This window comes from Struthio camelus, chromosome 2 (genome assembly GCF_040807025.1).
Source record: "Struthio camelus isolate bStrCam1 chromosome 2, bStrCam1.hap1, whole genome shotgun sequence".
NCBI classification, from domain to species: Eukaryota; Metazoa; Chordata; class Aves; order Struthioniformes; family Struthionidae; genus Struthio; species Struthio camelus.
The window spans coordinates 19,543,482-19,830,076 of NC_090943.1; the positions used below are offsets into that span (position 1 = coordinate 19,543,482).

Sequence of the window (286,595 nt, forward strand, 5' to 3'; positions counted from 1 at the left end):
CTTGGCTGGAGGGGTTAGACCGTGAGCAGACGTCACCTCCCAATATCCACACAGTATCTTCGCACTGCTTGCCTTGTCTTGCCTTTTAAGAAAGCCTCCCATCCTTAATTCATACTGGTGCAGGATGGAGAACTAAAGGTACCAGGCAGTCTCTGCTCTTTGTTAGTGCTCACCAACATTAACCCTCCTCCTACACATCCATCTTTCCTTCTTAGTAATTAATTCCTAAAATGAGAAAACTCAACGTCATGCCCTGCCATAATCTCACTGCCTCACTCTTCCCAAAATCGGTCCAGACACCCATGCTTTGAACTTCTATTTTTAAACTACATTAAGTGAAATATCTCTACAGAAGGGTAACTGTTTCTAGGCACAAAGTCATCTACAAAGTACAACTAAGGTCTCTTTTATTCACAGTTTAGTACATTTAATTCCACACTGCTCTTCCCCTCTGTTGTGTGCCTCATTCCCATTGATAAAATATTATCTTTTTAGCCATATGGTAGGAAAAACTGGATCAAGCCAAAGTATGATACAGACACAAACATGAGCAGAAAAAGAAATTGAAAAATGAGGTACTGCAGAGAGACGTAGATTCATGAATTAGAAACAGTATAAGAAAATAAGATGAGATAAATGATTTTCTGGTAGATTTATAAATCATAGGCTATTCATTTTTTTTAGGCTGAAATATATAACTAGGAAAAAAAATTAGGAATCATTGTAATCATATTTAAAATGCTGCTTAATTGTAGCAACAGCTTTCTCCACTTAGCCTCGTGATGAAGGGTAAAGTATATCCCAACTGCTACCAATTTATTATTAAACTGTTTACACATTTAACAATCCAGTTGCACAGTCCTGGGACAAGTGATTTCTTTTTAAATATAATGAAGTCATAGATAAAAATGAAACAAAATTTTCAGGTCATTAAATGAGCCACTGGAGGGAAAATTATACGGTCCCGAGAATACAACTGAGGGACAGAGAAATTACAGAAAAGACTAACAGAGAAACCTATCTTCCTAATGATTGAGGAAGCGTTCACATCTAGTTTTCCCCCAGTGCCATATGTCGAGTAAATCCTTATGCCATTCTTGGTCAGGGAAGCTTCACATTATTGAGATCTGATGTCTACAGGTACTTTCTGTCCCTTCCCCCAACAAATTCAGGTATCTATTAAGTAGTCAAAGCTACCAAGGCCTGAAAGTTTGAGTTCTGTAAGAACAGCAAGATCACAATAGTATGAAGTACGAAATTACCACCCAACCCTGAAACACAGTCCTTTCCATAGAGAAAACCCAATCAGGCTTGGAATATGCAGTGAGGATATCAGGGAAGTACAGGGACCCTGAAAGGCCGGGATTTTCTCTAGCGGCTGAGTTGCAGAATTCATTTCCATAGGCAGCATGCAGTCAGCCAGGCAGCCTCAAACAGCCACTGCTACAACACAGAGCATTTTAGTGTCCCATTAAAAAGACAGATCTTATGGTTCCACATAGACTTTTTTCCCCCTTAATTGAAACCGTTATAATCAATAAAAAATAGCACACTTTCCTTATTGTAGACCAGCTTCGATCTGTAGGTTTAAAATATTCAGCTTACTACAAGGGTTGCACTTTTTTCATATACATTTAAGCTGCTCATGGCTGCAGGAAAGCCAAAGATCCCCATTTGTATGAAATAAATTTGTCTATGTGCGGGTAAAGACCTTTCTCCACTGAATTTGGGTCTTACCTACAGTGGAAAACAGCTGTGTGATGAACCAGGGTGTGACTTCAAAATGTGGTTGTTGCTCTGTTCCAGTGCCTGATGTAGGATCTTCTCTGCCTAACTCCCGTCTAACATCTGAGCCTCCAGTGAGGCAGGTCTCTGGAAGAAATACAGACCTAATTCTCTGTGTGGGCAACGAAGGGGTGTGAATGATGCAAAGGAGCCTGTCCATCTAACTTGGCACCCAATCTGAAGCAAGGGGGTCTTTTCTGAGGTCTTGAAAAGGCACCTACCTTTCTTCATGAACTTGGACATTTAGGTAGTTAAAAAAACTGGATTTGTCACATTGGGTGGTCAAACCATACTGGCTTAACTGCCATTTGGAATTTAGCTGTTTTACCTATATTACTGCATGGAGGTAGAGGACATTTGGACACGACCACTTGTATAGAATGGGACAAGACATCCAGCTCTGCCCTGTCAGAGGGCATAAAGACATGTGTGCCAGAAGACCATATGTGACATGTAAAGCATAGGGTGGGTTGTATAGGTCTGGGGAACAGGAAGCCTGACTGTCTTGGCTATGATCTTCCTGAGACGTGCCTGTGTGGCTAGCAGTGGGCTAGGATACCTGTGATGGAGAGAGGAGCTGACAGTGGGCTCATCTGAATGGGATACTTATGTCTGATGGGAGGCGCATCATGCAGTGAGACAGCGTGGCCTAGGAAATGTCTAAATATGGGATGTGAGGTAGCCCAGTTAGTGCATGGACTGAACTTCTGATATTAGCAAGCTGGAGCAACTCTGGGCTCTGCGTGTGGATTTGTTAACTGACCACTTCAGAAAGGATACGAATGATGTATACTGGAGACCAATAATGAAAGTGAGTGTCTTAATAGAAACGATCAAATGTTTGTAACGGGATCCTGGGCTCACAAGCTTTGGATTTCAGCTGCTGAATAGGCTGGGTCCCAGCAGCAGAGTGGGGTTCACCAGCTGTCTCGGCGCCGCAATAGTGCATCTGGGGACGAATCTGTGGTAAAGATGGTGAACAGCTCTGGGTCTTGGAAGAGGCGGAGTCAGAAACAGGTGCCTTAGCAGGCAGCTTCAGCCTGTGGGTACCAACCAGCAGGGCAGAGAAACAGACCCTCAAAGCAGCACCCAACACCCAGCACCTCCATGCTTTCTGCAGTGTCCTCTGAGAAAATATTTTAATGATCTGATGAAAAATAAGATAGTCATGAGGTCATATGTCCATTTTGGGGTCTGACTTTGGGGGGGAAAAAAAGAAAAAGCAGTTTTTATGATTTAGGGAAGAAAAACGAAAAATTGGTTTAACGTCTATAGATGCATAAAGGCACCTAAAAGTAGTAAGTCCCCGTTCCTACTTTTCTTAACCCCCCCCCCGCCCAAACTCCCTCATGCTGCATAGAAGACAGCAAGGTACTAATTCTTCCACTGGTTCAGAGCTCTGTGACAGAGAGAAGACATCCACAGAGAAGGCAACTGCTGCATTTCGTAGCATGTGGTAGGTGTCTCTGTCAGCTGAAGAGACTATTGCAAGCTCTGGTGCAATGTGAAAAATAGACCAGCTCTAAAACAAGGGTGCTCGCCACAGCCGAAAGGCCACCATGTGACACCTCTCATTTCCCTCAGAATCAAAGTGCTGCAAGCACGCTCGGATGGCAATTGCTATCATTTGTCTTGGTACACATTTTAAAAGCACTTTACAGTCTACAGTTCAGAGTGGAAGACTTTCTTCTTCTTTGGTAGATGTGTGTTGTCAGCATAATGTGATAGTGCAGCATTTTTTTGTGCAAGATGAGCTTTTTCTTCTCCCACTAATTGGGCCAAATTCTTGAAAATACTCTCAGTGGAACTGTACTCACAGAAAGCCAGACATCTCCCCCTACTTGTCTTTTTCCCCTTAGAAAAAACATATGGTAAATTAAAATAACACAAGCTGGCAGTACCTGTAGGAAAATCTGCTGGACTCTGAGCCATGCTGTCTTTTACCAGCAGCTATGTCTGCACCGAACATTTCATTTTTAACCTCTGATCTCTTCCACTGTCTGATAAGAAGATTTTGACATAAGCCAACAGCATTTGGTTGGTTTTCTGTCATGTCTTTTCAATCCCAAAGGATCTGGGTCTGGTACCTAGCGATTTTAGTGGAGCGAAGGCTGCGTGATCACATGATACTTTTACTTCACTGCTTCTAGAAATTCATCATTTTGTATGGGAATGTTGCCAGGCTGCTTCTGCCTATTAAACACTAATTTACAAATAAACCTTCAAGGTAATTGTAGCAAGGAGTAAAAAAAAAAAAAAAGATGACTTCATGAGCCTGAAATGAGTGCACTCTATTTACACACACACTAAATTTTCTCTTATGGAAGTTTTTAGTGCTGGCCCCACGATTCCAGAGTGAGGAGAGCTGTGGGGTCGCAAGAGGAAAAGCTACATCCATCATGCAGTATTTTGGTCTCATCTTTCCTCACCATGCAGCTGCTGATGGGGGAGGGGGGGGGCGATTTCAGAAACGCAAGAATGTTCATTGTTGCAAAACTTAAATCAAGAAACTTAGTCAGTTTTTAGCTATAATTTCTTGAGGTTTGTAAAACTGCGCTAGCCCTTTCTTTTTTGATCACTTTCATGTTCCTTTACTCTTTTGGCTTTTAGCTGTTCGTGAAAGCCTGAGGTAGGGTCATCTTGGCTGAACATTTTGACATTGTGGTATAGCCAGAAACAATAAATGCCAGAAATTTCACCTATAAACCTTTTTCCCCCAAATACCCATCTTACCTCTGTTGACTTCTTAGGGTTTCACATTTTGGGTAAAGACTCAAACCTCTGGATGATTGTCATTGCCTGTCTGCAAACACACTTTTTTCTCTATCACTGCAAAGCACAATTAGCTGTGAGAAACAATATCGTATAAAATAACTAGCAATACATTTGTTCAAACACTGAAAGGCTGTGAGCTGCATATGTATCGAACAGGGTGACAAATATCTCAGAATCTTAAATTGTTTCTTCTTGCTACTCATTTGCCTTATGCTCACCTAGCTATCATAGGCAAAATGATACAGAAAGAGGGAGCTGACTCATTTTACTGTAGTTAATGCACATATTACAGTCTTTGGTCCCTTTGGTAAACTGTGCAAGGCCACCTCAGTCCCTGGCTACCTCAAGGCTGACTGTGGTGGACTCTTTCCTAAGAACTCGGCAAGTGGGTGGGATGAAGGGAAAATTGCTCCAGAAATGGAATGAAGTTTGGGAGGGGAAAAGGGCCAGGTGGGTTCCAAATGTAACTTGAATTCAAACAACTTTAACCGCTTAATTATGGTGGAAAAAAATGTAGTTACAGTCTAAACATTTTTAAGACTTATAATTTCTGTATTTTGAAATTGAAGACAGGACATTAATTTTGAAATGACATTTCTGATGACAAATTGATCTAAATTAAAACGAAAATAGCTTTAAAATGCTAAATAACTCCCCAAAAAGCGCAACACAACTTTAACAACAGCTTGTGGTTGACCAGAAGTTAAATTTTTTGTTTGTTTGTTTTTGTTTCTACAATAGTAAAAAATCATTCCAGGTCAACCTGAATAGATTCACTTTGAATTTTTTTTATCACTGAGCTGAAAAATCCTTTATTCCTCTCCAAAGTCTCTTCACTCTATTCATTCTTATTCCCTTATTTCTCCTCTTCATTTTTTAAGGTAAATACACTTTTCAAGTCAGATTGTCAGAATATAGTAGCTGTTCTGCTGTGTCTGGTGCCCATCCTTATCACCTCATGCATGCAAACTTGATATTACACCTAAAATTATGTTTAGGTCAGGAACAAGACTTTTTATCCTAAGGAGTTTTGTAATCATATGGCAACATGTTACCTGCCTAGAAAACAGATGAGCATGTGTCTTCTAACACCCCTCTGACGCAATGCACGAAGACCTGGCTGGGACGATATGAGGACTAGACCATGAGTTACTTCCTGTTATTCTGGCTGACCCTAAACACCTCCCTCCCCAGCTCAGATATCTCTTCCACTGGGTGATAAACAGTAGCAGTGAGCGTGCAGCTCTGAGGCATGCTCCCTGAGAAACTGCCACGCCTGAAGAGTTATTTTGCAACAGCAGTGACAATACTAGCTTCTATTTGGCATTTGTCAGTCAGGCCCTGCCTAGCCCCAGGGCTCAACCAATTTGTTAGGAGTGGTAAATGACATTCAAACAGCTGGACGTTAGTTCAGGCAGCAGAGACATCCTGTAAATTATGTGGATCATAAACTCGGTCCAAGTCCATTTACAGGCAGCGGGAATTTTGCCATGGAGTTGGGTAGAAACTAGATCAAACTTAGCTTGTATAGGTGCAGATGAGCAGGATTTACAGTCATCTTCCTTCAGCACGTATCTGTCAGTAACTAAGGTTACAGGGATATTTTATCACCTGTCCACCAAGGCACTGGGTTAATTTTCAAGATGAGTTAGGGTGAGAGAATATCCAAGATCACTCAGCTGGAAAGATGAATTAAACGGGAGTCACCACCACCAGACAGATCTAGCTTCTGCATTTCGTTGGAGGCCAGATCAGGAGGGTCTTACTATTGCAGTATTCAGCACATGCACCCCCTTCTCCAGTCCCAAGGGTATTCGCACCCTCCCCTACCAGCCTCCTTGCTCCTATACCCCACCCTCTGTTTTCCTCTCTTTCTCATGCTCTAGCCTGAGAGCTGTTGGTCCCATGCAGTTTTGTCTACTGGAAATCATATAGTAACTGCATAACAAGTAATTAATGTGCCAACACATAGTGCAGTGAGAACACGTAGGTAAAACTGAAAAATTAGAACTCAACGTAGAAGACTTGAGTTTGTTGCAGCAGTCATAGTTTTAAGGGATTAAGAAATGCACCAGGTCTTTCATCTAGTAGAGCTCATGTGAGTGAGTCTGAATTCACAGTTTTCTCTCTCCTCCTTTATTTGTTACTCTCAAAACCCAGTTGTGCGCATAACCGCAATTTCCTGTTCTAACCTCTCTCACAGTACTAAGATTTGAGAACAATTTTTAGAATTTTTTTTTTTTTTTGCTATGCATTGAAACACTTAATGGTTTAGGAAGTAACAATATGATTAACTTAGGGTAGCAGAAGTCTGGAGAGTTCACAGTTCAGAAGATCACTGCCTTTACTGAAGAATGGTACTCATTATAATTCCTTACATTTGTTATAACAATGACTGTCTGAGATATCTACAGATCTCTTGCTACATGAATTTGCTATAAATTAACTCAGTGTTGATCTACAGAACGAACACACAGTCTTGAGAAGTATAATTGAAAAGATTTACAGAGAGTCACAAAATAACACAGGGCTGCTGGCTCGAATCACAGAAGAATATAGCTAGAAGGACTTCAGGAGGCTGTCTGGTCCATAGTTCTGCTCAAAGCAGGATCAGCTATTCCTTGGTTTATCTTAACATTCATCTGTCCTGTTCTGAAGACCTCCAGTATCCCATAATCTCCCAGACTAATCTATTGCAATGTTTTACTGCCCTTACCACTGGAAAGCTATTGCTAATATCTAATTGAATCTTTTCGGCTAGAGTTTGAACATATTATTTCTTGTCTGAGTCTTTGTGGCCACAGAGAGAAAAAAAATTCCCTTCCTCCCTATAGCAAACTTCTAGATATTATAAGATTTTCATCATAATTCTCAATATTTTTTTTAGGCAGATCACTGCAGTTCTTTCAGTATTTCCTTGCAGGCCATCCTATTTAGACCTCCAACAATTATTGCTGCTCTCCTCTGGACGTCTTCCTGGAAGTGTGATGCGCAAAACTGAATGTTATGTCCCATTTGAGGCTCTACCAGTTGTCACTGGTGAGCAGAACAGAGGGATGACTCAGTCTGTGTTGCAAGCAATTTTCCAGTTCATATAGTCCAAAATGGCTAAGTCCTTTTTCTCTGTGATAGAATATTGCTAACTGATAATTGATCCCCTTTTTTGAAGAGCTACTGCATAAACTTACCCCTCTCCAACCTATGACAGTGATTACTCCTGCTTGAAGTAACTCCTCTCACTTGCCTTTACTAAGATGTAACCTATTTTTTCAGAACTTTTTTTTCCTGTCATGACTGCTTTGAATTCAGCTGTTACCTTTTATCTGTTCTTCCTAACCTTCTGCCCCTCCCTGCATCCTTATTCCCTTGTCCAAATCATTAATTAAAACATTGAACAAAATCAGGTCTGGGATAGACCCCTGCAGAACCACTCTCTATATGATCTATGCAGAAGTCTCTGAGCATGTTTGTTAAACAGTTTTGTACCATCTCCAATGTAGTTCCACCTAGACCATGTTCCAGCAGAAGGAGTTAAGAGCACATCTTGCCCCTATAAACACCAATAAGCACATTATCTGAGTGTGCTCATGTGGATTAAGGTCCCATTAGGCAGAAGTAGAGATCAGATTTTAGACCTCATGGTGTTCTTCTTGACGGTCTCAACCACCAAACCATGTAATGAGAGGGGAGGCATCCTCTGTGAGCCTTTCTTGATCTTCAGCTCATTTTGTCTGGTGCTCAGTGCCTCATGCTCTCCCTGTGGCAAACCTCATGGAATTGACTTGGAGTTAGTCCATATTCAAAAACTAAGAGCAATGACTATGCAGTGATATGGCAAAGGTTGATGGGTATTAACAAACAATAGCTCATGCATGGTCCTAGGCATTGAAACCAACCCAAAAGGTGAGAGGATTGGTGGTCAGAAACCAGGATTCCCCCTTACTTTCCTAAATTTCTGCTTACAGGACTACCTTGGACAGCAAGGAGCTTGAGGTTGGGTCATATCAACTGAAGTAATAGCAGAGGTAATTGTCTCCTGAGTGGGACTTATTGTGTAAGGCAACTAGAAAAACAGTAGTTTCTGTTTGATTAGTTTCTAGCTCTCAGCAGAACCCTGGAGCCAGTGACTGTATATATTTATCTGTCCTATAGAAGGAGCAACAGATAACCAAGAAATGAAGGGCTGTATTCTTTACTGGGCTCAGGGGTAGGAGTGCTCCTGTTGCTGCAGGGCAGAGTCCCAGATTTTGCCGTGCATGAGCAAAGGTCCCATGACAGGGTGAGCTTTCTCAGGGATGAGAAGTGCTTAGGTAGCATTACTTTCCTCTCCCAAGAACAAGGGGAACAGGGAATGTCTTAGTTGGACTAGAAAACAGGAAAACACAGAGAAGAGAGCTGTTTATGGCATTGCTTTCAATTGTTGTTCCTTCTGCCTAGCTCTAAATATGACCACACCAGGCAGTGAAGCACAGCCTTTTGCTAACTATCACTGAGGACCTCCTGGAGCAGCTGTGCAACTGCCAGCAGCCTCACAGGAGATGCTCTGTCAGTGAGAGACCTGCACAGAGGCTGTTGCCATCCAGGAGAGCAAGTCATTCCCCATTCCTGATGATGTCCTTCCCATCAGTCCCCAGATGGGCAGAGATAAAATGACCCCCCTATGTTGTCACTATGCAAACAATCTAACATCTCACTCTAGTGCCTGACCAGAAATGCTCAAATGAAGATACCCTGGATTATCCTACTCCCTGCTATAAGGTGTTTGTCTGGAGAATGAGCGCCTCTGCCCTGTTGTTGTCTGCTGTAGCTCTGTGGACTGCCTCAGGAAGACAACCTGAGGCCATCTGGGTGGGCTGATCTGTACCTACCTTGCTGAAGGCTACTACTCTCTGGAGCACATTGACCACATCCTCACTGCACTGCTCTTAGGCCAGCTTTCTTCTATGTACCATCAGGTAGCCCTGGGACGTAATTATTGTTTTTCAGCACTTTTTGCTCCAAAGTGTAGGAATTAATGAGGTGATTCTGTTGCATCTGCGGAATGACATCTTTCCTTGTACATGACACTGGGGTGTTTGTGGTGTACCTGAGGGAGAGCAGGTTGCAAGATGCAAGGCCCCCATGGGATAATGCAGAAGTCAAACCTGGTGCAGCCTGCAGCTATACAGTCTGCTTGGAACGGCCTGTGTGGTGAGGTATCTTGTCAAATGTGCCCAGTTTCCTATTGAAAAGGATTAGTCGTTTCACTCTAGAAACAAGTCTGGGAGCAAATAAAGTTGCATACAATGTGGAGAAAGAGCCAGGCTTTCTGTGTGGGAGATATGAAGGCTAATGATCAATAGGTACAATTTATTCAAGATTCTTACCAGAGTTACTGCAAGAAAATTGCTTTCAAGAACTATAATACATCAGTAATTTCAGCTGCACTGCAATTCAGGCATTAATAATCAGATCCAGTCACTGGGTGGCTTTTTGTTTTTGATTATTTTTATCTCTTTTTTCATAATGACAAGAGTTGAAGGAGCTGAAGAAAAGGGGAAAAGTGATTGCAAATTGTCATCTGTAAAAGACAAAGTCGATCGCTGGTAAATAAAAAGTAGATTTTTTTCAGAAGCAATGGCAAAGCAGTAAGAAGACTGCAACCTTTTGGGTTGCAAGTGTCGTATCAACAATACATGCTTTGCTTGTAGACTTTCCTGCAGCACTAGCTCATAAAAACACGACACTGTGAATTAAGACAAATGCTAACAGGAGAAATGAATCAACACAAATTGAACCATATTATGCACAAACAAGGCGCTAAGTAAAGTGTTTGCATCAACTGACATTTTGGAGCACTCCTGTTAATCCTATGTATTTGGTATTTCATTTTTATACGGCTCTTTCTCTGAACTACTGACATATACTGAAAGTTTAGGAAATGTGACACATAGGCAGAAGTCTGTTTGGTAAAGCATGGGAAACACCCATGTAATGAGCAGTATCACAACTCATTTGTATTGAAATTAAAAGGACAGAGTGAGATATGGAGGCACTTGCAATATTTCATAGCCCTGCCATTTATTATTTACTTATTGAATACCAATTCCTGAAACTGATTATCAGTTCTGTAGATTGCAAACAGGAAATGATTATGTTTCCTTCCAAAGTTATTACAAAAAATAACCCAATAGTTATCTTGCCGTCTAAAAATTTCCCTTGAAGCTTCTGTTCAGAACTCTCACCAGTCTTGTTGACTAGTAAGAGCTTACTTAAGGCCCGCCATATTTTATTAATATCATCCTCATCAGCTCTCACTATTAATATGGTTTAAGTCTCATTCTCCAAAATTGCGTAGACAAACTTGGCTGAAGCAACTGTTCAAACTCTGTTGGTGCAAGAGCCAGAGCCATAGAATGAAGGAGCTGGCACGTATGTGGAAGTAGGTTAGTTGCAGTGGATTCATAACTGATCTAGATCTGGTGTGTTCCCAGGTGGGACCTCAATGTCTGCTGCAGAGGCAAGGTGCAATATTCCATGTCCTTCAGGAAGGATAGCCTTGCTGGCCTGGTCTCCGGGAATCCTCTTCCAAGGCACTGTGCAGAGACATTGCCCTGGTTTCTTTGAGCTTTCTGCAGCCAGGAGGATTTAGCAAATGCATAGATGGAAGGCATGCGTCCTGGCACTGGTGAAAGGAAACAGAGCAGGTCTGAATTTCCTGTGTAGCAATGTCATGATGGTTGAAAGTTTAATCCAAGCAGACGATGGTCTGAAAATTTCATACTTAATTTTCACTGCCTCTTCTGATCAATATCTGACATTCTTGCGGCTCTGAAGCTCATTGTAAGAACAGCTGCCTCTAACGATACCACATTTAGCACCATGAGGCTCTGGATTTAGCTGGGTGCCAATGTAATACAAATATTAATGGTTTGTCTGAATGAGGAAATTAACTGGATTAGCTTTATCAGAATAAGCTGTTTGGAAAGTATAGTTGTGGAGCAGATTCCCATGGTGAGCCTTCCCACTCTGCACTGGAGTGTTCACCTGGGGAGCACTGCCGGCTAGTCACTGCATGTAGGCAAATGCTACATGCCTCATTACTCCTCATAGGCTGCTTTTAAAAAGCTGCGCTTTGCAGCTACTTGCTGTAACACAAGCCATTTCCTTGTAGTTTCTCAGAGCAGCAAAAGCTTGTTTTCACTGAGTGTCAAAGATCTACTTTTTTTCTTCCAGAACCACTTTTGTTATCGGCACGGAGGAGGATGGGCAGGAAGCTAGAGCTCCGCCATACAGGCAGTGCCAAAGTGTGAGAAGATGGAAACTTACTCATACAGGATAATATTAAAATAATAGTATCTAGAGCAGTCGAGCAAATTATGTATAACGTTTCTTATGCTCCCCGTCCTGCATATTAGTTGAAACTGCCTGTTGAAACTGAAATCAGAGTTTTCAGCAAGGGTTGTATAGAGTTGTTATGGATTTAAAATCTTATGTAATCATATGCCCAGTACAGGTCAGATGCTGGTACTACATTGGGCACTGTTCCTTGTAATGCAAAAAGAAGTGTTTTTAAAAGAATGATTGCCTAGTTGTATGGTTTTCAAGTTCTTTTGATTTGTGAGCCCCCAAAATATTTCTGTGGAAGCTGAGGACCCCTTTAGAAATTTCACATAGTGCAGAGCTACATGAACTTGTTCTTCCTGGTCATCTGTCACAGATCTCTGAGAAATAATCCGTGTGGGTTTGTGGGTCACAGACCGAGAGTGAGTAATCTGGTTGACAACAAACACACTGTACTGGGAATAAGGTTTCTGGGTTCATAAAACGAAAATTAGGCACCTGAATGCCTTTGAAAGACTTGGCATCAGGCATATTTTGCACTTACTTTGGAGTAAGAACAGGCACATGGGCAGCTGTTGCACAGTAGCAGGAGAACCGTAGGTTTACACCCTAGCTTAACTTGTGTCTTACCTGTGCCCTGAGGAAATAACCTTTACCCTGCTCGTGCAGGGTGCATTTATGGAACAGACGTTTCATCTCTAATGTGAATTCTAACGCAAGAATTTCAGCAACAGTATGCATAAGCATTTATTTAAAACAAAAATAGGTACATATTCCTTTTCCTCTGACTCTAATCTCAGACCCAATTTCTTGCTTTACTGTACAGTGCAAAATATATACACCTGACTCCTTCAGCACCATAATAAACAGTGCCGTGACCTACAGCCATTCTGTCTTCTCAGTGAATGGAAAAGTCAGGTCTGCATTTCTTCCAGCTGCAGCACATGGCTTTCTGTTAACAGCTGAATTGGTCCCTTTAGTTAGGCTAGTCAGGTAGAAAGCTAATAGTTCAGATATTGTAAGCCTAAGACATTAGCACATTAAAGACAGTAAGTATCCTGTGGCTTTCTACTGAGCTCACTTTCTACCTAGAGTGATTTTCTACTTGTCAGTAGCCTAGCTACATCAGATAAAAGATTTACTTTTCCTTGAGCTCTCTCTTGCTTTGTTTCTTCTTTAACCACGCTGGCATATGAGTTTAATGAAACTAACTTGATATTTAATCTTGCCTTCCTTAGAGTTGTGGGTTCCAGGGTAGGTGAAGGCTTCTCCTCAGGTCCTTCCTAAAGGCCACTTGGAGAAGACCAGGCAGCACGCGTGAGTAGCCAAAATGCTGGAGGTTTGAGAACCAGCCACCTCATCAGGCATGTACTTGGGTGGTTCATCTTTGGATGTCAGCGCAGAGGGACTGCAAACTTCTGTTTCCCGCCTGCTGCTCAACCTCTCCTGTGCTCTAACAGGGCTCTAGGTCTGAGGAGCGCTGAGTTGCAGAAGAGCCTGTCTAGGCCACTGTTCCTGCATCAGCCCCCAGAAACTGTTAAGTACTGAGTATCCCTTTTCTAGGCACAAATTATGTCATGACATCTCTTTTATGTATTCTCTTGCTGTTTTTACTGCTATGGCTGTCAGAACAGCACGCCAGTGTTTGTGCAAAAAAAAAAAAAAGAAAAGCCCTGGGGTGTGGGGTTACACATTGTCACCCGTGGCTTGCTGTAGTGCAGACCTTAATCGAACTACACTTCTGCTGGCACTGAGTGGTGCCTATACTAGCAGCGACTATGTTTCCTCGGTCCACATATCACATATGCATCATCAGTAAAATATGCTTCCATGTTTTGTTAATGATGTGATGCAGTTTTGTACTCTGTGTCAGGAGATGTCCATGCCTTCAGTGGAGGAACACCCATTTAGGCAATAATGGATATGTTCTGTAACTGGAAGAGTGTCTTTCTGGATGAAATTATTTACCACAGAGTAGAACTCCAAAGGATAATATGTGCACGACTTCAAAGCTGTATTTGGCTATGTGCAGATGCCATTAGGTTTGCTCATTCAGCTAGTCCCTGCTTTGCAGAACCCGATTTAGTTTCTGGGAAGTTATTTATCTCAGCTTTACTAAACCATACTTTATTAATCCCAGGGTTAAAATTTGAACTATGGAATATGTTATCAAAAGCACTAAACGCACTCAGCGGACTACACTGTGGTACGGGTGAGCCATTTGGGATGGCTCTGGGAAGATTTTGAGGGCTTCCCTGAGCTCTGCAGGGCTCTTACTTGTCACCCTCCCTCCTTTCATAGCAGCCTGGCTCCTGCGTTGGGGGTGGGGGTGGGGGTCACATATTAATACTTTGCTTCTCCTGGGGCTATCTTGGACCAGGACAACCCTACGCTGAAGTAAATAACAGTTCCTTCTCACATTGAGGAACCTAGTCTTGCAGTAGTAATCAAATATGTAGCTTACATTTTAAAGAAACATTAATTAAACAAAAAAAGAAAAAGCCCATCAAATTACGAAGACTGTTAAGCTGCTCAGATAGATACACCCCTGTTGTTGGAAAAGGGGAAGGAGAGGCCATGAAATGGTGAAGCTGGGCACAAAGAAGAGAAGGGGAAGCTGCTGCGGTGGCCATGCCGCATGGCGCGAGCGGCGGCCGGGGCACCGAGCGCCTCGGCAAGGCGCGATGGCACCTCAGAGCTTTCCGTGATTCTACTGCCCGCGTGACCCCAGCTGCTGTCAAACTCAAAATTACCATGCAGCTATGCTTCCCACTGGGAAGGAAAAAAAAAAAAAATCTCCTCTTCAAGATCCATGATTCCCCTGTGCAAAGTGCTCTTTTTTGGGGTTTTGTGATAAGGAGCAGTGAAGTAGCAAACCAGAGCTTTTGTTCTTGCGGCAGATCTCACAAGGACCCAAACTCTGTAAACTCTGTTACTCAGGCTTTCATATGCCTGTTTGCTTGCTGGTCATCTCAGCCTGGACACGCTTGACTTGGTCGGGCAAACCCGTCCCGCACTCCCCCAGTCTTTCAGGGAGACGCCACGCAGCTCTGCGTGCAACAGGTTTACAGCAAAGCCCAAGCTTCATCTTCTCATGTGAAAGTGGTTGGAAACAACAAAGCAATGCTCTCTCCTCGTGCTAAACAAAGTGCTTCATTAGAGTAACAGTAGAGCACAGCTTCTCCCTCTCTCTCTTTACAGAGCTTCTGACTGGGCTCTGTCTAGGTACTTGGGCTAGGCATTCAATTCAAATTCTGCTGCAGACTTAAGGACGTGATACACAAAATCTCAGTTCAGGCATAAGCTTGCTAAATGCTGCTGTTTTCACAACATCATTGTTTTGTTTCCTCTCTGCATCTGGCATCAGGCTGTGCAGCAATTGAGCGAATGGAAGGAAAACTGCGGACAAGTGGCAGATTTTGGAGGAGCGAGGCCTTGGGCCAGGGGAGACATGGGGACTGCAATTTTAATTTTTGTATCAGTTGTTTCGCCTTTTTTTACCTTGTGGCTTATTTAAACTTTTGCCTTCATATAATCTGAAAGGTGCCCTGCTTTCACTGCTGTGTTGGAGGCTGATTATGGCTAATTTGGGGATAAGGACTCATGGAGTAAAAAGACAAAAAAAAACATAACAAAGTTGAGCTTATCTGAGGAGAATAAAGCAAATAGCTCCACCTTGTAAAGCTAAGGGAAAAAAAGAGCAGTTGGCAGTTTTACACTAGAATGCCAGTGCTCAGTAGAGCCTCAGAGGGGTCTGATGATGGAATTCAAAATTTTTTTAATGTTATAATAATTGACACAAAGGAATCGTGTCATCAAAAAATCCAGAAAGAATGAGACGGGAAAAAAGTTAGAATTAAACATTCTTCTCTTCTGTGGGACCTTACTCTGAGGTGGCATAACTGGTAAAGCTGGTTTCATCAGTGATGCTAAAGAAAAGAATCGCAGTCACATTTTACACTTTTATTTGGATTTAGGTCAACAACACAGATAAGATACTTTGGTCAAACACAAGAACAGGTTGCTATGCTGCTCTTTGCTGGCTGCAATAAACATAGTAACATGGAAAAAAAAATGTTGGCTCTTACCGAACAGTGAGTGGAAGTCTTGGATTGGCACATACAGCTAATAAACACTCTGGTATTACTTAGCATTTTAAAAACAGAATTGCACATGCAAGATGTAACCAGGCTACTGATCACTTTCACCATTCTCTCTTTACTATTTTTACTTTTGAAGCTCTTTCCTTGCCTTTTTCACAGCAAGAAAGAAGAATACAACTTGCTGCTCTGCCCAGTAGTTCAGTGATTGGTCTGCTGATTTTGACATGTTCAGCAACGGTCACATTTGAGTCCTTCTTGATAGAATTGGTATCTCCTCTATAGCTTAACTTGCAACATTATGCACTGTAGATAGCAATGGAAATCCACTGAAGTGAGGTGAGAGGTCTGCCTAAAAGCTGACGAGGAGAGGCTAATAACAAGCAAAGATAAAGTAGAAGGACTGATGTGAGCACAGTTCTTACAATATCAAGAGTAAATACTACTATCGCACAAATAATGACATATCAATAATATATTGTACAAGCTTATACAGCAACACATGTTGATTTGCAACATTGTACAGTTTAAATCTAAAGTGCACAGCCTCAATCTGAGGTGACAAAACAGTACTATCAATATAATAAAGGCAACACAATTACAGACACAATTTATTTCCTCTTCTTACTTCATGTCCTTATTTTACATTGAACCAATACTCCATTTATCTGTTTTAGATTAAATTAAAACCACATTGCACTTTTTTTTTCTCTTCAAGTATTTTCAAGACAGCAAAACAATATTGCTTTACAAACAAAAGTTGTCCTTTTAGGCAAAGTTAAAACCAAAACTTTAGTAGGGTTATAAATAGACAGGCCTGAGCCACAGAATTCTTACCAACATTTCCAGATGTTGAGGGAGGAAAGGATAAATTTAAGTTGCCATGTCAGAGCCACTCCTAACGTTAAGGAATGATGCAGCATGTGAGTTCTGCAAGAGTTTTCTAAAAATGTTCTCTAAAAATGCCTGTGTGGCTCTGCATGGGCTGTATTAGGCAGATGTAGCCTTATCTCATTTTTTTCAGCATTTTCAAAAGCCCTTCCAAACAACAACGTAGCTCAGTACTGGGAGAAACCTTTGTCAAATCAGTTTGTCACTTAGACTCCATCACTGTCATTCCGATTATACTCACATTTAATTTGGACTTTATCTTGCAGACCTGTACATCTGTAAAAAGTCCTTATCTTGCTAATGTAGCTGTGAGATTTCATGCTATGTCTTTATATGGAAATTCAGTCAAATTTAATTTTCAGTGTAGTTTTATATTGCTCATAGAAGAAATGGTTATGATATAAGCAGTTAGTCAGACATGAGACTTTTTTTGGGGTAGGCTTTTTTAACACAGAGCAAAGAAACCATCCAGATACAACCTTATTTCAGTCTTGGTTAGCACTGTATATTGATTGTGCGTCTGCTTAGTTAGGCCATGTGGGAAAGATAATTAGGAATAATAGCATCCTATTGTTGTTCTGTAATTGATCTTATTAAGTGGTTTTAAGAGCTGCAGTACTCTTGAGGTCTTTCAGTAATCAACCCTGGAGATGTACAATCCATGTGACATGGAGAAATGAGGCATTGGTACCTCTTAAAAATGTATGTGGGCTTATGTTTTAAAATAAGCAGTAATAAATATTTGAGGCACCTCCATTAAAAGAATCCTAGTTAATTTTCAGCTTCTGTCCTTGCAGTTTTATAACCCATATAAAATAAAATCCATAGTTTACAAAATAGGATTTTTTATATATATATATTTCCTTTTGTAAAACTATATCTATTTAAATACATTTGAAATGTTGCTATAGGTAAATTAGAAATTCTGTTCTAATACTACGAAAAAGGCAAAATACTTTCACTTCTAAGCATACAACTTGTATACTTTGTTTCTCACTATCTTCCTTCCCCCAATTTGATTTTGCCACCATTTCGGGAAAATTTGGTATCTTTCAGTCTGATCGCTTTTAATTTGAAATAGTCATTGTGTTAAAATTGGGGATAAAATTGTAAGTATCTTCTGTTCTTCCTCATTTGTTTCAACGCAGCTTTTTGTGCAGCTAATTTTTAAAGAGGTGTTCTAAAACTCAGGGAAAGGACTTTAAAGGAGCCATGTTTCTTGATTTTAAACTGTACTCTACTCCAACGCCACAATATAGAAATAGATTTACTTTGGAACAAACCACAAATACATTCGCACAGTTTGTGACAACTTAATTGTCTACTTAGAGGTCCAGGAACAGACTTTCACATCCGATTATTATAAATCTTGTCCCAGACGTTCTATTTCTTCAATCAGGAAATCGATGTCTTGATGAGTTGCTGCTGGGTTTGAGATGACCATCCGGAAGAAGTTCACTTTGTCTCCCAGCGGCTGATAGCTCACCATGGTTGTTCCATACTCCATCATCCTGGCTTTTATCACTGGGGCCACCTGTAATTGTGTATAACAAAAGCAGGGGAACATTATTATTATTATTATATCAAAAAGCAGGGGATTATTATTACTGTAACAAAAAGCAGAGCATGTTTCCTTTTCTATAAATATGAAGAGCTACAAGAAGCAGTTAAAATGAAAATAAGTCCAATATTGACAAAAAAGTCCAATATTGACAATCCTCTGTTAAGGAATAAATGGCTCATTGACAAAATGTTGGGTTTGTCCTGTTTCTTTGTGCTGCTCTTAAAATCACTGGGGAATTTTCCCCCCTACCTTCTCAGTATTGCTGAGGTACAATTGGCACACAGTAACTGTTCTTTTTTGTAGCCCTCAAACATATTGTTACAATCATTTTCCATCTTCTTTTCATATGCCAGAGTGGAATACTATAATCAAGCTATTGTTACATTTGATGGGTTTACTGACTGCAGTTTACATGAACTTCAGGAGGAACAGCCAGAGTTCCAGTAAGTACTCCAGAGAAGGGGCAGACACAGGGAATACCAAACTGGGAGACGAGAGCAAGGTGGTGCCAGACTCACCTTTAGTATAATGACCATGGCGGTGTCATTTGCCAGAATATAGATAGGCGACCTTCCCCTGTGCCTCCTTGGAGATCATTTCGGGGACTGCATGCCTGTCAAGATTTCACTGCTCACCTCATGCTATCCTGGATAACGTTTCTTACCTTCATAAGGCGACTCATCCGTTCTTCATTATCTTCCATACCGCGTAAACTGGGAGGTATATACCAGAAGCAGACGTTTGTGTGCTGAGGCTAAACACAGAATAATAGTGGTTCGGACTGCAAGAAATGCTCATAATATGTCAATTGCAATTATGCTCATGCCTTTCCCTTCTCTCATACATCATATTTTGACAGCAGTCAATGATTTTCATTATTGCAGTCCACTGAGAGTCATCATCATTACTCATGCAGAAAGGATAATTCTAGGCAATTTATTCCCAGGAAGTCAGATGCAGAAACACATCACCCAGCTGTGCAAATGTATTTATCCCCAACTGAGAAGCATCTAGACTTTGTAGGTGCTGTCCCCTCAAGAGGCTGAAGGGAATGTGTGGACGAGACAACGGTCTATTAGAGGTAATTTAGATGTGAAGACCATGTCAATTACTTTCATTACGTGACCGCGTAATGTAGAATCTGGTCCTGTAAACAGGACTCACAGATGGCCTAAGCCTTTTTCACACTTGAGAAATTCATTACTTCTCAGTTTGGTGCAGCTAGCTCCAATATTAATATGCATGTAGCTAGCATCTTGGCTAGCTTAGCTGACACAGAAGCACTAAGTAGAGAGGCACAAAGTAAGACTCCGCTGACACTTTGTGCACTTTTGCCATCTCCCAGCAGCTGCCTGCCTTGCTACACTCCTCTTTGCCGGCTGCTAAATGTGCGAGTTACAGAAACTCACTGCTGTCCATTCCTTTACCCATCATTAGATCTGACGGACCCAATTCAGTGATGGTGCATGGGGGGCAGAAATAAATTATGTAGCGGTATGTAGGTATGAGTCTGGGATCTCTTTCTGAAGAAACGTGGTGACATTTATCCCTGTGCTGCAGAGCACCGAGGCTCGTGCTAGGGGTTCAGTTAACTACAGGGTGCGTGATGGGAGGCAAAACCTTCCAGTGTGCGTATGGAGAGAACAAACCATCAACAGTCAGAGGAGAAAAGCCAAAATAAGACGATTTTTCTCTCTCACAGGCAAAACACTAGCAACTTAGTGACAGGGGCTGCTGTCAGGCCTGTGCCTGGCCGCCTGCACTCCATCACAGCCGGGGAGCGTGGCAGCCAAGCACGGGACAGAGCAGCGCCGCTGGGAGGCACCGACACACAGCAGGCTGTAGTCTGTGCCCTGCCAGATGCCAGCCAAGCACCTAGCACCGGGGGCAACATCTCAGCTGGTGCTGCTGGGCCCTCCCTCAGTGGAAATAATACATTTATACCGTGCGTGGCAGCGTTGCCTCTCCCACAGGGGCTACGTGGGGCCCCTGAGCGTGCAGCGTGGCAGCTGGGAGCAGGGCAGGCTCCTGCGCCCGCCTGTGAAGCAGATCCGATGCTCCGGCAAGGAGCAAGGGGCAGCAGCGCTGGCTCAGCAGGGCTGCATGCCAGCGGGCACAGCGCGGGGCCGCGCTAGCCCCCGTCCCGCTGCACTGCACCCCAGGTCCCTGTGGGCTGTGACTAACCAGCTGAGGCTGCTGATAACAGTACCGTGCATGACCCTTTTTCAGAGTCACATGGGGCACTGGAGCACACATTCAGAACAGACCCCGTATTAGGAAAAGCACAGCCTCTTTCAATTACTGAAAAGCTGGTTCTCACTGTGTGTGCATCGCTTTAGCCTGAGAAGCCAGTGCTGAGTCCCCGTGCGGTGAAACTGTGCAAACTAAAATCTCATGTACAGCTGCCTCAACTCCCTTGCCCCTGGATCCCATAAAGAAGGGAGTTTTGGCACAACAACAGCTGTTGTTACAAGGAACACTTTTTTCTGTCATTTGCTTTTTGTTCTGACCTGTTAGCAGCATCGCAATACCTGACTAAGGCAAGTGGTGTTGACCAACTGGGACACCAAGTTGCAATACATACCTTTCCATCAAACACCATCTCATACCCTTCTCTGTTCTTTATTTTATTATATAGGTACTCTGCAAGTTCCAAGCACTTATCAATTTGTGCTTCAAATCCTGTGGTTCCCTTTAAAGAGAGAGAGAGAAAAAAGAACTTAAAGTTTTGTGACTCTGCTCTGTGAACTGACACAGGGACAGGAACATGCAGCACTTGTCAAAGCAGCGGTACAAGCCACTTCTCAGGAGTCTCTGCTGCACAGATCAAGGATTTGGCTCTGTCAGAGGAAGGGCACTTTCCAATGCAGAGCCCATTCATCTCTAGCTCGTGTCACTGACTCCCCTACGATCACCTCTGCGAAATAAGCACGAGATCCTAGCTCAGCGCTGAGTGAAATATTTGCAATGCCTCTGATGAAGGGTGCCCTTGTTTGTGGTTTCTGCAGCGAGACTGAGCAATGGTTTGGACCAGGCTCATGCCTGGGCTGGCGTGGACGAAGGCCTCTAGAAAAAGGTGTTAAGCTCCAACATGGGGAGCCTTGTATTTCTTCCAGAAAAGGGGATTTTAATCTTCCAGAGGCTATGAGCTGGTACCTTTTCCTGGAATATCTCTTTTCTTCAACTTAGAATACAAAATGGCCAGATGTTTTCAGAGACCAGCTTGACGCCTGTGGCAAATGAGCACTCTGCTTAGATACTGCCCTGTCTCCATAGCTGTTGTCGCTCTCCTTTCCTAACTGGTACTGCATGAACTCAGCAGCTATGTTTTTAAGAGCTTCAGCAATTCCCGCTCTTTTTCCTCAGCAGTAGTCATAATCCTCTAGTTGTGACATCATAATTATTCCTGCAGTCACCAGCTGTGATGACACAAGTCAAGGATTACAGCGTCAAGAGGGAGGAGCGTCAATTGGTGTTATCTGGTAACACCAATACTACAAGTGGGGTGTGAGGAGAGAAAAAGCAGTACAAGGCATATCAAAAATACGTGGTTTAAAGAAAGAAACGAATAATGGATGCGTGTCCCTGCTAAACCTGGTCTGGCACTGCAGAACTGACTTCTGAGCCCAAGTCATCACCCCTCTATGGACAGAGCTTCTGGCACAGGGGAGAGCTAGCATGGCCAGGGAAGAAAGCCTTGGGGTGGAGGAAAGGCATGTGGCTGAGACTGCCTGCCACTCCAGTGAGTCCAGCTAGTCCAACAGCTATTTCAACCACAGAAATTTGCCCCCCGCCCTTTACAGACACCCACACCTCCAGCTATATTTGTTCTCTGTCTCAGAATTGTTTTCAGAGTTTTAATGAAGCACATGAGGCTCTTTAGGGCTTTCTGGAAATGAAAACAGTGATATCATCTCCTCTGAACAAACCTGAGGCAACCTGACATAATAGATTGAAGGAATATGTGGAAGAATTTATTTAGTAACATTCTACAAATACAGATGAACTGATGACTACGGCTTGTATTCTCAGGGAACATATTGTGATGAGTTTTCTTCTGCTCTACCAAAAGATCATTCCATATTTACTGCATGTAATGGAACTAGGATTCCAGTCCTGGAATTGCCATGTTTAATTTCTGAATGTAATTAAAACAAAACGTCTTTATATTTCCAGAAATGTTCTTAACAACGTCCTTAAACATACAATTTACGGTGTTAGACTCCTACAGTTACACAAAGAAAATGTTATGCAAAGGCATGGAGTTCAAGTTTCAAAATTGTCTGGGCTGCTTTGAACCTAAACTGCTATAGGTATTAAAAAAAGGAGAAAATAATAATGTTTTCTTTCATATTATATATAGGAAATACAGGTTAGATATTTTCTAAAATGATGATTAGAGAAAAGAAACCTGTATCTGGTGTACATTATTTTAATGCAAACAAATACATTGCAGGCAGTCCTACCTTTGCCCTCCACATCAGCCATAGCTTGAAGACATCAACATGCCGTCCACATTGCAAAGCCTTGTCTCCAGTGTCATAAGACAGGTCGTAGTGCTTGTCTTGTTGAAAGAGGTAGGAGGCATGCATTTGATTGCAACTCTGCATCAGCCCCTTAAAGAAAGAGAGAGATAAAAAAGTAACATTGGCACAAACGTGACTGCTGTCTTGAGGGTTGCTTTAGGCAAGAGTCTACACAGCAGAAATTATAAACACGTAAATTTAGTGTCCTACTAAAGTGTCCAACTGCAAGAGAAAGATTTAAAAAAAGACAAAATCAGACTTAGTTGCTTAGTGACTCAGTTTCTCGTATTCCATTCAGTGCCCAAGACCCTTTGGTACCTGACCCAGCAATGTGCAGGCCTCTTCCAGAGGTCTCTCTATCCCAACTTTTGGATATTGCAGTTCTGAGCATCATTACACGTAAACTCATTTTTGGATCTGTCTCTTTATTCCTTGTTTGGTTTCCTTTCCTCCTCTTCTTGGAAGGCATTATTCTGGTTGAGTCAGCCAAGCTAATTTGGTGACTAATGTAAATCATATCACACTACTTTCCTAATTGCTTTTGTCCCTAAAATTCTGCTTTTTTTTTTTTTCTGTGTAGGCACAGTTATTTTCTAGGGTGAACTCCTCTGCAAATCCCTGCGGATGCTTAAGTGGTGCAGAAAGCTTTGTACAGACAAAAGAGCATATGGCCTCTAAACAGCCACCTAGAGCTAATTCTGGGTCCCAAGACACCATTTTGGGAGGCAGCTTTGTGGGAGGGCCAACAGCCAGCAAGATGAGGAAACCTGTCTCATGAAAAGCATGCGGTTTCATTTTTAGCTTTTTAAGTGAAGTGCAGAGAGTCATGTTCTGGCTCTAGTGAAGTTCTCAACCAGGTTTAAGGTACACCTTGGGGCTGTTGCCTAAAATTGCATTTTCCAGTCCAAGAAGAATGAGAACTTGGCTGTTTATCATCAAGTCTAACCTCTATATGTAACTCAAAACTAAGACAGTAAAATGAAGGGGAAAGAATGGCTTTCTCTTAATCTGAGCCATCTGTTCTCACTAGAGGTCAAGGATGGTACTGACTTCAGCCAGGCAGGATTTGTCTCAGGGAACTGACCCAGAGGGCAAATAAAAGCCAGCTTCTCTCTTTCTAAGCGCAATCACTTTGTGTACAATCTGTTGTACAGCTGTTAGCAAAACAGCAACCAACTTTTTGATAGCTGGTCTAATAACTGGTGGTGGTCTAGCAGCTGTCCCAGAAATTGATGGTTTATGAAAATCACAGGTTTGAAGGGTAATTCAAGTTCTAGTACTAAATGAAATGTGTACTTTTTATTCCACGTGAACTTAGTCTTCCCTTTTTATTTCCATGCTCCCTAAAGTGAATATATGGATCTGAGCTGGGTTGAAATATCTCTCATAAAAAGTCTGGAAAGTGTAATGATGCCTAGATTCTCAACCAAATGTCATACTGCATTTATAGCATATCATGGTAAGAGGACTAGATTTTGCCTTCAGTTACAATTTATGCTACATACAAATCAGTGGGGTTACACAGTGGTGCCCCTACAACTTAATTTAGGACATTTTGAATGCAAAGCCACAAAAGTCTCTACAGCTATTGCCATTTATTGGATCTACCAAAACAACTAGACAGCCATTTCAATTCCCTTTCAGACTCACAGCCTGAACACGTAACTGGATGTTTATTTCTCAGGGTTTTTTTTTATAATCTTCATCACATTATCAAATATTAGCTATGACACAGTTATGAGGAAACATATAGGATTTTCAGAAGTAAAATATCAGAAATAACCACGGAAACAAGCAGATGGAAACATACCTCTTCTCTTACCAGCAGGGCGGAACACTGCAGCGGGACGCCCATCATCTTGTGCGGGTTCCAGGTCACCGAATTGGCCCTGTGACAGTAAACCACATTCAACCGAGACACTGTACATTGTGGTGAAACCACGGAGACATTTTGTAATAATTAAAATAATAATGGCCATGTAGCAAAGGGCACCTTCTTCTTTTCCTGAGCAAGCAAGGCTGAAAACAATCATGAGTGTTATTAAGGAAGCAATGCCTTCATAAGGGACTTAATTCACTCTAGTTGCTTTTTGGATGACAATCCTGGCAATTTACCACAGGATAATTGCTCTCTCCAGTAAGCTTAATCAGTATTAAATTTTCCGGAGAGTCATCTGTATTTTATAGATATAGGACAAACTTCTCAAAAACACCCGCTTGACTGATGAACTTTCTCAAGGCACCTGGCTCCTAAAGATGTAGATAAGAAGCTGGCAAATTAGCAATTCCCTCCCATTGATTCTAGTTTCAGCAAGATTTAAGTAACATGGGCATTTCTGAAAATTCCTTTAAACCCTTCTAGGGACCTCTACGTCTCTGAGCAAGTTGGAAAACCTGGTCAAAAGTAATTTTTCTCACTGCTCCATTGATGGTAAATGCTCACATATCTTTGACTTTAGCGGAGCTATGATAATTCACATAACCAGAGGATCGGGTCCCAAATCCCAAATAGTAATAAACATAGAACTACACCCCTTCTACATAAGAGTCGGAGCCTGCTGACCTTCAGGACACATTGCAAAACTAGCTGTCAGCCAGATATTGTGAACAAACAGGGTGCTGGCACAATAAAAACTAGAGAGGAGACTTTGAGACTATGGCAAGTGCTGAATGGAGGATTGTCCAGTTGTTCAGTGTTTTAATCTTGTGTTATGCTTGCTTGACTGGTTATTTGTAAATTACTATTATTACATAGGATGATTAGCTGATGGATTTATACATTAGTGTCCCATTTGGCAGCCTGTCAAGGATGCATAGTGCACATGATTTCATTTAGTTCAGTGATTTGAGTTTTGATAGTGTATATTGGTACAGATCAGTCAACTGGGGCATGCAACTACTTAAAGGACCCAGGATGCACCTGCAGGCAGCATGTGTGTGAACAGAGGTGAGCAGGTTCGAATCTGGCAATATTTTCCTTTGTAGGATTTGGAGGCAATGCTACGGGTGCATGCATGTCCTTATCGTTTCCTACAAGATTACTTTTCACTCTTTCAAAGCAAGCGACTCCCAAACGCACACGGACACTGTGCAGCACTTCTGTGCTTTCCTCTTTGCTATTTAAAGGTAACTATGCAAGGGCCTGATGAAAAATCTATAGGGAATAGTCTTTCACAGGCAACATCTGGCCACTTGGCTTGGCTTTTCGAGTATTTGGCAGCTTTTAATCAGCTCAGAGTTAGTCATCTGATTACAGTGCCAGAGCTAGTGATTCTGAACATGCATTGAGGTCTATGAATTTCCTTTGGTAAGATACTTTTTCATTTTTATCTATGCCTACACAGAATCAAGCAGAAATTCTTTAAGAGCCTTCTAGGTAACAGGAGTGGTATGGGTTTTCTCAATCTAAAGGATTATCTACTGACAACAGCCAGATGTTAATTATCCGCCTGAAAAATTTAATTTACCCTAAGGTCATCTATTTCTGCATATTCATCCCAATTGCACACACAACAAAATTACTTACATAAAATAAAAATCCACCATTTTTCATTTTTTATCAGTTATTCTGGGCTTCAGCCATCAGTATGTGCTTAAATAAAAAGCTGAATGAAAGTAATAGTGAAGGAAAAAAGCTACATAGACCCACAAGATGCTTTTCAAAGCAGCTCACATTTGTCTAAATAACTGAATACCAAGCACCTCTGTGATTTTGTGACTGTGGATCCTAGACAAAAAAGAAAGAGGAAAAGTTTTCTTTTAGAGATTCCTAATGGATGACTGAAAAGTATTAAGACTGGAAGAATTTGGCCTCAGCCATTATAAAAGCAGACTGAGTTCCAGTAAGTTTCCTCTAACGGTGCCCACATTTGCTATCTGGACAAACTGAAGTAAGCTGCTGCATCCATCGAGGAGAGGAACAGGACTGGAAATGACAAATTCCATTAATTCATTGCCTACCATATGGAGATGGCACTTTTCAAAACACTGGAGGAACTCTAGTGGAGCTGTGGATCTAAAGCATATTATTTGGAAATATCTTTAATACAAATTAAACCTAAACTTCTCATTCCAGTAGGATTTGGACAATCTGGGAAGCAAACTCTGTTTTTGTACTCTGTCCTCCTAGGCTGCTGGGTAGATTTTTCTAACATGTTGGATGTACATCCTTTATAAACACAATATGTAAGTTTGCAGTGCTCAAGGCAGTCCTAACTAAAATATATCAAATTTACAGAACCATTGGCTGCTTTCCAAATTCCGCATGTGAGATGTAGGAGAAAGGAACTGAACCATCAAGGTATCCTCCTAATCCTTAGGAATAGGATCGGGAAGTTGTTTGTAATTTTAATTGGCAAGGAGCAGCAATTCTGTTAAGAGATAAAAAAGGCAGAAGGGAGTAATAATTTAATCTTAAACATCATGAGCTTCAGAAAATATACAAATGCAACCATGGCTCCATCTAGCCCAGCATACTGTTTCCAGCAAGAGGCCTAAATAGATGCCTGGGCATAACACAAAGCAGGACTAACACCCCCAAGTACTTCCCCCACATACTCTCAGAGGCTCCAGTCATTTGTGGCTCACAGACTTCCTGAATGGTTTTTGTTTGTCTCTTCTATGTACTTATCCAGTCTCCCCCTAAACCCATGCAAATCTTAACATCCTTTGGCAAGGAGTTCCACAACTTAGCTACACACTTCTGAATAAGCAGCTGTTTATAAGTTTAAGATCAGTCTTTCCAGACACCAAAGTAGATTGTTATCATTTATGTTCATCTGTGTGTACTTGTAATGTTCATGAGCTCATGACTATGAGTGTGTACACCCAGACAGATTTGCTGAGAAGACCTCACTAGCACGGCTTGGAGGAGTGCATCCGTTCCATGAGCGACAGAGCAGTGGTCAGGGACTGCCGCAACACCTGGCCAAACAGCAGATGCGGATGCACCTTTTATACTTAGACTTCCGCATGCAAGATCCCCAAGATTCACTTCTTACAGAAATGTAACTGCTCATTTGTTTTAGACAATGAATCAGAGGATGACGCAGAAACCATGCTGGACCTGAGAATGCATGTTGCAAGAAATGAAAACACAAACATGAAATGTCCACTGTTTGCTCTACAAAAAAAAAAAAAGTGCTACCACATTGAACACTGAACAACGGCGCTTAGCATTGTTACTTCAACCAGAAGGATAGTTTACATGATTTCTTCATATTGTAGCTTGGACCTAATATTGACTGATTTTTATTTTTATTTATAGGCATTGCTATGGTAATCAAAAACATGTTAAAACACCTCATAAATTTTTAATAAATCATACCTTTCAACACCATTTAACTTCCATTTGTGTTTTCTTGACATTAGCAGCCCGCCACCCCATGCTCCCTAGAAAGCAAGACACATTATCTTAATGAGGAGTGATCTCTGCATTTCTCTATGATGATACCTGTGAGCTCATCTTAGTTTGGGGCCCTTTCTTTTCCTTGCTGATGTGACTTCTTCCAAAATGACCAGACAGATGGAGCCTGAGGCATTAGCTGAACTAACAATTTCTTTCCAGTAGCTTGGAAGCAGTGCTTTATAGACCATGATCTGCGTGTCAACCCCAATCACCACTATCTCCTCCCTCACCACCTCATCTGACAGTGACACTTTGGGCAGCCCCAGACTGTAATTAATGACTCCCAGAGCTGCTCATGGCTAAGCTGGCTTTTCTCGTTTACTGACTAAGTGATGATAACAAAATGGACTAGGATCTCAGTTGCTGTAGTGGGTTTTCAGCATATTTCTGACCACTAATGCTTCCCCCTTCCCCCTTCGCTTTTGCTTACATAGATCAGGGACGTGCAGACACTTCATATGACTGAGAAGTAGTTTGAGGTAAATATAAATTATTCTTCTTCTGTAAATTGGAATGATCCTGGCTAACACAGTAATCCAAAAGCAAGATTTCCAGCCCTATGGAAATTTGATTGCTAAGCCTTTTGGGAGAAAGGATTTACAAAAAATGACACAAACCCCATTCTAGACCTGAAAGATGATCCTCCAGAAAGATTTACTGACAAGAACTCAGATAAAGCTAAGCAGCCAGTGTGATAAATTCCTTTGCCATTTGCATTAGTCTGTTCAGTAATTTGGGGTACTTAACTCCAAACAAATGTATACTTCTCCTTATGCATTTATTTTGCAGCTGTTACAGCTGAGCCCGTGTTGGGTATGGGTTTTTTTTTTGTATTTTCTGTATTAACAATATTTAGAGATGAACCTGAAGTCAAAAAGCACTCAAACTAGCTCATCTAAAAGCACTGCACAGTTACAGCTCCTATGATGTCCCCCTGACCTACTGGTACCTGAGCCTTTCAGAGGAGGGGAAATCAGCCCTTAAACTTCAGACTTAATTATAGGAAGCAAGTACAATGGTACAAGATGACACCATCCAAGATGAATAAATTCATGCTGAAATGCCTTGTAATCCAGCCCCACATAAGAGACGGTACTTACATCCACATGCATCCAGATTTTGTATTTCTTGCAGATGTCTGCAATAGCTATGAGTGGATCAAATGCCCCATACACTGTAGTTCCAGCTGTGGCGCTCACCAGGAAAGGGACAAACCCCTACAAGAGAGCACAGAGGTGTTCGGCCCTGAGTCCACGGCGCCCAGCACCAGCCTCTGCCTGCCGCAGCCTCCTGCCTCTCCGGCACCTGAAACCTCAACTGCTGCAATTGCTCTGGGCACATGCGACCGGCAAGTGTCTCCTAGAGGAAATACATACTCCATTACACTGCTTTTTCCTAGTTTAGAGCTAGCAATATTACAGTTTCTGCCTTAAGGTGGCAGCAAACTTCCAACCAGTATCCTCCATTTATTGCAGTAAAGATAGATGAGACAGGTAAGCTCAGAGGAGAACAATCCCTCCCCATACCATCTGCCTGAGACAAAAAGGTCTGCTCTATATGATGCCGAGTAAAACAAACTGCATCCATAAGGCATTGTGGTGCAAGAAATTTCTCTGATGGTCAGTGCCCTGGGCTGCCTTACAATTATGCCAGCGGACTGTGTGAAGGTGCAGGAGTGTGAGATGGTGGGGCCCGTCAGCCGAAGTATCATCTCCTGTGGGCAACGGTGAGGTAGCAGCAGACCCCCCCCCCCAACCTCTACCCCATCCCATTTTCCCCAGAGCCCCGGGGCCATCTCATGGACTCCCTCTGCTAAATGGTATGCAGCACGGAAGAGGGGACGCTGTCTCTCACACGGCTTTTGCACTATAAGCGCTTCAGTCTGCAGTAATTTCTACAGTATTTCACCTTAAATTCATGTATATTCTGTTGATTATAAACAGTACCCAGAGCAATGAGGGCAAAGAGGGTGTACGTTTCTGGAAGGACTGGGGCTTAAACTATTAAAAAGGTCTGAACGTCCTTCTACTAAATGAAATATATGGTCAGTAGGTTTGGGTGGAACTTCTATTTTCATTTTACTTTATTTTTTGTACCACATGGATTTTCCTGGACAAATTGAGCGCTTAATGAAGACCGGTGTTATCAGAGATCTTCGAACTCTGTGTTTCTAAAGATTATTTGCACAAATGTTACTGTAGGCACTGGGCTAAATTCATTGTATCCCTTAATCTGATGTTTTAATTCTGGCTTCTATTAATGAACACGTTAAATTCTAGCTTCTATGAGTGGATGGATATATCAATGGATATTCTATATAAAAACTGTGTATTTCAGAGAATATGCGGATTTCAGTTTGCCTTCCATTACTTTGGTGACTCTGTTTGCAATATTTTCAATGCATTAAAATATATATGGATTCCCCAAATGATTAGTCAGCTTTTGCCAATATTCAGCTGAGGAATTGCATCACAGGCTGATAACATTAAAAAAAGAGGAGGTTATGCAAAACAATATACAAAAAGAGCCAAATAGCTTATAAAGGCTATCTTTAAACATATTTTTTCAGCAGCTCTTGCCTTACTAATTACTGGCCTGAGAAATAAATCAAAAGTTAATGGGAAAGCCTATGTTCTTCTACTAAGGAAAGTAAACCAACTGGCTGTATTGTTCACGTTTGCTTTTTCTTTTTTTTGGAAGCAAAAATGCTAGTACACTTACTTTTTGTTTGGCTTCAAGAATTCTTCTTTCAAGGTCCGATGGGATCATTTTCCCTCTAGAGCAAAAGAGAGTTGTATTACAAGTCCAATCTTGAAACCACCTCTTGCTGTTAGCTCTTCACTTAATAGGAAATGGATGTGCTATGGAGCATCAGGGGCAGGAGGGCTATGGGGGAGCAGGAGAAGGCTGAAAAGACTCAGCAGCAGCGGGGCACTGAGGATAGAGGGAGTGCTGGGTCAAAGTCTTCTCTTATAACCTATATCCATCTACAGCCTTCACTGCTGCCAGATCAGGGTGAAGTGTCTTGACTCCAAACCTGCAGGTGACACCCTACTGCTGTTAATTTATCTGTATGGTAGTGGAACAGGTAACCAAAATGCATGGTCATCCAATCCCGGGCACAAGCGAGATGGTGTGATTTTCTTCACGTTTTCCTAGTTGAAATGCACCGCACATTTACATTGTCCCACAATATAGCAACAAAACGTGGTGGCTGTGGGTTAGGATGGGACAGAAGCATGCCTGCTCATGCTGGACACATCCGAAAGCTCTCATGGCCCTCCTTCACTGTCCCATGGGCCAGTAGAAGGTCCTCTTCACCCACCAGCTTAGCACCCCCCACCAGGGACATGTCCTGAGCAAACAGCCTGCTCTGTCCCGCTGACCTTGTCTGGGATTTGGCAAGACATGCAGTAATCCTGCTGTTTACTTCAGGATGCACAGGTTAAGCATTGTCGTCTTCGCAGAAAATCATTACACTGAGTTTGCACAAGAAGAAAAGGAAGACATGACTTCATTGATCTGTGTCTGTCTTTAGTGAACAGAGACAATCAAAGGTTTATTTTGATGTTGTCATTAATTCCTTTTCAAAGTGTGCTCACTCTTCTGTTAATAAAGCAATAATAAGTCTGTAAGTCAATATGCAGGTGCTGTGATTAGTACTGTAAATTGCTTAGCTGGTGCCCTTTTTTATCATAAGAGCAGAATATTTTGATTGCAGCAAAACCTTCCTTTTAAGCTAGAACCAAAAATAACTCATTTTCTTATAACAATAGTATTTGGAACTTATAATAAGAGCATATTTTATTGAAAAGAGTCTCAGTAGAATTGATAAGGATGTTTCTATAGTTTTTTTCCATAGAAAAATCTTCTTCAAAACACATTGATTCTGTTAATATTTGTCTGCTTTCTCAAAGGGGTTTCTCCAGCAGAATCAAAACATTTTAGTTAGGTGAATTAAATGCTTTAACAACACTCTACCACCAATTTTGTAGTCCCTACTGGGAACAGGGGTCTAAGTGCTTTATGTGCTACTCCTTTCGATGGGCTGTGCCCCTCATCGGCCTACACTGCCCACAAGGCTGAGAAGCCCCTTCCCTGAATGTACTGTGCTCCACAACGCAAGGGTGTCATGACTAAGTCTACTGCGGGAAGTGTGGTCCAGCCAGGAAGTCAGCTGCTGAGAAGGAATGAGAGGGCATGAAGTAACAAAATTACATTAGCAAATGCTCCTTAGTATTTTAAGCAGTTTAAAAGGCCAATTTCAGCTCATTTTAGTGGGTCAAAATGTGAGACTGCTTAAATGTTCATTTTGACAAACACAAGCTCCTTCATAGTTTCTTAACTGAATGTGTAAAGAATAATTACAAGTTTGACTTTTTGTTTCACTTCAGTATGAAAGAAAAAGAAAGATCAGAAATCCTTCAGGAAGGGAACTTCAAGATTTTTTGATCAGCTCCAATAACTGACTTGTAAAGAAGCTACAAAGAGAGTCAGTTCCTCAAGTGGGATAAATCAGTGTAAGGCTGCTGAAGTTGACAGCACTACAGCGAGTTACCCCAGCTATTGATTGCATCCTATTCACTTGCTCTGAGCTGAGCACCTGACTATTCTCTTCTATGTACTATTAAAAGGAGAAGTGTTTGGCATCTTTACTTACCTTTCGTCACATCTAATCAGAATCACACTATCTGTACCAATACCCAAGGCTGCAGCTCCTTTCTTCACAGAAAAGTGACTCTGGAAAGGTACATTTATTACTTTATATTATTTTTATTTTTATTTCTTATATAATTTAATTTAAAGTACTAGAATCTTGCAAGTCCTCAGCAAGTAGTCCCACACAGGCAATAATTCTATTCATATACTTTTTCAGAAACTCATCACTGTAATTTGAGGCTTCAAATCAGGACACTGCAGTCAATTAGAGCAACAGTAATCACTCTAATCTGGATTTATTCCTCAAATATTAAATACACAACTGCAGTTGGTGATGTACCCAAATTCTGTCCTTGATGCACGCCTGCAGCTTCCATTGCTTGCATGCATTCATCAATGAACTTGATTCACTGGAACTTCTCCCTTAGCCAGTTCATTTTGTTCACGGCATCTGGAGATGTGTTTCTGCTATATAACTTCTGGCCAAATAATACACTGAGAATAAATACAGACTGGAAGCTTAATTCCGATCTCAAGTCAGTGAAAAGTAGCAATAACTCCCATTAATAAACAGAGTTACTTCAATTTAAAATCAGAATCAGACTATTAGTAAGACTATTAGTTAATCTGCATGTACAGAATTAAAAGTGGAAGTTACATACTGTAGTGCAATTCAGTGTAATTTTCTCTAGCTCATAGGATTTGACTTCTGAATTAGCATTGGTCTGCAATTCTCACTTAATTTGTAGTGATTATGATAATGAAATTGTTTTATATGAATTTATGCCATCAAGAATCAGATTTTTTATTAACTCAAACCAGAGTGTAACAAATCTATCCAAAGTCATTTTAATTACAGATTATTAAACTTAAAAAAAAAAACTTCTTCGTGTATACTATAGTAAAATTAGCTCAGCCTGTAACACTGAGAAAAGATAAAGGAGATAAAAATCTAATACGGCTTTTTAGGTGTCAGAGATGTTACAGAAAAAATAAAGACACTAAGACATTTAGTTTACCCTACTGCCAGTGCAGGAGTAGAGAAGCCGGCTACAAAGTGAAGTATTAACTTCTACTGCTTTATCAAGCGAGCATTTGGCTTCAATCATAGGGCAAACAGTAGTGTGCTGAATGGAAAGGTCTGGACACGCTGGTTACATGTCTGCTTCACTTCATTGGGACTTCACTGCATATGCCTTCAGTTTAGTAAGTAAGAATGCTTGCCTTCAGTTTAATAAGTAAAAAATCCTCTGTATTATACGGAACAGAGGTAATTTCCATGGAAGGCCTTGACTGCTCTGCTTGAGGTTGCGTCAGAGTTTTTGTTCTGAACTCCTTTTTTCATACGCTCATATCTCACCATTCTGGCTGAAACGCTTCAAGTTTTCATGCTGTCCAAAGACTTTTTCAAAAAAGTTGAGCAAAAAAGTGGTCAGATATTTTGAGGAACTTCGGATTACTTATGAGTCGCAATTCACTGATGTACATTGACAACTTGAAAAAACTTCTTCAGGAAACATACTTTCATATAACACTCATTTTTTAATGTAATGAGTGGCTATAGCTTTCACCTATGGGATATGGCTGCAATATACCAACAATATGCATTGAGCAGTTGTTGATGACATTGTCTAGTCCCAAAATCAACTTCTGAAGGCCCTAGTACAGCAAACCACCCTAGCCCTTGAACTAGGCATGTTCTAAAATATGCCTGTGAGACTGACTTTAGCTTAAGTTGATGATTAAATGAAACATACACCCATATGCTTCCATGAACAGCAAGGGCTTTATATACCTGTGCTTAAGTGTTGTGCTGTATTTGACCAGACTCAATGCAGCTAGTGTAGCCATGCCTAAGTCATCACTTAGGGTCTCCCCACCCCGTCAGTGAAGGAGGTGCATCCGGAGAGTGATCCAGTCTGTACAGGGGTTGCTGATTCCCATCTGGAGTGGAGGCCTGACTTTTAGCTGACCAAAGTCAGGCAAGGAGATTTCTACCCCTTGCCTAACGACACAGCCCTGCCCAATCTAACATTTGGGTTGTACAGCACCTGCCAAAGACACTCAGCCTCTTCTAGGAGCAGGGCACTAGAGTTGATGTTTGATTTTAACATGCTGTTATTGTCTAGCCTACTAAAACCACAGGTTAGTGATATGCTGAGACTAGATAAGCAGTTTCCTCTGCTGTTTTTCTAGTTGGGGATCACAAAATACTAGGAAGCATTCATACATTCAACATCACAAGTCTGCTCAACATCATGCTGACATGTTCATGGCATGTTCTTTATTTCATGAAATGAAATTTTTGTATAAACACATTTCAATGAGCTTCATCAGTTTCACTGAACAGGGGACTTCTTTTCCCAAGTACTGTAGACTAAGACTTGGACTGTGACCAATTCACCAACTTCTATACGCAGAAGATTCAGAAGTCTCTTCCCAGGCCCTGGCAGCTCTACCAGAGCCACAGAGTGCAGAAATGCAACTTTATGGGAACAGAGGGGAGGAGAGGCCATGAGGAGGCTGCTAGCATCAGGAGGCTTATAACAAATTCCCAAGTTCAGGAAGATATCTTTGATCTTTGCAAAAACTGGAACAGAATTGGATAGTGTCAGCATAATGACAATTCATTACTATGCTTTGTGAAACTAGAATTAAATTTCTATACTTTAACAAAAAAAATCCATTCTTTATTCTTGTATTATACAAATGTTTGGGTACATCCTGAGTAATGTAATATATAAATACAGGTAGAAAGCAGGAGTGAGGAGTTATCGTTAGATGTATTTCACTGGGTTTCAAATCAATGTCATTAAAACAAGGATGAATTTTGCTCCTTATTCCATACTAGCCAAAACAGATTTACTACTGTAATTTGTCTTTCTAATAGAAAATAGAACTATTCCAACTACCTTAAAAGAAGAGAATATGGATTTGAATGGTTTACTATGAGAAGCAAATTAAGCCCATGTGCTCAAAAGCATCCACTGGAATATGGCCAAGCCTAGCTGCCTCACTGAGAAGTCTGATGGCCCTGGTAAAACATCATCAGGGAAAAAAATGAATGTAGCATTGAACATCTCAGATGCCTGAAAGCTGTTTACAGACTGACGGGAATTAAGCAGGCAGGAACCAAAACAGGTTTAGTGATAAATTTTGAAGAAATATAGAGGTCTATGCACAAAAGGGCAAATGCAATTACAATTTCTAAACAAACTTTGAATATGAAATTGCTCAATTTGCATGTAGAGACACAGATATATGAGTGCTGTTGTATTTTTGTGTCTCGGGGTAAAGTCTGAGGAATTACTCCAGCTGCTTGAGAAGCTCTAAAAGAGTCAGAATGAAACTGAACAAGGAAAATATATAGTTTTAATAGCAAGAAAACTTTCCTAATGATGATGATTAGTAAACTTTGTGTTAGTATTCCCAGGACTAGTGCTGAAAACTTGGCCATCTGTGTAATGTAAAGGTAAACACGGAAAAGTAATCAAGGTCTAACAGAAGGAAAGGTTTGCAGTTAGACAAAATAACTGAAAGGTTCAACTAGGCTAACAGGGCCAAGAAGGACATTAATTGTGACCCCTTGGGAATATGGGGCTGCGGACTGTCTAGCCATGCAAAGAACTGAGATTGAGCACAATCTCCTGCTACATGACCATGCAAGAGTAATTCAGGTCTGAAGTCCAATGGTGGGAGAAGAGGGGTCAAAAAGGGACCACGGGGCAAACTACCTGACACCAGCCATGAAGAAAAGAAACCAGCTTGGAAAAGCAGGCAGCGCCATAATTTCACCAGCATCCTGTGCTTGCCAGGGATGGGGCAAGTGGTCATGGGCTGTCACTGCACCCTTCTCCCTTCTTGCTTCATGTGGCCTTGCACTGCAGAAGGTTGCCGGGAAGACTAGAAATACATCCCCTGTACAGAGCTTAGGCTACTAGGAGAGCTGGAGGAACTGGCGTTATTTCCTGAAGGTGGCTGAAGACTTTGCAGTAGTGTAATAGAGGCTGCAGATGTATGAGATCATTATGTAACATGGGGATAAATCTGAACAGGCAAGATTTCAAAGGAACCTCATCCTCTTTTTGAAAAGAGATGCGGTTAAAGTTTAACTGTAAAATAGAGGAATAGAATAGCAGTCAATCTTAGTGATAAGAAGATATTATTAGTTAGAAAAAAAAATGGTGATTTTGAGCCAGGAAAATCTTCCCTTTATCTAAAATTTCAAATGATGTTTGGAATAACTTTGTTTGCCCTGGTAGTCACTTTTTCATAATTAACCTTGTAGAGTAAAAACACACTGCAAATTTATTGCAAGTGCAAGAATGAAACAGTCAGGCCTTTTGGAAAAAGGAAGAACTGGAATCATTAAAAATCTTATGAAGCTGAAAAGTATGGCAATCTATTGTTATCTTAAATGAACAGCGCTTTAATATACAGATGTTTCTACTTTGTTATTGTAATATTCAACCTACTGGCATGTTTTATAGCTTAGTAAACTATCAGCTCATCATCTGGCATGGCTGCAGCTGACAGGAAGGACCACCTTAAATGCTGTGAGCCCCAAAGGCCATGGCTGGCTTTTGGTGGGAGCCGTGGCAGCTGAAGGAAGCCAAAGTGCCTTCCTCTCCATCGCCCACAGGGTTTAAACAACCGGGTGGACCCAAGGAGGGCTCCCTGAATATGAAGGCCAGGCTCCTTCTCACTTAATTTTAACCATCTAAAAATGCATGTCTGCTCAAGGCCAGTTGTCTGGGCTCCATCAAGAGTGGGGAGGAAAAGGTACCTCCAGGAGGCACTTTATCCCCGAGGCTTTGTCACCTATTTTAGACCACGATGAGTTGTCTTCTGCAGATCTCTCTCTCTTTTTATTGACTATAAAAAGTGCAGAGACTAACTCAGATTAAATTTTTATACTTTAGGTGATTAAAGTTAAGTGAGATGAATCCTGTCTCTAATGTCTAATTGCAAGCTATAGCTTTTCCTTTAATTATCTACAAAAAGAGCACACTGTGTCCCATCTCATTTCTAAACACTGTAACGAGGTATTTGTAATGTTTCCTTTAGCTACTGCTACTAAAATTTTAAAATCATTTGTGAAGTCGGGGAAAAAATAATATTTCAATGTTTATGCATAACATACTAATATTTCTATCTTTTACATTTTGAAAGATGTAACTATATACTGCCTTTCTAATCCAGCAAGACTCACAGCTTGTTTTTTCCATGGAAAATTTGGACAGTTACTACAAGTCATTCCACACAGTGCTGATAGTAACATTTCGGTTTTACAAGTGAATGAGAAACATTTCACTGAGCTCAGGAAGACTCTGTGGTGGTAAAAAAGTCGGGAGATACTGAGCATATGAAAGACTAGTCCCATATGACAAATGTCTCTTGGTACAGTCCGCCCTCGAGCATTTTTTGTGGAAAATGGTTTTGATTTGAATGGAGTTACTTGAATTACGATGCTCCTCAAATAAGACCAACTTTTTCACTGTCTCCCTCCAGATTCAAATACGAACAAATACCTATTGTCTATTGAGAAGTGCAAAGAAAGAATGTGTGAATCCATGATTTTGATTTTGATTCCTAGATGGAAACAAAAACATTTCCTACTTACTCTGTATGGTAGCATAACTAATGGATTCCTATTTTATGCCATCAGAAGGAAAACATGATTTCCATTACTTCTCAAATCTTTCAGTGGAAACCCCAACACAGAGATCATCCGTTGCATCACTTCTTGCAGGTGACAGTTCTGAAAACTCTCTCTTAAGCAGGCTAGAGGGCAACAATTATGTGTCACAGTAATGGATGGGATTAAGAGATCACTCTAAATAGAGCCAAAATCAAAATCTTTTGAAGGTTCTTTGTGAAATGGAGGTCTGTCAGGCTATCTGCTTTGAGACAGAAGTCGCTTTTAATTTCGCTCTGTCTCAGATCCAAGAACCTCCATATTAGATTTCAGAAACCGGTGAGACAAAAACTTTGTCAAAATTATTTTTCTCCCAAGGATACTGGTGTAGTTTGCTGTACTCTCTGAAAGTAATGGGGCTTGTACACACAAGGAAATCATTGGGCAAGAAACTGGAGCGATGACTTATCGCCAGTTGCCTCCTCTGGTCGAGATCGCAGTGCAGACACCGCGTGTGCTCCCAGGGCAGGGGTGCTCCCCTACCAAAGCCGAAGAGCAACCTCTCACCAACACACTCCTAGTGACCCCTCAAAGGATGGTCCCTCTAGGTATATCCAGCAATCTACAATACCAGCTCATATCTAAGCTGCCAGCAGACCTTCCTTTCGCCGTGAGTGGCTCTCTGAGCCATATTCCCAATGAAGTCAAGGGCAAGAGTCATTATGCAGGTGGGGGGTGCCAGAAGCACAGAGATCCTCTCTGTACCCATTGGCTCTCCACCTGGATGAGGAGGTCCCCTTTTCACAGATCAGACTGAATCTCTTTGTTCTGTGGTTTCTTTTCAAAAGCTATGACTGGAGCTGCACTGCTGTTTCCCTCGTGAGCGCTTCACACAGTGTTCCCCCTAGGGCAGGCTGCCAGCATGGGATAGCAAACCAGGAAAGCTGATACCGACCATGTGAGCGTGGTCTTGCTGGGTTGGATGAGATCAGACAACAAGAAGAAATCACTATCTCTTTCCAATTATACCTAGCTTTTTTTTCATGCCCTGAACTGAAGATTGAGCACATATGGTCACCAATTAAACATCAAGTCTGCCGAAGAGCTGCAGGTCACTTAAGCTATTTTTATACTATCATATAAAAAGGCCAAGGACTGCTCTGTAACGTGAACTTAGCTAGTTGTCTACAGCTGAACTCTTTCCCCCTGTACCCTCCTCGTCCTCTGAATACAATGACTTCATCCATTTTGCCTGAGAGGGATGATCCCTGCTCCATGCTATCCAGCTACTGCTGGACGCTGCCTAGGAGAGTGCTAGTGGGCTTAGTCAAAACCATGACAGGGGAAAGGCTAAAATTCAATGGGACTTGACAAAAGAATCAAAATATTCTGGAAAGGTCTCTCTTTTTCAGCTACTTTTTTTGCATTGAAAAAGAGACCTGCTCAGCTGAACACTCACTCCACCCTCAAGCTGATGCACTGGGGCATAGGAAGAGGCTTTCATCATTGTGTTTGAAAAGATAGCCTAAAATAGTTTGTTACGATTGGCATCTATCAATTTTACCCTTCTAGGCACTGGTGCAGAGGAAAGAACCACTGATGATGTATTGGCGAAGACATAAGATCAGATTATGTCCTGAGGTAAGCAAGTGCACCTCACTGGAACTACACCTGGGCCAGGACTGACAATAAGCAGTTATAATGTACTTAACCATCACTAGTGAAACGGAATTAGACTGAAACAGAGTGAAAGATATGTCACAATCACATTGAAGATGTGGGAAAGACTTGTGTAACAGGATCTTGCACAGCTGACAGTCACATAACCTACCTGAGGCACCTGATCTGGACTGCATACGTTGGGAGGCTGATCTTTCTTTATGGTCAACGCAGAGAAGTAGGTGAACCCCATCTGAAGGTGATATAGAACATCTAAACTAAGGAATATTTTAAGTTCCTAGTTTAGATGCTCTAAGTTTCCCTCCAGAGCTGCTCTTCCTCGTTGATTGTGCAGACAATGAGGCTCCTAATTTAGGCACATAATGCACTCTAAATTAGGAAGTGAACTATGCAGGAGAAATTGCGAATTGCTCTTCTCTTCCCTTTTCCCCCACTGGCAGCTGAACCTATCATTGCATCAGATTGAGGCCAGATTCTGATTTCAGTAATATTGGTTGCAACTACAGAGTAGCTTCATTCATTTATAGTAACGGATGCTCTAGACTGGTAGAAATGAAAAGAGAGTCTGGTTTGCAACATTGATTCTGTTGTCTGGGAACTGCTGATATTGGCATCTTTGCTTCAGATTGAAACTCTCACCAGAAAAATCTCAGTGTATCCAAACAAATGCAATAACTTTAAAGCTTTGTTTACTATCATGCCACAGACAGAGCATGGAGAAATGACAGTATCTAGCTTATAGACCGCTTGTTCCACAGCCATTGCCTCACAACAGCCTCCAAATGTGGTAGGAAGAAAGCAGCATATCAGGCTGAGTAACCTAAAAGGAAGTAGAAGACCAGCACGGCATGATAAATGTGACAAATGACGTTCTCATATCTTAGTGTCTGTCCAAATTCTGAGTAACATTTCCTTTTGAAGGAGGGATTATACTCCCGGGCCTCTGCAATTCCTGTAACAGTTTTGGCTATTTTGAAGGTAAAAGCCCTGATCCTATCTCCTTCGGACAATTAAGGGTTAAAGGATCCTGTCTTCACTTAGCTTGGCTTTATAACTTCCCTAGAAGACGCATTATTACATATTTTATAGAAAAAGGGATTGGGCGAGGGACAGAACAGTAATTTCAAAACACTTTTAAGATCTAACAGATTTCAGCTGCTACTGTGGATTCACTAGTATATTTGATTTTGGAACGTTTAATTTGCTGAGGGAGCTTCTTCTTCCTTGGCATGAAAACACAATTATTAAAGCTCATTTCATTATTTTGAGACTGATAGCACAATTTGGTTCATTGTTTAACATTCCATTGCTATGAATACAATGAAATTCTCTAATGATTAATAGGATTTCTTATTTTAAATAGTCATGCTGAACCTTATTTGCAAGACTTATTAGATCCGTAGCTTCCATATGAATAATGCATCTCTAGCTGTACAGCTAACTTTGGAGAGTCACTACTCCTTTGTAAAATATTTTTCTGACTGATGTGGGGACAACTGATCTGCAACGTGGAACGTGCAGTTCTGCGTCACATCTCCTATTGCCATGAAGGGCAGCCTCAAAGGGATTTCCTCCCAAACATTTCTGACCACTTTTGAGGGCACTCAGCTCTTTACACGTGTAAAGAATGGAAACAGGGTCTCTGAAAAAGTCAAAGAAGGTAGCCAGGTACTTGAAAATGTTGTCACCTAACCTGAGCAGCATCCTGCTGAGCCCCAGCAGAGAAAGAGTCTTTTCCATTTGAGCCCACCCAGCTGCAGAGATTTAAAAGGAGACCACGAAGCCTGAAGACAGCTCACAGCCCCTCCTGTGTATAACCCTTCATTTTCCCCCTCCTTCCTGCACATGCTTTCTCCACTATAAGCTATAAGGAGTGTAAAGCCAAAATAATCCCCACAAGATAGACAGACAGAAACACGGCTTCTGTATGGTTGTTCAAAGAGCAAGAAACTCTGCAGCTCCCTCATGCAGGCTGCTGCCATTTCCTCCGTGCCCACTCCCCTTCACCTCAGCAGTTTCCATTCAGCGCATGGCCAGTTTAGGAGGCAGGTGCCTGCCACAAAACCCGCTGTGCTGAAGGTTTTGCTCACAGGGATAAATACGTGATAAAGCCCAGTGCCCCACTACAGTCCACAGCAAACACATTGCTAACAGCTACTTTGCTGTACACATAGCATTTCACTATTACTGCCTTCATGTGTGTTATTATCCTATTATTTAATAACTGCAGGAGTGGTTTCAGCTAGTCATATTTTGATTCACAGCGATTTTCTGTTCCACTAGAGCGACCTGAATGAGGACACTCCTGCCAGAAAGTTTAGCAGCCGGATTCTGGACTCTCTGTTTGATGTGGTCTTCAGCAGAGCTTCTTAGCATTCATCTTAACGTTTATATACATGTAAGTGACAGCAAGAAAGTTGCAGTGGTTTGCAGAGCCTGCTCTTCCTGGATTTCAGCCACAGATAAGTACACAGCTTATCCCTCCATGTACCAACAAGCCAGCCCTTTCCCTTTTTTTTTTTTTTTATTCCTAGTGAATGAATAACAGAAATAAAGACAGTTGGCTACAAATTCCTGTTCAGCTATTCTCTTCATCATAGTTTAATTCATAAAAATAAATGTAACCGATAGGAAAAAACAGAAACACGTACATGTTCTGATGTGAAGGCAACCAGTCTGGGAATAGCTGCCATTCCTTTTTCTTTAACTTCTGGGAACATCTTGAAACGTGCAATCAACATAGCATACATGTTAGATATGGCACCACCTGGAGTCCACAGTAATATACTGTTACTTTTTCTATGCATTGTAATATCATTGCAGTACAAACGACAAGTCTTGCTACAGTTTTTCTAACTCTGCCTAACTGCAGAAACATGGATTTTCTTCCTGACGTGCCTCACAGCTGGGTTATAGAGCAGCAGGATCTACTACACCCAGGCAATGGTTTATGTGAAAACTAATACTGGTAAAAACGACTGAGGTTTCTTTTCATCCAGCTTTTCTTATCACGTCTCCTTTAGTCCCCAATCTTTTCTCCCCCCAGGCCATCCACACGCAATTCCCACTCAGTACTCTGCTCCACCCCCCGAGCGGCTGCCACTGCCATGCAACTGGGCAAACGGTTTTCAAGTGCAACCTAAGTGGTGCCCTCCCCTCCCAAACCAGAGTGGCGTTTCACTCCCTGTCTCTGAGCGAACCCACATAGCCTGTCCCAGCTGACACTATCATCTGGATAACCTGGAGCAGGGTTGGGGAAGAGAAAGGAAAATAGTCATTCTACCAAATACTGATTCTGTGTATTTGTCCTCGGATGGGAGCTAGAGCAGAAGTTAGATTTCCCTAACACTATCCTGAAAATCACTGGCATATATTGACTTAAAAAAGCCACGTCAGGCATTAGATACCAAACCATACTTTGTTTCGGTATTTCAATTAACAATGCTTAAATTAAAAATGAGCTGTTTATTTTTTCTTTGGAGATTTTTTTTTTTTTTTTTTTTTTTTTTTACAAACCTCCTCTATGTCTACAGTTGAACAATATTTGGCTATACATTAATACTGCATGAGCACTATGGGAATATAATGCAGAACCTGAGGCAGAGTCAGAGTACTTTTATATATGTACACACACACATACATACATGTATATATAACCCATCCGTTTTATCCTGTATATATACTGTATATAGCTTGATTATATATTGATTTATATAGATCTATAAAAATAGTATGTGCTTTTATATACATATACGTATGTATGGATACACACATGTTGATTACTGTTTTAGATCTTTAAATGAACGGGTGAGACTGTCAGCTGAGGTAGCGTTGGACCAACCTAACTTTCATCCATTTAATAATGTCACGTGTGCTTGTGGCCAGGCTCTTCTCCAGCATGAAGAAAGTAAGAGAGGTACTTACAGAAGATGGTTCAGCTCATCCTAAGGTAATTTTTTGCGGTAGGTGGGTTGACTTGATCTGTGGAAGTGTCTACCCCTCTCCCTTGAATATAAATAAGGGAAGTCTCTGTAACTAGCCCAGGGTAGGCACCTAATGCTTGGACAGCCAGTGTGAGGCAAGATGCATCCCACCCCGCAAAGAGATCAGCGTAGCTCTGCTAACAGCAGCAATGCTAATGACGTGTTACACCGGCAGAGGATAAGCACTGGTACACGTCTCATTCTCTTGACTTTTATATCATTTGTTTTAATCCCATTAAAGAAATATATACGCTATTCCACAGCCCAGAGAAAGAGTGCTTTGCTCTTCACTCCTAGTCAGTGCTCTAATCCCGCTTTTGCAGTGAGGTGGTCCCTGCTCTGCGTTTTCCCTGACCTCATTGCCCTGCTGTGAATCGAAGTGAAAATGCCGCAGTGAAATGGCACCGCTGGTATGGGGGTCAATTTTCTTCCACCTTCAAGTGTTTTGCAGGGAATGAACATATTTCTACCCCTCTTTTTACAAATGAGGAAACAAAAAACAGAGAAATCACAAGGAAACGTTCAGATAGCTGTCCTGAAAAAAATTCCAGTGCCACGAACAGCTAGCTAGGTGGCTGAACTAAGGTGTCCAGGTTGAAGACATTCAGCTTAACTGTTTTATCCAAAGTCATTAGCTCAGTGTCGGAAGAATCGAGACTGAAACACAATGTTTCCTCAATATCAGTTTTTTTTTTTAAATCAGTGTTTATTACTTAGCCATTTAACCTTAAACTTATTAATGAGCCCACATTCTGCCTTTAATTTTGCAGCTGTGTTTACATCCACAATTAATTACAGGCAAGAAAACACACCTACAAAATCTGGAGATCCCAATCAGGCCATTATGGTTGGTATGTATTGATACTGTACACTTCATTAGAGAGAACGCAGAGAGCAAGAACCCCTTTCTTCTTTCAGTAAGGTCTTTACAGTGAGGTCTTAATTTGAAGCTGTGACAGATTTGAAATGAGAAGAGAGCATGCCAGCAATGATGATTTTGAATATTGCCTAAAAAAAGCAGAACCTGTACACTAGCTATTGCTCCTTTAATAGAGTGAACTGGAAATACATACTTTCCACAGACCACAAATAATACAGAAAGAACGAACGAGACCCGGCAGCACTCCAAAAGGACAGCATATATGCCTGCTAGCAAACTGGTCCTACAGTGGATTGTGGCACGGAAGCTGACTGCCTCAGTTTTTGCGGTCTCAGGATCTATTTTACTGGCTTGCTAAGCCAAGAGCTGGGGAGGAGCTGGGTACTGTGAGACGGAGGGGGAGAAGAATAAGAGGCTTGTATTTGTCTTTGCTTCTGGTTGAGAAAATAGAAGCTCAGAAATGCAGAAGAGACAACTTCTTCCCTCACCCCGCCAGGTTATTTCTACTCCTTCTGCTATACTCTACCTAGAGCATCAGCACCATGACTAAATGAAGCAAGCTCCAGAATCTGACCCACTAAGTAAAATCCTGGCTCCACTGGCATCAGGGGTGAACCCTTCACTGCCTTGAGAGGGACTGGACTTCCTCCTGCTGTATATATGTTTCGTGACTCATGGTATCTTAGACAGAGTTTACCAAACTTCCACAGATTTCGTGCTTGTAATGAGTCTTTCATCTGCGTGTGCTGCCTGTTCTGGAGCTAGAGACCTGGCTATGAAGTGTGTCCATCACTTGGGGTGAGCAGCATTGCTATTACATTTCTTTCCCCTGTTAAGTCTCTTACTAGACCAGCTGGGCTATCCCAGTTGAAGCTTGCAATAGAGCTGAAGACCAGTTGTATCAAGCCACTTTAGTCACTGTGGACAGTAACCAACCACTGCCCAGTTTGGAAAAACTTTGACTTAGGACCTTGTCTCACGATATGCGTTTAGATGCTGCCCAGTGTGGTGGGGGCCATGGTCTTGGTCAGGACCTCTAAGCACTGCAGTAAAAGCTGCCAGAGCTCCCGCTCTCAGTACTTTTTAAATAGGACTCATTAAGAAGTCGCACAAATTCTTATCTTTTTCTCCACTTCCGTGGAAAGGCACCAACCTCCTTCACTACCTTCCACACACGCATTCAGATGTGAGAATTAAATTGTGGATTTTTGATCTTCTGCACAGCATGAACTTTACCCTTCGTGCACTTGGAGATTTAAACAACCCAGGCCATTAGCAATGAAGTCTTTCTTTTGACTGATAGCCAAAACATCCTTTCTCTCTCCATTAGGTCAATGAACCTTCTTTCCAGAAGAGCTCCTTCCCCACTATCTGTCTGTTCTCTTCTGCCAAGCCAAAATGCTGTGCTCAATCCCAGTTCTTTCCAGTTTTTGCAATTTGGGGAGATGAGCCAAAATTTTTAGTAACAAAGTTCAGGAGTGAGATAGGAGGCGACAAAGAGTATAAATCAAAAGACTAAGTGGAATGATTTAAAAAAGTCTCAACAATGTAGTGCTCAGACTCAACGATTTCTCCAGTTAATTATACTCATTTTTTGCCTTACTGACTTGCCCTGAAGGAACTACATTTCTGACCCTTTAGGCACTCACAAAAAGTTAGCCACTCAAGTACTCCCACTGAGCTTAACAGGCCAACTCGCATGTGGAAAGTTAACTGTATAGTGTAGTGATGGTGGGATCTTACCCATGCATTCAATTTACTTATAGGGATGCTATGTTTTTCCTCCTCACTCCAGTTTCCCCTGCAGTGATGGAGAAAATTGTTGTGCTTCTTTGCTCCATTATTAAGACTATGTTCTATTTCTTGTAATCCATAAAAAACTAGGGGAAAAACAAAACTGCAAGGCAAATATCCCTTCTGATTATGTTTCCCATGTGCCATTACAGCTGTTCATAATGCAGTGCAATTTGCTCATACAGACACTCATAATCACATCCCTGAAATTCATAAACATGCAATATGTTATCTGAAAGAGGCCGCTGGTGGTTATTAGCAAGTGTCCTCTTGAACATGCATATTTCATTATATTTACTCTTTAACTGCATGGGATTTCACAGCATAGTCTGAAAAATAAAGAAAGCTTGAAATATCATGTACCAGGTGAAAATATCCCATCGCCACAGCCCCCTGGCCAGCCAACCATCTCTCTCATTTTCCTTAGTGTGACATATTCCAAAAGTACAAACACTGGAGCAATTTCATAGGTGAACCTGAAATGTAGCAATGTCCATATTTAACGTTTTAATCTACAACACTAACACATCTTTTCCCAATATTACATTACATAATAGCCATGATATACTCTATCTTGCACTGGGTAGCGTTCTGTTTTGTAACATTTGATAGTTTTCCTTCTGATTTGATGTCAAACAATTAAAAGAAGAAATACTGAGAGCACTGGAGCTTCCATTTCCACCCATTTCATGCCCACCTTTTCCAAGCTCAAGGCTTTACCCTGTATGCAAGACCTGCTGGCCAGAACCAGATGTCAGTCTTGCAAAAACCTGTATGCATGTCTAGGTTAATACACATTAAGACCCCCATTCAGACAGTTCATGAAGTTAAGCAGGGTCATAATAATGTTGCCTAGCCCCGAAATCTGAAAAATACTCTTTAAATTCTGCATCTCTCTCTTATACCCACCCCTTTACATAAATGTGACTGCTTATTCACCATACCTTTCATTTTACATATTTATGCAAGCAAAATACTGAAATATTTTTCTGTACTTTTAAAAAAAGGTTAGCAAAGCTGGCTTCATATATGATATGACGAAATTTTAGAGAAGACAGCCTACAGAGCAATGTTGAACGTCTTCATGTAAATAACAAATATAAAAAACATTCAACAAATCAGATAATTATTTTCCAGAAACATTAACATGAATTAGTTCCTTCATTCATTCACCTACAGCAGCTAATACTGCGGAGCATCACTGTAACACTACACTAAATATTATTAGGGAAAAATTCTGCTACTTACATATTAGTATTTGCTGCTGATGTCAGCCAGTCTGCTGCCAATCCAACCATGTCCAATCCAGTTGAAAGTTGATTAAAATATCTAGGATGCCCTGCATAAAATGGAAAATGTTATCAAAAGGCTGATGACACGGGACGAAATCACTCAGTGCTGAATGGCATATTCACCCCAGGATTTCTATAGAGGAGGAAGTGCTTTTAAGGTATGAAACAAAGCAAGCAGCAATAAAAGATTTTCTTGGAAAACACAGAATTTCTCCTCTTTCTCATTCCAAACTAAGTAAAATTGGGGTAATTATGTAGACCATGGAATAATGAATTCCAACATTCTCTATTACCCTTTCAATTTGCTTTGAAAATTAGTAGGCTGCTGCCTCACAAGAATAGCTGTTTGCCCCTGTTACCGTGTCACATGTTGTCACTGAATGTGTTTTTGCCTGGCTAGGTTTGAAAGGCATGCACGAGACACCATCTGAAGAGCTTGCCAGTACATATAACATCAGTGATGAATGGCTAATGATTATAATAGACAGAGCAAAATGAGAAAATGGAACATTTTGGTGACTGCTTTGCACATGACTCAAAGGCTGATGATTGCACAAAGATGGCAGGGAAGGTGGCAGTGCTTGTCATTTCTTCCCTGTCACAGTGCAATTATAAATAACATGGCTGCTTGTAATTGTGATTTTAAATAAGCCCAATTAAAATAACATTGTTGCCACATCAGAATAATGCACAAGAACATACTTGATGTGCTGATGGTCCATTTACATGCTTAATCTAATTGGCTCCTGAATTTTTCTAAAATCCTGTCACGGATTTTTCTTAAAAAACGTGCCGAGAGCCATTAAAACCAGGAATACAAACCATCAAGAGTCCGTTTTCACTAGTAGCTCCTTGCAAGCCCATAATCGCCAGCACAAATTATGGAAGGTTAGCGATTACTTGAACACCGTCTGACTCAAAGGAAAGCATCGCTGCTGTGAAAACACCTGTCCTTACCCATAGCCTACATACTGTTACCGCCTTTATGGAAAACAAAAGGTAGAGCAAGATGATGGACGAAATGCAGAGCAAGAACCAAGAGAAAACTATCTTTAGTCTCTAGCGGCCTCTTATCAGGCGCGTACACATGGCTTGGAGAATTACACAGGCAGAATTGCTCCCCTGCTCCCACCCTCCCCTGCACAAAGGCAGCGTAATTGGGCTTTGCAGGCAGGGGATGAGGCGGGGGGCACAAAATCCAGCTCCCCGCGCCCTTCATCTGCGAAGGGGCCGACGTGGCTGCCACCCTCTTCGTTCGCGCCTCGCGCCGAGCCCTCCCCGCCGGGAGGGGGCCGGGCCCCTTCCCTCCGGCAGCGCCGCTCAGGACCGGGGCCGGAGCCTCCGGCGCCCAGGGGCGCCGCAGAGCCAGCGGGACCCGGCGCCCCCGGCACGGCGCGCCCTGCCGCGGGAGGGGGCCGGGCACCCCCCGGCAGCCCGAGCCCGCCGCCGCGGTCCTCCGCCCGGGGCTCTTCTGCGCTGCTGCTGAGGACGTGATGTTTTGGAGAGCTTTCAGTCTTTAGAGCTGGGGCTCGATGACCCAGCCAGGCTCCTAGCTGGATTTAGGTTCCTAAATTCTGCCTGAAAAGCAACCGAAAACTCGGAGCCGAGAGCCGCTGTCGACTCCGGGCTGCGGGAAGGCTCCAGGAGGCTAAGAAAAACTCCCGCACTGGAAACTCGCAGCGAAAAGCTGGCAAATAACAAAATTCGTATTCGTAAGTACAACGTCTCAGCGGCTCTCCGTCAGTCCCGGTGACCGGCCCCAGGGGAAAACCTCGTTGTCGCTACCGATTTCTACAAGGAAACCTCATAAAACACCTCCTGCTCCGGGAGCTGCTGGGTGACGGGGGCGGCTGCCCGCAGCGGGAGGGAGGCGGGGAAGGGGGAGCACTTGGGTCTCTACGGAAATGTCACTACGGAGGCAACCTCACCGCTGCTGTCACGCTGTCCCTGTAAAGTCACACATCCCCGAAAGCACACAGCATTAAATAGCAGGCTTTCCTTCAGCGCACTCCTCCCTAGAAAAAACCTCTTCAACACGGAACAGCAGAAAACTTAGTCCCCCGGTTTGAGCTCGATCTCCGATGGAAAGATTTTGCCATTTTTGCGATGCCCTAATACTCGAGCGAGCTCTCTGCACCCACACGGCCACGGTAAAGCGAGGCTTCGCTTAAAAAACTGGATCCCTCGGCCAGGTGAGAACAGTTATTGCCAGACGGTCAAAACATCCTCTCTAGCGCCTTTTGACTGACAGGCACATCATTTGTCACGGTCGTCACCGAACAAAGAGGTGACTGAAACAGAGACTGATGGGGCCAAGGGGGGTGGCGAGGGCAGGAGAGAGGAGGAAAAACAGGAGATTACTACTTACTGATTGGCTTAGTATTACACAACATACAGCTCCTCCACGCCCCAGGGCCAGGAGCAGGGGTCCGGCCGGGCGGCCCGCCAGGCGTCCCCGCCGGGAGGCACCTCCGACCTCACACCGGCCCCTTCGATAGGCTTCTGCCTTCGCTGGTTTTCAGCCACGGACGCCCCCCCGGCGCTGAAACGCAGCCCCCCAGAGCCCCCGTAAGGAAGCAACGACGAGCGCCGGGCAAACGAGGACGACGCGAGTAAAGGCGCGAGCGATGGCACGGGGTTTGGCCTCACTTGTAACCCCACGGCACGCAGGGCCTGCTCCCGGCCCCAGAGCCCGCCAGGGCAGAGCGCTGGACCAGCGCCAGCTCTTCCGGCCCCCTGTGGGATTGCCATGCAATTTTAAACACTTGCATTTTAATTTCCCCTGAAAACGTTTCACCAAATTTCCTGTCTTTCTTGGTATTTGCAGGTGCTGCCTTGTGCTTCACTGCAGAGGGTATTGTGGCCGGGGGCCGGTGCCTGGAGCCATGAGCAGCCCAGGCAGCAGCGCTCGCCCCCGGGCACCCGCCGACCAGCCGCGCACTCGGAGCTGAGCATCCCTCACTGCCCCGCGGCCGAGCTACGAGCGACCTAACCGCATGGATGCAAACCGGGGACAACCGCTGGGACTTGGGCAGCTGACCGCGAATGACAAAACTCAGCTGAGCAATACGATTTGTTTTCCGACCTGCCGCCTCGGCCCCTGCAGCCGAACGTAGCTCAAGCCCGCCCCAGCCTGCCCGTCCCCGGACGGTCCGAACGGCGCCGGGCTGCCGCACTCGCCCTCGCCGGCCCTGTGAGCCCTTTATAGCCAGAGCGATACAAACAACCTCCCACCGCCACAAACCTCAAGGCATTATCCTTCATCTAAGGGCATTTGAAGCGTGCACATCGCGCAGGGGTGCAAACCCGCCACGCGTTTCCCAAGACCCCTCTCCCCCGCTGGGCGCCCGGGGCCGGCGTGGATGCCAGCCAGGATGTGGCAATCGCCCCAGGATGCTGAAGAGCATCAGCAGCCAAGTGAGGTGCTCGGCGCCCGGCCGGCCCAGCGGGGAGCCGGGGCAAACGCTCCTCTCCCCCACCCAGCCCTCCCTCCCCCAGCATCGGTGTTTGAACCTTGAAAACGCCATTTTAACTTAAAAAAAAAAAAAGTAATAATAGAAAACAGGAAGAAGGGAATGCCTCACATATTCATGTGGATGAACAGAGATGATTGTTTTGAAGGGTCTTTTTTGGAAGCATAAAATGAGATAGATCTATTATGTGAAACAGGCTATGACAAAAAAGCTTAATGAAAATTGCTTAAGAAACCCTATTCTTTGATTTCAGATTCAGAGATCCTGCGTTTCACAGCATCCAGTGAAAATATCTTTCCTATGCTGCATCAAAACACATGGCAAGGATCAGTTGACTGACTTTGTTCCTGTGGACATCATTTATCTTACTATTTATTCCAATATTTTACAGATATTTTGATAGCACCAGAGTCATATATCAAATGCATTCAGCTAGATATTTCCACCTCTAAAAAAAAAACAGGATCACAAAGATCCCCAACAATCTGTTTCGGGATCATCCTGTTCTGTTCTATTCCTTAAAGGTGACAAAAACTGTTATTATTTTCCCCTCAACCTCTGTGTCTTTTTCACTGATTGATATGCACTTATTTCTAAGTAATTTCTCAGTAATTCAAATTCCCATTAAGAGCTCTCTGGACTCCACATTATTATCACAACCGTAATTGTAGCTACGCTTTTTGCTTGCTCCTGGGCAGTTTATTTAAGGTGGCCCCAGATTTGTAGCCACAGGCTTTCCCGTGCCGTGCTGCTTCCGCGGGCGCGAAGCTGGGGAGGGTAAGCCCAGACTGGGGGGGATGTGACTGACCGGGGGTGCTGGACAAGTAGGAATGAATTGATCTCTGCCCTCTCCAGTCAAAAATAACTAAATGGCCATTAAAACAATTTGGCTTTATTTTTATTGCTTGAGTCTAGAGCTGATAAGAACCCCCGTTTCTCCTGTGGTCCATTCTGCCAGATTTTCCAGTTTTTCTGTCCTGCAGGTAAGCAGACAGACATAGCAAATGGCCGCTCAGAGCTCCCATTTACAGGACGTTTATGGTGATTTTGGCTGCCAAATTGGCTGGTCCCTGCTGCCTCTGTGCAGAAGACCTCCTCCCCCCCTCCCCCCCCTCCCCGCGCCCCCCAGAGCTGCCTCCGTGCTCTGCTCCCCTCTGCAGGGAGCAAGGTAGGATCCCTGGCCCATAACGTGTAAAACGGATGAAGAGGAAGGGAGGAAAGTTGCAAAGGTGGTTAAAACACTGCTCAGGGAGACATTCAGCAACTCTGCTACACCGGAGAATTAATTTTAAATTGGGAAAGGTGCACGATGCTGCGCTGACAGCTACAGCGGCAGGGTTGCTAGAGTATTTTATCATTTAGGAAAACGGTCCCTGTCTCTGCTAGGGATTGTCTGAAACCGACAAAATACAGGAGCTGCTTGAATCCTTACTGCTTCAAGATAAAGTGAAATGACACCTTTAATCAACGGATGAGACCATACAGGGTAGAAAATGAGCACGGCTATTACCTGTTTTAATTGCATACTTCAGAGTTGTTCTGCAGTTCAGTAAAATTTCTTCCAAGGTTTGTGGCTGATCTGCCAGTTCCCAGTTATATTCCTGGAGCAGCTCATTTGGGTAATGGAAATCAATAACTTTTGTTGATCTATCAAAACTTTTCGCCACATACTGAAGTAAAATGTCCACAACATCTTGTAGGAAAGACATGGTTGTCATTTCTCCATTGCATGCTGGCAGAAGATCTGGGAAAGGAGAAACGAAAAGTGAACTTGATTTTATGACTTTATATACAGATTTGGGGTAGAGTCTTCTCCCATTTATTTTGGGGAAATCTTTTCCCTGTGTTCAAAAAAAAGAACTTTTTTATTTATTAAACTGTTTAGTTAAGATATTATTTTAAGGAATGTTTCAAGAGACGCAGTCAGATTTTAATTTCTTATCTAAAATGCCAATTTTCTGCCACAGTATATTTACCAATTTTTAAGACAGTGGGAGAGAGCAGGTAAACAAAAAAGAAAGGAAAAAAAATCACTGGAAAAATAAGGACTGGAAAAACTGAAATGCTTCAAGAAGCACTCTCAAAATTATCATTTGCCTTGCAATAAAATACCTTCCTTGTGACTGTCCAGTGCAAGGCTTTACAAGTAACTTGTTGATAATTTAACACCTTTTTCTGAAGCAATGTTGCACGGTCTATCAGTGCTTACACTGACATCTTTTGTTTAAACTGAAGTGCGATGCCTCAGGCACAGCTGTACTGGAGAGCCCTAATTTGGGGTAACTCGGGAGCAGCTGGATACGCAGCGGCGCAAGCAAAACGCAGTTGCAGCCGGTCTCCCGCGGTGGGGTCGGGAGGGCAGAGCTTTCCTCGGGTTGTGATGCTGATGCGAATGGGAGCACTTCTCGGCAGCACCTTTCTAAGCGGGGAGGGGATCTTTAGTAGCAGAGAGGCTATATGCAAGGTCAGAAAAGAGGAACAGCAAAAATACCCTGAATTAAAATAAATCAACGAGAGAGCCCTCTTTCTGCCTCCTTCCCCACGAACCTTAATCGCATCCCAGGGACTGCGACGAGAAGGTCCTTGCTGTCACTGTTCTTTACACAGAGCGACCTGCAGGCTCGAGCGCCCCGCGTTTTTATTTTTATTTGTTTTCCCTTTTTTTCCGGCGGTTTTTTAAAAACTGCTCAGTGCAGGCGGGTGTCTGGGGCGCGCAGCCCCCGGCCCGGCGGCATTTCACGACCCAAACCTCTGCTTTTTTTTGTTAGTTTTTAAAAGGTGCCGTCGCCCAGGAGCGCCGTTACCTGTTGAGTGCAGGAACGCGTAATTCACGTCCGCTTTGGGGCAGCTGCAGGGTTTGCGGTTGCAGGTGCAGGCCGGCCGCTGCTCCGCCGCCGCCGCCTTGGCGCCCGTCTCCGCGGGCTTCTCCGCGTCTCCGTAGAGCAGGGCTTGACGGCGACAGCGACAGAGGGCTCAGCACCGCGGAGGCGCCCGTCCCCCCGCCCCCCCTCCCGGGCCGCGGCAGCCCCGGCAGCGCTCCGCGGGCCGCGCAGCCCTCCGCGCCGGCGGAGCAGCTCGGCGGGGGCTGCCGGAGCCTCGCCGCCCTTACCGCACAGTTTGTTTCCGATTCCTCCCGTGAACTTCTGGGCAACCTGGCACCAAGCTCTCGCTGCAAAACAAAACGGAGCAGGGGGTCTGTGGGGACCGGCGCTGCCCGCCGCCTGCGCTTCGGGGGCGCGCGGCACCCGCTGCCCGGGATCCCTCTCGCAGCCTCCCCTCCCTCTTGCCGAGCCGGGCTGATGCCGCCGTCGACCCCCGCGGGCCGCGGCCGCGCCGTCCTCCCTCCTGGGCTGCCGCAAAGGGGTCTCCAGCGCCGCTACCACCGCAGCGCAGCGCAGGGCTGCGCCCGTCGGGGCCACCACCGGCGCCGCCGGGGCGGGCGGGCAGCGCGGCCGCGGCAGCCCCGCGGCTCCGTCGGGGCCGGGCTGCCGGCGGCCGCGCCGCCCTACCTGTGCCGGGGCTCTCGGCGGCCGCGGAGCCCTCCTCGGCCCCGAAGGGCCAGAAGCCGGAGCCGGGGCTTGCCATGGCGGAGGCGCGCCGGCGGGGCGGCGAGGAGCGGCGAGCTGCAGCCGAGGCGAGCGTGTGCGTGCGTGTCTGTGTGTGTGAGTGTGTGCGTCTGCGCCAGGCGGCGGAGGGGCGGGGGCGCCCCGGGCACGCGTGGGTGGGAGCCTCTCCCGTGGGCGCCCCCCGAGGCGCGCTCCGCCGAGCTGCCCCCCCGCGGCTGGACGGGGCGGGCGGCCCCGCTCAGCTCCCGGCGGCCGCGGGCGGGGACGGGGGGAGGCGCCGTGCGCCGACGGGACGGGGGGGGGGGGGTGCTCGGACCCGAGTCGCGGGGGCAACCTGCGCACCTGGAAAGGGCTACCTTGCCCTGCAGGGCTAACGGCTGCCTCGGGAAACGGAGCCGAGCGAGGTGTCTTGTGCTGTGCTCATTCCCCGACGGCCCCGGCCGCCGCTGCCCCTGCACCCGCTGCCTCCGTCTGCCCCGAGGGCGGCCGGCAGCCCGGCGAGGCAGGCAGCGAGGGTGCCAGCGCCCCTGCCCCGTGGTGCGCGGAGCGAAGGGAAGGAGTATTTTTTTTAGGCCTTAGCGCAGACGGCTGCGGATCTCCAGCGCGGTCCCCACGGCGAAGGCTGGGACATCCGTCCCTAGGGCAATGGGGAAAGTTTCCCCTCTCCCTAGTGCCTCCAAGAGCTGAGAAGTTGCGTCCGTCTCCCCCCTTCCCTCCCTCCCGCCGGTCTCCTGCTCAGCTCCCGGCGCGGCTTCGAGTCGGGGACGGCCGGGCAGCCCCTCGCCGAGGCGGCGAGCAGCGGGGCCACCCCGGGGCGGGGAAGGGCCGGTCCCCCGCGACCCGCCGCTCGGCGGCGCTGCGGCAGGCGGGCCCCCCGTCGGGCCGGGCCGCCCCCGGCGCGGGAAAGGCGCCGCGGCGGGGCCGGGCCGCCCCTGGCCGCTCGCTTCCCCCGGCGTCCCCGCAGCTTCCGCCAAGCGGGGCGAGCCCGGTGCTGCTCCCCGCTGTCCTTCCCGCTCCCCCGGCGAGGGGGGCCCGGCAGAGCCGCCCTCGATCCCCGCTGCCCTTCCCGCACCACAGCAGCGCGGCTCGGATACAGGTGCTGGAAGAGCAGAAAAACGAAATGAGGACACACCCTCCCCCCCCCACGACGTCATTTTTGAAGGCCACCAAGCTTCCCCCTTCCACCGAGCTGATTCCCGAGGGCTGCGGGAGCACAGAGCTCATCCCTGCCAACCTGCCTCTGCCCCTGCACCGGAGAGAGAGCTCAAGCCCTAGCCTTGGGAAACAGAGCGGGAGCCTGGGCCGGGCCAGGCCAGGATTTGGCCATGCGGAGAGCACTGGTCGCGCAGGTCACCGGCTGCTCCTTGCGCCAGGCCCTGGGGGCACCCAGGCCGTGGCTCTCTCTACGGGTGTGCAGGCACCCGAAGGCTACTAAGACTGTCGCTCCATGGAAACCTCACTGCAACATCTTGATGTTTATCAACACTGCCCTGGTGGTGGGAAAGCAAAGGAACACCAGCCCAGGGATTTCTTTGTGTAAAATAACAGGTCTGATGCAGTTTCCAGAGCACATTGGCATTAAAGAAACCTAGATGCTAACTCAAGCCTTCCACGTCAAGAGGCTGCTCTGAGCTCCCCTCCGCCTTGCTCACTGATGCCCCAGCCCACGGTATTTCATCAGTTCTGGGTGTAATTCAGACACAGCCAACCGGATCACTGCCCTGTGCATTTATATTTATTTTGCCGTTTTAATAATACATGCAAAAGCAACTTTAAAACAGCTTTCAACGTTTAAACAGTTCATCACAAATTTTATTTTGCAGCAAATTTTAATCTGGTTTGCAACCTTGTAACTAGTTACACATCAGGAAGCAACGGTTACATGTCTCTAGGGAAGGGTCCAATTGTCAGGAGAGGGGCTCAAAAACCCAACCCCCTTCACTCACTGCTGCTGCCAGTGGTAATATTTAGGGGAACAAAGACAGGGAGCAGGATCAGGCCTTATAAAGGCTTGATGAAATTTGCCTTCTCTTGTTTTGCAGCTGGGAACATGCAATTATGAATCCTAAAAGGAAACACACAAATTGTCTGTGTGCTTTCTGTGAAATAAGGTTTCCTGAATTAAGAGTTGGGGGAAATTTTGAACACAGTGGCTATTACCTTTCTTTCCACTTAATTTCTAGTGGAACTAATTAAGAATGATCATTACATTGAAGCAGCAATCGACCACGGAGCATTTTCCCAGTCCTTTCTTGGCATCCCAGAGATTAAGATTCCTAAAAATCTAACACAAAGGAGAACAAAGCAAACATGATGTAGAAGTTCATCATTTAGTCACAAAGCTGGGGGGCAGAAGAGAGGATGGCATATACTTCCTATACATGGACATCTCCAACATAAAGATTATACACACATTATTGACCTTTAAAACCTCCTATTAGCTTTATGGTAAAGTCAATAAAGAAATAAACTGCCATAATATGCTATCCAATTAATCACATATTTTGGTTTTGATTAAAGGGACGTGTTTGCCACATACAGTTTATCCTCAAATTTAGGCATTGTAAACCTGAAAGGAATAAGAAATTCCTCCATGGAATTCCTGTACTTTTTTTTTTTCCCTGTGAAACAATTTTTTTTGGAACTAGTAAGTGAGGTTTTCCGAAGGTGCATATGGGAATTTGAAAGCTTAACTAGGAAACTGTAAACTGAACAATCTCTTTTAATTGATTAGGACTGACAAAATGTAAAAAGGAAAGAAGTATGCATTGAGGAAAGTAAACTAGATTTAAGTTGCTTCATGTTTAATAATTTTAAGATGTAGAAGTGATAACAGAGAAAAACCTGGATTTTTATATTAGGGGTTTTTCTAAGTATATGATATGTGATTGACAGTGTCCCTTTGCAATGGTGTTGGGCTGTAAACTACAATAGCTCATATTCACATCAACACACACATTGTAAACTTGAAACATTGGAGATTAAAAAAAAAAGGAAGCATGTGGTATAAAATCATAAAAAAGATTATGCTAATAAAAGCCAAACGGCAGCAGCAAGAGCAGCAGCAGCAGCAGCTAGAACTGCTGGATAAGGCGCCGGCGCTGTGAGGTCTTCCGCAGCAGCCTTCTGTAGTCATAGGGATTATCTTCAGTTTTACTCTCTTCCAGGGGGCTTTCTGCAACCCTTGACCTAGGGATTAAGTGCAGAAGTGCTTTAGAAATTAAAGTCAAAATATTTACCTTAGCAAACAGCACTAATCAACTGCTTAACCTCCACACACAGCAAAATAAAAAAGAAAAGAAAAAAATCCTCTTTCTTTCCTAGGCCTCTTCTCCCTCTGCTGCATAAAGCGGGCACCTCAGAACAAACACATTATACTAAGAATAGACGAACACTGAAGAACAACATGTTCTTCTAAGGAGGGAACATAATAAAAGGACATAATAACAACGTTGAGAACACGTAGGTGCTTTACAGTAGTTTTTGCCTGATGGTTATACCGGACCAGATTTTCAGCTGGTGTAAATTTGCTTGGTTTATTTTTAACCTGCTTGTTGAGCTCAGCATAAACGCCCATCTGATCTTATTTTTTTCAGGTGGCAAGCTGCATTTTGGAAGCCAACTCTTGATAAGCTGGAATGGTGACTTGACACCAGGTATTCCCATGGAGTAAGATCAGAAATAAAACTTGGCTACTTAGTGACAGTGTATTAGGCTGAAATAACTACAGAAATAAGAAGTGCTGTACCCTGGAGGTATGCACCACCACTGGTGAACTGCCACAAAACCAAATTCAGGGCTTAATTTCTCTAGCTCCAGGAGACTGTATACACACAAAAACTTCCTATTCAAAAGATAGTGATCTGCAGAAAATGTTTATTACTTAAATAAATTTAAGGCAGACTAAAATCTGCCCTCAGAGATAATGGTGTAAATTCAGAGTTATGCAGATTTTTTCACTTTGGCTATGCAGGATGTAATCAGAGCTGCACATGGTGTAAAGTAAGAAATTCCTTCTAGTGAGCTCAGTGGCAAAACTCATTCCCCTGAACGAGGCCTCGTATTACTTTGCAGCTTCCTAGTGAAAGAGTTGACGTAATCAGCATATCTAGAAATGTAACGTTTTCCAAGGGGTATAAACTGTAGGGTAGCTCCCTGACATTGTTGTTGCTTCTAATTGCGTACCATTCCAATTCCCCAACCCCTTTCCAAAATTAATTTAGATGCTACCTGAAAAATGCCAAAAGGTAAAGTAAAGTAACAGGCACAAAATGTTTTACAAACAGTTTCTCTATTATTTTGGATATGCTTTTCAATGCAGCTGTCTTCCTAGAATTAAAGTGTTTTCCTTAAGCCTTTTACTTAGACATTTTCCAAGTTTTTCACATATAAGAAAATACAAGAACATAAAAATATATAAATATATATAAATTATAAGAGAGTGTGAGTGTGTGTGTGCGTGTCCATGCGGCGTGCCACGCGTGTGCCTGTAATGCACTGGCAAGAGCCAGAATAGGATTCCCTTTGCCCAGCAGAGGTCAGCCTCCCTGAAGCGTATCTGGGGAGAAAGCAAGCCCAGCCAGCCTTCCCTCCAGGGTGTTTTTCCTGCCTCTCCACCTGGGTGGCATCAGCTGCCGGCTATCGGTACTTAGGCTGCTACAGGGCAGCAGGAAAAGGAGGAAGTCAGGCAGCTGTCTTGGCTGCAAAAAGCAGGCAGAAACTTCAACACCCACCCACCCACCCTATTTAATGCCTGAGTCAAAAATACAAGTTTTAGATTTTGCTTTCATTTATCTCCGTTTTAGATGAGAGATTTACAGCAGGAAGTCTGTCCCTCTCATCTGGAGCTTGAGAAGCCAAAGCCTGACAGGTGAGCTGCACCCCAATCATGCTATCTTTTGTCCCTGCTACATGAAGATGGGAAATTTTCAGCTATACCGTTTCCAAATCAATTTTGCAAGACCCATGATTAGGAAAAAGGATAGACTTACATCTAATTTGAAAGTGCATCTTTATTTTGCATCAATGTATGCACAAGGATAGAGATATATAAAAACACACACACTTTTCTAAAGTAGGCTATACAACATTTATTTTTTGCTGTTACTATTTTGTATGACTTACCGTTCAGTAGCTCTTAAAGTCCTGCGCTCAGCTGGCTGTCTCTTCTTTTTTGTGGTAGAACTGCTGTCTTTTGAGGTGGAATCAATAGATGAAATTTCTTGGTAATAGACATCTAAATCTAGCACTTTGCCCAGACTGTCAATAAATAAGTATACTAAGTTAACAGTTCCACTTTTCAACATTATATTCAACATTCAAAAATAAGTTAACCAAATACCATTATTAGTTGTGTTTGTGAGCTGAAGGTCTAAGGAAAATAATACATAAACACAATAAATCAGTCTCTGGAATGTGACTGCTATACAATGCAGATATTGAGATTTTTGAAATGCTAAATACTGGCTGATCCCACCAGCAAATATTGTGCAGTAGTATGTTGTAAAACCTAGTGTGATGCCTGGGTATGCAAGGATTATATCCGGTTTGTAACATGGGTGTCACTGCACCTATATATATGTATATATATTTGTATATATCAAGGTAGTATTGGGACTTCAAGGTCAGACACTGTCAGGCCACTTTCAGCAATGTCATTTTCAGTGATATATTTCCAACTGTGCTAGCAATTTCATTATAAAAATTGTTCTTCAGAGGATTTATGTTTTAATGACAAAAACATCTTTAGATTGTGATTTAATTGTCACGTTTTTCAGCTCATTCAACAAATTAAAATTCAAGCATTTAGGCATATTGGCATACTTATGACACTCTCTAGAGGACCTTAGAAACCAAATTCATTATGGAGATCCACAAGACATGAGAAAATAATAATCACCTATACATTTAACTCTTTCAGGTCTTCATCGGTAAAAAGGCAGGAAACATGCAGAACTGGATTTTTCAGATAATTTGCAAATGTGATACAGCGATTTTCATCTCAATTACACTGATTTATATATCTTAACAGTGAAATAACAGTGACTGTACCTTGTTAACCATCTGAGAGGTTCTGTAGCCTCTGGCACGCAGAATTAGCTGCCGGCCTCCAAATAAGCAGGGCATATTACTCAGAACTTTTCTTGCAGATTCAGCAGAAGGATTAAGGGCAGGACTTTTGAGAGCAACCCCTCTATGCCCAAAGTGAGCATAAGATGGGGAAGAGTTTTGCTCTGCTGTTCATACTGTATCTAACATCCGTAAAGCTTCCTATTTCTGAAATTGTCTGCTCATACCCTTTAGCAAGACTAACAGAAACTCAGCTTAAAGAAATAAAAGAATATCCTAAATACATGGAAACTGCTTACAAGAAAGCTGAGTTGGAATGGCCTTGTGCTGGAATAAGCAGGCACATGGCACAACTTACATGATGCACCACAGCTAGCGTTTCAGTGAAGAAGCTGTACAGAGGGGCATGAAATATGTCCATGAAATGTGCCCAGGACAGCAAAGCTTGGCCTCAAGATATTGCTAATTATAAATAACAGTAGCAAGAGTATTTACTGGGAAGCTGAGCATACAGGAGAATGTGCTATACTCACGCATCCTATTTTGTCTCACAAAGCGCGATTAATTTTATCTACCTTTCGATGTTCATAAGGCAGACGTATACAGCTGAACTGGTTCGTTTGGATTTGCTATTATACTCAAAGGAGAGGCATTTTTATGATACAATTCATTTGACCTATTTTAGATATCCCTCTTAGGAAGAGACGAATAATTTTCCTAAAGATACCTATTTTTCGTCCTCTGACTACAAGACGAGGGGCTACAGCAACTAGTTCATATATTGGTGTCAATGATGCAGATGTGTATGTTTTGTCAGATGAGAGCTATCCAGTGTCATATGTACAAACACCAAATAATCCCAACACCCCGTTTCAAAAGGCTAGGGAAAGAAAAATCTCCTAAAAGCAACCTGAAAGAAAAGTTCAGAATTCATCTCTCACGTTGATACAAACCAGAAATAACTCCACTGGCTTCAGCAGCTATATTATAATAGTATAGAGTCAGCACATGAAAGAAGATGGCTGTCATAGAATTACTTATCTAGATTTAAGATGAATAAAACCAAACTGAGGCCAAATAGGAAAAAAACCAGTAGATTTGCATTTTTTTTCTTGCCAAATGGGAGATACCAATAGATGTGAATTTTTTTCAAGATCCAAATGGCATCAGAAGAGAGCTGTAACCTAGAACTGACAGTTGTGGGGCACAGGAACATTAACTGAATCCTTTAAGCAATGGAGCAATCAAGTGCAATTGTAGCTGTAGGTGTGTTGGAGGTATGGGAAAAAAGGAGATTAGGGTATTATTCAGTCTTTCACAGGTAGTTAACAAAACAAGGCCCTGAAGGAAGGAGCAAGACAACACTATAAAGGCAACCAAATAAGGAAGTACCCAAATAAACCTGAAGAGAACAAAAACGGTTGATAAACAGGAGAGAGCTACTTGAACGACGGCTGAACTATCCTAATTAGCATAATAAAAACCCACCTACAAGCAGGGAAGCTCCCTGCTGGTCAGAGCCCCTTCCCCATAGAGCATGCGTAGTAGAAAAAGAGGATACTGTGACTTTAAATGAAGATGAGACCTAGCAGAACCAATGGGAACAAGGATGACTTAATGCAGTTGTAAACTATACTGATAACTGTTGCTTAAACTGTGTAGAGTGTCAGCTGTGTAGTAACCAGGTGCGCTAGCTTTGTGGGATTACCACCTAGCACCCATCTCTGCGCAGAAATGAATTACACAAATATCTCGACTCCTGTGTGTTTTTCGGCTCACTGCACAGCGGGTGACAGGACCCTTCTTTGGGACAACAGGTGAAAGAAGCTCCTTGCTGTGTGCACGTAATCTGGGTGTATAAGGTCACGTAACTTTATCTAAGATATATATTTTAGATATGGGGTTTTTATCTTGCAGCTTCAGCCAAGGTTAGGGCTAAGGGCCCATCCACACAGTGGTCAAGCATCTTGCATCTATGAAGAGACTACCACAGCATTACACAAGTCACTGGGGAACAGCCAAAAAGGTTAAGTAGGGAACCACAAACAAGTAAAGCTACTGCTTATAATGTATGTCAGAAGCTGCAAACTATGAATTTACCAGGTGTACAGCACATGTACGGATCTAAGATATGGAAAGGTAGGGTACAGGTACTGCTTCCTTTATTTCTACAGAGATCCATCAAAATAGGTTAGTTACACTGTGGAAAAAAGGCTTCCAGTTGAAATTTCAATGGTTACTTTCGATTTTTTCAGTTATTAATATATTACTGATTGCACCTTTATGATCTATTTCTAAACAGTCATATATTTTTAGGAGAGAATTTTAACAGTCTTTGCTAACTAAAAAGAACTGGTTGCTCATCTGCTTTGACTGGAATTTTAAGCACCTACAATTATTTTCTGTGTCAGAACTGTCTTAGAGGTGGACCTTATCTTAACTTATTATTGTGCTTGTGTTGCCATGGTAAAGGACCATACTGTAGTAAAACTGAATGACTGAAATCTGTAATGGATTTTTGTTTTTCAAAATTGCATATTTTAACCTTGTACATGATGCCCTTTGTGTGAATCACCAAATTACTATGCGTTCTTTAATGCTTTATTTTCCCAACTGAAGTATAGCTAAGAACTACTTTTTAGAGTACCAAAATGAAAATAGTGAGATAATGAAAAAAATTACCTGTCTTTCTTTGGTTTCCGTTTTTCATCTTGTATAGATTTCTAAGAAAATATAAGGTAATTTTAAAAATGCTGAAATGCACATTTTTGCAAAGATACAATTCATCAATATGTTAGGAATGAGAGTTTCATGTTTTTTTGTTTAAAAAAAAAAAAGTATACAAAGAACATAGTTTGTTGAACAGCAGAATAAGTGCCTTGGCAAAATCTCTTTGCAGGATCTTTGTGAATATGAATGTCACTGAGAAGGTGATCAGCATTGTTACTCCCAAATTGTAGTTGCCATATTGTGAAAAAAAAGTAAAATTAATTGTGATCAGAACAGAAAAGGAGATACAAAACTTTGAAATATCTATCATTGTTTTAATACAGTTGACAACACTGTCTCACTGAGGCAGATTTCTTTGATGCCATGACAATTTACATGAATACAGGGAACACAGTGGGAGAAGACATAGTCCTGTTCTCGTTGAGGTCAATGCAGTGCTGTCAGAGGCTTTAGTAGAACAAATGGATGAAGCTCCCATTTAAAAAGCAGTGTAATAGGTGGCAAAAGTACCTTTAGGATACAAGGTATTCAGAAATGCAGAAGAGTGATTCATAGGGAATGTGAATAATTTCTATCTCTAATAGATTTCTGTCTTTATAGACAAAAAATATTATGCTGCAGCATCTAAAGCATGACGCTTCAAAAGTAGTATTTTTAAGTGCGCATAGTCTTCATTGTTGTAAACCAGTGAAAACTTACTAGAATTAATGAACTGTACCACTTTAAAGTCACTGTAAGAACAGCATCAGGAATCCTGATGGATAGACAGATAATTCAATATCCACACAAACGCGCATGACAAATAATTTCAACGTGACAGGCTGATTTAACGAAGTAAACTCAAGAAAAAACTTGTAATGCCTTGTATGAACAATGGGCTATTGTCAAGCTTCATTTATACCTGTGTACCACTGTACTTCATTTGATGTGCAAGGAGGTAAGTGAGAATGGAGGGTATCTAACTAGTATCTGTAACATGATGTGAGAGAAATACCCATTTTTGCAGAGCAGGACCATAAGGCAGAGCAATTTTTTCAAAAAATATACTGATATTGCATGCCTTAACTTTCAGGTAATCAACCTGACAATCATCTCTGAATAGCTGCAGTAAAGTAGAAACGCCTGGGAGAGCTGACTCCCCCTGGCTATCTCAGGTTAGAGCTCACTGACTTGCCTGAGGCAAGAATTTCAGATCTGGCAGGACCCTTTTCCCCATTTAAGGTTCAGTTTATTAGAAGCATATGCTGAACCTTCCCCTCACCAGTGAACTTAGTGTCAGAAACAGAGACTTCTCTTTTTCAATCCTTCTGCAAAATACAACTAACTGGAAGTGATGTTGATTAATATATCAAAAAATGACTGGTAAAAATGGGTTTAAAAATTCCCCAATATTACTGCAGTTTTTGTTTGCACTGATGTGATGGCTGTTTTCTGATAAGGAGTAGGCCACATAGCAAATTTGCTTTCACAAAATACTATGTTTCTGCCTGTAAAATCTCTGCTTTATAAACATTCATTTACTTTAGAATGACTTCTCAGAAATTTGCTAATGCAGACTGCAGTGTCACGCCATTCATTTCAGTCCTTAGTCTCTCCAATCTTCTTTTCCCAAAACAAAGCTTATTCTTACACTCCAGTTTCTTTTTCAGAATTTCATTGTTCCAAAGCTGTGTTATTTCAAAGCCATGATAAAAAAAAATACAGCCATGTTGGTCTTTTCTGGTATGCCAGACACAACTCTCCCTAAAGGCCCTGGTGACACCTTCTGTTGAAAGGAGAAGCAATTGCTACGGTTAGTTTATTAGCTGGGCTCTCACCGGCTGTTAAAATAGGTCACCAAGATACATGCACCTCGAGCAAATGAGTTTAATTGCTTTTTTTGCAGGAACCACCTTCTGAGCTGCTTTTACGTTTTCTCTGTTTCTGCTTACTTTCTTTTCTTTTTCTATATTTAAGGACACTGAAGTCAAGAGTGGAAAGCAGACCTTGGTATCTGAACTTGGACCAACGGCTATATATAGAGATACTCAAATCCATTAGTCTCCTGAGCCGTTTGTATTTGCCAATTCCTTCATAATCACAAACTGACACATTTGGTAAAGGAAGTTACAGCGTGCATACTAATACAGCCTATTTTAATATTTGCTCTCTCTGCAATATCAAGGACTAATTTAGACACTCAAAATAGCTCTCTGAACAAAGCTATTTTTCTCCAATGACTTTACAAAGAATCTAGGGAGACCCGGCACTTAACTTAGGTGTTGAAAGTGCAAACACTGCTTATGCATATAATGAATGTACATACGTTAAGTTACAAATGTAAAAAATGGCCTGACCTAGAGCCCCAATCAAGGCACCTTTGAACCTTAATTGTTTGAAATGTAGTTTTGAACTTGAATTTTATGGCCTGCCTCCTTTCAGCAGGGCCCAGCTTTTATGCCGTATTAGAAAGGAATACAGGAAATCAGGTAGTTAGAAAGAAAGTTTAGTTGGAACTATCCAGCAGTTTGAACCCATAAAAGCTTGCCAAACTTACATGTATTAGAGTGTAGTAGGTGGAATCTTCCGGATTATTTAATGTCTTGGGCTTCCGTGGCCTCCTTGGGGGTCTCTGTTTTGGGTGAGAGTCCTCTACTTTGGATGCAACTGTAAAAAAGCAGACGATGGCAATGCTTACTCCTTCACAGAATAGGTGGCTTTTACAAAACCAAACAGGAGAGAATTTCACCACCGAGAGCAAAAAATCCATTTTGGCACTTTTACTACTTACAGATAATTCAAGAAAGCAACTGCTTTAGACGTTTCCATGACCAGACTGGAAAGGAGAATGGGTTGATTCATTTGAGCTCTGACCACCCCATGGATGCATACCACGTAACGAAGGTCACACTAGAAGAGCCCAGCAGTCTGCCTGGCCCTGGCTTCTCCTCCTGAGAACGGCTAATGCTGGACATTCAGAGAAGTGCTCTGAAGGGTAATGGCTATTGGAAGGCTACTTTCTCATAGTGTGGACCTGGAGGGGGGTGAGGATATTTTTTCAGACTCTCAAGTCAACCATTAACACACTGAACGTGGGAACTAGCGTTTCGTTCTCTTTTTCTCTCTTATTGGGAGCCTGGTCCTCTGCACCATCATGGGGTAGATTTTTCCCCAAGGTCTCCTGCTGAGGTGGTTCTGTTTCAAGCAAAATTATGTACAATTGGGCAAGACAGCATGACAGTGTCCATAGGGTCCAGAGCAATCTAGTCTAATGCACTCAACTTCTAGCCTCTACTCCAATGAAAACTTTCTCCAAACAGGTGAAAATGAGTAAACTAAAGAGCAACCACAAAATTAGTCCCGACTTTAGGATGCAGGCACAGAGGTACCCTTTGTGAATCATCACATTTTTACGTGCAAAGGCCAAACATCCACGTACCTCATTCTTTGAGACCATGGAAAGATCTCTGAGGGGCTAAGGGACCACGAATGTACAGAGTGGTGAGCGTGGTCACTTGACATTCAGCTTCAGCTATGGGAAAAGTTAACGGGGCTGTGGCAATTCCTTCATGATGGAGGAAGAGGGAGTTGCAGGGCAACGATAGAGATGGGTCACAAGGGACACGTACAGGGTGATGAAGGAAATCACAGCACAATCACAAATCTAGGCATGGTGAGCTGTGCATCACAGTACACTTTTATAATTCAATGAGGTTTTAGATTGTCCTTGTCACATCATAGAAGCATCTGGATGCTTCCCGTGAAGCAACTTTGATGCTGTAACCTAATGCTAAATACACGTGATTGAGTCTCAGAGAGAAGACTGCATTTTGTTCTGTAATGACAACCAGAAACTCTTCTACACTATAAAAATAAAAACTCTCCCATGTACATCAGACTTCTTTTTAATTAAGGAGGTAGCACAATCATTTAAAATGAGAAACAATCAGTAATACATCAGTGTTGACTCCTGCAAAATTAGCTGTGTAAGTTTTTTGTTATGTGTGATAGATAATGGCTTGTAAAGGTCATGGATATACAGAGGAGCCAGAATGAATAATGTTAATTTAAACTGTAGTTAGATAATGATTACATTTATTGTTTTAGTTTCTTATCTCAAATGCAGACTGTTTCTCATGTAATGAATGAACAAGTATCTTTTAACATTTTGCACTTAAGAGAACAATAGTGTTTTTTTAAAGCCAGGGTACAGATAATTCACGTTAAACAATGAATTTAGATGCAATAAATTCATTTCGTCAACGTGTATTAAATATAAATTACATTCTTTCATTTGAAAAGGTATAACGGGCCTGACTGTGCTCTTATGCGGGCTGTCGTTACCCTGCTGCATTTCAAATGTGCCACCTGGAGTTATCTGGGTTTCCATTTGTGACAGAGGAGAGGCAAGCCTTTCTGATTTCATTTTTAAACACAACAGGTGCCTAAATTGGAAACAATACCTTAAAATGGTAGCGATTCAGTGATTCAGTGTAATTAAATAGATACACTAACTCCTTGCATGTAGGACATTTTCAAAAATTGTGTCAAAGATCACAACTGCATGAAAATCTGGAAAAAGAAAATGAAACTAAATTGAGGGTGCCAAGGAAAAGGCTCTCATAATACCTAGAGATCTTTTATTGTCCCTTATGAATTCACCGTGATGTATGCTGTTATGTTATTTAATTCATCACTGTCTAGCACATAAAGCATTCTCATAGTCTAAATTTCAGTTATTCCAACAAATTAGCTGTATATTTCTTGCATAGGTGCTCTGCAACGAGACTCCTCTTACATTCAAAAAAATCATTTTGACAATGACAAGGGTTTCAGCTGCCTTTTAGCTGGCCTCATGCCTTTTATATATGTATGAGCTATGCAGAAGAACTGAGGGGACAGAAATACTATGTGCGGGCAGCCAGCCTTCTAAGCTTGGGCTTGCCATTTCTTTTTAAAATGGCACAGAGGGCTGAAAATGGAATTCTGGATTTCTTCTTCAAATTGCCCAGTATGTAACTAGTAGTTTTACACCACTGATGGATTTAGCTTTCTTTATTTCACCAGAAACTGAGCTTGTGATTTCCTTCTGCTCTTGAATTTGTGTGCTTATTGTTACTGAAATACCACTGATGCAGTAGATATTTGTAGTGTTGGATATCCCACTGCACAAAGAAAGATTCCCTTCTTTATTAGTTGCTGATACTTCCACAAGTCATTTACTTAGTAGGTTTAAAGGTGGAAAGCAAATTTGATACCTGAGCCTGATAAATGGTGAGCGTGATGTGCTTGTTTTCCAGACGGCCCATACGTTTCTGCTGCAGGCAATGAAGCAGAAAGCGAGAGTAAAATCATTCACCTAGTAATAGGTCAATTATGTTGTTTCTATAGTCCATTACAAAGACGTTTTCTTTTGAAGCCCAGTCTCTCCATAGTAAGTTATCTTATAGCCTATTTTTGCTTAAGGAAGGACTGTAGGAAGACAGTGCTTTATATTTAAAAGGAGAAGTGATGCTTTTTCTCTAAGAAACATTTAAATATGTACGTTACAATAACGATTTAAAAAAAAAAAAAACACTCACAACAGAAGCTGTCAAAGCACTTCTGAAATGTTGGGTTGGCGCTATTATCCCTACCCCACTAGCAGGGTAAAGGAGATGCACAAAGCAAGACACACTGAGACTTGCTTAAGGTTACGGCACAGTTAGTCATTAACACAGCCAAGGAGCTGGACCACAGCATCCCGCTGAGGCTCCCAGCTCCGCCATCAGCCCATGCCCTTCAGTTATATCTGGCTGAACAGGTGCTGTTGGCACTGTACACTCACCTGCCTAAGAAGCAACATAGAGAAGATGAGAAGAACTTAAAAACAAGAATGTTTGATACTATACAGACACACTTTTTTTTTTACAGAAAGTTTTACAAATAGGAAGAGGGACTGAATAAGTTAAAAGGGAGAAAGATTTTGCTCAAACTGCAAGCGCACACAGTCAATACAAAGAGGCTTTGCTCTTGTGACCTAGGTGCTTTTCGTTTGAGCCTTACTAACAGTGTATGTCAACCATACTGCAATCCGTGCCCAGGAGGTTACATCTCTCTGCTGCCCAAACCTGAAGCATCCTGTCAAAACGTACATTTGAGTAAGTAATGATCGAAAGTTTAATATAAGTGAGCTCGTTTTCTAAGAGAATGAACTAATTACAGGGTCAGCTAAGGCATGTGAACAGTGCGGCTGCGAGGTAACATCAAAGAAGGTTTTAACATGTCTAAGGAAAATGGTATCATGTAATAAAAATTGAAGTAGGGTCTATCTAAACCTTAGGCCTAAGCTAGCTTTGAGCTAGTATTGCTGCTGCAGCTTGCTACTCAGTGTAGTCTTCCCAGCTAAGAATGCACCCAAATTGCTAAGCACATCCTGTAGCCTGGCTTAAAAGCCTTGCTGCTACAGCTGCCTTGCTCGGAGGATTGAGTGAGTTACTCCCTCTTCCCCGTTAGGGCTATCAAATGTAGGCCTCACATTCCTACACCATGCAATGCCACTTGGGGCTGAACAGTCCCTCCTTTCAGGCTGGGACAGTCCACTCTCATTACATCCCTATCAGTATCTCAGCTAGCTAAGTTCACCACCTGAAACTTTCCTACATAAGTTGCACACACATTTGGACTGTACAGTGTTTAATTACAAGTTATTACTACTTTCTTACTCAGTCCTCACTGAAAGCTCCAAACACATTAAAAAAAGGAATGAAAAACAAATGGGAAAAGGGAAAATGAATTTTAGGACTGACTCTAAATTTAGAGTTAATGTGTGTGTCCGCTGAGCGCCATCAGATAAACTCTAAAGAAACCGTGGAGAGCTTGTGCTCATTTTTTTGAGACAGTCAAGTATGAGCAAGGAATGCTTGAATAAAGATGAGTTAGTATCAACAGCCCTTTAGGTCGAACTGTGTCTGCACATTCTGACATACAGTGATAAACTGGGAAGACAACAATCTAGCACAATCAACATTCATGGCTACTACTGTAAATTAATCTATGACTTACAGAAGATTTTATACTGAAGACTAGAGAAAGATTGTGGTTACATCTGTGATAAGCACCTAAGTGATGAAAGGTCTGTATTTATTAGACCATCTGGAGAAACAGATAAACCTATCTTCAGGTCAGTTAAATGAAACGTTACTTGTTTGATTCAGCCATGTCTCACATGTTATGGGGATAGGAAGTATAAGGCCAGTCTCAGAACAAAGCAGGAAGAAAAACAACAGGAAGACCAATGATTGTAATGCATTTGCTTGGAACTGATCAGAAAAATGAAATATAGTAACTGGAAATCCAGGACTTGATAATGACGAGTTAACAGCTACTTTTGCTTACAAAATTTATATGCACACCTTTTTACTATGCTGATTGTACATAGTGTGAGGATGTAATTAGTCAAGTCCTGGATGATTACCAAAGTGGGATGTGGAAATTACTGCTGATGGGTGTAAGCATTTAGCAATCTGTAAAGACCAGAGGGATTATTCTGGTACAGATCTAGAACCAGGAACTGTGAGACTGAGAACTTTCCAGTTGCATCCAGGAGGAGTTGACAATGTTCAGTCTCTCATGTCTGTCTAGGTATTGCCAGCCCCACTGAGTGAAGCCCACTGCAGTTTCAGTCTCTGGTTGACATTAATACTCTCAGTCTGAGAGCCTGGTCACCTGGAATGATTGCTATTTAGGAAAGGATGTTTAAGGAAAACAGTGGTACTCATTTCCGTGACATCCCAATTGTTACCCTCTGCCATGGATCTAACCAGTTCCCAAGACAGACCTTCTACATGCTGCCTGCCATGCTGCTCAAAGGGCCATCCACCCCTGTAGCTGAGAAGGACCAGCCTGCAGAAGCACTTGACTACACTGCTTTCCTCCAGTCCTGCTCCTCAGTGCTCCTGGCTGGCCGTTCACATGCAGAGGAAAGACTGGCAAATGCTCTTCTGCTCACCCAGTGCTGCATAGAGCGCTCCTTTCCCTGCAAGGGCTGCTCAAGAAACCTGAACGAACAGTGCTGTGGCAGCCTACAGCGGGAGGAATACTAGATGGCAACCCTGCCTGTCTCACGGCTTTGTGCATCCGACAAGGTCCTGCTGCGCTGGAGTTCCCTGCACCGTGTGAATTCCTTTCTAAATACAGCAGATTCTTTCCCAGCGATTTCGTACTTGAACTGCCATTTAGTACTTACATGATGGGCACCATTATTCATCTGGAAAAAACAATTTGCTCTCATAATGATCAAATTCTCCTCCCTTCAGATTTTGACCTCAAAAACTAGACAGTGGCCGTTTGTGCATTGTTTTTAACACTACAGTAGCCTAAGTCTCACTAGCAGTCCAAAGGTGCAGACTCGGAAAGCATGATGTTTAGCTGGATGTATTTAGAAAGCAATATAGCCTACTTAACAATTTACAGTTGTCAACAAACCACAGGGAATACTGTTTATTCCAGAAACCTTGTGCAGCTTGCTTGATGCATTTTTATAAATACAAATAAAATTCCTTTGCAAACAACTTTAAAGCCTTGTGGATTTAAAATTAATTTAGCCTTTTTACTCATATGTTCTTTAAACTGCAGGTTTTGCATTTTTATTAAAATGAACATTCTCTGAAGATGTGAATATTTGTCACAGGATGCCATCAAGCTGCCCCACGGTCTCTCCCCTTTTGTGGGTAGCAGTAAAATACAATATTTTATCAGAGGATAAAACATTGAGAGCTGTTAAGCTCTCAAACTGAACAATGGCCCACAGAGGAAAGCAGATAAGCATTCCTGTCTGCCATTCAGCTGTAAAATGCATTCACGTGTTATAGCTGTAAGATGTCATTAAAAAAATTACTGAAACTGAGGAAACATGTAGATAACTGTAAACCACCATGGAATAATTAGATATAGGTAAATACAATGTGATCTAAAGAATACCTACAGTTCAACAATCATTACCTTCCTAAGGGTAGGACAGCAAAGGTAGTTCTAGAGGAAAACCTGCAGCAAAGCATATCCTTCCATAAATATGTGCGTATATAACTTGTACTGTAACACAAAACATAGGAAAGAAGACAGGAAGGCTCTTCTCTGCTCAACAAGCAGCGTGGCACTCACCATGTCTACCTCGTTCACTGTACCATGATAGCCTACAGTACCTCATCTTAATTCTTTCTTTAATGTAGTTATCCGCAATCTTACTATTTTGCATCCAGGAGAAAAATAAGAAATCCAGAACACTAATAACCGATGAAGTTTTGTAAATAGTACAACCTAAATAAACATAGGCATATTTTTACTTACATATTCTGTACCTCTATCTAGATAATGTTTGTGATAAATGTCTGCGTAAGTTGAGACAATGCAGCTTTGTGATCGAGTACCGTAATGCTTAGCCTGCAGCTGGCTCACAGGCAAGCTTGGGTATTACTACAGCATCTTTTTTTACTTCAATATCCTGTGCAGTGATCATAGCTGGAAAGGAAATTGTTTTCCTGTCGTGTGAATTATGCTTGAATGTAGAAAAAGCGTTCACATTCCACACCAGGAAAGGTCCCTCAATGGACTGGCTAGCACTTATAAATACAGCTCTGTGAGATGTGAGAAATGAAGGCTCAGGTCACTGCTGCCGTCTCTCCATATCCAAAGCGAGTGGCTGAGCCAGCCATCCACTGACACACTGAATCTGGGTTGCAGCAAGTGAAACTTCCCATTACAGCCAGGAAGGACAAGAGAACTTAAAAATGTCTGACTAGAGCCCAGCAGGCCTTCCTTCTCACTTTTTAAAAGTTCAGTGTCTGGCAAAAAATCACCTTCATGACATTTCTCATGACCAGTCTCACAAGTTTTTTGAGGTACTTGGGTGAACAACAGAACGCCTGCAGGTATAGCGAGCAGAAACTAGAGCTGCCCAGCTCAGACCAGCTGTGCAAGAAGGGACAAGGAACTGGACCCAGCCCAAAGGGGAATACTGTCTATGGCATCATGTGAAAGCTGGCTACGAAAAGGATTGGGAGTAACAGTTCTAATAAAATACTGGATGAGGACTGGTTTTTGAGTGGTTTTACTCATTGGAGCAGAGGACTAACTAAATTACTAGTTGGGTAACAGTAAATAGGGAGAAAGACTAGTTTGGTCCAAGATAAATGGGGCCAACTGATTTCAAGCTTTACAACTTTTAGCTTGCCTTTGTTTTAATGGCACGTTTTACAGTTCATTGTAGCTTCCTGGTCAAACAGCACCCAGTCTTCCATTTTAAATCCATCCACCTTTGGAAAGAGTAATTCTTTTCAAACTTTGCACTTGCCTAAGCTGTATGCCAACTTGCAGCAATTTAATAATAACAAAAAAAAAATCTAAGCAGGGGTCCATCACATTTATTTTATGTTTATGAATATGAGCATTCAGGGCTCTTATAAAACATTTAGGAAGCATCAACAAGATTAAAGTTATTTTTTGCAAAAAGAAATGAATTGTACTTTAGTCAAAATAAAAAGCACTCCCTTTGTACACCTGTAAATTAAAAAGAAAAAGGGTAGCTTTTTTGTGATTCATCAGAATTTTCAAACAGATTGTACCTGGTGCACAAAAAAAGCTAAGTATTGTCATGTCAACATACACACATTCCTCTGGAAAGAGGGTAAAGAAAAGAAATCCTCCTTTTGTTAAGGCCACACAATATTAGCTTGTAAAAATCCTATTTCCTTCTATTCATTAAAGTGAGGATGAAGTCCTGGCCTCTATGCAACTCAACAACTACTTCACTGTTGTCTTAAAAAGCATTTTGACTTGTTTCAAAGAAATGTGTGACATTCTTCATGTCCATGCTCAAAATGATACAATGCAGAACTTTCCCACATCCTACCATTGGAAAAATGCTGTATTATGACACTACTGAGGTGTAAAGTAGTGGGACATTCTCAAAGACAAAGGGAAGGTAAGTAGTTGACTGGCAACCACTTTAAGTAGGGTTGCATGGACAGATGGCAGGTTCTTGAATCCTTTCGCCACCTTTAGAGCGGCTTAAATTTGCAGCAGTGTAAAAGAGTAGATGTTGTTCCATTTTGCACATAACATGAACATAACAAATGAACCCGTCAAAAATATATCAGTAAGTAATGAGAACTTCAACTGGTAAAACAGAAATGTTTGTATTCCCTTTCTCTCCATCTACTTTTCTTATACATTGTACTACAGAAGCTAGATAAGAACCAAGAGTTATTTTTCAAATAACGCATTTTTAATTCCTCAGGTTTATCTGGTCAAAAGTTAGCAAGATTCAGTATAGAATTCAGTACAAACTATTAATGATTAACACAAATATTGCTGTGTTTGGAATGAAATACGGACAGCATTTTCCATTTCACGTTTGTTTTCTCTTTTAGAATGTGGTTTTAGAAATGGGTTAAACTACATAGATTATCTAAGAGCAACCAGTTTACACTTAGAGGTTTAGATTTTGCTAACATTAAACCCTCATTTTAGCAGCTTGGCCATTTGAAAGGACTGCAAAGTGGGGGTGAAGTACTTTAAGAGCTCTTCTGTGTAGTGATGGGAATAGAAAGAAGTGTTAGGGCACATGACAACCAAATCCACGATGTTATAATAAAAAAGTGCAATTAGCTTTGGGCAGTGAGAGACAATTTTGGACCTGATTTGAGCTGCACAGAAGTGAGCAGAGATCTTCCCCAGAGGCCATGAATTGGCCTGTGTGGCATGAGCCCTACTGCAGCAAATTAAATTAAGGCCGTCCTAAGTCAACTGCGGTGCCTGCCTTTGCCTTTCTCCTGTGGAAGGAGGACCTGTGGCCTGTGATACAGGCTGAGAAAGTCCTCTGTTAGGTTTGTTCTAACTGAAAAGGCTTGAGTAGCTTAGCCATCTCTTTGTAGACATCTCTTTGAAGCTCAGGTCTTGATCTGCATGCTCTGAATGCCAGGTCTTCCATCTCTATGATACCATTACTCCCTCCCACTGCCACCTAACCTGCTCCAAGGCTGGTTATGTTGCGGGAGCCCCCGCTTCCCACGCTAAAGGAATGCAAGTAACTTCAGAGTGTGTTCTCAGAGGTAATAGCCTCTTAAGTATGGGAAATATGCCAATTAATACATATTTATTAGTCAATTTAAAGGTCATGCCCAACAACATGGATGGGAGGTACAAGTTTCGATAACTTAATTGCACTTCTGGATATCTAAAAATAACTTTGCTCAGCATAAATATGACAAACTTTTGTAAAGCATACATAAGATATTTTGTTTTTAAAGCACAGCCCCATATATTACCAATAACACACACAGCTGAGAAACACATCTCAGAAAATAAGGGCCAGTGTGAAATGTTTACTGAAAAGATGTATTTCTAGAGATGCCGGGGCTAGGTCTGACAATGATTCATTCATTCATCTTAATAAGCACTCAAACAAATTACCAACGATGGCTCTTTCATCTCTAAATCCCAATGGGGCTCGGATAGTAATCTGGAAAATGTGCTTCGGCCAAATACTAATATGGGGCTTAGTACACGAACAAACAATCTTGAGTTATATGAGAAGCCACAGCTAGCTGATCCACTAGTCCCCTGGCTTTTAAATACATTAATAGGAGTTACTTCCTGAGTCCTCTTCACAAATGCAAGTTCTGCTCATAAACATTAAAATTCAACATTACCTGACTGACAAACATGAGAAGAAAGTCGGCCATCAGTTTGCTTATCTTTGGACAGCATCACGGGTCTCAGCTGATGTGACAATATCATTTCATTTAATTTTTGCTGCAATGCTAAGTAGTCTTCAGATAATTTTGATATCTAAAAATATAACATGAGATTTCACATTATTATATAAATAAGTATATATACTTCAAGGTAAGCAACAGTAAAATGGTGGACTGGAAAATAAATATAAATGGTATTGCTCCAGCTACTTTAATGCAGCCTCTCAGCTGCATTACTCTCAGCACATTTACTCTCTCTTTTTCTAAGAAAAAAAAAAAGGCAATGTAAGAAATGCCATGCTGCAGCCCAGTCCTGCAGCTACCTCATATCAGTTCTTTCGTACTGACGTCAGGGGATGCAGGGCAGCTGCAGAGCAGATTCTGCAGCTGCAGGAGTACTTCTCTGCACATGTATAAGCCACTGATGCTGAAACAGCAACTTACAGAGTTTTGTTTAGAGAGATGCTTCACAAGTTGCTGAATTAAGGACCTTACCTGGTAAATGTGAGCATTTCAACAAACAAAGCCAAGGCTTCTGTATTTAGGTTAAAATTAACCTCACTTTTCTCCAGTTCTTTAACTTGTCTTTCCTCCTTTCCTGAAAGGGTATTTCCCTTTTAGAGCAAAATATGCATTTATATACAACATATGTTACAGAATCTCAGTCTCAATTTAGAGAGCAAAAATTTGCTTTCACTGAAGCCAGTACAATGTCTTTGCCATTCTCCCATCACTCAGTGTATTATGGTTAACATATTTAGCTTATAAGCTTCTTACCTGCCGTGAAAAGGCTGCCAAATCACAAGCCTCTTTCTCTGAGCCTTCCTTAAGAGTCTTATGATCCTCAGCCTGTGTACCAGTGTTTTCCTTATTTTTTGTTGTTTTGGGATCACTATTTTGAATGTGTGCCACTTCTCTTGACTCCTTTATAGTTTTCTCTTGATTTTTGCCAGGTAATTTCCCCTCTTTTCTGAGTTGTCCCCTTCTTTTGTAACCCCGGTAATTGCTCTGAATAACCACTGCTGCCTTCTCTCTGTCTTCGGAATCTTGTTTTTCTACTACAACTTGCTTCCGCGAACCTCTTATCGATTCTTTTCGCGTAATTCCTTTATATCCAGTAGATATCATTGCTTCCTGTTTCAGATGGTTTCTCTCCAGATGCCTGTCAGTCTTGGGCAGGACCACAGCATATACTTTATTTTGCTGATCTGCTTTGACGGTGTCTTCATTAGTTTGCTCTTGCTGGTGATCAGGTTCAGCTGTGATTTTGACAGAAGATTTGTCAGATAGCTGCTCCACAGCAACCTGTTCTTCATCTTCACTAACCTGCTGTTTTGTGGAGTTCTGCTTCAGGGAATCTCCCTCTCCTTTAGTAGATCCTTTCTTTTGTTCCTGTGTGTTCCCTCTGTCCCTGAACCCAGCACACTTGCTGTCAGTAACAGTGTCAGTGCCATTTTGGCTCTCCTTGTTCGCTGCCTTTTCCAATGTAATGTTTTCAGCTGCCTTCACTTCTGCTTCAAGGTATTCCATAGCAGGTAACTCTTCTTCTGCTAGTTTTTTGTGCTGCTCCTTTATTTTTTTACGGGCTCTGTAGCCTCTATAACTGCTCTGAACAATGACAGCTGCTTCTTCTTCAGTCTGAGGAAGGGTGCTCTTGGCTCCAGCTAGATTTTCCTCATTGTCTTGAAGTCTGGCACCCTTCTCCTTTTCATTAATGGAAGTTGTGTTCTCGGTTTGTTCTTTCTTTTGAAGTGACTCCCTGAATAGAATGGAGTTTTGGGGAAATATTACAGCTGAAGGATAGTGACAACTTTACAACTACCTTTGGTAATATTTGTGTACTAAGTGACCATTATCTAAGTGACTAAGATACCTTGCAACATGGATGAGATTTAGTGTATATAGTTAGAGTTAAAGATAGAAAAGAAATCTATGTGTTTTGGGTAACCAGAACTTCTTCAGGTGAAAAGGGCTATCCCTGTTAAACTCCTAACAGAAAATTGCTTGGAGGGCAATCTAGGCTGTATAAGGACAGGCGATATAACAGAAAAGAATTAATTGAAAGTTCAACAAAAGTATAAAGCAGACTCTCCACTAGGCATAAATACATACAACCCTAAATGTATTCTTTAAAGGAAACTGTCTCATGTTGTACAAGGAATGCAAAAAGAATGATTCTGGACATAGAGAAAAAACAGCCTAGTGCTGGGGGTATTCCTATTCCCCAAAACGGCTTTTCACTATCAACAAAACTTAAGGCCCAAGTGAAATATGCTACTCTGCTTCTCCTCTCTGTGTCCTAAGCAAGACTCTGGACTACTCCACAGCTCTTTTCCACCTCTCTGGATCAGGTATGCATGTGATCACTCTCCCCAGAGTCTCCAGCTACTACTTAAAAGCTATCATTGAAAGCAAGACAGAGATGAGCAAAGTGCTATCAGCTCCACTTCCCAGACTTGGCCTGCAGCCATGTTACAGACATATGTAGGGTGTGATTCACCTCCCCTAACTTCTAGCTGCCTGATCTGAGCCAGTCATTTAGGTTCCTGCTGTTGTCAGTGAGGACAGCTCTGCTCATCTCAGACAGTGACTTAAGAGGAGAAGAACAAGTCCTCTTCAGATGCCGATTTCTTTCTCTTGTATGTGATTTTTTTCTATAATGAGCTAGTTCCAAAAAGAGACCCATCTATAGATGATACTAGCATTACAGGGAGACATGATATTGTTGATCTTTCCCTAAAATATGCCAGAGAGGCGGTCTGATCAACGTGTACAAGTATCTGAAGGGAGGGTGTCAAGAGGAGGGGGCCAGGCTCTTCTCAGCGGTGCCCAGTGACAGGACAAGAGGCAACGGGCACAAACTGAAACACAGGAGATGACTGCATCTGAACGTGAGGAAAAACTTATTTACTATGAGAGTGGAGGGTGACTGAGCACTGGACCAGGTTGCCCAGAGAGGCTGTGGAGGCTCCTTCCCTGGAGATACTCAAAACCTGCATGGACATGATCCTGTGCAATGTGCTCTAGAGGACCCTGCTTGAGCAGGGGGGTTGGACTAGATGATCTCCAGAGGTCCCTTCCTACCTTGGCCATTCTGAGCTTGAAAGTATAAGAAAATTGCCTACTGGCATTAATAATAATAATAATAAAAAAACTCTAAGTAAATGTACTTTACCTCTGCAGATATGTCTAGGCTAATTCAAACTTGCTTCACTTTAGATTACATCACTGCTTTTGAGCATGTAATCGCTTGTAAAAAAGTGATATAATCGCCTTCTTTGCTTTTTTTACTGAAATGGGTATGTTTTAGTGGTGTAAGAGACAGAAAATATGACTACCTTCTCCTTTTGAAGTTCTTCCTCTCCTTATATCCCCTGTAGTGAGACTGAATTGTTGTTGCTGCTTTGTTCCTCGACTCAGTTAGCTCTTTTCTCTTCTTCCTGAGTAAGTAGCCTCTGGCAACTGACACAAATCAGAAAAGAACCTTTGGCAACAAGCAAAGCACATCCCAAACGTTTCTTAGAGTTAAATAATAACAGTATTAAATTGTTACTATGAGGAAGGGAAAAAAAAACAGTAACAACAAAAAACCCACAACACCCCAACAGTAAAAAGGAGAAATAAGGAAATACGGACTGGAGTGGTTATTATGTTTCAGTTGAAGTTATTCTGTCCCACAAAACCTTTTTGAGATTTTTAGAACGCTGTAGCCATTCTACATTGGGATACAAATAAGATCTTTCTTAGTATCTTTTTGAACCAAAGAAAATAAAGGAAGATGCAGAACGAGGCAGAAGCACAGTGCTATGGGAGTGCTTCTAAAGCAATGTGCTCCCAGCTTCATGTACCTCCTTTGCCTGATTCAGATAACGGATTTGATTTAAGGTCTTTCACTTCCCTAGGAAATGTCCTGATTATCAGGCTCTTATTACATAAGCCCAGAACTTTATTTCTCTAGCTGAACATTCACTGGATCAGATAAAAACTGAAAATTATATAGCTCAGCACTTAAAGTCGATCTTGCTCACGCTCCTTCTGCAATGACTGCTTATTTAAAATGAAAAAGTCCAGCATGAAAGATGTATAGGGTGGGGGGGAGAGGGAGGCAAAACGTTACTGCCCCATAGTAACCAGGTACCCTGTGGCAAGGTGGGAGGCACAACTTCAAGTCCTGGTCTGAACCAGGAATAGTGAAGACTTGAACCTGGGTCTCCCACTAGACATGTAGGTGCCTTCAGCATTATGCTAGCTGACAGTTTAAGGAGTTGGATTCAGCTTCAGATTAATATAATTAAAGTTAGGCATGTACATGAAGGCGTTTACACTTGTGCTAGGTCTCCAGGCTTCCGTTAGAGTCCACAGAACCTAGAGATGGCTTGGCTGACTGGCCGCTTGATTCGGTTGTCCATACATGGGTATCTAGTGCCATCTGAAGTGCTCTAGGATAGCCAAGGCATCCACACGGAGCTGGCAGATAGGACAAGACACAGAGAGAGAACAGTTGGCATCTCATATGGGGACATATGAGGTCAGACAGGATAACCTAGGAAATCTCAGAGGGCACTAGATACCAATATGTGAGCAAATGAACTGAGCATTAGGTGCTTTACAGTGAAATGAATCAAGCTCCCCGCTCTGCTGACTGTAAGAGGAGTTTAGGCACCTAGATACTTTTAGACAACTGCACTGAGGCATCTTAATCAGAAACTTAATCCCATTCAGAGTTGTTCCAGGAATTCTCGAACTTGCACATCTTTTCCTGATAGCAATGGGCATACTTTCACAGTGTTGTGATTTAGGCAAGTCTGCAATTTCAGGGATTCGGCACAATTCCTCTAATCCCTGCCTACAAAGAAGAATATAGTGTTTTGTCAAAATATTTCTGTGGAACTCTAATTTCAAATGTGCTAGCAAGGCTATGGAATAGAGGATAAGGTGATTTATCTATCCTGAAGAGAAGGTACAGATGGGAACTCTTACTCCAGGTCTGCTGGGTGTGCTTTACATCATAGGGAAAGGTCAAGCTCACCTATGAATGGGAAAGGAACAGAGGCAGTCTTCTCTAACACATTCATATAACTTGGTGTTAGGTGTTTTTTTGTTTTTCTGCTGTTGCACTCCTTACCCATAATTTGTACCATAATTTACACCAACTTGGCCTCCATTAGATGCAGTGGATCAGTGTAAGAAGCGCTTTGTAAAAGGGACAGAAATTACATATTGATAATTGGATGTAAGGTAAAGAAACCCACATACCACTTATTTGGAGCAATATACAGCTGGGTTTTATACTGCAGTCTGACAGGGCCTCAGAAAAGTGTAAAAGATGAAGCAGTGTGGAACGAGAATCCTTCCAGAGTTTCTTGGACTTCCTGAGCTAATTCTCATTCCATTTCCATACCAAATCAACTCAACAGGAGTTATTTTGAAATAAATCAAGTCATGTGTCAATGGACATCTCACCTTTTTAAACTTATTTAGGTTCACCTCTGAAGTTTGCTGAGATCTGTTACGAGATAGTAGCTGTTTAAGGGTAGTTTTCAAACTGGAAGAGTTTTGAATTGTTTTTTGAAATAAGTGCTGAAAAACACCTGTGAGAGCTAAGTGAAAATAATTTTCCCCTTTTTTGCCCTCTCTTGCACTGAAAAAAAACTGAAATGAAACTACAATAGAACAAACATTGGGGAGATAACAAACACAGCAAAGTGATAAATTCATACTTTTGCGTTTGCTAAATATCTAATATAATTGAGGCGTTTCAGAATTATTTTTGATACCTTTCTAGATTTTATTCTGGTTTTAGATTGGATTTTACACTGGTAAAGTTCTTCTGACTGCAGTGAAGTGCTCTTCAGTACACACTAAAATTGACTTAGAGCAGGTAACAGATACACTTGACAATGATTAAAACCAACACTAGTGTGTCTATACCTCCCCATGTAGATGTATCTGTGATAGCTTAAATCTAGGTAGCCTGGGTAGTGGCAACACCAGCTAGTATTTGGGTAGCCACCCTTGTAATTACTGAAAGTGCCATGCACGTTTGTGCCAACTGTTTTTAGGCTGGTTCCTCTCTAGTACTGCCGCTGATTTCAGAGCTAGACTAGACCTGGTTCTGGGACCTATCTCTACAGGGAAATGGGAGACAGAAACATAGTCAGGAAAAGTGGATGTTATACAGCGTTATGTCGGAGCCCAAGGTGTTTATTGCAACAGAAGAGAAAGAATATTTTGCTAGGTGGCATTGAATGAATCAGAATGAATCAGCAAAAAAGAATCAGAGAAGTGAGTGTATTTAGAGGTTATAATCTTCTTAAATGTAACAGCCATTACTGATATGTAACAAACATATCCCTAATGGAACAGCATGCACACACAGATAGCATCACATGGGACTTCTGCAGGGCCAGCTAGAGTATTTAGACATACCAGACTAGGAGTGAAAAGTCTTGCTATGGCATTATCCTAGCCCACTTCACAGCTGTGGAAAGCACCTATACCTCTTTGAGGCATTGGTATTAGGTAATGGAGTATATTGACCCGCTTCTACCACTGCATGTAAATACGTAATAGATAAATTCTACTTCAGAAGGTGTAAATGGGCATACTCTATCAGTGCAGCAAGTTACTAACAAAGAATCTGCGTCAACGTATTCTGTATAGACAGTGCATAGGAAAAGCTAGGAAAGTAAACTGTTCTTACTTGCTTGAAGTCTAGTAATACATTTTTCCATTTTTTGATTACTTTTTGCATTTGTGTATTCTTTACGAGCAACAAAACCCCTGTAAGCTGAAAAAAGGTAGGAAGAATTAAATACTCCATTAGGTTATACAAAAGGCTATAAGAATAAAAAGGTTCTGGAAGGAAATACAGACCTCCATTAAAATACTCATAAAAAAATTTCTGGGCTTTGCCTTTCAAAAGATATGGCAAACAAGTGCAAGAAATATGAAAATAAGTAAAAACTACATTTTCTGAGTAAAGTTGTTATTAAATGAATACAAAATGAGAGAATCAAAATGTGCAATAAGACGATGCTTGAAACATAAAAAATTTCAATTAATCACGTCTCCATCAACAGCATAATTGGTCTTATTATCTAGGACAGTTAATACATTATGTTTTCGTTGTTATATTATACAACCTTGTCAGAGCATGCCAGATATTATTAATAACAGTATAATTTAGGCAATCACATCTCTTCATTGTTAACATTGCCTTTTAAATGTAAAATTGATAAACAACTTCAGTAAAGAGTTTGTCATAACCTGGTCAACAGAAATTTCTCGTCATAAGAACAGATATCATCAAACAAGATGCTCTGTCAAATGTAACAGCAGGAGAACAGCAATATGCACATGCAGCATGCACATCCACCTATCAACTGTACAAACTGTACAAACATGATAGCTTTAAGCAAAAATGTTTAAGCTATTACCTGACTGTATTTTAATAGCACTTTGTTCCCTTTGTTCCTTTAGCTTTTTGTATCTCTTTGAACCCAGCCACCCTCTGACATAAGCTTGAATCAAAATAATCATGTCAACTGTCTCCTTTCGCATTAAATTCAGCTGCTCCACGTGATAGTATTTGAGGAATACCTTAAAAAGAGTAAGCAAACAAGCAGTGGTTTTGGTTAATATGGCTTAGACAGACTTGCTCTCCCAGTCCCAGTCCCTGTATTTCTCCTAATCCATTTAACACCAACAAGAATTATAAGTTGCTTTCAAATGAAGAGACATTTTTGTTAAAGACACAAACAATCTGATTGCTGCTAGTACTATTTTACCATACTCTCTCCTTGAACATCTTTTATCAGTCTCTGCTTATTCATGCTTTCACTGAAAGACAAAGCTGAAATTTCCAGCAAAACTTGAGGCTATAACTATAAATTGACCTTCAAGACTAAGAGGTTCACAGTTTAGCTAACCTCCCAAATCTGATGTATATTACATAAGAGCCATCCAAATCTGGAACCTTCAACTCTCCTGCTTTCCCATTTTAAACAGAAGGTGCTGTTTATTTACGTATCAGTGAACAGTACTCAGCAATTTTTTTTAACCAGTGTAGTCCAAGAGAGTGAGAAAACAAATTGCCTTGTAAATTAACAGTCACATAGTGCAATAATATAGTTACAGCATGTAAAAAATTACTTTAGTTTTTCCAAGAACCCAGTTGTCAAGGTGAGCTTTTTCCAAGATGGCAGCACAGGTTTCTGGGCTGACTGGAGGATCATCATTTGTTTTGTAACAGATGAGGTAATACCTAAAGACAAATATAAAATTCTTTATTCCATTAACACGAAGCAATAGATACTAATACATTTAAATCATTCATTTAAATAATTAAAACAGTTGCATGAAAGAAAACAGCACTGAAAAGAACAAAACTCCCATACTAAAAAAACTCCCATACTAAAAAACTCCTTATATGCAGTACTAGGAAACTCAGTGAAAAGTGCATGAGTGACATAATGTGCACCCTGGAGGGTTGCTTAAGACTGGAAGGCTTTTAAAAAGCAGGCAACCCAAGTGGAATAGTTTGCCAGTTTGCTGCTCTGACTCTGCATGCTATGAAAGTGATTTCAGTGGCAAAAGAAAAATACTTCTGAAGATTTTCAGCTTAAACTAGCTTATTTCATACCTATCTTGTGCTAGACCCACCTACACTTTTGACTGTTATTATCACTGAGCTGCATCCCAGCTCTTGTTACCTCCTTGGATTCAGCTTTGTGGGTATTTTTGGAACATATGTGCAGTTATGACATAATATCTAAGCATTTAATTTAGCAAACTGATTTCTCAGAACTAACTTTGACTGGAAAAACAGCTCGGGATGCTCATACATAAAAATTACCCATAACATACCAGCTCAGCTAGCGGGTAGGGCAGTTCTTGTGTGTTCCAGGGCTTTCCACAGTGCTCCATTACAAAATTAGCCCTACTTATCTTGTTTTTTAAATCAGCAAAATTACGTGAATGCCATTATGTTTACTTCCTGACAGTGTATTCTGTTTTTTTTTCTTGTTATTCAGCCTATACACACAAAGCTGGGATGGTACAGACATTAAATGAGGACAACAACCTCCCCACAGGATAATAATAAGATAGACAATGCTGATTCCTCCATTATCCCCACCAAGTCCTGCAGCTACTTTTTTTTTTTTTTTAACTACACAATGTATTGGCTTATTTTCATTCTAACAAAACAGCTCTACCATTATTCCAGGCCTACCTAAAATTCTCAATTATTAAAAAAAAAAATAAATCATTTTTTGTGTGGCGGTCATATCCTCAGTGCTGCAGATCTGCACAGCCCCAGCGCAGTCAGGGGCACACTCTCTGGAGAGCTTCTCCATTATCTTCACTGACTTCCTCTCTTTTACCTGAATGTTAAAAATTTTGAGAGACAGCAGCAACCAAAAGCCACAACGCATCTTGGTACACTGATAACTACCTTTTCCCATGTTGCACTTTTCCGACATAGTAATAGCTCCATAAGCACTCTTTTCAGACACAATGCCATAAAACCATCACTTTGCTCTTCCTTTCCCTCTCTTGGCATCTGCAGCACTGTGCACTAGCTGTCTGTTTCCAGTGCACCACTACTTTTAAGAGCTTCCACCTGAATGGGTGTCACTTGCTCGCTTCTTCCCCATTTTGATGCCTGCTCCATAAATCTAAGTTCTGATCCAGGCAACTGTTTGTTTGTAAAAGAAAAGTACAGCTTAAGTGCTCAATATTAATTTTTGGAGGTGGAAGAAGAAGAGGTAGTTAAAGGGATTATAAAATCATAGCAAGTTCATTACTCTCCTTAACAAATGACTAACATTTAGAAATGGTATTTTAAACAGAACTATGCATTTAAAGAACTTCTCAGCCCTAAATTACCTATACCAAATTAACCCCTGCAGAACCAGATGCTGCACTGTACTGAACAGTGCTAGGGAACCTGTGGTGCTCCTCAGAGGCTCTTGCTTCAAACTCTTTCCTTTAATTTAAAGTGTTACCTTTCTAACCCTCAAATCTTTCAGACTCTAAGCAAGGCAATTTTTACCCAAATGCACAGGCAGCCTGAAACAGTCATCCTAGATGCATCATCTTTCCCTATCAATCCAAAAGGGGACACTAATCTTGTGCCTGAACTATTCTGTCTTTCTCATTCAGTTCGTAATGTTTGTCACAGAAAATGTCTTTGCATTTTTTTTCTTTAAAGATCATACCAAAGACAATGCTGATGCTTTGCAAACACTGGGCAACAAGTAAAACAGAGAAAAAGATACTTCTTCACACCAATGTACCGTTTTATGAAGTTAGCGAAGAGTATACGGTGTGAATAACCCTGTCTTCGAATTCTTGCTGTCTCCAGAATTCCCGTGTATCGCAGCTGAACCAACACTTTTTCTTTATCAAACTTGTTTGCCTGCCGGTCGTTGTTTGGCTTGATGCACCTGACAAAATGAGGCTGGCCGACGACCATTTTGGATAACAAGTCCATCAGAGAATACTGAAAGAAAGTCACAAGATATCTGCCACCAGGATACTCATAAACCTGCATGTAGGTCCACACGTATCTGAAATTTTATTTTACATGATCAGAACCATGTACCCATTTGCATTTCAGTAAGGCGGTACTTTAAAGGTGAATGAAGCAAACGGCTCAACAGCAATTATAGTTTTGATGTGATATCTAAGTAACTGGGTATATACTACTTGAGAGAAACACTAACCAAAAATCGACGTGAGCATCAAATTCCACCCAGTACATTCTCACAAGCTGTAATAATTTGTGGTACTGCCAATAATTGAACACCAGCTTTGTTTTTGGAAGCAACTGTATCTTTAATCACAGCTCTAAAAAACGATCTATTTTTTGAAAGTTCCCTTGATGACCAGTTGATACAAGAGCAGCTGCTGAGCTGGGTCTGCCACACCAGTTCACACCAAGCAGTACGTTTACCAGCTGGAAACGTGGCTCACTAGAGCACAAGTGAATTCTGAGTACAAGTGCAGAAGTAGGAAGGGCTAAATGAGGAATATTTTAAAAAATGTACCCCTCATTCTCCTGCTGTTGAAAATACACTTGCATGAATGCACATTTTACACCCAATGCTGAAGACAAGAAATGAATAAGTGTTTTGGGCAATCACATCAGGATTGGAGCGTGCATCAGTGACTGAACCATATTAATAACAGTGTTGTTGTTAAACGCTGTTAGAGCTGATGAAAGGACTGTGTCCCTGAAAGCTCTCCACCTTTCCCAGCTATATCAGCTGGCTTAATACGTGACAGAAATTCTCCTTACAATTTTTGCTTCTCTTCGAATCTTGTTAGGTAATTACAGTTCATCTTTTTTTTTTTTTTCTATTGTCACATATTTGAAGATTCCCATTCAGCCAGAGAGTAAATCATCAATCTAAGGATGGGAAGTTGAAGAGCAACAAGTCAGTAGATACCACCATTCCTTTGTTAGACTGGAGGAAACTAAAGCCAACCCAGAAAAGGGTCTGCTTAAACTGCTCTGCTCCAGTTTATCTTCTTCATTAGACAGGCTGATGGTGATACTATAGCTGCCCTGCCAGGAGGAAGCCTTTGAGGAGGGCAAAACTAGACATGCATAAAATCACATTTCCAAAGTTGCACTTTTCCTACCTCACCAGGGTATCAGACTAGCAAAGAGGATGCATGCAATTTGTAGCTCCCCATGCCAACTGAGGTGAATCTGGCTGCAAGCAATCTTGACATGTGTTTTGTAAAATGGCTTTCTGGAAGGATCTTATTAAAATACAAATGAAGAGGCTCAGTCCTCAAGATTCAACCTGACTCAACAGAAAGACCCAGCCAGGAGGTAATGCAGTTCAGTAGTAGGTTAGATACATGAAACTAGCATAGGACGTCAAGAGCCATATGTTTCCTATTAAAATGTGCAATCCCATTACGGACAGATGCTGCATCGTGCAGCAAAGTGCTTAATTAGCTTCTTCACTAGTGTGGCAATGGAACACAAACAAGTAGGACAGGCTAATGGATCCATTTTTTAACCACCTGGTCTGGGGTGGCAGATACTCTTCTCAGGCACCCATAGGATTTCTCAGGATTTCTGCATATAAATAAACTGGGGGGGTTGAGGGTGAATCCTTCATTAAGAGCATTAGCTAGCATGATCTGGACAGGGTTTCCACTACATAAAATACTAATTAAAAAGTGCAAATATAATTAATCCCACTTGCAGCACCTGGTGATAGATTTTTTGGTTAATATGCTGAAGCACAGACATTAACTCTGAACTAGATTCAGTGCATTTTTCCATCTAGAGTGTTAATAAAACACCATCCAACTTTGGACCACCATGCTGCCTGGGCTAGCATTATCCCTACAGTCAATAAAAGTGTGTAATTATATCTACTAAACAGAGATCCTGCTCCTTATTATTCTCTGTCATAAATGCAAACAAAGTCTTAGGGGTCATGAACAATACCTGAGCCACCTTTATGCTTTTGCTGGAAGATATGAGTCAATGGGAGTTGGAAATTCAGAACTGACCTGCACTGAGCCAACTCTGCGCCCCGCTGCAGAGAAAAGAATGCTCTTCACAGCCATTATCTATGGCAGAAAGAAGCAGCACAGCAGTGCTAGGGAAAGTGAAGAGGACTGCTGAAAAAGAGCCACAGGGATTGACTCAGAACAGCCTCTAGACTGGTGACCATCAAGAATCTTCCTTTGGAGCTTCTGCTCCAAATCAACTTTGGCCTCTTGCTTTCAAAACTCTTAAAGAAATGCCATACCACTAATGTCCAACCTCTCTTTATCTCTCTTTGGGAAAAGCAGGTAAGTGACAGTGAAGTTGAATTTTGATCATCCTGCACCACCATGACAGAAATGTGGCTGTTTAACTGAGTCCGGTTAAAGGTGGAGCATAACAGTCTGCTCTAGACCTTTGTATCGCATGGACAGCTGCATCATATATGCAGTTTACAAACTCTAAACGGATCTCTGTGGAACCTAAGTGCCTGGACAGAAGGACAGGTGGGTTTCAAAAGGTGAAGGAATAAATATTCATTCCACTCTAGAAAAATTTATGAAAAGACTTGGTATCTTACTCTAAAATAAGAAGCGACTGTCTGTGTTTTCATACTGGTTGTCTCTCTCGGATGATGTCCAGTATCTCCAGTTTCATTCTATACAGATCAAGAAAGAAAATGACACCTCTTATTTCTACTGAGCCTGTAGTGCCCTTTCCAACACCACAACAAAGTGCCTCTTGGAGAGCATCATTAATAAAAAAAGTACTCTAAACTGCAAAAGTTACTGCATGATCACTAGCACAAAGTCATTACATCAGTACGTTACATTACTTTGCTACACAATATGCAAACATCCACACACAGAGGACACAATTTGATAACTGAACATCTAAGTAACTGCCACAAATAACCTGACATGGTCTGGGGCAATGTCTGAGGTGCTGTCTGTAATTTCAGCATCACTGTTATTTTGGTAGTTCTCTACGGAACATGACTATACTCCACACCAATATTTCAATCTCTTTTTTTGCTACCACAATACAGTTAGGAAGTAATCTTTTTTTTTTTTTTTTCCTGACGTTGTTATAAAACTACAGCCAGAAAGAAGGGAAATGTTAGGTTTTTACCTCACGGAAGGAATATGAATTGCACAACACAAAGATATCCAGCTAAACAGAAAAGAAAATAGGAGAGGGAGAAAAACCAAGGAAGGGGTTACTTGCTTACTTTTAGTAGCAACAACAGTATTGCCTTTCTAGTTTAAATTATAGGGTTCAATGCAGAACCATGACATCAGTTTTCTTACCTTAGTACGACTGATTGATTTCTGAGGGGTCCACATTTGGTAACTGATTGTAGTTTTGCTTTTAGTGTGGGCCAGGTTACCTATGGGAAGATGGAAGAAAGCAACCTACCAACATGCTTAGATCTCATTTATGCTATATAGAACCACATTATTCAAGACCCCAATGCAACCATTTGACTATAAAGATTGCTGGCTTTTCCTGAGAATGTCCTTATTTCCCCTTTCACCCTTGGGATGGAATGAGCTCTGAAGAACTTGCATGAAGATGAAACATAGGCTGTATTTTTCCTCCTTCAGCACTTATGTCACCTACTAAAGCAAAAAAATAATTAAGTACACTGCTGCAAAAAATAAGAAAGATGTATCTTAGAGCACCCACACTCTTTTACTCTCAGGATGGCATTGTACTAGCCTAGTTAGCGATTATGGCTTAAAATGGGGACAAATGAAGTTTGTTTCCACTTTAAGGCCCTTTTTCACTAACTCAATTAGCATACATGGAAATCAATCTCTATGGCTACACACATAATAGCTAATACAAGGAGCTAGCACCCTTCTCTAGCCCTGAGGGCAAGTGGCATAGCATGACTCAAGTCTGTATAGCTGAACTCTACACTCCCCTCCTCTTCTAATCTCCCAATAAAAACAGGGTTGTCTCTACTTCCACAGAGCTTGCTGGAAACCATCCCTGGCCCATGCTTTCTCCTGAACTGTGCCTACGCATTTCTGAGAGAATTCTAGCTGACATGGACCAAAATTGTCCCAGGGAGGCATGACAACAATTAATCATAATGGGCAATCATATGGTAGGGTTTCAGCTACAGTTTATTGGCTCTACTTTGTTTACTAGCATAGACTTAGTCTTACGACTCCAGCACTGGGACTCTTTAGTCAAGCAATATCCTTATTATAATGACTTGAAGGACTAGCCGCATTGGAGTGGTTTATACAGACACTGGTTTTCTGAAGGAATAATGATAACACTTCTGAGCTTTACACAATGTCATTTTATGTTGACAGAACCCCAACCATTGCTGAACACTGCCATTCCTTCTGCTACTAACACAACACCTCTGTACATTGTGAGACCCTATAATCTCTCCGCGCTTAGCTATTATCCATTAGAGGTGGACAAGACTTGGATGAACAGTTGCAAGTTTAATTCATTCCCAGCTACAGTGATGATATCAAGTGCTGAAACCCCTCTGGGCTTAGCTGAGCATCATGAGGTGGGAAGGAAAGGAAGAGGATTACTCATACCTAACTTTACCTATCTCAAAGTGAGGTGTGTACAGGATCCCACCATATTCAGTGGAGACAGGCACCTTCAGAGGAGTTTATCCCATCCTGAGAGAAACACCTGAGATGGGCAAGATGGGTTGTACTCTGGATATGCTTATACCTTTCCACTGATAGATGAATTACTTATACCAGAGGCCTAACTTTCAGTTGGCTACACTGGATGGTTTGTGAAAGTCCATACACAGCATTTGATGCTTAATAAGAAGACTAAAATAACTTTCAGAGTTACATTGTAAACCTTTACATAAGACTTGGGACCAGTTCTTGGGACCATGTGGGTCCTGAACTTGGGTCCACAGAAGTTATTGTTTAGTATCTTAGCGCACATCAATAAGTCAAAAGGTTCAGGGAAGTATGTTGTGCTCAGTGTTCTCCTAAGGGTATTGACTTAAAGTAGACCTTCAAGACGAAATCTTGCATCCCACCAGCTAAGCTCCCTTTGTGAAGAGTAGGAGCTTTGCCAAAACCTCAGTTACTGTAAGGTATGATGACATTTTAGATAAATTTCATTAGGCTCCTTCAATTTAACCTTCCTGTTCTACTGCAAGTACATCTCCCTTGTAATCATACAAGAAAGTAAAGTTATGAAGTACTTGTTTTACAGTAACAGTGCCCATCACTGGGAGCAATGCAACACAATAACAAATAAGCCCTGCCTGGTTGTAATATATATAATATAATAACAGCAGTTACTGGGGCACTACTTAGCTTGATGGTAGATTTAAAGATGTATGCCACCTAGATTTTCTCATTGTAAGCACACTTACCCATCAACCTAAAAAAGCAGGTGGGACACTATGCAAGGAACCTGGTTTGACAAAGGTGCAACTGTACTTAATAGTAATTTCAGTAGAGCCAGTTACATTCTTTCTCCCTCCTTAAGAAATCCCTGAGGAAGAGAAGAATCTAAGTCCTCCAATCCAAACTTGGCCCCAGCTCACTACTAGGACCCCATTAGTTTCCTGCTGTAAAGGACTGAGAGACTAGGGAAATAGACGAGTGCCTCCTTGCTCTATGCATTAGATGTCAGGAGCCCCAGCCTTGATTATCTGCTACTTTAGAGAGAAATTGCACTGAGACAAAACAGGCAATTTGCATATGTCCTATCCAAAATGGCCATTGGCTTACCTGAGCCTTTCTGTTCAGTCCTCAAGTGATGCACTCCACTGCCTGTCCCACTCCCCTAACCTGAAGAGGGGACCCTGAAAGGAGCCCCACTTCCTTTGGGGCTCCCCAAGGAGCTTCCTTTGGAGCCCCACTTCCTTCTACCACTTCCTCTGCACTTGACCAGACCAATCCCTCCCCTGCAGCTCGAGATGGCAGGGGCTCCATTCCGTACAGATTCTAGGGTTGGAAAGTTAAGCCACAAAGTATATAATATCATCAATAAATGGTTATATGAAACCCAGCAGTGGTCAGCACAAAGATTGGAGAACGAGAATAGAAAGACTACTACAATAGCAATACCTGTTTTTGTAAGAGGATGGGTTACCAACTGTCGTATCAGATTGTTTTCAGATGATCGGAGTAGCAGCACAATATCAGCTGGCAGGGTATCTCTATTTTTGGCTAAGAATCCACTCGCATTATACAGAACCTGTTTAAAAAGTGCATTTACGCATCTTCTGGGCTATTGAAATTTAAGTGTAGATTTAAGCACCCTGGCATATGGCTCGTAATATATCAAGAGACACAAACAGAAGAACCATTATGATGCATATCACTAGAAGCAAATCTATTACCCCAGACTACCTTGAAACATTAGGGAAAAATTAATGCATGTGTTAATAATAGCTTTAGCCAGTGTGTATTCATCACTAGAAAAAGGGGGCTATAGTACTGCATTACACCAATAGTATAGTACATTATACCAATACAGCTGTTAATGCACAGTTAGCAATGTACTTGCTTTCAGCCAAATCACACAGGATTACTGATGCGATTGTGCAGTCTTTCTGTCCCATTCGGACTGTGCTGTACTAGATACAGGACTTAATGTCTCTTCCCAGAGATGTCTGTATTAATTACAGCAGGAGTTTTCAAATTGAAATCTCTCTAAAAATTGCTTGGAATGGTGTACCTAACTCAAAATGTACCTCTAGAGCTCTATCTCAATGATGCTTTAAAGGACCCACCACATGGAAAACTGTATCAGTTTTTGGACGTTGCTTTTCAAGAAAGATTTCTATTAGTTCTAGAGAGTCTGGGCAGAGAGGGAAAGGGCCTGAGAGTGATCCATGGCCAAGAAAGCCTAACCTGTGAAGAAGGGTAGACGATACTGGCATATTTAATTTAGGAAAAAAAAACCCCAAAACCCAAACAGTAACAGTCTTAAATTACAAAAAGGATTATAAAGGGAGAGGAAATAAATTGTTCTCCAGGTCCACAGTAAACAGGACTAGAAGTAATGAACTTAAATCACAGCAATGGAGATTTAACTTGGACAGCAGGAGAAACTTCCTGATGATAAAGCTTTTTGAACACTGCAAAGGTCTGACTGGGTGCTGGTAAAATCCCCCTCTTCCATCAAGAAGGGTACAGGTAGAGCTGCATGCCTGCTCCTCAGCAGTGAGATATGCCAAACTTATGAAATGTAATCAGTTGGAGATAAGGAGTTAGCACAGGCCTTCTGTAGCTGACTGTCTTGTATAAGGGCAAGTTATCATCCATTAGCAATGGGTGGTATCTTGCCTCTTTCCAGGCCAGCTGCTGCAGCACTGCACGGGCACAACTTAGTTTCCTGTGTGAGACAGCAATACCCACTCCATACTTCTTAAAAGAGCTTAAAAGGAGCTGGGAGCTCCTGCTTCCACAAGGCAAGGTACAGCTGATCAGCAGTATCTTGCCTTAGTGTATCCGCAACTCCGAGCTTCTCCTGAGTTGGTGCAAGCAAAACACCTTCTACAGGACGGCAAGACTGCCGATTAAATGAAGCAGAAAGCAGGGCATGCACTATCTGGCTGATGACAAGGGAAGGCGTTGAGAACTAAGGCAGATGGGGCAGACGAGGTAAGGTTTGTGGTAAAAGGGAGGAAGAATGGATCCTGGTTTGGAGCAGTGGCTATATGGCATAAGGCTTCGAGGACCTAGGTGGAGGGGCACCGAGACGCATTCTATAATCATTATTTTTTGGTTCTGCTGAAATATAGTCAGTTTATTTACTTGGTGACATTTAAGAAAAACATGTTCCATTACTTTTTTTGTGCGAGGGAAAATAACTTTTCAATTTACTTTTGAGATGTGGGGCACTATCAGTTTTTCCATGTCATGTTTGAATAGATGAACCTTGGGAACCAACCCTGAAGTAACTGACCTCTGACATTCCCTTCCTGCCCTATGATTCCACAATCCCCAATTAATATCGTTAGGTCTCTTACCTTTCCTGCATAGTGATAAATCCCGAAGGTTAGATCTACTCTTTTGGGTCTCCAAAAATATTTTGACTTCAAATTATCTTCAAATTTTTCTGAAAGGAAACACATAGTTTGTCTTACTGGCATCACTGTACATTAATTGTGCTCAGAAGTGGAATCCCTCTAAGGATATTGCCTGGTTTCTCAGACAAAAGCAGCAGCACAAAACAGATTCTGACGTTTTTAAGAAAAAAGGTACCATGATGGTCTTGTAATAAAAGGCAGTGAATGGAGAACATGGGGGCTCTTGGATCAGTCACTTTGTACCAATGTTTTTGTGTGTCACCTCAGAAAATCATTTGCCTCTCTAAGCTTTTGGTCTTTGCATATAAAACATGGCAGTAATCTTTCCTACCACACTTGGGAATTGTGAGAAAACATTTACTAATTGGTTGAGGTGATCAGTTCTAGAATCTATATAATATGAGGGTAGGCAGACAACAAACTCACGGAACTGTTGCAGCATTGAGACATAAAAAACTTTTTTTACTGGGTGTTTTACTGGCTTTGTGACTGGGTATTGGTTAAAATCCTCCTCTGACACTTTGCATATTCCAAAATAAGGAAAACAAGGAACAGAAATCCCACTAAAACAATTAAAACAACTGTAACTGAGAATACTTCAGCAGCATTGAAATATTCAGGATCTGAACTGTAGCTTATTTAGGTGTTTTAATTTTAATTCTTGTGTAGAAAAAACACGGCAACATGATTTGCTGAAAGGCGCTGAGGATCAGGTTCATAGCCATTATCCCTACTGAGTCCCCAAACTCTTGCTTAGACACAGTCCAATAAAAATCTCAGAGCTGAACCCGACTCAGCTTTGAAAACAATGTTCCTGGCATAGGCACCTAGAGCTTTAATTCAGTTTGATCCCTGTTTTTCAAGCCCTGCAGCTAAAAATTCCTGAGGGTAAGAGAGTTCAAAACCTGCATCAGCAACTTAGGTTCATTTGTGCTCTTGTATGTACATGTTTCTTGTATCAACTTCAAGAACGCATCCAGCCTTGCGTCCATGCCTCCCTGAAACTGGAATATGGGCTCATTAAAAACAAAACTAGCATATACCCTAAACTGAATTCACTAAACAGAAATCTAACAGGGAGACGTTCTGTGACATTATGAAATAAACCATATACTCACCTACAAGTGTCTGATCTGTTGCTTGCGGGAATCGACTTTCCTCATCCAGCAGGGACAATAAACCCATTGGTTTTTGCAGGAACATATCTAAGAGGGGCCTGTTATCCTCATATTCTATAACTCTTGCATCAACACCTTCGTATAGATATTCATTCTGTAACAAGCGAAAAAAGGCACATTTTGTCCAGGTACACAGAACTACTTCAGAATATAATTCACAAACTGTCAATTGCAGAAAATTAAAACTACATTAAAAAACTATCCCAAGGGGCTAAAAACATCACAGTTTTGCAGAAACAAATGTCAGTGGGATGTGAACTACACACTTTAATTTGCCTTTGGATATGTAAGCTCTTCTTGTAGCATATTTGGTAAAGAAGCTTTGAATGAATATGCAAGAAGTAACAAAAAATAAACAGAGCTAAAGAACGTAAAGTATAGTGTTTGCAGATGGAGACCTCAATAGCTATTTACTTTTCTGGTCTGCAGTGTAAAAAAAATTTATTAATCACTTGGAGCTACGTTTACATTCCCAATTCATTACTCAGATCTACTTGATGTACAGCCGCCAAAATTTGCAAGATCATACAAAGGCCTCAACTGTTTTATCCTCATCCTCAAGCACTGAAAAAGCTCTTATGTTGAGAAGAATGGTGCACACATTTTCTAAACATTAAGGCATTAGAAATTGTCTCAGGTTGGCCACTACAGCATTTTCATTCTGTTTAGAAAATAGTGAAAGGTATTCAGCATGATTAAAAAACAATAGAGGACCTTTTTATTTTTTTTGGCAGTGGAGTTGCTGAAGACTTCAAATACCTTTGGCTTCATGTGAGGCTGAGAAAAACCTAACAACAAAAACTGTGTCCACCGTGTGTTGCAATGGTTTCAGTTTGAAAATCATTACAAATTATACTTGAAGAACATGAAAATGACTTTCTTTAATCCTTTGGGGAGACAGAGGCAGGCATAGATTTACCAAGAGAAGGAGAGTATAAGGGCTGTAGCCCCTCCACTATTTTTGCCTGGATTAGGTAAGGCAATAGCAGTTATTCATTGCACAGTGCTCCCACACATGCCACGGTTGCCTCTAGTCCTGTGCACGCTGCTTCTTATAATATGAAACACATAATTAAGCCTTTTGATTTACTTTAAAAATCATCCCTCTTCCAAAGGATAAACTCTTTTATCTTTTGTCTATTTATAAAAGTACTGTATTAATATATGATGTAACATCACACTTGTGTTGCCCTTAATTCATTGTAAATAGAGTGTCATAAGCATGACTGATGGCTAATATTAATGAGTTCAAAGACCTCTAACCCAGAAAGACCTCTCCTTATGTGTCATTCACTTGAATCTGAATGAAAGTCAAGGGTGAGTGAAGAAAGCAACACACTGTGTATTTGGCAAAGCACTTAACTGCCATATACAACAGAAAAGCACATGTTCTTAGATCTCTTTCCTCTTCATTTCTAAGCCAGAGAGAAGCATTAAAAAAAATCAATAACACTGTCCTGGAAAAAGAGGGTGAAATAAATAAATCTGCTAATCCATTTGAACGAGAACACAAAATATGTGCCTAGACCTTTCTACTATTCAGACTTAACTAATTTCTCAAGCCACTCTTAACTCTAAGGATAGACTATGACTCAGTCTATGTGCCCATACAGGGAGTAAGCATTAAGAATCTCTCTTACAGCCCCATACAGGCTCCCCATCTTGAGCACACAAAACGTCCACCTCTGTCTCCCTTGGAGCAGTGGATAGGTGGAGTTTTGCTTTTCACTTTAATCGATGACCTGAGTAGCAGGGCAAGACAGGAGAGTAATAAATGCATCACTGATAGAGGCAAGAAGTTCATTATATACCTGTAGGAGCTAGTGGCAGGAAGCAAATCAGTCTATGTTATCTCCCAAAGATAACATCGGAGTAGGGGCAGTTCTACTGAAGGCTGTGGCGCTACTGACACACAGATGTTTCATTCATGAAAGCAGCTGTTACTGCTTAAGATTATCAAGATCTTAAGATTACACTTAGGAGAGGGAAAAGGAAACTCTGGTTGAATCTATCAGAAAACAGTGAGTGTTTCTGTGACACTGACACATGCGCAAACAAGCTCTCACAGACAACACATCTAATGATTAACTTCCAACTTCAAATGCTTGTGAGAGAGGCTGGTTAGGCATGCTGAAACAAGTCTTCCTTGAGACTGAGAGGAGCTCTCTAGTACCTGCACTACACCATAACAACAACATCTGCTCCCCTTCCCTGCACTGTCAATGCGCAGGGCCTAAGCTTCAAGCCTTGAAGTTCTGTGACCACTCAGCCTTTTGTGTCTGTATCATGACCGCTAAATGGCGTGTCAGTGCTGACAGTCCCTACAATGCTAACATCTTCCTGGCAGGATAGGAAACGGGTTCACTTCCTCACTGGCTACGGGCCCTGGAGGGTGGCTGATAACCAAGCTTTCCAGGCACCACTGTGACAGATGACTCAGAAATAAGAGATACCATGTTACGTTTTCTCATGCAATGCTGGTCTTCAGTCATCATATTATGACACAAGAAGCAAGGAGAAAAGCTTTCATGATCCACATCGTGAAACTGTAATGAAATATATCTTATTTGAATTAATAAGCCGAATCAGCTACGGGATGCTGTAATCCCCAATGATGTTTTATGACAAGAAAGCTCATTAAAATACCAGTGGCTCATTGCAATTCTAAAACATAATCCACTAGACAGTGTTCCTACAGAGGGACGTCAAAAGGAACGACTGAGTTATACTGATATTTGGGCTCCTATCTCATTTCAGTATCACATGGTGCCTATTCAGTGATTGAAACTAGTATTAGTTTATGCAAACCGTTTTCATTTACTAACAGAAAATTATTAAATACATTAGGAAATTGTCTTCATGCCTACTAAAAAAACTAATGGCATTTTGCTGAGAATGTAGTAAGATACCTCTTTGGTGTAAATGGGAACTCTGGGGACCTACCTAGAATGAACCTTTTTCAGCTTGAAGTAGCTTAAATTTTCAGCTTAACTTGCTAGAGATGAATATAAAATGAACATTGCAAGTATTTAATCCAAAAAGTAGCATCCGTCTGATGTTAACCATAAAATTACCAATTTCCAATATATTTTTGATATTTGACATCACCCCTTTCACTCGTTACAACAGAATTGCAAATGAGAATAAACTGGGAATGTTGCCTATGTGGACACTGTTACTTGCAGATTATGGAGTTGGTAGAGAATTAACTTAAATCACTCGCTTACATATAAGTGAAATACTTTCTTCAGGGACAGGACTGAATGCTGCAAAAATTGTGCTTTGCTTGGTACTAACCTAATAAAAGCTTGTCCCAGCACTCAATCCACTTAACTACAGACACATAAAAGAAGTGATTAAGTTAAGAGCCAACTTTTCTTCCCCAGTCCGTGACGACAGAGATGTGTCCATTTGTCTCCACTGACTATAAGGAATCTAAACTAGTTTAAGAGTATATTCACTACTCTGGCCCTTCTGCCTGCTCTAACAGACACCGTGAGCCTCAAGCAGCTATGCAGAGTGTCCCCTTGAGGCACACTCAACTTCTGTGTACGACAAAGCGTCCTATGAAAGCTGGGGAATAACATGGCAACTGTTGTACCACTGAGTCAGGCTGAGATCCAAAAGAGTATTTTAGCTCAACTTCTGTTTATGAAATCAAAGTTAGGAGCCAAACTGGCAGTTGGAGCTTATGTGCTTTGCTAAATTTGGACTCCAAATATTAAAAAAACTCATCCAAGGAATGGTGCTGCTGAATGAATTGTGCTGTCTCCTCCTAGTTCTTTAAAACCTGCATGGTGTGGGGAAATCCATTATAACATATAAATGTTTTCTTTGATTCAAGAAAATTATATGATGTCATTCTCACAAGGTTTTGATAAATAGATCTCCACACATCTAGATTAAAAATAATTATCAATTTCAAAATAAAATGACCAAATTAAGTATTGTATCTCATTTTAATCTACATATGCACCCAAAGGATGAATTTAATTCCAGATTCTTATATCTCATTACAGAACAGGAACAGTCTTTCCAGTTGTCACCAGAAAATTAGCCTTGTGCAGAGGCAGATCATGTGAATGCTGTCAGCTTGAACACCTCCCCAAAGGCATGGGCGAATGCCTATGGGTAGGTTATCTCCCTAACCTCAACATGTAAAATACTGTGTAGATGATGTTATGCATTCTGGATTGACCAGTGCTAAAAAGCAGCACGTTCAGGAACAATATCACACCTTAGGTTTAGGGATACTGTGATACCATTTACACAAACACTGACTTTTAATATCATTTAGAAGAAAAATAAATATTTACACTGTATTTTCAGTAACAAGCAATTTCAAAGTGCACTTCTGGGTATTCCCTGTAACCACAAAACACCATCTATTGTCCTGTATTCATTCTGGACATATAGCTCTGGGCTATATATTATTTTGGACTGAGGAAGTGTATGCTTGAAAGGGAAAGTAATTATATTCCTCATGAAACCTTACTACAATAACCAGAAGGTTCCCTTTGTGAACCTATTTTTCTGTCTGTTCACCACATCTTTGGCATATATTTTATATATCACTAACTTTGAAAAGAAGATTAAAACCCAGCACAACCACATTAGGAGTACAACAGACACTGAATGCTATGAAAAACATTCATATAAAGGATTTTTGAATGCTGAACAATTCTTGTAAACTCCATTCCCAGTAGACAATTTTCAGCATCGCTTGGTAGGAAGCTAAAGGAGAAAGAGAAAGAAAGCACTTCTCACTGGCTATCTTATAATCAAAGGTCTATAGCCACCTACAGGAAAAAACAAATTCTTTCTTAGGGAAACTAGACGTTGTTTTTCTTTATATATTACCTACTGTTCTCTAATTTACTGCATCAATGCAACAAAGACTAATATCCAGATGATAACATGAGCAGCAATGGCACTTTTTCTTAGATCAGTGGATCTAAAAGTAGGTTATAAAGTTTGTTCAGAATTAGAATCCCCATGTTACAGATTAGGTTCAGAGGCTCAGATGTGAATGAATCAACCAAGGTAGGAGCTGTCCTCAGTTCCTGCCCAGCATTTTTGCACAGTGGCTTGTAAGGCATTGCAGAACATACAAGACATCAGAACATGAAACATTCGGTTTCAACCAATAATATATTTTTTATTTAGGAAACAAAAAATCCAGTATGTTCTGTTTCCTCATCGCACCAAGAGCAATGGAAGCGCATCAAAGGGCTCCAGGGGCTTTTACATTAGATGCCTGTGCTTTTCTGTCTGCATATTTAGATTTGGCAACACAACCAATGGCTTTCTGATGGTGGTAGGAGAAAATGGGTTTTTGTTCTCTTCTGTTTTTAAAGATACTAAAAAAGTCTACAAGTGCTGTAGATTTATATATTAGGTACAACACTGCAGACACTTGTTTCTCCCTCACTTCCCTTCCACCTGGGATAGTAGGCTACACTCTGTTTCACTTGTACAAGCAAGAAGAGAGCACAGCAGAAACTACAGCTGTGCCTGAGTGAAAGCAGTGACAGTAGTAGCATATCCAGGCCTTTCTGTCTAATCCATGAATTGCTGGCATCACCTAACACTTTAGATTAGTGCTTTTCATCCTGCCTTGCTATAGAAAAATACAAAAAGAGGGAATGGTACAATCCACCATATTTTTGGTATGTTTATCATTTACTGAGCCACCTACATCTCTCTGGCAAACATATGTTATTTACTAAGACATATGACATTCTTCATTAATTCTGTTACGGCAGCTATGCCCAGGGCACTCATTCCTGAAGGATGCTGGGGGAGTGCTCTTTGCAATTTGTCCTTTTAAAAGAGCAGCTTTAAATGGTAATGTAGCTCTTAAGAGAGGCTGCTTAGGCAATGCCCTAAACAATAAAGCTTTGGATCTCTGACCACATCAACTTCTGAGGCTATATTTTTGGGAAGCCACACTCCACAGGAAAGTAAAGCTGTGAACATTTTTCACTTTTTCCTCCTCTCCTATGCTTTCTGCCACTGAAGTGAGCTGCAAGTGTAATGGCATTGTCCACGAGTGAATCTGGCTCACTTTTTGCAGAGAACTATAATAACCACAATTAAGCAGAAAAAAGTTCCTTATAATAACAATTATTCCAATTTGAACATTTTTCCTTCAAAAACCCTGGGAAATGGACAGTGTCCCTACGAATTAAGAAATGGGCTGTCTCAGACTAGCAAGAGATCTGCGAAACCTTCTCTTGCCTTGCTGTCAGCTCCCAACATATCTAGGAAGAGAATGTTAAGCTTAAGTGCATGTATTGATGTTGACCTTCAGAGAAGCTTGATATAAGAACTGGGTTCTTATATAACCAGTCCTGGAACAAACCAATGGAAGGAAGACATTGATACATCTATTACTTTATGCAGTGCCATTGGCAAAGCCATTTCCAAAAAAGTGAGACATAAAATGCTCACATATAAATGGGGAAAGAGCATTTGTTTCAAATCAGAAGATATTCATATGCACTCTTTCATATGCATTTCCGTAGTCTTGAAAAGTGGCTGGGTGACAACTTTGTAAATGGACATATCATTTCAACCTTCTTCAATCTCAGTTTCCATATCCATAAGCAAAGACAATGATACTTACTGTCTTAATGAGGGACTCTGATATTCACTGAGCTATAGAAAAACTAGGCATTACTATCATTATGCCTACAGTAGATACAGATACAGAAAAGACATCACAGACGGTGCTAAAAACATGTCATCTGCAACACAAAGTACAATTTAGTCTTATGAATTCACTTAGTATTTGTCTTCATGGCTCAAGTTGCCAAAAATGATTTGCTTCCCTTAATTATGTAATCACTACTTACTAGATTGACATGGGTTAACTGAGAACTAGACTATGATCAACTGACTTGAGCCTTGACTTACCACAGGTATGTTAAATTTCATCTACTTTCATGTGGTATGGAATTGAACTATGAGAAATGAAGAAATAATGCACCTACAAGTTTTACTTCTTCTCTTTTGGGAACAGTGAAAGAAATTTTAAAAATCCCCCAATTTCAAGAATACTTTGTCCCACATTTCCTTGGGCAGATCTACAGGGTGCAATGCAGTGTCATGTTTAAGTTTCCTGAGATAGCACTGGGCAATCTGACATGTCTATAGGGCATTGCACAGGGCTACGAAGAGATATTAAGCCTGGGTCCCCAGAAGCAGGATAACTCCATCTGCATGACAGTCAGCTTAGACGAATGAAAAGTCAATGCAAAGGCTACTGAGTGACTGCTGGCATCAGACTTCTCCTAATCTAACTCCTATCTTTCAATATAAAGATACAATACACTCTTACGTGCGTGCAAAGTCAGGCTGACACATTAGTGATGGCTGGGGGTGTCCTACAGGTTGACTGTTCAATAACTGATATGAATATTAACAAGAACAATGAGCTGCTGAACTTTTAATTTCAGTCATTACAGATTTTGAAAATATTTTCTTTAGAAGGATATTTCATATTTTTCTGCAAATAACTTTATTTTATTTGTCTGCAGGGAGGGCCTGTATTGACAGTTACAGAACGTTATTAGTGCTGACACAGAGGAATACTTAAAATGAACATAAAAGATGCTGAAACCACCTACTTTCTCAAATAATTTTCTTGTGACTTAAATCTGGAACAACCATATTCTAGACAAGGGAAAGCTGATGCCTTGTAATGACTATGAATCATATTGTAAATCATTCCGTGCCTTTGGGTTGTAATGAAGAACAATACATTTGTCATTTCCTAGTACTGAAACAGTGAAGATTTACACCCACACTTGCACAAACTTAATCTACATCGCTCATTTTACACTGATGTAGTACTATCTTCAGAGAATGCTACCAGATAACGCAATGAAGTTTCATATAATCTGGTGTAGTGGTGTCATGTAAACTAAAAGTAGACATCTTGGTTGGTATTATAGACAGGATGTAGAAACTTGTAATAGGAATATTAACACTGGTATGAATGAAATATGAACGGGAACGTGTATACAAACACCAGAAGAAAGAGCAGAACAAGTCTTAGAATAATGGCCTGTGATTTGAATCAAGAACATTGTTCACAGCAATAAAATTGAGGAATGTGTTGTTTACATCAAGCCCAGAAGGCTTGCACTCATAAAAAACCACAGCACAGATGACTAGTAAGTGGAAGGCCCTGTATTCTAACTATAAGAGGATGACTGCAAGGTTACAGCACATCATATATGCCTTTCCTTTCCCTCTTAGCCGACTAAAGAAACAGGCTGTAGTCATAAGGATGCATATATTCCAAACAACGAAAAACAGATAGTGACCAATAACTTTGCTAAAGATTATGGAGGCTGAAGTAAAGAACTAAGGAAGGTACTGAAGAAAATAACTGCCCCATAACAATTGCTAATTCTGAAGAGTGTAAAAGATCTGTTCAAAAACTAGTTCAGCCAGAAGACCACCAGAGACATGATGAAGACTCACTAGTTGGTGTACCTTATCCTCTGTGTTGCTCACACATGTTCCTGGTCAGACCACTTGAACATATACACTTGGTGCTTGTGCTTATGTGAGTGTGAGGATGTGAGTGATCTACGCCAATGAGAGAGCGAGTGTAAGTCAGTAAAATCAACATATTTCGAGAATCTGTAAATAAAAGATCACTTTCCCCTTCCAGAAGGGTTCTCTGTTGTCATACTAATTTACTGCCAGGAAAAAAGGGTAAACTTTATGTTGTCAAAATTAAAAGTTCAGTTTTTTCTCATCTCTCCACTGCAAAATAACTCTCTGAACCTCTTTGCAGCAGGCCATATGCACCAGGATCCATATCTACTAGAACGGTAAAACCACAAACCTCTACATTAATATGCATCTGTCCAAAATACCTACAAACTAGTGAAGGGTGATTACACTGGATAGGACCCAAGTCTAAGGAATAGAAGGAATATAGAGACACTATTTGAACATAAAGGGATGGAGTTAGGAAAGCCAAAGCCCAACTGCAGTTGAATCTGGGAAGTTATGTGAAGGGCAACAAGAGAGGCTTCTACAGGTATCTCAGCAGTAAAAAGAAGGCAAGGCCCTCTGCTGAATGGGGTAGGGGACGTGGTACAAAATGACATGGGAAAGACCAAGTTACTTGATGCCTTCTTTACTATAGTCTTTACTGGTAAGACTTGCCTTCAGGAATCCCAGGTTCCTGAGACTAGAGGGAAAGAAAACCTGGAGCAATGAAGACTTACCCTCCGTGAAAGGGGATCACATCAGGCAATGTATAAACAAATTGGACATACGTGAGTCCATGGGACCTGATGGGATGCACTCACAAGCAGTGAGGGAGCTGGCCAATCCTATTGCAAGGTCACTCTTGATAACCTTTGCAAGGTCGTGCTGATCAGGGGAGGTTCCTGAGGCCTGGAAGAACACAAATGTCACTCCTATATTCAAGAAGGGCAAGAGAGAGGATCTGGAGAACTACAGGCTGGTCAGCCTCACCTCGATCAGTGCAAAGATGATGGAACAAATAATCCTGGAATGATTTCCAAACACATGAAGGTGTTTGGGAGTAGTCAGCACAGAGTTATGAAGAAGAAATTGTGCTTGACCACCCTGATAGCCTTCTGCGATAAGATGACCGGCTTGGTGGAGGGGGGGAGAGCAGAGGATGTTGTTGAGGATTCTGACACTGTCTCTCATAATATCCTCATAGATAAGTTGATGAAGTGTGGGCTAGAAAAAGGGTCAGTTAGGTGGCTGGAAACCTGGCTGAACTGCCAGGCTTAAAGCGTTGTGATTGGTGCCACAACGTCCAGCTGGAGACCAGTCCCTCGTAGTTGATGCCCCCCCATCAACACCCCCTCCCTGGGGGTCAATACTGGGGCCAGTGCTATTTACCATCTTCATTAATGACCTGGACGGTGCGACAGGAGGCACCTCTGCAGGTTTGGAGGCGATGCAGAACTGGGAGGAGTGCTTGGTACACCAGCTGGTTGTGGGGCCAGAAGGATCTCAACAGGCTGGAGAAATGGGCTGAGAGGAAGCTCCTGAAGTTCAACAAAGGGAAGCGCCAAGTCCTGCACGCGGGGAGGAACAACCCCATGCACCAGTACAGGCTGGCGGCTGACTGGCTGGAAAGCAGCTTTGCAGAAAAGGTCCTGTGGGTCCTGGTGGGCAACAAAGCGAGTATGAGCCGGCAACGCACCCTTGTGGCAAAGGCGGCCAGCAACCTCCTGGGTTGCGTTAGGCCAGCAGAGTGTTGCCAGCAGGTGGAAGGGGGTGATCCTTCCTCTCTGCTCAGCACTGGTGAGACCATATCAGGAGTGCTGTGTCCCGTTCTGGGCTCCCCAGTACAAGAAAAAAATGGATTTACTGGAGTGAGTTCAGCGAAGGGCCACAAAGATCATTAAGGGATTGGATCATGGGTATAAATACCTGCTGGGAGGGAATAAAGAAGACAAAGCTAGACTCTTCTCAGTGGTGCAAAGTGAAGACACAAGAGGCAATGGGCACAACTTGAAATATAGGAAATTCTATTTAAACATTCTCCCTTTTTTACCAGAAGGGTGATCAAAAACTGAGATAGGTTGGTCAAAGAAGTTGTGGAGTCTTCACAGAATCACAGAGTGGTTGAGGTTGAAAGGGACCCCTGGAGATCATCTAGTTCAACTCCCCTGCTCAAGCAGGGTCCTCTAGAGCATATTGGCCAGGATCATGTCCATGCAGGTTTTGAGTATCTCCAGGGAAGGAGACTCCACAGCCTCTCTGGGCAACCTGGTCCAGTGCTCAGTCACTCTCCACTCTCATAGTAAATAAGTTTTTCCTCACGTTCAGATGCAGTCATCTCCTGTGTTTCAGTTTGTGCCCGTTGCCTCTTGTCCTGTCGCTGGGCACCACTGAAAATAGTCTGGCCCCCTCCTCCTGGCACTCTCCCTTTAGATATTTGTAGACATTGATAAGATCGCCTCTCAGTCTTCTCTTCTCCAGACTGAACAGGCCCAGCTCTCACAGCCTTTCTTCATAGGAGAGATGCTCCAGACCCCTCATCGTCTTCACAGGCCTCCGCTGGACTCTCTCCAGGAATGCCATGCCCCTCTTGTACTGGGGAGCCCAGAACTGGACATAATACTCCAGATATAGCCTCCCCAGGGCGGAGTAGAGGGGCAGGATCACCTCCCTCAACCTCCTGCCAACACTCTGCCTAACTCTACCCCAGGACACCATCGGCTTTCTTGGCCACAAAGGCACACTGCTGGCTCATGCTTAACTTGTTGCCCACCAGGACTCCCAGGTCCTTCTCCGCAGAGCTGCTTTCCAGCAGGTCAAACCCCAGCCTCTGCATGGGGTCATTCCTCCCTAGGTGCAGGACCCTGCCCTTGCCTTTGTTGAACTTCAGGAGGTTCCTCTCCGCCCAGCTCCCCAGCCTGTCCAGGTCCCTCTGAATGGCAGCACAGCCCTCTGGGATATCAGCCACTCCTCCCAGTTTAGTATCATCAGCACACTTGCTGAGGGTGCACTCTGTCCCTTCCTCCAGGTCATCAATGAATACGATGAGCAAGACTGGAGCCAGTACTGACCCCTGGGGGACACCACTAGCTACAGGCCTCCAACTTGACTCTGCACCACTGATCACAACCCTCTGAGCTCGGCCATCCAGCCAGTTCTCAACCCACCTCACCGTCCACTCATCTAGCCCACACTTCCTGAGCTTACCTATGAGGATATGATCGGAGACAGTGTCAAAAGCCTTGCTGAAGTCCAGGGAGACAACATCCACTGCTCTGCCCTCCTCTACCCAGCCAGTCATCCCACCATAGAAGGCTATCAGGCTGGTCAAGCATGATTTCCCTTCGGTGAATCCATGCTGACTGCTCCTGATCACCGTCTTGTCCTCCACATGTTTAGCGATGGCCTCCGGGACAAGCTGACAACCTGTAGTTTCCTGGCTCCTCCTCCTCCTTGCCCTTTTTGAAGATCGCAGCGACACTGGCTTTCTGCCAGTCCTCAAGCACCTCTCCTGTTCTCCAGGACCTTTCAAAGATGATGGAGAGGGGCCTAGCAATAACATCCACCAGCTCCCTCAGCACTCATGGGTGCATCCCATCAGGGCCCATGGATTTGTGGGTGTTAAGTTTGCCTAAATGATCTCTAACCCGATCCTCCCCGACTAAGGGAAAGTTTTCCTTTCTCCAGACTTTCTCTCTTGTCTCAGGGTCTGGAATTCCTGAGGGCTTCAGGGTCCAAAATTCCTGAGGGAGTCTTCATCTTTGGCCTCTTCTTTTCCCCACGGGGGAGACAGTTAACATTCAAAATGTGACTGGACAAGGTCCTGAATAACCCGCTCTAGTTGGCCCTGCTTTGAGCAGGGTAGGAGGGTGGGGGATGGACTAGACAATTTCCAGAAGTGCCTTCCAATGTCAACTATTCAGTGATTCTGTGAATGGTAAAGTCATAAAAGACAAATAGTAAAAAAGATTCAGATTCAGACTGGGAATTCTGCGCAATCCATATGATGGGGCAAACCCTTGGACATGGATAGGTGTTAACGGAAGGCCATTGCCTTGCAGTGAACAGAATGGTATACGAGTAACAGATACTGTTTGGTATACCAGTAACAGATACTGTTGAATGAGGGAAAAGTGTCCACTGTGAAGATTCAGTTTGGTTACAAACATCCTCTTCTTTTATACTTTATGGGCTACAATGGTAGTTGCTAATTAAAGCAAACAGAGTGGCATCTTAAAAACTTCATGCAGAAGTCAGATTTACACTGCCTTCTAATGTGTTTTTCTCACTCATTCCTCTAGTAAACCAAGGACTTAAAACAGCGCAGATCTCCCTATTAATATACTAAGAAGTAGAATAAAAAATCTTATAAAAGCGGATACTCTACTGGAGTGCTCCTCTGCAGCTGTCATCTCTCTACTCCTTTTAAGGACCACACCTCAGTGCACCAACGCAGCCAGCTAGTACCTGCTAATTCACCAAAATAATGAACGAATGTTTGAGGAAGGGTGGGGCATCTACATTTCTTGCCATGAGAAAATCTGCTCAGTGCCAATTTTCTTTTTGAGAGACAGGATGACCATCTCACTCAATAGAACAGGACTTAATTCCCTGATATGTGTGGTCATTACTTACTACACAACTTTATGTTATAGGTATTGCCATATACTTCTATTTCTTCCTTTGCTTTCATAGAAATCCTATTTTATGAAAGAAAATGACATTCTTTCCCTAAATCTGGCACAATACAAGTCTCACTGACTGTTATCTCTTTGCCTGGATTCTGACTGGAATAAAGAACAATTTTGCAGTCTGTGCTACTTCCTTCTTCATTATTTGGCCATCACACCCCACAAGCTGTTAGAAACAGCAGTAGCCAAGTGCTCTTTTTGTGTGACTTTATGTACTTTGGAAAAAAAACATCAAAGTAATTACAGTAGTGGAAGCTAATTTCTCTCTTACTCTTATATGGTATTAAGAACAAAGGAGGACTTGGGACTGAGAAATCTTCAACATGAATCTATAAAAAAACCCTGCAAGATCTAGGACTGTAAGACAGCATTTCCTGAAATAACGGGGAACAAGAAAAAATGTTGGCAATTTAATAATATTTTCCATTTTATACCTCTAGACTAACATGTGCACGTACACACTTACATATAGACATATTCCAAACTTGTATCTGTCTTATCCTTAAAACAAGCGGCGATTAAAATTGACAAAACACTCTTTTCCTACTAAAAATCAAAATTAATATTTAGGAGGATTTTGGTCTACGGTTCTCAAAAAATAATAATTTCAAAGAAATAGAGAAAATTTGAATGCTGAATGTCCTGGTCATTCCAGCATTCTGGAATATTTCTATTTTCAGTGAATTTAATTTTTTTTTCCCACAGACATGTTATTTTTTCCAAATATTACTGGACAGGGATTTAGAGATGACTGATTAATACAACTTTCACGGAATTCTTTACAAAATTGAGATGATCACTCTTAGGTTTTTCACCGTCCTCTTGAATTTCATTAACTTTTATAATTACGATTCTCTTCCTTTTCTCTGTTTTACATCAAATTATTTAGATTAAATCCATCATTATTTAGCTTAGATACTCTAGTTCCTGAATAAGAACAAAATAATTTCAAGATTTCCAGTTTTTAAATGTGAAATTTCAGTTTTCATTATGCTTATTAGTAAGATATTTTGAATGCTGCACTTTACAAATTATATTACCAGTCATTTACTTTTTTTTAATGTAGAACCATACATCACACCACTCATTATTCTTCAGGAAAACAACACTGCATTTGCATCAAACTGATTATCACTGTACTCTGTTGCTTAGATACTGTAAATTTCAAGTTTAATACATTTTAGATGGGCATTTTACTTGCAAATAGCAATCCAGCAGTGCTTCACAAATATAGGCTCAGAAAACATTTGTTGTAATCTGCAATTTAGAACTCGTTATGGAGAAAGAACAGTGTAGTTTCTTGAGACAAGACTTTTTATGTTCAGCAATACTAACCTTTATCAAAATATTCAAAACATACCTGTTCCCAAGCAAAGACATGTTGATTGAAGTAAAACTGAATCTGTTCATTGGCAATGTTGATACAGAGTTGTTCAAAAGAATTTTTTTTGAAATTCTCAAAGCCAAAGATATCAAGAATTCCAATGTTTAAACCACCATCATTTTCACTGCAAAAATTAAATAAACTTTTTATTGTTTTATCTCAATTATTTTACAGTAACTCCATTATTATTTCACAATAGCAGATAACAGGTCGAGTCCGTAAGGCAATTAAATAGGATGAATTTTGCTAAACCAGATTTCTCCAAAAATAACAATCAACTTTTATCTGAAGTACAGTAAGCGTACACAAATTCAAAGAATGACTGTATTTGCAGACCAGATGCACTGAATCATATAATGACAAAGTCAATTGATAATTATAGAGGATTTGCAATTTTCTTCCTAAACTAATATCTATTAGTTATTAATCTGTTGTAAAAAGCTAACTACAGTGCAGGAGCAACATGCAGTTCTTTTTGTTTCTCTTGTAATAAAATAGGCTTTACCCAATCGTACCTTCAAATTAAAGATTGCTGAAATTAAGCATTACTCCTTCATATTATTTATTTTGCAACAATTAAAATTGGTTATTTGAAAATGACAGTCTAAAGAATGAATGTATAGAACTTTTACGTGTCTAGTAACTAGTCTGAGTATTAAGTACTGGAGTGTGGTATATATTTAAACTACCAGTCAAATTCTAGAAAAGAACTACCAGTAAAAACCTAAGCTTGAAATTTTAGCCCAAGGAATTCTGAGAACTATATGATAATTGCTGCAACTTGAAAAAAATACTAATACTTTTATTTACTGTCTGAAACAAAAAATAACACAAAGATACATTTCTCTAACAAACTAAGGTTGGCATTAGCATTTTTTACAACTAAATTGAAAAAAAAGCATTTTCTACCCACAAACCCCATTTGAGCTATCTCTAAACATTTTTTTTTTTTCATAAAAAGTACAGGCTGTTAGGTACGTAGAACCTCCTTCAAGACACCTGTGAATAGCACTTGAGCCTCTTTAAGAAGCCAGTTTGAAAAATACAAGGGTTTCATTTTGGAGAGACCAAAAGTACTTACTGATTTTGATCTAAATTTTGTAATCATTTTATCTGTCTGGAATTACATTTTGTGGTGAATAAACTGCTGAAATTTGTCTGCCCAGTTCATCTCCAGACCTAATTTCAATAAACCAGCAAATACAAACTGTTTTATTACCACAAAAACAAAGCAGACTTCTAGGTTTTTGTACAGAGAACAGTTCAGGTTGAACTTTCCCCTTCCTCACCAGCACCATAAATATTCAATTTGAAAAGAGATCTGTTAGCAGCCAGAGAGGGCCCTGACCTACAGGACTTACAACACAAGCTGCATCAGTTCTTCTTTGATTAATTTGCCCAATATGGTATATCCTCATTGCTAGTATGTTTCTTGTTTCTGCGTTTAAGGGCAGGACGGACATTAACCTCAATGAATGTGTTTGGAAACCACTCTCATATATGTATTTCGTAACAGCAGCAGCAGCACAAGCAACAATGTGGGTGCAAACGAGAGCAGAATTCAGCCTGTATAACCAACAGGTGAATGTCAAGAGTTGACCCTGAGTACTATGAGTAAATAGGCAGAGAAAAAGGAAAAAGTGTTAATATGTCATTTCAATACAGTTATGCATAGTTTACAAAGGATTAGATGAGTAAACTACACATAGGAAAATACCAGATGTCTGTACTATCAATATCTACTGTACTTTCACTAAATACTATAAGTAGGATAAAAACTTCTTTTTTACATGATGTTGTCAAAAATAAAAAAGTAGCAGAGAAAAAATGGAACATTTCAGTTAATTAAAATCAATGTTCTAGTGTAAAACACATTATTCCCACAGAAATATTTTAATTATAGAAATGTTTCCTTTACCTTAAATGTTTGTCAGGCTTGAGTAAAGTATTGATGCGATTGACTATCCAGCTAAAAAGACGTCCATATAGTGCTTTGGCCATGGCATCTCGGACATCAGTTGCTTTTTCCACGGTGTTGGGACGAATAATCGTTTCTCCTCGAGTCACTACACAATGAGAGGTGAGGGCCTCTTGCAGTTCATCTGCCTGAATACACAGCAAGGAAGCACCTAACAAGTAAAGTCATAGAAACACCTCAGAGACAGATTTTTGAAGAAAAACATGCAGCACTTTGGTCAAGGTTGCAAGTACAATGTGTTACGAATAAGTACCAAACCAAAGTCTTCAGCTGTGACTAATGAGGGTGTTCACACCAAACAACTGTCAGTACCTAATTTAGACACCAGTCTTCTCCACTTCCTTTGTAGTCAATAAGAAAGTGATTCAAAGCAAAGGCTTTGTTTAGGTGTTCTGAATTGCTCTATGAAGGACGTAATTCCTCCAAATTGTCTATGGAGAAATGCTAGAGAATCTACGTGACTAGATCAGGAGCATGAAAGTTATGAGGTATGAATATTCCTCTCAGTTATAATCTATCCCTACGATCCCCTGATGTCTTTCCTTCTTCAAAAAAGGGGTGTATCTTTCCAAGTTGCACAATATTTTTCTATTTATGACAGGAAAACGTGTAAGAAGATAGCGTGAAGACTTCATTCTCTCCCCACCTGCAATGACTGAAAAAAAGAGCACTGACTTCCTTGAGTATCTTTGCTCTCTCCCCTCCTCTGCCTCCTTGCAACCTACAGTGTAAGAGATCCCTTCCAAAGAATTAGTAACCCGTATTTCAATGGGCATAGGTAGGGAGCAAGTAATGAGGTTGTGAAAAAAAAATAAAAAAAAAATTCAAAATGTTAATGAAGTTCTTCATCAAATGTTCAAAAAAATCTTGAGAAAAAATACCAAAGATTTTCTTTTCAGGCATTTCCAGTATTTTGTCATGTTTCCTGAATACCGCTAGCTGGTTAGTAAAATCAGGCACATAACATGGAAAACTGCTTCCTTTTATATTTGAATTCAGGTGGACCTATAATTAATTTAACTTCAGCATTTAATTATTCTTGCAAAATTTCCATGTGGATACAGTTTTCATTGATACCTCTCTTGCAATAGAAGACATTAGTTAATAAAACACTAGAGGAAAATAATCTTAAATCAAGAAAAAACACTTACAATTCTCAAGGGCTACTGGATTGGAAATGTTGCTCTTGTCAATCATATGTTCAGACACCACTGCACAAAATTCAATGTTACCCACATTTAAAATGGCAGCCAGAACACTGTACACACTTCCAAGTTCCTGAAAAGTATATTAAAAACATGTAACACTTAGTAGCCTGACAGATTTGTCACTTTGGTTTGTGTGACCAGCATGCTATTCTGTCGTGCGTGTTGCTTCCTGTACCTGGAACAATCACTTTCTCTCACTTGTTGTCTGCCACATGCCCACTAATTTTAGGAGTACTTTCTTCAGCAGTTATTCCCTATTCTGTACTTGGCACTAGTCTCTTTTAAGCATGATCACCCAAAGAGGGCAAGATAAACCATAGTTTAATCTCCCTTCTATACGTGTCTACAGGAGAAGATTGACATGGAATAGGGGAACCACAGAACAGTGGTAAGCATAATGCTCTTACAGGGAAGGAATTCAGAGGTTATTTATATCCACCTTGTGCTGTGTCTGCAGATGCAACCTTGACTAAAATTGCAATATCTAAATCAACAAAAATTTCAAAAACCTCCACCTAATCTTCTTGGATCATGGAAACAAAGGTGCTCCAAATGATAGCTCTGCTGCAGCTCCCACTGACATCAACAGAAAAAAGAGTTTCGCTGGGAGAAGAATGAAACTTCACATGGCTCCAATTTAGCAAAACCATTAACTCTTTAAAATGTCATTAAGGAACTGTGTACTCACTAAAGCACTTTGGCATGTACTTTTTTTAAGCATGTGCCTGGGTTCTACAGATTTCAAATGATTTAGTAGGTTCAAAAAGGGGATTCTGCCTTCAGATAAGGCTAATTCTAATCTGCACAGTAAAGTCATATATACAGTAAATGATTTTAAGTACTTATACATGATAAAATCATACTCACAATTAATGAAATAATGCTTTCATTGCAGGTTTGAACTGTGAACTTTCAGCTGTGAATTTTCATATGAATTGTGAGCATTGATCAGTATATTGGATGATCTCTAAGCATTTTCTATGGTATTTCTGTAAAGCAGGCTAGGTTTTAAGATAGGAATCTGGGATACTATATATTCTGAAGTAAACAGTAATAGTGAATTTTATAAGCAGTAGTTCCATAAGTTTTATAGTAGTTTTATAAGAAGCAGTTCTGTAAGTTTGATTGGTAGTCTATGAGGACGGACTTTTCATAATTCTACAACATTTTATCCCTAATATTTAGTAGTTTGTTGGTACAGTGCCAGGCATCATTTACTCAGATAAAATCTTTCATTGCTCTAAAAGACTTGATCTTGTTTTCAGCACTTGCAGAAGTTAATCTAGCCGTTAATGAATTAATTATTCCAGTGACAGCAAGACAAACTAGATAAGCTCACTCTAAAAAGTTACACTCTGGATAACTGGCTCACAGTTTGTCTAGGTTTTAAGCAATCATTTTCATTTTAAGCTTAGAAACACAGACGAAATGCAAAGAAATTGATAGCTTGACTTCTGCCATTATGTTGTGCAGTGCATATAGCTGCTGACATTTTTGTGCCCTTTTCCAGTGCGTGCTAAATCTGGCTTGATCTGTCTCATACCGAATGGTTTCTGCTCACCCCAGGCAGTTCTTTTCTATTAATTTTGTCATGAGGCCTGAAGTAAAATAGTGTGATTTTACGACAGAAAGTACTCACAATAGAGTTACCATTAAAGCTTGTCAGTCAGTTAAAAATAAATTTAAAGGAAAAAAACATCATTTAGGTCTGAAATTCAATTGGAGCCAGGAAGGTTTTCTATCCAAGTTTTTCTGCTGATAAAATATACGCGTATATAGAAACTTCTCTGTATACTGGGATGAATGTCAAAGCATAACGCTGCATTACTGAGCAGTTTACTTAGGGAAGAAGCACATTTTCTTACAGTATCTTTCACTGGAAAGAAATAATCTCTGCACAAACACGCTTTGATTTTTGGCAAATAGCCACCACTCCACCATGTGGACAGTATGAGTTCACCCGGAAGTGCTGGGCAGCGTTATGCAGGCACAGTCCAAGAACTCATCAGGCCGCTGCCACCATTTGGAAACAAGTCAACTAATCCTCCGCTGTTGGCTGCTGCTCTGGAAACAGGGAGAAGGCAATGCCTCCTTCACAGTTCTTGAGAGAGATTTACATGGAAAACAAAGCTAGTCCCATGCAATTGCCTGGTATCCTGTATTGGAACCTCAATGGGGAAAAAGACTTCTCCTTCACTCTTGCAGTCAATCACTCAGCCTCAGACAGGCTAATTTACCTGTGGAGAATATAAGATGGGACTAACATGGATGGGGCTCACATGTTATCAGGGTTTGCTTGTTTATGGTGCGCAACCTTGAGATTGTGAGGAGTCTATAGGCAAACGGTTTTTCACAGACTAACCACATGGTGGCTTACTGAGTTAGTCAAATGAAGACGCGTGCTAGAAACGCACATCACGGCCAGTGACCCAACTCTAACTTCAAAATGTAAGGATGGTTTCCTTCTCTTTTGGATGGACAGGACTGTTGTTGCTATCCATCAAACTAAACAAAAGAAAAGGTAACACGAACAGACTTGCTGCTTTACATAGTATTAATTAGGGCTTATCAAGGTCTTCAGTGCTGTGACAGCGCTGACATCAGCTCTGAACTGAGCAAATCCTTTCATGACAGTTGTGGAAAGGTGAAAGTACAGATGTGCAGCTGTGAATAAGCATGTAGAGAAAACAGAGATTGAACTCCACTGTTATGGTAGCTTAATGCAAAAGGAGTATGGAGGAACAGACAGTTGAATAAATCTATTCCGATAACAATTCAAAGATTTACATTGAAAGAGGCTGGGAATTTTCAACTAAAATGAGTAGTTTTCCATGAAAAGCTCCTTAGAACATACATTTTTGTCAAAGAAACCAAAAATATATGCATTCTGCAGCACTAATGCTGTATTTCGCGATACTGCATGGATCACACTCCCACTACCATTTGTGATTAATACAGTCAACGGTAAACTATATCTGTGAAGCACCACTTCTAGGAAGAGTGAACAAGTGTGCAGGATGGGTGCAAGGTTCCTTCCCCTGCATCCTAGCTCAGAATTCCAGAGGCTTGTTTTTTACTGTAATTCTACCACATACAGACTGATGAGAGGGATTCAATAGCCAGCAGAGTGATGATATGAGATCATAAAGAAAGAATGGGTTCAGGTAACGTTCTGTGTTCAGATTCACCCTAAAGGGATGTAAAAACTTCACTCAACTTCGTCCCTGAAATTGTGAAAATATACTTAACTCATCAAAACTTGGATCAACTCAGTGAATTTTTTAAACTCTTACCATGCACTTCATCTTAAAAAAGAGAAGAGGTTTATATTCACAGGTCTAAAATTGTAAGCTAACAAATAGTCACATTGTTTTCTATGCATTTAATCTGCAAAAGCCTTTTCCCCCCATTATTTAGCTATGTTGTGCTCACCAATTTCAATGTCCTGTTGACTAATACCATTCTATTAGTTTATCAGTGCCTTGATACTTTAAAAATTAAAATGCAGTAATATAAAAGTAAATTGAGTATGCAATATCCTAAAACATAAACAGTGCTAATGGAAGAAAAATAACAAAGGAGATTATTTGAATGTTTTATATAGGTTTCTCCTGAGTGAGGTACCTATTACAGTTCAAAAAGAAAAGAAAAAGGAAAGAAAGAAAGAAAGAAAGAAAGGAAGGAAAAGGAAGAAAGAAAGGAAGGGAAGGGAGGGAAGGGAGGAAAGGAGGGAGGAAAGGAGGGAGGAAAGGAGGGAGGAAAGGAGGGAGGAAAGGAGGGAGGAAAGGAGGGAGGAAAGGAGGGAGGAAAGGAGGGAGGAAAGGAGGGAGGAAAGGAGGGAGGAAAGGAGGGAGGAAAAGAGGGAGGAAAAGAGGGAGGAAAGGAGGGAGGAAAGGAGGGAGGAAAGAAAGAAAGATAGAAAAATGCTTATCAGCACTCACCTCCAGTGTGAAACCTATGACTTTGAAGCACTGTTCAATTAATTCAAACTGGGACTTATAAAAGCTATTGTTCATAAAATCTTGCACTATTCTGAAATGATCATTTTGCAGATATCTGAAAGAGTTGACAGACACAAAGTTAGAGTGCAAATGAGGTTGAAAATTCAATAACATTGCAATTCTTATTAATCAATTTATGTAAAAATAAACTGCATTACCTGGGAGGTCTATATTCTGGCAATTTATAATGTGCCAATTTTTTCTTTTCTGCAAGACCAGCATAAATATAATAAAAAATATGGAAATTTTTCTCTCCTCTGAAACAACAGAAACAACAAAGTGGGTTAGTAACATAACAATGTTACATTTACTGAAGACATAGATGCTATTATTAAATGTTATTTTAATAATAGGTAAGACTTTCATTTCATGCAAACTAACAGAGGGCTCTGAAATCAGCTGTATTTCATAAGTTCATGTGAACTGAACATCCTTTCTGTAGTATAGTGTGCTTGTTTTGAAGCTGCCCATGTGGCTGCTCTGTGCCATAAGAAGCTAAATGCCACCCTGCCTTTGATATAGTTGGTAGATGCTGGGTCAGATCTTGCATGTTGCTTTGCCCACTCTGATTAATTGGGTAGTTTAACCTGCAGATTTAAAAAAAAAAAAACAAACTTCTGCCAATGAGAGAGCTGTGCGCTCCTGATTCACTTAGTCCAACATGTTTCCTGAGTCTTTCAACCTTGAACCAGGAAAACACACGAGTAGGCATTCAGCTAAGGGCCTTATGACTCGTAAAGCTTTGCCTAAAAGTTAGGCACCCAAACCCAGGACAGAAGACTTATTTGCACACCCAAAGCTCTTGTCATCTTATGATGAACAACTAGATGTTTAGGTGGGAATTCACAACCACCACTGAACACTGAGGTATCCAAGCTGGTCACTACAAAACGGCAAAAAAGGATTCTGCTCAAACTTCTGTGTTCTGCATGAGCTTAGGTGTGTGCCCCCGTGACACTGTTACATGCTTCTGTGAAACAACTTCCGAGCCCAGTGCACTGCTCCCTGCACAGGGAGTGTTTGGTACCAACTAGGTTTACATATTTTATTGTAGACAGTCACTGGAGAGAAAATACGATTAATTCAAGGAGCAGGAGTTGATCCCCATATCTGCTCCCTCAGTGCCCTGTAACTCCTCACTATGTCCTGATGGTTTGTGGGTTTCCTTGGAAAGGTGGGAGACACAGGCTCAAAATTGCTTAGTGTGAAGTGGGCCTGGAACTTGAATCTCCCATATCCTGGGTAATTTAGTCATCAGTTTTCTGCAGAAAGTCATTCCTACCCTCCAGCTGAGTTTGGGAGTCATGTCCTCCCGAAAGAACAAAACAGACTCCCCTTGCAGCACAGGTACCAACATACCAGTTCCCTGGACTAGTGTGGCTGTACAAACCAGCAGCAAAGAGGCGAATGCAGTGTTGAACACAAACAGCCTCCAGGCGCCCTTGGAAGTTTTTGGTTCAAAGCCTTTAGCTTCCTACAGCACCCTCACACTAAAGAGCTTGGTGGCATTTTCCTGTGAATTCAGACATTAAACACCTACCTAAACAGCAACTGAGGCACCTAAACGGTTTGCTGACTTCATGTCTCAGCACGAGGCTAAATCTCAACATCAACTGACAGCAACAGAACAAACCCATGAAAAGTTATGAAAAAGTGTTATTTTAGGGAACAAGCTGGGTTTTCTTCCTGAGAAAGCAGTTTCTGTGATTATGTTCAAAGGGGGGAAAAACAGCATTTCATGAAATTGTCTCTAACTTTAAAGTTTATTAAATCATTCTAAATGATACTTAGATGTTTTTAATGTCACAAAGGTACAACAGGCAACAAGGTTATGCAGAATTAAAACAAGAGTAAAAAAGTAGAAGATCAGTAAGGGGTAAAATTTAAATAAGTGATAAAATTTCTTATCCTAAACTCTATTTCTCCTATTGTTATTACGACAGAAACAGAGTAGCTAAAATATTTTTATCTGAATGTGCTATATATTAGGATATCAAATGCATTTCAAGAATTCAAATTCACTGGAAACGTCATTTCATTTCTCACATCATTTTGCATTATGATACATAAACACATGACAGAGATGGATGTATACAGGTTCATAATACTTTTCAAATCATATTTTATTAGATGCTCCAAAACTACAACTGAGCACTTCGCAAACAAAAGCAACAGTGCTAGAGGAAACATAATGAGATTTAATCCAAGCCATGTATTAATACTAAAAGCTTAGTTCAAAATTCCGCAAAGAATTTTATAACTAAACTATTAGAAAATTTTAAATTCTTTATACATGCTGATATCCTTTTCATGCATCACACATGAATTTTATGGGATTTGTTTAAATAATGAAATAAACAACAATATTTGTTTAAATAATGATAATAAACAATGAAAAAATATGGAAGTATTTTTCAGTTAGCTTAGAGATTTATAAGCTATTCATATGTCATTAATTAGAAAAAATTCCAGTACCTTATTCATCCTTCTATTTTGTCCCAAGACAATTTCCTGCATTGTAGACCTACTCTGTAAACTCCAAATTAGGTCAAATATTGTTTTTATACTTACACTGCCTGGTGGACAACTCTGGATTTTTCAAGGAGATACTCTGAAATCTGAGCTCCAACTACAGTGCCACCACAAGTGAATTTCATTTCCAAATATTTTCCAAATCTGCTGGAATTATCATTGATTATAGTGCCTGCATTTCCAAATGCTTCTACCAGGTTATTCACTTGGAGGATCTTCTCCTGTAGAGTCCTGTTATTAGCCTAGTTATAAAAAATACATTGCTGAAAGTTATCAGTAATCATCCCAATATAGCCATTCTTAAATGTTTCTTTCCACTTACGGTCAGCACTGTGAAGTGTTACTCTTATTATGTACTTTTAAAATTCACATTTAGATCTAAGAATAAACATCAGACTTTGAGCAGGGAAAGAAAGATTGAAGGGAATTCTTCTCTTCTTTCCTGTGCCGGTGAGCAAAACCAATACAATGAAATCCTTACCTACATGTCTAGCTTGATGCATGCAACCTCTATGGGGTTACTTCGAGACCTCAAGCTGAGCATAATAAGCTTCAGCACAGAAAAGAATGAATGGGGGCATTAACTATTATTTATTTATTATTTATTCTACCACCCACCTGGCATTCTGGCAGCTTTGTTACAGTGAATGAACACCTCAAAGCATAACTCTTAGCAAGGTCAGGCACATGTCACACCTGTGGTACCTTAACTCATTGGTATACATGACTACGGTACTGCAGGTGCTGCGGCACAGGCTAACAATTCTAAATTATGCCTGTGTGAGTGTTAGATCATGTTCTTATTTTCACTGAAATTGCAAGTGCATGAACTGGATCAGAGCTAGCTTACACATGCCCACCTGAGCACCTCTCAGTAAGTAAGTAAGGAACATAAATGATTTTGCAGGGAAAAAGATTTCACCTAGTATGGACAAATGCAGTCTTTGAGTTCTCATCAATCATACTGACCAATTAATTTTTCTCTTTAGATGCTCAGGTCCCTACCTTTCCATGGATCTCAAAAAGACCTGCTCGTGCAGGTTCAAGAAGGCATCAAAATGCAATGCAATCAGTTGTTAAGGGTCTTCTTTCTCCCACTGAATGTGCCACTGTTTATATACACCTAGCGTTTAATACACCAGACTTTCACAAGCTGACCCAGATGTGGATATCCACTATACTCGTGAATAAAAAGGCACATCATCAGATCAGTCACTCCAGTGCGAACGATATGGAAAGAAAGGCATGGATATACCATGAAACCTGTCACAATATAGTAATCTGTAGAACTAATGGCTGACTGTAAGTAATAACACAGAATTATATAAGCATAGTGGCGATACCAGAGCTAATCAGTTCATGTACTTCATCATCCTGAGACGGCCAGCCTGCTTTTAGGATCCATGTTTGCATCTGCTAATTGCTGCACTGCACCATATGGATAAACCATCTTGCTTGCAGCTGATTTGGGAAACGTAAAAATGGCATTTGATTCAGCCAGTTATGTTGGTTGCTTCCCAGAACGGCCATATCCCACTGACAGCAATTTAGTTGTGGAGAGAGGTGAAAAGCTAGAAGATAATTTTATTTAGTACAGTTTGGGTAACTTGAAGACAATCAGTTAAACAAGGAACAGAATGAAGAAGTTACAGGCCTTGCTGCAATGGGTACTTCCTTACAGAAATATTTCCAAGTGAGCCTAGGTCAGGAGGGAGGAAGGGGTAGGTGGATCATCATCATGTTCCAATCTGTCCTTACAGATGTTCTTCAGAAAATATATGACAGTCTTGGCCCATTACCAATGCCCTCTCTCTACCTTCAGTCAAGTAGGCCTCAGATATCAAAGTCTCATAGGCGCATCCCCTTTGAAACGTACCTTTCCCAGGACAGTGAGCTGCTGAACCAGAAGATGGGCGCTTTGTGTCTTGCCAGCTCCACTTTCTCCAGAAATAACAATACACTGAAGAGGACAAGAGCATGAATCTGAGCTCATCACATATCTCTCAATCTAGCACAAGGAATAAATAAGACACTTGATCTTTACCTGATCCGAGTTGTATGTCACCATGGACTGATATCCTATATCAGCAACAGCAAAAATATGAGGAGGGTTGGCAGTCCGTTTGGCTCCAATATAGAGTTTGGAATGCTAAGCGTAAGAAAAATGAAAACATTACCTGTGTCCCCTTGACATCTCCTTTTGCACCACTTTATTGGATTTTGTTCTGTTTTCCAATCAGTGCACAGCATGCTGAGCTTTGTCAGAGGTGATGCTTTCCACTGGAGTATGCTGTTACTGAACTAACTATGCCATGGAGCTGTATGTATTTAGTACTAGAAGAACTACTACAAAAGAGTAAGCATGATTTCATATCGTGTCAACCCCCCCTATGCTATGAAACTCAAATAATTAGAGCAAAAATTAGTTATCAGACATAAGGCACCTACTTATAATTTCATTCTTTTTGCCCTTCATATCCTTATAGTATTTTTGCATGATATTGATGGCAAAACTTGGAGGAGATCATTCTCCAGCTGCAGTAACCGCTGAAGAGTAATGGCAAATTTAATATTACCTAAGCTTTCATATCTGTCACCTTTTGTATACTGGGGAGCAACTTCATAGAGGTTAAAGTTTTACACTGCTGCTTTTGTGAACTGTCTAATGAGATAAATAGCTATGGCTTCCCTAGTTCTCAGGAGAAAGTCCCCCCAGCTCCCACCTCTGCTCATTTGTCTCAGTGCAGAAGCTCTCCATGGGAAGTGGAGGAGGAGAAGAAATGCTCCCTCTCTCCCCCAGGCCATGCAGCCATGCAGAGCTATGTTATTGAGACTGCACGAGAACGCTCTGTGTGGCCTGGCATCTTCCTACTGGGAAGGCAGGGAAGGACATACTATTTTATTCACTGTGACCATATCTCACCTAGGCAACATTTACAAAGGGATTCTTCAGAGGATGCCTCTCTGTGGTACATAAAGGCTACACAGACCTCCCTATTTTGAGTGAAAGAATGGCATCCATTTTACTATTTTAAGACGCTCTCCAGCCATAAGATAGGATTACCTGCACAAATCTCTTGCCATGTCAGAACAACACACCATGGAGGACAAAATAAATACTCTGCTTCCTTAAAGGTCTCTCTTCAGCACCTAACATTAGAGCTACCTTCTTTTTTTTTTTTATTAACATTGATGTAAACTAGTGAGAACTCTACTTCAGTCACCTGTAAAACTAAGGTAAGCACAATAATCAAGTTCTCTTTCAGATGTGCAGTATGCTAGGATGTACCTCTTTAGCAAGCAATGTGACCAACATTTTGGGGAGTTCATGATGGACTTCACTGTTCTTTTTTGCATAACTAAGAGTATTTATGTGAGTGTGTAACGCCTTACGTTTATGTGAGTAGGTAAGATCCACCTGTATAAACATATAGATGTGTACACATGTTACTTCTGAACTAGTCGGCCTCGGCTTCCTTTACGCTTAGTGAGGTTCTAGTCAACACAGCTCATTAAGTTTAGGTGCAGTTTATCTCATCCTAAAATCAAAGCTGCAAGCAGGTAGAACAATGACCTCAAAGTTCTTTTTTCCATCCATTAATTATAATGTGTCACTAGCTCAGATGTAGCTACCTAAACTTTAGACATGCTGCAGACATGTTCTACACTGTAGACATAAACGTACCTGAGATGGACCTTTGTCGGGTGTGTCTCATCTCTAGGCTGAAATTCAGCACTCAAGTATGTGTGTCAGCACGTTACAGAAGGGACAATCATATTAGTAATTCTGTTGTTCAGAGTAAACTCAAATAAATCCTCAAGAACAATATTTCTTCATATTTAACATGAATGTTCACATTTTACCGGAAATCAATGCAAGTACAAGAAGAGAACCAAACCTAGACTTTCATACCTGTGAAGAATAGATGTCTATGTTTCGAAATGGATTGACAGCGACGAGGATGTCCCCTACATATGTGTAGATCTGATCTTTGACATAACCTTTCTGCAACTGCTCTGTTACTGTATTCTGATGGAGGAAGAATAGCAATATTGTTTCTCAAGAAAAAAGAATATTAGCAAAATGTATAAAACAGAAGAGTGAGGGGGGAGAGAGAGGAAAGATATTAATGGTCAGGAATACATACCATCTGAATCACAAATGAGTGCTACCTTCAGACTGGCATTCATAATTTCTTGTGTCCAAACTGACTTTGAACAATATATATTTACAGATCTCCAAGTAGCTACAGAAACCTTAACTAATAAATAGCATTTAATTCAACTCATCAAAGGTTTTCCTGTGATAGTCTCGTCTTAAATTCTAACTTGCGGTAACTCATCAGGCAAGAGCCACATGCTTAAATTCCTATCTGCCATTGCAGCTTCTCTAAGATTACTCGCAGTTATTATAAGTCATAGATGTTCAACTGTTTGGATCCTACCCATGTAAGTAGATAAATATGTTCCTGCATTAACAATATTAACAACCACTCTCCGTTGTGTCTGCTATTTGATGCTGCAAAGCAAGTGCTCCCTAAAACAAGGAAGAAGAGGGGACCATTAGTGGCATACCCAACCTCTTGATGTACTTTTCCTCAACCTCTTCTACATATAAAGCTGGGGTGAAATTGCCTGGTAAGCTTTCCAATCAAAACAGGCAGTAGCTCTGGCTGAAGAAATTCAGAACAGCCCTCCCATAGCAGACTATTTCGAGTTAAATATGAAAATGCTTAGGCCCTATTTCCACTGGAACAGAACCACAAGCAGCAGAGGAATACAAAAATAATTGCTTTCCCTCTACCTCCTTCACAGCGATGTGTATTGTGTTTTGCTTAATGCAGTTGGGATCGGAATGCTCATCAGCTGAAAAAGTTACATTACCTTCATAGGAAAATATAAGAACAAAACCCCCGTTTCAAGATTTCTAATGACTTGATAAATTCCTCCCTTTTTGGTTTGAACTGTATCTTGCTTTTGGCCATGAGCAGATTTACATTCACAAATTTTTTTTAGGGGAAGGTCTGCCCTTTTTAAAGTTATTTCTTGCATCTATAGCCAAAATCCTAGAAGGCTGTCTGCTTTGCTCTTCTGATGCGCCTGCTTAAACTGAAAGATTTTGAATGAGGGAGACACTTTTGCAAAGCTGTCACTTGTATGTGAATAGGGCGATAAACTGGATTGGTTTTACAAAAATACCACATAGTCAAACGATGCCTTGAGGTGGCAGGCTTCCTGAGGACTTTCCTGAGAACGCTCCACCTCTGAGGAGATGAGATATACTTCAGGCTTGTCCTGTTTTCTGGTTTCTCTCTAGCTCCACTTGTTTATCTGCTTCACGGCAGAAGATAAAAGCCAGTTCTGGGAGCTTTTCCTAATAAAAAAATGCTACTCCTAATAAAAAAAAAATGCTTAAATCTGAGCCTTGTGCAGTAAATGAAGAGTTCAGCTACTATTAGTGAAAGATTAAGCTACTATTAATAAGCTCTTGGAAGATGGAAAGTGCTCGGAGGGTTGTTAATATTACGCAGTTTACCAGGCCAAGAGCCACATTTTGTATTCTGGACTGACAAAGATGCAATATATCACAAAACTTTTACAGACAGAGAATGTGAATTATAGCCTGTACCAGTCCATGGACAGCTCAGTAGAGGAAGGATGACAGTTTGCTTACAACCACTGACGGGCTCTAAGACCTGCAGATAAAGTGCTGTGGCTTGATTCTTCTTTCTGCTTTTGAAGCATAAAGCTATAACCACAGCAGACTTCCCTCCTCCTTCATGCATGCTCCACTGCTCACAGTGGACTCCTTTTCAGACTTGGACAAACCAGTGAGATTTGTATCAGAATTTTTATTATCAACAGAAGGCACTGTTAGGTCACAAGCCTCGGCTGACATAAATTGATCTCAATGCATTTCCACAGCAAAAGGCAGAGAGAACTCAATCTATAAGACTACAAGAAGCTAGTTCAGGACAACACTAGATGTCCAAGCAACACGTGAGAAGATGCTGATTCTTGAAGCTGGACCAATTTCAAGTTAACAGATCATTGTGGACTAGATATTTAGCAGGAATAAAATCTAGTGGTATAGATGCAGCTAACCAAATGGTGCTGTAACACTGCACAGTCTGAGGCTTTAACTGCAGAGGATGTTTTAGCATTGAGTTGAAACCACTCTAGACACAGCAAATCTCATCTAAAAAGTTTGCCGTAAACTGGTAAAATGCCATTGTATACTTACACAATAAAAGTGTGACAACATAGCTGAATGTGAAAATCAACAGCCCACCAATATATTTTAGCGCTTGATCCTCCCTCTTCGGGCAAACGTGAAAAATGCAAGTTTCTTACCTCATCCAGTACTTCCAAGGTTGCTAAATCATCTACCTCTTCCTGGTTAGAAACTAGTGACTTACTGTAGTTCCCTTTCTTTGTATGAATACGTTCAAATCTACAAAAGAAAGACATACAACTTCTTGATGTAAGAAAACCCAGGGTAGATCTTGCATCTGTAAACATCTTAAAAGTAATTCAGTCAAAACACTCCAGCTTTCCACTGTTCCAAATTAAAATACATGAATATCTGAATAACAGGATAGGATAAATTTTTTTAATGTGCTACATCTGGATTTGACCACTGAAAATTCAGGCTGATCCCACAATTGATACCATGAAGAATTTTTTCATTGCACAGACTCTTGCATGATCACATCCCTGTATCAGCTGCAGGACAGGAGGTAATGCAGTACAGGGAAAAAAAGAGCAAGTTATAAAGCATAGAATAGTCAAACTCTGGCACTTGTCTAGAAAAAGAAAAATGACTTGAATCAACATTCTGGATAGGACAAAACTAGGAGTGTACAACGGCAAGAATGATGTAGACAAAGCATTCAGGATGGAATGATTTCTAGGTCAGTAAGGACAATGCTCTAAAGCCCGGCTGAGATGGTCACACTGTAGAGGTAGGTACTATAGAACCACTAGAGTATGTGAAATACATACTGACCAAGAATTTTCTTGGATTCTACAAGAAAAAAATTGTACAAAATAAGGAAACATTTCAAAACTTCAAAACCTTTTCTTATCATGATGAAACTTCAATAAAGTGTGTCTTAAAGTGAAAAATTTTTTTCTTTTAATCAAACAAAAGAATCCTATGCAGTCTTATCAAAATTAGCAAGAAAATCCCCAAAGAATCGCATTATTCTTTATGCATGAGAAAAAGCATTGCTAAAGAAGGCGAGAACAGTAGCAAAGGCAAGATTTACAATTCACATTACTTATACTTGCTTTAAGAGATGGGGGAAAATCAGGGAAAGGAAAATTGGAAGACTAACAGCAGAGTTCACAGACTAAATCAAGCTGAGATGTTCAGTAAATCATAAGCACAGAAGGACTACTAAGTAAATCAGACCTCCTGCTATGACCTTGCTCCCCCGGATACTGCATGTAGAAAGGCAGCTCTCAAATGCACATGGAGTGCATAATTTGGTAAACTGAGATAGCAGGGAGATTGTGGCGTGTGAAAAACCATCACTTTTTACCTTGACTCCAGAGAGGGGAAACTCTTTATTTGACATTTGTACATAAGGCAAGAGTAAAAGCAGACAGATGTTTTCTACCCAGGCAAAACCTTTAATATACAGTGAACAGAGGACAGCAGAAAGAGGGCAGCTGCACCAAGATGAAAAGCTGGAATGAATAATCATCACACTGACAGGGCAAGGCAAGAGTCTCCTGAACCTCCACGGTAAGATCTACTACAGAGTTTAATGGGTTGTACCTGCTCCACTAATACCACCCACTTCACAGGTGCTGCTTCAGTTCACCGATGCAGGATGCAGAAAGGGAAGCAGGCACCCACTTAGCAACAGTTAGTAATCCCCACGACTGCACTGGGACTGGAAGAAAAGAGCACAAATGATGCCCTCCCAAACTGAGTGCAATCAAGATCAGAATGATGGAAGTGCAGGCACATGTGCACTTCATATAGCATTTATTGCAACTTCTCTTGACTATAATGATCATTCCCTGGGGGTGAGAGAATGACCCGGCCTCAGCCAGGTGCCAACAGAGCAATTTCTTCCGCCCCTTGGCAGGTGCCAGGTACCACTGGAGTTTTTCCATTGTCCATATAACGCAAAAGCAGGAGGTTCACACCCACCACAACGGGCTAATTCTGCAATCCTAATTTCAAGTCACAAACAGGTAACACTTCACTGCAAGAGCCAACACTGCTCCATGCTCTTTGTGCCAACAGCCCAGCCCAGCACCCAGTGTGGAGGTTAAGCGCTCAGGACACACAATGAACAATGTGGCGCAACAGGGTCTACGTTCCTCCAGTGGAAGGGAGGGATCAAGTTTTGCCAGTTTTATCCCCAGATATTTTGCAGACCACTCTCAAATAGTCAGTCAGTCATTAGGGACCTGGACCTGCATGGGAAAGCAATCAATATCCAAACGTTGTCTCTCCTTCAGTATTTACTACAGGACAAAAAGCTAGTTGTAGATCCAGTGGCAAGGATGATGGTGAGGCTGTGACAGAGGTGAAAAGCAGCTGGAAGACTATGTAGTACAGCATCAGAGCTTTATCACTGCCTTGCAACTTACAACATGCAACTCATGGGCCTATTTCCATAAGAGCAATGTGAATAAACAAGGAAATATTTACGAAGAGAGGTCTGGGCATGTGTGTGCACAGAGGCTGCTTTTGCTCCAACAAATCCATAACTGGGTTGTAATTTGGTATGTGCTTAAATATGCTCAAGCAGAAAACACAAAGGAATGCAGGCAAGTAGCATCGAGAGGGATGGGTCTGATGTAAAGCAATTACACTTCTCCTAGGTCCCATCTATTTCTGCAATTCTTTCCCTTTCCTTCAGAACCCATTTGTACTGCAAGAGCTGTCCTCGTAGTACTACATCATTGCAATACCACTGTGAGATGGTTTTGTTAAACTAGCTGTTAAACGTTTGGTTTTATGTACCTCCAGGTTGTCTTATACAGGATGTGGCAATATTAAGTTTTAAATTAACTCTTCAGCCTTGTGTGGTCTGCTGCTCCTTGATTTGCATTTACCAGCTAACCGATGTTTTACTGCATTCAAAGCAGGGCTGCAGGCAAAATCCTAACCCTCCCACAGAAATCTCTCCCCTTTATAACCCTACTCTATTTATACTTTCATCCTTTTTAACAGGTTCACTTTAAAATTTAGATTTGGACAGTTGAAGCAAATCCTTTTTTTTCCCGCATGAAGGTCATTTTGTGTCAGAGGACGCATCTAATATCAGCGTGACTTTGAGAAGGACCTATTGACACACACAGGAGAGAAAGATGTGGCAACTGCAATATTGTTTTAAGCTCTGCTGTTCTATTTTTTCCATTGCCAAAGGAAGACCTAAAACAAGACATCTGTCAATTTATGTTTTCCATTTCTGGTGGAATTGTTACACACCAAATACACATTTTTTTAAATCTTACTACATCAGTGAAAGAGTGATATTTCCCAAGGTTTGTTTCAACTACCATTTTTCATTTAACGTAGGAGGTTAACAACTGCTTTGCAGGAAAGGAGGAGAAAATTCCAGCCACAGAGACTTTTTCTTTTCAAACCTTCACTTTTTTTTCCCCCCTTTTAAGAAAATGATCTCTATTTATGCCAGAGAAGTTTAATTACATAAAATTGATTCTCCTGTAATCCTGTTCACCTGACATTATGAGAACACTAGTGCTTGTTAAACCAGATTATAGTCTCTGTTTTCAGAGAACAGCAGAAGCAGATTTGCAGAACACACAATATTTTTCTCCTTTGCTGTCAAAGGGCACAGACCCCTCAAGGGCAGTTATACTGCTTCACTTGCTAAAACTCCAACCACTTAAAAAAATGCCACATCAGTGCTGTTGACATCAATGCTGAAATTTCATTATCATCATGCACATGGACATTGTGAACTGAAATAACTATGCTCCTCTGTTTTGTTCAGAAATTATTTGTTGGAGACATTAAATCCTACAGCCATGTTCAACAAGCAATTCAAGCAGCTAAAGGCCAGATAATATCAACCCAGTATGGTCTAAAAAAAGTAAGTTAAAATAGCGTTGTTTCTTTGCATCCCCTTGCACATCCCTCCCCCTCATCCTTATCTTTCAAGATTCAGTTAAATCAAAATGAGGCAACTGCAGCTTTTGCTTCTTCAAATTGTCAGAATGGATTTAAAAGATTTCTGATAGTTCCAAAAATACCATGAAAAAGGAAGCGTGACTCATGATGCCCTGTTGAACTCTCTGCCAAAACTGGTTCGAGAATCATCTACAGACTAAGAAGTGAGAAGAAAAGGGCTGGCCTTAGTCTGGTGGTAAAGAAGACATTAAAAATAATCAAGTTTTTTTGTAACATGAAGGTAGGAACGCTTGTACCCCTCCTCGTAGTTACAAACATCATTAAAAGTGATGAACAGAAAAGAAGCAGCACAGTGAAATCTCTACAGCATCAGTCATTGCTGTTGATTCTTTTTTTCTGGAGGCTGTGCAGAGCAATCTTAATTCACCTTTAAAAACAAAATTTCACCTGCAGCTCACGAGTCTGTTGAAATACGGTGAACTAAAACTCTTGTCTTGTAATATATCTATGCAAAATCTGTACCTGAACTTGGTGAAATGCATTGATAGACTCCAGCTACGTTTGCACAATGTTTTGCAGACAGAACTGTGCTCACTCAGTGTTTAAGAGATTTCACAGCACGAGCTCCAGTCTGATGGAGCTGTGCTCAAGCTTAATATATGAACTCTTGTCGAAAGCACAGTGCTGCAAAACAGAGCTACAGGGCTTTCAGTTCAGAGGTGGCCCATGTCCAGCCAGTTGGCTCATGTGTTGCTCAGCACGGTCTGTTTGCCAAAGTCTTTGCAGGGCATGGTATGCCAGCACAAATGCACACTACTGGCCTTTTATAACAGGCTCAAGAAATGGCTGTATCCCTGACAAATCTCAGGGAAAAATACATGTTCTTAACTGAGCAAATAAGATATCTCCAAAAGGAGTCTTTGAGATTGGTTCTTTACTACCCTCATTAGTCAGGACTATACTCTAACGTCAACATCATACTGAGAAGAGTGCGGGGAAGCTCCTAAAGTTAGCGATGCCTGGTGAGGCATCCTGCTTGCAGGTCAAATCAATTGATCAGCAAGTTGACTGATATTACTGTAAAGTAGCAGTTGCAGAGCATTCCTCCCAGAAGGTCCTGAATGTAGGAGGAACTTCTCCTGTTTTATTTCAGGAGGTAAAATATTCTCCATCTACACATTGCTGCTGTTCATTGCATGGTATGGAAAGAAATTGGGACCACATTTGTACCCTGTTAAAGAGATGTGCATATGCTAGAAGCACGTGAGACTGGAGATCTACTTACTCTGAGGTCTGTGTTGCCAAAAACACTGCATTGCTTCACTAAGAGCTGCTTGCAGCCTAGCCACCCTACCTAGGAGCATCCTAATGCAGGAATTCCTTCTCCTTGTTGGTACTACAAAGCTCACATTAAATTACTGGGTTGAGGAAGAAGTGGTTTGAAGTGTTCAGGGAACTCCCAGATCTCAGGTTTAATCCCTACTTGCTACGGATTTCATATGATGACCCTGACCAAGTCAGCACTGTGATTCTGTGAGCTAATTTACTCTGTTCCTCTTATTGCCTTTGTCAAGCTAGTGTGGTGATCTCCTATTTTACACTACAGCCTGCCCTGCAGAGCTTACCTGAGGGTTGCTGTCAGCTGATTTCAGCTGGCAGGATCGGGGCGCAGGAGCAGAGAGAGAGAGCGTGAGAGAAAGCATGCACGCGCACCCAGAAAATAAGCCACACAAGTCTGGGCTGTAAATCAGGCAAAGGCCTAGAAGGCAACTGCAATTTTCCCTTGCTTTTAATATTGGTGAGTAAATTGAAAACTACCTTTAATCATATTGTACATTAATTACTATGAACTTTCCTCCTTGATTTTTCTGAATAGTTAAACAGAGCAGCAGTTCAACACCTTGTCACTAGGTTTCAATGCTATCCCTGCATGGTCAATGCAGAAGGACAAACTCTTAGCAGGGTAATTCAGCTCACCCAAAAGCCCTTGCTCTGAATCACTTTGAAGCAGAATGAGTCTCTCTCCCTATTTATTTAGAGAGCTTATAAACATCAGCCTCTTAAGCTGGAGATCAGAGTCACTTGCCGAAATCCAGGTGCCGCAAATATCCTTCATGTACGCAGCTCATTCTGGAATGAGTCATAATTCCCAGAAAATACAAGTTGTACTAATCATTGCGTATTTCTGCAGATATTATTGTAAAAGTAGTTAAGATTAAGATTACGACAGCCAAACACCTCAAGACAGGAGTATTACAAACCTGACTGTCAGGTGTAGATGTGACAGTTCTGAAGGCCATTTCAAAGACAGCTATTTCTGTCGGAAAGTAAAACTCTTAACACTGCAATTTTTTTTTTCACTTGGCCTAGGAAGAAGTGTACTTCTAGAACAGTTTTAGGGTACATGCTGCAATACTAATGGCTAAAAATTATTCTGATCACCAATTATAAATTTTAATAGCTACAACAGGACTTACAAGAGGCACATTGTAAGTATGTGATTGAGGGTTTGGCTAAAAAGGAGGGGAAACTTAAGCAGCGTCAAAAGGTGAACTATCAAGCTTAAATAAGGTTATTGCTTCTTCATGACAGAATTTGTCTTATATTTTTATTAACGATCCCAGAATAAATGCCAATACTTAAGCTTTTTGTGTAATCATCAATAGAGAAAGGAATTGGAATACTGCACATAAAGAGCTAGGTGGTCCCGAGGACTGGAGTAACAGATATGGGATGAAATTAATTGTACAAAACCTCAAGCTCATCCTACCAGGATGTAATGGAAAATATTTTTTCTATGTGTTGGTGGGTTCATCAATTTGAAAAGACTGACAAAAAGAAATACGAAGATGATTATGAGTCGTGAACTACTCTGAAAAGAGGCAAACACTATTTTGCGATGCTGTGCACTGAAATAGGTTTTTCTTGCCATACTCATGACAAAGACAATTGCTACTGAAGCCCAGGACCCTAGTGGTGAAAAAGACTCTACTCACAAGGAATTTACAGTTCAGTGAGAAGCCAAATGCTAAAAAGCAAAGCCACAAGTTAAATAAATTTAGTGTGCATCACAGGAGCACAGAATAGTTGAAGCTGGAAGGAGCCTCTGGCGATCATCTTGTCCAATCCTCCTGCAAGGATCAGCTAGAGCAGGTCGCCCAGGACCATGTCCAGTCGGGTTTTGAATATCTCCAAAGAAGGAGATTTCACAACTTCTCTGGGCAACCTGTTCCAGTGTTTGGTCACACACACAGTAAAAATGGGGTTCTTTTTGTTTAAATAGAATTTCCTGTATCCCAATTTGTGCCCGTTGCCTCTTGTCCTTTCACTGGGCACCACTGAGAACAGTTTGGCCTCACCTTCTTTACACCCTCCCATCAAGTATTGGCACACATTAATAAGATACCCCTGAGCCTTCCCTTCTCCAGGCTCAATGGTCCCAGCTCTCTCAAGACTCTCCTCATGTGAGAGGTGCTTCAGTCCCTTAATCATCTTTGTGGCCCTTCGCTGAACTCACTCCAGTAAATCCATTTTTTTCTTGTACTGGGGAGCCCACAACGGGACACAGCACTCCTGATATGGTCTCACCAGTGCTGAGCAGAGAGGAAGGATCACCCCCTTCCACCTGCTGGCAACACTCTGCTGGCCTAACGCAACCCAGGAGGTTGCTGGCCGCCTTTGCCACAAGGGTGCGTTGCCGGCTCATACTCGCTTTGTTGCCCACCAGGACCCACAGGACCTTTTCTGCAAAGCTGCTTTCCAGCCAGTCAGCCGCCAGCCTGTACTGGTGCATGGGGTTGTTCCTCCCCGCGTGCAGGACTTGGCGCTTCCCTCTGTTGAACTTCAGGAGCTTCCTCTCGGCCCATTTCTCCAGCCTGTTGAGATCCTTCTGAACGGCCCCACAACCAGCTGGTGTACCAAGCACTCCTCCCAGTTCTGCATCGCCTCCAAACCTGCAGAGGTGCCTCCTGTCCCACCGTCCAGGTCATTAATGAAGATGGTAAATAGCACTGGCCCCAGTATTGACCCCGGGGAGGTGGTGTTGGTGGGGGGGCATCAACTACGAGGGACTGGTCTCCAGCTGGACGTTGTGGCACCAATCACAACGCTTTAAGCCTGGCAGTTCAGCCAGGTTTCCAGCCACCTAACTGACCCTTTTTCTAGCCCACACTTCATCAACTTATCTATGAGGATGTTATGGGAGACTGTCAAAAGCCTCACTAAAGTCAAACTAAACAACTTCCTCTGCTCTCCCCTCATCCACCAAGTCAATCATTCCATCACAGGAGCCTGTCAGGTTGGTTAAGCACGATTTCCCCTTCAAAAATCCATGCTGACTACTCCCAATCATCTTCTCATGTCTGGAAATAGTATCCAGGATTAGTTGCTTCATCACCTTCCCAGGTATCAAGGTGAGGCTGACTGGCCTGTAGTTTCTTGGATCCTCCTTTTTGACCACCCTGAAGATAGTATAAGTGATATTTTCTCTCTTCCAGTTCTCAGGAACCTCATCTTCAGTAAGTCTGGAGCAGGTCTATGGCATATTGCAGTTTAAAAGTTTTATCAGCTGTGATCTTTGTACTTACTCAAGAGGTTGGTGGGCTCTATTTCTCTTTCTAGGTGTTTGGAAAGGATGCAGCACAATGATCCAAAATTAGGTTCCTCTTTGCTAGGATAGTAGCAATAATGGGGAGCTTCAGAGGGCTCAGTGCAACAACCTAATGCTTCAATGACTCATAAATGCTAGAAAATACCACAGGAACAATGATGCTAATGGTAGTGACTGTAGGGTGGCTCCACACTACGACTAGACCTCATACCACCCTTCTTGAACATACACAGGTGCACAAAGACTGGATCTGAGAATCTGGCCTTCTGCAAAACTTCTAAGAATGTGACATAACCTAACATAATCTTTTCCTTCTGAAGTATCCCAATTGCACATTTGGCAAGCAAAAACACAAGATCACAACCCAGACAAGAGACTGTAGAACACAACCAGAGCCAAGTTACACCTCAGCAAGCAGGGAAAGAGGGTGAAATGGTATTGAGTGTAAACAGCAATAGTGCACCCATGAAGGCCCAGTGACTGGATCTCAGCTATTATTATTATATTTTATATATATATATATATATATATATTTTAAATTAAGACAACATAAATTTGAGGGGGAGGGGATATGGATAATAGAAAATAACTGGATTTCCCTGGAACTTTCAACCTTAAGTTCACATTACCAAATTTCTTGAATTTATAAGCTATGTCCATTTATACATCACTGTATACATGAATGGACTTTCTTCCATCTCTGTGGAAGAAACGTTTTTTTCATCCCTTAAAATATCTGCCTCCCCAATGACAGCAAATAGGAGAGCTACCATCAAATTATGGACTGAAAGAGAATGAAAGCTGTAGAACAGGAAGATTTATAACGACTGCTTCCAGCAACTGATAAAAGTTCAGGAACTCCATGATAAGGCCTCAGCAAACCAGCATAAAAGTAGCCCCAAAACCCAATAATCAAAAAAAGGAAGCCAGGAGATTTTAAATGAGACTCTTTCAGATGACTAATTACTACATAGCCTGTGTCTTGACCTTGAATCAGATTTACATGGTACTTCTATACAGACTCCAGTTGACACAATTTGCTCTGTGCAGATTCAGGGTCAGGAGATATATATGCTTAGTATTTGAAGACTTAAAAAAATGGTAAGACTACTGAATTAAAAAATGTTTGTACAATCTTTTCACAGTTCAACAGAAGAAAAAACAAATGTTTACAGTAACCTCCTTTTCAGGCTTGGAATTCTAACTTCTTCTATAGTGAAGTGATGTACGTAGTACATATGTACACAGTACATTCTTTACTACAGTTTTAGCTATAGGAGAATAATGACTGCTTTTCTTGCTTGTACAGAGATGGCAACAGATATGAAGATGGGTATTCTCACTCTTTCTAGGAGAAGATTAATCTAGTCACGCATTCAGTGCTACAAAAGACAATCCTCCTGCAAATATAATCAACAAACATAGTAAAGGTGAAGTGATAACATGTACAGTGACTCTAAAGACTTTTACTTGCAGACTTTCATACAACCTTCACTGAACTCAGTTATGAAAATATTTGGTTGAATCAGTGCAAATGTAATTTATACTAGTATTGACCAACTTGTTAGTATTTTAAACTGCTAAAACTGAAATACGGACACCACCCCAAGTAATATTGGTTTAACCATGCCATTTAATTAAAGGTATGATTTTTAAGAAGCGCAACTTTTTGTACATACTCAGATTATAAATTTTTATTATTTTTTGAGAGAAAAATCTATCTTGCTTTGGGAAAATTTATGGAGAATTTGAACTTGATCAACTGTAAAAGCACCAGTAGCTTTGTCACATAGCAATATATTCTCTCATACCCTGATTTATAAGAAGAGTGGTCAGTTAACAAAAGAGAGTCTAAATAGGACAGAGAAAGTGCCAAAGAGTACCCTGTTCTTGTGCCATTTGATTGGTCTATGTACAAGCAAATTGGGCTAGTTTCCTTATGTTTGCATTGTATAGGAAAAGAAAGCTTCCTTTGCTTTATTCAGCATGTACATTGAAAATAATTAATTTCGAAAAAGAGTAGGACCTGTTCTTGACAGAAAAAAACATATGACTTCTACAAAATGAGTGAAAGTGCTCAAAGTGCTTAATTGACTTAGACGTCTAAGTCTGATCTTCAGAAATGATTTAAGCATTGAAGGGAACAATGCCACAAGGGCCACCAGAACATAAATTCATATTGCTTAGGTTTTTGGGCACGTTTGACCATAGTTCATTTTCCTGGATTTTATAAATAAAAAGTCTTGAACATGGTCCCATTCCTTGTACATGTTTTCATGCTCAGAGCTGACATCTTATGAGCTTATTTCAGTTCTAGAATCTTTCTGGTTTAAGCACATAGTAGTTCTGTGCCATGTAGAACATACAAATCCAGACTGAGGCTTAAATTTAAGCCAACTGCATAAGTTTTTACTGAAATGCCAGACAAGTGAAATTACTGCTCATTCTACATACACTTCTACTGAGTCCAAAAAAACCTTTAAAATCACAACATTTTTAGAAATATATTTATTATTATTATCCTCAAAATATAAAGAATAAATTAGAAATTTCTCCAAGATCAGAACTGAAGACTGCTGTATATATTGTAACCACAAATATATATAAAAGGAAATGTGGCACATTTTAATATTTTTTCTCTATACTTTTCATACTACTGATAATATCAAAATGGTCTTTTAAATTTTGTGTTCCAATTAAAAAAAAATCTATCATCCTTTACCTTGAAGCATAGAATAGATCACACCAATAATACGTCAGTACTAATCTTCCACTATATTTCACATCTGATGCATTACTTCGGTGTAGTGGGTGTTTTTTTTTAAATGGCAATAGTAAGCCAAGACATTTTCAGTTGTTTTAAATAAAAGACATCAAGTGCTAAGTGATTTATGCAGAAGCGACGTTACTAAATGCTAGTTAAAGAAAGTAACTACTCAGTCAGACATAAGAGTTTTTATGAAAATATTTTTAAATTTGGTACTAATATCTCTGCTTTCAGCCAGTAGCAGCCAATTCTTGCAGGAATCTGAGCATACTTGCTTAAACTAAACATTAACTGACCATGCAAATGGAATCGAACTCAAGACATTCATTTCACCTAAGCCTAGCTCTCTGAAAGCTAAGACCCTAAGGTGCTTTTAGAGTCATGGAAGAAAGGGGAGGCACTTCTAAAAACTGTCTCATCCCACACGTGAATCATGATGCTTGTCTCTTTCCATTGCTTCTGTGGGGAGCCCCAATGATTAAGCTCACTATTTTTCAGTCAGCTAAAGTTATGAGAGACAAATCTTTTCCTGAGTGCTAACCATTCTGAAACCATGAAAGTATCAAAACTCTCCCAACTCGTCTAGTTTTAGCTGAAAGGAAAATAATCCAGGTACCTTGCCTTTTCAGTGACTCCCATTTGTTGGTGAACATCAATAAATTCCATGAGCTGCCTTTGTAACATGTTTTCCTTTCCTTCAATTTGCTTAATAAAATCATGCTGCAAAAGAATAGATACTGTTGGGCGCTTCTCATAATCTTTAGTCAGGCACCTGTACTGGCAGAAAAAGCATATTATCATTCAGGGTTTGCTGTTAGCTTTCAAAATGCTTGTCTGTAGTTCATTCATACTCTACAGTAAGTATATTTATCTTAATCACAAGAGCTTTAAACTGAAAACTGAAAGGTTTCACAGAATACATGGGGTCAAGAAGTTAAATTACTGCATCTTAAATTTAAATATTCTCTAAACTAGTAAATAGCAAGAATACCAGAAACACTGAGTATGTTAAAATGTTGTTAATTCATGTTCCAAACCTGGAGTCTCATTAGGAAGTTAAAGTAAAACTGGAGTTTTAAACTAGGAGTGCATACGCTGATTACTCGTCAGTTAAAACTTCCATGTTCGCTTTTTATAGTAGTCAGGCCAATGAGGGAAAATTTCACCTGTAGCCTATGAATTTGCCAAAAGCTTAATATAAAAACATATTTCTTATGTATCTATAAATGAAAGGAAAAAAGAAAACTTGCTACAAACATTTCTCATTTTTACAATTTAAGTAAATGAAGAAGGTAAAATATTGGTAGTAAATAAATTTCATAGATAATACAAAGATATTTTACACATGACATTTATACATGCTCCATAATCAGCTACAGGGGTCACAGCCGTTACTCACTTATTAATGAAGTCATTGAATTCAGATGACCACAGTTCTGGCTGCTGTAACGTTGGAGGTGGATTCCTGCAAACGTCAGTATGATCATAAGTTAATAAGTTACTCACTTGATAAAAACAATGTGAGAATGCAGGTTGAGCAATGAATTGTAGAAGGGGCCCTGAAAAATATTGATTTCCACTGGAAAAGGAGCATGGGTAGATGATACAATACTTCATTGATTCTTCTGCTTTCCGTAGAACAAGGAGAAATAGGATCAAGATGATCTACCAAACATAGCTAAGACAGTAAATCAGTAAAAGGAAATGAAACTAACATTATTCACTTACAAAGGGAAGTTCCCTTTTTCAAGCCTGAAACCATATATCTTTCAAATAGAACTTCCTTAAGAAATTCTGTTTTAAATTTTCTTAGAAATTGTTGCATTAATCAGCCTGCTGAACAAAGTATCAACATGCACTAGCTCTTTATTATTATTTCATCAGAAGGTAATTAGAAGTCAAGTGAGAGACCAAATATATATCTACTGTAAAGAAACAGTACTTCCTTCTTTTCAGTTGTTACAGCTGTTTATTCCAGGTGTTAATTTGGTTCAGATTGTTTTAACAGTCTTCCTCCTTTCAAATAAAGGTGCTACTTCCGCTGAGTGTAGTCACAAATGCAAAAAAACCCACAAAACTATTGATGTGACTCTTTTTCTGCCTATTTCTGATCAATCTTTAGAGCTGCTTTTCTTCAAGTATTTTTGTGTTTTACTTAATGAAATGAAAAGATATTGATCTTACATTTGCTCCAAGGCAGAAAGGTCAGGTGCCCAATATTTGTGACGGTATTAGCCAGATGTCTTCTTGAAGGCTCAGCTGAAATTACCGATCACAGCAGTTTGTCAGTGCTCCTTCCCTAGCAGGGGAAGCTGAGAAGAGCATTCCTGCTCGGCGTCAGTGCCAGTTGAGCCAAGTTTTTTTTAAACCACAACTGAAGGTAATTTAAACTAATTTGAGTGACTTTGCCAAAAAGGACATGAAGCACTCACGTCCCTCACGGTCTCAAATATTGTGGTACCGATGACTTCAATGGTTAAGAGTGAAATCCACAAATTGCTGTATGATCATACCTATTGTCTTTGAGACTGAGGTCCTTGGAAAGGCTGCAAGGGGCACTTTAGGTACTTTTACCTCCAGCTTCAAAAAAAGCACAAAAGAAGTAGCTAGATGCGCTTCCAGAGGACAGTAACATTGGAAGAGGCAGGAGCAGCACAAGTTGATGAAAGGTAGGGGCTAAACGTTTGTGAGTGACGGAACAACATTCTACTTCAAGGGATGTAGCATAAATCTCGGGGACACTTGTGAGGCCTGTTTGGCTCACTGGTAGACTGTGCATTTCCATCATAATGCATCCTCTCTAACAGAGTATATGTAACTTAGCTGAGTCCTATGCTCATTTATACTGGCAGCAGTCCATGTAGGGGAAGGCTTTAGGGCTTTTTCCTGAATGTAGCCACAATCAGCTCTAAAATTCTGGGTAGGTGTACATGCTTGAAGCAGAGTCTGTAGAAAATACATCTAGAGAAAGTACTTCTAACCTTCTCCTAATTCCAAATAATATGAAGAAGTTGTACGTATTTACATAGTTTAAGTGTGAAGGATGTAATAGTTAGGTGGAAAAGTTCAGACTAACTGGATAAAAAAAAAACACATCAAGACATTACCTTGGTATTTTGAAGAGTGCCCTCATAGGGTGCAAATCAGCAAGGGGTGGATCTCCGTCTCCCAACTCTATCGCAGTAATACCGAGTGACCATGCATCACATCTGGCATCATAGGAGCTATCTAGCTGCTGCTCACAGGCAATCACCTGTAAAAGATTAGGATGGTCACTGGATGGTCAAATATCTAAACTTAAGAGCACAGCACAACCACAACTGGAGGAATCTCTTATTGAATGGAGATACTGGGTGAAATGAACAGAACTACACACACTTAGCACGTCAAAGCATCCTGTTTCTGAAAAAGAAATACTAGAAGTAGGGAAAGCATGTCTCTTGTGAACACCAGATTGCTGTCTGATCAGGTGCTACCAAATATGACAAAAGGGAGTAAATCCCTGGCATACTCAGTAGAAGGTGATAAACTGCATCCTGTGGTTGATAGAAGGAAAAAAAGCAACTCTAAATCTCCTTCTATGGATTATTCTTGCAAAAAAAGTAATGCAGCCACACAGCTCTATAAAATGAAACAAGCAGGAAAGCAGAAGTTGAATTCACTATATCCCACTGCATCCTTATTCTGCCAGCTTCAAGATCAAGCCAAATTTTCAAAAACTGTATCACAGTACCACTAAGGGCTTCTGCTATCCACAGGGAGATGTGATGCCTGGACACGGTTTCAGAGCATGGAAAGTTGGAAAAGATCAATGGCAGTATTCTCTGCTCTTAAACATTTCAGTGAGTGATTCCACTTCTTGCTCTTTGTCTCTAACTTTGTAATTTCAGCAATAAACTCTACTTTAACTTAATCCTTGCAAATGTAACAAGATGGGTTTAAAACATTTTTTTAAAGGACATTGCCATTGCATTTGGTGAAAGCTCCAAGGATGAAAAAGAAAGACAAACAAAGAGCAGAAATGCAGAATACAGTAGTTTGAATACCACTGACAAAATGTTATGAAACACAAATCTGACCTCTGGAGCCATCCAGAAAGGAGTGCCCACGGATGTGTTCCGACGGAGACGAGTGCTGGTCAACTGTGCAGACACACCTAGGAGAATGAAGGGAAGCTAAATCAGAGCAACTGTTATTTCCACTGGAGGCAGTCCCTGTGAACGGTGCCATCCTCATCTTTTCTTGTCATGCTACAACTTCCTTTGCCACCAAATCTCAGTTGGATCTTTCCAGTTCTCTGTTAAAGGCCGAATCCTCTAAGGTATTCAGCGCTTCAGTTCTGCACATTCTTTGTTTCCAGTGATTTCAGTGGTACCAGGATTGAGCCCCAAACGAGTGTTTCAATAGTAATCTGACTCTGCAACTTTTGACTGTCTAATTACAGTTTTTCCATATTCTGTTTTAGGAGCAGAAAAACACAAGTAGTAATCAGAGCAGCAAAGTGTTTAAGGGAAAAAAAAAGTACTATACCATATATATTTTTTCCTTTTAAAGCTCAGTACTGAAATAGATCTCTGTTTCATTATTTATATATTTCAGATTAAATTTTATAAAAGTTACTTATCCTCATCTGCTCTGCCACAACGAAGAAACAACAAAATAGCGCACCATCAAAAATCGTTGCAAAAACAGAAGTCTCCCCATTCTCAAAGCAACATCAAATGCCTGCAAAATCAGCTTTGTAACATGAGCTGTAGTTTAAGGAATTAACTATTTCAACCCAAGAGCTGGGAAGTGAATTCTGATGTCTACACTTTTAGACTAAAAGCCATTGAAATACTAAGAATTCTCATGGGCCACCAGAGAAGAGCCCACCACCAATTTCTTTTCTTGCAAAATAAGGGAGTATTAGCTGGAAATACCTCTAGTGTTTGCAAAGGGGACAATATAAAACATGGAGAAAAACTGCCCCTCAGCCAAGCAAGTCTTGAAATATGATCGATTTATGAGTCATTAATTAATCATTAATTTTGAGGTCCATCAGAGGCATATTCTGAAGTGCTGATATCACAGATGGTAAGAAAGCTGCTGTGTTCTACACTTGTTGCAACCTTATCTTTATTGACACTGAAACTCAACTATTTTCCCCTCGTATCTACTACTCCTTTTTTTTTTAAAAAAGAGAAAGCCTCAGTTTCACTCTCCAAGTGCCATTTGATTAGCCTGAAACGTGAAACTCCCATGCACACCAACTGTCAGCTTGAACTCTTTGTATCAACTGTTTTGAATATGTTTGGTCTTATCTTCCAGAAAACCCTGCAGATGCCTTATAATAGGAGCAATTCACATTAACTGCCAGGTGGAAATACTCTACTAAATCTCTGTCTAGATAGAATTTGACTTTTTTTTTTTTTGTTTCCAGCGGAGGGAAACAAACTGCAGACGATTTGATCTGTTTTTTACTGTAGAGTTATGTGCTCAACTCTGATTCATGAATCACCTGTATTTGTCCATCACAGAAAAGTATATAATTGCTGAAAATAAGGCAGCAAAAAGGATGCTGACTGGTAAATCAGCCTGTTCCTTTGAGACAAATACACAGAAAATCATTGCCTTTTTGGCTGCCTCCCTCTAGTCTACTCCAGGCTTGAGAAAGTGTCTCATCCTCTCCTTGTGGCTGCATAAAGTCCAGTGTGCAGCATTATGTTTACTTGCATCATGGAAAGCAGGACAATGTGAGTCTTAGCACAGAACCCATCAATCATGATTCAGTTCAGCTAAGCAGAGGCTTTGCTTTTGCTCTACCAAGGAGCAGCTGAGAAGCAGCTACTGGCTCACAGAGTCTCTGGTTGTACTGAGCCCTCGGCAAAACATGTCATTCAGAAAGTAAAGCGTAAGCACACATCATCACAGGTCTGTCACTGTTGTAATGATGCAAAATGACATCATTACATGATCCTTGGTTTTGAAGGGAGAGAAGCCGATTCTGCCCTTCTACGTGCTGTGGAACTCCTAAGCTCTTTCTGTAAGGCTTGGAACAGGAACCAGGATTTGGATCTGCTGGCAAACAAAGGCACTAACTAAATTTTTATCATTTCAATGTCAGATTTTATAAATAATCATAGCTTTACGTAGAGATAAGGAACAAAATATAAAAGTAACATTACTGTGCACCATCTTCTCTGTCTATGCACCGTTAGGGTTTTTTCTCTTGGAAGTCTAATTATTAAACAAACTGAAGAATTCTCCCCTTCCCTTTTTCTTTACTTCAATGAAAAGCTGATTAAATTTGAATTTTCATCGCTACTTTCTTTATGCTCTTGTTTATTTTTTTTATTTTTTTACTTCTAGCAGGAAAGTGGCATTTCAATTTATGGAGTGCGCATCTTATGACAAATGAAATTTCCTTAGGCTTTTCTCTGCATATATGGGAAAGATGACGTACATCCACACTTAGTAACATTTCTTCCAGCTTTTCAGTAACCAGTCAAGCATATAGTTGGTCAGCTTTTTTTAATTTGTACATGTTCTAACAATAACATCATGCTCCTCCTCTATCCCCTTTACTACTGCTTTGTTGCAAAATGAAGCAAACATTCTCCTAGGCAAATTTAAAAATATGTCATGAAGAAGTGTTTTTGTACATACCAATTGCAAATGTTATGAAAATGAGTAGCTTAATAAATGAATTAATAGTACCAATGCACATCATGCTGTTTTTTATACATAAAAATATTGAAAAGAAAATATTGTGCATATGGTCAGCAAAAGGCTTTTTTTTTTTGCTTATTTCTTCTGGTAAATTCAGGCACCAGCTTACTGGCAAGAAGTGAAAATTTCTTATTAGCAACCTTATACCATGAGCACTATTTAAGCTATTCATTGCAAAAATTGCTTTATTGGAATAAAATGGAAAGTAGAGCCACCTACTTATGACCTTAGCGTTCAAAAAAAGAAAAAAAAGGCAGAAGTGAGCTCTCAGTTATGAGCAAAGATTTGTCTCATAGTAGCACCCAATCTGAACAGACACTGTTCTGATCTATTTTGGGAAGTTGTACAACATCATTTTATGATTATGTCCTGTGACAGAGGTATGCACACTGTGCTGGTTGATACCAATGGGGGAATAGCAAGGGAGAGGGATGCTTTAAGCACTAATAAATTCTACTAAATTCACGTCCGGTACACAGCATGGAGACTGCATGCCCTCTATGAATACCCACTGTATTCACACACGAAAACACAGACCCTACCCCATAGAGTTTAAACACTCTAAATATCTCACTTCCTCTGCAACCCTTTTGCAGCTGTGCCTGCAGTGTCCACTCCCTTATCAAAGTATCTCCTTTATGACCTCCTTCAAAGCAGGAACTTGCAATTCTACCATTTCTCAAGCTACTCTGTGGACTAAAGACTGCTCGCACTGTTAACATTGCAGATCTAAACAGGTGTATCACCTGCAATGCTTTGATTTATTTGCCAACATTTTTTTTTAAATCTCCTAGAGAAACGCATTTAAACCAGCAGCATGATCTTACACTGCATTCCCCTCGAACCCTCTGGAAAACAGGCTGTGACATTCCTGTTCTGTCCCGGTTGCTGCAAAACCTGACCGCTCCTTTCTTGCCTCTCTGCCCAAACTCATCAAGGCAGTCCCTCATGAATCAGCCAACCCCAACTTCTTCATAGATCCAGAGACAACAAGTCCTAAATCTGTAATGGTTTAAGAATTTTCTTTAGTATCCTTGGTTTAGCTTTGAGAAAAATAAACCATTCTTCTCAGGATGCAGCCAGGGAAGTAGCTACTTCCCAAGTCACAATGGTAGGGTCATAACTTAACTCCTCCGCAACTGCTACTATGTTTGACACACTCCTATTTTCTGTTTCCCTGTTACAGATTGCATTAGTGTAATGGTGCATATTCAGATAGGATAATTTCACACAGAGCAGCTGTGTGAAACACACATAATATGTTAAAAAATACACATAACTCCTTCATATTCCATAGTGACAAAAGAGAACAGGTAAAGAACATGATTAAAACAAAGCAATTCTGATCAGTCCAAACGGCAAAAGTCACAACACACCAGGTGCATAACCACCATCATAACCATGCATAACACTGCTGTAGATACTGTGGCATCCACTCCAAGGAGAGATTGCTAAGGGATATCTGAGAGGTTCTCCCAAGTTTAACTACTTAGAATGGATAGAAAGCATAATTTAATAGAAACTGTTATTGACAAGCCATAAGGATGCAAGTGGTTGTCTTGATGGCTTTGCGAGAGATGTTTCAGATCATTTTTGAAACAATGCCAATACTCAGAATTCCTCCATCAAGTGACCACACAAACCAACGTTTAACTGAAAAGAGAACAGAGGCAGTGTTGGATCCTTGGATCAGCTGCTGACAAAAAATCATGTCTGAGAACTGCTCAGATTGAGGTGATGAGTGCTCAAATTAAATACAGAATGAAAACGAGATTCTCACCAACAGGATTGGAATAAACAAAAAGAAACTACACAAAAGGGGTAAGTAGTCATAAAGCTTAAATGAGGAGCCAGAAGGATCACTACTTTCAGCAGCATTTTATATTGCTATTGTTGCTAATCTACAGTTTTACAGTCCAGTACCCTATATATAGCTCCGCAAAAGGAAAACAATTACTACTACTGGGAAAGTAAGGGCAGAAACACATAATTTCTTTCACTTGTCATAAATCATCTACTATGATAGAACTATAGTGGGTCTACAGCAGACAGACACAGCAAAATAAACACCAGAGACAGAACTGAAACCTTAGCATTTCTATTAGTTAACCCTGGACAGAGAATAATGAATGAGGAGGAAGCAGAAAAGGTAGGAAGCATTCCACCACACTATCCTGGAGAGAATTTTTCTAAGAAAATACTAAGACCTTAGAAAGGACCTGGCAAAAAAGATCTTTAAAAAAATAACCTTCATAGAATTACAGAATGGTTGAGTTTGGAAGGCACCTCTGGCGATCATCTTGTCCAATCCTCCTGCTCAGGCCAGGGTCAACTACAGCAGATCTGCATCTAATTAGGTTTTGAATATCTCCAAAGAAGGAGATTTCACAACTTCTCTGGGCAACCTGTTCCAGTGTTTGGTCACACACACAGTAAAAATGGGGTTCTTTTTGTTTAAATAGAATTTCCTGTATCCCAATTTGTGCCCGTTGCCTCTTGTCCTTTCACTGGGCACCACTGAGAACAGTTTGGCCTCACCTTCTTTACACCCTCCCATCAAGTATTGGCACACATTAATAAGATACCCCTGAGCCTTCCCTTCTCCAGGCTCAATGGTCCCAGCTCTCTCAAGACTCTCCTCATGTGAGAGGTGCTTCAGTCCCTTAATCATCTTTGTGGCCCTTCGCTGAACTCACTCCAGTAAATCCATTTTTTTCTTGTACTGGGGAGCCCACAACGGGACACAGCACTCCTGATATGGTCTCACCAGTGCTGAGCAGAGAGGAAGGATCACCCCCTTCCACCTGCTGGCAACACTCTGCTGGCCTAACGCAACCCAGGAGGTTGCTGGCCGCCTTTGCCACAAGGGTGCGTTGCCGGCTCATACTCGCTTTGTTGCCCACCAGGACCCACAGGACCTTTTCTGCAAAGCTGCTTTCCAGCCAGTCAGCCGCCAGCCTGTACTGGTGCATGGGGTCATTCCTCCCTAGACGCAGGACCCGGCGCTTCCCTTTGTTGAACTTACAGGAGGTTCCTCTCTGCCCGACTCTCCAGCCTGTCCAGGTCCCTCTGAATGGCAGCACAGCCTTCTGGTGTGTCAGTCATTCCTCCCAGTTTAGCATCATCAGCAAACTTGCCCTTCTTGAACACAGGAGTGACATTTGTGTTCTTCCAGGCCTCAGGAACCTCCCCTGGTCAGCATGATCTTTCAAAGATTATCTAGTGACCTTGCAGTGAGATTGGCCAGCTCCCTCACTACTCATGGGTACATCCCATCAGGTCCCATGGACTTATGCATGCCCAATTTGTTTATACGTTCCCTGACGAGATCTTCTTCTACAGAGGATTAGTCTTTCTACAGAGGATAAGGCTTTCTCTCCTTCTAGTCTTAGGAGCCTGGGATTCCTGAAGGCAAGTCTTATTAGTAAAGACCACAGTAAAGAAGGCATCAAGTACCTTGGCCTTTTCCATGTCCTTTGTCACTATGTCCCCAGTCTTTACGTATTACCTTAATGTCTAAAATGTTTTAATGAATGAAATACACTGCCAAAACACACATTCCAGAATGTAAATCTTAAATTGAAACAGCCCTCATCCAAAAGCCAGCCAAATGGTCCTTTTACAACTCCCAAAAGGTCAAAAGCTTAGTAGCCAAGAAGATCAGGTATAGGAATTGCCTGGGAGATGAAAAATCCATGGTGTTTATATAAAACTAAGAGGTACGGAGGAAAAGTGGGATAAAAAACAGTGAATCTAAACTATAAGATAACAATATAGGTTATACATAGGGGAAAATAAAGTAATCACAGTTCAGTGGATTCACAGTACAGTTACTGCCAGGATTAAAGGTAAGGCAAACGAAAATCCTACATCAGAGACGGAATCGTTACAAGGTACAGATGATAAAACAGCAAATAGCGACCTTGAAAAAGCACAATGTTCACTACATCTGTGAGATGCATCATCTTTTTTGAAAGAAAAATTTCAATACAGTTTCTTTAAGAAATCGGAGGTCTTTTGTATACAGGAGTTTAGACAAGATGGTGTGGCCATGCCTTCTATTTCCCTTAGTCTGTAACTCTGCACCCTTTATTGGTAGGCCCTGCAGAACAGGATACCGCACGCTGCCCTCCACATGGTCCTAGCAGAATTATTTGGCACGAGGCCAGTGATTCTAATCAAATCTCATGCTTCAGGGCTTCATCTGGGTTCCTGAATGGGAGGCAAGGAACATTTGTTTTGCTGATGCACAAGTGGCCAGAGGTATTCAGAAGGGACAACTAGCCTTCTCCAAACCCTCAGGGATTTGTGCAGCTACACACAGTCTGGTGCAGTATGCTGGTGAGGCAAGCTCTCCTTTTTAGACGCTGCCTTCCTTACACACTTGGACTGAAACTGACTGTCACTTTTTAAGCCCCAAAAGGAATTTTTCCCTGTACAACTGGAAGAAACACACGGGATTGTCTCCTTGTTATGCGGCATGGTTTGCCTGCTAGGATTATCTGCATACTAGCAGCAATTATGCTGATGGGACAGAATATTTAAGACAACTAAGGACTGAAATACTTCAGTGCAAACTGAGTCACTGGATTCAACAGCCAGTTACAAATGAACAGGTTGTACTATACAGCAGGTGAGACCAGAGGTGTTCCGATAACTTGCTCTTTTCCTAAAATGCTATGAAGCAGGCTGCGGACAAATTAAGGTCCCTGAAAAGTCCAAAAGTTCTGTAAAGTAAATGGGATTGAATGAATACCACATAAAACACATAGGCCAGAATGAGAGGGGAGTAAATGGGAAAACTTCTAAGTCTCTGAGAAACACCTGGGCAGCAGAAATAAAAGAACAGACTCAAGAATTTAAGTGTTTATAAAAAGAAGGCCATACAGATGCTTCTACCAAACAGATTCTTGAATTACGCCAAGGACTAATGGTTTCAGGGCTGTTTTAGACAATTCTTTGCAATTCTATTTCAACCAGTGCATTTAATTTCTGCACTCAAGAACTGAGTAACAGGAGGTGTTCAAAGTTCAGACTGAAAGTCCTTTGGGCTAAAAGTCAGAGGTGAATCCATGAGTTCCAAAGCTGTCTTACCTAAAAGGCCTGCCTGCGTTATACCAGCTGCTCACAGTCCCTGTAGGATCACAGGCTAGTGAGCACAGGACTATTGCAGCATACTTTCCAGCCAGCCCCTCTTGCCACCCTCACATGCAAAATGGCCTGAGATAACTTGGTAAAGGGCTGAAGAGATGACTCTTTGACTGCTGGGAGAACCATGAGAGAGTCTTCTGGCCAGAGAGCACTATTTTCTAGCTTCATGGGTCTCTGGCATAGGACATCAGCTTTCTGTATCAGACTTCTCTAATGTTTAAGCCATCAGTGACACCTTTATGGGAATTAGTAAAAAAAACTGTTGAAAAGATCAAGTGAACAGCTTATCCTGGATATAGCCTTTGGTCACATGATTTCTTCTTACTGTTTCTGGACAGCACAAAGGTTTTCATTCATGCATGGCCCATAAAATAAGTTTTTAAGGACTAACCCTTCAACAAAGAATTAAACATTCAACAAAGAAAATATTCCACAGCTCAAGTCAATGCAATCCATCTTATCCCTGCTAACACTGATTTGAGAAATTTGGAATTATTAATTTGATTAGGTTCAAAGCAGTTTGACAAGCTGCTCATGAAAGAAGTTTTTTCATTGAAGTTTCTACTTTTATTGGCTTCTGTCACAGCCCCAGCAAAAGTTGTGTGGAAGGAACATGTGAATGTCATGCTATGCAGTATGCAGAAATGACAACACATTGATAGCCTGTTCTTGACCTGAATCATTGAAGCAGACAGCTTTATTATGGATGCATGCTAGAATGACTAAGGCAAATAGAAGTCTTGCTATGACTCATTGCTTAGAGTTAAGCTAAGGGCAGAAATCAAATTATTTTATTTTTGAATACTTTCAAATGAAATGATTTTAATCAATTGTTTCATTTTTGCAGAATGATTCAGACAACATTTATAGCTCTGCATGGCAAGAAGGAGGAGACAAAATAGGATATTCTAACCAGTCCAGAAAAATGAATCTACAGCAGTTTGGAAAACTATTCAAGGCCATGTTGAACTCCTCTTCAATGTCAGCAGGACATCCAAGGCTGGAAATTGTGATAAACGTTAACAAAGAAAGGGATCAAACTGTCCTTCCTCAAAATGTCCCAGTTTTAAATTTGGATCACTCACTTCTCAAGCTATTCACTGAGCACAAGGTGGCTCTAGACTCACAATTTAGTCCAGCCAGGCCAGTACTGCATGTATTTGCAGCATGGTGCCATGACCCTTCTCTCCCTTTGCAATGCCATGTGCCCCATAAGGCTTCTTGGATTGATCTGCGATCAATCAACCCACTGCATCTATCAAGCTCTGTCATGGAAGGGAGGCCATAGCATGGTGTCATAGCAGGGGAACGTGACAGCCAGTGAGATGCCATGCTGCAAGGATGAAGCTCAGCATTGTGGATCCCTTCCTCACCTCTGACCCTGGATTTCAGATGCTTTTCCTGCATGACTGAGCAGAAAGCTCTGTAAACCAGGAGAGGTGAGCAATTAAGCAGATGGGGCTATTAAGATGGAGTCTTGCTCATTAATTATTTTGAGATTGGCCCTATTATTTTGAACATTCTGTGTAGTATAACTAATTTTACTATTCTTGCTTTCTCCTTATGGCAGCTGCTGGCTTATCAACACTTCGAAAAATCAGCCTGTTCAATTTAGTTGCCAAATTTTAAATAGTTTGGCCTGTATTTCTGTAGAGAAAGGCATGAATGTCATGCAACAAAACCTAGTAACACCTATGCAGTCCTTTTGCCTAAGTTCGTATGTTGATCAGTTCTTACTGATGACTAATAGGGCTGAAGCATTATTAATATTTTGTAATCAGTAAGAAAGAAATACTTAGAAGTACTCAGTTCTTTCTGTAAGAAAGAGTCACAACAGAGAATGCTGGCACAGTTCCTCCACACACTTTCTACAGAAAACCCCCCAAAAAATTCAATTTATGAACTGAACTGAATTATGAAATGAACTCACTACCTTCGTTTAGTATTACCTAGAAAAAAATGAAAAAAAAAATTAAAGTAGGAGGAGAGTTAATATAGCAATGTACTACCAAAAAAGAGATTTTTACATTTGGCATGTTTTACCAAATTATAATTTTGAATAACAAGAAGGCAATTTGGGAATGTCAGCATTAAGATTTCCGTGGCTTTTAGCCGTAAATGATTGCAACTAGCTTTAACTGAAGTATCATTTTCTCTGTAGCAAAATAATTACCCTATTACATTCCAAACACAACAGTTTATCTGCAGCTTCCAAACTATATCAAAGTAATAGTCCAAGTATTAATCAAAATAATGCTAGTTTTAAGTATGTCTAAATAAAGTAATACTGTACTCCCTCCCCCAATCCACTTTTCCTCCAATGAGTCACACTCAGGTTAATCTCTAGCTGAGTCAGGCTAGTAAACATCCACAAAAATTGTGTCAGCTTCATGCCCAGCATGATATCTGAAACTGCAATGCCAATGAAATTGCAATGCCAAGACAATATTCACATGCAACTTTCAAATGCAACACTTCTATCATCTGAAATCACCTGGAAAGAAAGCAGAAAATCTTCACTGTAGACATGTGCCATTAATATTACAATACATGTTTCAGATAGTTATGCAAATTGAAATCTCATTAACCACAGTCCTAAAGGAACTCTTGAAGTGAGTATTCTATTAACTGCACTCAGAATAGTGTTTGTAATTTTCCACCCATCTGCCAGTGGCAGTGATTGCATTACCTTCTTTCCATGACTTCCCCTGGAATGTGGCTTAGCCATGCTAAAGCTTTACAACTTTTCTGTGTATAGCTGGACTTACCTAGAAACTCTAATGATGGAGAGTTTTACATACTGAAATGAGATACCCAGTGAAATGCCTCAGAAGAAATGGAAAAGGGAGACTGTCAATCCTCTTTCCCACAGTGCCAGTACTAGTTGGCTTGGGGGAATCATGGGATCTCTTTTAGTTAGAAATAGGCTTAAACTCCAAAGGATAAGATTTGATGAGTCCTCCAATTTTCATTTTAGGAGCTTGGGTATTCCTAATATCCATACAGACATCTGACTCTCTCTTTCACTTCCTCTGACTCTTTTTTTCAACAACTATTCTTGAATGTAATAAGTTCAAAAGCCTAATTATATGTGGTATGAAAGTATGTTTTCATCATAGAAGGATATGGCCTTCAGGAAGGAACAGAGCTGCTGAAAAAAACAATGTATTTGTGTAAGTGGTGGAGTATAATTTATACTTAACATTTTCCAGGACGTTTTCAAGGTAACAGCTGCTCATCCTGAGATATGCAGGTTTCAGCAGTCCCACAGAAGCATAAGCTGCCCATGCTCTTGTTCAAGACTATCAACCTACGAGGCTTCAAAAACACAGCTGAAGGGGAATTTTCCATCAGTGCTATACTCTTTTTTTTGGCCAAAAATATCACTAGCCATGCGACTCTAGAATCCTCTTCTTTCAACAACATATAAGCATGAAGAGCTTTGGCTTCCAAGCTCCCAGGCTTCCCGGGATGTCAGCGGATTTCAGAAACACGTCAAATTTTTCAAAATGAAATGTCACCTGGGCTTTCTCAGAACAAAGTTAAAACAGTAACAACACCAATAATACTATAGCTCAAATTTTTTTTCCCATTGTGGAACAGCCCTTCATTTGTCACATTAGAATTTTCAAAGGAATGGCAATTCTGTCTCAGACTAAAACTATTTAATACATGGATGGCCCTGCTCCTTGTTGTGGTTTCAAGAAAATGAACTCAGTACGACTACTCAAGTAAGCAAGTTTTTTTCAGCCTAAGCAGATGGCATGCACTCAGCTCTCTATAAAATTAGTTATACATTGTAAGATGCAGATGACTATATGAATTTTATTATAGATGAGGAGTGCTATGAGTGCAAGTGACTTCAGGCCACTTTTTAACTGATGAAACAAGGTCAGACACTGAAAGATATTTAGGCAGTAAAAACTGCAGATAGTTTTTCGTGAGATTTTCAAAAGGTATCTAGTATCTGATTCATTTCCATTTGCATGCTAGCAGTTTTTGAAAATCTTATTAGGTGCTAATCTACATCTTTAGTGGCCAAGATACCTTTTGAAATCTGGATCTTTAACATTAGAATCCTCCTCAAACAACCTGAAAGCTAAGGAACCTATAAAAAAAACTTTAGAAGAGTGAGAATAAAAACATTTCCTTCTCAGAAAGCTAATGAACAGCTGTGAATGTAATTAAAAACATTTATGAAGAAAATTTCATTTGTACCTTGCTTGTCTCCAACTCTTTTATATAGTATGCTATTTAGCTTGCATTCTTTAAAGTGCTGCAGGACATTAATTTTAACGTAAATGCATATTTTTCTATCACACCCTTATCTTACAGTGCAAACATATCAATTGCACTTGAAAACAGTGCAGCTATTTATTATTTCTATTGCTGCAGCAAAGGGAAACTCAGAGCATTATTGTTGCAATTCTCAGACTTGCATCTTCCCCAAACATTTTCCATCAGAACAGCTAAACAGCTAATTCCCACAAATGTTCCAGGCACTTAAACTGTCTTTAGTCACCCTTCTGTAACAGACGAAAAGATGGAATTTGCAAGATATATTAATCTTCTAGGTATAGGAGGCTAACGAATCTAGGTACTGAAGAAGTTCTGTGGTCACAGGATCTGCTTAGAGAAGATCCTGTTGGTGAGTCCTCATTGTTTGTAGTCAAAGAGAATGATTTTGTTTATCTTTGGTGATCTGAGCTATCATATTGGATGGATATAAGGGGAGAGGAAGCTTCTCTAGGAACGGTATTCCAAATTTCTTGTGGTATGGAAGGTTTAAAATAATAGCTCTATCTGGCAATTCTTCGATAAGCCATTCAGTTTCAGAAGCCCTGGTGTGGAAGGTACTATAAACTCATTTACTTGATTCGATAAGTATATACTTTGAGATTGAGGTGTTTCAGTTATGAGGATATTACTGCGGTAACCTCTACACAGATTAAATAACATTGCAACAGAATTTTAAGAAAGGGCAAGAATTTCACTCTTTAAAGCAATCTAGGTGAGACACTGCCACGGTACTCTTTGAAAGACTTTCTCATCTCATTAACTTTCCATACCTATGTGAAAGACAAACAGTTAAGACTCTTAGCCTGGATTTTGGGAGAGTTTTTCCACAGACTTTCCATAATACCTCAAGCAATTCAATCTCAAGTTTCAGATCCCCAGCTGTTAACTGGGAATTACAGTAATTTCCTTCATCCTAATAGTGTTGTGAAGGTCATCTATTACAGCCTGTACGGTGTTCAGAAACCACGGTCACAGCATATATATAAATACCTATGATGCAACGACTATAGACAATTTGTACAAACTGTGTCACAAAACGAAGGTTCTGGAAAGTCAGTACTGCTGCGCAAAAAAGAAAGGACTCCAAATGGTGGTAGACTATTATACAGGCCAAGTTCAAGAAGTACAAAAAGAACACAGGAAAGAGACACCATTCTTAAAGAATATTTAACTCTCTTTAGTGGTTTTTCATTTCTGACTCTTAGGAACTCCTAATAGCACTTAAAAAAAAAAAAAGCAACACAAGTTCAAGTTATATGACCACATACCATGTCCTTTTCTAATACTGTACTCCATAAGGTACTTCAAAGGTCCAGCTTTCAAATACAGGTTTTATGCAGCTGTTTAAATGAAAATCAGAGTATTGGGTGAGGAGGGCAAAGGGTTCTTCAGAACATCCCATCATCAATCAGCATGTAGGAGGATAGCTCAGCCAACATCATCTTCAGGAAGGGCTCACGCCCTCTGTCTGCTGGTTCATGCTAGAGGGGCAGGAGTCCTTGATCTACTGTCTCTGCTCCCCTCTACACTGCCATGGAAATGCTTTGTGCACGCCTGACAGGGCTGTGTGAGTACCAGATTTTCTGGGGGGTCGGGGAGAGGGAGAAGAGGGGATTAGCCCCATGTAATAATTTCTTCAACCCAAAATAAAAATTTTATTTCCACTGAGTATTTCCTGAGAGAGAAAGAGATTGTGCCATTGTGACTATCTCCTTCTGAAGGTTGTTTGGTTCACCAGCCTATTAAGTACAAGAGTGGTTATGGCTTTCCGTTCCGGATCCAACAAATGTTTATGTACAGCTGTTTGTAACAGTGTCAACTTGAGATATTTTGATCCACTCACATTCCTAGCTAAAGCACACTCTTGGAATCTAATTAGTGTGGGTTAAAATCCTCCTAAGTAGAAGAGAAAAATCTCCCAGATCCTAGCTGAATGCCTTAAACATTAGCCTAAAAGGTGAATGGTACATCCTCCATGCTGGCTTTGTGAAGACTACAATTTTTTTTCCATTTGAAACTAACTATTGTTGGTTTCAGATTGGTTCTGAAAAAAAAATTGCAAGAGAAAGTCTATTTCTAAGGAGGGGTGCAGTTCTTGCATTCCTTTGAGGAAGGACTGCACATGTTACAGGCCCTTTTTCAACCCAAATAAATGTGTACGCATGTTTATTTCTTGTGCGTGTTCCATGCTTTGGCACCACAATTTTGCTCACAAGATTTTAAAATTATTTTTCAATTACAGCCTTAGCAGTAGATTGCAGTAACCAGGGAATAAAGAATTAAGGTCCTCATCCCTACAGCTAGTATGTTTTGACACCTGCATAAGTGAATTCATTTTCAGAAGCATTGATTCCCCTACCGTTCTAATTGCCTTCAGCACCTTAAAAATTTAGTAACCACAACACATTAAAAACCTGTGGGCAAAAATACTGATTTTGCCTCACATTAAACTTCCAGACTATCAGAGATTACTACCAAGGGTACAGCAAATAATTTAGAAAGTGTGATGGCTTTGCAACTGAAGATTTTATCTAAGGATAAAAAATGAGCACACATACATAAATCTTCAGAAGAATTAGTAATCCTAATAGCTGTGATTTTTTATGTAACGAGAGCTGCACAGATACAATCTACTGGCAGGAAGACACTACACCACTGGAAGTTAAAATCCCATGATTAGTTTAAACAATTGTTATGTATCAATTGAAAAAATCTCATTAGCAAAACGGGAGGGTAAAGGGAAATGAAGATTTTCCTTATGTTGAATGGAACCATTATATTACGAATGGTTGCTATGCTATAAAGTAACAACCTATAAATTGTACTTAAAGATTAGAAGATAGTGTGCTAATAAAAAGTTCATAATAACTAGCATTGCAAATTTTAATATTCTCTTAAATAAAATAATAGTTAGTATATTTTTATCCTCATAGGTAAACTCAGGAAGTGTGGGCTAGATGAGTGGACAGTGAGGTGGATTGAGAACTGGCTGGATGGCCGAGCTCAGAGGGCTGTGATCAGTGGCACAGAGTCAAGTTGGAGGCCTGCAGCTAGTGGTGTCCCCCAGGGGTCAGTACTGGCTCCAGTCTTGCTCAGCGTATTCATTGATGACCTGGAGGAAGGGACAGAGTGCACCCTCAGCAAGTGTGCTGATGATACTAAACTGGGAGGAGTGGCTGACACACCAGAAGGCTGTGCTGCCATTCAGAGGGACCTGGACAGGCTGGAGAGTTGGGCAGAAAGGAACCTCCTGCAGGTTCAACAAAGGCAAGGGCAGGGTCCTGCACCTAGGGAGGAATGACCCCATGCAGAGGCTGGGGGTTGACCTGCTGGAAAGCAGCTCTGCGGAGAAGGACCTGGGAGTCCTGGTGGGCAACAAGTTAAGCATGAGCCAGCAGTGTGCCTTTGTGGCCAAGAAAGCCGATGGTGTCCTGGGGTAGAGTTAGGCAGAGTGTTGCCAGCAGGTCGAGGGAGAATGATCCTGCCCCTCTACTCCGCCCTGGGGAGGCTATATCTGGAGTATTATGTCCAGTTCTGGGCTCCCCAGTACAAGAGGGGCATGGCATTCCTGGAGAGAGTCCAGCGGAGGCCTGTGAAGATGATGAGGGGACTGGAACATCTCTCCTATGAGGAAAGGCTGCGAGAGCTGGGCCTGTGTAGCCTGGAGAAGAGAAGACTGAGAGGCGATCTCATCAACGCGTACAAGTATCTGAAGGGAAGGTGTTGAGAGGATGGGGCCAGACTCTTCTCCGTGGTGCCCAGCAACAGGACAGGAGGCAACGGGCACAAACTGAACCACAGGAAGTTCCATCTGAACATGAGGAAAAACTTCTTTCCTGTGAGGGTGACAGAGCACTGGACCAGGTTGCCCAGAGAGGCTGTGAAGTCTCCTTCCCTGGAGATATTCAAAAGCCGTCTGGATGCGATCCTGTGCAATGTGCTCTAGAGGACCCTGCTTGAGCAGGGGGGTTGGACTAGATGATCTCCAGAGGTCCCTTTCAACCTCAACCATTCTGTGATTCTGTGATACTTCTAAGGCAACCCATTTTACCTGTTTCACTGCTTTTTCCCGTCTGGCAGTTACTAACACCATAACTTCTACTCCTTAGCCATGCTATCTAAACCCCATTAGTAAAATGGTTGGAAAATACAAAGCTGTAAAAATACTGAGCCTGTAAATAATTTATTTCTATCAAATTAGAAAGCAGTTTCAGTTATCCAAGTGATTTTTAATGAAGTATTCAAAATCTAAATAAAAAGTTAATATAGCTCCTCTTTTCTAATTTCTTTCCTTATTTTATTTTCTATGCCTCAGAGGTCCAATGCTGATTGAATAAATAATTAAACATAACATACCAAAATCCACAAGCTTGACTCCTCCTTCAGTGGTCAAGAGGATATTATTTCCCTTAATATCACGGTGGATAGTTTTGTTTTCATGCAAATGTTGAAGGCCCTGGAAGGTGAGATATAGACATTAACTTTTTACTAATAGCTCTGTTCTTCATATTACCTTTGCAGAAAAAGAAAGGTAGCACGAAAGTATCAGAAGCCCTGAAACAGATATTTTTTATTCAAAACCACAGAGATGTTCTTCCTATTGGAAAAACACTTGGCACACTATGTGGAACAGGTATTTTTTAAACGCTCCACTTTATGTCACAGAGACGTTTTATGACAGCAGTAGAAAGAAAAGCACTATAAATCTGTGTTATACCTTTAGAATTCAGTCAAAGAAAAGTGCTAAGACCTATCAATAATTCCATTGCAGAAAGTCAAATTCCAATTAAAAGACAATGAAAAAGAAAGACACTTGATCTTGATTAGCCAAGACAATTTTTCTTATTACAGTGTTTGAATTCACTAGGTTTGACGATCATTTTGCTAAAGAAATATCTTGGATTCTACCATAAGAAATAGAGCAGTATGTCAGGTATATTTCTGCTACATCTCAAAATGAAAACCAATTCTGATGTGGAATTGTATTTACTGAGGAAATAAATCAATGGCCAGAAATCAATTTTCATTCTCTTAATAACGAAACAAACAGATGAACTGTTCTTTACCTTGCTCATTCAAAAAGAATTGCATGAATTGCCTATTACCTGGATTTCGTTAAACACGACTATCATATAAGACACTGTGTTTATAATGGAACTGATCTTCATTCATTCAAAGAAAAAAATATTATCTGAATATTGGCTGTCCTTTCATTGAGAGTTTATCTTACCGTCAGAGCTTCATGTAAAATGTAAGCAATTATAAGTTCATTCATCCTTTCACCCCTCTTCAGAAATCCTTTCACAAGATCAGTCACAGATCCACCATTGCACAGCTACAGAGATCATGGAATATAAAAATAAATTAAGAAATGTTGGAGTAGCCATCAAATTTTAGTTTTCAGTAGTTTTCATATTTTTACATGAATGAAATCCTATTAAACTGGCAAACCACAAATTTCTTTTTGTGTCTACCATTTACACAAACAACATACACAGCAACTTATACCAAGTGTTTCTTCCTACTTTCTCCATCTAATTCTTCTTGACCAAATACAAGTACAGCAGCCGCTCTCTTTCTTCTCTCATATATCTGGTTGTCTTTTACTGAAACTGAAGTAGCTTGTAGTGTTAATAAATTTCCTGTAAAAAGCTTGTTTTTTTGAGGCACGCTAATTGCTTATGTTCATCACGGATGACTTACCAGCAACGCCAGTAAGTTTTTATACATGCATTCTCAAGTATAAGAATTACATACAATGGAAAGTGGATATAAGGCATTGAAGGATAGGCAGCAGAGAATTTCCCCAAACAAGAAAATCTTCCAAGTAAGAAGCTGCTGTCTTTACCAGGTGCCACTTAATTCCTACTATAAGAGGAACATGCAAGAGGCATGGCATCATGGAAGCTGATGGAAGCATTGTGGAAAAAAAGGTCTCATCTTCCACTAATACAAGGTTGGTCAGGAACCCAACACTACAGCCAAGGGACCTAACAAATCACAGCCCTTGTAGCGTCAACCCTGTGAGCTCCTTGTTCTGGATTCAGAGCACCGCAATTTATTCTTGACTCCCTTCCTCTTTCTGCTGTCTAAATTCCAGCTAGACACAGGTAAAAACCTGTCCTCTGGTTTCTGTATACCCAGGGAACAGACCTATGACCTTGCTTTCCAGAAAGACTAGCAAGCGCACTTTACCAGAAGATTAGCTTAGACCTGCAATATTTCGTATGCTCATTTTAACCACTTAAAATTCTTCAGCAGGATGAAGCAACAATGTAACTTTTCTAAGTCTGTAGCAGTTACTTACCTGCAAAGATGAAATCAGTACGTAAGCCCATAAACTATCCAGAACGATACCTCACTTGCACCACCAAACAATACTCACCAGGTGAAGAGGCATCACCTCTTTAAAAGAGTAGATACTTCCAATAAAAGTGAAACAAATTTTAAGTTTTATACTGTATTAACCAATAGCTTCTCATATGAAAATATGAATCTACATAAGATATATCAACGTAATACAAAATAGTAATTCCTTTTGACTACAGATTTTAGAGTCTATTCAACCGAAGGGAATAGTTTATCAATAAAACCTTTCAACGGCAGAACTCCAGTCATTAGACATTTGATTTTTTAATCTATTCTTCTACGTCACGACATTCTTCTTTACAGCAATCACAAAAAGACTTACGCATTACAGGAAAAAGCATTTTATAGACCTTTGTACCCAAACACTACAGTAATTTTGTGACTACCCCTGGAAATCCTAGGTTGCATTGAACTTCCACAACATGAATGCCTACACAAATACATAAGTCCTGGTGCAAGATGTTTCCCCAATCCGGCCAGTGAAGGCACTGTTCTGACAGCTGCTGAGCTCTATGGCAACAATCCTGGAATGCACTTAACCTCACCCTTAACTTCAGTCCGATAATACGCATGCTTAGAGACGGAAAGAACGCGTGCTTAAAAGATGAGATTAAGCACTTTGCTGGATCAGGGTCAGATTCCCAAGCAGGACTGAATTTACTGGTCTTTAGCCATGCTTGTCTGTCTTCTCCACTGACTTTTTTTTTTCTTTTTTTTTTCTTTTTTTTTTTTTTTCCAAACAAATGCCATTATACTTCTAGGTTCGCTACTGTCCTAACTTTCCCACATCACTGACATATTTAATCAAACCTAACAGATGACAGCAATTCCACTTAATTTAATGCACTTGCATTTCAGGGCACTGAGTCTGGCTGATGAGCAATGAATGACAAAACAGTTGTGAAATAAATTACATAAATATGATATTGCTCTTCAAACCATTTTTTCTTCATCATCTAGTATTAAAATTCTGTTTCTTATTGACAGATCTTCTGGCTTTGTAACAGCGCTGGGTATCTGCTAGTCTTTCCGTCCAAAGTAAAGAAAACTAACCAGGTAAGGAATATATTCTTTCTGTAGGTGGCAGACAAAAGAAAGAATACCCCAGAAATCACCTTGTTCAGTATTTAGGCAGTAAAGCCAAGACTGAATTCAATTGCCTGGGACAACAATGTTTATTTTTACTTTCTTTAAATTCTTGCTTTAACTAATTTTTCTACCCTTCTCATAAGCTATAAATCCCTATTACAAGATAATTATCTGCATTGTAAGATAAAAATGATATAAAACATTAGGTTACGTAGGATAGTAAAACTGTGGTGATTTTAGACCAAGCCAAAACTGAACTTGGATATGTTAAAGGTCAAACTGAGCAAGTCTTGCACAACAAAACAAGTCACTGCCATCACAGTAAAAATCCTCTACTGAGCCCCAAAGCTGTGCGGCTGGTTAGGGACCACATTTAAAGATCTTACAGATACAGGTTCTTGCATGCATAGGCCAAATTTCCTTTTGCTACTTGTATGAGACCTGTACTTTTACTTACATCAGATAACTTAAATCTTTGTGACCACTAGCATAGCAGGAGGAGAGAAAAATGGCTAGGTATTAGAACGCAAACAGCTAAAAAAAGGAAAAGGGATTACTGGAATACAATTAGAAAAGGAGATTATGGGAGACACTGTATCCCTGTGCTCTGAGCTGCAAAGGTTGAGGGGGAGGAGATGATGACATCAGTTAGTATTAACCTTGTTCTGTTTTTCTACAGGCCGAAGATCTCCCGGGTAAAACGCTGCCTCTGGTCTCATGCCCTGTTTCTACTGTATATTTTTATAGGGGATGCTGCCACACATCTCTGTAACCATGAGGACAGGTAAAGTTCAAACGGTGCTCTTTTTCCTGATTAAGGCTAACAAATTACATGTGTGTTCAATGCAAGCTTATCATAAATGCGGCAAAAACACATGAGGGAGTTCTGGAGCAGCAGCAAGTGGGAATCTGACAGGCAGGGCGAAAAATTATCCTTGGGATGTTGATCAAAATCTGGCCGATGGCACGAAATCTTTAAAAAAATCCTTAATATTTGCACTTCTTTAATAAGAGATTATAGGATAAACATTATTTAGCAGTAAGGCCAGACTGGAAATTTCCTGGGGTGTTGTTAAATATTGCAGTTTATAATTATGATCTCTGCTGTTTCTGATTAGCATGCTGTCCCCGGAAAAGCTGTGCATCTTCTTACCAAAATTACTGGGTTTGAGTTAAGCTAATTGTAATACTTGTACGACAAGAAATCATGGAGACAGCAGAGCTAAACTTTAAGAAAAATTTTCTTTTTTCCAGAAATTGTAAAATCTCTTCAGAATACCTTGATGAAGGCCACTGTAAGTAGAAAACAAGAAATGCATACAGAACTCAAAGACACATGCAGCAGAAACCACCTGTCTGATCTGACCTGAGCCATAGGGCTGCTTCCCACCCTAGATGTCAAAGTTACTGATTCAACAGACTTCCTTCAATCTGACATGAGACATGGCCTCTTCTGGAAAGAAAGGATGATATTTCTTTCTCTCTTTCATCTTTCATGTCACACAGAACTATATCACAGCTTCACAAAAGACAAGATCTCCTCTATTGCTTTCTCCTTACTACACCCATCATGTTGTTAAAAGAAGAGATTAGACCAATATGATTTGTTATAGCCCAGTCTATGCTGATCATTTTTATCACGTTACTGGAGTATTTGTACACTGAGCATACAAATCTGAATATCTTCTGCGTATTTGTACACTGAGTTCTATTAATTTGTTCTAGAACCACTCTGGATGTCAAAGTTAACATATTGGTCTTTATTTCCCTACATCATTCTTCTTCCTCGCTTTGTAAAGAAATATATTATACTTTCTTGAATCTCATTTCTCTCTCTTCTCAGTAATAACAGACCTACGGTTGCTTTGATTTCAGTAACGTACTCAGTCTCGTCTTTGCTGTATGAGCCTTTCTGAGCTTATCCTTAAATGCTTGTACATTAGCTGTGCATTTTTGTTTCTTCTTTTTGAAGCCCTTCTGAAAGTTTAAAACCCTGATGCACTCTTACTAGTCTCTTACTGTGATTTTATTTTTTTCTCCACATCGCATCAGTTTGCTATTGTGTGTTTAACACAGTCGCTTTTAGTAATTGCAGACTACCCTGCTTTCCTTCATTCTTTACACTATCTTCCTAAGCACAGCTCCCTATCAGTTCCCCAAGCTGGGTGAAGTGCACTTTCATAAAGTCCATTAACCTTTTTCCACTCCTGCTTCATCCTTCCTTTCAACGCCTTTATTTTGGGGCCTTTTCCACCCTAATTTCCTTCCATTTTCAGCCTTTCAAAACAGATCTTGATTAGAACAGAATTAACCTGATATAGAAATATCTGTATTTACTTTCTTTGCATTCTGTCTCCAAGCACTTAATGGACCGTATGTCCCACAATATCATCTGTGTTAGACTGTCAATTGTGACCAGACGAATTCCTACTTTCTACCTACAGAGTGACAAGTTTTACAACTATCTACAGCAAAAGGTTACCTCCACTGACAGGAGCTAATGTGACCACAAACACGTCAAAGTATAACACACTGTGAAGACTTACAAAGAACTAAATCAGTTTCTTCACTGGGCCAAATGGTTCAATATGCTGCTCCTGTCTTGATAGTTTACTTTTAATTTTACCTCAAATGAAAGAGAGATGTGCATGGTGGCTCTTACTTTTCCCTAACAATCGTACAAGATAATCCATAACCAAAAGAAACCATACCAACACTCTACGTTTTTAGGTAAAGTTGACTTCTTTCAGTTTAGCGTGAATGAAATATATCACTGAAATAGATGTCTTCCCTGAGTTCTGATTTAGCTTCGGTGACCACAGATGATTTTGCATTTATAATTTTGCTCTATCATCTAGCACCTTCAGGGCTGTGTTAGTCACAGCCTCACGGCTGTTTGTTTATTTCTGATTTCTTCACTTTGAGTTTGGCTTTTAACTTCTCATTTTCTTTGTCAAGCTCACACACTGACAAGACATCTAGCCAGAGGAAAAGTTCTCCTATTCCATCTTACACAATGCTGGCCTTCCTATTCTCTTTTCTTCCTCGATCGCAATGTAGTTTTCTCAACCTCACAAAAGTACATCGCCAAAATGGGAAAGACCATGTCTATGTCAAGATTGCGTTCTCCTATATACAGGAGTTTGTGGCTTTAAAATGCAGTATTTCATATGCCGCTCTTCTAACTGTGGAAACACCCAAAAAGAAATTTCCTACTTTAGTAATGGCTCTCAGGGCTCATTTCTACTTTTGGAACATATCAAGTCATCCACACATAACAGTATGACATTACTGCATACACAAAACCTATTTTCCATCACATTTCCAGTATTCAAAATATTCTCTACTCTTGAAATGTTTTCTTCTTTCAAATTTGAACTCAGCATAATAACATAATGTAAACTCAGAGAAACTAAAACATTTTTAAGATTCTTTTGTCTCTAACATAACGAGCAAAAGTAAGTAAGTGGCAAGGCTGTACAAAAGGTTTACTGGAATTCAGTCAGGCTGTGCCCACTAAAAGCTCATCCTTACACAAATTTCATATCATATCATCACATAATTCACATTCTTTATATTGATAAAATAAAACTGAAGTAGTATCACACTATGATTTGGAACAGTGCAATGGAAAGTAACCAGGATCTAAATCACCTGAAAATATATTTATAACATAAATTCTGCAGAAGCATGGCAACAGCATAACATAGCTGTAATTTCTTTTTACCAAGCAAAATGGAAGGGTCATTTTGCAAAATCAGAACCAACCTAACTACAAAACTGAAAACCGCTGGTTAATAGAGTGTCTAGGAGTTTCCAAACAAATGCAAGAAGTGTACCAAGAAAGAACATTTTAATACAGAAAACTTAGTGCAATTTATCGTTTTATTATACTCAAGGAGCAGTGGTAAAAAGAACATTCAAAGGGCAAAAACACTCTCCCTTGTTTAGGGAGAAAAAGTAGGGCCTAATGCAAAGATCAATCATGTCAACGCAAGTATTTTTACTGACTGCTGCAAACTTAGTCGAGGCTCCAGAAAATATAAAATCTAGTAAGCAAATAGGGCAGCCTGTGGTAACAGTGAGCACTTCACAGCTTTTATTGCCTGTTCAGAATCGCATTACTTTTGGTCAGTCTTTACCAGTTAGGAAACATTTCAAAGCATCTTCCTCTTTTGCAGCGTCACGTCTGTATCAGTTGGGATTCACACAGTAGTTCCAAGTACAACCACGCTCACACTACTCATAATTCATTTAATGTCTGTGTTTCTAGAGGAAGACAATAATTTAGTATAATTCATGGTAGTTTAAATGACTGCAATACAAACCTTCCCTACTGGGGTTGAAAGCATGTCTCGGGAAGCACAGATTGAAACAACGGGGCTAGCCAAAAGGCTCTTTTTACAGAGGGAATGAAGCAGAAACAGACACTTCCAAAACACAGTTCCTCTCCACTCAAAAGAAGTGTGCAAGACAGGCCAGATGAAGCACTCTCTGGAGTTGCCTGTGACTCTGTGACTAGTAAAGGAGCCTGTGATGGGACCCTAATGAAGTACAAATATTGAGAAGGGCATACCAAGACCACCACCTTACGGAGAATTTTGCAAGAACCAAAAGGATGCTACTCAGAAGACCTAGGTTTTATTAAAATCAAAAACCTGAATGCTTAATTCAAAGTGATTAGGTCAAATTAAAGTGCTCTATAAACCAATCTCCCCCTGCTCACCGCGTCTGTGGCGAGGCAGGTCCCTGCTGCCAGGACTTGGCTTCAGCTACCTCAGTGGTTTTCTGAGTTGCAACAAACTCTGCAGTCCTTTCTGGAGCCCAGGATGATTTTCTTTCCACCACCACTGACACCTGGCTGTCTGTTCCCTGCACCTCTCAGTGGTCCTGGCCCTCAGCTCCTGGTACCTCGCCGTAATGCTCTTCCCCCAAACCCTGTGGCCTCCAACCTTCTTTGCCCAAGCCAAATAATTCCACTTGCTTCAGTCACTCCCTTTATAAAGGAACCTGACATACAAACTGAGAACAAGCACAGCAAAATGGTATTGTCTATCACATTTGCCTTAAGGTTTTTAGCCCTCAGCTGTCTGAAGTTAAATGAGACAAGCCTTACCCAAGTGTTCTTATTATGATTGATGCTATATCCCAGTAAAGCTAAGGCAAACTTGGTACTCTGGGCTATATGAATAGCTATACTAATAAAATTTGGATTTTTTTTTAAATAACCTCACATCTTTAACAAAGATGTGATCAAAATTAAAGCGTACAGAAAATAAAATGATGTTAAATATCAGAATCTGGGGGCATATTACTAACACGCTACTGGTGGACAATAACACATGCTCAACAGCTGCCTAAAGGACGTGGACTGTGCAAACTATAATGTATACCATATACGAATTCTGTAAAAAAAAAAAAAGGCTATTTACTAAAACTTTGAAGTGTCAAATGATAGTTGTAGACTTCTGTATACCTTTGATCTGCAGAAAATAGGATATAATTTAAGAGTGAAAAATTGCTACAATTGGTAAGCAAAGAGGTGCACATTAGAAATGGAGAAATCAAGGCTATTTCAGACATGTAATGGATCAAAGTATTAAGCGTTGGTCTGAATGGAGCAATTACAACCAAAGGCATCACTGGAAAACAATCCACATTGAAAAACACGAAGAAGGCCATTTTCAGCTGTTCAATTTTTCCTCCATATCTGTCATCTGGAAATATTTGATAATACCTAGACAAATCACACCACCCTTCCCAAAAGAAAAAGGGGCTATTTGTTTTCCGCTATGCTGATTTTCTGAAAGATGATTGTTTTATAGTAAATATTCATCTAAAAAATGTGCATATCTGCTCTCTTATTACAGTACTTTATTATATTATACAGAACAGCTTCAGTCTGAAGCTTTTTTACACTGCCCAAATTTGCCTTTATTTCCATATAGATGGAAACCTGTCTGTGTACAGTAGCTGTTGTATCTAATGAAAACACACTGTAAGCATGCAAAAGGAAAATCCCAAATAAATTACTCATCCATACAAGAAGGCACTCCAGATATAACTTCATGTCTTTATTTTATCTCAGATAGGCTCATCTCTTTGAAAGCTAAAATGAGACCATTAGGTCCTGTTTTTAGGCATTCTCACAGGCTCCTGTGAGAGTCAGAGAGTGACATTACTCAGAGAAGCCTCACAGGGAAAATGCATGTGGCCAATTTCAGCGTTTTCCTTTTCTGACCAAAACTGACCCAGAGATAAGAAGAAAGAAATTCAGTACAGATAGCTGTTACAAAATGAAAGGACACTGGCCATGTGTATCTCTGAAGCCAAAATCGGAAGGAACATGGGAAAGGAGGGGTCAGATTCTGTTTGGACAGCATCAGGAAGGTTTGTATTTTAAAAAGTCTACAGCAGCTTTTCTGGAAGGGGACAGGAAATCTGCCCACTCCATATTACAGTAGCCAAGCAGACATTAAGGATAGCTCCAAAGAAGATACGGGGACTGGTCCAAAGGCAGCAGTAGGGTCCTTCATTGGCACCTTCTGAGCCTGTCCCAGGATAACTGTGCTTGCCAACCAACCAGTTTCTCTTACATCTGTTCCTAAGACAGGGCTACGAGGTTTATGAGGGGGCTATGCCAACATCCACAGGATAATCACTTTACAGCACAATACCTCACACAGTTCCCTATTATTTCAAGTTTCCATATTCCAAACCAGACTTTCTCTTTTTTTTTTTTAATTTTCTTTTCTTCTTTTTCTTTTTCTTTTAATTTTCTTTTCTTCTTTTTCTTTTTTTTTTTTAATTTTCTTTTCTTTTCTTTTTTTTTTTTAAAGGACTAAATCTTGGTTCTAAGGGAGTTCAGTGGTTGAAGTCCTAACAACTTCAATGCCATGGAATTGCGTGCTAACCTTTAGATAGACTAGTCTAAGTTACACACACTATGCAACACCCTAAAAGGGAATCATGTAATCAGCCTCTCCCTCAGCTCTGAGCCTTCCTGTGTCGGGAGCATTTGGGGCGAGGATGATATGGAGGCTGCAAAGTTTTTCAGCCACACTTCCCAGACCACGAACAACCAAAAGCTGTTTTGCAAGAACGACTGTAGTTTCTCTCTCCCTCTTCCACATACTGAAAGGTGCCATGAAGAGTGATAATGCCATCAGCTGAGAAAGTACAGAGATAAAACTAACGCAGAGAAAAAAAAATGCTTTACTATCAGCCATTGGGATTCTTACATGACGCTGAAAAGCACAGTAAGATAAAAGGACAGAACTCCCTGCCTTGCTTTGAGCCATTCATTTCTGTCCCCAGACTGCTTTGGCACTAACAGCACTCTACAGCAATAGTCCATTTCTAGATGCAGAAAAGAAGCAATATCCTGTGAAGAGTTTTTGTTTGTCAGCCACGTGGGGGTTATTGCATATTCTCATTGCACAAACAAGACCCTGCCTCTGATCCATATATGTTATAGGACACTCTGCCCTTTTAGACTGGGATGCAGGATTGAGGTCTGAAGGAATTGTTGCTCTGGTCACGGAACATTACGCAGACAAATAGCTTTTTAAAAACATGGATCTATTTACCTAGTGCACAGAAATTATCAGTCTCCCTACAGAGCTCATAAAATCAAGTTTAATGATTCTGAAGTAATTACACCATCGCTTACTGCAAAGTTGGAGGTAAATGTAAAAGTTGAAGTGTTTCTTTCTTACAGTTTCTTGCCTCTTGTTTTACATCACTCAATCTCCCATCTCTCAAACAGCTGAAGCCTCACCCATGTTAAGTCAAACACCACCAGCAGAAATATGTAGATGATATGTTTCTACTTTCCTTTACGCGTGTAGAGGTAGGAAAAGGGCCTGAATTTAATAATACATTATTAGAGTTGTCTTGATCCTAGAAGTTCATATCATGCTCTGGCTATTTCAGCCTTGACTTTAAAAAATTACTGATAACTACGTTTTCTTTTGGATACTGGTTGCTCTTCTTTTATAGCACACTACATTGCAATCTAGAATTGTACTATTAGCATCTCAACTCTCTAACTGAAAAAATCTCATTTCCCCAATGCAACTGAGCAATTGGACCTGCTGCTTTCACTCTACTACTTTCTCAACGGGCTGATGTCTCTTTAGATGCATAATTATACTTCACAAATGGGACATTATAAAACAGAGCAGAGTGTGCGTTTGTTTATTTTTTTAAAAAGGGACACCTCAGTGAGTTTCATCAAATATTAGAATTACATGTGATGTCTAAAAGGCAGCATGATCAGAAACTCTTCCATGTAAAGTAGGTCAGTGAATGATCCAGAAACATTAGCCACACAAGATTTCGGCATTAACTATACACATTTTTCTTTATCTGACATATATGTAAATCATGCTGTCACCACTCATTTATGAAGCTGTGGGGAAAATTTATACATATTTCATGAATTCTAGGGCTCTTTCTGTGACCACAGTTAGCATTTGCAGACATTCGTAAGTGTCTTGTTTGTTACATTTTCCTCTCCAAACACCAAATATGTATATTTTGTGTAACAGCACAGAAGATTCACCCAAGGCCGGCTACAACAGTGCTGACGTACCTTTAAACTTTCTTCATTTTATTCAGAAGTTACTGCAACACCTTCTTTTCTTATCCTTGGCAAGTTATTGTCCCTAACTAGTCATCTTTGACCATGCCATTCTTTCTCTGAAAACTCATGCTGGCTGTCCCTTCTCAATCACATCAAGCATGAGATGGTTGCTTTTACTTTCAAGACCTATAGCAGACCCAACATCTCTCCTTTGACAGTAGCAGATCTGCTCCCATCCCTGATTAACCCACAACGCCTAGCATCCATCACTTGCTAATTACAAGCATTGTTTTCCTTTCTGCATTAAAGGAATAGCCAAAACAACCAGAAAAACCACATTGCTATCCTCCTTCCAATCCCTCCTTAATAACTCTCCTTTCTTGCAATGCTGACAAATTCTTGTGGCTGTTTGAGACTGCAACTGATTCTGTTATCCCCTTGGTACCTCACCTACACTTGCAAAAAGGTACCAGGCAAGCTGAAGCACTACAGCTTTTTTCTGTAAAGCCTAGTTTACTTCTAACTCCTAGGAGCTTCTATTTGCTGGGTTTATTGGTTTTGCTCTTTGTGAAAAAAAAAAAAAAAACAGCACAAATAGAAGCATCCCAAGGATTTAAAGAGAGAATTTAAGTATTTGTACATTTTAAATTCTTCCTCTTGATATTGACTTTCAAAGATCAAAGTTCAACAACAATTTCGAATCACTGCAGGCAGGTTTTAAATTAGCAATCATACCTGCCAACTGGATCCCAATAATCCTTTACGATAATCTTTCCTTAATTCTTCTGAGTTATCAGTGTCCGATAAGCAGGTTTAATTAACATCAAGAAACATCCAGAAGATCAAACTCAAAGTACACCAACCGGCCTGCAACGATGTAGAGCTACACAAACCACTAGTCTCCTTGACATGTTTATTTTCCCCAGGTGAAAAGGCTGAGGAAGTGGAAAAAGCTAACACAATGCTTCTTTAGAGAAGCATATTCCAATCACAAGCTATTCTACACTTTTACATGATTCTTCTGATGAAGATGACACACTGGAACAAAAAGGTTTTTCATAAGGACAGAATTGGGCGGATTTAAATCCAGAATGTGCATAAGTAGCAATGGTACGGATAGCCCTACCTACTCAAACACTGTTTGTGAAAGTATTTTAATATTAGAGATGGTTAGAAAATAGAACTTTTAGTCCACTGGAAATTGCAACATATTTCTCTCTCTCTCTCTCAAATGAACAGGATTCTAAATTTCTGCATTCTGAATTTTTTGCCACACATTCAAAAGTATTATGCTTCGGAAATGTTTTCATAGCGCTGAAAACATTATATTCTACTATGTGTTCTATATAGTAATAAGTATATAATATTGACATAAAATTCAAAATTCTGCGCTCCAAGAAGAGACTGTGCCGCATGACAGTCTCATCAGGATTAGTGGATCCACAAATGGATAGTAAACTGAATAGTCAGGGACATCCATAATACAACAATCATGGATGAGGCAGAGCATGAGGGAAATGGACTGCAGAATATTGGACAGACTCTCTGCAAATAGCATCTTCTAGGGCCACCATGGGAGACAGAGTGCAGTAGTCCAGATCTATGTGGATCACTGGTCTGACCCACCAGGACATTTATAATGTTCTTAAAGTGTTCACATATGCAGTAGGAGAACCAAAACACCTAAACAGAATACTTTGACAGAGTTCCTGCAGTTCAGCAGAACCAAAGAGATTAATTTTTATATCTTCTTGACAATTCCCTCTACCCCTCCAGAAATGAAAGAGTCCCTACAAAATGTTTCTGTTTTACAAAACTGTATTTTTGGGTCACAAGCTGTTCCATCCAAACTTTTTTCTCCCCCAGCCAAGCTCAGTTTTAACTCATACAAAAATCTTCTGATGACTATAAAATAATGGATGCTCCCTCTGTTTCCTAAGCATAAAAATATATGGAGAATGGTAAAACATAAAGAAAGTTAGTGCTTTATTATGTGACTCACAAATCCAAATCCATCTCAAATATGACAAAATGTGTCTTTTAAAAACAGAACTAAAGTGCTTCTTAAACTTGCATAGGAAATGAGCCATGAAAATATATTCCATTTTGACTCTTGGCCTCTGGCTCACAGTAGCAAGTAAAAGTTGTGTAATACCCTGCTGTGGTGTTTTCTTCCTTCATTCAGTCCTTACTTAGCTGTTCTTTGCAGCATATCGCAGACAATGCTGTTCTACTTGTGCTCCCCACCTGCCCTTGACCTGCACGCTCTTCTGCGGGACCCGATATGACTTGCCTCTCTGCTCCACCTTCCATCAGCTGTTTTCTACCTCCTCAGACCCTCTCCCTTCCTAACATCCAGAGCAGAAAGAAACACGCTACAGCACTGTCATCATGCTGATGTCTGCTGACATGAAACTGCTTAGCTGATTCATCCCAAGTATAATACTCAAGTGGTTTCTTTTCATCACAGACTGAATAGGATAATTTCTTTGGCCTGCATTTCTCAACGCACATGACAAAGCTTAATCACCCTTGCAGGAGTCCTCACTAGTAATATTCTCTATCGTAAGTGTGACTGGAATAGCATCCACCCAGGGGCAGGTGTTCAAACCCTCCTAGTGCACCCTGCAGTGAGTAGGGTGTTACTGAGCTCAGTAAGAGCACTGTTATTCTATACAGAGGAATTCTTATCCTTGTAGGTAAACTCAGGAAGTGTGGGCTAGATGAGCGGACAGTGAGATGGATTCAGAACTGACTGGATGGCCGAGCTCAGAGGGCTGTGATCAGTGGCACAGAGTCAAGTTGGAGGCCTGCAGCTAGTGGTGTCCCCCAGGGGTCAGTACTGGCTCCAGTCTTGCTCAGCGTATTCATCGATGACCTGGAGGAAGGGACAGAGTGCACCCTCAGCAAGTGTGCTGATGATACTAAACTGGGAGGAGTGGCTGACACACCAGAAGGCTGTGCTGCCATTCAGAGGGACCTGGACAGGCTGGAGAGGTGGGCAGAGAGGAACCTCCTGCAGGTTCAACAAAGGCAAGGGCAGGGTCCTGCACCTAGGGAGGAATGACCCCATGCACAGGCTGGGGGTTGACCTGCTGGAAAGCAGCTGTGCGGAGAAGGACCTGGGAGTCCTGGTGGGCAACAAGTTAAGCATGAGCCAGCAGTGTGCCTTTGTGGCCAAGAAAGCCGATGGTGTCCTGGGGTAGAGTTAGGCAGAGTGTTGCCAGCAGGTCGAGGGAGAATGATCCTGCCCCTCTACTCCGCCCTGGGGAGGCTATATCTGGAGTATTATGTCCAGTTCTGGGCTCCCCAGTACAAGAGGGACATGGCATTCCTGGAGAGAGTCCAGCGGAGGCCTGTGAAGATGATGAGGGGACTGGAACATCTCTCCTATGAGGAAAGGCTGCGAGAGCTGGGCCTGTTCAGTCTGGAGAAGAGAAGACTGAGAGGCGATCTCATCAACGCGTACAAGTATCTGAAGGGAAGGTGTTGAGAGGATGGGGCCAGACTCTTCTCCGTGGTGCCCAGCAACAGGACAGGAGGCAACGGGCACAAACTGAACCACAGGAAGTTCCATCTGAACATGAGGAAAAACTTCTTTCCTGTGAGGGTGACAGAGCACTCGACCAGGTTGCCCAGAGAGGCTGTGAAGTCTCCTTCCCTGGAGATATTCAAAAGCCGTCTGGATGCGATCCTGTGCAATGTGCTCTAGAGGACCCTGCTTGAGCAGGGGGGTTGGACTAGATGATCTCCAGAGGTCCCTTTCAACCTCAACCATTCTGTGATTCTGTGATTCATTCCTGTAGGCTGTTTCTGTAAAAACTGCTGAATTAAGAAAGCTAGGTTACCTTATCACCAAAAAATGCCAATCACTTTAAAAGATCTTACAACATTACTTTTTCTTTGCTTGTTTATGGTTTGTAAAATCCATATTCTTTACCAGTCTCAAATTTAGGTCTTCATGTGTTAAGATGAACACTACAGAGTAATTTTGCTCTTCTCCTACAAATACTGTACTAGAGAGGCCATACACAGAAGTAGTTTACCAGAAAAGGTTGTTGAACTTTGTTTTTCCAAGTAATCATTATGCAAGTTTATTTAAATAGTACCTTAATCAGTTACTTTTACCACTTTTAACTGATTAGAGGTACCATGACAGGTTAAATCAAAGTACAAGATTGACTAGAGCTCTCCTGATTCTTTATCATATCAAAAAAGTGTTTGTTTCTTTTAAAAAGAATTTTTTTTTCAAATGAATAATTAGCTCCTGCGCTCCCAGAAGCATATTTCTAACATGTAATGTTGCATGTTCAAAAGCGCTACACAGGATCAGTTAGATATTCTGCACATTAGCACAGAGACAGATATGTACAACCAAGAAAATGAAATCAAAACGTTCAGTAGAAAATGAGGAATTTCACCTTAAATTGCAAAAAGATTTTCTGTAAAAACGCATGCTATTAGGCAGTTATTAAGTAAGGAGGTTATGAAGAAACTTCATGTCTACCCAGAATTATTCTGTAACAAATCTTTACCATCATTTTGAAGCAACTGCTTTTGGCTTGTACAAACACAGAAAACTGATGGATGATCCAAGCCAACAGACATCCACAGTTGACCCCAGTCAGACAGAAAGACAGAAGATACAACCTAGATGGATTTTTGATCTGATTAAAAGAAAAAAACCCCAAACAACCGCAGCTAACCAAACAGCATTATTTACAAGCTAGAGTGATAGCTTTACATGACTGTTGTACTAAAAAAACATGTAAGAATTGGACAGTACAGCTCATATAACCAACGTGGTAGACTGCATTAGGGAGAAAGAAGTCTAGCAACTAGTCTTTTTCCCAGACTAACCTGCTGTTGATGTATAGCATGGGACATGTCTTACAGACACGTGGCTCAATTTTTTTTCTCTAGAAAAAAAACGTTTTTATCACATCCGCACAGGCAAAGTCTAACCCTCCACAATGTAATTTTGCTGCTAAACTATAGTAGGAGCTCTAAGTCCATTCCTAAAGGCTGAGTTTTACCATTTATCACAACCTATTCCTAGTGAACGTCAGGAGCTTTCTATCGCAACCTATTCTTAGTGAACGTCGGAAGCTTTCTCTTCAAAACCTCCCACCCACCGATTCCATCACAGAGCACAAAAGCAGACTAGATCAACAAGCTCTGCTTTCAACATCACTCTGCTCATGTAAGCTCTTCCCGGAAGCTACAGCTTTGTGGGAATCCAGAAGACTGCAGTTAGTTCTCTGCACTGAATTCCCTACTTCTGCCCCTTTCCATCATTTTGCATTCAACTAATGTGGAAGCTGCTTCAGATTCTTCAGACTAGACTGGTCTACGGTTTGGCTCGCCTCTCCTTGAAAACTTATCTCCAGACTAGGTTCTGACTGCAAAAGGTCCATCTTCATTTAAGAAGATCACACAGACCCTCCCCAAATCTAAATTTCCAGGTTGAAGAGAGTCCTCTTCAGGGAAGCAACAGTTCTGAAGTGAAAACGCTCCTTTATGATAAAAAAAAAAAAAAACCCTAAACAATGGAAACAGAACTCTCTAAGCTAAATTAAAGACTAACCACTGCTTTTATGGATTTAGAAATAAGTATACTGAAAAGAAAATATCTTCATTTTTATAAACTGTAAGACACCTAAATAAATGAAACAGCCCCATAAAGCTGCATACAAGCTAAAAGGAAGGTGACACTTCAACAGAGGAATCTGTTCCATGATGGTTTTCTTTCACAGATATTTTTATTAAAAGAAGAGCTTCACCAAAGTTACCACTGGAATTTAATTTTTCACTCATGCATGTCTACGTGTATATACATAAGTTAAAAACCTATTGAATTCACAGCTCTACATGTGTAGTAGATGTGTAGAAAGCATCCAAGACACTTTCACAGACTCCATAGCAGCATATGCATGCATACAGCTTTGCACCCAAAGAGTAAACATTAAACTTATATTCCAGACGTAGCTTGCATTTTTCACATTTAAAAAATAAAGCCATGCCAAAAATAAAGTTAAAGTATAAGCACTTGAATATTTCCTCATACAGTCTGTCCTGTCTTGATTGTTTGGCATCAGCCCTGCACATGCCTGAAGTTTCAGAGATGGAGGTTCAAATGCCCAGCAGACACAACAGAAGCTAGATTTTCAAAGATTCTCATTACATGAGGAGCTGACATCTTTCGACCTCAGTGTAACCTAATCACTTATCATGGTTTCCAAGGGAAAATATTATTTAAAAAACTCTATGTAAGTCAAAAGACTTTGGAAAAGCTGTTAGAATTTATGCCAGACCAAGCTCTAAAAAATGCATAAGATCCCACTGCTATTCGAGGTATCTGGCAGAAGGGCTGTACTCATTTAGCTGGCAAATGATAAAATACAAAAAATTCTTCAATCTTAACTTTATCAAACACTGATCAAACATCAGCAAGAGCCTTGACTGTTGTGAAAGCCATACTATTCCTGGCAGAGACACTGTTGTTCATTTGCCCTTGTGGCATCTTGAAGTCAATCCTGAAATATCAAAGAGAATCCCCTCTGGAGACAGGAGGGAGTTTTCGCAGACTAGGTCTCAGTGAATCTATGAAAACAGCAATGATGAAGCTCTTTGCTCCTAGATTAGTCGGAATTAAAGACTGAAACAAATTACAGGTCCTGCTTTCTTCTGACTTCATTTGGGGAAATCCTGCTGCTGTCAACAATACTTAGCAAATGAGTGAGGGCAGTAGCCTGCATTTTCTTGGCTCGTTTGTCTATGTATATTTGTGTATTCTTCTTGCAAAAAAGATTTTTCAAATCATCTAAATGACATGATAAGAACTGAAAAACCACCTCATCGTATTGGTTACTTTTAACTGTTATACCATAGCTTAATGATATTTAAACAAATGATACTGGAGGCAGATTTCCATGACAAGCTTTTCACCAAAGAAAGATTTTTAGGTAGAAAATCCTATCAAGTCCTATTAGCACTTGTACCCTAATTCTGAAGGCACAGCATTAACAGTATAAATATACAAAATAAGAATGCTGAAATCAAAGCACACTATGAATTGAGAAAGCTAAGACAACTAAACAACACCATTACACGTGCAACCACACTAAAGAAAAACAACAAATGATTTGCCTCTGATTTGTTGATTTATACTCAACATAGAAAAGTCAACTCAAAGAAAACGCTTGTGTTTCTGAATTATTTACCTCAAGAACCAGCCAAAGCTGATCTCCATTTTTCACATCTTTCTTGTAGTACATGCCGTAGAATTTGACTACATTGGGATGATCAGAGAGAGCTTGCAAAATGTTATACTCAGCTTCAATTTCTTCATCAATATCCTAGTGTCACAAATGAGAAATATATAGCAGTTAGTAAAGCCATGATATGCATGAAAAAATAAAAAATCACACACAGGGCTTTCAGGCTATTCAAATTTTGTTTGAAATAATGCAAAAGAAAAAAAATCAGTCAATCAGACCAGGCATTAGTCTACCATTTGCAGGGCTACAAAGCTTGGTTCTGTTTACTTAGTAAAAAACAATCACCTGTTTTTTATTTGGTCTTTACCAATTTCAGCTAAAGCACACAGGGTAGTAGGGGCACACCCTAGTAAGATGGGGAAGGAGCATTTCAAGATAATCACATCCTGGTGTGAACAGGAGCCTACCTGAAGTCACTGCAACCCACACGGGGGTAGAAGGGGGCAGGTGAGTTTTTGGGAGAGCATGCAGATGCCCCAGGGTATCAGAAAGTCACAAATTACTTCTCCAGTCCGGAGGGTGTCCCCAGCTAGAAACAGTGCAGCTGGAATTACTTCTCTTCCTCTCTATGCACAACCAACCATGACTGCAGCCACATCTTATTAGTTTGTTATTTCTCTTTCTGGAATCATCTGGAAACTTTTATAGCACGTTCTCTACTATCACAGAAATTAGTGATATCCATGATCTCTCTGGTTTCTTCCTTGGGGCTGCAAGAGTAGTGACTTTTTGTCAGTCTTTTGTTACAGACCTCGGGTTTCTCATACAGTGAGAGAAGTCCTCTGCGAGGTGAGAGGAGAGGACAAGATTTGTCGATCACACCCATGTGTTGTGCAAGCCCTTTCAGACCAAACACAGATGCCAGCAACTGCAGGCACTGGGCAACTCAAGTGACCCCTTCCATCTGGGCCCTGGAAGGGCCTACAGAAGGATGCTAGCAGACTGGTTCAGTCATGCTGAGAGGTATTCAATGCATCCTGGTCACAGGTAGAGGCAGGACAGCTGTAGTCATTTCCCAAGATTTTTTTCAAGAACTAAACAATGGGATTTGTTTTAATTTGTAATTGAGTGAGTTGAAAGAGAAATACAAAGATGAAAAATCAATTTTAGAGGCAGGCTACCTATGAACTCCATTAATCACGCCTCAGTGAGAAGCACTTATTCAGTGCTGAAAATCTGTTGCCTCCCTACTCTCTTGCCACACCACCACCAAATGGAAGTGATTGCAGTGGAAAAAAAGGGATATTTGTAGTCCCCAAAAATAAGATTTCCTCTCATTTTGAGCACCTGCCCCTAAGTTGTAACATGAGGACTTCGCTCACTTGTTTCATATACAGATCTCTCCAACATTAAATCAAGTTCATGATCTTCATGTGAGCCTTTAGGCATTTCTTGATTGGTCTCAAAGAACTTCCCCTCTTCTTCTCCCTTCCCCAGTGTATTCAGGAATTGGGCTGTTAAATTTTCATACTGACTTCACGAGATTAAGTCCTCTCACAAGGCCAGGCTTCAGAGATCTCTCACTGGAGCAGGCAAAAAACAGCAGACATTTTCTTCTCTTTCAAAAAAGGAGGAACTCACTCTAAATTAACTTTCCATAAGCCCAAAACAGAATAGCCCCATCAAAAAAGAGAAGGAATGACGAAAGAATGAATGCTTTGAAGAGTTAGAGGGAGGAAAGGGAAAGAGTGGAAGATAAGGAGGGATGAAGAGAGAGAATGCATCTGGCAAAACAGAAGGAGAGATCATAAAACAAAAAACCAAAGACAGCCAAAAGCCAAAAACTACACACAAAAGATATGGCTGCCTTGGGGAAATTGGAAGAGAATTAGCTCACTGCCCTGCTGTGATTTAATAGAGGTTTCTGTCTCCTGAGGGGCACTCAGATTTTATGACATTTTTACCATTATGAGGAGAAATGGAAAGAGAGAGAATATAATGAACAGAATATTAATTCTATCCGTAATAGAAAGGAAAAAAAAAAATCTTCCTCTGCACTTTATGACAGAGGAAAACTTGATAATTTGGTTGAACTTCACATTTATCTGCATAGAACACAGCAAAAGAGAGCACCTATTTTAGAAACAGTACAGGGAATATCTGCAGGATAACTTGGCTAAAACTCCTAAAGCACAATGGTATTTACTTGCAGCCCTGAGGACAAGACTAAGAACATTCTCAGTTCCATCTTCATCTATTTTCATTTTCAACATCTTCACTTACCTACTCAGTTTCAAAAGTCTGAGCTGTTATTCAGAGGGAATCTGAAAGCTCCCGAAGAATTAAACAGAAATGCTTTCATCAATCACATGTCATCTACAATAATGTAATTTCTTAGTTTAATTTGCAAGTATTAGTTATACCAAGTGATATAAAAGCACTCCTCCTGCTTTTTAGTGAAACTCAAGTCGCACAATTCTGAAATCACCTTCAAAGAAAAAAAATTGTAAAATTTAAAGAAGAAAATCCACAATGTACCTTTTTCTTCATTGCAATGGCTCCCTCTGCAGCCACCAATAATATTTTCAGTTTAAACAAAAAGAGGAGGCCCAGTATATTCCTTTCAATCTGTTGCTAACATCGGATTGCCATTTTAGCAGTGACATGTAAGTTCAGTAGCTATTTCAGACATCTCACAAAGAGAAGGGAGGAAAAGATAGTATATCAGAATATAAAGGAGTAGATATTCAGTTAAAAAGTAAAGTCTTAAGAGTTTAATGTTGACTGCATTACTGACTTTTCACCACCTATCAAGTGACCTCAGCTGACCTCTTTGGCCACCGAACAAGCCATCTTTTACAAAGTAGATCAAATTATTTTCCACTAGAAAATTCAACTGGAAAAAAATAAATCTAGTTTTCAAACAAGTTGAATTTCTCAAAAAACAGGTATTTGCCACCTTGAGAAAATATCAGGAGTATACTGGAAAACCAATTTCTCAACGTTTTCAACTGCAAATTCTCAGTTTATGGAAAGTCAGGGTGACAATTAGGGTTTTTGGCAGGTGGAATGAGGAAAACCTTAATCTTCAAGTGATCTCAAGAGAAAAAATAGTTTTTTACTGAATAGTTTTCCAAAGAAACAGCAAGAAGACGGTACTCTATCTAAATTTTTTCATCAAAATAAGGAACCTGGTTTTAGCAGTTCTAACTTTTTCCTTCTTCACTTTCATACATTGCATCTTTCCTCAGTGTATTCCTCTCATTTCTTCTGGCTTCTTCATGTTCTACTCCCTTACATTTTATTTAATTTCTTTCTGCTTTCCCTAGCGGCAGCTTTATTTCCTCTTCTTTCCTCCCATCTTCATCCTTTTCCTTTTTAATACAACTTTCAAAGTGTATACAACATTGAAAGTTTTCCTGATTCCCTCAATAATCCCCTCCCACAACCAGTTACTGGTTAAGAATCATCCCTGAGTTCTTGTAGGACAGATGGAAGCAGAAGCATTTCCTACCACACAGGCATTTTGATGAACACCAACTGCACGTCAGTCCTGCTTGTTCAAAACAAGCAACCTTGTTTACATAAAGCAATAGAGTCAAAAATGTTTCCTGTGCATTTGAATTTACCAAGATCCTTATCGCTTGCCTGTGAATCATGTTTGCTTTTGAAGAGGTACGTGATGCTGAAGTGAGATGAGCCCCCTTTTGTTGCTTTGAGAGCATACTGAATGGAAAAGCACATCTACAGGAAACAAGGGTAATACAAGAGAGTAAACACATTTCATGGACTTAAAGGCCACAGGATTGTAGTCTGACAAAGGCATTGAGAGAGCCCACGTGTGCTGCCATGCAGCCCCAGAACTCAGCCTGCAGTGTTTCATGAGGCACAACATGCCCCTCTCTTCCTCCCGAGGGCTGCACAGTGGTAGCACACATCTCACATCGAGGCAAATATGTAGCACAAGGCTGGACTGCAGCTGGGGCTACAAACACCTCCTCTTGCTGCTGTACAGTGCCATCACGTGTATGCACGTGTATACCAGATGGTGGCAAACCAGTCAGCAGCATCCACCACGCGAGACCTACGAGCCAAAGAGAAACTGAGAATCTGTGTTGGGAGTGCAAAAGATGAGAACTAAAGGGGCCTTTTGACTGGAAAAGCAGCAACAGCTCCTTGTCCATGTTTTGCTGGTTACTGTTCTCGAGAAAAATCCCAAGAAGCCACATGCAACACTACCGAAGTCAATGGGGTCTGCCTTTACAAACCAGACTAACGGGACAGAGTTCTTCTTGACTCTTTGAGCAGTAATCTGCCACCCAACAAATGCCAGTTATTGGGAACAAAACACGCTCTGCTACATAGTAATTCCACCTCCTGATCACCTGGTGCTTTTTGCGTAGGAGTCACTGCCTTTGTATTTTCCGCTTGAAAAGATGGATCATTCTGTGATATCTAAGTACTCTGGCACATTCTGAAAATGCAGAACCAATAATAACAATCATAATGTACACTGTTCTGTTTTTGAAGCGTCACTCGTAGCATATCACTCAGCTAGACGCACATACTCAAAATTTGAAGCTACATCTGATACACTTAAAAGCGCATAATTTTCCTACTGGTTAGTATGTAAAAAAAGGAAAAGGAACAACAGTAAAACTATAAGAAGCTGGAACTCCAGGTACTGCCAGGGAAAATAATCAGCTCTTTTTCTGAAAGTAAAAGATCAACAAGGGATAATCCAAAGTGAAAGCAATCAAATTTAGTTCTGTTTCTGACTTTCACCATATGCAGCCACTTCCAAGATAACTTATCAAGTGAAAAATGCTTTGAAAGCTAGAAAATATATTTTAGTTAACAGGTTGAAGCAATTTATTTCTCTATCAATTCTAATGTAAACAATATACCAAGCTTAAAAAAAAAATTATATAATAAATTCAGTTACAATTGAATGAGAAACAGAAACACAAGTAATTTAAGTAGCTTACGTGAACAGGATCCAAGATTTTGACTGCTGCTTTGCTGCCATTTTTCTTATTTAATACCTTGAAAACTTTTCCATATGTTCCTTTGCCAATAGTCTCAATTATTTCCCAGGTATCTGAAGGATCAGGAAAGCTATCAAATATTATTGTTTTCCCAGTTACCGGAAGCATTTCAAATGCTGGTTCCTAGGAAAAAGTGAAAATTTCAGTGTTCACTGAATAAATGATTAATAACAATTGGTTCACTACAAATATGAAAAGAAATATACATTCCAATCTGCAACTCCAGAAAAGTTTTTGCACATAGCATAGATGCACTGAAAGCACAAGGAGCAAGAAAGACTGCACTTAAAACAGGTGTGTGCACTCAGCACAGTATCAAATGAAGGGAGATTCAAATGAGCTTCTGAACAAACTTCAGGCCTGAGTGAAGTCAATGGAAGCTTTCCCATAGAGCTCAATAAAGCTAAAATGTTACTCTTTGGGGTTTTTTTTGAGGGGTAGGTGAGCGGGCACCAAGCTCACAGATTACTCTTACACAGAGCCGAATTCTTTTGGGTTTTATTATCCAGAATCAGGAAGCAAGGGGGAAAAATTCTGTTAAGGAGCAGCATTAGGTTCATTCAAGCTTTAACAGTAGACAATTTTATAATCTAACTCTTAATGTTTACATTTTGATTTATATTTTATATAGATAAGCCCAGAGCAACGTGGTAGATCTTTTCACAGTATTACAGTTTCCTAACAACAAAGCTTTCAGAGTCATGGAAAATGTGTTTACTGATGTACATTCATTAACTCCTATTTTGCATACTGTAAAGGAAAGATTATACCTATGCCCCAGTCAAAGATGGATAGAATTCACTAATACAAGCCTTCACACTGGCTAAGTATCCAGCACCCACACAGTATTAAAAAAGTAAACCAAAAAACAAATGACAACTCCCCCTGCAAAGAAACCCCTACCTTTACCAGGCATTAAAAAGCTCATTAGAAACTTTTTAAAAATCATGTTCTCATATTCCTAATTGCAGAGCCAAGATTGGGGGAAAAAAAAAAGGGGGGGGGTGAGGAACAGGACAGACTTAAGTCCCTATTGAGTAAACACGCAAAAAATAAGCGAGTCAGCTAATGAGAGTTCTCTTCACTTCTGTCTTCACATAATACTCTAAAAACATGATACAGTGTAATTATTTCTGGATTTTTTTCACGCCAAAAGCATAAATCTAGTGCTATAAAGCAATTTATATTGTATTGAGCCAGTGACAGAAATTGCACTATGATACTATATTTCTTTCTTAATAGCTAACACAATGGTTTCAGTTTCATCAGTGATTTCCGACATACTGGTCACACTTCTTTTATCCAGCATTATGTATACCATCTTAAAGTAGCTGAAATGCACCACTATACAAACATTATATTGCACCCACTCTTTAAATTATCAGAGCTGCATACTGGCACTTCATGCACATTCCAAACTAATTTTCCGCTGGATGATACAAGCTCTTTGGGGGACTTTAGTTTCAGGAATTCTTCCTGCTGTTCTGCTTCTGGTTGCTTAGTGCACTAATCAGTGAGAAGATGGATTTTTTTTTTTTTTTAATAGACATACAACTATATTGTCAATCTCTATATCAGCTCATGCAGCAAAGCAGGGAAATACCCTCTTAACATCAGGGAACCTATAGAAGTCTGTTGCACACTAAGCACTGTGACAATGGCCAAACGCCTTGATTTCAAGGGCTGTAGGAGTAAAATGACCTAATTTTACCTGTTACTCTGAAATCTCCCTTAACATAAATTCAGGTTACGGTCAAAGTAGAGATAAGCATATTTATGTAAAGGATTAAGACTTGGAGACATGAAGCTTTTGTATGCAAATCTCCAAATTTCTATTCCAGATTCAAAATGTTCTCTTTCTTTCTGTTCAACCCTCCCCCCAGATTCCTATAAACATAACTCATTCAGGATGTTGCCTGCAGTCTCTTCCTGAAGAGCCTTCCACCTCATACTTAGCATTTATCCATACGTGGGAGGATTCACCATTCCCGGGCAAAAACATCTCTTTTCCAGAGAATCAGCAAAAACAATTACGAACACTTCTGGTGCACAAAACATTGTTTTGTCTTTTGCCTATAAAATGGTGCTCAAACATAAGGGTTATCTTTTTACACACTAGAACGTTTATTTCTTTTAAATCACTTTGTGTCTGTAAGTGGTTTGTATTTAGCTCTTAATTGAGACTACACAAGATAATAACCAAATTCTTTTGAGGTGATAACTGAGTTTATGTTTCATAATCCCAAACCCTTGCTTTGAGGAATACCATAGTGATAGAACTTCAGAATTTCTCTTTCTGAGCACTAGTTTTTAAGATTGAGGTTAACTGTTTGTATACAGTTTTACTGAACACTCAAGGCAAAACTGAGGATTCTTGGGGTGCAGGGTGGTGTAGGGAGCTATTAACAGGCATCTTCCTAAGAACAGAGTTGTCCAGCTCATACCGGTATCTGTCTACATACAGATTCTTGTCTGCAGAATAGACAGCAGTCAACCAACATTTAGGCCCACGTTATGTCCCACGATACAGGGACATGCAGTAAGAGTCTCTGACCCAGACAGCTTATTCTAGGATATACGTGGAAGTTGGAAAAAGGGAAGACCCATTACCTCCATTTTAAAGAGACGGAGTACTGGAGATGCACAGATTCAAAGATCACCTTCATGTATTTAGCCTAGGGCAGAGCCAGGCAGGGAACTCTGATCTGAAACCACAGCCTTAACTAAAACCCACCCTTTCACCCAAAGGTTTACAGCAGGCAGCATGTTCTGAGGAAAATCACGTGCATCATGAATGGCAGCTTATGTCAGCTTCCCAGGTTTAATTAGATTTCCTGTACATTAACAGAATGCAGCTGGAATTAATTGACTCCCCACATCAACTGCTTATTTGTCTCTGGAGACTAGTACAAGCAGAACTGTTAAAAGACTGAGGAAAAAAAGATCCTGCTGGCGTTATTTGGTTACTGGAAAACGGTGCTAGAGACACTGTCATATGCTTGCATTTTCCTCTACAAATTATACTAGCTGTGCTTTTACTTGTCTTAAAAAAAGAGAAGTCAGCGCATACTTAACAATAAAAGCTTTTAGTAAGTGATATACTTAGTTCCATAATTTAAGGATACTATTCCAGAAAGGATTATTCAACCAAATCCTTTGTCTTTTGATTTACAGCTTCAGAATCATTACTTGATCGAGTTATATTGAACATCACATTTCCTCACTTCCACCATGTTTAAGAACAAGCCCTTGCATATAAATTGTTTAGCTTCCATTTCTATTATCAAAAATATATTAAATAGAATGACTTCAAATGTTCTGCTGTGAGTGATGAATAATGGTTTATTACATCTTAGTGAAGTTGAGATAGCTGATAATGATTTATCCTCATATCTCAACAATAAATAGGACTGTCTCTGGAATATGTCTGGGTGCCACAACAGCTGGGTAATTTATCATATCCCTCACCATTAAAAATTTACTTTAGAAACAATTTATTACTTGACCCAAACTTCTGAGCTATGAATGTACCCTTGAACCTCTATAAAAAACCTTCTAAAATACTTCTCAGTGTACTCAGAAAAGTGACCAAATTCAAGGTTGTGTGTGTGTGTGTGCACGCGTATGTGTGTGTGTGCACGCGTGTGTGTTAAGAACTGTATCTGGTGTCAGTGATTTGACTACACAGAATTGGGAGAGAATTTTTCAAATGAGCCAGCCCTAGGTAATTTTTAACTACACAGGTCATACCAAACACACACGCTCTATGCAGCAGATCTCAGGCCACATAGCAGAGATGTCCAGAGATGCCCCATGCCATATCAAAGGTAGCAGATTACTGCATTCTCCATCATTTTCAATATCTAGCTAGTTTGGAGAGGGCAGGGGAAGGGAAGGGATGGTCTCATGAAGAATACAGTATATCACTTGTGGACCATTACTTTTCTAAAATGGCAGTTCACTAAAGTATGTTTATCATAAAATAAAGCCATAAAAAGAAACAGACCCCTGAACAATTGCACTGTTGGGAGCTTCATGGGGAAGACCACACAGCATAACAAACAATGGCATTAAGCAGGAATAAGCAATAGTTTCTGCTTCTGCAACCTGGCTTGCAAGTACAATGGTCCCTAAATCTCATATAGAATATTGTACTTTAATCTGATATTTCTACTATTTTAAAAAATCACCATATTTCAGCATTCTAAGTTTGTTACTGTTTCTTACTATGAAAGTTTAGAACCTCCTTCTATCACCCCCAAATAGTTTCTGAATGGATCTCCTTGTCACTTAAACGTAAGCATATGAATTTCCTCTGTAAGGACCTGAGAACACGGGCACCTCTCCATATAATTCATCCTTCTCCAATAGGGAGCCTAGATGATTAGCAGCATAGATACCTATTCATATATGATTTAAATGAATCCAGCCTCTAGGTTCACATCAACATCTTGTCTCCTTGTGTTTACTGATCTTGACAAACAGAGCTTGGACCTCATTGGTTCAGTTCAAAGCAATCTACTGAGATCTTCTTTGTAGCTTTTTTTTTTTTTTTTTTTAATTTGTCCACATCATTTCCTCTTTTCCATTACAAACACTACTTGTGTTTTACCAGACAGGTCCTGCACACAGGGTGACCCTGCCATTTGTCAGACAGCTTCACGTTTGTCAGGGCAGGTGGATGTCAGGGGCTGACATTAGCTCACGTTGCCTATTTGGTCCATTCCCCCTGCAGAAGTGACATTTTCACTCATCATAACGCTGCTTCTGATTCTTAAATTTGAACCTCCTGCCTACTGGATGCCTGAAAAATGCTCAAAGAATGAAAAAAAAAAAAAAAAAAAAAAAAAAAGGCAGGCAGCATTCATGCAGAGAACGCTGAGGGTCTTTATATCAAACAAGAAAACTTTTCTACCACACCTCACCTTTCCTGCACCTGTTGCTTTTGTCCTATATTTAGTTTATAAGCTCTTTGGTCAGGTACCGAGCACCAGGCACAGTAAGGCCTTGAAGAACCTTATACAATAGGACAATAAACCCCACAACACCTTATTTTCTCCTATTTCCCGAGCTTGTGCCTGTGCTGACAAATATTTAATACGAAAGTTAATGGTTGCTGCATGGAAATCTCAGATAAGCCAAGAGCATATGAGGGTACAATATGGCATTAATCAAACTAACACCTAGTACTTTTCGGACAAATGCCCAAATTCGACTGTTCAACTATTAGCATGAATTGCAGCTCAGATCCTAAGCTAGTGTAAATGTAGCTGTACGTTTACACAGCATAGTATCTTGTCCAATACTCAAAGAGCAAGTTTTGTTCCTGAAATCCCAATGCCATCCTCATTCAGTTCACTGGGATATCTGACCTCTGATTTTGAGGATGATACAACCAACATCTGAATGGGAACTATAGTTAAATCTAAGCTCACTGTGAGCAGATTATCTAGGTCGGCAATTAATTAAAAACAAGCGTATGAAGCACTGTCTGCTGGTTTTACTTCATTTATCAAAAACTGAATACACTAAAACTATATCCTAACTAAAAAACCCTTATATTTTGCAGGTTTACGTAAGTTTCATACTACCCACGTGTTTATCTTTGACTGTACATCAGTTTGCTTAGTACCTTCCGCTCTATACATCCCCTACTGTTTTCCCACAACTGAAGAATTAAGTCTTCATCATCTGCATGAAACTTTCTACAGAAACAAAAAACCAGCCAACCAAACAAAAAAGATCAACAACAAACCAGCTATTTATAGACACTGCAGTAGGAGCAAGAAAGATTTAACTACTGCTTTACTTAAATGATAGCATCATTTGGGAGTTTTGGCCAAGTAAAAGCCCAATAAACTGTATTCGGCCTATAAACAACTGATAACAAACCCTCAGCCTTAAATTCATTTCTATAATGAAGTTTTAAGATGAACTGCTACCTTGGAATCTGTTCAAGGAATAAGAGATCAGGTTTAGTTTTTGAGATATTGCTGCTGCTGTCCACAAAACATGGTAGATCAGAGGACAGAACTATATCCAAAAGATTTTGACCATATTTTTAACTGTACCATTTGCATGTAAATATGTTGTTTTTAGCTAGTGATTATTTGGAAAAATAAACGTAATGTCACATCTTTTCAAGAGTCCAATGTCTAAATACACCAATGTCTAAATTTGTTGAGATTCAACAAATATGTGATGAGAGGGTTTTTAACTCTGTTCTTACAGCTGAGAAAGCTGAAGGCTATGCTGTAGGCATTAGCCCCAGCTGTGGTAGATGAGGAATACAAATTAGCAACCCTCTAACATTTAGTTCATTTGCTTTCACTAAAGTGCACTTACATGAGTAAAAGAAACATAAGAGCTGGGATCACCTAACTAGTAATACACAACACACCTGTTGGCATCTAAGGCAGGTGCCACAATCCCATTTTAAACCCAGCCAAAACAGTCAATGGAATCTAAAAAAAAAAATTGATCCACCTGACCTGGTTGGCATCTACCTTAACGCAAGAAGACTCACTCTCTCCACTCCATTGATTATACTAAGTCCCCTTTGACTACAACAGGACCCAGCTATTTAGCTTCAGATGTAGACATCTTAAGTTAAGTGAAATGAATCTTATTCTAGTTAACCACTGGAAACAAGGAGTTATAGCTTGAGGACTGCCAAAATGAGTAATACCAGCTCCACACTACGGTCAAGTAAAAATCAAAACCAGGCATGTCTCACAACACCACCTGAACATTGTCAGTCTTGGGCTTGGCCTGATGATGCACAGAAAAGGCAAGAATCCTGCAATGGCATTGACAAGAAAACTTAAAACCCAACAGCTGAACCCCAAATTAACGTAAATACAGAAGTAAATGGCTACTTCATGGCATTTGGAGGCAAGGAGAGCTGATAAATTTAACAATGTATTTCCCAGGCACAATTCAGAATAGCTGTGTTAATCTTAAGGCTGCTCTATTTCTGAAGGCATTTTTTAGTGTTCACTCTCTGAAGGGCAGAGCTACTGCTTCTCATTTCTCAAAACACCTTTCCTCTCTACTGACTGTTATCCAGCAACAACTTTCCCATCAAAGCAAGGCAGCTCTGAGTAACTTGATGCTTCTAGACTCCTTGACCTTCGTCAAACTTCTACATGCAACAGAGAAACAGTACTGTGCTGTACTGGTACCTGATCTCCTTCTATTGTAAATGCATATAGGGTGTCCACACTGACATTTAATCTGCTGATTATTATTCAGCTGATCTTAACATTTTGAGCTGTTGTGGCTGAACTGGCCAGCAGCGCTCATGGGAGGCTCCAGCTCTTTACTCTCAGAGGGTGCTGCTGAAAAACATCTCCATCAGTGTCATGGTCCACTTTGGTTTTCCTCCACTCTTCCCCCACCAACAGTAATGATCGTACTGCATGCTGAAGTTTACAGTTCTCATGAAACTCTACTGGAGGAGATTTTTGAAGCAACAGGCTATAGAACAGGCTATGAGGGCTATAAACATCAAATTTACTAATTTATTTTATGCATAGGGGTTGCCCATTGGATGGCAATTCTTCAGAGGTTAAACATGAAATCAATAGAGGATTCCAATGTTTTGGAGTCAACCTTTAGCTATAATAAAAGGGTATGAAAAGAATACGAAATCAAAATGCTAAACTTAATTCTTGTAGACAGTTTTAAAAGCACTGTAATTTTGAAAACAAATGTGAGCTAAAAACTTTTACGGCAGCTGTCATCCAACAGAGAACATTTATGCAGGGGCATTACAATCATGAGGACAGGATTAATAATGGAAGGGGGAATGGTGTCATTATCAAATTGTATTTGGACCGCGTGCCACCAGGAAGTAATGAAATGATATTAACAATCTATGAACTGAATCACATCTGACTCATTTTGCGGCTGCCAGAAGAGAGGCGCTGCAAGTGATGAGAATAATTTTTCAATGACTACACACTAGATCAATATATTAGCAAAGAACTTAGCTTTCAAAGCTAAAGCATCACTTAATTTTCCTATTTTAACACAATAAAGCTTTATAAGGCCATAAAAATCAACACGGTGTGAACCCCTTGCCTAAACTTCTAACAACACTGAAGTAGCAACCCCCAATTAATTTAGCAGCTACATCAACTAGCTTTGTCAGAGCTTGAAATTAAGGTGATATAGTCACTTGACAGCAAGATAAGGAGGGCAGTACAACTAAATTTACCAGCACTTGACAAGAAGTTGGGGGGTAAGAGCCGACAGGGACGCTGCAGACACACGGGACTTGGTAGGTTCCGTAACCATATTACTGCACTTAGTTCAGCTAGGGCAGCGCTAGCCGCGCCGTCGGCGAGCGCGACCACTTTCCGCTTCCACGGGTCCCGGGCAAAACCGACCGGTCTCGGGCTGTCAGATCACCCCAAGTTTCAAGCCGTCCAGACGCCCCTCTGACATACGCTACCCACGTCGTCCTCCAGCAGATCACTTACACAGAACATGAGACGGCGAAAGCAGCAGGACTCGTTCAGGCAGACGAACGGCAGAGCCCGGCGACAGGGCCGGCCCGGGGCGCCGCAGCAGCGGTGCCAGCCCCCCGCCCCCCGCGCCGGCCCGGAGCACCCCGCCGCCGCCGCCGCCGGCCCGGCCCGCCGCGCCCCGAGTGCCCGCCTCGCCCCGCGGCTGCCGGGGCAAGCACCGCCGCCCCGGGGCCCGCCATGCCGGGCCGGGCCGCCATGCCCGGCGCCAAGGGCGCCCCCGGCCGGGCGGGCGGGCCGCGGCGCCGTTCAGCTCAGCTCGGCTCGCCGCGGCTCCCTCCGGCAGCGGGGCTGCTCACCGGCCGGGCGCCGCCCGCCCCGCGCTGCCCGTCGCTCCCGAGCCCAGGGCCAGGGGTTACCCGCAGCGACAGCTCCGCTCCCGCGCAGAGCCAGCCCCGTCAGCGGGGCTGGGGCCGCGCCGTCTCCGCGGGCCCCGCCGCCGCTTCGCCCTCCTCCTGCTCCCGGCCGCCGTGCCGCCCCGGGGTCAGCGGCGGATGAGCGGTTCGCCCCGCTAATCCCCCGCAGGCGCCGGCAGGGCCCCCCTGCCCGCGTGCCGCCCTCGCCCGGCCCCGGCGCCCCGCCCTGAATCGGGGCCACAGGCCGAGCCGCTCCCGAGCGGGGCCGGGCCCGCACCGGGTCACCGGCTCCAGGGCCCGGCCCGGCCCGGCCCGGCCCGCGCGGCCTCTCCTCGCGCCTGTCGGCCACCAAACTTCGGCGGAGCCTGCGCAGTCAGTGCGGGAAAGCTGTGCCGTACGGCCCTGGGGTCTGCCGAAGGCCTCGCTGCCTTGCCAGACTTAATGCCTAAGGGTAAGGGGTTGAACCCAGTCCAGTAAAAATAATTGAGGTGTGGTGCGTACCCAGAGCACGCTTTATTGCCGGTTGTAGAGAAGTGAGTGCGTGGTGGCAGCACAGCATGCGTGCAACGACAGCAGAATGAAGTTGCAAGACAAAGCACTCAGAAGCTGGGAAATGGCTGAGCGTTACCAGTTCAGCTCCTGTGTAGCTTATGAACTGGTCTTTTAATTATGCTTCTTAGGCTTTCTTTGGAGGACTTCTGCCTCATCCACTGCACAGAAAAAGCCACACTTTGCAGAGGGATGTCTGTCTCCTACCTCCTTGCACCAGCACCAAGGACACGTGACTCCATAGGAGACTCGTGCCATCCCAGTGAGTGTGTCTCCTTCCATTTTTCTAATAACGTTTGAACATGTTAGTTGCTCTCAGACAAGTCTGACAGAGGGATAGATTTTTCAGAGCTATCAACTTTCTACATCTTTCATGGAAGCAGGGTAGAGACCATGTAGTTAGCGGACTGGACTTCCCACGTCAGCGTATCCGTCAAGGAAAAGGCTCCTCACGCCATCCCAGATATCAGAGGAATCGCATGGACAAGAAGCCTTACAAATGCCTTACTGTGGGAAAAGCATCAATGGGAACTTCTGTCTTAAACCCCAAAGTTAAGCAGCCTTGAGCCAGATATCTGTAGGAAAAGACGTCTCCTTAACTCCCTTCATCAAAGCACTACTTGTTCACTATACCGTATAAAAGCCGTTAGCATTTTTCAGTCTGTGCTCTTCGTTGCACAAATTTATGAGGAGAAGTTTAAGATGCTGTAATTCCTATTAATACCTTTCATTTTTGGCTGCTTTCCTCCCCACCTGGCTGGTTCTGTATCTGTTGCCAGTGATGATAAAGGCTAGTGGATTTCTGTATAGAAGTACAAAATGAACCTCCTAGCATTATAATCTCACTTTATGCATTGGGGTGGGAAGCACTAGCAGAACAGGGCCTCAGTTGTAAAAAAAGAAAAAAAAAACAGGTAGGTATCCTTTAGGCCTGAACTGCTACATGAGCAGCTTTTATGCAAAGCTTTTTTTTGTTCAGAGGAAAGCTGTCATTGATTTTAGTGGTAATTACGAGTGCCTGGTGCCCGCTACCCTTAGGCTGTCTATCTGGCTCGCTGGCAGGTCACATGCAGAGCACGACAGTCAAATCTGATCGTTTTGAAGCTTGACCGGAGTGCACCACAAAAAACATCTGAAAGCCTCTCAGTGGAAACTCAAGTACAAAAGAGGGATGGTGCACATTCACAGCTCTCCTCTCAAACGGAGACCTGGAGCTAGGAGCTCAGAAGTGCTTAGGCACAGTCTTACAAGCCAGAAAAGGGAGAACACTTCAGTGGTCAGTTCATACGTCCCTTTCCACTTGTGGCAGTGCTGGCTGAAAACCCTGCTGCCCACAGTGACCTTGTCTGCTATTTAATTGTCCTTGTCCTGATGATACTATTTTTCTTAGCTCTGAAGACTTCAAACACCCTATGAGCGCTCCTTCTTCTGTGTAAAAGGGTCCTCAAGAGCAACAATCTGCTATTTAAATTGCAAAAGCTAACTGATTCCCTTTGGATTGAAGTAGGTTGTAGACCGCTCACCTGAGCCATCTCAATGGCAGGCTTAGGGAGGCAAAGGGAGGCTGGGCAGAGAGAGCCCTCCAACAGCAGCACAGTGTTGAGTAGGCAGAAGAGGTAATTTCTTTGGCAGGAACAGCTGGAGATGGAAGAAGCAAATGCCCTACGTGTGAGCAGGTGTCTCGGAGAAGTGTGCTGCAAGTGATTCTCCATCTTGCCTTGGCTTTTGCCCCTCTCTCGTCCCAAACGTTTATGGCTTCGCTTTTCTCTAGGAAGACTTCCACAGGAGATTTCAAAGCTCCTGAGTCAATGTGGGTATTTATTCTCTCTCCCCAAAAGTAAATTTTAAATAATTAAGAATACGTAGTATTGACACTATCTAGGTAAGTACTAGAAGGTATATTAGAGCGATCATTCTCCAGCTGTACCTGATAGGAACTCAAATTGTGCTTGGTGCCGTAAGAAACCATCTTTTACACTATCTTTTTAACAGATCACAGTTACATAGATTTTAAAGTCACTTTCTCCCTGCTTTTCAGTTTTCAGTTTTTTTGATTTTTTGGATTGTTTTCAACTTCATTAGCAATATTGTGGGTATAACTTAAAACTATTCTGAAATTAATATTTAGATATATGAGAAATGTGAAAGCAATATGGACAGATATCCTTTTAAAGTATGTTCAAAGTTAGATCACACTATGCAGTTGGTTGTAGAATACTTATTATTCGTCATCGTAATATAAAGAAGCAAAAGCATACTTTAGCAAAATTTACCATTTTTAACTCAGAACCAATAAATTCATGCTTTCCGGGTTCCTGGAAAATGCTCAGCCAATGTCACCCTCATTAGAATGACAACAAGAGAGAAAAACATGTTCTTGTGATCAAGACACTGAATTAAGACTATAATATATTTAATAAAATGTATTCTGAATTTAGAAAGCCCTTACTACACACAAATAGGGTCAAGATCCTGCTGTGCTGGACACTGCAAACCACCACACAAAATGAGCTCTTAAGTGTGGGCAGAGCTTGACCGTGAAGGGCTTGTGTGACCGATGGCACACGCTGCCTCTCTTCATCATCCCACTTTCCTGGGAAACATGCTCTAGAGGACCCTGCTTGAGCAGGGAGGTTGGACTGGATGATCTCCAGAGGTCCCTTCCAATCTAAACCATTCTGTGATTCTGTGATCTATTTTCCGTTCTGTATAGTTGAGCTTTTAATACTGTTCTACCAACGAGGATGTCTTTTGATGGTTAATAATGTACATATTCAAATAACAAGTGACACAAAAATCAGTAGATGTATCAGCAGATAGCTTAGGAAAATAAACAAGCATGTTTAGAGCACATAAGACAGACCACTATTATAAGAATTAAATGGTTTACTTACCTCTGCTTTTTGACCTCCCTGGCTGATTAACTGAGCACAGCCTGGAGTAAATATGAGGAACTCCTCCCCTTTTGGTGTTTATTACAGAGAAACAATACTTCCTGTGACACCTGAGCAAATATCCTCTGGGAAAACTACCACAGTTTGTCTACAGATAGCTTATTATTCCTTTGATCATAAATACCATCCACCATAATGAATTGCCAAACATGTCCAAAAACAGAGGAGTTATTTATTGAATGCATAGATTTCTTTGAAGCAACCCTGGCCTTTGCCAGATATTTTCTTTAGTTGATCAAAAGAGCTCTGTAACCCCTTTTGAAGGTCTTAGAGGCGTGATCCTTGTAATCACATTTAAGGGGCTGGTTAGCTCAGGAGATTGTTAATAGGATACAAAACCTTTCACATCCAACCCAGATCAGTACACATGAAAAGTTGTGACCATTTAAGAGCTCTTTGATGTCCTGTGAGTTAGCCCGGTTCCTAATGGGTAAATGTCTATATTGCTTTTAACATACAGAATGTGGTTTTCAGGCTTTTTAAATTGCACATATAACACAGAACAGGAAAATAACTGAAAAGCTCCATGGTAATTTAATGAATCTGAGCAAAATTGCAATCAAAAGAATTTTCAAAATTCCCGCTCCAAAGCGGGAATCTCCACACTCTGGACAAGCAAATGAGCCCAGATGAGTGCTGCTGGTGGTCAAAAAGCAGACATCACTGGAAAGCACGAGAAGTGGGTTAGAAAACTGACAAGTTCTTCACTGAAATTTCTCTGTATCAACTCTTCTCATTAGATCCAGGAGCTGTATGTCTCAGTCTCTGAGATCACCTTCCTTTTTAGGACTGAATTGGACAAAGGTGGTTTTGAAATTAGCTTGGATTCAAACCGGTCAAGGAGATTCCCCACATCAAAATTGTTGATTTGCACTGCCTCAGGAAATGATCTAGTGACTGTGGACTATGTTTCCTACAAGAAAACTTCCTAGTTGGGAAACTATTTGCTACACAGAAGTATTGCCTTTGAATGGTAATAGCCTAAGTCACTCTTACTGAATCATATCCAGTAAGAAAAAAAGTCACAAGCAAATATTTGCAAAGCTTTTGCTGAAATTTCACAGCTGTTTCTACTTCACGGAGTTTGAGACAGCAAAGTTTAAGGTTTTTACAGGTGTTTTTTTTGATCTGCTGAAGTCCTGACTTTGCATATGTCTCGAACTCAATTTCAAAAATTCTGTTAATTTTTTTTATAAAATATTAGCAAAAGGAGTTTCGGAAATTTTGAAATATAAAACCTTCAGTAGTTGTTCCAAAATCACAGGAGGGAAGGTCAGAGGCCAGGGGATAACAGCAGAGAAGATGTATGCTACGAAATGGCTTCTAATGTCAGTAGTTACTTACTGAGTAAGTACTTATCCCTTCCTTGGAACTCGCTGATCACCAAAATAACCTTAAAGGATTTTGATTACGTGCAGTGATGTGAACTGGTAAGAAGAGAGCGAGATGTGTGAGGATTGCTTCTTTCTGGATATCTGTGTATAATATGAAGTACTAATCTTGAAAACATGTCGGTAAAGATTTGGGGTTATAGTACTGCTGTTTGCAAGTGTGCAAGCAACAGGTCCCTCCCAGTCATGAAACTGGCTTGAAAGTCATGAGGTTAAAAAACTAAGCAGTAAACACCAGGGAGTCGTGTTGATAATACAGCAGTCCCCACATTAACTGCTTAGAGGTCTGGCATTTGGTATAATTTGCAAAATATTTTTGGATCAGACCCACAGAGAATCTCGGTTGTCAAATATCCATGTCGTATAGATTATATCCTGGAGTATCTGTGGTATGCACAACCTAAGCAAACAAAAATACATCAGATGTAAACTGTGTATTTCTCTACAGCTGTATTTCTCCCAAGCCCCTGAAGGTTTAGGTAATCAGCAATCGGAGATTATAAAAAATATCCATGAAAAAATATCACCATTAACATTTATTAAATACAAATGTGCTTTGTTACAGGAATAGCACGGTGAGCTAATGGAGCTAAAATGTAGCCCAGCAACAATGCATTGATAATTCAAACAGTTAAGTTAATGTTTGGAGTATGTATCAAGTTATCTTCTGTACTGTTCTGGTATGTATGTACAGGAGTGTTGCAAAGACCTTTAACTAAAAAACCCACACCTTTTTATAAGATTATTTGTACTTTTCCCCCTGAATTAAGTAAGATTTAAAACTGAGAAGCTCTTCAGAGTTGAGGCTTTTACTTAATAGATACCTGTACAGTTTCTAACACCCAGTCTCTGAATTGGTTGGATGCCACGTACTTCCATTTAACCATTTTTATGAATAGGGCAGAGATCCTTTTGTATCAGAGGATAAAAGAAGACCCAGTCTTGAGAAATTGGCACTTCTCTTTTGCTCCCATAGGGGTCACAGGGCACAAATAGAGTGTCAGCCGAGAATGACTGATGACATTCTTGTACGGGTGAAAATGAGAGGAAATCAGTTTTGATCCGTAGCCGGAACACTTAACGTTTCTGTGTGGAAGGTTGCACATGAGATCCACCTAACCACCAATCCTCCAAGTCACTTGCTCGTTCCTTTTTTTCTACATGATGTGGTTTTTTTTAGTTAGCATTGCCTAGTGCCAGATTTTTCTGAGTGTTCACCATACCCAGAAGTACCTATCACATATATTTTGTTATGTCTTCTTTTTTAATGCCATAATTTTTAAAGCCCATGCCAATGATTTTGAAGAGATCTAATTTATGAGGCTTGCAAACTTAAGGATGGAGGTACTCAAATTACTCTTCTTGGACAATTTCAAGTTTGGAACATCACATAATATGCAGAATGTTTCCAATGGATACACAGAATGTTTCAAGCATCCTATGTTCTGCTCTTTTTTTCTATTTTACACAATTTCAGGTGTATCAGGAACTTGCTGAAGTCTGCGTCTTCCTCCCCTTGAAGTCAAAGGTGGCAAGCTCTTTGCCAGACTTCAGGTACTTCACAAATATGTCTTCAAAGTCCACATTAATCCCTAACATTTGCAAAATAACAAACAAATAAATAAATACTGGAAAATTATCTTTTAAGCACAATAGAAAAGAGGCAGGTTATTTGTGTCATGTTAGCCCCTAGTGAGGGATGGCAAAATACTCTGGGAATAACTTCAGAAGTTGGTCTTGGAAGTTTTTGTACATTATTTTTCTGGTGGTATCATGAGTAGTCCTCAGCCTCCTAATCCCGAGGCACTCCACAAATGATTCTTAAAAACAGTTCCCTATTCCTGAGTCCATCATTAATCTCTGGGGATGTTCTAAAGATAGCCCTCTGAGGATTTGGATTTGTCGTCTTCTTTTTCTTTTTAATCCAATTAGGGAGTATAGCAAACAGTGGCACAAACAGGATTACGTTTTGAAGGGGCCCACAGCTAGTTATGCAAAGGCAACACAAAACATTCTCAGCTCCAGTTTCCTGCTTTGGATTTTGCCCTACCCCTGCTTTTTCCTACTCCTCCTTTGTGGTTGATTTTAAACACATTTGAAATAACTCACTTAAAAAAAAAAATGCGTATTTACCAAAAAAGAAAAAACGAAAGAATGAAGCTGTGTGCCATGCTGGTTTTTGGCCTTTTTCTATCTTTATTACCTTATTTGTGTCCTAATGCTCTACCGCTTAACTGGATGTAGCGTTTCCAATGCTTCCTGTCCCTGAATGACAGGAAGGCATTGTCGTCTTGGCTGATAGCAGGATGTGAGGCAGTTCTCCTCTGCTTCCTGCGAGTACTTCCAGCATTCCTGCAGTGACAGTTTCTTTACAGCCAAGTTTTCATTAGGACGTATTTTGGGTAACTGGCACTCGTTGAAATAAAAGCACAAATTTTTTAAACGCTGACAGTAATTTAAACACTGAAATGAATTGTGAAAGGCACCAGTAAGTTATCCATCTCAGGATGCCTTCCTATCAAGACAAAAACAATGAAAGGCTGTTAAAAGCATCAATACTTATTTAAAATACTAAATAATAGTATAGTTTCTTTTTTTCAAAAACAAACATTTTGAAATTGATTTGATTTGAACATCTCAACAATTTGGAAAAGTACATACCAAATCCATCCAAGTTAACCAGTGCTTCTGATTAATGTGCCTTTATCAGCAGCCTAGATCCCCATGACTTTTGCTCGATTCTTACAATAGCTTCTGAAGTTGAAAGGGGAGCCTGTTTTCTCCTAAGCATGTAACGATTAGTTGACAGGAGTGCAAGTAAGTTGTGAAATACAGAACAAGAAGGAATCACTGTGACAGTTTAATGTCAAGTACAAAATTTAAAGCTTCGTTGCATTGGTTAACATATGAAGTAGAGGATATCATTAAAAACATTCAAATGCAAAAAATGCCAGTGATGCAGAATCAACCATAGCCTATGATAAATTTCCCTAGTAAGGTGTGCCTTAATTCTGTCTTGATAGTTTCCTAGTTTCAACTTGTAGCTGAAAAGAGCTCTTTTATATCTAACAAGCTCCTTTCTGTCTAGCTCCTTTTGTATCTAACTTAAATTGGAGGATTCTATATTATTAAAGTCTTTTGCTTTGTGTAGATTGTGTCCCTAATAATTGTTCCTTTGTTAAACTAATGAAATTGAGCTGGAGTCCTATACTCTAAAGTGTATTTTCCACCTTTTTCTGTGGCTCATCTATAGATGTTTTCCAATTTGCTAATATCGTTCTTAACTCTGCACATCAGAACTGGATATAACATTTCAGTGTGGGTTTATGCTCAGCTGATTATTTTTCATGACCTGAAAATCCTTTCCAGAATCTCTCAATATAAGATAATATCACCCACCATGTGATACATATGTACATATATATGTTACATATGTACATATATACTTATATAGCCTACCTGTTTTATTCCTGGAAGTATAATTGCATAGTGGTTATGGAAGCTGGTTTACTAAATGGTCCCAATTGCTCTATCCATAACCATCTCTATCTGTTTTTTGCAACTCCTCCAATTTCTACCATCATCTACAAACTTCATCAGAAAATATTTTATCTTCCAGGAGAGTGTGGGAAAAATAATTTTGTAGGACCAAGACTGATTAATGCAGACTTCCATTAGAAACATACCTGGTTTAGGATGGTTTTTCATTTCATATTAGATTTTGAAACCTACAGGTAGCCAATTTTTAGTCCATCTGAAGATGACAAGCTGAGTTTATAGCGTCCTATGACTAACACAAACTGTCAGGAACAACCTGCTTTGGTATTTCATATGAGATCCCATAGTAATCAAGGGTCCACATTTAAGAACAAACCTGTTAATATATTCTGTCAAAAAAAACCTCATAAAGCAATCAAGATGAACTTAGTAAACCCCCATGTTTTTGCAGCTAGGATCCCAGTTCTCAAATGCATCTTGCCTGTACTATGTTATGGTTTGTCATAAGGCCTGGCATTATAAGAAATTAAAATGAATGTTACAGAACGTATTTTACAAGTTTATGTTATAAGCTGCAATTAGTGTAACGGTCCAGCAGTTACTGTGTCTAGCTGCTGTTACTGTGCCAGAAGTAGATTTTGCCTTTTTCAATTGTTTTTAAAAAGCGTTGGTAAAACAAAACTGCAGGAGAGCTATAATGGGTCTAAATGTACCCAAACATGTAACATTTTCCAATCTTGGATATGAAAATGGTCTTTATGAAGGTGTTCTACGTTACAGGCTGAGTGGAATAAACTTTGCTGCTCAGGCTCAGCAGTCTTTGCAGCTGCTAATACCAAACTGTCTCTGAGGAGTGGATCATACAAAGGGAAATTTAATTTCTGCATCAGGTAATACGGTTTCTGTTGTTGATATATTTATAAGTTTATGCATCAGATGGTATCAGACATAGTTCAATATGATGTCCCGTAAGTCACAACAACATGGATATTCAGAGAATGTACATTGTCCTGAGGAAAGAAAACTTGAATAAGCTCTAAAGGTTTCAGTAACAAAGATTTAAATTAAATCAAACAGTCAACAGTCAAAAAGCATTTTTCTAAGCAGCAGAGACGACTGTACTGCATAAGTTTGTTAAATAATCTACCTTTGCAAAGCTGAAGTAAACTTATCTGGCTGTTCTTTAAAACATTTAAGCTGCAATTAGTGTAATGGTCCAGCAGTTACTGTGTCTAGCTGCTGTTACTGTGCCAGAAGTAGATTTTTAGTTTGCCTTTTTCAATTGTTTTTAAAAAGCATTGGTAAAACAAAACTGCAGGAGAGCCATAATGGGTCTAAATGTACCCAAACATGTAACATTTTCCAGTCTTGGATATGGAAATAGTCTTTATGAAGGTGTTCTACGTTACAGGCTGAGTGGAATAAACTTTGCTGCTCAGGCTCAGCAGTCTTTGCAGCTGCTAATACTAAACGGTCTCTGAGGAGTGGATCATACAAAGGGAAATTTAATTTCAGTCCCCTTGAAGTATGAGCATCATGTAGGTGAGAGGCTTTCCCTGACCTTGGGCTCAGGATTAAGGTACCTACCTACAGTGTCATTGTTGCCCTCCAAGTTCTCGTCTAGAGAACGTCCCAGCACAAACTAAGACTCTGTCTGCTTTTCCCTTGCTAAAACGCACTAGTTAGTCATTGCTTTCACATACAGTTGAGGCAGCAGTGTAATTTTTCATTGATTCGCTAAGTCATGTGGTGGTCAGGGCTGCTGCTATCCTGTGCACACTGTCATCATCTGTCAGCCTTTCTAGCACCAAAGAGGTCGTTTTTTTCCTGAGACAGTTTTGTGTCCCGAGGTTCTAGCTTTGATTGTGGCAACTGCCTTGCTTAGTAGACACCACAGGACACAGAGCGAAAGAGAAATCAGAACAGCAGGGGAGGGGGGGAGGCTAGCACTCACCACAAACACACATCAAAGAGCAGGGCCACCCACGTCCTCCTCCTCTGCTTACATCTGAGGATCTAGCTTGGATTTCCAGTTTCACTTCTGCTTGAATCCAAAGAAGGAAGCTGTGTGCAAGTAGCAAGCAGAAAATTGCCTATAAACTTTCTATGAGTGGAAAATACAAACAAAATATTGTTTTTAAAAAGGAGCTGCAGCTGATTCACTGCCGCTTAGAACAGATTTTGCCTCAAAATCTTATCTCCTTATATCCCCAAGGAGTACCTCCTAACTGTCTGCTCCGTTTATAAGTGCTCCGACAAAGTACAGTGAGCCTGATTCCTCCACTACTAGTACCTGCCTGACTTGAGAAAGAACTCCGAAATTCCTTATGTAAAATTCCTTATGTAAAACCTGCTTTATCTGGCTTAACATTAAGAGCACTACTGCACACAAATAATGAGCGATACTTGCTACATTTGTATTTGTAGGAAGGGTTTCAAGTGAAGCAACATGGCACTTCTTTCTAGCTGAGGAGCAGATGTGCGTTTGTGATTATCACTGCATCTGTTAAGATTTACACACTTGATCCTGATCTCAGTCAAGGTAACACTAAGGTTCCTGTTGATTTGGAGAAGTTTGGAATGAGCTAGGGGTCTGACCTGTGCTTGACAAGCAAAACTTTTTTATGCAATTCAGTTATTTCCCTTACTGCCTGTTTAGATGTACAATAAAAATAGGGAGCAATATTTTACATTTTATGGCACTTTTTACTCCTAGAATTTCTGAGTGCCCTACAGTCTATACACACATAATCAACCCATCTGCCCAACATGTTACAGAAGGTAATAGCCATCTCCATGCTCACACAAAGCGAGCAAGATTTCAGTTTTGAAATCCAATAAAGAAGATCCTCTGCACGGAAGGCAACAGGACGGTTCGTGTGCCTGTCTCAGAAGGAGCAAGGCGTGGGATGTGCTGTGTTTTGCACCAGTTATGCAACAGAGAACGATTTACCAGTTAATTCAGTTAGTGTTACAGAGGAGATAACATGTCTTGGATTTCCTGCTCTTAATTTATTGAACAACTAGGCCCGTGAGACTATAGAAACTATTCCATCAACATGCAGGAGGTCTACAGTTTGTGATATGGTAGAAAAATACCACCTTTCAGAATGGCAAAGAATTGCTTAACTAATGCAGGCCTTGCATAGAGAACACCTATGACTATCCAAATAAATGTTCTGCTCTACCATTAAACTGTACTCCTTGATGGTGAAAGTGAAAAGCAGCAAGGTACACAGGGGTGAGTATTTACTCATTTCTTACCCCACTGTTTGTTTACAGTGACCATCCATGAGAAAACAGGGTAGGAAATAAGCTTTCAATTACTTTCCAGCTGGTGCTGATGAGGTTTGTCACATAGGTGACAGGCGGCTTTCATTTCCTAGGTACTTCTTACGAGGGGCTATGCCTTAGGTGCCTAACAATAGCCTGACCTGACTTAGGCCCCAACCTGCTACCAAGGGAATATGATTATAGAGGACTCCATTACTCTGTGAGTTCACTTAAGCAGTGTAGGAAATAACTGAGGAAATAAATCATAAAAGACTAACTCAGTCATTAATTTCTTTCTCTCTACAGCTTCATTAATACAAATTGGAAGAACAGGTAATACAATAGAAAGTCTCTTGGCTTGACAGCAAATTCCCAGAATCTTCTCACTTTCAAACTAATAAATAAATCAAATGTTCCTTATTCATGAAGGTGGCAGTGCCATCTTATAGTGTTTCCTCTGATGGCAGGTGCAGATTAACTGAAGCCGAGGAACTTAACATACTTTTCTTCTGTAGAGACAGAGGGCTTCCTCAGTGGGGTAATGGTTACTCTAAAGGCGATGCTAACATTTTTGTGCAGAGGGGCATGTCCAAATGAAACAATGCTGAGTTAATATTCTTTGAGGGACATTTCTTTTTCACTAGTTCTAGTTTATATTGTACTTATACAGTCTGTCAATTGGAAAGCCTGTATCTAACCTCAGATGACTATGCATCTCCCCATCTGAAGTTGCTGGCGTGGGAATACTAAGATGGATTTCTGAAGAGAACTGGGGAGCTGTGATCAGATAGAAAAATTAATCCGTATCCTGCCTAAGAAATGTGAGCATCCCCTGCAAATCACTAGCAGCATCTATTTTGTCGTAAAGAGCAACATTAATTTCAGAGCTACAATATAGTTCACCTGTGATTTCCAAAGCAAAGTGAAACTATCTCGCTGGCTTATGAAGGGAGAGAATACTGGAGAGAATAAATACACAGATGAATTGTCTTCTGCACGTGCCTGTTTCTCTCCACTAACTCTAGTGACAGCTGAGATAGCTAGCGTGGATCAGAGACGTAGCTTTTAGTTAGACAAGGTAAGTGAAGTAGAACCTGTCTATAATAACAGGGCCTTCAAATGCTCTCAGAAACAGGTGACTTTTAATGAGACACAGTAGACACCAAACAGTTATTTTGTAATTACATGGACTTCACCAACTTGGTGGAAATACTTGGTCATGTAAATGAGGATTTTTAAAAGGCTGTTTTTAATGAAGTTGCTTAGAAAATGGCGAATAATGGATACCACCATCCTCTTCGCAGAAGATGCATTGTCTCTCTTCTTCTCTTTTCAAAATAGGCAGCTCTGTCTTCACACATTTTGAGATATATCCTCTCTCTGTAAAGATTGGGGCACAAAGTACTCAAGTTCAATCTCAAGCTCAGCATGAGCTTCAAGACTGAAAGGTTCAAAGCAAGCTGCCGCCCCATGGGCTGGTTTCAGTGTTCAGGTAGTTAGGCTTTGTTTCGCAGGGAGAAGCCTATATCTTCTCAGATGAGAGATGTATAACTCATTCAACAGAAAACTGAGAACCAAACAAAACCAACTTCGCTGGGAAAGTGAAGGATGAGGCAGTTGGTAAAAACCATCAGCGTGGAAGCACCTGATGGTGAAGCCTCCTAGCACAGAGCAAGCCGCTTACATTCAAAGTCGCAGCGACAAATCAGAGTTCTGTCAGTCCTTCAGCCTCCAAACAACACCTGGGAAATCAGTGGGATTCATATGGCTTCCAGGCAAACGTCATCTGCTGTACCTGTCTTCAAATTCAGGCTAGAACTGCCTAAAAAATCATTCCAGCTTCTGTCAATCTTCTCCCAGGCTCCTTCCCATTTGTTGTCATGGGCCAGAAGCTGAGGTTTGTTTTAATCCAGGCCAATTGCTTTGGGTTTCCTCGGCAGGACCTCCCAGACTACCAACAGAATCAGGGCCTGTGCATTTGTACTGTAGATCTCTCAAAATGCATTTTATTTTCATGTGCCATATGTTCTGCAATTTCTAAATCCAGCTAAGTTAAATTGCGATGATCAAGGACTTTGATTATAACAGTAACATCTGACTTTGCCTCTACAATTTACCTTGAACAGTTTCTTTTCAATAGCAAGAAAGTTATATTAGATGCTAAATGTTATTATTTGACTTTTTTTATGTTCTGTGAAATCTCGCTCAAAGGAGAAAGCCTCACGAAAGTGATTATGGGACATTTTTATTTACTATTTTCTCCATATTTTTTTTTCCTAGCCTGAGAGCCAGTAGAACTAAGAAAAAAATGTAGAATACAAAATTTAAGGCTGTTTTAGACAACACTTCTCAATGCCAAGATGCTGGTACTCTCGGTTCTCCAAGCATATAGTTTGCAAGGCATCCAACACAACGCATTGAGCCCACAACAGTATTTTGAATCATTTCTCACAAGTCTGTAGACAGCATGCAGCTGCCTCGAGAGCAGGATCAGGCCTGCATTGCTAATGAATGACCTGGCTCATAATCATCAAGAGATTTTTGCTCCTATTCAGGTAGATCCTGTAGCTGTAGCTGCTATTAATGCTAATGGGAATGTGACATGTTAATCTCTCATATATAGATGAGAGAATAAATCCATTCAGATGTTTCCTGCAGAACAGGAAAATACTGTCAGTGTTTGAGGAATTACAGAAACCTGAATCATGTACTAATAGATAAATAACAAGAACAAATAACAAAATAATACTTTTGACGTGTTAGTACCATGCAGTCTAAAATCAGGATGTGCATAAAGATAAATGAATTTGTGTCCCACCACCCCGCTACCTGTGCTAGTTTTTTTTTTTTGATTTTTTTTTTTTTGATTTATCATACTGGTATATTGCATCAGCACTAGTCCAGCTTCTAAGAAAACCTGAGAATGATAACATAAATATTTAGCCCTGAAGTCCACATTATAAGGATAGGGCTGTAAAGAAGACAATATAAAAACAAGAATAACAAGAAAGAAAAAGCCTTAATTATGTTTACTTCAGTAAAACAAGTACATTTTATATTCACTTTTTTACTCTTTATTTGAAGTATAAACAGATATTCCCATTATAAACACATGCATGCTTATTAGTAATACACTATGAGTTACTTGCTGGCTATTTTGTTTCTATAGTGTGATTTCATAGTGTCTTCCCAATAAATATTATTTGTTTACTTTTGCACTCCTTCGGTTAAAATAAAGCAAAGGCCCTTCAGAGTTAAAATGAAATCTGACACCTTTATTGTTATCCAGAAACCAGTGCTACCAGTATGTCTTTCTAATTTCTTGCTCCACTGCTGTAAAAATGGTAATGCTAAAAGGGAATATCGTAGACAGTTGTGTGGAAGACCATTGCACTTAATGATGCTGCAGGAGCGTTTGCAGGTTCCCCGGGGGGCAGCCTCAGGACGAGGCAATGGGACGCAGGGTCCGGCCTTTCGGAGGCCCCATCCGGACCGTCCTGCCAGCACAACCTCGCAGCCACCCACAGTGTCCTCACAGTGGATGGGCAACACTACCTAGTTGACATATGGTGGCACTTTTTGTTTAAAATGGGGAGTAAGCAGTTAACCAACTCAGCCAATTTTGCTACATACACTTAAATGTCAAAAAATAGTGCAGGTGCAACAGCATTTGCTAAATATATAAATACTGACTTACTGCTTTATCCTGATTCAAAGCCAATCAAAAAGACACCACCAAAGAGACGAGCTAAGAAAAAGCCTTCTTGCGATGCCCTGAAACAGAGGTTACCTCTGCGGAAATTAGATGGTACCTCTGCGATCTGCTTTGATGCTAGCGTGGTATTGAGTCGTGAAATGCATCTGAACGGTTCTGTCCTGCTGCCTGAAGCGGGAGGGAAGCCAGTGGAGGTGAGGCTCATCATGGCTCACAATGGTATCCCAACGACCTCAGGCAGCCTGTGGGTGCCTTGAAGGTCTTTCAGAATGCTGAGGATCCCAGATGGCAAAACTGAAGCATTTCTTGAGGAAATGAAAGCGGAAACTCCACATAAAAGAAGAGCTGGTCAACTACACTTGAAGAGACTCTTCAGGCATTAGCTAAGCTACCAATCATCCGTTTCCTATCAGAGCTAGAGCTGGGTATGTTCCTTCCTCCCCCCTACCCCCCATTTAAATGTTTTAACATTCAAAAACCAAAAAGTCCAGTTTAGCCCTCCTGACCAAACTAGAAACATTTGTGAACTCACTTTCCCTGCAACAATTTCACAGTGTCATTACCTACATTCAGTTCATTCACCATATTTTTGAAACCTGTAAAATGTATTTTTCTTGTGATTGAAATTGAATTTCTTGTTTGACCCTTAAAGCGAGAATTTTCCCTAGCCTGTGGTTTGGCCAGCAATTCGATAATTCAAGCAACACCCATCACATTGTGCTTTTTGCCACTTAGCCTTCCTCCTCCTGGCAAGGCAAAATCTCAGGACTCTGGGATTTTTGTTGTTTAGCATAATCCTGCTGCTCCCACCCACCTTCTTCTCCATACTAGATCCAGAAGCAAGGAAGCCTCTGGGGCTAAATTTGCAGGCCACCTTAGTTTGCCACAATGAGATCTCTAGATTGTTGCTACCTAAAGTTACCCAAGAACTGCCTCCTGTTCCTGCTAGGGCTAATCTGATGCCCCACAGCCAGTTTTCTCACTGCAAAAAATTACTTCTCATAAACATGAATTCAATACTATATCTGTGGCTTAGCTGCATTAGTCAGGTTAGACCTACTAACTCTCCCTTATAAAGGTCTAGGTTCATTTCACATGTATGGAAAATAGAAGCAACCAGCTAGAGGCTGCAGCTAGGTGATTCATCTGTCTGTCAGGCTTGAAGTTCAGTATTTTTTTTTTCTTCCTCTTTAACTTATGTCTTGTAAATAGCCTAGGTTTTAAGGACAACTTTGGTGGGAAACTTCACTTTTTCACTTCTGCCTCAGAGCGGCACTCTTGTCGGTATGAGTTACTAGGATCATTTCTTTCAAACTGCAGAAATGGTAAGAGGACTTTGTAATCTTCTCAGTCAGAACTGTTTTGCCCTGTGAGCCTCGGGCCTAGGCTTTTGTGTGAGACCGACCTCCTCCTTTATCCTGCTGCCTGCTTTAGCACTCTGGCTTGTGTCTGGACTGAGCCAGGTAAGTCAAGAAACAACAAAGCATGGGAGAAGACGCTTAACTGTAGCTCAAACCTGGCCATGCCAGGCAGCATGGTAGCAACCAACTTCAGTAATATGGTGTGGAGAGCTGTAGTCTACACTGGACTAAAAGGAAGTAGCAAATTACCCACTTAAGAATGCAAAAGGAAATGAATGGAAATAGTGATATTCTGGGTGAGAAACGCTGTGTGTGGGAAACCCAGTGGCAGCGTGCTGTTGCAGCCAGGGGACTGGCCCAGGGGGTGAAACTGGAGCATACATGGTGTGTACATGACAAGCAAAGAAAGATAGCTGCTGGAGATAAAGGTATCAATGAATGAAATCCGGGATAAATACAGAAGACAACATGTAAAAGAATTGGCCAAACATAGCTATCTTTCTGTTTAAATTACCAGAAATTGCACCTTAGTAGAAACTAGCTAATGAGATAGTTTTAAAGTTGGACAGCTGCATGCCACAGACTAGCAATGCTGCGATGGAGCTTCCACAGCAGTTTGCCCACTCAGCATGGCATTTCGGATCGATGAACATCGTATAATGGCTATGGCTCCTCGTTACAACGATTTCCTTTGCTACATCAGCTGAAAACTTATATCAAAGCCTGTCTGTGCGCAGTCATATATGACTGCAGAAAGTCAAGACTAAGGAGGTAGAGTGGATTTGCCAGCCAAGGCAGACCAACAGATTTGAGAGATCCATATATTGATCAATGTCCGAAATGCATGTTGAAATGTTTAATTGCTATCATTGGCCCACATAGTTGCAGGCAAAGAGACAAACTTTCATGTGCTTTTTGAGTGGGAAACAACAATCCCTGGGGTAGTTATAAAGAGCAATAATATGTCAGGAAAGTAAGACAGAAAGGACTACTACAAGACCGCAGAACAGATATCCCACTGCAAATGGAAAACAGAGTTGGGCTACAGAAAAAAGAAGGAGAGCTAGTCTTGTAGCTGCACCAAAGCTACAAACAAGACAGAGAAATGGGTTTACTGGAGCAACAGAAACCAGCTGCACAGCTGCCTGAACCTATCCAGCACTGCTTATATACTAATAATAGTAATGCAGACTAACGCAGTCCATTTATGACTCTGAAGTAGCCACCTAGAGTAACAGGCTCTGTGTGGCTGATTGAGCTCAATGGTCTTTTGTGAACAAAAAAAAAGCAGCTACAATTGGACTTGAGATCCAGTTTAAGTACCTAATATGCTTAGTGTCCTCCAGCTTCCTTCCCCTTTACTCTGCGCTGTTGGATTCTTAGACTATTGAATAACTTTGATTTTCAGATAAATTACTTTCACCAGATTTTTAAAGTTTTGATGTGCTGTGTTCCCATGTTACAAGTCAATGAGTGGCCAGGCTCCTGATAGATGTACAGTAAAATGCAGAACAGCTTTGCACTTACCAAGGATAAAGGCATCCACCTATGAACTGCATTCCTACATACCTTTTGTGTGCTACATTAACTGCTCTATTTAGAGCTAGCAAACAAAACTGTGGGATTTACTAGCACCTGTGTGTATATTGTACCTTCTCTGCAGGCAACATTCCAAATATTATTTATTTTAACATCCCAAGCATAACCATATAGTTTGTTTTTTTAAACAGACTCTGCATTTAAATGCATGCCTGTGTATACAATTAGACTTCCTACTACACCTCCTAGCACCTGCTAGGAGGGTGGTTTGTAATTCTGAATGGCATGGACCAAAACAGTGTTTTCTGTTCAGGAAAATTCAGATACAGGGTACACAAGAAGAAATATTCCAGAACAGCACAGAGGGCCTCAGAGCTCTTTGTACAACCCAAGGCTCTCTGAGATGGCAAAGGGCAGAAAAGCCAAACACCAGCTATCCAGCAATGAATTAATGTGTTGTCAAAGGCTGGACATACATATCTTTTTATTCAAGTGGAACCACAACAGCTTTTATCTCACTCATGTCTTGCTGAGTCATCTTTTCTGCCTTTATTAAATATCCGTTGAACAAATCTAAACCTTCTGTAAATGCCTCTCTTCCTTGAAAGAAAGTTTTCTTTTATTATTATTAGTTCTGGCTGCATACGAGTTGTTAACACACTCTTGAAGCACTTATTCACATTGCCAGGCTGTGAAGAATCAAGCTAAGTATATCAGTGAGAAGTATGCCTACAGAGCGCACAGTTATTTATCTCACCGGATCCTAATTCCTCCGCTCCTGGATTAAATTCCCAATGGACCATGTCCTGCAAACCTTTCAGAAAGTAATTTGCAAAGAGAGGCTGTACAGAGGGCTATCATTTAATTTTGCATAAGGATGAAAGATCACAATTAAAGTAGTAGTCTGTCTCTTGATTCCTGTCACACCTGGCTTGTAATACTTGCTGGAGTGGTAGGATACAAATGAAAGATGTCCAGCAGGTCTGCTAGCTCACCCCTTCCTGTAACTGCCCAACCAAACCACTGCTTCAATCTGCTGAAAAGCCTCCTGGAGTCCAAGTCTGCAGCTTTAAAACAACTTTGTAAGCCCATCAAAGCTTCTCTTTAACTGCTGTCTAAATAAAATAATTCTCCCATGAGTAGTAGATCGGTTTTTCCAAATTATTCCTGCATATGCAAATATAGCTGTTTTCTGATTTGCACACTGATTCTCCTTCAAAATCAGAGCAGTTAATGTGGACATTGCTTGGCTACCTGGAGTTTTGTGATTTGTATCTGAGACAGTGTGAATGCTGGTTCAGTCATTTGTTTTCCGCTATTAAGAGTCAATTTGAAATTCCAGTCAGCAACAAAATAAAGCAGAACTGCAAATGCTATAATCAGCTCTGTCAGATTACCTATTGCACAAGCATTTAAGGAGAGTATCCCAAGATACTTAGCTGTGAAGCTGTGTGCAGTAAACTGCTCCTGTAAAGTGCTCGCACTAGGGACAGGTTACAGCTAACACTGGGCAAATGATGTGAAACAGACTGGGAAAGCGTAGTATCACATACTAGCATGTGTCTTATATTTCAAACATTACTTCTAGTCACTTCCAATGTCTTTCAAAGTGAAGTACTGAATGACCCCATAGTCACAATAGACCTATGTGAAATATTTTAAATCTGAATGTTCTGGATGAGGCAGGGGTAATAGCAAATTACAGTACACATGCACAAGTAAAGAGAAAGCACGTTACCCACACCTGAAATAGAGTGCTCTGGTGTAATTCTTGGCAGCTGATTCATAATGTACTCGCCATCTAACAATTCACACCAAGAATACCATGGCCAGCTGAAATTGCAGAGGGCATTTTGCTACAATGGAATGTAATTATGCGAAGAGGAAATGGTTTGGGGAGTTGAGCCTAATGATCCTTCTTATGCCAAATGTATATGTTGTAGGCAATCAGTGACCAGCAAAGTCAGAGTTCTCCTAGGCTTTTCTGTGCCTCTCCAGATGCATGGAGATTGCCCAGATAGCTCTTGTCGTTTTATAAAACTAAAGGAACAGCAATGTAATGTCCCTAAGCCATGCTGAGATGTCACATCAGGCAGACTCAGAGGGAAGAACGCTACCTGCTGTCTCTCTGTGGGATCCAGATGTCCTTTATGCAGTCACTGATCTGGCCTGGCCATATTTATGTTAACTGATACAATCACAGCCTTTGTAGGCAGATCTGCAGATCCAGCATGCACAGAATCGTTGATGTCGCAATGAATAGATAATAACATTTTTTATGCATGTAAAGCTCTCTAAAGGCATCTTTTCCTTATGTACACTTGAGTAAAATATGGCTATGAGCACTCAGTTTTTATGGTCACTGGGGTATATAATTTTCTCTGTATATTTACCACTTCCTTCTGTAGCTGTGTTATTCACCAGAACTATGAAATACTTACTAATCACACAATATATCCAGCATCATGTCTAGACACTTGTTGTTACTTATTTGCTGGTTTCGGGTTACTTTTCACTTCTGTCTCCTGCAAGTCACTTTCCACAACGTTCATCTACAGTGAAAGGGAGGCAGGAAGAGTTAGCAACCCTAGCATCTGAGCCTGTAATCTGAAAGCATCTGACAGCACTTGAGGTAGTTCTCCAGCTCTGGAGGAAACTGTTTTAAGCCCAAACATGCAGACATTAGTAGACCAGAAGCCCTAAGTCGCACACACAGAGGCTTGCTCTCTGTCTAGCATCCTGTCAGTGGCTTCCTCTGTTGCAGCAAATTAGGCACAAACTGTTTTGCTTCTGTATCCTACTTTTCTCAGTACCCTACTTCCCTTCCTCACAGGGCTTTTGCATTCCCCTAACCCTTTTTCCTCCCTGCCCTGCATATTGGACACCTCCAAGCCCTGAGGCTGGCTGAGTGGCTCCAAGGGACACACACTCACCTCTCTAAGGGGTTTCATTGGAGCAGGAGGGCAGCCACCTACAAGAGGCTGAAAAGCAGCTTCCACCCTGCTGCCCCGCTCACATGCTATTACAGAAACATACTACCATATGGTAACTCAGGATGCATTTTAAATAGCTGTGCCATCCATTCCTCCATTTCGCTGGAGTTTCTGGATGTGAGTCACCCGTGGCTGCTGGACACCTGGGGTAGGATGCACTAAAAGTGCTGTGAGGACAGATTACTGCAAGATTTAGTCAGCTGAAACTACCAAACTCATGAATCATGGGTGCACTTTTGCCATGCAGCCTCTAAATAAAGAAAACAAAACTTAGCAGGGGACATGGCAGGGCTGCAAGGTCACTGAGTTTCCTTTACGTAAAACCCCCTCTCTCTTTTCCCAGTGACTGGAGGAGAGACGAGACAAATCCTAATGAGCCGCTCCTGCAGAGCGAGGCAGCCCTCCCTGAGAAATCACTGGTGCCACTTGGAGTCACTTTTCAGAGGAGGGTTATCAAGACAACTGGGGGAGGTAACGGACAGCAGTGGGTAGTTAACAGTGATTTTTGTCAGTTCCTTCCCGCCTCCCTTGTTTGCAGCACCGGGATGTGAACTTGGCTGGCCCTGGCCCAGCAGGGGGCAATCCTATCAAGTAGCTCAGGAAATCAGCTTTGGCCCTGGAGTTCAATTCCCCTGGAAAAGGAGCGTGTTCAAAAAGTGACAGAGCTGCAGCCATGCAGCTACGTGCATCTCCTGGGGACCCCTGCGCTACCCTTGTGGATGAGTGTGGGGGGAAGGAACACTTGGGGAATGTGTGGGGAATGGCCCTCTTCTTGCCCATTTTGGGTCAGTTTGTGACCTCAAGAGCACAGCCACAGTGCTCTTTAAAAGGTCTTTAAAAGGTTTGTAGGAGCAAGGGGAGCTGGTGGGATCAAGCCCCGCTGGGGAAAAGCCAGATTCTGCAAACATGAAGATAAGAAAAGACTCATCCTGGGAGGGCTGTAAGTTAAATCTCATTACTAAGTTCTTCTTTTTGCAGACCTCACTTGGGCAGCCTCAAATTTTCTCCAGGCCTATCTAGAGGAATCCTGGTAAATAAAAGAAAATCTGACCAGTTTATTAATCTGACAACTGCTGCTTGTTTATTTCCTCTCCTAAAAGAAGTGACTTCCAAACTCCCTAGTATGCTGAGTGTACATTTCCATTTGCTGCGTGGAATCAGCAAACATTTTTACCATAAAGCATACAAGCAACTCATAAGCTCTTTTTGTCTATAATTCAATGGAATGTGTGCAAACTCCTACTCGATAATATAGATATTGTCTTGTTTATTATTTTAGGCAGTTCATTAGCATTGAAAGGCAGAAACAGCACAGAAATAATGCAACACCAGATCTTACTATATCACCTTTCTATATAGGAGAGAAATTAATTGTACTTAGAAGTATAAATATACATGATCATTTAAAATCATTTAAAAAAAAACCATACCTCACTGGAGTAATCTTTCACGAAGGCATTTGGCATTCCCTCTGTCAGCAGCGCTGTTCAGCAAACGATTTTAAATAGTTGCACTACGGTGGACAAACCTGGCAGAGACAGAGTTGTGGACGAATGCTGTAAGGTCTGCAGTCTCTTGGCCAGCCAAAGGTGATTAATAGCAGCGGACTCGTGTACTGTTCCTTAAAAACTATTACGGAAAGGCAGACTGGCCAAGGCAGAGATGATTCTAGGAAGCACTTTTAAGCGGAGATCAATAGCGTTACAACAAGGTTGTCCTGTTCTACAGTGACATCCCTCATACCATGTTAGAAGGAAGCAATAGCTTGCAGTGCTTTGACATTGTCACACAAGCTGCCAGTTATCCCACAGCACCAATGGATTCAGGAGGGACTATTCCATGTTCTTAGAGGTGCATCCTCTGATATTTTATATGTGACCTACAGTGACAAGATAGGATCCACAAGAGCCCTCAAGGAAGGAGTGCAATTGCTAAGCTTTTTTGCCTGCCCCATCTTAGGAGCAAGTCAACTAAAATGTGAGTCCTCGAGTAATGAGGACCCCCAGCCCTCCCATAAAAAAATATACATATGTAGGTATTTGATACCGTTTTGCTAACTATCCTGGTGCGCTATAGCATACCTATGTTCACCAAAGCACACTCACTTAAAACTCTAATGATATTTAAACATTGCTTAAAATTGAGTTTGTGATTAAGTACTTTGCTGACTCATTCAGCAATACTCCCTCATTTTGCAATCAGCCTAATGTGAGGTAGGAAATCATATCAGATCATGAAACCCATCTCATAAACCCTACAAAGAAGGAAACAATCAATAGAAGAGGACATATTTGATATCAGCTGGCTATTGAATTAATTATTAGATCAAGAAAGAGGAAAATAACTTTCTCCTAGAAATAAAAGAAATCAGTAATACCACTAATACGTTAATCACGTAAAAGAAGCTTGGTTTTAAAACCCTGTGCACTGCAATTTAAATTCCAACAAGTAAATATTAGGCATCTGAATACTCCTCCACAACATTATGTTAAACCAATGAAATGAATTTTTTTGCCTCATGTCACAGTATGTCATTACATGGCTTTCTCTTAATTAGGAAAAGCGAACGGCAAAAGTCTAATCTTGTCAATGATACAACGAATGTATAATTCTAAAATGCTGTATCTAACGTGCATCTAATACAAATATGTAATTTGAAGCCATTTGTAGTTATGCACTGTGTATGCCATATTGCTGTGTACAGTGACTTTTGCAGAAGGCTTTGGACTAGCAAGACAATGATTTGGCCACATATATAGTCATGAAAATATATACTATTATTTTGGTACTTTTAATCATACTCTACTGAAAGAACAGGCAGGGAAAATACTGTCACTATCTCATTGAAGAGAAAGGGATGGAAAGAACAGATCAGAAGCTGACAGATTATTGGAAATACCAAAATAGGAAGAACTAACAGAGAACTGCAGACTCTGAGGTGCGTTATTTCCACTGTAAAGTTGCAGTTACAAATTATATATTAAAATTTGTAATTGTGTAAATAATTGGTTGTTTTTGGTACCTAAACAAAACTGAAGAGCTAGAAAAAAAGCTTGGGTCAATCTGGAATTTTTTTTTCTTTTTTGGTTCGTGTTTTTTTCCAAAAAAGTGCAACTGGTCTATGTTGCATCTAGTTATTAAATACTAACAGAATTGAAGACTGGAGCCTGCATGCCCTGTCCCCAGGAGTGTGTATCGATAGTGCTCTTGTTTCCTGATGAGTTCTCAGCCCCTTTGTGTTAACCGCATCGGAGCTTGTGAAAGTGATCTTTGTCATGCCAGGTTAGGAGAAGCTCCTCACTCTCAAGTCATGTATGCCTTGTGCAATACACAGGTCTGGTGGATTTGCTGAGCTCTTGGATGTCAGTACTGTCTGATGCTCTGTTGACAGGCAAGTCAGTTATTTTAATATAGATGGACAGTCAGAGTTGGTGAGGGATTGGGCCTGCCGTTTTTCATGCTATTGCACAAAATACTCGTTAGAAGAAAAAATGATTGGATCCACATCTATTCCTGCCTTTGTTTTCTCACACTTGCCACTTTGCCTCTTCTTGTCAGGCGGGTGGGATAGGGCTGTGGCATGGATGGACAGGCTGGTCCCACAGCGAACATGGCCAGAAGCAATACCCCATGCTGTTGGCAAAGTGCATAAGTTGTAGCAGATCATCAAGAAAAAAACATGGCCATATCCCATGAAGCAGGTGTCTTTATGAATGGTGGTAGCAATCTGCTCACATTCTAAGTTCTCTAACAGTATCTTCTCATGGTGTTTGCAACTTGAAGAAGTCCTGGCCTCTGAGAGCCTTTCTCCCTACACTCTTGAGTGTCTTCTCTTTCCACATACTTTGGTCATTGCCCTCCCTTTTTTTCCTCTTCCCCAAAAGTGGCAAACTGCCTTCAGACAAAGAAAGGTCTTTGATGTTTCTCTCAAAAATCCCTTGAGAGGATTCGACCCCTCATATGTAGGGCAGAATCAGTCCCAGTGCGTCCATTATCCTCTGTGGTCTTCTTATGGTCTAACTTAGAGCCTTGTCTCTGTTCCCGAGGTGTTTACTGTTGCACTTTCTGGAGCCGAGAGTGTGATCATTACATTTTTATTTCCAACTATGACTTCCTCTCATGGATACATCTCCTCAAAACTCATGCAATGCAGGTCAGGTCCTCCACCCCAGTTCAGCTGGGATCACAGCCAAGGGGGTGTGTGAAGCCCTGCTCTGCAGGGGTTAGATCTGCTTTTGGGGCAGTTCCTGGCTAAGCAGCAGATTAATGCCACATTTCAGGGTGATCTGTGAGATAAGGAGCTAACTGGAGTGGCATCAAGGAGGAGAGGTCCGAGCTTGGTAAAGGATGCACGATGCTGCTCACTCTGGCTGTCAAAAAATCTTGATTTAGCCTTTAAGGAGTGACAGAGGAAGGGAGAAAAGGACACAAGAGTTAAGTAAACATCTCTTTTTATTTGAAGGAAATATGCAGGCTAACTACCAGTTAGCCTGGAAGCAGTCATTGAAATACACTGGGCGAAGCACAGAAAAGTTTAAGCAGAAACTTGCACTGGTTTCGTACAGCCAAACACTTAAAATCTGTTCTAGAAGGTGATTGACTCCCCGTTTGTCATACAGGACCTATCCACAAACAGTGAATTTGACTCAAGTGTTTTGCAGGTGAGCTGTACATTTGAACTTGCTAAGTCTCTCATATTTTAATTCACTTTTCCACAGGAACTGGCAACCTGCCTGGCTTTAAGGATAAGAAATGCCAATGATTTTGCATTTCTGGCTTTTTCGGTTCTGCATGTTTTGCATTTTTAGGGCATTGTGCCATGTCAAATTTCAAAGTTCCCTATCTGATCTTCAGCTGCAATGAAAGAAACAGAAGAAAATAAGTTACAATCAAACTACTCTGCCTGGCAATATTGCAAGTAGTTATTCCTCAGAGTCCTGTGAATCCAAGATTTCCTTGACTGGCATTTAGGGAGAGCAACGGTGAAATTTATATATCACAGCTGTTCTGTTCTGGCATATAACGGAGTAGGTATTTCCAAATACCACAGCTGATCCCTGATGACACTATATAGAAGATCAAGATATCTGTCCTCTGGCTAGATGTTGCTTTCTGCTTTCTCCTGCATAGCTGTGGAGGACACAGCAAAGTCTTGCTGGCTGTGTCAATTTGCTTCCAAATCGGATACATTTAATTCACCTTTTGAGTCCCCTTTAGGCCCCTGCTCCATGCTCCTGCACAAGCTTTTTCCAGCAGGTTTAAAAATGTGCGTTTTGAGATATAAAAGGAAATCTGGAACCTCTGACAGTTAAATGAGTACTGAGATTTTCCTTTCTAAAGCCACAGGTATCTGAAGACGAAAACCTAGGGCTTCAGGTTGATGGAGGTTGATTTGTTTTCCCTTAACCATCTGGGCTCAGAACTTTTTCCCCAGACTATTTAAAAAAAGGGAAGATATCTTTTATCAGCCTTCTCACATGAACTCTGGAACACTTTGGCACAATGCTCCTGGGTCAAATACATCTCTGCTTCCTGAGACATGTCCTGACTGATGAGGCTTTAGACTGTCCAGCACAGAGTGGTCTGACAGAGGTAGCTGATCTTCTTCCAGGCAGCACAAGGCAGGATTTTCAAGGGCATGGAAAACATCCACAGCTCTCCTACAGTATCATGTCAAGCACATTCTTACTAGCAACATAGCGAATGAAAATAGCATTGATCATATAATGGTAATAGCACTTTTGACCTTGAGATTTACTTTCCTATTCTTTAATAATGCTACCACTCTAAAGTGATAAAGATGGTACAAAATCTTTCACTTTCTTTCATTTCATTCTTTTTTTAAACAGAATAACCAGATCTAGGCCTCACAAAATCTAGAACGTCAGTCTCATGGGAAATTCTTTTACAGTTAACTCTTTATTATATGAGGTATGAATGAACAACTTGGGTCCCAGGGGAATAAAGTGCAGAGATATTGAAGTTGCTCAGAAGGAATTAAATTGAATCCAGAGGGTCTGTTAGATGTGGCCCTGCTCTGGATATGCCAGGTAGCACTAGTCTGTGAGGAAAAAAAAAAAAAGCTATCATAATTCTCCAGGTAACAGAAGTTCAGGACAGGCAGGTCTGAGTATCTGCCTTCAGTTTGCCAGGGTGTATTAGTGCATGAAAATTACATGGAAGTCAAGTTACCTATTTTCTAGCTCTACAAGCAGGTCTGCCACACCGTGACTGGCACCGGGTGATCACGGAGGTCAGTATTCCTGGCAGACGGGAGGGGAAATGCCTGGCTGCTGCGTGCTGTAGCTGAGGGGGCTTCCCCACTGTGTCAAACACATGCACACGTTAGAACATAAGAAATGCGCTGCCGGGGCTTGGCCAGATGACCAGCATCTGTCTCTGACAGCAGCAGCTGGAGCTGCTGCTCAGGGAGTGCACACGAGCCTGCCACACTCTGCAGTCCGTCTCCTCATACCTCTCCAGCATCCACATCTGTTGGATTAGGCATGTGAGAGGGAATGTCCCAGACTAAGCCTTTTAACGTTTGCTTATGGATCTGTTGTCCAATTTGTATAAACCCTTTTGAACCTGCTGACACTGCCCCTGAAACCTCCCCAGGCAGCATGTTCCAGAAGATCATTACCTACTGTGTAAAAAAGAGCTTTCTTTCATCTATTTTAAACAGAACTCCTACTAGTTTCATGAAGCCCCACAGTTCTGGCCTTGTGGGATGTGGTGAATAACAGCCCCCTGCTCATCAGGATGTGCGGGTCAAAGTCTGCTTGTTTATGGTGTTTATGGATCTCAGGGACCTTGGTTTGCCAGACAGATGACAGAAAGGTCTCCTCTGCTTGTGCCAGGCAGTTTGCAGAGAGCAATATCATGCAGATGTCATGCTGGCTTGACATAAGGCAACGGCAGTGAGGACTCTGCTGTGTGGCCTTGTGGCGATACAGCAGCCTGGGGCAGCTTGCAGTAGAGATAATCCGAGGTGCAAGCACATTTGGACTGCTTGCGAGAGGGCCAGGAAGGGGCTGGGAAGCCCTGGAAGACCTTAGATTCCTCCACTCTGCCTGGTCTCCAGCCTGCTCTGAGGTCTAGAAAGCGGGACGGTCAGACACTTTGCCATGCAGGCACAGTGAAAGCTGCTGTTGCACTGAACACAGAGTAGGTCTGAATGAATAAAACTTGTGATGGAGGGAAGTCACATGATAGCAGAGGCCATCAATGAGAAGAGGGAAATTTTAGTCTCCTTCCAGAAAAGGAAGGAAATAGGAAGAGAAACCCATGGGGGTGGAAGACTTGTAAAGCCAGTCAGAGCTGCAGACACCTGTAGTCATCAGTGACTGAGGTATATGTACTGTATAGCAGACAGTGAAGTTTCAGAGCTTTCTAGTAAGGCTCCCTGTCTTCTAGTGAAGAACCATAAGCACTAGTAGATCAGCAGGATATAAATGCAGCTAGGACTTGTGCTCTTCAGTAATAATCAAAGAGTTATAACTCTTTTGACAGAGATTTTCCAAACTTCAGTGCTGTGTAAACTGTAAGGATACATTGGTTCACCTTTAATTAGGGACACCTTATACCAAAACTCAAAAAACAAGGAAACAAAAAAACAAAGCAAACCCCAAGTGCTATGTTTTAGCCTTTTTTGGCTAATAAATTACAGCCAATACAAAGCGAGGTATCTGTGAGAAAGACAGCATGAGTACATGGCCCTGAAAGGGCCAAATAGAAAGGCAGCCAGAAAGTGTAATCTATGGGAAGAAATAGATGTAGAATGATGCTGACTTTGATGAGTCTTTATCACAGAAGTCTGCATGCATCATAAAATATGAAGAATGGGAAAATAAAGAAGTCAAAGGCAAAAGTCTATGAGAATCATTAATCAATGATAAGGAACAGAAGGATATAACACAAATCAAAAAGCACAGAATAATGGCTTTGGTACTTTATCACGTAAGACTGGTATATTATATCACTGAATGTAACCCCTCCTCCCCAAAACATAACCAGAAAAAAAAAAAACAAGGAAAAGGCTCATTATAGCACAGTTGCCTCCCTGTGTCATAAACTGTGAGGAATGAAAAAAGACTGTTCCTGACAAAAGGAAAATGGAGTTGCTACATGTGTTGAACTTAAGAGGGTGCGCATGTGCAACAGTGGAAGGCCCTTAGCAAGCGCAGGTTTCATCAGCGGTAAAGAACCGAAAACAGATTATGATATAGAAATCCACAATAGTAACTATTATTATCTTCCGTAGTGTAATCATCGCCAGCCTAGAGATCAAACTGAAATGATATGTGGCTCAGAAGATTGATGCTTCAAGAAAAAAATTATTAGTCAAGACTTTGCAAAGTTGTCCAGGGGAATTGAAATGAATGAAAGGTATATGCCAGAATCCCTTAGACAGCTGTGAAGATGTTTCCAACAAATTGATATTTCTAGCTAGATGGTAAATTGCTAACAGAGTTATATATTTTAAAGGCAGAAAGGGACTGTTATGTTCATTTGATTATGACTTCCTGCATAACATAGCTGCAAACTTTCATCCAGGGAATTTTCTTTTTAGAAAAACATGCAGTCTTAAAACTTCAAATGATGGACAAACCTGTCCATTTCTAGTACCTTACTGTGAATCATTAACTGGCACATTAGGGATTCACACTTTATCAAGTTGACATTGTCTAGTTTTAATTTCTCACTATTAGATTGTATTGCCTGTTTGCAAGATGAGGTTTAGGCCAAATGCCTTTGTTTACTGAAAAAGTGAGTCTCGTGCAGTCAGAAATCTTCACCGTCTCAAGATATTTATAAACTACTGTCACGTTACAGTAGTTGGTCTATAAAAGGTAACAAAAACATTTCTAATATATTACTATTCTATACTGTTGAATCCGAGCGCTTAATTGGCAGTGTTCAATTCACAGAGATAAAGTTTATTTTCTCTTATATGAAAATTATTTTTCTGCATCCTATACAAAATTTTCCCGTAGAAGAAAAAGTAAGGCTAGATTATTAGTGCATAATCTTGTCAGCAGACATTGAAAATTGGCTTTTGTCAAAAAAAAATCCTGGAGGATATTTCTCAGTATGTTCTCTAATACTATTTTCTTTGCTTTTTCTAGAAGTTTCTAGAACTAGATTCTAGTTTTCTATTAGTTTCATCTTATTTCTTTTTGGAAAGTACCTAGAGCAATTGGAAAAGAAAACCCACCGGTAGTATAAACTTATCTTGCAAGGTCATCCCTCTGTGTATCCTCAGGGATAGAAGGCAATTTCATAGAGGGGGATTTCAAACAAATCCTATCCTTCATATAGGAATTATCTCAAAGATCTGAAGGCCAAGCAGATAACTTCAGAAGACAATCTCCAATTGAATCTCAAAATACCTAAGGAAGACCTTTGAAAACCACATGAAGAAATTAGATGTCTATATTTGAAACACCACTTAAGAACACAATTTGTTCCCCAGGGTAATTTAAACGGCTTTGTTACTAAGGGAGAGCCAGTCATACAAATGCCACAAAGCAGCTCTTTCAAGGTAAGACAGAGGAAGGAGGAAATATGATCATGCAGCTGATTCTCCATTTGATGGTGGATGCTCAGGAACCAGAAAAAGCACAGCAAAAACCTACACAGCACACAGACCCCTTTCACTAAAGGAAAACCCTTGTTTATATAAATACCCATTTCTAGCAATTTACAAGCAGCTGCTAAACATAAGTGTTTTAATTGCCACTGCACTATTTCAATTACTAATCTCTGCTTTGTCCCTACCTCTCTAAGGATGTTCTGTAAATTATTGTAATTTGTTTTGATGGACAGCATTAGAATGGCATCTATTAGCACTTCTATAGTTAAGAGACCCTCATAATGTCTACTAGCAACCCTTGCAGGTGATGGCAATGATGGAAGGGAGGGACATTACTATATATCTGCTGTGACCTGAAATTTAGGCAACTGAGGTCTGAATAATGACTTACATTTTCCCCTCTTTTCTTCTTCTCTCTCTTCTAGACATAAATATTGGAATATATAAGTAAAACTCAGTCATGCTAAAGTGCCTACAAAAAAAAAATCCTGCAGTATTTTACTGTCCTCCAAACTACTTTAAAAATCTAGTATTTTACAGCCAAGGAGTGCCTTACGTGCTTAATGCTGATTCTTGGTACCTTGTTTCAAATGTTGAAAGAGAATAAGATAGCATTTTAAAAGTAACAGGAGATCTATTATATAGTGGGTGGTAACAGAGAATGGACTAAGGAGAGAGACAGCTTCTTTGTAACCTTGCTGGCCCTTGCAAGCTGTAAAAATCAACAGGAAAATCAAACTAGTAAAGGGGTACCAAGAAGTTTAGAGAGGCTTAAAAATGGAACTAAGGGATGCAGCCATTGATTTATGGTCATGGAGAGACCCCAAATAATAGAGTATAATTCCCTTGTCTGCTTTTGGATGCTTTTCCTTCTTTAAAGCAGTTAAATCCAAGTCCCTCTTCTGATGCAGGTGCATTATGTAATTATCCTGGTGAAGGGTGCTTTTTGTCCTCCTTGCTGTTTAAAATACTTGAAGATCCATTGACACAAAAAATGAATAAGTAAAAATGGTTTACAGTGCAGTGAGTATTCACTGCATAGCATTCAGTGCAGTTGCACTGGTACACGGCGTTCCCCTTCTTAGTGTGTTTGAACAGGCTTACCTGCATTCACAGTGCAGAAATTTAATCATTTGAATTATGTTGTTTAAATAGATACACCCTTGAGTGAAAAGTCCTTAGTTTGGTTTCACAGCTAGCTGTACAGGAGTAATAGCCACCTGCAGTCACAATATCGCAGCCATGGCAAAGGTGGACATGATACAGTGCAGCTGCATTTGGCCTCTGTATGCTTTAAAATTACTCCAAATTTTTTGGAAATTTTCCAGAATTATATCATGCTTCAGCCTCTCTGGGATCCTTCCATGGTAATGTAGTGTTTGCTCTTTCTCATTTCCCACTCGAACTCAGTGCGCATCCTCCCCCTAGACAGGAGCTGCTTCAGGAAATGAATGGCTCCACGCTTTGCAAAAGGCCCTTTCTTCACTTCAGATCATGCAAAAAAATGTATAGTTCTAAACAAGGCAATAATATGCTAATGCACAATCCACATCTTGTTGTACTTGGCGCTGTGGTGTGTGAACAGGGGACTCTGTAACTGGAGTCCCCCACCAAAATGCAGTTTCTGCTCTGAACTTCTGTCCTTCACTCCCCCTTCTGTGCTGGCCTTTTTCCTCTTAGACAAGATCTTTTTGTAGCATGCCATTTTTCTGTTTCATTAACTCAAGAACAGGGGGTACATAGAAAAAGACAAAGCATAGCAGACATAGCTTTGTCATGCTAAATTTAATTTTTCTCACTGAAGGAGAGGGTCTGGTGAAGGTTTAGGAGGAGTAGCTGAACTAGGATGAAGGTACGGCTGAGCTGTGGGATGAGGAAAGAGAAGCAGTGAAAGATCATCATTATAGGTGGTTTGATGCTGCCAACAGGATGGGAATGAGAGGAAAAACATTTCAAAACAGTAAACTGACAGTAGCTGCTCCTCTGTCAGTTGTCAGCCCTTCCTTCTTCTGTGCCAGCAGCCGCCAAGGGCTGCCCGCTAGCATGGACAGGCTGTATCAGGGACCCGGCTCTCGGACGCCTCGGAGCAGCCCAGGCAATTGCCTATTTTGTCTATGCGGGTCCTGAAAGTTAGTCCCAAGACATAAGGATGCAGGCAGTTCATAAAATCAAACTGCAGCCTGGGTATACAGAGACACCTTTCACCCTAATGCAGTGTTTTCTAAAAATCCTGCCATGTTGCTTGCCAAGACCCTGAAACCTTGCCAAAATACACAGAAATTCTGCCTTGAAGGTCTAGAAAATGTTTTAAATGACTTTAGCTATGCATGATAAGAAGCTATGAAGTGTATTTAGTTAATCCTTGCAAACACTTTAAAGATAAAAAGAGTCAATTATATGTTACTAGTAGCAGTAGTTATACTCCTATGTTGCTCTTGTTAGTAGAGAAACAAGTACTTTTCTCTAGACTGGATTTAACTGCGAAACAAAAGGCAAGTAAGCATAGATATGTGGATTGCTATTGACCTTACCCCACCACTTTGCATTTACATTCAGAATCATGTTCTCATCTGTTCAGCGATTTTGACTATGTGAATCCCTCAAAGCCAAACATCATCAGAACAAAATTCCAGCTCATTTCTCTGACAAACCTTTTCCTAAATTACTTCTGTACTGTGTGGTAAAATAGAACCATTCATAAAGATTCAATTAATCGATCCCAGTGAAACTGCACAGCTTCCTTCTTGCTAGCAGCTAAGTGGCACTAATGTCATATTGGATTTGTGAAGCAGTTTGTCTGCATGCAAAAACCTTATTGCTAAACTATATTCTATGGACACTGGCAATTGGGCAGCAGCTCCTAGATGTGAAGGCCTGTGAGCTTTGCATTTCTTGAATTTTTCACTCTGACTATGGTAGGTTAATACAAGAACTGAAAGAGATGCCATTCGCTAGGTGGTTTCATAGAGCCCTTGTCCAGCAGTCAGAGTCATCTTGTCAGTAAATAAAACAAATATGCTTGATCTTTTGCTACAGAGAAATGAACTAAAAGAAATAAAATATCCCACATTCTCCTAAATGCATTGAAAGGACTTAAGTCACCTCTTAAAAATAAATACCTTACAAAAACTGACTACTGTCTTGTAAAAACAGTTCAGTTTTGACTATATTCAGCATTATTATATAAAATCAGTAGGCATAACATATCCTGATGAAGAAGTACTTACAGTTTCCTGCTAGAGACTATTAATGGTTCACATTTTCTTCTAATTAAAATGACAATACCTATTACTTTAAAACTACCTAAACGTGACTGATAGAGTTTCGTATTGGTTAAAAATATTCCTCCATTTGTTTCTGAGCCATTTATACACTACTGATTGGTATTAGTGAAGCATGACACTGCCAGATGTGTCCGCAGAACTGAAATAAGGGCACATGACAAGTGAAAGCCTTGCAAGCCCTTCAGCTAGTTGACATTGTGTGTCCAGGAGGATGGCGGGGAAACAGCAGAACATGAGTTTGATTTTTGACCAGACGTTAATGCAAAGCCACGGCTATAGCATCCTGCTTATTTGAATGGGCTGTGTCACAGGAGATTCCATCTGGTTTGGTGTGAACTTTTAAAGATTCAAGTTCTTTATTGACAGGAAGATTTTCATCCTCACTATATTTACATATTTTATTAGAATTCAAATAATTGCCCTGTGTGAGATTATTGAATTTCTCTTTAGCTGGATACAAGTTTTTTGCAGAAGATAGATAGCATAAGAAAGACACTCCTTCCCCCTACCGCCACAAATGGTAGGCAGATTATGGGCAAAAATGCCAAATAAAACACATGGACGTTTTTAAAACCAGCGTGTGACATGCAATTGGCTAACCCCTTATATTTTATGTTCGTCTGTCTATCTGTCTTCTTAAATATAGCACTGTTATCTGCTTTACATCAGAAATATGTGTGGACACTGATCATCCCGGCCGGAGGCCAGGAGAATTTTTCTCGTGAATGAGCAGCTTCTCACAGGCAGCCCCCAGCTCCGCGAGTGAGAGACAGATCCACATCTACTCTGTCTTCTCCAAGTGCAGTGATAGCACCTAGAAAACCACTTTCCTGCCTGCATGCATTGTTTTGCTCTCAGCTTAGCCAGGCGGTACCACGAGGATGCCCCATGGGCAGCCCAGCCTGGAAGCCTGGGGCTCGCATGCTGGTGGAGGAGGGTGCCCTTCCTGCCCCGGTGTGCCACGGACCAGCATGTCACCTAGTCTCACGTGGAAGTACGCACAGTCTTGTCTCTTCATGTGGTGCCCTGGGAAAGCAGCTTAATCCCAGAGCTACCTCCTTCCTCTCCAAAATGCTCGCGTGCTGTGTGTGGCACAGACAGCGAGGGCTGGGAGACACAGGAAGGAGGGTCAGCAAGGACCTGCGGATGAGCGGCACCGATGGATGCCAAACGGCGCTGTGAGGACGCGACTGAGGCCGTGGAGGGGAGCTGCAGGAGGCAGCCAGGGCCGTGCGGACGGGGCGCGCTCACCGAGGCAGCCTCCAAAGGCAGCTAGCACGGCAGCATTAAAGGTGCATACAAAAGTGAGTAGCTGAAGCTCGGCAAATCGAACAGATTAGAAATAAGTCATTTGTTTTAAATAGGGAGAGTAATAAGCCGGGGGATCAAATCATTATTGATGAAGTGTCCTTGCTGCCACCACTTGAAAATGTAAACAAAGCCTGGGTTTCTTTCTGAAATATTGGTTCTAACTCCTCCAGCTTTTGGGTGTTACAGATATTAATGATGGGGGGAAAAGGGGGAGTCTTTGTCCTTTGTGACAGCAACAGTCATACTACAGTGAAGATAACAGCCTCTCTCTGCCTTTACAATATACCAATCTGTCAATCCCATAAAGCCCATCAATTACCAATAAAGGCTAATACAAAATTGTCAGTTCCTCATTCGACATCATTTTTCCTGACGCATGAACAAGTGAATAACCACCGTCTGTGTTAGCAGGTGGGACAGCAGGACAGCAGCAGAGCTGAGAGGTGCAAGACCTGGTGCTGAGGCTCACATTCTCTGATTACTTGGCATGATAAGTGAGGATGATTTGGAAATGTGCTTAAACAGTGCTCTTTTGATCAGAACCACAATGAGAATGTAGACGTGCACCCAGCAGCATGGCACAGAAATGGCCCAGTCAGGGAGACACTCTGCTAGTGACAGTAATCTGCTCTGGGTTTTCAGGAAGCAGGAAAAATCGCACCTTATGATTCACATAGCCAATAGTATGACACTATAATGTGAAGTTAGGGTTGACCAATATCTGGCACATGTATCTTTTTTGAATCGGGGACATGTATCTTTTTGGATCTTTAGGCCATATGGTTTAAGTCACTTATGTAGAAAGAAAAATGTTGACATCAGCAAAATTAGAAATGTTGAAACATATGGAACATTATTTTTCACAACTGCAGAGAAAATGTCACTCAATAGCAGTTCTTGTCTTCTCTTTAGCAAGGCTAATCTTAGTCTTGATTTGTATTCCAAATGATATTATTATTCAGTAAACAGAATATGAGGCCAAGAAATGGAAATTCCACGTTTCTGGCAAACTTTTTTTTCATCTAGCTCAATAATCGTGATTATAATGATTTTGTTCCTAAGTCACATTCAGTTTTTCCCTATGGTAAAATTAAAGACAATGGGAAGTGAATGATCAGTTCCTTAAAAGTGAAGCTAAAAGCAATACATCTTGCTGCTACATAAAACAACCACATTTATACTCTAGGTAGATAGTGGATAACTGAATCAGGAATGACTATTCTGATGAACCATAGCATTCAACTATTCTTTTTTTCCTTGTTTAATAGCAGAACAAAATGTCAGCCTAACAAATTAAAGCATTAAAATTTATATCTGTGGAGACCCTAGAATGACAGAAAGATTGATCATAACTTGTTGGATGCAAAGTAATCAATGTCAACTGAGAAATCAGAATCCAAGAATCAGACATGACACTGAACAGAGGGATTTGCGCACTGCTTTACTCCAAAATATGTGTGATCAACTCAGTACATTTCTGCCAGACTGAAAGAGACAAGCTTTAGGATTAATGCGATACTTTGGTATGAACATTTTGCTAAATCAGGGTGTTCTATATAAAGAGGAGGTGTGATATAATTTGCTGAGATTTTATTTTAGTAGAAAACAAGCTCTTGCAATGGAAAGGAATACTCTGAAAGAAAGATACCCAGATGGAAGTGCCTGGAGTCCAAGGTTAGCAAGCAATACGTCAAAAAAAAAAAAAAAAAAAGCATGCTATCAATTCACTGTTGCCTGGTAGGAGGTGTCATGGGCAGCACCAGGACACCTCTTGAGGAATATAGGACAACTGTACCAAAGTGAAATATTCCTTTTCCTTTAAATGTAAATTAATCAGCTGAATTTTCCAGGAGGAAGGCAAAGAGCAGCAAGCTCACTCTGGGCTGGACACTCCACCACCTTTCTGTTCAGGCAAATCCTGAGCAGGATTTGCTCAGGACACAGACAAGGCAAAGGGCACAAGCAAGACGAAAGAAAGGCTGCAGGTTCTCACTTAGTTTAGAAAAAATGCAACCTTGAGAGGTGACTGACTGATGCATTTGTGAAATGCATTGCAATTGTTTTGTGTTTGCCTGGCATTTGGAGGAGGTCAGACTTCTTCATTTATACCTGTCATCTACAGCAGACTGAGGACATCTGAGGGAAGAAAATTTAATAAATCTGCAGAAGCATATATGAGTGGAAAAGGTACTGCAATAACAGTGACATTTACCTGAGGTATCTGCATTATTTTGGAGAAAGGATTACATAGGATTTATGGTTCTGATATTAAGCAACTCACCAAACCATGCTTGATTATGTCTGGATAATAAGTATAGCTTTAATCAATGGCATGTCTTGTCCAGGACATAACTCTTGGAGAAGGAAAGTCCCCACCAGTATTCAGCAACAAAGTTAGTTAAATGCATGAGCTGGTTATGCATCAGGAAGAAGTGCAGTACTACTCAGGTTATTAAAATACAGTCTATGTGAGATCAAAACAGTATAGTGAGGTACCATACATTGCAGCTGTCTCAGCAAGCACATTTTCTATAGCACATTGAATCTTCCCAAAGGTCTTGCCACTGAGATATTTTTAAGGATTATCTTTTATTAGCTTGAGAAAATTGATGGTAATTCCCTGGGGTTGTGAGACACCGAAAGAATTAATGAAGACAGTGCTGGACTGTACCATCACGTCACCCGCATTTGTGTTAGTGGATACACTCAGAGTCAACAAAAGCAGCTGTAATGAGGTACATGTAGGCTAGCTTAATCTGAAATGTATGGGGCTAGGAAGCCAAGCTTAGCTTGTAAGAGCTGAAATGCTTTAGGCCAAAGAAAATTAGAGACTGAAACCTTCAAAAAACTTCCTGGGCCATTACCGGTTACTGCAAAAATGATCATTTGGCTTGCTCATGACTCTGCTGCCTGAAACTAAACCTAAGCAAATGGTCATGTTACTTTTCATTTGTCTGTCTTGCTTCCATTTGACTAAACTTCAGGAATTCACATCTATCTATCTGGTTTATGCTGAATTATTTGAATTTTTTTTGGTACTTGCTGAAGGCAAATGTGATCAATGTTAAACTCATATTGCCCAGAATAAGGGAGTTAATTACCTGCTCCAACACAGAGCACTGTAAAAGAAGCACATTTAAAGGAAATAAAGGCTTCTAATAACTTTTTTTCAGGCATGCATATGCATATTTGTGTGGAGAATGCATAAGAACTTTATACCTGGCATGCCTGTGGCGTATCTGATACTTCTCTGAGGGGAAGCAATATCTCCTCTTTTTGCGTCATGAGCTTAGTTCTTGAACCACATGTGGAAGAGCGTTAAGTTTTACAAAGGTAGTATAACCGACAGATTGAATTTCATGGGGATATATATTTTAATTGATAACCCTTATTGCACTGCCTTTGTGGTTATCTTGCAACTGTATTTGGAAATCACTTTCATAACATCACTTACTTCCTCTAGAAGTTATCTTTAATCAAAGAAGCTCTTTATTGATATTAATAGATATATTTTATGTGAAAGTGACCCTGTTTTGTCTTACTGTGACCTTTTGTGTGATCTAGCAAGAACAGGGACTCATTTACTTACCCTATTTACTTCATATATCTTTGGGTGGATTTTCTATCCACAAATTGAGTAACCCAAGCATATAATCAGTTGCTATGATGTACTGAAATCTCTGCTTAAACAATAGCTGGCACTTAATGATGTCCTCAAGTGACTGCCTACATGGCACTAAAAAACATGACAAAAAGCTGTTTTTTTTCTCCTGCTTTTGGAAAACTGAGAATTTACAGGGGTAGGGGTATTGACAGAAAAGCCAAATAATATTGTATAGGCACGTCTTAAAAAATAACGTAGAATTATTTTTACATGAAAATAAAAGAAAATAAAGAATCTGGTCTTTGTCTTGCAATCCTGGGTTGTAAGTCTCTCCCCACCCACAGGTAAGTAGCTCACGTTCAACAGGCCACATTCATCCACTAGCAGTGCAGTTTGCATCCCCTCACACTCTTAGGTACCTACAGCCTGAACGGTGGTAAAACAAGAAATAGTACTTTTAAAATCTTACTAGACTGTATAAGAGCATCATCATTTCAGGGAAATATAATATCTTGCAAGGCTTTTTGACTGGAAGCTTGTGTGTTTCAGTCTATGTTTTTCCTCCTCACTTATTAAAACACATCAGCTATATTGAGATGTAGGGAGAAACTAGAATATGATGGTATCCAGACGACTGTAGAGGTAGCTATGTAAACACTGGTAAGTTAGAGGGAGTCTGTGTCCAGCTACAGAACAGAAATGGGAATCCCGTGATTTAGCTTCCCTGGGGCTGTGTTCAGGCTGCAGTTATCCCACAGCCCAGTCTCTGATACGTGACACAGAAGGAGAGCAGTGAACTAGTTTTACGGGGTCATCAATAACTGCAATTGGGACACACAGACAACAGGTGAAGACATCCATCTGATGGTATGGTCTGACTGGGAAGAGCTTGGTGAAAATGAAGTCAGCAAATCAGCACACTGGAAAGGGACATGGTGGCAGGCGGGTGTTTTTGACCGTCACAGCGATGCCTTGCTCCTGGGCCAGCACACAGCCGAAACCCAGCTCTGAGAGGGCTGTGTCTGGGTGGTCCCACCGTGGCTCGATCACACCTGCAGCCACCTGCCTTGCTGCCCTCTGCAGCATGATTCACCTCCTGGGAAGGCTCAAGAAATGAGGCTGGCCCCTGGATGGGCTTTTGGCAATGAGGGCTTGATATTACTGCACGACCTATGACCTGGCTGACACCAAGAGGTGGGAGCTGCTTCGCTCGGCCACGCAGTGAGGATGTGGCTGCATGCTCTCCATACAGCTGCAGAAGAGGATGTGCACGGGGCAGCCAGGCAGATAACAGGTATGTGCCAGGCCAATGCAAGAGGTGTGACAATGTGGCAGGCCTGTGGGATAGCAATCATGGACACAGTAACACAGGCAGTTCGTGGCCTGGGCCCTGGGAGGGATGTGGTGTCCCTGCGTTTGGTGGGGTTCAGCATGGTGGGTCCTGGTGGGAGCTAAGAGAACATCACTGACGCCTTCTCAGCAATGCAGAGGCAACCTTCATTTTGGGACCTTAGCTTTTGAATGATTTCTCCACCTAACCAACGCTCTGTCAAGCTGATTTATTTGTGTGCGGTATTAGCGGATGTGGTGTAGTGTTGGACCTTTTTCTACTCTACTCTAAAGAGGACAGCAGGTTTTGTACCGTGTACACACTATTTTTTTTTCTATTTCAAAATGATAGTCACTGTATTAAATACCATATCAAATTGTTAGCAAAGAACAAATTTGTTTGTGAGAGGGTATATCCATATTGTGCATGAATGGACAAGTGTTTGAATTACTTTTAGAGGTGAGGAGATCTGAAAAGAGAGTCCAGTAATACTCAGGTTATTTTACCTTCCACGCTCTTTGTACAGCATGTGCCAAATACAGACCGTGCTCCAGCTGCTGATTGTGAACTGTCAGACTGTACTAGAAGCATACACTAGGTAGCGAACAATACAAAGAGTGGTGGCACCCTGGAAAAACCATTATAAAGCATATGAGATGTAAAATCAATGCGTACAATTGTTAGATAATAACATTGTAAGAATACATATCACTTCCCTATTCACTAAAGAGGAACTTGGGGAGGTTCCTTCCGAGGAATCCTTCTCCAGGGGGACTCGTCAGAGGATCTGTCCAATTTAAAGGGTCAGTAGAAGAAGTTATGGAACAAATATAGACAAAATGAACTGCAACAACTTGTCAAGACCAGATGGCATCCATCCAGTCCTATAGGAACTCAAGGATGAAACGGATGAACTAATAAGTGGGGTGTGCAACTTCTCAGTCGAAATCAGATTAGTACCAGAGGGTTAGAAGGAGGCTAATGTGATGCCAGTGTTTAAAGACAATTCAGAGCGGCCCAGAGAACTACTGACCACTAAGCCTGACATTTGTATAAGGCAAATTAGTGGACACTATAGTAAAGAATAGAATTAGCAAACAAATGAATGAATATGATAGCCTGGAGAAGCCTCTACTGTGTAGGTTAAAAATAACCAAGATAATTTTTGAAAACAGCAGTCACGCCTCACAACCCTACTGCCATTCTTTAAAGGAGTCAGCAAGCCTGTATCTGAGAGATCTAGCTGATGTGATGTACTTGCATCATTTCCAAAAGTTGTTTGACAAGGTCTCTTAACCAGGTTTTTTCCTAGTAATTTAGCTGTCAGGGGAGAAGAGAGATGGATCTTGCCTCAATAAATTAATTGATCATAATTTATGAAAAAGAGGATAAGAAAAAATGGTCAGTTTTAACAGTAGAAGTGTTACCACATGAAACATTAGGAGTCATCAGGAAAGGAACAGAGAACAAATCAGAGAACAGGATTATGCCTCTGCATAAATGCACGATGCATTTGTATCTTGAACGTTTTATGCAGTTCTGGTCCTCTGAGTCCAGCCCATGAAGGATATAGTAGAACCGGAAAAGATTCAGAGAAAGGAAATAAGGATGCTTATTAGTATATAGCACAGCTTCCCTTCAAGCACTGATTAAGTATACTGGGATGCTTCAGCTCAGAGTAGGAACAAATGAAAAGGGTAAAAACCACGAGTGGCCTGGACAGTGTGAACAGAACAGGCAGAAAAGAACTAATAAGCCTCAGATGAAACAGATCGTATGCTTAGAGCAGAACAAATGAGGTTGCTTTTCCCATGATGTAACGTAAAGCTGTATAACTCCTTGCTGCAGAATTGCTGTGGCTTCTGAGTGTTTACATAGGATCAGAGAGACAACTTCATGGAAGAAAAAGCCAGTGACAGATATTAAGTGTAAAGACATCATCAGGGCTCAGCTAGCCTCTGAAGTGCAAATTTTTGGAGCCTGGAAGAGTACTGCGAGCATGTGTCATTATAAGCTTGCCTCATAGATTTACTGCTCTCTGGCTGTTGAGCCCTGCTCATGGCACACCTGGGATGCTGGGATACCTGTATCTTTGGTCTGGCCAGTATGACCACTCTTACGAGAAAAATTTGAACAATAAATACTTTTTCCCACACTTTCACATAATTATTGTAAAAAAAAAGTATAAGAAAACATTTGAAAAAGTGCCAAAAAGTGGCAAATGGACAAATCTCTTACAGTGCAGTAATGGATCCTGTGTTAGCTGCTATCCACCTGGGCTATATGTTTCTCTAGGTTTTCTCCATCTGTGATAGGCTTAAATATTTTCACCTATGCTCAGACTGACAAAAACAGGGGATTTCTGTGGAGTAAACTGCTGGTCAGCCTGGTAAAGGAGTCAAAACTGAAATTTTATAACTGACCTAGCCGCATGAATCTGCACTGCCTGTATGGAACTGATCAGAAGCCAGAGGGTGACTGTGCTTATACTAATTTACCAGCTAGGATAAATAAAAAAAATTTGTTCATACAGGATTATCAAATTAAATCATTGCTGGCCTTTATGCTACCGTTTGCAGAAAGTATATTGGGACTTCATTGTTCTTCTGTTATTTCTTAGGATTGATTCAGATTAATCAGAAAGATCCTGAAACCTTTACATAGTATTAGGGAGATCATGTTACTTCACGAGCATCTTCAGTCCAAGTTTTTTGACTGTATAACAAGTATATATCCTTTCTCTTTCCCCTCTGGGAACCGCACTTTCATTGAATTAAACACACGGAAACTGAAAAGTTCAGAAAAGTAGAGATGTATTAGGGGAAAAAAGAAAACAAACAAAAATGAGTATCAGCTAAGTCAATTAACTTTAGGAGCAGATAATCTCCCTTTGTTCACTGACTAAACACCAAGCGAAAATCACATCTGACTTTAAACAGGAACCTGCACACTGAGCAAATCTGCCGTAAAGAAAGAAAAGAGGTGTTATAACAAGCCATTTGGGGAAAAAAATGTCCATTTTTGAGAGGAAGAAATCAACAACTGCTATTCTAGGGAGTGATATTTTTACTTATTTTTTGGCACTACATCCCATGTAGTATATGCAGCATATATCTCATCTCATAATTATTTCTTGTTCAAAACCCCTATAGAAAAGCATTCTAAAGAACTTCACCATAAAATAGATATCTTCCTTTTCCAGTTGTTTTCACTGTATATATCTTCCTATTCTGTAAAGGTTTGTGTTTGACTAAGGCTTTCTCCTTCAAAAGCCAGGCATTGATAAAACAACACTGCCAAGAAATCCTAATCAAGATTTAGAAGAGCCTGTTGCTATGGAAATAACTGTAGCATTATGTGTTTAATATGACTTCTGCTGTGCTGAAACCAGGCTAAGAAAGTAGAAAACTCTAGGCTGACTAAAATAAACCAACAGAGTAAATTAGTGGAGTAAAATATATCAACAATATATTAATAGGGAAAATTTAGCCTTTACTAATAAAGCTTCCACTGGCTCTTTTTTACCTGCAATCAGGCTGACGTCTTTCCCCCAGGTAGGGGGATTGCAGTGGTAGAGAAAGGAATTACTTGCACCTGAGAGCCTAAAATAAGTTCAAACTGCTTTGCTGAGTTCATATTTAGTTGGGGTGGTTGTGTCTGCTCTCACCTGGCAGTGCCAAAAATGAAGGGCTCGAAAATCATGACTCGACCCTGCAAAAATCATGAAGATTTCAGAGCGAGAAGACACCCTGCTCCCAGGGGAGCGTGTGCATGTGTGCGCTGGGGCTAGTGCTGCCACCTCTCGCAAGCTGGCAGGGCCGTACAACATTTTGCCCCCAAGGAAATCCTGTGGCAGTTTATTTTGTGTGCCAACTTAATCGAGATACACTGCCCAGGTATCATTTCTATTCCACCACAGTCCAGGACCCAGCAGCTCTTTCTCACCAGCCTGCCTGTTTGACAAGTCCCCTTTCCCCCGTTTTTGTGCTTTCAAGTCTCTCAGATCCCATCCCTGCACTTCATTTTAGCCACCTAATATACACCTGCAATGCCACTGAAATCAAGGCAAAGGCAACATGCTGTACTGCAAAAATTGACCACAAGGTCAGAAGTAACAGAATCTAATCCTAAATCTATCACAACTGCAGTTCCTGAGACTAAAGTAACCCTTTTTTTGTTTAGTTTGATCACTAGTTAAATGACTACTGCAGCTGACGATACAAATCATTGTATGTGTCTGGGCAGTTAACAGTCTTGGCGGTGAATCAGGGTGATTTGCCCCTCTCCGTGGTTCAGGACATTTTCAGTTTCAAGCAGGTCTTAGCACTTTGGCAACGTTCAAGAATGCAGAGTCATTTTAAAGATGAAAGCTTAGGTTGTGGAACAAGAATTGAATGGCTCCTGTGCAGAAAGACGATCTGATGCTCACGTGTTTGGGGGCTGTTCATGAATATATGGACACTGGGGGTATGTTGGTAACTGAGTTCTTTACAGAAGTGACTTTATAGCTCTTTGACATGTGATGCAGGATTGCCCTTTGCCTGTGTAGGTCAGCTGTACATGCAACACACAAAAGCTGCTTTTTTGTGCATCCTGTATCTGGACATCTGATTCTAGATCTGGACAATCATCACACTGCTGCAACACCTTTCTGCGAAGCTGTGTCCCATATGCTTTTGGAGGAGGACATGGAATTTGATGTACAACATAGAAAAGCCCATATTATACAGGATACCTAAATCTAATTTTGGCAGATGAATCTTGAAGGACTTTGGTCTGTATGCTATGAATCAATGCATTAACAGCAAGCTGATCCCGTGCAGCTTGTTGTAAGCCATCTCATGCCAGAAGCTACTTTTAAAATATGGAACGAAATTGTCTACTTATCACAACTGAAATTCTGCACCTTTTAATTTAACTTGATATGACCTTGAGAGAAAAAAAAGAAACGGTAAGAGTTAAGTCCCCCCTTTTTTTTTTGGTAGAAGGACATGCTCTAAAAGCCTGACTATCAAGATGGAACAGATAAATCTGTTACTATGCCTCCAAATATCAACACTGCATAATTAGCAGCTGCTAAAATAATGGAAGCCAATTGAAGAAAATCATGGTATGCTCTACATTCATTTATTAAACACCTTATGTTTCCAAACAGAGCTTTCCCTATTTGCTGAAAAACTATGCAGCTTCACGCACTACACAACTGAACAAAGATGACAGCACTGAAATGAGCTATTACTACTTCCATCAGGAAGATACGGGGAACTAGTCTATGTCTTGGAGACAAAAATATATATTCATCAAACGGAAAAGCTTTAAAAAGCAGTGCTATCTAAGACATCAGCATCCCGTCTCCCTTGGAGACAGCTAAACCCCACATTTATCTAAATTATCTTGGTAATATGACAGAGTGATTGCTCACTAATGGTCAGTAACAGTTTTCTTTGTCATTTTCCTAGTCATTACCTCCTCAGAATGAACTCCAGAGTAAACTGCTGATGCATCGTGACTAGAATATAAAGCACAGTGTTACAGCAGAGACAACTTCTATTAAACTCAGGAACCCACACACTGGACTTCTGACATTTTCATTTATGAAAAATAATATCCCTCTGTTACAAACCTTGATGAGCTTAGAGATATTTTATACTTAAAACAGAAGCAAAGCAATATTTATTTTGCACAGCTTTCTTCTATTTTCTTCCTTTTCCCCCCCACAGCTACTAATATACAGAAGCTGGGTTCTCTGCAAAGCAAAGACTGCTGTTCAAAGAAAGCTAGTTTTGTAGATACTGTATTTCACGGCCCATTCAGCTGCATTTTTTAATTTGGATGTTTAAGTCTATTTGCCCTTTTTCAAGAGCTGGAGAGAATCACTGATTACAGTCAGCCTGAATCTCATTTCCCCTGCTGAGTCTGAGAAAAGCCATCACAGAAGGCTCATGCACGTGGCAGCTGATTACTGACTCCTTCTTCTCCTCTTAGTGTGTAGAGATTTTCAGTGCTGAACTCCATTGTGTTTATTTCTAACTAAGCAGAGCTGATTTGCTAAGCTGCAAAGAGGGAGGAAATGCAAAACTCAAGCAGAGAAAGTGCCCTATGAAGCTGCATGATTTTGAAGTATTGCATCAGGCTACCAAAGAAGATTTAGCCAAGAGAGTTACAGCAACCACATGCAAGGATTGTATTTTTCCCAGCTTCATGCCAAACAGATGCTTACTGATCCTTCAGTGTGTCAGGGCAGCTGTGTGCTATTGCCGCACTGCAAGGAGGTCAGCCAGCGGCAGGAAAACTCCCTGTGGCCCTGCGGAACGCAGGCAGAAAGAGCCACCACAGAGCTTCCTCAGGGCTATTTATTAGTACAGACACAGTCCCAGAGGTGGAAGGAGTGGGGAAATGCTGTAGAACTTCTACGCTGCATCTTCCAACTGTCTTGTCTACAGGAGAGGATCCTGGCTGCTCGCTGTGCAAACGAGCATTGCAAACATTGGTAGCCCTGGAGTGACAAGGGTGCTACATCCTGTGAGCATGCCCATACCTTGCAGCTCTCAAATATTCTTCCAGCCTTGCAAAAAACTACACAGACAAATAAGCTGTAGCTATAGAAAGCTAGCAATACTTTTTTTCAATCTCTCGTGTAATTGGAAGGAGGGTGGGGAGGATCACAGCATGTTCTGACTACAAAGAAAGAGGGGCCAACCTGAAGAGGATCATATTTCTAAATCATCAGAGCACAATGACTGGGAGAGTTAGATCAAATTTCAATTGTGAGAAACATTAAATTCTTATAGGCATCTATTGATTACCAAAGATTTGACTGATGCTGTAATGCTTAACCGCTATGTTGGAGCCACAGTTTAATCCAGGACGCTGGCAGTAGCCTTACGGCTTCTCTAGAAATACTGTGAAGGGAAGGAAGTTCGGCATTTCAGTTTCGCTCTGTCCCAGTGCTACCAAAGGCGTTCCCAATTTAGAGCAGGGTGACTCTGCTTCCAAGAAAATGCCATATGTCTTTGCTAGAATGGCTTGACCGTGGTGTTCGGGTCAAGACATCTTTGCGCAGTTTAGCTAATCCAACAGTGTACAGTTTACAAAGGAAAAATAAGATATGGATTATCCAAAACACCGCAGAGCTTCCTGAGGTGGCATTTTGTAACTGACTCACCAGAATAGGCAGCGGTTATTCAAATGCCTTCAGGTTCTTCCAGAAAGTGCCAGCTGGCAGCATCAGGAAACAGCGTGGAGCACCGCAGCAGAGAGCCCAGGAGGAGCAGAGTCCCTGAGCAGGGCTTCTGTGCCAAGCCACCTCCACAGCTGCACAACGCCACCGCCACCACAGATTTGGCTTGCTCGCAGCAACGGACCGATACAGAAGTTTGTCGCCAGCAGCTTTCACGCAGAACTTTCCAAGCAGTACAGCCATAGTCTTTCTTTTGAAGGCAAAGGAAAAAGACGTGAAGCCAAAGTCCGACCACGACTGGACTTTCTGAGTCCACACTGCTTCACACCCATTGCCTTCCCTGAAACACAGCCTTAACGGTTTGCGTATTTCTGTGTATATGCGAACAGTGGATCTGCTTGGCAGGAAATGTGTTTACCTGAGAAGACAATGAGGGACTGGCACAGAAATGAAATGGTTTACCCTGCCAAAGCACTGGTGCATTGTTGCTTGTTGTGTCTATCCAGACTCTTTTTTCTTATTTTAAAAAAGCCACCTGCCATCTGAATGTATTCAGTCTCCTTGAGGGCTAGGAAACAAAATAGTGCATCTGTTCCACGTGCCGAATGGTGCATCAAGCTAGGACTGGTAAGTCATCTAAAACCACGTGAATCCTGCCCTCACGAGGTAAAGGAGTTAAGTGGTCAGTACATTTTAAATAAATCGTAGTAAGAATTCCCACTACATCTGCATTTTAGCATGGCCGTATTTGTTATCCAATATTCTGAAACTAGATTAATTCCTAAATTTTCCAGATGTAGGGTAAGAAACAACAACATTCTGATGACGTAAGGCCCAGAAGACTAAGTCAGACTGACGCTCAATATAGCTCATTATCTTATCTCCAGTGCTCAGCATTGCACGGGCAACCGTATGTGGTATTTTGTGGCAGGCATGGAGTTCCACAGCTTAATTATGCATTCTTTGTCAAATTGTCTCATTTCTTAGACCTGCCGGAAATGTCATTTAACACCCTTTAGCTGCCGGATTGTGAGAAGCAGTCACTAATTTTTCACTTTCTCTGTCCTACTCATGATTTTGTAGGCCGCTATTTTATGTGGAATTATACCTATAGACAATATTTGAATACTAAATGGATGATTTTCAAGTAAAACAATTTAATGAAATGTTTTTAAAAAAGCTAATATGCCTAAAAAAGAATAGTTTGAAGATGGAGATCAGATAGCAGTAGGATGAGTGAGTTTATTTTCACCATTTAGCCTTATGCTCCTGAAACAAATTCAAGCTCTTAAAATTAAAAAATAAAAAATAAATATTGTTATAGAGAAGCAGTAAAATTATCAGCAGGAACAGCCTAAGTGTGTTTGGGAGAGGTGAAAGGAGGTGGGAGGAAAGGGAGAAGTTGAAGCCAGCACATAAAATTATCTCCCCAAAATCATTTGAATGCAACAAGAAATTAATCTGTTCTGTATATTTCCCACTATGATAAGTTATTTTTCCCCTAGGATGCCAATGATTTCTACTAATAAAAACTTTGAACCTTCAAATGGTCTGCATCCCACTCTTACATGAACTGAAAATCAGCCCTTAAATGTAATAGAGGGTTAGAAAGAGATATTACCAAGTCTTGTTAAATTTATCCAATATATGACTATTGGGGGTAATGTATAAGAAAATAATTTAATTTTCCAGGGTGACTTAGTCTCTCTGCCTTTTATCACTGTGTCTAAGACCTTAGCAGGCTATATAAGTGCAATAACTCTTTTCACAATGCACACTAGATCTGCAGGCAGTTGTTTTGACCCTTAAGGAGAGTTTAATTTGTGTTTATGCAACCTTGAGTAGACTGTCAGCAGGAACGGGACCCACGCTTCCTGGGAGCCTTGCCTGAGGGGGCGAAACAAAGTAAAGGAGATAATAATACTTCAAAGAAACAATACTATACCAACTTGGCAGATGGAAAAGAAACCCAGAAAGAAGCCAATAGGCCAAGTCATGTTCTCTTCCTTGCCCTCAGACACAAGTGGGATGCATATGAGACCTGGAAACCAAGTCAGGCTACAAAACGCAAGGGCAGAAGCAAACAGAAGCAGCTTGCCTCCAGCTCAGAAAGTAGTCTGGAGGCAAAAATGCAAGTAAGAAGGGGCACGGAGGGTGACAGGAACCATGCTGTAAGTGGATTAGTTGCCAGAGGAAGACCACTGAAGAGGTCAGTCCTGGGGTTCAGGAGGTTCAATGGCCTGTGAAAGCCTCCAAGTACTACAGGGTTTTTTGCACCAGGCCCCACTGCGGAAAGAAACTGCAATCAAGTTGTTAATACCCAGTAGTGTCAGGAAAGTAAGAGCTCAGCCTGAACTGAAGAAAGAACAATTTGGAGAGAAGGCTGTTGCTGGGAGGAGGGAAGCGAAGGATTACGAGATTTGGATTTGCCTGTTAACTGGGCTTCATGCACCACGTGCCGGACAGAGGTGGCAAAGGCATGCTGCTGGGCAGGGGAGATGCCTCATGCCTCAAAACCTCTCCGTCCACTCTGCCGCTGCACCCGGCTTGGACATACCCCACTGGTGTGAGAACAGGGTGCCAGAGAGGATTTTAAGTCGTGAGCCAAATGCTGACCTCAGGACATCCTCTCTAGAAGTTAAAGCACAAACTAATCACCTCTAGTCAGAGACTGAATGATTTGCTTACCACATTGTCTTCTGAAGCAGACAGAAGATATCTTCATTTTTAACATTATACATATGGCTCTATTTGCAGAGAAAATGAATTTTGGGGAAAACAAATGCTGATATTTCAAAAATGAATGAAAGGTCCTTTTGACCTTAGATGATATGCACAATTCTCTAATCCTCTCAGAAGCAACCTCGTCATGCTGCACTAACAACTTAGAGGAACTCTAGGCCACTCTAAAATCAGGGGGCATATGATTAGCATTAAACTGAAAAGCATTTTAATCCTGCTGCAAGATTAAAAGAAACAGAGTAGTGCTGAGAAACAGAGTAGTGTCCCTGGCGCTCTCTAAAGAAATAATTTATTCAATAAAAACAGGCAGTCCTAGAAAAGAAATACTTGCAAATTGGTTTGGGTGAGAGTCTGGTGTGAGTGTTACTCAGCTTTTATCCATCCATCTATCAGCCTCAGGGAGGCTGCTCCAAATCTGCACCAGTGTAGCTGACAGCAGAATTTGGTCTCCAGCCCTCAGACGCTGGTCAGTTCGGGACTGGCTTATCTGTAGCTCCCTAATAGAGAGGCTTACAAATAAGTGGCTCAGCTCCGTAAGAGCCACTTTATAAGCTGTCTGCTGCAATACAAAGCTTCCTTCTTTGATTAAAAGGTACTAGATCTGTAAGAAGATGGCAGTAGTAGGCCTTCCCGCAGGTTAATGGGAACACACTATTTTATTTACTGCAACAGTAGAGCAGCCAATAGAAAAATGGAGGCTGAGTCAAAGTCCTTTGATACAGCTGACACATGTGATTTTAAATGTTTTTAGAAGATGAACTACATCCTGGATCTAGAGACATAAACTGAGCTCTTGTAAAAATGCTTCCAAACTCACAAGCTGTTAATGTGGGGCTGGAGTAATCCTGTTTAATTATGACAGCTGAGTTAAGAGATGATCACAGTCAGTCTTGGCTGTATCTAGGGGGTCTATAGGTGACTGTGTGTTTAGGTAGGATTGAGGGGTGCTGGGGTGATGAGGCTCCTAATTAATGCAACCCAAAAAAGTACCTAAAATTCCTAAATCCAGGCTACAGACTGAAAATAGGAGGAAGTTTGACTGCTAGCCTGCCCTTCTGTCACTATTTTCTCTCTTTAATTTGATCTTGAGCCAAGACTGGACAGCAATTTTCCTTTACTATCTATCTGTTTGTACAGGATATATAATATGCATCACAGTAAGAAATGAAATCCAGAGTGCTGTGTTAAGACAGAAGACATATATTTATTTTTCCATCCACAGTCCATAGCTGAAGTGGCAATCTCCGTTTCAGCCAAGGGAAATTATAGTATACTAGTGGAAGATGTTAATTTGATATCTTATGATAGAGGAGACAGAAAAATCAAAGCGAAACTTGCGCATTTGGCATTCCTATTGCAGCGAAGAAATAACGGAACATATCTTTTCTTATTAAGCTGTTTCATTAACATGTTACTTTCTTTGGATTCGTAGGTTTCAGAAAAAGACCTTAACCAGCACTTGGCAGGAGATGTGCTGGAAGAGGAGAGGAGCTGCGATGCTATGGTAACAGGGCTGCGCGCCTGCGTGAGCCGTGCTGATGTGGGAACAGTGGGACAGCACCAGGCTCGCTCCCCCCGAATTCAGCGGGAAGAGTCGCCGTGATTTCAAGTGTTATTAAATCACTCCCTGTATTCCTAAGTCCATGCAGGATAGTCTTTCTTCAGAGAATTTCTCTTCAAGATAAAATACGAAGGGAGCGTGCATACAAATGATATATAATATAGTGACTGCATAATTTTTTAACTGCCTTTGAAAGGCCCTCACTCATGCTAGGCTGAGTGCTTAAACACCTGCTTTTTCCTCAGTTACACCTATACTTTACTCACATTCCTATTATCTTACCTTGCAAATAGTCCATGAAATATAAGAAATGAAATATATGTGCCGAAGTCCCAATCTGAAAAAAAGCATACACATTTTGGCCTGTATTTACCAAATTACCAGTGGCTACCAGAGTCTGCATCTCTGAGGTCTGATTTCAAGCAGTGTAATGGATGTGTCTGGGCACATAGCAATTTCTGAAAATCAAGCTTCAGTGATCACTGGTCATTCGTGAAAATTTAAGCTGTTGACTTCAAGCGTGGAAGTGCTGGAGGCCTCGGGGCCAGGGTGCTCACGGTTCTAAACAGACCCCAAACCTTTAAGAAGATTGCCTGACTTGAACTTGAAATCTCTGCAATTATTTCTCAATCTGCAGGTACCTTCAGGCTCCAAGATAGTATTACTGGAAAACAAAAACAAAGAAATAAACAAACTAGAGTTGCTACTTTTAAATTGATTGCAAATGTAATAGTACAGCTACTAATGTCTAAGTATGCCTCACGTCATAACTTGATAAATGGATCACGGCAGAAAAGGGGAAGCATTTCTGGCAGCTCTATGTTTCAAGGGTAAGATAAGGTAGAAGTAGCCTAAAGAAAGCACAGCCCTCACAGGAGGTCCAGGCAGATCACATGCCAGGGGCAGGTAGGATAGGTGCCCATATCTACCCCTGAGATTTGGCCCACCTGGACTCCTTGTGAGGGCTGCGCTTTCACTAGGCTGCTTTTCCAGGAATGGACAAAGCTCGGCTGCAGGCCTCGAGAAGTATTGGACGGGGTCTCCCATGTTTAGGAGAGCTTCATGCCCATCAGAGCAGGGCTGTGCTGAAAAGACGACTTTTCTTCTTGTGCATGAGGCTCTGCAGAGCCAGGAGCCTATGAGCCGCGTAGCCCGATGGAGGCAGTACAGGAGGAAGCCTGATTCCCATGTGCTACTTAAGGCAGTCGGCTGTGGCCCTGTTCCCAGGATGTTTTACTTTTTTTTAATTCATGGCCCAATGCAGTCTGGAAAGCTAGGACCAGAACCCCAGCAAATGAAAGCAGGGGATAAAACATACCTTTACAGTTGTTTTAACACATCTTATTAAAAAGAACCTTTCAGTCTAATGATTTACAAATTGCTCTAGAACAGGGCTTCTTTCATCTTTTGCCAGACAAGATAATGATCGCAGCATTCTTTTTTCTCCTTTGAGAGAAGAAGCCAAATGGAAACTGTGCAAATAAAACTATAGTCCTTAAAAAAAGAAGATATAAATATTAAATAGCTGTAACAGCCCCATTCGGTAAAGATCTCCATGCATATGAAAACCAGCTCTAGCATATTGGAGATAGTCAAGAAACGGGATTCATCTTTTTCATAGCAGTCCTTTGAATGAAATTAATCCCCTTTCTGTTTGTAAATTGGTATTTGGAAACTTCTGAGCAGGCCTGCATACAGCAACAGTATTCAGAGTATCAAGGCAGCATTTTCCTCAGAAATGAAACACAGTTTACATGCAAGCATTTACTCATTCAATCACAGACAGCAATAAAAATGCAGAGATGCAAGACAACAGTAGGACATTGCTCATATAGCTTCCTTGAAGCATTTTTACTTGTTATTAGAGATGGATCAAATTTGGGGCTCAAAGAATCTGGTGGGGCTCTTCATTTGCTAAAAGTTAAGCAAGTGCAAGAATTGTAGCAGGAAGTGAACCCAAGTTAAAGCTACGTTCATTATAGAGCATTTTGAACGTATTTATAATGACTTTCCTGTGTTCAAAATCCTCAAGGGATGGAGAATTATGACAAACATGAGTTGAAGAACAACAGAACAAACATTCTCTACTACGGAAAACACTAATCTGTAGGTATGCTCAGAATGACAGAACAATTTTTTTCCCAGGAGCATTTTTCTCAAGAGGAAAGAACTAATTCTAAAGTGACTGTAATATTCCTAAAAAAGTTAGCAGCCTAAAGATCTAGCTCATTAAAACATAAGCCAGAAAAGCTCATCTCTTGTCTGTGATCCCCACTGCCACCCACTGATCAACCACAGATCAGTTTTAGGTGGATCAGCAGTAGAAGTTTTTTTTGGTTATGCAAGAAAACGTCTGCCAGTTAAAAACACCAGAGGTAGCGTGAAGGACAATTCTTTGGTGATGTTGTCTGCAGTACAGATGACAAACTTGTACAATATAGAAAAGATCCAGTTTATTTAAATGAATTAGTTCCTCAGAAATTCCCCAAGAAAACCTTATCCGTTTACAACATGGATGAATAGTTTTATAAAAACAAGATTTCTGAAAATTAAAGCCAAGCTAAGAGGGTATTGAAAGGTTCAAAATTAAGTTTATGAAGCATGTCAGCGAGGTTACCATGGTCTGCCCAAAAAAATCTTTCCAGATTGATATAATTATTAACCTCTTTCAGAATTAAGAAGATAATTGAAGATTGATCTATGCAGACTGGAAAATGGTTTTGTGAAAAAAATTCAAACAACTAGACACTGAATCAGGCGCAGAGACACGTTTTGTCCTCACAACTTTGTTAGAAATTTTTACAGATGGAATTGTAATTTAGAAAAAAAATCTGATAAAGAAAACAATGACATGTTATTCAAGCCACTGGCCTAAAGTGGGCTTGAGAACCTAGGACGGGATCCCAGGGGAGCATGTCCTCTCTATAGAAAAAGCCTACTTGTGCCAGCCCTCTCCGGTCACCATGAGCATCGGGAAGAAGTAAGGTAGATCTGCATTGTTTGGGGAGTAGGAAAGAATACGGAAGAGGAGAGTTTTGCTGACTTAAGGGCTCATCCAGTAAATAAGAAGAGTCTGTTCCTATCCCAACAGCAGTGACCCTGACCCTGCTGCTTGCAGTTGGATGAGGTACTTATTTCCATCCATCATCCAATTCAAATGTAACATGAAGGCAACTCTCATCTCCTTCCCTAAACACATAATTTAAACACTGAATTGTTAAGAATTAACCCTTTTCCAACTTTTCCTTTCGAGGGCATCTTCCTTGTCTCAATCAATGAGTATTTAAATGACCTTTGCCTTTTATAGTGATTTGGGAATTTCAACCCTGCCCATGTTCATGGCTAGGTGCTGGCCTTGCTGTCTTCAGTATTCTCCTGTAGCTTCCTCATTTTCCTGCCCACCTCCCACTGTGCTAAGCCAGGTGCCCATCTCCTGTCCCTCAGGAAATTCATCCACATGAGCAGCCTAAAGAAGGTGTTGTGGGGAGAAGTGCTGAGCTACTTCAAAAATTGACTTAGAAAAGGAGCAGCTGAGAGCATGTTCCCATCACTCAAATGTGATGGGGGTGTCTGATGTACTGTTCTAAAAATAAACCTTTCCAGTCTGTAAAATGTGACAGTCTGTTACAACCTCCACCATCCATTTGCTTTCTGTGTCCTCACAAGTTATTGAGCAGTACAGCTTTAGAGGCTTGCTGAACTTGATCAGACGAAGCAGATTAAGTCTACTAAAGCCCCAACAAGTAAAACAAGTAGCCACAGAAAAATGAAAGCAAATCTTAGGTTTGTGTGTGCAATGATTCAATGCAGATAGCTGTCTAGACAGCAGCCTAAGACCAATCAATACCTGTAATGAGGCTCATCATGCTCCAATAACTGCTGCAATCTGCACAGAAAGATCCACGCTAGACAAAGAGGGAAACTCTATTTCTAAGGGAAAATGTACTTAAGAATAAATTCGCATTAAGTGAAAATTATTTGCTGAAGAAAGACTAAAGCATCGGACAACTGGACAGAAGATGGGGTGTATGCTAGCGAAAGAGCGCTCAAAGATAGTTTACACCAGTATCCAGCCATAGTGTTTTCTATTAGACGTGATGTGTATATTGTCGTTGTTTAATGTAGTTGGCAGAAAATATTGCAATATTCCTGTTAAGCACAGCTACTTTTTAATTCCTTTTTAAGAGTGTGACCACTATTTCGATGCAAGAAATGAAGGATAGATTTATCACAAAATCATTTGGAAAGATTATTTTTCTATCTTTAATTAAATATTATAAAGCAGTACATTTCTGACAGAAAAACATGATCAACTTATAGTATTTTTCCCTCCCAAAATGTGTGGTTAGGGCTTTGCTTACTCTTTTAGAGATAAGGGCATTAATGATTTTCTGTATAGATCTGATGGAAGAGCTTTTCCATTTACATTTCAAAGAAGAAATTGGACGTGTGAATCATGCAGGAAAAGAAAAATAATAAGACAGAAGAAAAAGAACTCAAAGGAGGAAGAGCGTGCAATTGATACGGATACCTCTTAGAGATACCCTGAGAAGAAGAGTGTTCATAGCTCGCCAAAGGAAAACATTTTTTGAGAGGGGTATAAAATAAAAATTAGTATGCAAGATAGAAAATGGTAAAAAAAATTAAAGAAAAGAAAGAGACAACTTTAATTAGAGCAAGTGGAATTAAGGAAAAATTTTTATACTATACATTTGTTTACATGGAAATAAACTTTGATTGACATGCAGATGTTGTTCTTTAGAAAACAGTCTGATCTTTTTTTCCCCACAGTATCTGCAGTTACAAAGCCTCTGAGACGCATATGTTCTCACTTCCTGCTCAGAAAAATGCATTTTTCCTCTTTTTGCTTTTAGAGGTTCATCCATTACTGACCTGCTGATCCAGGCTCTGGGCAGCTGGTGTTGTTCGAATTCTGCGAGACTCCTCAAAGGGGGCCAGGGCACAGTGAGCAGACCCATGTCCCAGGGAAGGCTTTACCTTTCCTTGGATACACCTACAGTACCACTGGATGTCACTGTTGTTTCATGAAAGACAAAAGTTTGACGACAGCTTTTTGACAGATATTAAGTTTGGTAAATAAATATATGTGTGTTTATATTCCCTTCCCTTGAACATTTTGCACAAGGTCGAAATTACAGAAAGAATATGAATCCTCTACCTCACACTCCCATTTTTATGACTATTTTACACTGATTGTATTTATGATTCCTTTTGTGGCACTTTATGAGTCATCTTTTCCATAAAGAATTGCTTCCTACAGTGGTAGATGTAGAGTAAGGCAGAGTGACAATAATGCATTACAATTGTATTTGTGATTTTTCAGTTCTACTTATACCACTTTCTGAAAAAATATTGTAACTAACCTCAGCTGGACTGATTGCAGCTGTGTTGAGATGAATGACTGAGCTGCCCCCTTAAGCAGCAGGATCACCTCGATCTCTCTCTGCAGTCAATGGGGAGAGAGGCATTGCCAGAAGGCAGTTCAGTGGGCTTAAATCAGAATTACCCTGGTGATGGCTGCTTTTCTCCATCCTTATAGGGGAGCGCGCATGGACTCTATCCCTAAATTAGGCACCTCAGGTGTTAAGAGGGAATGAAAAAAATCAGGCCCTGTTTCTCACACAGGGGAAAAGGTGTTTTCCCTCAGGTTGCTTGAGGTGGTATTCAGATGGCCAAATGAAGACACAAGATTCTCTTTAAAGTCAGTGGAGAGGAAAACGCGATTCTAGGAAAGTGAGTCATCCCATCTTAAAGTAAACTTCTAACAAATAGTGCAGAAGGGTAAAGTCTTATAAGCACCTGTTTCTCCCCGCTGACTCTTCAAGAGCCACCTTTGGTGACCAGCTAAGACAAGTCAGATAAGACGAATCCCATGCATTTTATCTGATAGAGATATCTCTAATACAGGTTTTTCTTTGCAATAGTGTCTAGATCCTTCACACATAATCGTCTATCAACGATCTTAGAGCCAGCTTTCCACATATTTCCCTAATTTTAAACATGCTATAAAAAGCGTGCAATATCAAGTGTTTCACCTCAAACTGCCTCCCGGGAATGGCCCCTGGCTTGTGCTGCTCCCACACAGATAAATTGGAATCAATGCTGTTAAAAGTCTTTAAAAAAACGGCTTCTGGCACACGTGTTCATGGCTCCATCCCTGAAAGTTTGCTTGCAGTGTCACTGATTTAATTTACTTCAGCATCCAGGTCTTAGTCATCTAACCCAGCACCAATGGTCCATGCAAGGAAATAGCAGCTGCGGCCTTTTGTACAGAAGAAGCGTGTCAGAATTCAGCTTATCTTAAGATGTCAGGCAAGTCTGAATAGCATAAATAAGGAGAATGAGACACGTCCTGAGAATAAAAAGCAAATTATTCCAGGAAGGAGTTAACAAATATGGGGCTAAAAATGAAGAGCACAGGCTGGCCTAAGAGCTTTGTGAATTTTAATTAAAAATTACGGCAAAACCACTAGCTGGAATAATGCTGGTAGTGTAAATTGAATAGGAACACTCCAGTTACTGCTGTTTTTAGCAGGGCTATTTTAGTTCTGTATCCATAAATAAAAGATTGTAGAATGACTTGTGTAGGACAGCCATCATTTAATAAGGCACAAAAAGTATGTGAATCATGCAAAGCTGGTGTCAGGGAGTCAAAAGGCAAAGTCATTTCCAAAAGTGAGACTTCTAGGAACAACCTTTTGGCTCTTCTGGAGCGTGACAGGTATTTTCAAACTGCAGTAAGGAGCTGGAGTTAAGAGCCAGTGTGAAACATGACAACGGGATGGAGAGGGAACTAAAACAGTGCTATGAAGAGACGCAACTGCTTAGGAACGTGTTCAGCAGGCAAGGATGCTTGTAACACACTCCCTGGGAAAAGTGAGATGAAGCAAGCCAGCAGGTGAGCATGCGAACACTCATCCTCTTCTGGATGTAGCGCTCTCAGCCTGTTCCCATTCACAACATTATAGAATAGTTGGGGTTGGGAGGCACCTCTGGAGATTGTCTGGTCCAATCCCCCTGCTCAAGCAGGGTCACCTAGAGCAGGACCACGTTGGGTTTTCAATATCTCCAAGGATGGAGACTCCACAACCTTTCTGGGCAATCTTTTCCGGGGTACAATCACCCTCTCAGTCAAAAAGTGTTTTCTTATGTTGAAGTGGAGTTTCCCTTATTTCAGTTTGCGCCCATTGCCTCTCGTCCTGTCACCTGCCACCTGTTGTCTAAGGGGATCTCCACCCCATTCCCTCCTGCCTGGACAGAGCTCACATGGGTGTTCTGCTGGTACTCAGCAGCACAAACCTCTGCCATCTATTTGTATCTACAAACATTAGGAAGAAAACTTTTCTCCTAAGTGGCTGCCCCTGACATCCTGTCTGTGAGTTCTGGATCTTCTTGTTTTCGTGACAATCAGTAGGATGCTACCTGCTAGGACACGTAGAACATTGCTCTGCGGTGTGCAATGCTCCCTTGAGGCAGCATTTCACACTGCCACAGGCAGGTCAGAAAGCTGAGTGCACCATGCTGCGGCTCCCTGCCAGCCCTGCTCGCTCTGTACGCTGATATCCAAAGCGGTGACTGTTATCAAAGCAGAGACTGCTGTGCTGCCTGCCTGGTCTTAGTCAATGTGTGTGACTGGCAGAGCTGCATGCATAATTGCACTTATAAAATTAAGCCGTTTGCAAAGCATTCAGAGAGATGCCATGAGGCCTGGGGCAGTACGAAATTGTAGACCTCCACTGCCCTCTGATGCTGTGGTCATTACAGCAGGACACATGGGCCCACAGACCTTAGTAACATCCCCTCACTCCCACTTTTTCTGTGATCCCTGTCTAGGAAAGCTTGCTGTATGCTTACATCTTGAGCTATTTCACAGTGCACGTCCCCATGGCAGCAGAGGGAATTGAACCTGGCTCGTACTCGTGACTCAGCCACTTGGAGATCGTCATGGGCAGGGTGCTGAAAAACATTTTTCTTTTAGATTCCACAGTGCAGAGCGGTTTGGAAGCAAACAAACAAAAAATGCCCCTATGTGATGAACCACGACAACGTGTGAGCTCCTCCTTGTGGCTCCGGGAATCCTGAGAGCCAAGTGCAAGGGAGCCCCTGTCGAAGCGGGAGGGTTTCAGGGAGCGGATTACACCCAGGGTGGCAGCTGGGAGCTAACAGCATCACTGTGCAGCATACCTTCAGAAAGGGATTTTTGCATTTTCTGTTATCTCCACGAGTTAAATGTATGCAAATTAAACATGACTGGTAGCTGCTAAATAGATAATTCTTGCCAAAAATATCTGCTCTCTGGGGTCTCCACCTCTCTTACGTTTGCAGACTGAATCAGACACTGCGTAAGTCATTCTCCAAAATGTGCTGACACTGATACCAATATCAAGCAAAAGTTCCCAGCCCTTGCCTTTTTTCCTTTAATCTTTTTTTTCCCCATAATTTTAGCCTTCTGCTTTTACATTTATAAGCAATTATTTCTTTGGCTCCCCTCTATGCTCAACAGGTGTGGAATGACTGACATGGCCCAGATATGCTCCATCTGCTTGCTGCTGATAAGGTAATCCTGAGGGCTGAGGAGTAATATCTTCAATAAGCTTGAGAGGCAGCAGCCTAATCTATTTGTGAGAGAATAAAAAGCCCTGCAGCTAACATTGTTATTCGACAGGAACAATTGGGCAGAGACAGCACTTTTACAGGCACAGTGGGGAGGCTTTCACTGAACTATTTTCCCACTGTGAGTGATGATTCACCCAGTGCAGTTGTCCTCCCTCTCAGAAGAGGAAGCTTTACTTTGTGAATAACTTGCCCCCTCCCCAAACTGTGATCTCTGAACCAAACCAATCGATTATTGCTTTGATTTTTTACCTCCACAAACTCGTGGTTCCTTATTTGTCTTTCCTAAAGCAATGGGAAAAGATGACTGTCAGCTTTGTGATGAGGATTAATATTTTATTCTGTAACTTGCATAAAAATATGCAAGTTCTCAGGATGGGTATGAAGAGAACAATTTGGGCATGCTCAGGGTGCTCCCTTCAGTGTAAATAACAGCAGCAGCTGAAGGGCTCTGTTATCTCCTCTGTGCACATTTGTGTCTGTCATGAAGAGCAGCGAGAGCTCTGCATGCACAATGAGCCCAGCCTCGCATCTAGTCAGTATATTTTCATGGCTTGTGGTACAAAACACCGAGCGCAACACCGAGAGTGCCATAAGGTTAGGGCTGCATCTTTGGCAGTGCCCATTTTGTGGAATTTCAGTCAGCAGCTTTGTGGTTTATTTTACTGATTACGTCTGTTGTTAGTTTTCATTGTGTGCCTACCTTGTTCAAACACATCCTGTAGCTTCCTCTTAGCAAAACCCAGAAATATGTGCTTAACTTTAAGCAGGTGAGCCACCCACCTGCAGGCACTCAGGGCAGATGTACCGTAGCTCCTAGGGGAGCCACAGGAATTAGCACAAAGTGGATGTGGACTTGTGCCCTCTTCTCTGGGCTGGCACAAGTGCAGAGGAAATTTTTAAGCAGGATAGTGCTCTGGCAGGTAAATCACTTCCCCATTTCCACACGTACAGGGCAGGATTATCCTGTCTTTGCAGTGCCAGAGCACCAGAGGAAGGAGACACCTGGCTGCGGTGCCAACATGCAGCACTAGATTTTATGACTCTTAGAATAAGCACAAAGGATGTCACTGGCAAATGCTGCACTAGTTGTAGTGAGTTATTGGTCATGTCACCATTTCTACACCTGTTCTGTCAGCTACAGCTCTTCCTCATACCTGCATGCACAGTTAATACCCTTAGATGTGCCTAGAAGAGAAGCATCCAGGGATAGTCCTTCTAAATTGGGGAGGAAGGTGGGAAGCTTAAGGGCTCTCTTTCAGGAATAGCTGAGAGAGAAAAACATTAAGCTTTTCTTCTTTCCTACCCTGCGCGGCTGCTGGTGGCAGAGAGTACATCATCTGCTGGCGAGCGAATCACAGGATTTTACAGCACGGGAGCATTTCTGTGGTCATACCTACTCCTTTCCTCAGGGCAGTGTTGCAAGGACCATCGTAGCCCTCTCCTTGTGCCTCTGGGCTCCCTGGGTGCTGGGAGCCGCAGCCGGAGCAGCAGCACCCCTGGCTGTGCCATGCCAGAGTGAAGAGCAGCTATGTGGGCTCCCTGTGGGCTTCCCACTGATGGTGCCAAGACCCGGCATGATGCCATATGTGCTCAGGGCTGGGTGCTGCTGCCCTTGTACCAAAGGTGCTGAAACATCAAGGCAATGGTCTTGCACTGATAGGGAATGTGTCTGGGGGCGGGCAGGTAACCAGGAGATGTGGCCCTGGCCAGGAGGAGCGTGGTGGTCGGCTACTTGTTCATGGGATGCTGCAGTAGCAATGTTGGCCAGTTAATACTTGCCCCTTGATTACAGGAGGAATTGAGTCACGGGCATGGCAGCTTCAGAAGGCACATTCACTTTTAACCAAATACAGTCTTCCTGGCCCTCATGACTTGTGACATTCATGGACTTACCAGATAAAAAGTTAAAGTTACCAGACAAGAAATGAATATCACAGTTCACTCTCCACTCAGAGAGCTCTTTATCTCTGTGCAGAGGTGCCTCCCCTCTCCAAAGGACTGAAGGGCATCTTTTGGCATTAAGACAACACTTCCGGCTCTCGAGTAAGAAACAGGCAGTGCCTCTGCAAACATTTTTAAAACTGATTACTTGGAGAGAAAAGGGGGCACTTCCCCCCTAGACCTTTCCCCCCCAGCTCCAAGCAGCCCTGGGGAGAAGAGCTCCACCTGCCCAGGCTTCAGGTGTCCTGCTTTCCCCAGTCCCGCAGATGCTTGCTGTTGCTGAGCACTTGCCCACATGGGGCGCTTGTAGGAAGCTCTTGTTTCTATCAAGCAGCTAAGTAAATGCAGAAGGAGTGAGTATCAGTAATTACATGAAAAAGTTCTCTGAGAGGCTTCACATACATGCCTTTCAAGAAAAGTACAGGGTAAATAGGCAATTGGAAAGGTCTATGTACAGTCATCCCCTTTCAGATAGCACAGATAAGGCCAAAACCCTGATTACTTTTGCACCTGGGGAACTTCACTGATGTTCATTAAGTTGAGCAAAGGGAAGATCCGTGTAAGCAAGATTCAAATCAGATACCGGTATTTAGCTTTGCTTCAGTTCCTTACAGCTGAATTTTGCAATCATATAGGATTGCTTCTGTCAAAGTGAAGAATGAAACAAAGAAGGAAAACCTAAATAGTGATTAATGAAGAACAGTCCATATTTAATCATAGCTTTCAATTCAGACTTTATAATTTAAACTTCACTAATTGTCTTCACGATTTTGGCATCCGCTCGTCCCAGCCTACACACTATCTTTGAACTAACAGCATGGCTTATCTTTGCGATTAAGCATTCAGTGTAGCAATAAATCTTCAATTTGGTGTGAGTCACTCAGCTGCTAAATCAAACAACGTGTCACTAAACAAACCAGTTTCCTCCTGACCTCATATGATGATAATAATGACTTGTGCAACTATCTTGAGATTTCTTTGGTATAATTTGCTGGTACTTTCTGACACACTCATTTTCATAAATATAATTGGGTCCTATGTTAGAAACAGGATAGAGCAGTATACAAACAATTGATGATAGTTATTATCATGGAAACGTAGGCAACCCACCGCAAAATCGGTTGCTAAAAAAGCAAGATAAGTTTCTTAAAGTAAGAGATGTAACTACAGCGTGAGCTGAAGTTGCAGCGGAATGGGCTCTGGTCGGCTGGGGATCAGCTATGGAGATGGGGAACGCCAGGATGAACATGCTGGTGTATGGGATGGGGACCCAGCTCCTCCCCTATACCAACTGCATACCAGCTGCTCTGCATATGTGCACAATCATTATTAGAACCAACCCATAATCTTCAACCCAATGTAGTCAAGGTGACATTTAGTGATAAAATGTTAACGTTACCTAGAGACTCCATCTCTGCATTCAGCAAAGTAGGCCAGAGGAAAGCAATGCTGAGGTGGGAGTCATGATGTACAGTGCTGGGGCAGGCTGGGCTCCCAGACGCGCCCACTATCCCACATAACTGGAATTTTACAGAAAGAACTACAGTTGAGAACTAATTGTGCCATTTGCTGTCTAGGTAGAGGTCTGGTGGCCTCCAGAACAGAGAAGACAGAGCATTAAAAGGCTAAGAACCCAAAAGGGCACTGCCAATTTCTATTTGTTACGAATTTCAAAGACTATTACTAGCCAGGATGAAATCTTGATGGACACAGGCAATCGCTTGTGCTTGTAACACTGCCTCAGTGCAAGCGTGTCTTCCGTGTCATTCAGTCCAGGCTTTGAGACTGTGAACTAAGTCATGCCATAGTGTAATAAAATACATGTTTAGTATGGTAGTGGATAAGAAGACTTGTGAGCTCTTTATAAGGAATAAATGCTTCAAACAAGCAGTGTTTGGAGTATATCACGTATTGTGACATAGATGTGTAATGGATGGCTATTTTTCTTTGCTCTTGTAGCTGAGATTATCTGTGTTCTTGTTCTGCTGTCCATCCTCTTGTTAACATTCACCTCTGCTCCCTGGGAACCAATCCTTTCTTCCTCTCAGATTGTCTAACTGGATAATATATAATCCAGTTAAAGGCAGAACAATTGTTCTCAACCTGTATTTGGCTTTGAAGCTTGCTTCTTATATTTCACATCTGACGAAGGATTTCTGTTTCTAAAAGCTTGTCTGCTTTTCCTGGCTACATACCAACTGAAAAAAAAATGTTATGCTTTTCTTTGGCCTTGCTTCACTTTTATTCTGAGATCACCACCACGGTACCTATACGCGTTCTTTTTTTCACATTTTGCAACTACTGCCACAGAAGGAGAGTGGAGTTAACAGTCCTTTAGCCTGACTTCTTGGCTAATAATAGTATTTGAAATTTGTAATGAACAGAAATTTGTAGCGCCCTTTCAGACTCTTAACCTTTTCTTGCTCTGTCTTCTCTGTTCTGGATACTCCCAGTCCTCTACTCAGCCCAGCAAATGGCACAGTTAATTCTCAGTTGTAGCTGAAAACACATGCATGTGCTTTTACTTCAGAAGCACGGCTTTGGGACATGAAAGCAACTCCGCAGGTTTTGTCATTAGCTATGAACACAACATGGTCAGTGGTCATTTCTATTTCACTGAACAGGATGTTCTACAGCGTTGACCTGGCACTGTCACCTGATACCCCGGGTATACATCTTCCTCACACATCTGCTGTTCTCTGCTAGGAAAGCAGCTCTCCCAGGGCCAGCTAGTGCACCAGGCACCCCCAACCCTTCTGGCTAGGGCTCTATAAATCTGGGCAATGCACTCTAGCTCTGGGGACAGGTGAGCTGAGGTGTTCTGGACCAGCTGAATATTTTTCAAAATAAAGGTCTGAACTTTCTATTGCATTTTAACTTGCAGGAGGGAGCCAGCTGTGGATCCCTAACCAGCTTCCTGGTCTTGGCAGAGACTAAACTAGCAGATAGTGTATTATAATGTCTCTGGTGGCATACATTTCCATTAGCCTAAGGGCTTTCTAGGCAGAAAGTCATTCATTTTCTTTCTACCTTCTTTCTACCTCTACCTTTCATCATATTCTACCTCTGATACACCTCTTTCTCCTCTGGCAAAAGTTCTTTCCTCTTGCGTTCTGAATCTAACACGCAAGTGCAAATTCTCAAGTCCAAATGTCAACTGGTGTTCAATGAACTTTGTGCCTTTTGCATGGCACAAAATGAATTGGCAATTTGAAAAATGTGGCCCGGAAGCTGTGCAAGAGTCAAGAAGTTACCGTGGCCTCTTGCATTCACGCTTTCCTTTTTGGCAAGTCATAGGTAGAAGTGAGCTCTCTGAATGACGAACTGCATGGGTGGAGTGTATAACAAACTCCATCATCGGGGGCCTGAGGCAGCGACCCATTGGACTGGTGACACTTCAGGGGAAGATCACTTCAGTGCCTGAAGTGGACTGAAACAATATCCCTGCTATTTCTGCCAAGGTGTCTGAAACAGCCATGTTACCAGCATTGCCCATGGACTTTTTGTAACAGATTAATCTAATCATGATATTTAATTGGCTTGGTCAGATTTGTCATTGCATTGCACTGCTTGATTTCAGTTTTCAAAATGATTTTCAAGGGTAAATTTCATTTTGCCAAAGGAGGGGCTTGTAACAGGCAGTAGAAGACTGAGTGCCAGACCTGGGCCGTTGCCTGCCTACCTGAGTGAACAAATGAACCCTAATAAATAGGCAGGACAGAGACACTTACTAAGACAATTTCAAATTTCAACCAATGCAGCTAAGGTGGAGTAAAATAAAGTCACTGAATTCTGACAGCAGTGCCAAGAGAAATAAGCTTCATGCTCTGCATACTCTTTAATTATTGTCTTTGTCTGGCTCAGAAACTATATGAGGTACAATGAATGTTATTACCTATAGCAGAGCTGCTAATCTGTAAAAAAAGACGTATGATCAGATGCCAGCAGGGAAAAGACAACAATTAAAAGAATTGGTTGTTCCTCATAGAAAGAAAACAGATTTCCAGATAAATTAGAGTTACTACAGAAAAGGCAACCATTTGCAGAAAGCCTTAAGGGATTAAAAATCTTACTTGTTTTGATCACACACATTTTAAAAGTTTGATTTTACAAGCCTTCACCTTCATTTGTACCTTTGACTTAATCTTCGTTTACTCTAGTGGCATAGGTTTTGCTGGAACAGAATTATCCCAATTTTGTATTGCTTTCAAGTCATCTCGTTAGCAAAGAAAAATTAAAAACAACCAACTTATTCCTTCTGCAGTTAAGCATGATGGGTCCTTTCAATTTTGTATCTGCAGATTATGCTTGGATCCAGTTCTCATGTCTTTCTTTTCAGTTGCAGATATTTTTTTTAAGGTGAAAGCTAAGATGTTTGCCTATCATATGGCTCCGAGAACCGGAAGAAACACATTTCATGTCACAAGGCCCATGGTAAAGACAGGGTCACACTGCTATGGGTATGTTCATGCTATTATGTGTAGCCCTGAGGTAGAGGTGATGAATAAATTGCCTCTCCCCCAGAGTTTTCAAAGGAACAGTTATAAGATATGTTTTCCTCCAAACTCATGTTGGGGCTGTTGCATGGTGTTAGCAGAAAATGAGGATATTCCATGCAACCCTGCAGCCAAAAGGATCTCCACTGCTGTGATTGGTAGGTTTGGGGTGGGAGGATGCCCCAGAGCCTCCCTGTTTACTTATCCATGCTACCTCACCTGGTCTGGGACATGGGAAAATGAGCAGGTGAGTGGCCCAGGCAGTGCAGACTCTAGGCTAATAAGGTAATATCCTAGTGCGTTTTCTCCATCACCTCTTTTGCCTGAACCCTCCAGGAACTCCCCCTGCAACAGTCCCTCATGTCCTTCCAAGTCTTGCACAACTGCTGGCTGGGAAAGCCAACTCTGGAAAGTTTGTTTTTCACTCACGTCAGAGACCACATGGGCAATCTCTCTACTGCCAGAACAGTCTTATTTTTACCCTGAACTAAATGCCTTTGACTATTTGGGTTTTCAGCTAAACCTGGGAACATTGAAGACCTTGTAGTATCAGCCCAGATTTCTGCAGTGAAGGCAGGCTTTTAGTAACACTCTAGAAATATGTGTGCTGGGCTGTGTTTTTTACCCTTTTTTCTGTATCAGACCACTGCTGTGTCTGATACTGCTGTGTATCCTTACATGGGCCATCTGACTCTTTCCTTGTCCCTCTTTCTTCTCCCTGCCTTGCTCTAGCTGGCTAATTTAACTGCCTGCCCTTTGCAGCAAGAACTGTTTCTCAGAGCGGCTCTGTCCTGGGGTTTAGGTCCTGGTACATCAGGAGATGGGTTTCAGTGGGTCTAGTTGAAACAGGTCCAGAAACCTCCTTTGGCCAGACCACTGCTTCGTACGCCGTAGCTAAGATGTGGGACTGCTCTTCAGTGATGTCTGCTCTGAGAGTTTACAAGCAGGACTGAGGGTGAGCCCAAGCCAGAGCTGAGCCTATGTGAGGAGCACAACCAGTCTTGGAGGCCATGAAGGATGGAGCAGAACAAATAATTCAGAGATTCCCCAGGAGGGGGAAATCCATGCAGGTCTGAGGCACAGGAACTGCCCTGAGGGTCTCCTCTTTCAGCCTCATAGTTCACATCTATATACTCACAGAGGTAAAGAATAACTGGCACCACTCTGAGATGCTGCATATAAAGCTTGAAGCCATGGACATCCACTGGATATGGTGAACAGGCAGATCCTGCCTAGTATCAGCAGATGCTACGCAGTATAAGAACACGAGATTTGTGAGCTTTGGAAATTTATCAACAATTTAACCTGTTCAGGGGTCCAAACACATCTATAATGTGACAGAGCTCTGAAATGTTTATTGTGGTTTATCTTCAGCCAAAGAATAAACTGGAGAACAATATTAGAAATACTAAGAGGGCAGCCAGGTAAGGCAGCATTTTATACCCCTAGTTGCTACAATGCAGGAAGGAAATGCAAATGCATCATGAATCCGTATTTTAAAGTTGTAAGGGACCAATGTCGCTTACAATGTGCCAGTTTACAGCTGGCACATTTCAAGATGTTGAATCATTTATATTGGATACCCATCAGGATAAGCAAATTGTTGATTACAGTATCTGATCTACACTGTCACCATGTCACATGTCTGTGAGCACTTAATCACCTGCTTTGCACTTGTACAGAGATAAAACCTTTTTAGCACCAAACATTTAAAATGGAGCACTTTTTAAAATATAAGCCACTGCATGGCAGAATATATTTGTGTTTCAGGAATTGCAAGAAAGGTCATGGACTGTCAAAAAGAAATGCTAATTAGGCTGTCTCCAACTTGCTGGTAGCAAAGAAAGTATTTCAGAGACAAGATTGAATTCAGTATTTCTGGAGGCTGCTCTAAAATGAAGATTTGGCAGCTAGCACTACCCCCTGCTCGAGGCCAGAGTGCATCATCTTCAAGTGCTCCCTCTCTGTCCCACTAGTCCTGTGCAGCTCTCCAGAATCCAACCTCGTTGTCTGATGAGTTAAAGGTTTGGTGCCATAGGATATTTCCAGGATATGTTGCAGCTGGGATCACTTACACTAAACTGGCAACTGTGTTCTGGCCATGCTGGCATCTCCTCAGGCTGGCAGCCTGCCTTGGTTTCCTTTTTTGCTGCAGCTCTTCAATGAAAAAACAAATTGCAGTTTTGCCACGTGAGTGCAGGAGCAGTACTGAGGCCAGCCAAGGAGAAGAGTTCATCCTGTTATCTTTTGATGGTCCTGCACCATGCGGAAGTAGGTTAGTATGCACCGTGCAGTGCAAAGGTGGTTTATCATGATATCCCAGTGTCACGTGAAGCAAATCATAGCCTGCCTTGTTCTATGCAATGAAGAAAGCATGTGACATAGTCCTGTAGATGTCCTCAATACGTGACAGAACTGCTTTTACTGATTTTTAGCTTGAGGCAGAACACAGAAACATCACAGCCCTAAGAAGAGCTTTCCCATCCTTTAGTATGGCTTTAAGTCAAGCTGTTATCCTCTCCTAAATTCACATGCAGTCTTACAGCTAAACTGGAAGTGGGTGGTTTGGTCGGCTTTGGTTATATGGGCCTGAGACCTTTGTGGGTGTGGGATTTAGCATGGGATTAATACAGTTCCATGCCTAGATATCTGCATACACATGTATGTGTGAGCTATATGTATAAGCTTCGTTATAGCTGATGAAGTCAATATTGTCAGTGAAGTTTAGGGTGTAATTCACGCAGTCAGCCAGTTGATTTCTCTGTTAGCATGGGCTGAATTGCTATCTGGCTCCACAAGCTGAAATGACCACAGCTTCATTGGCTGTTATGGGACTACGATTGTTGAACTGGATTAGGCACCTCTGCTCTCACTGAGGCTGGTGGAGGTGAAGTTAGTGGAGTGCACAGCTCATTCACAACCACGTTTAAGTGCTTCAGACCTGAGCAGAATCCCATCCTGGCTGATGTGCACTTTTCTCCCTCTTCTGCAAATTTTGTAGGGCCTGGCTTTCACAATCCTGAACAATCATGCCTTTACCTGGGGCTGTGAGTGGCCAGCACCTCTGAATACCAAGGCACTCTTGGACCTCCCTGATACTTCTGAGTCATGCTCTGATTGCAGTAATAATAACTTCTGTCATTGGATTAGATGAACATAGGCTTTGTGCCTTTGTGCTAGCAGGAGACTGCACCTGAGCCCCATATGCAGTGATTTTTATACTGTACCTCTATACATGATAAGCTTGGGTAGCCTTCACATTTAGGAAGTTAAACTTTTTGCAGGAAAGAAATAGAATTAAGTGCAATGATTTAAATACTAAGTACAGAAAATGCTGCTGAAGCAGAAATTAAACTCTTTTCAGACTTCCAATGAACTTTGTCATCTACAGTGCTTTTCTGGAGAGTCACCTCCCTGCCTCACGGCTTTTATAGGATATTATATAATGTTAAGAGCCCTTGAAAGCTAGGTAATTAACCTTATTTTCTCTTCTGTTTCCCTGATGTTTGTTTAGCTCTTTTGTCAGTAACCAACTGGCAGTAAAATGGCCTGGGCTCAATTTCTAAATATTCCAACTGAAAACACTTAAATGACGGCAGTTTAAGCCCCCATCTGGTACTCTGGGAAACTTACAGTACACTCATGAAAGAGCAATGCTGCTCACTTGCCAGTCAAGAGCCCCCATTACGAACCCAGCTGGACTAACAGTGCATTTTCTGAGCTACCTGCCACTGCACACTCGCCTTGCCACCAGCCGTTGCCTGCTGCTGTTTAGCAATGGTATAGATATGGCTATGAGAGTGGAAATATTTATTAAACACCTATCTAGCTCTGAGAAGAGGTGTAAAGCGTGAATGCTGTCCCCAAAAAATCTTCATGTATCATGCTGGGTGGCAAACACCCCAAAGTATGCATGACCTTACACAAACTCTCTGTCTCTCTAGGAAGAGTACAAGAGTACCTTGGAATATCAACTTTCAGGTCTATTTATGCTTACTGCCAGACCAGCCTAAATGCCACCTAGCTTGTTTGCTTTACTCTATTAATAAACTTGTCTACATTCCTGAAGAAGCAATGGTGAGTTTGCCAGAGTGGCTTTTCTGGGACACAAAATCTGTACCCGTATATTTCTTCACCACTCATGACCTTCAGAACACTCAATGTAGGAAGATGTGGTCTTGTTAAGTTCTCAACGTCCATGCTAAATTTTCAGAGCAAGCAGACTATCTAGTAATATTGTCATCAGAGAGAGAGATGAAACTCAAATGAGCAGAAGAGACCTTCCCCAAGGGGACCTTCATGTCTATCATGGGACCATATCAGCACGTGGAGGGCAACACTTTCTTGGCAAGTCAGTTTTGCCCACTACACCTATCTCTGAATGCTAGTTTTGGAAGAGAGAGCAACCAAAGGAGCAACCTCATTGCTAGTGGACTACAGAAAACCAAGAATGGGAGTACAAGTTTAGGATGGGAAGGTTCACTTTGATATTTTATGCAAGGTGATGGTAAAGGTAGGGTGCGAGGTCATCCATCAATGGGCAGCACTGCAGGCTTCACAAATGTCCTTACCATGCAATCTAAAAGTTCATACAACCCAGTTTCCCTCAGCTGTATGGGAGCCATGACGGAATTCTTATATTCAGATATCACCTGTCCAAGACATGATTACATCAACAGAGAAAGATTTTACTTCATCATTCTGGAGGCCGCTATGCAGCAAAGATTTTGGCTTATAGATGCCATCATCAGCTACTCTACATGATCCACATGTATTTAGGAATGAGGGGCATGTGGCCAGACCAGTGGATATTGCAGATATCCATAGTGTCAGGGTATTGGCTGGTAATGCATGCATGTCCCATACACAGTGGGTCAGACATTCCTGCCTGAACGTGAAACTTTAACTGGGCATCAAAATCTGTGCCAGGCTAGAAGAAAGACAAAAACAAAGAGGACTGCAAAGAGAGCAACCTTCAGCCAGCAGAAGTCTAGGGCCTCAGTCTGCACAGTACCAGGGAGCAGGCAGGGCAAGAAACTCTCCCCCGCAGCAGCACAAAGCTCAAGTGTTAGCTCAAGTGAAGGATGCACTCTGCCTTTACACATTCAATACACTCAAATTTTGTAGAGTGTGTTGACTCAGCACACCAAATGACATATAACCAAATGTAGACAAAATAAGCTGCGCACAGAGCTTCTTGGTCTTAAATCAGCCATAATTATAACATACATGAGGCTGTGGCTGCCCAAGCAATCTCCAAGAAGACTCCAAAACACAGTTTCAAACAAAAAAAGCTGGCTATGCCTGGCCATGCGGGCAAACCCGTCTATCAAACCATAAGGCTGGCCCAGAAATCCATCTCCCATAGCAAATACTAATGAAAAGCAAGAAGAACATGTATACAAAAAAGGAAAAAAGTATTTTCACAGCTAAAGAGATAATTGCACACAAAGAAACAGGCAAGCCCAGTTTAGGAAAGATATTTTCTGTGTTTTCTACAATACAAGCATATCAACAGGAATGGCAGTGTTTGTGTTGCTGTCAGACAGCCTTCACCCTATGAATTTGGTGAGAGGCTTAGAGGGAAGACCAGAAAGAAATGTGTGAAGGCAAAGAAGACAGACATGAGGTATAGGCAAATCAGTGACTATGCATGCCAAGGCAGATGTAACCGCCTGGAAGAAGTGAACTCCAGTACTAACCACAGTTCAGATTATTGCTCCTTTTCACTGATGCCTTACCAGATGTGTCCACTGTACCAAAGTCAGGGTCTTCATCTATTACCTTTGTGTTTCCCTGAATAGAAAACCTGTTGATCCTATTAGTGCCAGGAGTTTTCTGCTAGCGATTGGCTGAAGATGCTCCCGAAGTGTTCAGACTCACCATAGCAACTCATATTACCGAGAGCAGCCTTCCAGAGGGCACGGAGGCTAAATCAAATATCTGTCTTGTGGTGCACTTCTGCTCAATAGTCACACCAGTTTTCAGCAGAAAGGGGACTATGTTTGGGTCTCATTTACTCCACTGGGGATATGGAGTAATTTCTTTGGTCTCCCTGAAGATTTTCAACGTTTAATGAGAGATTTTGGCTCTCAAATCTAGATCTCAGGTGCTGAAATTGCTGGGCTGATTGGAAAGCAAAAAAAAAAAAAAGAGAGAGAAATGATATCTATCTCAGACAGATGCACTCAGAAAATCTGCTCTTTAAATAAAAAGATAACCTCACGCTTCTGTCCACATTTATACCTCAAAAAAAAAAAAAAAAGTTAGAAAATAAGCAGAAACTTCAGAGCTTTAACCTTGCTAGTGAGGGAGTGGGTCTAGGAAGGAATCCTTGTGCTGATATTACAGTAAGCTCAGGAAGGAGTGATAAATGCCTTGATGCACAAGGGCGCCTGACTCGTACTCATCCATTTAAAAACATGTATTACTGGAAGGTAAGAGATACTCTAGACTCGTGTACTTCGGGATGTGTGCATCTGTTCCACCATCCTAGATATTTCTAACATATCTATCTCTGTGGCATTCTCAGCCTATTAGTGAGATTTCTACTACCTAACCTAAGAAAATGAAAATATAAATATTTAGTCTGAAATAATCATCTAAATTGAAGTCAATGATGTATCGTGATAGGACTTTTAAAGGGCAGCCCATCCTCACCTAGCACATGTATTTGTAAAAAACATTTAGCTACCACCTCGATGCAGAGGTTTAATTTTTTTGAGGACTAACATTAGGTGGGATGCCACCCACTCTTGAATGAGATTCACCTTCTCCTCAGCAACTGTCTCTGCTAACCCACTCACGAGGAAAACATCCCCCCAAGAGGAAATTCTATCAGTCAACTAAGTGTTTCAGTTCTCTACATGGAGATGCATGTAGAAGAACTGTTCCCATACAGCAAGCACATACCGTGTGGCTGTTGAAAAGTGGGTATAAACACAGGGATTGACAAATATTTTCCTAGGACCTAGCTGAGTATAAAAATAGCTATTTTACTGCACTTACAGGCTGCTCCGGGTGCATTGTGAACTCCATCATTTAAACTGGTTCATTTACAGTAGCAGGAGATGAAGTTAATCTTCCTGGGGGGGGGGGGGAGTGGCAGATGTACTACCACAGCTCATTAATGTCATCTTATGAGGGTGAAGTCCTCCTATAATGATAGAAAAGTGACTGAGGGACATTCAGGTGTTATTATGACAAAAGCAGGTCAGATTTTGTCAGACACTTCAATTTCTTAACTAGAGTTTGTTGCGATTTGGCTGCTGTTTTTTCCTGGTCACCAAAATAGGAAAGGGCAGAAGATGGACTTGTAATGGGGAGAGAGGGGAAATAATTTTCCCCAAATCTAGATCTGCTGGGGTCACCCAGAGGGGACTGAGGCGGTGCTAGCTGGGCACCCCTCCAAGGGTGGCCGGCAGCGACTCTCCCACCTCTGGCCACTGGAGACGGCCGTGCTGCAAAGCGAAGGTAACCCTGGCGTCTGCTCCTTTCCCAGAGGGATACCAGGCAAGTTTCTCTCATAACCTGAATGGTGGAAAACCCCCTGCACCAAGCACCCCGTCTAACGTTTGCTACCTGGCACATGTTTCCAGCGCGCAAGTCAATTCAGTCAGTTCTCACCCCTCGGACCGACAAAGACTGGCTTTAGGGAAATACGTCACACATTTCCCATGAAATCACACACACTTCAAGCGCTTACTCCGTCATGTAACTACTTGTCCCTGTAGCTGATAAGGGCTGTGCTTTTAACGGTCATTTAAAACTGTGGGGTTTTTTGGGAAGTATTCTTGTTTGGTTTTAGAATTTATAAGGGTGAAACACAAAGAGCAGAAGTCACTTTTTGTGCTAGTCTCACTCTGGTGTCTTACTGAATTTTTCAGCTGACCCATGACCACTAATGTCTCTCAGGAAAATCTTTATGTTAAAGATGCTGTTATCTTCCTTAGGAACATCTTTCTGGAATGCACAAAGTGGGGAACAATTAAGATTGTCAACTGTGCTGCCATTCTATAGATATAGATATTATGCATTTCTATAGCTATAAAGGGTATGGTACTTCCTTGTTCCACCCCTCTTGCCATGACACATTAGACCTCTGGAGGTCCCTTCCGACCTAAAGTATTATTTGAGTCTATGGCTGCTGAAACACAGGCTATTTATTATAAATGGCTCTGCAGCTTTAACTGACTTACATATAAGGAGGGAATTTGTTAAACTATATATCCTTTTGATGTACACTGTTGCTTTTAGACTTCTTTTCATAAATGTTTCCTTGAATAAAATATCTTGCAACCTTTATTCTAGCGACATAAAAGATTTGTGCCTGCTGGTCTCTCTCTTCCTCTAAGATAGGCAAAGAAACTCTGTAAGCAAAAGGGGGAGCAACTTTTCATATGCTTTCTTTTATGTGTATTGAAATTAAATGTACAAAGCATTTTATATTTCATTTATCACTGTATTACCTTCTAAATTTTATATGCATGGAAAATTTAGAGACCTCCTTCACACCTTTTAGTGTGTTCCAGACACTCTTCCTGGAATCTAACATACCTGGGGTATTGGCATTCCTATTTCCCTAATATAAGAAAATAGCTAATCCAATTTTAACTGCATTTTTGGTACCTCTCTCTCATGATATGGTTTACCTCAACTTTGGAGGGGAATTTAAAACCAAAGAAAACTACTCGGGAGGAAGGAGGCTCCAGCAAACATAGATTTTCTCAAATAAAAGTTTACATATTTGTAGATAAATAAGGAATTAATAATGACTGCAATGGAAACAAAAACAAATACTTCACTGTGTTGCCCCAGCCATCATGGTGCATCATGAGGGCCAGGACTGTGGGTGCATTATGACAGACATTGCGCTGCCAAACAGCCTGCCCTATGGCGCATCAGACCTGCAAATCCCAGAGGCAGCACAACAGGCTGATGCCGAATAAACGCTTTTGGGTCAGCTCAACATATATAGACATTTTAATTCAGAGTGTTTTTTTCAGCAGCAAATGATGACATGTAGGTTATTCAACATCCATGTTGTTCAATAACTTGACCTTTTTTTAATTCTAGACAAAAGAAAGCAAATGTGGAAAGTTCTTGAGAGAAAACCATTCCAATTTTCCTTCCTTCTAATGGGTATTACATGGATTGGTGGTATCACCCATGGCATTTTCCATCAAGGTACATTATTTGTTTCAATGAAAAGAGGTAGTGACCTCCATGAGGAAAAACTACCTGCTGACTGCTGTTGGCCCGAGCATCTCCTGAAGGTACGAATTTTCCTTGAGGAATGGACCTCTGCAGAAGAAAATGCTCCAGCCCTTGTTCACGTACCTTTGCCTCCCTGCTCTCTATTCTGAGTCGATGGGGAGACATAAGCAGGCCTACAGCATGTCTCCAGCCTGCCACAACATTGCAATGGACATCTTCCAAGAGTAAATATCAGTCTTTTCATATAGATGAATTTCTAAAATTATCTGTACTGAATGACACTTTGTGAGCTTGACTAGTTACTAAATCAATTTTACAGAATGAGAACACAATTTTTAAGTCTGTTCCCAGAAAGGAATGCACAATTAATTGCAAGTCATAATAATTTAGATACTTAGGGATAATCTGCAAAACAAACTATACTGAAATGTTGTTCAATAATCCACAGACACTGAAGTCAATCAGACAAAATGGAACTGTTCAAAAATATACCGTTCAAGAAATTAAAAATTAGGATAGGGTCACAGATCAACTATCTCTTTGATAGCATTTGGTCAGAAATAAACATCTTTTCATCCACAGCAGTGATGCAGTTCTTGCTGTGCCAATATTAAATAATAGTCTTCCCTCACAGATCCCACAGAGAAAGAAGAATAGATCTGTTGAGAACATTTACTTTGTAACAGAGAGGATTTGGAGTATGACTTTGAGGTCAGACTGAAGGAGAGTAAACATTCCCCATGAATTTTCTGTGGAAACCTCACTTAAAAGGTAACCAGGTGTGCTTGTTCTTAGCCCAGTTCTCTCCCTCAGCCCTTTTCTGAAATGCATAGGGTCTCATCGTTTTGCTTAAAGACAAAATCTCTAAGTCCAACCCAACTGCATTTTTTACTTCTAGATGACTTTTCTTCTTTTAAGTAAATCACTAAAATATGTTTCATATTCTTGATTTTTGAGGTTTTTAGTAAATCACAGTTTATTAACTGACAGTAGCATTTCCCTCAGCAGGAAAGTCCTTGACAGAAAAAATGAATACTCTATTTTCATTTTATATATCAAAAAATCTAATTCTCTGAATTGATATAAAGTGTAGATTTCTAAAACTAATATGAAAAGATGATGTAATGGCTACGTAAGTACCAGGAGCAACTGTGGAAGACAGGGCATCAAATATATGGTTTGAATTTCAAATACAAATACAGTGTATTTGGCTCCCACTGTGCCAGGCGTCCAAGCAGGGGTGGGCTTGGGGTAGCTGCCCCTGCTGCCCAGCAGCCGGCGCTGCAGGAGGCCCCCAGGCTTCTGCAGCCAAAGAGGAGGAACTGGTGGCAGAAACTCGAGGGAAGCGTACAAAGTAGTGCCAGTGACCTGTCCTGCCATCTGCTATCAGTTTGCGATTTAGGATCTTCCTGAGCTGTCTGGGTGTTTCATAAATGCTAGTGGATTTTTCTTGCACAGAGGTATTTAATTGCTTTTGTTCTGGTCTATTTTATGCTTTTACAGTATGGGGAATGAAGATGGCCCAGTACAATCACAATACGGTCAAATCGTGGACTTACACAGCCAGAAGTGATATTTTCTGTTTTACTCACTACTCTTCCTCTAATAACTCCTGAATATTCAGTTTTCCTCCTTGACTGCTACCAAGAACAGGGCGGATGTTTTCCTAGAACTCCAGGAACTCGTTCTTGCTAATTTATAGCCGATTTTACATTTACAACTTGTATTCTGTCCCCTGCTTAACTTCCAGCATCGCTACACAAGTAGTACTAGTACATGACTACTGACACAATCTGAAAAGATTATCCTGGCCCCTCTGAGGTCATGCACCTTAATATTATCAGGAAAGTCAGTATGCATTCTTCATTGGCATCACATATTCAGCTATTCGTTGAGAATGAAATCCCCCATTTTTCAAACCCACAGTTGCCCTCACTAAATTGTAGGCAAAAGGCACTCTGGGCAAAAGAGAACAACACGTCACGGAAGTCATTATGAGCTAAAGTATTGCAGGTGTGATGTCCTCACTTCCTCTGCTTAACTTTCCGTTCCCTTATTCTGTGTGCATGGCCCATGTCCAGCTCTCCCTTTTCTGAAGAGCCCCTGAGAGCTGTGTGCAACAGTTGGACAGATGTGTTTCCTTTCCTCTGTAGCACTTTAGGTCCCTAGCTCTAAGCATACTTTTTTTTTCACCCTGTTCTTTAGTCTTTGCTGTTCAGTACTGAAAAACCCAGGTGGAAGTATCTATGATTTGATCTTTCTCTTTCATGCCTGCTCAGAGCAAGCTGCTGCTTGTGTGTGATGAAGTGCCTGCCCATGCAGGCTCCGCATCACCCACCCTGGAGCAAAGCCCTGATCCCCCACGTGCTCCCGATGCAGCCCTGGCCATGGCACAGCCCTCCTTGCACTGTGTTTAGCGTCTCCTAAAACTAACATATGTGTCTCTGTCCCTAAAACACCTTGCTAGAAGTACAAGCAATTCCTTTCATTCTGATTACCAACATGCTATCTGGAAATGAGAAACTGGGCAGTATAGTGAAGACGAGATGCATAATTATCACATAGCATCCTTCTATGTTCACCGATTTACACGTCCCTCCCTTTTCCATTACTTTTAGCAACCACTATATAAATAAAGGCATTTTTTTTTCCTACACAGCTACCCACACCTTTTACTTTGCATTGCAATGGGCTTAGAAACCACTTGGGGGAACTTTTTATGTTGCTGTTTATTACAAATAAAGAAATTGCATTGTCACAAATACCTACTGATCTGACTCAGCCACATTTTAGAGCCCTGGATATCACAGAAAACCATCTCATTTCAGTGAGAAAAGTCAATATTTAGCACCTCTGAAAATACAGTACTCTCTAGAAGCCCTACTCTAATTATATAGTTCGGGAAAGTTTGGATTTAAGTGAGTTCTTAAGTATCAAATTGGCACAAAAGACCTTTTTTTCCCTTTCCTTTTCTTTTTCTTTTGAACTCTTGAACTGTCTTCTGATATAAAAAAATGGGGAAATATTATTTAATTACCAAATGGAATTTTGTAGTGCCATAAAATAACTATTTTGAACAGTTAGATAGATGTCATTCTGGAGGCAGTTCATGCCAGAGAAAATCCTGTAGGGTTCTTTCCCCTGAAAACTCCTGCCTTTAAAATGTTGTTTGGAGAGCAGAAGCTAAGAATGGAAGCTGGAATGGGCAGCAAGAGCCTCTATCAACTGCAAAAAGAAGGAAAACAACGTATTTTCCGATCCCACCAAATCTTGGTACAGGCACAGAAACACCAGCAGGTGGAGCTATGTCATTCGTTTAGCCTTGTAAATCCTCCCGTAAATGGTACCTTCGGTACCTAAAGCCATACAGTTCACAAAACAGAGCTTTTAAGAAATGTCTTTCGAATTTAATTTTGAATGCTAAATCAAGTGACGTTGCTGTGAGGCGGTGGCATAAGCGTGCACAGGCTGTGCAGACAGTGCTGCGCGGCGTGCAATCCCAGGAGCTGCAGGGCAGGGTTTCGGAGGACCACAAAGGCAGAGGTGGGGGCACAGGCCATCTGCCACCAGCAGCGGGACGTTGCAGATAGGCCTCCCTTTCCAAGGAGAAGCTATACCTTTCATTAGCCACTTTCATCATTTGCACTAAATGGCTTTTGCATTTGACAATCAAAAAATCCTGAGCCACCAGTGTTGGTTGTTCCTGGGGTTGGGAGACTTGAGGACTCCTGCAGAGGGCTTGGGGAGTGGGACGAGGCCGAGGGGAGTGCCCCCATGTCCTTCTTGCTTGCAGCTCTGTGTCTTGGCCTATAGCAATGGGTTGGCACTGCTGAACTTCGTTTCTGTCCAGCTCTGACCACTCTCTGGGCTCACCCCTGCTGTTGGCCCCCAAGCACTGCCCATTACGAGCATAATCAATCAGTCTTGCCTCCGAAATACTGTCCTCTTTTGTCTTTTGGTCCCTCTGTGTACAGCCTTCTGTACCTGGGTTGCCCAGAGCACTTTAGATACTAGACTTAGAGCACGTCTCATACTGTGTTTTTTCATAAAGCACCGACACATTAATCCAACATGCTTCTAAGAACATAAGAAATGAAAAGTTAACTAATAGGGGACCCAGTTCTGTCCCTTCTGCCTCAGGCTAAACCTAACTTCAGGAGTAGCTCTACTTAAAAGAATTGGACTATAAAGGCATTACTTTATACATTTAAACAAATACTTAAATCTCTTTATCCATAGCCAATTTTGGAAAAATCTGCTTATGTTCCAGTGAAAGCAATGGAGCTAAGACCCTCAGCTGAAGTACAGCATGTGGCCAGTTGCCTCCCAGACCAAGACATGCTGCCGGGCTGGGGCCAGGGACCACTGCCCTGTCTCCTCCCTCCTCCTTCTTACCCACTGGGCCAAGTGGAGTTGTCCCAGGCAGGAGCATTTTCCTCAGTGAGGTTGTTGAATTTTTGTTGCTGAAGGGTAGCAGCTGTTGGGAGCACACCCTGGAGGGGCAGCTGCCCTAAGATGAGAGGGTAGCTCAGCAGAGCTCAGTGTCCCCAGCACCATGTACGTGGCAGCCATTGTAAGAGATAAAAAAGGAGAACAGCTTGAGCTGAGCCAGAACTCAGAGCTGAGGGGAAGTGTCCAAACCCACCAGACATGAGGAGCGAGAAAAACACGCAGCTGAAAGAAAGCAAAGAACTGAGAGATGCAAAGGGGCCCCTTTAATGGAAAACCCAATCCTGCTCATCTAAGATCCTGAGAACTTCCTCAAAGTTAGAGGAAGGTAGAGGGGCCAGCAAAGCTCTGACACCTCCTCCACTCCCTTTGCTGAAACCCCAGAGGAGAGAAAAGGCGAAGCAAGTACTTGAGAGGAACGGTGGTCTCAGAGGATTTTTTAGAGGTACCTGCCATAAGGTAACTCTCTAGTATTGAAAACAGGAGAATAAATGCAACACACACATGCAAAGGTAATCATAATATTTAGCTTTCAATTTTCTTCCTAGAAACACCAGGGGGTCCTGATATTAGCCTGCACAAATCATCATTCACCTGCAAACCGCAGTTCACAGGTGAGTAGCCTCAGCTATAGCTGTGGCTCAGCTGTGTAGCTCAGACCTTCATGTTCTTATACAAATGAACTTCAGACACCTTGTAATGGCTGAACGTTGCTGAGCCATGTGGGGTTTTCAAGTCAGCTTTTTAAAGAGAGGAGAGGGCCCCTTTTGATCATGATGGGAGTCTCTAAAGCACAGCCACCAATGGAAAAGAGACACTCGAGCCCCACACAAGCCCCCAGGTCACCCACTAATAAGCACAAGAAGGACAAAAGCTCCACAAGGTGAGCAGGGAGCTCACTGAGCCATTGGCAAACAGAAGTGTCCTTTACAAGAAAGGAAGGAAACCTTGGAGGGAGAGCATCTTTCACTGTGTTGCTATTTTAAGCACTCTGGATACTGTCCTCAGGCAGCTTTCTGCCTCTGGAAGCGAAGCTGACCAAGACCAGTCAAGACATGGGATTTGATGGCCTAAAATACCACTTACATGGAAACTGGGTTTTCTCTCTGCAGACCAACGGCCTAGCTATAACAGATGGTGGCACCTGTAGGAGCTAGGAACAAGCTCATAACCACTAATAAATATTGGACCCTTCAGTTTACTCTTTTCCTTGCTGAAGCTGTGGCAGCACTCCTTCTCAGCACAGCCTGGCACAGAGCAGCACTGAGCTGACCTAGGATTGAGGAACACCCCAAGATGCCTTGAGCCCCCTCTTAGCCACCTCCCCCGAATGATGGCCAGTGCCAACTGCCTGTCCAGCTGGCTGCTTCTTTTCTTAGCATCACTGACTCGTATAATATTCAGTTTCCCATCTCTACCTTTTCACTTGGTATTTCAGGCATGGATTGTGACTAACTTACATGTTTTATCAGTTTTTTCACTGCCATGTTTTAGCATAGGTATCATACTTTTAGAGAACTATGGGGCAGACATAATATCAGGACATGGTGGATTTTGCAGAGTCCACAACATTCATTTTACATATGTCTTCATGGGCCTGATAGCAGATGTACTCCTGACTCTTCTGGGGAGGAGACCCAATCTGATTTGGCCTGGTAGTGCAAAGGATTTCTGGAATTATGGAGTTGTTGCTTCCAGAAAGTGTTAGCCACTGACTTGGGAACAAAGATATTCCCAGGACAAGAAGTGATAAACATGAGACCTGTGAGGGAGGGTTTTTTTCCCGATAACAGAGCACTTGGTAGTCTAGGCATGCATAGAAATAGTTATTTGTTTTAAATAAATATGAATTATGGTCCTTGTCAGGTCATTGGATAAACCTCAGAGGATCAAAGCACAGCTGCTGAGTTTATATAGCTTCCTTCACCTGAAGGTCATCACTGGGATGTGCAGGAATATGCCAAAGGGCTTGGCTTTGACAAGACAATCACAGGATTTCTCCCCAAGATAAACGATAGATTGGCGTTTGATATCTCCCTGGTATGACTTTACATAGTTGACAGCAATTCAAAGGTGTTAACACTCAGCAGCTCAGAGGCACAGAGCTACCAGATCAGGTTTCACCAGTGATCTGGTTTGCCCAGCATGGGGGACCTCAGTGGCAGGGCTGGGTGCATCGGAAAAAACAGCAAGAAATCCCTCAGCTACTGGCTGGGTCATAGCTGGAATCTGGGAATTTATATTACCCTTCAAACTGTTTGAATTGCAGCAAATATTATATCTATTACGCTACATTTTTGAATAGATATTGAAAGGATCATTTTTCTTCTTGCTGTAGGAGTGAACATTTTTCTTTGCCTCCTAGTCTAGAAGTCTTAGGGTTGCCTGGTTACTCTGACTCAATCTCTGTGAGGTGTCTCTTGATGAAGGAGCACATACAATTTGCCAATTAGAGAAGCTTGATTTGTCATCTAAATGTAGAAATCTATAGGAAAAAAATAACCGTTTGAAGAACAGTTGTATAGAAATTGCAATGAGAAAACCTTATAACACGTATTAGTATTGAACGTTGCTGTTTTGTTTATTGTAGATACATGAAGGTCACTAATAATATATGCAACAATTCGGATATTTAAAATCGTCAGTTAATATAATCTTGTTCATGGCATATATGAATTGCAAATGTGATCAGAAAAGCATTTTTGTTGAAGCCTTTCCCCACAGATCAGCACTATAAAAAGATTCCGTTCAGCTGGCAATCTATTCATCTCAGCCCTGAGTTAAAGGAAAACAGTGCGTGCAGGTGAGGCCCACAACACAGCCACCAAAACAGGCTCAAAAGTGTCTTATATACTTTAGTGTGTTCTGTGTGCATAGGAATTTCTATATATATATAAAATTTGTCACAGAATCACAGAGTGGTTGAGGTTGAAAGGGACCTCTGGAGATCATCTAGTTCAACTCCCCTGCTCAAGCAGGGTCAGCTAAAGCACATTGTCCAGGATTGTGTCCAGACAGCTTGTGAATTGCTCCAGGGAAGGAGATTCCACAACCTCTCTGGGCATCCTGTTCCAGTGCTCAGTCACTCTCATAGTAAATAAGTTTTTCCTCATATTCAGATGCAACCTCCTGTGTTTCAGTTTGTGCCCGTTGCCTCTTGTCCTGTCGCTGGGCACCACTGAAAATAGTCTGGCCCCCTCCTCTTGGCACTCTCCCTTTAGATATCTGTAGACATTGGTAAGATCGCCTCTCAGTCTTCTCTTCTCCAGGCTAAACAGGCCCAGCTCTCTCAGCCTTTCTTCATAGGAGAGATGCTCCAGACCCCTCATCGTCTTTGTAGCCCTCCGCTGGACTCAATCCAGGAGCACCATGCCCCTCTTGTACTGGGGAGCCCAGAAGTGGACACAGTACTCCAGGGGGGGCCTCACCAGGGCGGAGTAGAGGGGCAGGATCACCTCCCTCGACCTGCTGGCAACACTCTGCCTAACTCTACCCCAGGACACCATCGGCTTTCTTGGCCACAAAGGCACACTGCTGGCTCATGCTTAACTTGTTGCCCACCAGGACTCCCAGGTCCTTCTCCGCAGAGCTACTTTCCAGCAGGTCAACCCCCAGCCTCTGCATGGGGTCATTCCTCCCTAGGTGCAGGACCCTGCCCTTGCCTTTGTTGAACTTCAGGAGGTTCCTCTCCGCCCAGCTCCCCAGCCTGTCCAGGTCCCTCTGAATGGCAGCACAGCCTTCTGGTGTGTCAGCCTCTCCTCCCAGTTTAGTATCATCAGCACACTTGCTGAGGGTGCACTCTGTCCCTTCCTCCAGGTCATCGATGAATACGCTGAGCAAGACTGGACCCAGTACTGACCCCTGGGGGACACCGCTAGCTACAGGCCTCCAACTAGACTCTGCACCACTGAGCACAACCCTCTGAGCTCGGCCATCCAGCCAGTTCTCAACCCACCTCACCATCCACTCATCTAGCCCACACTTCCTCATCTTACCTAGGAGGATGTGATCGGAGACAGTGTCAAAAGCCTTGCTGAAGTCAAGCCTTGCTGAACATCCACTGCTCTCCCCTCATCTACCCAGCCAGTCATCCCATCAGAGAAGGCTCTCAGATTGGTCAAGCATGATTTCCCTTTGGTGAATCTGTGCTGCCTACTCCTGAGCACCTTCTTGTCCTCCAGATGCTTAGTGAGAACCTCCAGGAGGAGCTGTTCCATTACCTTTCCAGGGGATGGATGTGAGGCTGACCGGCCTGTAGTTCCCTGGGTAAATATATGTCTATGTATAAACATATGCGGGTGTTCTTATGGCTGTAGATTTGTGAGGACTTGGAAAATTATGATTGCAGAAATGGTTTTATTTTGCAAAGTATTTCATTTAGAACTAAAGCCATGGTGTTTTAACACTTGCTTAATAGGTATCTTTTCATTATTTGCATTTTAGTGAATGGGAACACTTTAAGAGCAAGGAGGGGCATGGAATGGTAGGGAAGGTACGGAATGTTTGTGGAAAGGTGAGACCTGTGGATGAAAGATTTTGCTTGGAGGTCCAGGGAGCAGAAAGGCTCTGTCAGTGTAAACTCTAAAAGGTCAGAATTCGATTTAATGAACTTAACCTTCAAGAAACAAGCCTTCTTCATGCAGGATATTTCCTTAGGCTGGCTTTATTCAACTAGTAATAAATGCAGAACAAACACACAGAAAAAAAAATCACATTTTTGTAAATCTAGACATGTTTTAAATCAGGCGTGACCAATTGATGTTATATAATACTTTATATATATGCTAATACTATATCCAGTTAGAGTGGGACAAATCTTTGGCATTATGATGCTTACTTTATAACCTTGTGGTTTGCCTACTACTATAACCTAAATCACCAAAGTCTGAATGATCATCTGTAACTTTTGACTAAATGGGCTGTCGTAGTCTCACTTTGAATACTGTTTAGTCCGAAAGGGCTATTGGCTTAGACACCTTTGTGTTCCTGGTATTTCCTACATTTCCTAGTCTTGTCTTTTCTTCTCTTAAAATCCAGTGGCTGTACAAAAGAAACAAAAAGCAATAGGTGTTGCTCCTCTTGTTATTAAGAACAAGGATAACTCAGGACAAAAAAAAAAATCATTTAGCCTTATTTTCACTATTATATAACTGCCTGCAACAATTATTTTAAAACATGCAATGAAAGTCTTACGTAGTCATGACATCACAAGATTCTTAGTTCTTGACAAAACTTTGGTAAAGGAAAATTATGCTTCCCTGAATGAAAAATAAAAATAAATTATATTTTTCAGCATGGCAATAGGTTAACTTGATAGACACAGCATTCACTACAGGAATGAAATGTAATGTGACTACTAATTCCTGAGGACAAGTAAAGTAAAATGGGATCATCTTACTGCTAATTAATGCAAAAAATTTTCTGTCAAAATGTGAGGAACAAAAGAAACTTCAGGAAGACTTAATCCAGCAAAGCCAAGGGAGCAGTGCAGTGGTAGATGGAATGTCGTGTGATACCAACAGAAATAATTAGAGCTTAATAGAAGTCTAAATTAGCACTACCAGTTAACAAAATTGGTATGCCGTTTAAAGTCCCCTGGAACGGATGTTCAGTGAATTGAGGTAGCTCCCCTCTCACGTGCCCTGGGCAGCCCTCAGAGCTCAGTGGTACCACCAGCCTCCCCTTCCCCATCATGCAGGGTGCATCAGAGTGGGGAAAGAAGCAGAGCAGATTAGATTAAGAAGAAATGGCATAAGAAATTATGCTGAAAGGAAGTTGTTGCAGATCATAAATCAACAATCCACCTAACCAGAAACCTGATCAAAAATCTGGTCACCGCAACAAAATAGGATTTAGCAGTGAGAGAGTGAATATCAGCAATGCATTCATTCTGAGTGGATGGTCTGGGAAGGAACTTCCCAATAGGCTGCTTATTCTGTGATTACTGACTAAAGCAATATTTGCATCCTCCCTTGAAACAGATACCAGCTTCTTCACTGAGCCCATCTACTGGGCTAAAGGTGTATGAGGCCAATATAGCAATATTAGTGCTTCTATATTAAGGTTCATTCACAAGTTTAATGATATTATTCCAACATTGTTTTAGCTTTGACAGATATATCCAGGTTAGCTACCAGAGAATCACAAAATAGAGCTAACTTTCCTAACATTTGTTTTGTATGCTTCACTGATCTCATGTATGTAATATGCTTTGTCTATACGTGTAGTCCATTTAGAAGGAAGTAAAGAGAAAATTTGCAAATCAGAGATGCAGTATTTTTATTCCTGTCAGTAAACCATTTGTAGGGTTTTATTTAATAAGCTTCATATTTGCCTTTAATCCAGCCAGAAGTATGATTTCTCACATCTTTCACCAGTCATGTTTTGGTTTACAGAAGTGTCCAGAGAACACTGCATTTTCAGACTATGTTTCTCAAAGAATTGCCCTGACTGGTATTTCCAGGATGTCAGCACTCTCTGTTGCAGGGGAGGAAGAACAATAGAACACCAAAGCCCAAGGATAAAAAGCGTCTGCTTGTCACCCAAATTTTTTAGACCATCAAGCAGTTCTTCGTAATACTCTTAAGTAGCACAGAACTTCAGGAAAATTTGTTTAAAAAAAAAAGGCATTATAAAATATACACGAACATACAGCCTGAAAAAAGCTTTCAGATCCAAATGCAAAAGTAACACATTTATGAAGAAAAAAGAAAACAGTGTGGAGGAGACTGACTTCTCAAGCCCCAAGGGACTGACAAGCTCCCAACTTTTTCAATGTTGCTCTTTCTTGCCTAATTAGTGATCAAAGTTGTCCACATCTCTGTATGCAAACTTGCTGGGTCCAGTTTTTTCCTAGTCTGTGCAGAAATGATACATTCACAGTCTCCCTGGGCTGCTCACGTAGCATTTACTTGAGGTTTGGAGAGCGAATACATAAATTAGTAAGAGTCACTTATATGAAATGTACCTGCAAGTATACTTCTGTGTGGTTACAGTCTCAGACTTGGAGCTTCTTTGCGCAGGTGAATCTACATCCGGGCACTGTTCTGCTCAGTCATTGCAAGTTGACTTGACTAATATCAAGGGGCTTCCTACTGTGAACTTATTAAGTTTACTCCTGTTTAGTAACTTCATTACATATCCGGAGCATAATATTAATGATATTCTCAGCAAAAGAGAGGAACTGCAAACAGCAGTGATGACAGAATAGTAATCAACGAAGAAAAGGAAGTTTCTATTGGGAAAACAGAACCTCCAACAGAGAATTCTGTTTGAAGTACTGTCTTTTACTAATTGATACAGTCACTAGTGTTGGAGATATTGTTGGTTTTCTCTTGACTTAAACACAGTTCAAAGAATATTTGGCTCTAACACTGAATATGAGGTGCACATGTTGTTTTTTCTGAGGCAATGTTGTAAAAAGAGCATTATAAAGACCCTAGACATTCAGAAGCCAAAGCCAGCAATGCCCCAGCTGTGTGGGGAAGGGCTGGACCAGTTTTATGTTGTTAAGTGGCCTAGATATTCACTCAGGTATATCCAATTCTGCAAGAAGGAGAAATTGTGATGATTGCCTGAATCCTTATTCCTCAAAGACAAGTGCTGCTGGAAAAGGAGAAGGAGAGAGTAAGAATTAACTCATGTGCCCAGTGAAAGGCTACGAAATCTGCAATGGGCTTGGTATGGATTGGTACAAAGATTTCTGAAATGAAGAATGTAACTAAGTCCAGGCTTTGGATTTTTTTTCATACTGTTCTGATGGATTAAGCAAATGCTGCAGTGGATTTTCTTGTGCTTGAAGCTGTGAATGCAGAATGACAGTATGCAAACAGAACCCCTAGCGACCCTTAAATACATTCCTGACAAAAAGTAGGCTGCATGCATGTGTTGCTGCATGTAGGAGTTAGCTGCTCTTCTGCCATGAAAGTATCCTCCTCAAAGTTATTTTTGTAAAGCCACTCTTTCTCTGAGTATGTGCAAAGCCTCAAGGTTTAATTGCCTTACGATGTTTGAGCCTTTAGGATTCATGTTTTTGTGATCCTCTTTGCAGCTATTTAATTCATATAAATTCTTATAAATGAAAGCTGTTTTTTCCCACCAAATAAAGTCCTATGCATTTAAGTAAGGAAACTAAAGATACACAATTCTATCACAAGAACTTCATTTTTTGGGAGGAATATAGGAACGTTGTCAGAATATGCAGGGATGTGACAAGGAAGGCTAAGGCCCAGTTGGAATTAAATCTGTCAAGGGATGTCAAGGACAACAAGAAGGGCTTCTTCAAATACATCAATAGCAAAAAGAAGACTAGGGAAAATGTGGGCCTGCTGCTGAATGGGGCGGGTGCTCTGGTGACAAAGGATAGAGAAGGCAGTGTTGCTGAATGCCTTTCTTGCTTCAGTCTTCACTGCTAAGACCAGCCCTCAGGAATTACAGACCCTGGAGACAAGAGAGGAAGTCTGGAGAAAGGAAGATTCTCCCTTGGTCGAGGAGTTACAGATCGTTTAGGCAAACCTGACATCCACAGATCCATGGGCCCTGATGGGATGCACCCACGAGTGCTGAGGGAGCTGGTGGATGTTATTGCTAGGCCGATCTCCATAAGCTTTGAAAGGTCCTGGAGATCAGGAGAGGTGCCTGAGGACTGGAAGAAAGCCAATGTTACCCCAGTCTTCAAAAAGGGCAAGGAGGAGGACCCAGGGAACTACAGGCCCGTCAGCCTCACATCCATCCCCTGGAAAGGTGATGGAACAGCTCATCCTGGAAGTCCTCACTAAGCAGTACTGGGTCCAGTCTTGCTCAGCGTATTCATCGATGACCTGGAGGAAGGGACAGAGTGCACCCTCAGCAAGTGTGCTGATGATACTAAACTGGGAGGAGAGGCTGACACACCAGAAGGCTGTGCTGCCATTCAGAGGGACCTGGACAGGCTGGGGAGCTGGGCGGAGAGGAACCTCCTGAAGTTCAACAAAGGCAAGGGCAGGGTCCTGCACCTAGGGAGGAATGACCCCCATGCCCCCGGACAGGTTGGGGGTTGACCTGCTGGAAAGCAGCTCTGCGGAGAAGGACCTGGGAGTCCTGGTGAGCAACAAGTTGACCGTGAGCCAGCAGTGTGCCCTTGTGGCCAAGAAGGACAATGGGATCCCGGGCTGCATTAGGCAGAGCACTGCCAGCAGATTCAGGGAGGTGATCCTGCCCCTCTACTCAGCCCTGGTGAGGCCTCCCCTGGAGTACTGTGTCCACTTCTGGGCTCCCCAGTACAAGAGGGGCATGGCGCTCCTGGAGTGAGTCCAGTGGAGGGCTACAAAGACGATGAGGGGTCTGGAGCATCTCTCCTATGAGGAAAGGCTGAGAGAGCTGGGCCTGTTTAGCCTGGAGAAGAGAAGACTGAGAGGCGATCTTACCAATGTCTACAGATATCTAAAGGGAGAGTGCCAAGAGGAGGGGGCCAGACTATTTTCAGTGGTGCCCAGCGACAGGACAAGAGGCAACGGGCACAAACTGAAACACAGGAGGTTGCATCTGAATATGAGGAAAAACTTATTTACTATGAGAGTGACTGAGCACTGGAACAGGATGCCCAGAGAGGTTGTGGAATCTCCTTCCCTGGAGCAATTCACAAGCTGTCTGGACACAATCCTGGACAATGTGCTTTAGCTGACCCTGCTTGAGCAGGGGAGTTGAACTAGATGATCTCCAGAGGTCCCTTTCAACCTCAACAACTCTGTGATTCTGTGATTCTGTAATTCTTTTAACTGGTCATTCCAAGTGTTTTTCTGAATTATTATTTCAGGGGGTGGGAGGAAGGGAAGGAGGAGGAAGTGCGTTTTTAATTCAATCCATAGCTTTCACAGAGGTGCAAACTAAGTGAAGCTGATCGTTTAACCCTCTCCCTAGATAACGTTTCTTAGATGTAGTTTAAGATCACTTTCTCATGCTATTGTTGACTTCCTCAGCATTAACTTTGACGAACAGAAATAATGCCATGCAGCATTCTGGCTTAGTGAGAGAGCAACAATATCTGCAGCAAGCTTTTTAAGGCCTTTCTGAAAGCAACATATCAAAGGGCAAAAGCTAAGAGGATTCTTACTGTGCCAGGACAATAGCATAGATACCCTCAGTGGAGAGCTAGTTAAGATTTTTTTTTTCCCACTGTCAGAAAATGCCAACTCATTCAAACGTTTAATGGTAATGTACTGATGTGCTGTTCCTCCATAAGAGCTTCATTAATTCATAACGTACACCTTGTGCGGCAAAGAGAAGATACCTCTCCCCAGTGTACCAACATTACCATCATTTCCAGGCTACAGTCACTCTTCCTAGATTTTTTAATTAAACTTCAAAAACCCTATCATGAAACAATGACAGTCTTCATGGAATAGGTTTTTTGTTTTCCAGCTCTCCTTAGTCCTCCCCTTATGGCTATACACTGTGTGTCAATGAAAGAACGTATGTCTCTGAGAAGGCTGCCAGGAGCAAGGAAGCTGGAATGCTGTGCTAGAGGGACAGGCCTGCCGTTTCTAAGATATCTTAACTGTGTACTTCCTTACTTTCAGAAATGCTCAGATTTCTTTTAGATTTAAAATTGAGACGAATTTATAAGCTGCTACAGGTTTTCTTGTAACTTCTGCATTTTTGTTATCTTTAGGCTGTTGCCATATATTGTGTATCTTATCATGTTTAATAAGAACTTGATAAGATAGTATATTACGAGTAGTGATCAAGACTACAGCTGCAATAGCATACTCATCTCTAAAGATCATGTACAGACGGTAGAAGAATTCTGTACCTTAGAAACCTCTGTTATGAATGGGAGTGTTAACAACACCAGAGTAGTCCCCCCACTCTGGGAAAAATACTGCCAGATAATAAACCCTATTAAACTGAGACAGAAGAAGACTTAGATTAGCGTATTGTGTTAGAGTAGATTGGATGTAGACTTCTTTTTACATAAAAGCATTCCCAGAACGAGGCTGATGTTTCATAGCTTCTGGTTGTTTCACAGTTTCTTGTCTGAAGGTCTGCCTGCAAAAAGCAGCAGTTCACTCCAAATGACTCACGCTAGCAGATACAACACTGAAAACCTCCTCAATGGCACTTTATTCTGAGTCACATTTCTTCTAAGGGTCATCTGCTGAATGTACATGGAGTGACTGTCACCTTACCTGATCCATTAAAATCTGGAGCGTAATATGAACACCGCTGGAGGAAAGGTATATCTTAAAGAATTTGCAACTAAAATGGTGATAGAATACCTCTGCATAGGCAAAAGACAAAGTTAACATGGACTATTACTTTACTTCTTTTAGAAGTTTCTATTTTTAAATAACTACTTTTATATGTCAGGGTCTTTGGGCAGTACCTAGGAGATAAATCAAGGACAGCTGGGAGTACTGGGACTTGGAAAATGCACCATATGTTTACATGTGTTCATATGTGTATTTTAAATGCATATTATGCATATTGTATACATATCAACTACCTTTATATATAAATTACTTTGGTTGGATATTCATAACAGAGTGGTCTATGAGAAAGCAAAAAAGCTGTTAGTGGTAGAGGAATTGACTCACAGGACGCTTGGTAGTGTAAGATCCATACTCAGAAAGGGATTCTTGTTAAAGCCGAAGTGGCACTGCTGGGGCAACATAAGACATCTTCATGAAGAAGCCAGGGAGATGGGCAGGCAGTGGGGTGGAGGAACAGTAGGCATAGGTGTAAGGTAGAAAATAAAAACTTTGGTCACATCCTGTCAGAAAATTAACTGAATTAGTGCAACTTTGAGACCCCCCTACACCACTTTCTCTTAATTGTTTCAAGCTTGTTCAGTATAAGAAGATTAAAATTGATAATTATAATTATGGAATAGTACAAATAAAAAAAAATAGTATAGTCATAACAATTAAATTAACAATAACAGTTACTGATAAACCTGACATACACAAATGTTGGTACTCATCGTTAAGTATCAATCTTGCTTGACAGTATTTTTGGAAGAAAATTTGGCTTCCTCAGTAAAGGCAACAGGAGTTGGACTCATCTCACCAATACTTTAGACATTTACAAGATCAGCATCTATGTTTTAGCTATTGACCTTAACTTCCTTCATATTCAAAGGAGAGAATGTGTACTTTTGGGTGTGATTCATCTGATCTCTTTTACATGTGGGATTTAGAAAAAGATGAATTGTGTCTCAGACCCCATTGATCATATTGATTTGATTTCTGTTTATAAAGGGAGCCTAACGTGACTAGCAGATATAGATGTCTGCTCTTAGTCAGATGGAGACTATTCTGGGTAGTCCTAGCAAAGAAAGTTGCTGATACTTCTCAGGCTTCCTTAATTCCCTCCCTCATCTCTCCCACATACCCTGCATAGTGGAGCTCTCTCTCTTTCTTTTTTTTTTTCCCCAGCCACCCCAGCACAAGAATATCCACTCAGTTCTTGGATAAGGGATTTGGCTAGATTATGGTGCAAACAACACACATTTTGGTAAACCATCATGATATGTCCTCCTTTAAAGACAGGTTTTATGGACTGTTCTGGTGGGCTCACAGCCACTATTTCACCTGCATGCACCTAGGCTTGGCCATTACACCAGGACGTAATGCAAAAGAGATGAGAGGAGGCTGGGCAGTTGCAGCTGAGTACTGTGGTAAGAGATCATGCCCCATAGCTGCACAGCTGTGTTGGGGTTTGCAAACATGCTGTGCTCTCGGATGAGGGAGTTGACATACTGAGTATTGTCCTTGCACGTTTAGGAGGGGCTATCCTTAGCATTTATTCTGGAACAAGGAAGGCATTTGGAAGGAGGTCAGATCTTGCCTACAGTCAAGTCCTGGTACCTGTTTGCTGGGTTAATGGTACCTGCAGGGGGAATATGGAGTCACAACACTTGACCGTGATGCATTACTGGTACTACACCAATCGTTGCTAACATGCTAACTGTATGGTTATAATACAGTGCAAAATACAACATGCATGCGCAAAGAAATATATGGATATTCATTTCTCAAAGAAAGGGTATGATATTTAGCTCAGTGGTGTAAAAGATTGACTTCAACAGCAGGCAGGCCAGCTATGTGTCTCAGGAGGTGTGATGACACTGCATATATCACACCTGTGCTATGGTACATAACAGTTTTGGAGGAAGAGAAAGAACTTAAATGGCTAAGTTAATGTGCTGATTTATCTCAGTGATAAGTGACATTTTGGGGGTACCAGGAAGGGACGGTTACATACCTATTTTTGAGTGGGCTGGAGTGAGATGTCCTATTTGCACCCTCACCATTAATTTGGCTAGTCACAGCTGTTCCTTATAGCTATACAGCATTTGTCCAGCTCCCTGCACTTACTGGTGTATGGAATATTTTTTAAGTCTCACCTGATATAAAATGTGACCTGCCAGAACATGAGCCTTATGATAATACACTTCATAGATATCCATTTTCACTGATATACAGATTTCCAAATTTGGCAAATTATGGACCCCAAATTCATCATATCCACATTTAATAGTACCAAGAGTTGGAATAATTCTGTACTACCTAGTGCTTAATACTTATGATTAATAGCCTTAATATTCAACTCACTATACACATATATTTTATCTGATACTGATACTGTACTGCCACCCTTAATTTCAGTAATTTAAGGTATTCTTTCAATATTTAAAACTATATCAGTTTCAAGTGAAATTGTAAGCCGTATATTATTTAAGTCATTTCAAGCTTCAAGTCACTTTATATGACATCTTTTCAATTACATCCTGCTCAGTATATAAAGCACTTACTCATAAAACAGAATGAGTTAGTCAGATGTACAGAGTTTTCAAGGTCACTATATTGTTAACAAAACTTGTTAAATGACACAGGCATTAGTCATAAAGCTGAGTAAATGTAATGATTAAGCCACTCATAGTTCCTTACAATCCTATTACATCCTGCCTTCTAAAGAGAGAATTGTTATTTTGGGGCCTAATTCAAACCTACTTAAGTCAGTGGAAGAACTCCCTCTGGCTCATTGGGCTTCATATCAGGCTGCCAATAAGTAACAGAACCACATTCATGAAAAGAGCAGGCAATACAGTGTAACACGGGCAATGCTTGAATCATTCAGATTTCTACATATCAACTCCTGTTGTGGTTTATAACATTACATTACACTTCACACAGCTGTAACATTCACCTTAGCAAAACAGGTAGAGCCCGATCAAG

At 41.1% G+C, this 286,595-nt stretch overlaps 2 protein-coding genes across 10 annotated transcripts; both read right to left on the reverse strand.

Moving 5' to 3' along the window:
* Window positions 1–15,831: 15,831 nt before the first annotated feature.
* Window positions 15,832–55,467, reverse strand: GAD2 (glutamate decarboxylase 2). Its single transcript, XM_068934532.1, has 16 exons — window positions 55,280–55,467; window positions 54,880–54,939; window positions 54,575–54,718; window positions 53,281–53,514; window positions 48,254–48,344; window positions 47,369–47,481; window positions 43,000–43,115; window positions 33,032–33,111; window positions 31,093–31,147; window positions 29,472–29,588; window positions 28,291–28,355; window positions 24,775–24,853; window positions 22,905–23,054; window positions 21,023–21,130; window positions 19,103–19,192; window positions 15,832–18,408 (listed from the first exon to the last, which is right to left on the reverse strand). Exons 1-16 carry the CDS (start codon window positions 55,353–55,355, stop codon window positions 18,235–18,237), a joined length of 1,752 nt encoding a protein of 583 aa, XP_068790633.1. The 5' UTR covers window positions 55,356–55,467; the 3' UTR covers window positions 15,832–18,234.
* Window positions 55,468–57,050: 1,583 nt separating this feature from the next.
* MYO3A (myosin IIIA) lies at window positions 57,051–214,532 on the reverse strand. 9 transcript variants are annotated; one of them, XM_068934533.1, is made up of 35 exons: window positions 214,464–214,532; window positions 182,814–182,996; window positions 177,829–177,963; window positions 159,791–159,895; window positions 158,917–159,016; window positions 142,479–142,555; window positions 141,507–141,652; window positions 139,799–139,864; window positions 139,016–139,171; window positions 127,255–127,354; window positions 124,814–124,930; window positions 122,945–123,049; window positions 122,777–122,860; window positions 120,940–121,142; window positions 118,527–118,625; window positions 118,309–118,423; window positions 114,311–114,437; window positions 113,100–113,310; window positions 111,158–111,305; window positions 96,536–96,689; window positions 95,358–95,446; window positions 93,448–93,577; window positions 90,679–90,758; window positions 89,949–90,026; window positions 87,150–87,355; window positions 85,003–85,114; window positions 84,288–84,450; window positions 83,552–83,638; window positions 80,187–80,310; window positions 77,626–78,607; window positions 76,804–76,942; window positions 66,672–66,781; window positions 64,088–64,128; window positions 60,461–60,595; window positions 57,051–58,525 (listed from the first exon to the last, which is right to left on the reverse strand). In XM_068934533.1, exons 1-35 carry the CDS (start codon window positions 214,497–214,499, stop codon window positions 58,411–58,413), a joined length of 5,058 nt encoding a protein of 1,685 aa, XP_068790634.1. In that variant the 5' UTR covers window positions 214,500–214,532; the 3' UTR covers window positions 57,051–58,410. The 9 variants fall into 9 exon arrangements, with proteins under 9 accessions (XP_068790634.1, XP_068790638.1, XP_068790636.1 ...); XM_068934537.1 differs by lacking the exon at window positions 214,464–214,532 and adding an exon at window positions 195,204–195,231; XM_068934535.1 differs by lacking the exon at window positions 214,464–214,532 and adding an exon at window positions 193,833–193,945.
* Between the last annotated feature and the right edge of the window lie 72,063 nt (window positions 214,533–286,595).

What these genes read in the sequence shown, in the direction of transcription:
- GAD2 (XM_068934532.1), bottom strand. Translation starts at nt 55,355, where the DNA reads ATGGCAAGCCCCGGCTCCGGCTTCTGGCCCTTCGGGGCCGAGGAGGGC. An exon ending in AAATCTGGATGCATGTGGAT is followed by an intron (nt 28,356 to 29,471) that starts GTAAGTACCGTC and finishes CTTGCTTTCTAG; the next exon opens with GGAGCATGGGGTGGCGGGCT. An exon ending in AAGTTAAATGGTGTTGAAAG is followed by an intron (nt 24,854 to 28,290) that starts GTATGATTTATT and finishes TTACTGTCACAG; the next exon opens with GGCCAATTCGGTGACCTGGA.
- MYO3A (XM_068934533.1), bottom strand. Translation starts at nt 214,499, where the DNA reads ATGCCAAATGCCTTCGTGAAAGATTACTCCAGTGAG. An exon ending in TTTTACATGAAGCTCTGACG is followed by an intron (nt 159,017 to 159,790) that starts GTAAGATAAACT and finishes CTCACCTTCCAG; the next exon opens with GGCCTTCAACATTTGCATGA. An exon ending in GGAGTCACTGAAAAGGCAAG is followed by an intron (nt 127,355 to 139,015) that starts GTACCTGGATTA and finishes TTTCTTTTGTAG; the next exon opens with ATTTGAACGTATTCATACAA.